At 41.9% G+C, this 288,358-nt stretch overlaps 2 protein-coding genes across 8 annotated transcripts; one reads left to right on the plus strand and one right to left on the minus strand.

The window, feature by feature from the left end:
* The first annotated feature begins 2,153 nt into the window (after window positions 1-2,153).
* On the plus strand, window positions 2,154-138,105 carry SH2B3 (SH2B adaptor protein 3). Its single transcript, XM_075273517.1, has 8 exons — window positions 2,154-2,679; window positions 32,599-33,399; window positions 103,357-103,458; window positions 115,768-115,856; window positions 127,768-127,865; window positions 130,170-130,384; window positions 131,542-131,713; window positions 135,834-138,105. Exons 2-8 carry the CDS (start codon window positions 32,626-32,628, stop codon window positions 136,139-136,141), a joined length of 1,758 nt encoding a protein of 585 aa, XP_075129618.1. The 5' UTR covers window positions 2,154-2,679; window positions 32,599-32,625; the 3' UTR covers window positions 136,142-138,105.
* Window positions 138,106-173,152: 35,047 nt separating this feature from the next.
* On the minus strand, window positions 173,153-240,022 carry ATXN2 (ataxin 2). Of its 7 annotated transcripts, none has more exons than XM_075273242.1 (25): window positions 239,626-240,022; window positions 221,552-221,585; window positions 217,800-217,859; window positions 216,819-216,890; window positions 215,638-215,788; window positions 215,138-215,283; window positions 213,265-213,356; window positions 211,570-211,767; window positions 209,851-210,035; window positions 209,284-209,493; window positions 204,796-204,978; window positions 202,418-202,612; window positions 199,464-199,568; window positions 198,693-198,760; window positions 198,132-198,448; window positions 196,910-196,973; window positions 192,345-192,497; window positions 190,991-191,057; window positions 189,850-190,034; window positions 189,467-189,599; window positions 183,420-183,473; window positions 176,861-177,006; window positions 175,854-176,078; window positions 173,687-173,852; window positions 173,153-173,604 (listed from the first exon to the last, which is right to left on the minus strand). In XM_075273242.1, exons 1-25 carry the CDS (start codon window positions 239,712-239,714, stop codon window positions 173,576-173,578), a joined length of 3,327 nt encoding a protein of 1,108 aa, XP_075129343.1. In that variant the 5' UTR covers window positions 239,715-240,022; the 3' UTR covers window positions 173,153-173,575. The 7 variants fall into 7 exon arrangements, with proteins under 7 accessions (XP_075129343.1, XP_075129353.1, XP_075129335.1 ...); XM_075273252.1 differs by having other exon boundaries at window positions 190,997-191,057; window positions 198,693-198,763; XM_075273234.1 differs by having other exon boundaries at window positions 198,693-198,763; window positions 239,626-240,021.
* Between the last annotated feature and the right edge of the window lie 48,336 nt (window positions 240,023-288,358).

Here is a 288,358-nt window from a genome sequence, read left to right on the forward strand (position 1 = left end):
TTGTTTGAGGAGTTTTTTGAGGCGTTTTTTGAAGCGTTTTTCAGGCATTTCTGCCTGAAAAAAAATCAATGCAAGTCAATGGGAGGTGGAAAGTCTGCCTGGCATTTTTTGAGGCGTTTTTGCCAAAAAAAGTGCCCAAAAATGCTGACTTGTATTGATTTCCTGAGGCAGAATCTGCCTGAAGAATGGACGTCACTTCTTTTTCTAATCTGCTAGATTAAAAGATTACATAGGACTGTATGGTGAGGCGTTTTTTTTTTGGTCAGGATTTTTAAGCAGATTCCTGACCAAATTCCTGACCAAAAAAACTCGGTGTGAACGCAGCCTAATGGTATTACTCACACCAGTTTTCTACCACAAGTTATAGTAAATCTATCGGATTGAGGTCCCCCAGCCCCCCTTTGATTCCTGGCCTGCTCGGCCCACTGTTCTCTAAAGGTGTTGAGCAAATGGGAAATTGCTGTGTGCCACGTTTGCACCAGAAAACCTGTATGGTAACTTTCAGAAATTCGCTCCACTGTGTCAGAATTATGCAAATAATATTTCAATATACATTGGATGACAGTATATTACTTTTCATCTTTCCAATAGAAATTTTAATAAGAGATTACAAAAATAGATCCTAATTAAAGATGAGCGAGTACTATTCGAAACGGCAGTTTCGAATAGCACGCACCCATAGGAATGAATGGAGCCGGCTGTGTCCATTCATTCAAAAGGGTGCGTGCTATTCGAAACTGCCGTTTCGAATAGTACTCGCTCATCTCTAATCCAAATTATAGCAATTGCTAATACAATGAGCATATATAAATTATAACAACAATTCATACATAAGTAACAACACACTCTGAGGCCAGGTTCACACAGGGTATTTTAGACCGGAATTTGAGGCGGAGACCGCCTCAGATTCCGGTCAAAAAAACGGGTAGCCGCGACAGGATGCTGGTGCAGTGCACCGGCATTCAGTCGCGGCAATCTGCTCCTGATTAGGCCCAAATGAATGGGCCTAGTCGGGAGGGAGTGTATTCAGGCGGATATCGCGAGGTGAATCCGTCTGAAGAATGAGCATTTCGCTTCTATTTTCTGGGAGCCTAAACAAACAGCTCCCGGAAAAAAAGAACTGACCAGTTCCCATTGATTTTCGGATTCCACCTCAAAATCCTGGCCAAAATTTCCCGTGTAAACTCAGCCTAAAGGGTATGTGCGGATGATGATAATAATGAATAAAATTTAGAATAAATTCCGTTTGCATAAGTGACATGTATAGTGAATAACTGGTTTATATATGACTTTTATAGCAATCAGTGAATAGAATTCATTTGTGTCAGCATTGCATTTAGCAAGTAGATCATACATAAAAAAGACTTCTATGGTTATGGATAGCATCCAAATTTAGCAGTGACTCAATGTGAATAACCAGTTCATAGTTGTCATGGAATAGAATCTGTTACTTTCTACATTTCCTTTGACAACTAGATCATATAGAAAAAACAATGGCTATGAGTAACAACCAATTTAACCGCGACAAAGGGGCTATTGTAAGTGGATGCTATTATTATTATTATTATGACTATTATATAGTCATTGAAGCTGCACAGATTGTTTACTTCACACATGCTGACATAAATGGTTTCTGTTCACTGACAGCTATCAGAGATACATATGACCTGCTTATTCACTATATGAATCTCTGTACAATTAAAGTTATATATGAACCAGTTATTCACTATACAAGTTACTGCTACAAACTGGATTTTATTCATTGATTCTCACTGTCTGTCCATGCACACGATTGTGTTCTTATATATCATATGAATTGTTGGGATTTGCCCATTATATGATATTACAAGTACTTTAGTTGCAAGGGCCCTGCAACAAGTACATGAGTAAGTATCAGATGTATGTAGTTGTTTTATTTATTTTCCCATAGTTTATTAATGTATTATATAGGTATTGGTATTGGAGTTCCGTATTATCCATTTTTAGATTTCATTGGAATTTGAATATATTGAGTACACTAGGAGGTCTAGAGAGCTGGCTGTCCTGTCTTCATGTCCTGTATGGGTTAAAGGGGCTGTGTGTAGTCCTTGCTCCTCCCTCTACTGGTCAGAGAGACTTGAAGTCACTTTCATTTTAGCACAGGCTGTGTAGATCACCTCAGTAGATTTAGTGCAGGGCTCCCCTGTGTCCTGGCACTGTGTGCAGTGCAGTGTGCAGCCTCACGTTCCTTACATTCCAGTGCACGCCTGTCCTGTTGTCCTGCACTGTGGCCTCCAGTGACAGCTCTGTCAGGCCGTGTGACTTGTGACCTAGCTGCTGCTGCTTTCTCTCCGCCACATGCAGAGGACACTGCAGGACTGATAGAGTAGATCCCACATCCTGCTGCAGCTTTTACATAACACATCATTCTCAGCATGGGAAGAGCGGCTCAGCAAGCCAGCAACAAGGATCTAGCAGCAACGACTCCCTGATCTCTTTGGGATCTACCTCGGATTGTGACCTGGGATCTGGTGCCTATACATTCTACCCATAGCTGTACATTGTACGCGGGCTGACATGCTGGGCGTCTAGCAAGGGGCTGATATCTGCTCGCAGAGGGTGGCTGCTACTTCGCTTGTCCCTGGGAAGTTATGGCTTGAGACACAACATGGGGGATCGGAAGAAAAAAGGATTCTGCAGGTAACACAAGAGCCTTAACCCTTTCACAACCACCAGAGTTACAGAGCGTGAGAGCATGTGTGACCCAACTACTACTGCACCCGGACACTGTATATATATATATATATATATATATATATACAGTCATTGTGAAACTACAACTCCAAGCATGCTGCCCTCTGTCAGGATATAGTAGGCGTTAGAATTTACCAGGAGTCGCTGCAGAAAAGCCACAGTTGAAGTTGACATGAGGTGTAATAGTCCCCTGTGCAAGGCAATACCGCTGCTGCCATGTCTCCACACGGTTACTATGTGTAAGTCCTGCTGAGGTAATGGAGTACTTCACCTCAGACAGGCAGGCCAGCAGCATGTCCCTGTGTGGAGGTAACACACGGGTGTCACAACATGCACATGCTTACATGTCAGGCCTGAGCTCCATATGTGTCGTCTAAGCACTTCTTCATACTGAGCTCCTTCATGTTGTACAGGGAGGGACAGGGCTCAGAGGCTAAGACTTCTGTCCTGTCGCCTTGAGACATGTTTGCCATTGCGGGACACAGTTAAGCATATATCGCATGGCTGAGGTCCTATATTTCTATACTTGACCCATTCTATGTCTGTCAGGGAACTTAGTGTAACATCCGCTCTGAGGTGATGAATTTTATGATCTTTTCCAAGTTGCTTGTCTTGTTGTTCTGACCAGTAGACACCACCCCTTTAAGAAAACCCTAGCATGCAGCAAAGTCTCACATACACTGTTATAAATGGGTTATTTGTGGACAGTGGGAAATTATGTTATTTGTGATAAACCCAGACATTCGCATATGTCAGAATCAGGAAGCTCATGGTAACGCTTCCGGACGTATGGAGGCAAATTTATCTTCTCATAGAAGAATGTTAAGGTTACTGAGTTTATGTTTCCAGCTTCTTTATACTGTTACTGCAGAAGCGCCGCCGTGTCTTGCAATAGTTTTAGGCCTTCACGTTACTGTTAGCCTATAATAGGAAACTGGATGTGACAAGGGACACAATCCGCCATAAATGTACACCTTTTTATATTGCATACATAAGTCTTTTCATATTTATATAATGTATTTGAAAAGGCAAATGTGTATATGCAGTGGATGGCTAGTTTTCCATCTCTGCATATATAATGATCTGATTGTATACTTTTTTGAGTATTTATGCTACTTTAGTTACTTATTATGCACCTTGAATGGTGTAGTTTAATGAATTCTCACAAGTAGTGGAGTTGTGACTGGGCTCTCGCTGACTTGATGATCTTAGTACGTACGTTCACGTTTGATCCCCAAATTACAATTCACAATAAATCCAAAATCCACATGTAAAATCTAATGTAACTTTCATTTGCTTCCTTGCACCATTTTTGACTTTAAGATCTGAAAATCTGTTAGAGAGATAGATGCCTGACAAGTTTGCTTCCATTAGCAGAAAACAGTATTGTGAATATAGCCCTATGGTACTCTATCTCAGAATCAGTAGTAAGATGTTTCTTATTATTTTGTGTAGATTACATTGAGATGCAAATTATAGAAAAGTGATCATATGCTTCACTTGTTGTGTCAGAAGCTGCTTACTGCAAAGAACCTGGGTTTTTGCAACTAAATGACAAGTGAATTGTTAACAGGATGCAAAGATGTAAAATGTTTCTTTTATGTTTGATCGTATCTTTGTAAGGAAGCCAGTCACAAACAGACATAGCATTAATCAGTTCTGAGGGATTTCCCCCAATAGCTCCCTAGCCAGGGTACATAAAACCTCAAGTGTCATTTGTGCGGTAACAACAACACATTATTTGTATTTCATCTAACATAAAGTTTGTTTTCAGGACTAAAAAGTTTATTTGCAAAAAGTTACCGTTTTGTAAAGACAAAAAAGAAATAGAAAAAGATATTGTTTTAGGTGCAGGGATCTGGTCCTGAAGAAGGACGCAGAAAGGAAGCCAGATGTTAGAGCATCTTTAACCATTTAGTGACCAGCCTGTTTTAGGCCTTAAGGACCAAACCATTTCTTGCGTTCTTCCGCTGTCACATACCAAAACCTATTTTGCTCTGTTTCCTTCAATGTAACTGCATAAAAGATTGTTTTGTTTTTTTTTGCAGGACAGGTTATAGTGTTTAATGATACTATTTTGGAATAGATATACAGTATGTCATTGGGTAATTTTTATTGACTCTTTCTAGGAAGAAATAGAAAAGAAAACATCAATTTTTCCATTGCCTTTTTATGCTATAGATTTTGGGCCATTCACTGTGTGACTTAAATAACTTGATAAATGTATTAAACGGGTTGATATAATTACTAGAGATGAGCAAACACTATTCGAAACAGCCGTTTCGAATAACACGCTCCCATAGAAATGAATGGAAGCGGCCGGCACGCAGACTTAACCCCCCGCGTGCCGGCTATGTCCATTCATTTCTATGAGAGCGTGCTATTCGAAATGGCTGTTTCGAATAGTGTTCACTCATTTCTAATAATTATAGTGATATAAAAACTTTTTTTTTATAAAAAAATTTTTCCATTGTCCTTTTCCAAGACCTATAACTTAATTATATGTGTGTTAACGGAATTGCTTGAAGAAATTGTAATTCTGGTATTACATTTTTTTTCACATATTTAGCTGTGCAAGTAAAACATAATTACAGGTGTATTGTTCAGGTCATTACTGATGTGGCAATACTCAAAATGTTTTTTTTTATTATTATTTACTAAACATTTCAGGATGGAGGATTTATGGTTTATTATGACTTGTGTTTTTTTTTTTTATAGAACTTTACATTTTTGCAAATTATTTTTCAGTTCAGGGGATTCTTACATGTAGCCTATTAGGCCATGTATTTGTCAGGGCCTAATAGGAATATACAGAAGACAGACCTGGGGACCTTCATTAGCCCCCAGCTGCCATGTAAAGACATGAGAATCCTGCGTTCGCATTTCGGAGGGTGCCTCATCCCTACAAAACCTCTAAAATGCTGTGGTTGTTATTGACCACAACATTTAAATGGAACATTGTGATCCCATCTGTTAGGAGCAAATGGCCAGTTGTGAGAGTACAATCGCCCACCTGCTTCACAAAATATAAGAGACCTTGCACTATTCCAAACCAATCAACATAGAAAGTCAATAGTATCGTAATAATGTCCATTAGTGACCAATGTATAAATTCTATATGTCAGTTACTATTGGGATAAAGGGGTTATCACACTGAATATATTGTTTACAGTTAAATCCAGTCCATATTTATGAATATTTTGTTGTATTTATACTGAATAAATGCTTATATTGTTATAAATTACAGGAATTATGTTATAATAGCACAACTTGTTAGATGAGGGATCCCTAATGGGGAGAGCTGGCTATTCTGAAGCAGGAGGAGATACTAAGCAAGTCTAGTAACACTGTCTTATTCTCGTCACTTGCTCAGCATCTCCTATGAAAGAACAATACTGCTTCTTCAGTGACAGCCAGCTTACCACACAAGGAATTCCTCTGCATAGCCACATTTACTGTGGTGGACGCAGAAAGGCTTTTCTACAGAACCAGCAGGTGGTGCAGTTATAATTCTTGGGACATTACTATAGTTATGAGTTGAATTTCACTGTAAACCATATTCTTTGTATGATAACCCTTTTAAAGGGTTAGGCATTTTAGATAATTGTGTGTTAAAAAACTTGAATGCGTATTAGGCTATATTTATATCTGCATCGGAGGAGGGTCTGTCTAATATCATGTAGGACTTTTTTGTGTGGAAAAATAATAGAGAACATAATGGATACCCAATGGACCCCATTAGAATAAAAGGGGGTCCCTCAGGATTCATTGGTATCAGTCATTAGACAAATTTTTCTTTACTGTTCAGTCTGTTCCTATGGCAGTACAGAAGAACAGATTAAACAATGCTTATGTGAACTGAAATTTACACATCAATTAAATAAAACCACAGTCGACTTTGAATGTGACATTCAAATGCAGTAGTATAGTCCCAGTCTGAATACATATGTATTAGAATGTTATTAAGGCCCTTGACTGTGACATTGAAATGCAGTAGTATGACCATGGTCCCCGCCTAAATACGTATGTGTTACAATGTTATTAGGACCAGTGGCTGTGATATTGAGATGCAATAGTATGGTCCCAGCCTGAATACACATGTATTAGTGACATTGAGATGCAGTAGTATGGTCCCAGCCTGAATACATACGTATTAGAATGGTATTAGGACCTGTTATTAGGACTTGTCTGAATAGTGCAAATGGAAAGAAGTATTCCACAAAGTAGAGGTGTCTATTTCCTTTTGTGCTCCTCCTATCACAGTGCAGCTTAGTGTATAAGAAAAATTTTACCAACACGTCACAGTCATGGGACCTAATAAAATTCTAAAATGAATCCTACTAAAAGTACATTTTTTCACACTTACCCTACTTACTGTAATAATGATGTTTCCATTCATGAATTCCTTGGAGTTGTCCAGAATTGTATGAAATCTGGCTACATTTAGGGGATGGCATAAATTAAAATAATTGCCAGTACTTACCCATTCTGGGATATCACATACATCATTCCCAGGCCTCAGCTGTCACACATGTACTGCATGTGACCAGTGGTTGGCTTCAGTGGGGCAGCGGGGCTTGTAACAGACGAGTATTGTTTATTTTTTTTTGTCTCATACTATCTTTTATGTGTAGGCAAATATGAGGGCAGAAACCAGTGAAACATTTAATTAACATTGAAATTACATTGAAATGGACAATGAACTTGCGGTATGTCTTTTGTCTACCCTTGATAGTATGGCTGTATTACACAGTCAGATTTTGGCCTGCAGAAGTGGACCATGTTGCTCAGTATTTGTTTGCCAGCTACACACAGTGAAGCAAAATGAATAGAGGAGTATCAAGCTCTACCCCAATCACTTCTGCCCCATTCGGCTGCATAGATTATCAGTATCAATGTTGTGATCACATGTACTGCTGGTAATCTGCATGTTTTATCCTGCATAGAAGATGCAATCCACTGACCAGCAAGCGTTTACTATAGAGTCAGTAGGCCATCTCCAACTACGACTGCTGATCTAAGCCTGACTCTTTCATAATGGCTGCCAGCCATAGTCAGTCAGAAGCAGTTAAGATCCTATAATGAATTAAAAACCTAGTGATTAAATTCATATGGAAGTAAATATGCAAGAAACCATGCATGTAATAATGATACAATATTACAAATTGTATCATATAATAAAAAGAAATCATTTTATTTTGAAGCTGGACTGAAAGTCCGTAAATTTTTGCACTCAAAATTGTTCCTGAGTCTACAACACCTTGCTCACTATTCATCTGACGTTCCTAGAATCGCTCGTTGCCAATAATAGCCCTGAATATTAAGCTTTCTGATAGGGCCCTTAGTGTTGTGGACATTTCCAATCTGCAGTGTAAAAGTAATGATTCCTATGGTTGCACACTTTTGGATGTTCTTCATCATTGTTATGTAGTGTGTGGGAGTCTTGCATTTTGGCTTAGGTCTCAGTTTATTTCCTCATAGAACTTTTTATAATTTCATTTTTAGTAGGTCAAAATAGAACGGCAAAATTGTTCTACATATCATTCATAATTAGTTGTCTATCGCACAATGCTATGGTATGTTACTATGCAGAGACACATATATATATACAGTCCTATGAAAAAGTTTGGGCACCCCTATTAATCTTAATCATTTTTAGTTCTAAATATTTTGGTGTTTATAACAGCCATTTCAGTTTGATATATCTAATAACTGATGGACACAGTAATATTTCAGGATTGAAATGAGGTTTATTGTACTAACAGAAAATGCGCAATATGCATTAAACCAAAATTTGACTGGTGCAAAAGTATGGGCACCTCAACAGAAAAGTGACATTAATATTTAGTACATCCTCCTTTTGCAAAGATAACAGCCTCTAGTCGCTTCCTGTAGCTTTTAATCAGTTCCTGGATCCTGGATAAAGGTATTTTGGACAAACAATTCAAGTTCAGTTAAGTTAGATGGTCGCCGAGCATGGACAGCCCGCTTCAAATCATCCCACAGATGTTCAATGATATTCAGGTCTGCGGACTGGGATGGCCATTCCAGAACATTGTAATTGTTCCTCTGCATGAATGCCTGAGGATTTGGAGCGGTGTTTTGGATCATTGTCTTGCTGAAATATCCATCCCCGGCGTAACTTCAACTTCGTCACTGATTCTTGAACATTATTCTCAAGAATCTGCTGATACTGAGTGGAATCCATGCGACCCTCAACTTTAACAAGATTCCCGATGCCGGGATTGGCCACACAGCCCCAAAGCATGATGGAACCTCCACCAAATTTTACAGTGGGTAGCATGTGTTTTTCTTGGAATGCTGTTTCTTTTTGGACGCCATGCATAACGCCTTTTTTTTTATAACCAAACAACTCAATTTTTGTTTCCAAAATGAAGCTGCCTTGTCCAAATGTGCTTTTTCATACCTCAGGCAACTCTATTTGTGGCGTACGTGCAGAAACGGCTTCTTTCTCATCACTCTCCCATACAGCTTCTATTTGTGCAAAGTGCGCTGTATAGTTGACCGATGCACAGTGACACCATCTGCAGCAAGATGATGCTGCAGCTCTTTGGAGGTGGTCTGTGGATTGTCCTTGACAATCTTCTTCTTCTCTGCCTTTCTGATATTTTTCTTGGCCTGCCACTTCTGGGCTTAACAAGAACTGTCCCTGTGGTCTTCCATTTCCTTACTATGTTCCTCACAGTGGAAACTGACAGGTTAAATCTCTGAGACAACGTTTTGTATCCTTCCCCTGAACAACTATGTTGAACAATCTTTGTTTTCAGATCATTTGAGAGCGGGCTGTCCATGTTCGGCGACCATCAAACTTAACTGAACTTGAATTGTTTTGTAGAAAGAAATGGTCCAAAATACCTTCATCCAGGATCCAGGAACTGATTAAAAGCTACAGGAAGCAACTAGAGGCTGTTATCTTTGCAAAAGGAGGATGTACTAAATATTAATGTCACTTTTCTGTTGAGGTGCCCATACTTTTGCACTGGTCAAATTTTGGTTTAATGCATATTGCGCATTTTCTGTTAGTACAATAAACCTCATTTCAATCCTGAAATATTACTGTGTCCATCAGTTATTAGATATATCAAACTGAAATGGCTGCTGCAAATACCAAAATATTTAGAACTAAAAATGATTAAGATTAATAGGGGTGCCCAAACTTTTTCATAGGACTGTAGTATCTAAAATGGCCTTAAACGTTGTCTCAGTGGTGAGCACTGTTGCCTTATAACACTGGAGTCCTATGTACAAATCTGACCAAAGACAGCAGCTGCATGTATGTTCTCCCTGCATTTGTGTTGTCTGGGTTTCCTCCCACACTAAAAGACATACTGATAGGAATGGAGATTGTAAGTCCTATATGGGCTAGTGACTGAGTGTTTGTAAAGTGCTGCTGAATATGTTGGCACTATACAAGTAAGAAAAATAAAACATAATATATAGTTGTAATATTTAAAGATGAATGGCTTAACAAAATTGTGTTTCCTGCATACAAGAAGGCATCACTGCGCCTCATACAGTGTTTGGTATGTTAATGCTAGAAAGAGGAGGAATCATTTTGCATCCACTCATATCCTGAAGTTCATATGAATACAGGACATCCTGTTAGGCCCGATTCACATCTGCGTTCAGGTTTCCGTTCTGGGAGTCCTCATGTTTTGTGTGGAAACTGAGTGGAAACCACACGGACCCCTTTATAGTCTATTATTATTATGGGGACTATAAGTTTCCCAGGTAACCAGTTTTTTTTGCATATAGGTTTCCATTTGGGGGTCCCCAAGCAGACCCCCCCAAACAGAAACCTGAACGCAGAAGTGAACCGGGTCTAACCTGTAAAATATCCTCAACAGAATATAGACATTTGCTCATGAAATATTTGGTCACCTGGACAATTCTTTTGTTATAGGTCTAAAGATAAGTCAGGCTCTGGCCTGGTACACCTCTGCGTCGGTAATCCGTTTGGGGAGTCCGCATGGGGACCCACCCTGAACGAACTACCGAACGTATTGGCAAGCGGTGTGCAGTGAAAACGCACGGACCCCATAGACTATAAAGGGGTCCATGTGCTTTTCGCATGGTCTCCATATGGAACATGCGGACAGAAAAGTACTTCACGATCTACTTTCATGCCCGCATGATTTGTGCAGACACCGTGAGGAAGGCACATGGACCCCATTATAGTCTAAGGGGTCCGTGTGCTTTCATTGTACACCGCTTGCCAATGCGTTTGGTAGTCCATTCGGGGTGGTCCCCATACGGACTCCCTGAATGGATTACCGAATGCAAATGTAAACCAGGCCTCAATCTCCTCACAAGAATATTATTATTATTATTATTATTATTAACATAAAAATAAGAAAAAATGATGCAGCATGGTCTTTGATCGGGCCCAGAAGAAAAGAGAATGTAAAACTGACCGCCAAGGACATATTACTTCTAGCACCATTGCTGTAGTTCTATACTAATAAGACATCTGGTTGGTGTATCCTGTTGTATGTCTCTAGGGGGTATTTATAGCATCTTCCCACTGTAATGGGCAGCACAGCGTGTGATCATAGTCTTGGATGTAGTATAGTTGAGTAGGAGGTATTCGGCTAAAAAACATTAAGAAACACTTGTCAAGGATATAACACTTAACAACAACAAAAATTGTTAGTTTCCTTAGATATTTGGCTTTCCAATCTTTTATTGCTAATGTTATTATAATCATTAATAAGTTGGGGACATAAAGGGTCAAACTACTTAGCGCTTGTCTGCAGGTTGTAAGCAAATAGTAATAGTAGTCACAAAATGTGTTTCCTATCATGTCCTCCTCCAGTAATCACATTCATGCTCACATTTATCTATTTAGTTATTCCCAACCACCCAAATCGCTCATTATTCCTCCATTTACATACCCCAGACCACCCACATGGCTCACTGTACCTCTATTTCCATATTTCCACAACCCCATCTCTCATTGACTATCTTCCATTACAGTCTCCCATCCACCATGTAGCACTGCCAACTCCCCGATCAATTCCTTCCAAGCATCCAAACGGATTACTGACCTAGTAGATAGACACGGCACATGCTGCACACCTGAAAATCCGCACATCCTGAAAATGCCTGCAAAGTAATGTGCCGTATTATTTCGGGACATCTCCAGCTCCTCTTCTCCAGGCACCGTGGGTGGTCCACACCTAGTAGAAGTGTGTAGCATGTGACTTGTCTGTCTTTTAGGTGAAAAAGGTGGGGGTTTTTTGTTTGTTTTTAAGGGCTAGTTCACACGTGGGCAAAGGGGAGTTTTTTGACAGCGGATTTCGCTTCAAAATCAGCCCCTTTACAATGGAGCCCTATGTGAACAGCTAGCTTTTTTTTTCCGCTAGCTTTTTCTTTCTGCTAGTTATTTTTCAGCTAGCAGAAAAAAGAAGCGACATGACCTTTCTTCAGGCGTTTTCCGCCTGAAGAAAGCAATAGAAGTGAATGGGAGGCAAAAACCGTGCAGTTTTTTTCCGCGCGTTTTTTTGCAAAAATAAGCGATGTGTTTTTTTGCAAAAAAACGCGCGGAAAAAAACCGCTAGCGTTTTTTTCAGCCCATTCCCTCATATGGGAGGGGAAAACAGCCTGGCTTTTTTTGGAAGCGGTTATTACAAAAAAAAGCTCCAAAAAAAGCTTGGCAATGTCAAAAAAAAGCTTCCTAATTAGGAAGTGGTTTTTTTCAGGACCAAAATAAGCCAGGAAGTTTTTACGTGTGAACTAGCCCTAAAGAGGCAGCAGTGTTTGTCGCTAAGACTGAAAAATTTTGGTACCATTTGCAAATTCTTAGTTGCATTGGTGACTAATTTATTCACTATTCTGCCCTTTAGTAAAAGGAATAGTAAGGTTTACTCACCTGACACTTGCATTTTTAATAGAGGTTCTGAATTGGTCCCCGGCCCAGTCATGTGATTCACACAGCAGTCACTTTTTCTATGCAAGTCATTTTATGATGCTACAATCCCTTTATTTAAGTCTTTATACAAAGGTGTTTCCTTTCATGTTTTGCATTGGGTTAGGGTAATGTAAAAATATGTTGCAAATACTGTCATTTAGATATAAGCCGTCCTGGTAATAGGTTTCTTTTGAGAGTAGGTTATTTTTGGCTCGGGTTGTGTGTTAAGATGATGCTAAAGGCCACAGAAACTGTTTATTAAATAACATGGGTAGGTTAGAGGTGATTTTAGCGAATCTGTCAAAATGGTACAATGGAGATTTCTGTAAACAGAATGACATCATCAGAAAATCAGACACCTCCAAAACCTTTTTATTTACCCATGTGCAGACATTTGTCACTGATCTGTTTCATGCCGTGTAACATTGCCACTAGATTGATAGTTTCACTTTCACAAAAACCACAGTGATTGATTTTATGCCTGAGATATGAGTGTGCAAACAGTGACATGTTTACATTGACAACAGTCGTGTAGTGAACATTTTGTTCTTCTCTAAGACTTATCCATGTCAGACTGGAGCATTCTTGCTCTGTGAGAGTGACACAGTGAGAACAGCACTGTACAGAGATCTCTGGAAGCTCCATGTTACATGACGTTACTTGATGTTACATGTTCATTCCATTGAGGTGCAGCTCTCAAAAAGGGCACAAACTGTGTAATGGAAATCCATTATTTTTGCAGAGTCCCAAATGAAGTCTATGTCCTAAACAAAATTTATCAATGTCACTTTATCTTTTCTAGCATCATGTCGCCTTCTTCACGCCGTGCAGATACTACACAACAAATGCATCCATAGACAGCTGTAATAAGGACGACCTCCTTGTGACAATACAATGTTGCAACAGGTTTTATATACATGCAGAAAAATGGTGCAATTACATCACAATATATCATGTGTGTGATGTGGTTGTCATTTTTCCATTTATTCACACAATATTGTGATACGTGCGAATATCATATGTGTATTATGAGGAAGGTTTTTTTTTTCTTCTCTTTGACTGGATTCCCTTCCAATTTTTGACGCAAAACAGGGCTGTCCAAAACACTGCCCTAAATGTCAGCCATGTAAGCTATAAGTGAGACCGGGATAATGAAAATGTTTTTTTCCACAATTGTCCTCCCTGTTATCAGTAATACATTGCAGTGCTGTTTCTGGGAAGACAAATGATGCCGCAGCTATAATATTGTATGGAGTTATTGCTTGTCCTTTAATGACCGGGCCCTCAAGTATTCTGATCCAAGAACATGAATGATGTTATCTTTTAGCCTGCACAATAAGAAAATCACTAGTAGAGCTCATATTCATGAAGCATGAAGACAGGGATGATATTCTAGCAGTGTCTTATAGACAAACACTTGTCCTGTAAAGCTTCCTCTAGGCCTCAGGAATGCTCGCGTTCTGACATGAGCTTTGGAGACTTCACTAATCATAACATTATGACATTTTCTGGATCTGGTTTTTGTTTAGCTGGAGGACTCAGTTCTTTACATCATAACTAGAGATGAGCGAACACTAAAATGTTCGAGGTTCGAAATTCGATTCGAACAGCCGCTCACTGTTCGAGTGTTCGAATGGGTTTCGAACCCCATTATAGTCTATGGGGAACATAAACTCGTTAAGGGGGAAACCCAAATTCGTGTCTGGAGGGTCACCAAGTCCACTATGACACCCCAGGAAATGATACCAACACCCTGGAATGACACTGGGACAGCAGGGGAAGCATGTCTGGGGGCATAAAAGTCACTTTATTTCATGGAAATCCCTGTCAGTTTGCGATTTTCGCAAGCTAACTTTTCCCCATAGAAATGCATTGGCCAGTGCTGATTGGCCAGAGTACGGAACTCGACCAATCAGCGCTGGCTCTGCTGGAGGAGGCGGAGTCTAAGATAGCTCCACACCAGTCTCCATTCAGGTCCGACCTTAGACTCCGCCTCCTCCGGCAGAGCCAGCGCTGATTGGCCGAAGGCTGGCCAATGCATTCCTATGCGAATGCAGACTTAGCAGTGCTGAGTCAGTTTTGCTCAACTACACATCTGATGCACACTCGGCACTGCTACATCAGATGTAGCAATCTGATGTAGCAGAGCCGAGGGTGCACTAGAACCCCTGTGCAAACTCAGTTCACGCTAATAGAATGCATTGGCCAGCGCTGATTGGCCAATGCATTCTATTAGCCCGATGAAGTAGAGCTGAATGTGTGTGCTAAGCACACACATTCAGCACTGCTTCATCAAGCCAATACAATGCATTAGCCAGTGCTGATTGGCCAGAGTACGGAATTCGGCCAATCAGCGCTGGCCAATGCATTCTATTAGCCCGATGAAGTAGAGCTGAATGTGTGTGCTAAGCACACACATTCAGCACTGCTTCATCAAGCCAATACAATGCATTAGCCAGTGCTGATTGGCCAGAGTACGGAATTCGGCCAATCAGCGCTGGCTCTGCTGGAGGAGGCGGAGTCTAAGGTCGCTCCACACCAGTCTCCATTCAGGTCCGACCTTAGACTCCGCCTCCTCCGGCAGAGCCAGCGCTGATTGGCCGAAGGCTGGCCAATGCATTCCTATGCGAATGCAGACTTAGCAGTGCTGAGTCAGTTTTGCTCAACTACACATCTGATGCACACTCGGCACTGCTACATCAGATGTAGCAATCTGATGTAGCAGAGCCGAGGGTGCACTAGAACCCCTGTGCAAACTCAGTTCACGCTAATAGAATGCATTGGCCAGCGCTGATTGGCCAATGCATTCTATTAGCCCGATGAAGTAGAGCTGAATGTGTGTGCTAAGCACACACATTCAGCACTGCTTCATCAAGCCAATACAATGCATTAGCCAGTGCTGATTGGCCAGAGTACGGAATTCGGCCAATCAGCGCTGGCCAATGCATTCTATTAGCCCGATGAAGTAGAGCTGAATGTGTGTGCTAAGCACACACATTCAGCACTGCTTCATCAAGCCAATACAATGCATTAGCCAGTGCTGATTGGCCAGAGTACGGAATTCGGCCAATCAGCGCTGGCTCTGCTGGAGGAGGCGGAGTCTAAGGTCGGACCTGAATGGAGACTGGTGTGGAGCGATCTTAGACTCCGCCTCCTCCAGCAGAGCCAGCGCTGATTGGCCGAATTCCGTACTCTGGCCAATCAGCACTGGCTAATGCATTGTATTGGCGTGATGAAGCAGTGCTGAATGTGTGTGCTTAGCACACACATTCAGCTCTACTTCATCGGGCTAATAGAATGCATTGGCCAGCGCTGATTGGCCGAATTCCGTACTCTGGCCAATCAGTGCTGGCCAATGCATTCTATTAGCTTGATGAAGCAGAGTGTGCACAAGGGTTCAAGCGCACCCTCGGCTCTGATGTAGCAGAGCCGAGGCTGCACAAGGGTTCAAGCGCACCCTCGGCTCTGATGTAGGAGAGCCGAGGGTGCACTTGAACCCTTGTGCAGCCTCGGCTCTGCTACATCAGAGCCGAGGGTGCGCTTGAACCCTTGTGCACACTCTGCTTCATCAAGCTAATAGAATGCATTGGCCAGCGCTGATTGGCCAATGTATTCTATTAGCCTGATGAAGTAGAGCTGAATGTGTGTGCTAAGCACACACATTCAGCTCTACTTCATCGGGCTAATAGAATGCATTGGCCAGCGCTGATTGGCCAGAGTACGGAACTCGACCAATCAGCGCTGGCTCTGCTGGAGGAGGCGGAGTCTAAGATCGCTCCACACCAGTCTCCATTCAGGTCCGACCTTAGACTCCGCCTCCTCCAGCAGAGCCAGCGCTGATTGGCCGAATTCCGTACTCTGGCCAATCAGCACTGGCTAATGCATTGTATTGGCGTGATGAAGCAGTGCTGAATGTGTGTGCTTAGCACACACATTCAGCTCTACTTCATCGGGCTAATAGAATGCATTGGCCAATCAGCGCTGGCCAATGCATTCTATTAGCGTGAACTGAGTTTGCACAGGGGTTCTAGTGCACCCTCGGCTCTGCTACATCAGATTGCTACATCTGATGTAGCAGTGCCGAGTGTGCATCAGATGTGTAGTTGAGCAAAACTGACTCAGCACTGCTAAGTCTCTGCATTCGCATAGGAATGCATTGGCCAGCCTTCGGCCAATCAGCGCTGGCTCTGCCGGAGGAGGCGGAGTCTAAGGTCGGACCTGAATGGAGACTGGTGTGGAGCGATCTTAGACTCCGCCTCCTCCAGCAGAGCCAGCGCTGATTGGTCGAGTTCCGTACTCTGGCCAATCAGCGCTGGCCAATGCATTCTATTAGCCCGATGAAGTAGAGCTGAATGTGTGTGCTTAGCACACACATTCAGCTCTACTTCATAAGGCTAATAGAATACATTGGCCAATCAGCGCTGGCCAATGCATTCTATTAGCTTGATGAAGCAGAGTGTGCACAAGGGTTCAAGCGCACCCTCGGCTCTGATGTAGCAGAGCTGAGGGTGCACAAGGGTTCAAGTGCACCCTCGGCTCTCCTACATCAGAGCCGAGGGTGCGCTTGAACCCTTGTGCAGCCTCGGCTCTGCTACATCAGAGCCGAGGGTGCGCTTGAACCCTTGTGCACACTCTGCTTCATCAAGCTAATAGAATGCATTGGCCAGCACTGATTGGCCAGAGTACGGAATTCGGCCAATCAGCGCTGGCCAATGCATCCCTATGGGAAAAAGTTTATCTCACAAAAATCACAATTACACACCCGATAGAGCCCCAAAAAGTTATTTTTAATAACATTCCCCCCTAAATAAAGGTTATCCCTAGCTATCCCTGCCTGTACAGCTATCCCTGTCTCATAGTCACAAAGTTCACATTCTCATATGACCCGGATTTGAAATCCACTATTCGTCTAAAATGGAGGTCACCTGATTTCGGCAGCCAATGACTTTTTCCAATTTTTTTCAATGCCCCCAGTGTCGTAGTTCCTGTCCCACCTCCCCTGCGCTGTTATTGGTGCAAAAAAGGCGCCAGGGAAGGTGGGAGGGGAATCGAATTTTGGCGCACTTTACCACGTGGTGTTCGATTCGATTCGAACATGGCGAACACCCTGATATCCGATCGAACATGTGTTCGATAGAACACTGTTCGCTCATCTCTAATCATAACCCACCCCCAACAATTCAAGTTAAAGATAAAATAGTGATGTTTAAATGGAATTTGCTTCTCAAGATTTAAGCAAAGGTATTGTGGTAGAGTATAGATGGCATTTCCTGTTATATTAGAATGTAAACATACAGTATACACATACATATGATATATGCAGCCTCTCCGCTTTCCAAAAAGTGTATAGAAATGTTCACCTTACCATATGGCCTCAGTTAAGGGACTGAGAGATAGTAGACAGATCCTTTATGCAGTCAAGGATAGATCACTTATGCAGCGAGTAGGTAGATCACTTATGTGATTTAGGCTAAAGCCCCACGCAGCAAATTGCTGCAAAAAAAACGTGCTAGAAGGACAGTGGCAGAAAGGCATTGTGTTTTATTCTGCAGCATTTTTCACAGAAAGTCAGCAGCGTTTTCTGCAGACTTTCTACCTCTATTATACATATACGGAAAACACCAGCGTTTCTGTAGGTATAATTGACATGCTGCAATTTACAAAATTAGAGCATTTCCGTGGATGATTTTTTTCTGCAATGAGTGGATGGGATTTGCCAAAATGCTGCGTTTTGGCAAAGTGGGGTCCCGTCCTTAGTTCACGTCTCTGTTTGGTTTTCCACCTTTCTGTTCCATCTGTCGTTCTGTGATTTTGGATAGAACCTGTGACAGTATTCAGCAGTATATAGAGAAAGAAAAAAGGTCAGCTTACCTCATGCTGTTTCAAATAAGATAAAAGCCACAGACTGATGCAGAATGTGATCTCAATATGTATCCAGCAACAAGAGTGAGGTATGCCCTTGGTGCAGGATTCCAAGTTTTTCTTCATGCAGTCTGTGACACAGGGTCCTTTAGGCGAATGTGAAAATAACCACTGAAATAAAAGAATGACCATATTATACTGTACATGCCTGTGTTGAGTGCTCAAGATTTGGAGCTGGTTTTTATTGTTGTGGCTCACAGAAGTGACAGTCTCAAGAATGGGACCATTGTGTATGATGTCAATATTCCCTATATGGGCAGGGATTTGGAAGTTAAAGGGTTTATGTGAGAAATAATAACTTTCTGCGGTATACTCACTGCAGATTATAAGTACGGTTGGTAATATACATTCTGCTCCCTTGACATACTCATTCTTACACTTTCACAGTGCTGCACAGAGTAAGTCTTGTCTTTTTATCTACTCATCTGACACTCCATCTCTGGGTCACATGACCAAATCCACCCTACTCTGAGGAGTAGAGCAGGGTCAGTTACAAGGCTCAGTGTTGGGATGTATATTACTAAGTGTGCTTGTATTGTGCAGTGAATACGATGCTGAGTTATTCCCCACATAACTGCTTTATGGCTAAGGCCCCACGTAATGGGCGAAAGCCAAAAAGTAGAAATGCATCAAGACTTTTTCTGCAGCGCTTTTCAAAGAAAGTCTGCAAAGTTTTTTCCTCTGTGGACTTTCTACTTCTATTATATCTGTACAGATCACACCCGTAGGTACAATTGACATGCTGCAATTTACAAAAATGCAAGCGTTTTTTAAATGAATTGTTTTTGCCATGTGTAGATTGATTTAGTGAGAATCCCATCCAATTAGCAGGTACTGTAAAACGCTCTGGTTTTTGCCGCAATATCTCCGTCGCAGCCAAATCGTGATATTAATGCTATGTGGCGCCCCAGCCTAAGGCCCCATGTTGCGGAAACGTAGCTTTTTTTGTTGCAGATTTTGTTGCAGTTTTATGAGCCAAAGCCAGGAGTGGATTGACCAGAAGGGAGAAGTATAAGAACTTCTTATATATTTCCCATTCCTTTGTAGCCATTATTGGCTTTGGCTCAAAAAAAATGCAGTAAAATCTGCAACAAAAAAAAGCTGTGTTTCCACATGTGGGGCCTTAGCCTAAAATGGGTTTTATGGGCCTATGATATTGAGCACCACTTCCTTTTCTCAGTCCAGTGTCATAGCGTCCATTGGTCACATGCACATTCTGCAGTGCAGTCTCCTTCAGATGAATGGAGCTGAGCTGCAGTACCAGTCACAGCCACTATACAATGTATGGAGCTGTTCTTGGTAAGTAGTGAAGAGACTGCAGAAATCATCTCCCTAGAAATACCTTTTAAATTTAGACCTTATAAATTAACCATGTTAATTAGTTTTTGGCCCACTCAAAAAACTATTAGGTTATAAAATGGCTGATATATACCCAAACAGAGTGGTCCAGATTTATAAGGTGGATACACCTCGAGTGGCCAAAAACAGCACATTACTTGGTGTAATTGTGGCGCCTATTATCTTCTGTGCCTCACTCATCACTTTTTTTTAGACGTAGGGCAGAGCAGGAAGGGAATCTGGAGCTATTCACAGACTTATGTCAGAGTCAAAGTCAGAGTGAATATACTGGGTCACTTTCAAGTCCCTGTGACAGGCTCCACACACAGGAGCCAGATAAATAAAACAAGTGGTTCAACTAATTGTGGAGTTTCCAAATGTCTCTGTCTAAGCCTGGCAAATTATTGCTTTAGGGCTTGAAGTTTTTTTTAATTACTATTATTGTAGTTTTTGTTTCCACATACTTCAACTTATTTAAAAGGTGTGTAGGTGGAAGGTAAGATGAGCAGGCAGGGATGTGACGATAAGAGAAAACAAGCTGGATTTTTATTATCTCGTGGTAAACCTCATAGTGATTCTATTGACTCTTACTGTGTTCACTGTAGCACCAGTATTAGGGTTCATGGATGTCATCATGTTTTTTTCGTTGTTTCTCACAGACACATTGTCTGAGAAAGTCACACTTTTGTGAAACATTTGAATAAACTGAAGGCAGGGATCCCAAATGACATATATTTCACTGTATGAAACTTAACAGCACTTCCCTGTGGCCAAAATACTATGCTAGCATTCACTGATCTTTCATGTACTATTTGTATGTATTTTCCCTACATACGTACTATTATTATCATTAGTGGTATCCTTTGTGTTGTGTGAGATGCCTCTAGTGGTCTAAGTATGAAAGGTGTAATTGCTCCAAAGCTCCCCGAAGCTTAATGCTTTCTCTACTATACCTATTTGTAAAGAGGTACAGAAATCTCCAAGAACGATCTGTCCGAAGGTTTGGATTTGAGAGTAAACTTAATTTCATTTATTTCTTCTTTTCTACGTCATTTGTAAGTGCGACTGTGGTATGTAACCTTGGGGTCAAAATATTTTTTTGCATTATGCACTTTGTTGTTAATGGTCTTATTTTTATAAGTTTGTTGGTTTTTGTACATCTAATGTTTATTTACTGTCAATTCTGTTTAATATCTGTGCATTATTGTATTATAAATTTTTAGTATTTACATATTGTATATGTTGTGGTTTTAATAGATTGAAATGAAATTGCGATATAGTTATAGTATTTATTTTATTTAATACACAATTTTGTAGTTCATCTAGTTCATAGGAATACCACCCGGTATTGTCTATACATTACATCCAACATCCATATAGGTTGGGGATTTGATACGAGTGGCCACCTTGTCAGTGATAATGAGTCATTCAGTGCTGAGTAATAAAGTATAACATATGTCCATGTAAAAGTAAGTAGTAAATAAGTATTTCCAAGATGCAACAATACAGATCATAAAATCACAAAAAGCAGAAAAAAACTCTCATCACAAATAGACAAAAACACCATTTTATAGACCCAACGTACTGTCCAATATGTGTTATTAAAGTTAAAAAATTCATTGAACTGCAGGTAACCCCAATATCTAAGGGCAGTTTACAGATATGATATCTCTCATCCTATGAGTTATTTTCCAGAGGGAAATTTATATTGGACCAGAAAATCTTTAAATCTATTTCCAGCTTTTGTGGATATGGAGAACTCAAAAACATTTGTCTGAACTAGTTCGGAGAAATTAAGAATTATGTAAAAAGCGATAACAAAATTATTTGGAAGTCCTTTGTTTTATGACTAAATTGGATTAATAAGGAATATAAGAGATTTATCCTGAAACGCTCCCCATGCTGTAAATTGCACGTTCAGGCTGGTGTTTTGTGTGACGTACTTAAGGCCACACTCCCATCTGAGGGCTTGGAGTCCTAGTACAGCCTCTGTCTGTGTTATGTGCGGGAGGAAGCTTGGCTAGTGGCTGAAAGGATGCTGAGTCACTTGCTGGCTGGCAGTGACAGCTTCGATAGAAAGTCACACTGGGGGGCCCACTCAAGGGCAATAGTACAGATATACTATGCAAAATGTCCTCATTCTAAAACCTCCTGAACACGTGGCCTAATTCTGTCTCAGTACATGTATATTACGTGGGGTGCTAATTTGCCTCATATTTCTTGACTCGTGTAGGTATCATAGATATTTGGGTTATTTCATTAGGGTTACTATAGGTTGTATTTTCATGGTCTGGGTTTCTAATGCAATTAAAAAAAAAAAAAAAAAAGCACCATCTGTCATTTATAGTTTATCTTCTCTTATGATCCACACCTGCTTTTGACTTCCAAAACCACATCAAAACTTGAATGTGGAAACACACCCCAATGTACTGTACATTGACGTCAAAGCATTTAAAGGGGTTATCTGGAGAAATAAAATCAGATTCTCTTTTTCTGGAAACGAGACTTCTAGAATTCCGATACTGGTTCATGTGTCTAGGAGTTTTCTCCAACAAGTCACTGCTTTGTATAATAGCTAAATAGCCCTCTTCTCTGTACACAGAGAAGATGGCTGGGCAGTCTGTCAAATATGTCACAGACTAGAGAGAAAGAAGTGTGATATGGAACTAAGCCCAAAGTTAAGCTTCCTGGAAAACTGCTTCAGGCTAAGCCCTATGTTGTGGAAATGTAACTTTTTTTTGGTGAAGATTTTGCTGTTTTTTTTTTTTTTTAACCAAAGCCTGGAGTGGATTAAGCAGAAGATAGAAGTATCAGTACTTCCTATATATTTCCTATTCACTTTGTAGCCATTCTTGGCTTTAAAGAAAAAATGCAACAAAACCCGCAACAGAAAAAGCTGCGTTTATGCAATGTGAGGCCTCAGCCTTAAATGGAATTCACTTTAGGTGGATATGGATAACAAAATATTCTCTTCTGTTCCTATGACCCTTTGTTTGGATCAGCTTCTCAGTCAAGTCAAGCATAATTTGCCTACTCCAGGTGGTGATACAGTTACTTAGTCCATGAGAAAGGGGTTACCGAAGCTTGTGAACTCCAGTGATGACACCTGTCCTACATACAGGCCTTCATTGCTATACCTCAGAAGCCTCGTAACTTTTTCAGGTACTCTATGATCTTATGTAAGTAAAAAAATCTTTACATATGTTAAAATCATGCCAAATAGGTTATATTCCACTGCTCTACCCATGTTGAGGTGTTCTTTTAACCAGGGCTGTGGAATCAGTAGGCCAAACCACCAACTCCAACCTCTCTATTTTCCCACAGCGCTACTCCAACTCCAACTTCAAGTCTTGTTCCTTGTGACTGACTTTGTATGAAAGTAAATATGCAGCAATCTAAGCATCTAATACATTACACAATATTGATACTTGGTTAATATAATTTAAAATAATTCATTTTAAAGTTAGTAACTTTTTTTTTTTTTACCCCTGTCTCAAACACCATCCAAAATTGGCCCTACTTCACAACTCTGACTTTACAGCCCTGATTTTAATGTCTATGGAACAAAGGATGAAAAAGTTCCTTCAGATTCAACAAGTGTCCAGGTAGCCTGGAATTGATTTGATGTCTGACACTTAATAATGGCTGGATGGGTGAGAAATACTGAAATGACCACAATTTCCATTGAAAAGTGGTCTTCTATAGAGGCCTTATCAAAGAAGATAGTCAGTATGTATGATATATAGCAGAACAATATTGATCACATGATTCGAGTCTCAGTAAGGATCTGCGAAGATAATGAGAAATGGATACACTGAGCAACCGACTTCTGTCTGCTCCAACAGTTCTTTCAGAGTGTTATGACAGTAAAAAACGGAGTACTGATGGAACCCGACACCCACACCGGGTAGTTAACCAGAGATATACGACCAGAATTTGGGAATGATACTGCGCTGACTCCACAAGCGTTTGATAAAAATAACGCCGTGTGTTGGAATCCAATAAAGTGCGTTATTTTTATCAAACGCTTGTGGAGTCAGCGCAGTGTCATTCCCGAATTCTGGTCGTATATCTCTCAATAAGGATTTGGAGACCTTGGAGAGGGTTTACTGTAAATATATGATGCCACTCTCTCTATTAGATTAAGTGTGTTAGCTTTTCTATCACTAGTTCAGATAACCAGTACCAAGATGATATATGCATGCTTTGGTGGCTTCAGTTATGAAGTACTAAAGCCAAGGTGTTTTTTTTTTTCTTATTTATGGCACTTTTTTTTTTGGTCAAAATGCTGTCTGGTAATGAGTACACAATTCACATCCCAGTTGAGGCAGAAGGCTATTTTTAGCCAGTTCAGATTAATAGCAGCAACATGTGATAATAGTTTAGTCATTGGATATTGATATTGATATGAATATCAGCATTAAAGCTTAGACAAGATGGGGAGAGAATCTTGTTATAGGTATTTTTTCCATTTGATATGGTTACATCACCAATTGTATCAATGTGTTTGGTAGAAGGTTAGACATCAGTCTTAGGGCTAGTTCACACGTGAACTGCCCGCGCGGGTTTTGACACAGAGAGAGACGCGGCGAGCCGCGTCTCTCTCTTGTCAAAACCCGCCCGCCGCGACCATCGCGGTCGCGGCTTTCACCTCCGCTGTCGGCTCAAATGAATGAGCCAACATGGAGGGTGCTGCAGCCGGGCGGAAGCCATGCGGCGCAGCCCGCGCGGCTTCCGCCTGAAGAAAGAGCATGTCACTTCTTTTCTCTGCTAGCAGCAGCCCGCCGCTAGCGGAGAAAAGAAGCCCGGCGGTCTCCATAGACCACCATTATAAGGGGAGGTTTTGGACGCGAAATCCGCTGTCAAAAACCTCCCCTTATACTCACGTGTGAACTAGCCCTTAGTTTTTATTGTTTGCACCATGAACATCTATGCTTGTGTCCAGCTTTGACCACACTAAGGCGCACTTCTCATTTTCAAGGGCACTTACAGAGAACAGTGTGTGGGTGTAAAATGAATATGTTAGATCTCTACAATACTTCTATTTGCATCGGAAATGTCATGTTTCTTGAAATAATTAAGATTGCAATCATTTGACCAGTAATCTTACACTACTTACCATCATTTTAGCAATGATATGCTGACAGAGAATGTTGTATATTGCATGTACAATTGTTGAATAATAGTGATGAAGAAAAATGTATAATGTTTTACCCGGCTTCGTGGTTGGAAAAGACAACAGACATGAATGACATATCCATGTGATATGGACACTGACAGCAAAGGGCCCCTGTGCATGATGTGTATCTGTGCCCCCCATGCATACTTGAATATACACATTAGACTCTGTTCACATCTACATTGTAGATTCTATCAGAAATTCTTTAATAAAATTATGCAACATGCTGCACAATTTTATTAAAATGATACTTTAAAGGGGTTTTCCCATCTCCTTGGTTCTGTAGTCTGCCTGCAGTCTCTTCTTCTCACTTCTTGTATCTCCCTTCCCCTTCTGAACGGGCTTGAGAAGGATCACAATCCTTAGGCAGATCAGATAATATGCACATGCTTGTACAGAATGGACTCAGTGTTATCTGTGTATTTACATAGAGAGATAACTGCAATTAGCTGAACGATTGTCCTGCCGGCAAAACAGTGAGTGAGTGACATCACTTGTGTTATAGGTCTGTGGTTATAGCAACGCTGTGTAAATAATGGGAGGAATAAGATCACATAGCAGGCAAACAAAGCAGAATTTCTAAAGCAATATATTTAGGAAAAGTCTTGAATTTACATAAGGTACCAGTATAGATAGGGTGCTTGAGATGGGACAACCCCTTTAATGGAATTCAGTATGGATATCAATTTCATTGCTTCATGCCTATGATAGTGCAGAAAAAGGTCATTGATTAAGGCTAGGTTCACATCACGCTTTCACTATACAGCTCATGCGTCCGTTTAGATTTTTTGAAAAAATGCATATGGAGAAAAACATATGCAAAACACATCTGTATTACATAGTATTCAAAATGTATACGTCTCTGTAGGTTTTTTTTGTAGGACAGGAAAACTTGTCAGTCCACTTTTCCTGCCCTGCATAAATATGGACAGAAACTTAACCTTATTTTTTTTTTTTTAACTTTAAAGTCTATGTAGAATGGATGACCTTTCCAGGACATCAGTATGCATCCTTTTTTTACCAAACACTTTTGTTTTTCAAACAAATTCATGAGCAGTATAGGAAAAACATGATGTGAGCATATCCTTACTCCAAAGTAAACACAGATTTACACATCTATATACATATTACACACATAAAATTATATAAATAGAAAATATAAACATTAGAGATGAGCGAACAGTAAAATGTTCGAGGTTCGATATTCGTTTCGAGTAGCCCTTCAATATTCGACTACTCGAATCGAATATCGAACCCTATTATAGTCTATGGGGGGAAAATGCTCGTTTCAGGGGTAGGCAACGTTCGATCAAATTATACTTACCAAGTCCACGAGTGAGGGTCGGGCTGGATCCTCCGAGAAGTATAAAGATTACTCATGTATACACAAGTTATATAAGTTATTTCCAGCAGGGCCCCTGTCCTCCGTGAGCCCCAGTACAACTAAACAAGTTACACATACAATTTGACCACACCTGCCAGAACAATCTAATGCAGTGGTTATCAACCTGTAGCACATATACTCAAGGGGTTAGACATCTTGGCTAAGAACCAATGTTTTATATTACATGCCACACTGCATGCAGGTCTCCCTTGCCCAGGACGCCCATTAATAAGGAGACGAGTTTCTCCGAAACGCGCCAGCCAGACACTTTATATGCACGATAGGGGTTATATTTTTTGCATACAGCATCCCCTGTTTTTATTGTAATATGTTTTTTTTTATTAAAAGTTAAGTTTTATTGAATGCGTTTGATTGCTGGACATCATCCTTTCTACCATTTAGACTGTACGTCCAGTTTAAGTATTTTCAAATGGGCTGTTCTGAAGTCAAGGGCTGAGTGATGACAAGTGCACAATACTGGATGTACAAACTACATTATCTAGAGAATCTATCATTCTTTTGGTTTCCTCACTTTATTGGAGTGACAGTAGCCCATGATGTGGTATAATGATAGTTTTAGTCATTGTTATGTCATAGGAGTCCAGAGTACCACGGACTGTAATATGGGTACTGGTTAAGTTTCTAGAGCACTGTTCACACATTAACTCAGGGTAATGAATATAGAAGACAGCACTTACCAAACATTAAAGGGGAAAAAGAAAATCTATTTTCGAGAATGGTTGCTAATCTCAATACCTAATTTAATGCATATAACATAACCACTATTGTGCCGTGTGGTCTCCTCTTTTACAGTCTCCACTTCCTCTTGTGAATTACATTTTATCTGGCATCTCTCTTAGACTAGTTCCTAAACTATTATCTAGACTTATTACTTGAATTATTGTGAAAAAGTGACAAAATATATCCTGATGAAACTTTTCTGTGCATTTGGTGATTTTTATTCATCCTTATGATCTCCGGAGCATAGTGTAAATTCTATCCATTCAGTTTATTTCCAGTGCTTGCATTAAAGATACATTAAAGGGGCTCTATCACTAGATTTTCGGGTTTTTAGCTAAAGATATGCCTGAATAGCCTTTAAAAAGACTATTCAGGTGCTGCTAATCGTTTGTAGAAAGACCCCCACCCCCCGTTTTTGTTAATTACCATGGAAATCGATATGCAAATCAGCTCCACCGTGCACAGTGGGCATTCTGTGCACACTTTGCGTCATACCTTCTGGACGCTCACTGCTACCTCCAAGACCTCTGCTGCTCATGTTCCAGCACCAGCTTGCAATGTTCTCTACGGGAAAATGGCGCTGGAACGATGTGTTACTGCGCACGAGTGTGATTTCAATACAAACCGCCGACGATGGAGGCAGTGAATAAGCAGGCAGAGGAGGGCTTGGAGGCAGTGGTGGGCGTCCAGAAAGTATGATGCAAGGGGGTGCACTGAACGCCCACCGTGCAGTGTGGAGCTGATTTGCATATTGATTTCCACGGTAATTAAGAAAAACAGGGGGTCTTTCTACAAACGATTAGCAGCACCTGAATAGCCTTTTTAGCGCATCAGCTTTCCCGATCTGTACCCCGGGTAAAGCGCCTTCGGTCCCGGTACTGTAGCGCTTTACAGTCAGAAGGGCGTCAGTTTGGAACATCCTTCTCCACAGCAACGCCTATCGCGCTGTACTGTGTGAGCGCGGAGGAACACCCCCTCCCCTCCTGATAATACTCGTCTATGGACGAACACTGTGAGAAGAGGGAGGGGGCGTTCCTCCCCACTCACACTGTACAGTGCTATAGGCGCTGCTGTGGAGAAGGACATTCCTGACAGACTGTCAGAAACGCCCTTCTGACTGTAAAGCGCTACAGTACCGGGACCAATAGCGCTTTACCCGGGGCACAGATCGGGAAAGCCGATAGTACGCTGAATTCAGCACACTGTTGGCTTTCCAGCAGTATATAGAACTGCCTGTGCCCAATCTGGTGAAAGGTCCTCTTTAAAAGTTACCATCAAACTAACGCCCATTTGCTCTGGTTGATGCAATATTGATGAAATTGTCTCATACATGTTGTATATATTGGGCATAAATCTAATAATTTTGTGTTTTTCATTTCTTGTGTGACACGTGTTTTCTGTTAGGAGGCATCTTGTATATTCCTATAGTGCTAAAACAGAAATTAGTCTTTAACTAAGACTGTGTTCTCACTATACTTCAGTTGTTTCTCAGGCATATATGCCAACAAGCCCATACATGTTATCCAAATGTATGTATGTTGTAACCGTATTGAAAAGAGTTGTCATTTGTGTCATTGATCACAATCATCACAACTGCAATTACAAGCTGTACTGCGGGTTGATCTAATCTCTACAACTGAACCAAGAGGAGATATATGCACCTGGACATGTAGATGGTTGCATACATCTAGCCCATACATTCAGCAGCACTCTTTAATAGTGTGCTCTGAACATATGTCCTAGGCACAGTGTTATCCAAGGCATGAAGACAAATGCAAGGGATATAATGCTGGCAGTCCAGGTCATTAGATCTGCATGGCCAGTGGCTCCCAGTTACTTTTTGAGGCTGGAGCACCATTTTATTCTGGATTTACACAAATTGTTATTGCTATGTTTTTGCACTAAAGTCAAGAATGGATCTAAAAGCACAAACGAAAAATGTGTCCATTGGTAGATATTGATCCTTATCAATATCTATCACAGGTTTGCTTGGCAATTAGCCTTGGAAACTTTTGGGCAGAATACGTTGTAAGATCGAACAGAATATTTCTTTTTATAACATCCTGAAAAAAGAAGTATTTGTCCCTGCCTACCTTTGAAAACAATGGAAGGTGGATTCCAACTGGAATTCGGAGCTGACTTTGAGATAAGAGATAAGATAAGATAATCCTTTAATAGTCCCACCTTGGGGAAATTTCAGAATCCACCTGAAAATCTGCTGAAAATTCCTTCATATTAGTTGTTTTATTTTGTAAAAGTGTTAAAATAAAAATGCACGTATATATGGTATCATTACAAATGTAATAACCCAAAGAATAAGGTTAACTTGTTTTTAAAAGATAACATTTAAATGATGTGGTTAACACCATATAAAATGCATACAAAACAACTCAAAAAACGACAAAGTAGATACTTTTCATCAACTCCTGATAAGTCCCATGTATGCCAAAATGGTACTGTATGGGCAACATCCAGTCAGTTTAACTTAGGTCCACATTTAAGACCCTATTTGCATCTGCGTTCGGGTCTCCGTTAGGGAAGTCCGCTTGGGGACCCCTCAAACAGAAACCTATATGCATTAAAAAGTGGTTACTTGGGAAACCCACGGACCCATAGACTATCATGGGGTCCGTGTGGTTTCTGTACAAAACATGCGGAGAGAAAAGTCCTGCAAGCAGCACTTTTCTCTCTGCACATCTCATGCGGAAACCACACAGACCTCATTATAGTCTCTAATGGGACCTGGACTGGTAACAGTTGACCGGTTTGGTCAGGGATTATGAAACAATGGACTATAGAGTCAGGCAGAACACATGGTGTGAATACAGACTAAAATCAGAGAAGATAGTTACAAACACATAGTGAAAACAGAGAGGTTTTCAGGACTGGTAACTGCAGTAGTAAGTCAGGAACAGGCCAGAACATCAGATAGAAACATAACAAGCAAAGCAGACTTTTTACACACAGGAATACAGGGATTGGTAGAAGGAAGTTTATCAGGTAAGCACGCTTATTCTTAAAGAAACAGAAGCACACACAGAGGTAACCAGGTGGCTAAGACTACCGTGAAAAGTAGTACAGAAGCAAGTGCAGAGCATCAACGTAACAGGTGCCAATGAAAGTATATCTCTTCTAACAGAAAAAAAAGATGGCTATTAAAAGGCAGTAACACAAAAAAAAAAAAAAAATGTAAAGGTAAAATGTTAACTACACTGCAAGATAAATGGAACAAATTTGAAGTCACCAAAAAAAAAATGGTGGACTTGCCGTGTTTTTTTTCCCATCCTCCAACTGGCATGGATAACCTCCTCACCTCCATCAAGCATATTCAATTGCCACTACTTCATTACAGAGCACATTCCAGTGATATACAATTTACTTGTGTCATATTTGTCACTTATGTTGATTTTGAAAACAATATTGAAGTTTTATGCAAATGAGGCAGTGGATGCACTGTGGGTGGGTCTTCAGCTCTGGGAGTACTGCTGTTGTTGCTAGGTATTATGGGTAGGAAGTGGGAAGATCAACTCCTACTACAAGGAATGGAGGAGGCAAGTACAGTGCTACAGGGAGCTTTCAGCCCTCTGCTAGTGCACCAACTGCCTCATTTGCATAAAACTTTTAACTTGTTTTTCTCCAAATCTAGAAAACTGACATATAAAAAAAAATGTCTTATTTATAACAGTAGTGTGCTCTGTAATATGGTGTTCACAGTTTAATATATTTGTTGGAGGTTGTAGACTCTCTTTAATCAATAAGTTTTTTATACCCTAAAGTGGGGCCATTTAAAAATACAACTTGCCCTACAAAAATCAACTGCTCATGCTACTATATCAGTGAAATTTTTTTTTTCAAGTTATGGGTCTTGGAATGCAATGGTAATGAATAAAAAAAAATGTTTGTTCCTAAATAGGTTAAAATTAAAACTTGATTGAAACAGATCATTATTGGTTTTTATTTTGGTGTACACTGTACATTCATGTTACATACTGCAGACAGGGCTGAAAAGGGAGGCTTATGCTACATCCAGGCCCAGGGTAGTGAGGACAAGAGAACATGGCTGATCTCTTGGGACACAGATAGGAGACAGCTTTAAATAATTCAGCTTTAATTGCAACATGCTAAAATAGCATAAACGGAAAGGAGGAGATTAAGTGAGGATTTGCTCCGATATTGTTTATTTTTTGTGAATTTTCTATGTTTAGTGGGTTGACTTTTGACAATAAATTGTTCAGTCTTATTGTTTGAGCCTTTGCTAAACTTGAGAGTAGGAAGATCCTGTTTTCTGTTCCCAGTAGTGGGGCGGCCACACATACAGTGTTAATTGAACTGAATGGGGGTTATTGATGCCTTCAAGTGAGAGCATTTGGAGTTTGTATAAATTACAGTCCTTTAAAAAAGATCTTTCACCACCTCTGCCAAGTCCAGCTCTTTGCATGATTTCATAGCTGCTGCTCTACTGGTTCCAGAACAGCTTCTTCTAATACTGAGCAACTGATGTTCTTAGTTTTGGTGCCTCTTATGCTATTGAGGCTCTGTACGGTCAGGAGCAGACAATGGGTATGATCCTTGGCACTACCCACCTTTCATTGGAGCTCTGAATCACACCCCTTTCTCCTCTTGCCTGCCAAAAAAATCCAACTGCGACAGAATTAGTGGAGCAACATCTATTAATAGATGCCAAGAACTAGATATGGCGGAGGTGGTGAAAGGTCCCCTTGTGCATCTTCCTCTCCACTGGAGAAAGGACCCTAGACCCTCTCACATGTAACTTTTACACTATGCCTTTTTGTTATATGAATACTTATTTGTACTGTATGATATTTCACAGGCTGAAAAATAAAGGTGCTATTGCACAAAGGAGTAATAGCATGTGTGAATGTTATACACTTTCTGGAGGAGTGGCATTTCTCATACTAGAACTCAAGAATGCATTTATCGAGTTAGGGTACATTCACATGGTGGAAATGGAAGAGGAATTTGAGACAGACTTCCACCCCAAATTCCTCTTTCAGTTCTTCTGCTCCTCTGGCTCTGAAGCAGTGTGAACATACCCTATTATATATATATTTGTATATATTAATGTAGCTTTACTTGCCACGCTATCTTATAATTTAAGGTGAGTGAATTACTTTCTGTCATAGACTATGTTCTTGCTTTCAAGTTTTTACCTTTTTCTGGATGACAAGGTCTCATGTCAAACTATAACCTGATTGAAATAATCCCTCCAGAGCTGTGATCCAGAGGTACAAGCTTGTTAGCTTCATGTTAGTGTTTTAACCGAGTGTGCACTTCATAGCTTCCTCTTAGCAAGCAAGAATTGGTAGTGGAAAGCCCCTCATTTAATGTTTCCTTTTTCTGCTTTCGTAGCATACCACAACTGCTTCAGTCACTGCAATGAATGGGGACACTATTCAACCTGAAAGTTCCTCCGTCCCTCAGGGCTGGAATGAGTTCTGTAAGCTTCATGCCATCTCCACTGCGAGAGAGTTGGCAAAGCAGTATTGGTTGTTTGCTAACCAGAATCCACACCATGACATCCTGGCCGCAGAGAACTTCTCCATGCAGTTCACGGATCTTTTCCAACAATATTTCAGGAACGAGGTGAGGGAAAGTTGGGGCATGGACCAATACAGATTCTTTCCCTTCAGTAGAGTAAAAGATTATAGAGAGACAGGTGGCAGGACATCAGAGGAACCTCCTAGTACGGTTGCAGCAAAAGTGGAGGTGGACTTGACAGCTCGCCATGAACACAATGAGCAGACAGCTAATGACTCAACTGTCCAAGAAGTGCCTAAAGCATGGAGCTCTGAGGAGCTTCAAGGCAACATCGCTCCCCCACCCCCAAGACAATTCATTCGATTCTCTTTCAGTGATATCAGAAGGAGTATTCGAAATATATTCCGAAGAAAATCTGCAGACTCCTCGGAAGCCAGGGACATTGACGCAGATTTGGCACAGTCACCTACCTGGCATAAAAGGATTTTACAATGGAGTTTAAAAAGGGAGCCAGTTGTTGAAATCCGAAAGGAAGGACATATGAACTACAGCATGGTAGATGAGACAAGTATGGACAGCGGGACTCTATGGCAGAGGTGTCGGTTGGTTTTACGGAAAGCAAGCCCTTTGGAAAATGAGGAATACCTATTAGAATTATTTGATCCACCCAAGGTAAGTGGAAGCTTCTTTATAAAATAACTATGCTCATGTGGCAAAATCATTTCTTTGCTGCGGTAGAAAAAAGAAATATTTGAAGGGATAATGGAAATCTTTTATGTTGGTTACAAATTTTTGTTTAATTTAAAAGTGAGGCAAAATATATTCATATCTCAAAAAACTTATCAGATCAGAAATATTGCTTTTGTGGCCTGTTGATTACATGACTACAACTGTTACTGTAGGAACCTATTTCGTATAAACAAAGGTCATATAAAAATGTTGCAACTTTTTGGAAATTTTTATACTTTTAGCCAGTTTGTTGTTAAAAGGGTTTTATCGCTAAAACCTCCTATCCACAGGAAGCCCAGAAACCCCATAGTAGTGAATAGAGTGCTGTCCATGGGACACGCTTGAGCTTCATTCACATGTAGAAGGCATGGGGGTCTTTAATGATAAAACTCCTTTAAGTCAGGTTGGAAATATTAAGCAATTTTTTGCAGTTGGGTGAAGTCTGGTTCTAAGTTTAGTGAGGGCTAGTATTTGGGTAGAGTCAAAGTTAAGTGATGGCATTTCTTTAAGGGGGGTAGAGTGGTTCTAATAGTTCAGTTAGGTATGCTATATCTGTGAATGTAAATACTCGCTATTTTCTAGAAACGTTTTATATTACTTTATTTAAATTATGATTTATTGGAAGATTTTATTAGATATTTGTTGTGATTTCATGTACACTGGTCTCAATTATCTGGTTTTCAAGGTACGCAGAGACTTTAGATCACTGTTGCTATATCCATCAATTTTTTATATGTTTGATGTGACTTTTAGATATGAAATGCCCAATTATTTTGTGGGTATTGTGTTCTTGGTTGCTTTGATTCCTGCAGTGTAATTCAGAGCCATTGCTACTGCCTTCTAGAAAATCAAACACCGTCTGTAAAAATTGTTAGATGGTTGGATTGTCCGAATTCACCTAGCATCTATATTGTCTTACCTTAATGGGAGCCTATCAGTGTTCCTGATATGTATCTTAGCATTGTATTCCCTATAATTTGATAATTCTAGATTCATCTTTGTTTAGACGTCTGTGTTGTAAATTTCCTCTGTTACATTTCCTACAAATGTCTGAATACATTGACAATTAGGTATTACCTGGAGGTGGTGTGGCCATACTCTCATACTGTCCAGTCAGTGCTGACATTATCAGACTGTGTAGGATATTAAGGACAGAGGGGATGGTCCAACACCCAGTTGTCAATGTGTTCATGAAGAAGGAATATAAGAGAAATGGCACATCAAAGAACTCAAAATGAATTAACATGGTTATATTATCGGTATTTTCTATGCTGGAGGGTTTTTCCATCTCAGACACTTATGACATATCTGCAGGATAAATGCAGATACCATATTTCCCTCCATTCACTTCTCAGGGGCCTGAAAGCAGTCACACATGCATATTTGGCTTGGGGTATACCTGTGGATAATTCAGAAATGTTTTTAAGATGTTTGTCCCATTTGGTCAACTTCTATATGAAGTGTTGATATGATGGAGTATCATAGCTGGTAGAGTATCACCCACCCGATGAAATCTCCAGCGAGCAGGGGAAGTTGTGGTGGGTTGGCAATAGACACAATAACACACAACTAGCAATGCAATTAGAAAATATTTGTCCTGCTATACTATATTGTAAATTGGGTTATTTATTCAGTTATTAGACTTTAAGATTTCATTCCCTGTGCTGGGAATATGGATACCAAAGGGAATAGCTTCTTTCGATGATATCTCTATTACATGAAGTCTAGTACCTAATGAGGGCCTCAAAGGTAAATTTCCTATGAAGCCATGAATTTATATATCATATGTACCAATGTGAAGTGTAATCAATAAATATACAGTATTTTAATAGATACAATTCTCAAAATGTATTCTTATTTAAGAGGAAATGTAACTTATGCTAGAAGAGTATCATTGATATACAAAGAGGTGATTAATGCTCAGGTAAACTGAAGTACATGCAAGATGGGGAGGAAGATCTCAGGGGCTCTCTCAGGGGCTTGGCAAGTAGTGAAGATGCTGCAGCACTCACCTAAACGCTCTGGACTCTTCAAACAGTTGATCCATGGGGAGTCCTGCGTATCGAACCCCCAATCTTTATCTTATGATCTATTTTAAGGATAGGGTAGGTAAGGCTAGATCACTGGCTATTTAAGGACAACCAGATTATAAGAATCTTCTACTACCAAAGATAGAAAATTTGGTCAGTGATGCTTTTTGTTGTTTTTACAGTATATAGATTACAATAAAATTATAGTAGGGGGCAAGGGGAGGTAATCTTGTATGACTCTTTTTTCTTTTTTTTTCCTTTCTTCTTTCTGTAGTTTCTTTGTTTTATGTTTTGTTAGCTTTTTCTTGTTTGCTGTGTGTTGCTTTCTTTTACCTTTGTAAGGCTGTATATGACGGTGTTTTTACACAATGTTTATAGAGGATAGTATTTGTATGTTTTCAACTAACTATATGACTGACTGAGCAAAATCTGTCAAAACAGTTAAGAAACAGCAGTTTGTATGGAAATTTTATGCCTGAGTAACGTTTATGATGGTTTGTCCTTGTTTTGCATATATTTACCTTCACATGAAATGCACAGGAAGGGAATGTATTTACTTTGGCAAACTTAAGGACAGTTGGGGGAAGTTTTACTTACATACGGTATTAATGACTTTTGTAGTCTTGTTACTTTCCTATGATGACAGTTAATACATTGCACTTATTTTTGGGTGTGAAATGAAAATGAAAGTTATGATAAAGACATGTTTTAAGAAAGGACCACTTATTCAGTGATCACAAGAGCCGATATGTATGATTGAGTCAACTGGGACTGGAGCCATATTACATACAGTGATCCTTCTATGTGTTTTTACAGTACATTATATCCCTACAATCTCGTGAATGTAATCCACATGTAACATGTTTATTAGCTATCCACGGATACTGATATGCACAGCCACACACCAGTCTGGAGACAAATACCCCTGTTGAGGTAAAAAGTCATGACCTATGATTCATTGTGGAGGAAGATATTAACTTACATAGTAGCCATTCATGCTACATTTGGTAGAGTAGGACATGCATGAAACCCCCTTAGGCCCTGTTCTCACGAAGCAACGCGCCGCTCATTTAGACACGTAAACACGTACAGAGCGAGGCGCTTCAAAACAGATCCCATTGACTTCAATGGGTGCCGGCTCACGCGCACTACACATTGAAATAGATGGGTTATAAAGCCTCCCATTGATTCCAATGTGTAGCGCGTTTAAGACAGCACCCATTGCAGTCAATGGTAATTGTTTTGAAGCACCTCGCTCTGACACGTGTTTACGTGTCTAAATGAGCGGCGCGTTACTCCGTGGGAATGGGGCCTTAAATCTCTTTTAAGATTTAATATACCAAGACTAATTTTGTGGGTTGCATGTGGTTTATGTCTTAACTGCATACTCTTGCTTATGTTTTCTATAGAATGTGAAAGCTGGCTATACATAGTCATATATATTCGGCCTATTACACTTACACTATTTTAGTAGATGCTTTATCTCTCTGTGAGTTGGTATTGCTCATATTTTCTTATAGCTGAATACTGCATTGTACCATTGTAAGTAATTATCAATACATTGACAACTGGGCCTGACCCTTGTTCTTATGTAAGAGGTGCGACTCTACACAGTCAGCACTGAATGTACAGGCCAGAATACGTAGGGAGACAGCCCATCTAGTCAGCTTATTCATACATTTCTAGCAGGAGTAACAGAAGGGTTCTAAGAAAAATGCTTCAGAATTGTTATTTCACAAGAAATACAAGTAGATTTACTAAAACAGACTGAAGACATAACAGATCTGCTTTAGCTATGTTTAGCAGTACAGAGTCAACTAGTGCCATGTCCTTAGAGATTTATAGAGGAAGTCACAACATCCTCTCCCACTTTCTATAGAAATGTTTACATTTCATAATATCATCTTGCTTAAAATTCCCTTAACAGTTGCACTTCTTCATACTCGTGTTTTACTTCCTTTGGCTGTTGTCTCTATCTTTATCACTATCTGTAGAAGTCATAATGTGAAATGAAATATGAATTTAGTTGGCTTGGGAAACATCATATACATCCTCTTTTCATACACGAAAGAGAAGGCCAAAAAGGTGCTCAATGTTTCTCAACATATCTAAAGAGTCAGCGTTTTATGTGCTATATACTATAACTTATGTGCTATGCTATAACTTATAAAACCTCTATTGGGAGGCTTTTTTTGAAGGCTGATTTTCATTGGGAGGCTTTTTTTGGAGCCTGATTTTGAGGCGGATTCAGCGTCAAAATCAGCGCCAAAGAACTCTGTGTGCTCTGACCCTAAAGGCGTTTTCTGGCACTTCACTAGATAATCTTGTCATAGGTCACCAGGACACAATAAGGGTCTGAGTCAATTTTAGGTTAAGTTCATACGGAGTTTTTTTGGTCTGGAACCTGAGGTGGAGGCTGCCTCAGGTTCTGGACCAAAAGCCGTGTAGTTGCGACTGAAAGCCAGTGCACTGCATCGGCATCCAGCCACACACTCCACTCCGGATTAGGCCCAATTAATGGGCCTAGTCAGGAGGAGGGAGTGTCTTCAGGCCGAATCGCGAAGTGAAACGGCCTGAAGAATGAGCATCTCGCTTCTTTTTTTCCGGGAGCCGGAAGAAACGCTCCTGGGAAAAAGACCTAAGCGACTCCTATTGATTTCAATGGGAGCCGTCTTTTTGGTCAGGATTTTGAGGCCGATATGGCCTCAAAATCCTGGCCAAAAATCTTTGTATGAACTTACCCTAAGGGGCCCTATGATAGTGCTGGAAATAGCACAGCCCCACACACACTGTAGGATATATTCACACGTGCAGATTTGATGCATTTGCCTTAATTTAATACATTGGGTGTCAATTATTTCCACAACTCAGAATAGTGTAGAATGTGGTGCTATTCTGGTCATTAAGAAAACACACATAATGGACTAATCTAAATCAATGGAGGGGAGGAAAAGATCCTTCAAGCAGATCATAATGCATTTGTCACGGATCCTATAAGACAAAAGTTCAGAAACCAGTGTGCACATAGACTAAAGCAGGCTGTACATTGGTAAAGGTCTGGAGAAATCACAGTTCGTTCTCGGCCATGATCTGTGGTGTAGTCTGTGGGAATCAGATCTGTGGTTCAGTGTGAACAACTTTCTAATCACAAAATTCCACAATGACTAGAAAAATCAAGAAGGCAGATCAGTTTTTCAATAAACATATATCATCATTCATACACGTTTGCGTAGAAAAAAAATAGATTTTTTTAAAAATGTTTGCATTCATTAAAAAATAAAGAAAAGTTGTATAGTAAATTGGTAACATCACAATAAGAAGGTTTTACCTCTTCTGATTTAGGGAATGCTTGAAGATTTCCCCATGAAATACTTGTTTTTCCAGTCTTTTCTTCCGCATTATTCCTATCCTGTGTTATATATCTTCTCCTTGGGAAGACAGTTATTTACTGAAACAGCAATGTTAGGCTGTTACTCTATAAAGCCCTCCAAAAATCACATAGTACACAGATATAATGAAAAAATACCTCCTTACGTAATAATACAATAAAATAAAAACATATATCATGAAATGGAAACTGAAAACACCCCAAGAAAAATGTACTACTAGGTAAGTACGCCACAATTAAAATATAATGTAGAGAACACAACATGCACCAACTTCGCACCCAACGCTGTTCTAGTATCTCAGCATAGTAACCAAAAACCAAGTCCCAAGACTAGAAAAGTTCTATAAATAAGGTGGCAAATATCCAGAAAACCATACAGAGCACACAAATACACAAAGTGTGTCTCACCCATTGTTTTGTTTGCCAGTTGTCATATGAGGGGCAATCGGCCATGTATGTACTTGACTTTCATATATGGACGTAGCGTGTCACATCAGTTTCTAGCGCAGCCCGATACATACTCCAGTATCAGGCTTATAAAAAAGGCACAAACTTTCTGGGAAAGTGCATGGCTTAAGAAGCAACACTGCATTTTTTAGTGGTAACCTAAGTACATTGAATGTATTATGGGACATGTCCTATTTTTTCATAATCCATTGAAACAGACTGTCAAAAAATCAGTCATGTAAATATCCTTAATTCACATACAGTGAATTTAATGCAACCGTGTGACTGTAGGCAAAGTCTACATTCTCTAATACTGAGGCCCTATTCACATCTGCATTCGGGTTTCCGTTCGGGGAATCTGCTTGGGGACCCCCCGAATGGAAACGTATATGCATTTAAAGTGGTAACCTGGGAAAACTATTATAGTCTATGGGGTCCGTGGGTTTCCTTTAGGTAACTGCTTTTTAATGCACATAAGTTGTGTTCTCAAAGCAGACTCCATGAACAGAAACCTGAATGCAGGTGTGAACTGGGCCTTAGATAGTATTAGTAAATCTTCCCCAGTGTATACATTCAGGATTGAGTATTAGTTACAGCTATGACTGTCTATGCATGCTGCAGGTGACTAAAACAGTGAAAGGAACAGAGAAGGGGAAGCAGATAACACTTCTTTTCAGATGCTTGTATTCTCTAGGGTACAGTCATATAAAGCAAGACATAGATGCAGACAATTAACAGTGTGGGTGTGGGTTATATGCATGGGGACAAGTTCATACCAGGTAAAATAAGCAGAAGAAAGTTAAAATTACACACATTACTTGTTGTGGTTTTTGCACTCATAAACCACTTTCCTTGCCAGCCCCCCAAAGATGATATAAATATTCACTTATAAAAAAAAATTCATGATTTTCACACCGGACATACTGGGTGTGAGCCTAAAACTTCACAGCCTCAGTCTTATTTTATCTATAAGAGTGAGGATTTTGTTCAGTATGAGGCTAAGGCCCAATGTAGCAGAGCGAGGCAAAAAAAATGCTGTGGAAAAAATGTCAGAGTTTTTCATTGCAATTTCATAGAGTTTTCCTCTGTGGATTTTCTGCCTCTATTACACCTATACAGAAAACGCCAGTGTTTCCGCAGGTATTATTGACAGGCTGTGTTTTTCCAATGCAGATGTTTTTATTTGCAATGTGTAGATGGGAGTAGCCAAAATCCCATCCACTTTGCAAGTAATGTAAAATACAGCTGCGTTTTCACAACGTAGGTTCCAGCTTCATGTTGGAAATGACACAAAGGCCACTTTTACACAGCAGTATTTTGTCTGTTTTTGAAAGGCAAGACCTTAAGAAAATAAAAAAAAAAAACAACAACACAGACACAAATAATAATGGATAGATTACACACAGTTTGTACATAGCCTACCACTACTACTAGGTGGTTATATCTTATCATTGTATCATAGATTGTAAACCTGCCAGGATTTCATCTTCCTAGTTACTTGTGTATTTACTGTTCTTCTTGTTGTACTTACACTATATACTTAAGCCCCTTCACAAGTGTACAGCAAAATGGAATTAATGGTGCTATATAAATAATATTAATACTAATGTACATATCTGTATGACTCCACAGTATCAAGATGAAAAACAGAGATCAGAGCTGTCTGCTTCCTGCTCCATTCTCTGTGTATGATCCGGCTATTATCCAAGTACTGGCCAAAAGGGGCCAGGAATTGCGCAAGTGTCCATTATATTAGTGTTTAGCTAGGACATTGTTCCCTTAATGAATAAGTTAGAAAAGTGTTGAGAGTTTGGGGTGCTCAGGGGGAACCTTTGTCAGTCTGTTGTGGCTAGGATCCACTCTATATACACCCTTTATCTTGACTAGTATTCAGTGAATAACGTGGTGGTGAATAGGGTGGGGCAAATACTAACAATATCGCTCCATTCCCTATATAGCATCATATAAGGGGGTCTTTATCAGCACACTCCGTTTGTAGTGAATATCGTTGTAGTGGGAGTTTCTTGTGGGGGTGAAGCATACATAGATTTGAGTACCATCACCTTATAAATCTCCCTCTTTGATGACAGTTGGACCATTTAATCACCACTTACATTATAAGGGCTAGTTCACACGTAAATTCCGTGTGGCTTATTTTGGTCCTGAGAAAAAACGCTTCCTAATTAGGAAGCGTTTTTTGGACCTTGCCGCACTTTTTGTGGAGCAGTTTTTTTTAAAAAACCGCTTCCAAAAATGTCAGACGGTTTTCCCCTCCAGTAAAGTGAATGGGCCGCAAAAAACATGCCGCATTTTTGTTCCACGCGTTTTTATGCAAAAATCCGTGCGGAAAAAAATGCGCGTTTCCTTTCACTTCTATTGCTTTCTTCAGGAGGAAAACACCTGAAGAAAAGTCACGTCGCTTCTTTTTTCCCCTAGCGGAAAAAAACACTAGCAGAAAAAAAAAGCTAGTCCTCTACATAGACCACCATTCTATGGAGGCGGATTTTGAGGCGAAATCTGCTGTCAAAATCCTCCTCCTTGTCCCCATGTGAACTAGCCCTGAATGTCTACCAGTTTCCAGTGGTCCCTAATACTGCTGTGCACAATATCATAGCAGTTTATGCTTCTTGAGAATAATACCCTATGTCATGTTATGAGCGTGTATCATACATACCTGAAATATTTATTTTTAACCATTTGATATTCGGTCTAATTGACCAACAATTCCTCCCTCACTTGTCACTTTTAGGGCTAGTTCACACTTAGTTATTTGGTCCGGATTTTGACACAGAATCCACATCATACCCGCCCCCATAGTGTCTAGGTGTTATGTCCTAACCCCAGGTTGCCCCCACAGTATCATGTCCCCCAACACTGACACGACTCCCTCAGGTTGCCTCACAGAATCATGTTCTCCCGCCCCCAGGTTGCCCCTATAGTGTAATGCCCCCCCTGGTATCATGTCCTCACCCCAGGTTGCCTCCATAGTTTCATGTTGCCCTCACAGAAGAACTTAATAAGGAATGGTGGCAGAGACTTGTGCAGCCATGTAATGTGTATAGTCACCATAAGAATGTTCTTAACCCTGAATTTGGTAAATTTTATTGTGGTTCAGTTTGTACTGATCTACATTTAATTCCCATTATAGCAACTATTTCACAAAATCTAAATAAGAAAAACCAATGTAATAAAGATATTTTTATTCTGCGGCATGTGGCATGTAGATTGTGTCTGCTTTAATCAGAAATCCCAGTAAGAGATCTGTGTAAAGCAGCACATGCAGAGAGAGTCTACTCTTCTTAGAATTCAGGAAACCAGCAGTGATAATAGAAGAGCAGTACACCAATGAACTAACTCTGACATTGCTGCAGTTGTCCGCACGTGGGACTCCCCCAGTCTCTGCAGAAGAGCGCGACTGTTCTTGTGCAATCCTCCCATTACAAGGACATATATATACGAAAGACGGTCTTCACCAAAGACCCTACGGTACAGTTCGGGGGCGGCGCTACTTTCATTGCTTTTTTTTTTAGGTCCAAGAAACATGAATAGAAGCATGCTGGCTCTATTTCATCCAATGAAAGCCACATCTCAGGAGTATATGGGTTGTGTTGTGTATTTATAACTGAGATGATTCAACTGAAATATAATTTAGTTTTCCGATTGTAGAACCATTGTTGGACATGGTATAAGGAACTTAAAATAGATAACTATTTTTTGAGGCATACATATATGCTGCACTTACATATCTTTGGCTTTCTAGTTTCTTTGAAGCTTAGGTTCACACCTGCGCCTGGATTCTGTTTGGGGATTTCGTTCCCCATTCCTCCTGAAAAATGCGGAGAGAAAAGTCCTGCTAGCAGCACTTTTTCTCACATCTTGCGGATGGAAATTGGGTGGACTCCATTATAAGCTATGGGGTCTGGGGGTTACTGCAGGTAACTGCTTTTTAAGCGGATTGGATTTCCGTTTTTTGGGTTCCCAAGTGGACCTGAAGAACGGAAACCCGAACACAAGTGTGAATTTAGCATGTGAGTGTGCAACACTTACACCCCCCAGCCCCCACTAGCCACTCTGTGGTTTGGTAATTACCTGGGGATCATCTATACAGTCTATGTTACACATCAATATTTTTAGGGATGAAGCCTTTGGCTATGGTTTGCGTTATCCTATCCTCTCCCATCCTTATTGTCCCTATATAAAAATGCCTTTTTTTTCTTCAGAAGCATGTAAGATATTGAAAGTTTACTGCATAAAAAGGATTTACTACCTATCCACATGTCTGATCACTGGGGGTCCAACCATTGAGAGCCCAAAATCACAAGAATGGGTCTTGTGAATGAAGCAGTAGTGCATACTGTGAGACAGTGCCTTGCAATTTATTTGTCAGCCCCATAGAAGAGAATGGAGTTAGTGGTCCCATATATATTTTATCGATCCATTCACAGGGTGGACTCAGGGACCCTCATTTCCATGATCATCTGGGATCTAAGTGGTCAGACCCCAAGATATGCAAACACATGGAGAATATACAAACTCCTTGCAGATGTTTTTTTGCCCTTGGCGGGATTTGAACACCAGAACCCAGCGCTGCAAGGCTGCAGTGCTAATCACTGAGCCACCGTTTGGCCCCATTTCTGTGTCGCCTTTTGTATACAGCCTTACACTTTTGAGTTACATATTTTCGGGATTTTCTGCTGCATTGATAGAGGAGCTGTCACCTCTTGTGATATGTCTATTTTAGTAAATATTTGTTTCCCCTATAATATAATGTTAGAACATCATTTCTTGAAGCTGTGGTTTATACCACTTCTCTGTTACTCTTCTTAGAATTGTATGAATAAATTGATAATTGGAAATTACCATCCGACACAATCTAACACTGACAGCAGGAACTGGTCAATACCAGGTTTTGTAAGGACCCTCTTCTCCAGTTGATAGGTTTCAATAAAGGCTCAAGTGTGAAATCTTTTAACCTCTGAGCCTTTGGACTTTTAAGCTGAGGCCCCACATTGCGGAAACCAAAGCCGGGAGTGGATTGAGCAGAAGGTAGAAGTATAAGAGTTTCCTATATATCTCCCATTCATTATGTAGCCATTCATGGCTTTGGCTCAAAAAAAAAAAAAAAAAAAAAAAAAGCGCAGCAAAATCTGCAACATGGGGCCGCAGCCCTAATCTTGCCTAAATCGGTCAGTTTAGTTTGGTCACTGCCAGCACCACTGTAAATTTACGAGTAAAAAACGTCTGGTGATGCAACAGCACAAAAGGTAGAAAAAAATCGAGTCAGTTTGTGCAGTCATCTTACTGCCAAGTTGTGCACCAGGACTGCAGTAATGTTTTATTCTAGATGGTTGTGGTATAGAAGAAAACGGTATGTGTCCTGGAAGTTGTATGAAGGCGACGGGGATATTGGGGATTAATTGTTCATTAATTTTAATTGACATAAAATAGATTGTGATTTTGTTTTAGGTCACATGGCCTAGAAGTCTAATTGGGAAAGTTACGTTTTTACATGAAGTACTCCACAGTAGATCTTATAACCAGCCAAGAGACAGGTTGTGAATTATAAGGACTATCGGTGCCAATTTCCTACTGGCCTTTCTAACCTTTGTTGTTCTAATACAGTACAAGGTTAGGCACAGTCAGACTGTTTATCTTTGTTGGAAAAGCACAAGTCTACTTCCTTCCTGAGAAACAGTCTGTGTGTACGTACGTTATGTGCCTAACCAAGCCATTACATGTCATTTCCAGTGCAGTTCTCTGCTCCAGCCTATATTCTAGCAGCAGATAAGATCTATTTCATACACCCAATCTGCCCGCTTCACTAATTCAAAGGCAAACTTCCTTCATTGTAGTTTATGCACAAATCCCTTGATACTATTGGCTATAAGTTTTTGTTTAATTTAATATTTTCATATGCAAGTACATTACTGCATTAATAATAATCAGATATATTAATACTGTGATCCTCCACAGAGACTGCTTTATTAACCCACTGCTCACTATCATATAAAGCGGTAGCTGGGGCAGAGTTACATGCTGTTGCGCTTTTGCAAAAGGTGGAAAGCCAGAGTCTGGTGATCAGTGTCTAATTCGGAACGATTACATTATAATACTACACATGACAAAGACAAATACACTGTGTTTGATAGCAACTGGCTATTAAAGGAGTTCTCCAGTTGTAGAAAATAAATGCTATATTTTTTATACTTTGTATATCAATTCATCATGGTTTTCTAGATTTCTGCTTACTGTGTTTCATTGTTTACATCTAGTGGATAAAAATCAGTCCATGGTCTTGTGATGGACACACATGTGCAGCACAGTCAGAGCCATTTTAACACATTAGTGGGCTCTGTGCAAAGATTTCATACTGTATATTGCCCTCCTGTCACTACCACCTAGAAATACCTGACCTGCACAAATAATAATACTCCTTCAATGGCCCCCCCATAGTATAATGCCCCTTAGTGGCTCTCACACAGTATAATGGCTCCCTAGTGGCCCCATATAATATGCCCTTTATAATGTCCCCCTCCAGGTTGCCCCTCAACAGATTCATGACCCCCTCCAGGTTGTCCCCATAAATTCATGCCCCTCCTCTGGATGCCCCCACCGTATCACCCCACCCCCCAATTTTCCCCCATGTCTGATGCCCCCACAGTTTGTCCCCGCAATATCATGTCCTCCCACTCCCCGGGTTGCCCCTTTAGTGTCGTCCCCCCCCCCCCCCCCCGGTATTATATCCTAACCCCAGGTTGCCCCCACAGTTTCATGTCCCTAAACACTGACATGTCCCCCTCAGGTTGCCTCCCCCAGGTATTATGTCTCCACCCCACCCCTTTACTGTCAGAAGAGCATTTCTGACAGTCAGTCAGGAATGCCCTTCCTCATAGCAGCATCTATAGCGCTGTACTGTGAGAGCGGAGAGGAACGTCTCCCTCCCCTCCTGATAGTACTTGTCCATAGATGACTACGGGGTGGGGACATTCCTCACCGCTCAGCTTCATCGCTGGGTAAGCAATGCCCCCTCTCACAGTACAGCGCTATAGACGCTGCTGTGAGGAAGGGCGTTCCGGCAGTGAAGAGATACGGCACCGGCACCAATAGCTCTTCAACTGGGCCACAGAACGTAAAAGCTGATAGTGCGCTGAATTCAGCGCACTGTCGGCTTTCTAGCAGTGTATTACACCGCATGTACCCCAGGTGGTGAAAGGTCCTCTTTAATTCTCACCTTTCCCTGCTCCCCTGTTCACTCCTCTCTGGTCCAGGAGGAGTCTTTAAGGAGTAACAGGTGCGATATTAGTGATATCACTACATTGCGCCACCTACTCCCAAGACACCTAGAGCAAAGACAGTGCCTAGGTGGTGAAACAGGGAGCGGACTTCATCAGTGTCTTCAACTCATTGGCGTCCTCTGGTTGGAGAGTTGGGGTAGCCCAAATCCACTGCCTTGGACTGTGGGACAGCAAATGTAGGACTGTTCCACTGTACAAAGAGGGCCCCCCGCTACCATAGGGCCTGGTGCAAGTACACCATTGGCCCTATGGTTAAAGCGGCCCTGAGCACAGCACAAAGCACAGTAATCAGAGTGCATCCATCACATGACCATGGACTGATTTTTATCTACTAGAAGAAAACAATGAAGAAGCAGAGATCTAGAAAACCATAAGGAATTGATTTAGAAAGTATATAGTTTCAGTAAAGTAACAACACTTACTGAAACTAGACAACCCCTTTAAATTGCAGATATAAAGTGATCCGTGGCATAGTTCCAGACATTAGGCAGGGCTCACAATGCTTCTCTTGCCAAGCTGACAAAAAAGCTTAAAAGAGCAGCTCAGGTTTTTTTTTAAGCAGTTAAAGCGTTTTTGAGTTATCCCATTGATTTCAATAGGGCTTGGAGTGTTTTTTCTGCCTCAAGGTAAGGCAGGATGTTTCTTTCAGTTAGTGGTTGTATTTGAAGCAGAAAAGCCCAAAAAGAAGCAGTGTCAACCGATCTAGGCTCGGGCTGTCCAGTAGGTGAACAGGTGATACACCTGATATGCCCCTGAGCCAAGTGGTCCCCCACATCACTCTGCCATTACACAGTAGAAACTGATGTACCGTACTAAAACACCTGCCCAAAATGCAGAAATTAAAAAAAAAAAAAAAAAAAAAAAGTGTCCTCACATTTCCAAGAAAAGGTATTGCCCCATCAGACCAATGTAAACCCTTTTATTGAGAAGAAGGCAGGGGCAGTGCACAGTGAATATATCATTATAAGGTGATTGTCTCATAATCCATAACTATTTATGTATAATAATTTATGTATAATAATACGTTTACTATGCATGTGGATGGGCAGTAACTCTTCCTTCTGCTCTCAGTAGGGATTTGGGTTGGTCTATTTTGGCTGCTACTGATCCTTAACTGCAAAATAAATGAAAGTGGAAAACCATAGCAAACTATATGGAAAGAAATATTTGTTTTGAATTATGGTTGTAAAAAAATATCACTTTCTTAAAGGGCCTCTTTCATTGGGAAAAGTTATTTTTTAACTAAGTATATACTTGCATAGCCTTTAGAAAGGCTATTCCACACCTACCTTTTGTATGTAAATTGCTTCAGTAGTTTTTGAATGAGCCCGTTTTTATTGATATGCTAATTAGCCGACAGCAAGCTCCGGAAGTCTCAGCGAGCACCCTCTCCTGTGTGTGAGAGCAGGGAGATGAGTCATCATCATCAGCAACTTGTGCTATACACACAGGAGAGAGACAGTGCTCGCTGAGACTTCCGGGTGCATGCTGGAGGCTAATTAGCATAGGAATAAAATCGGACTCATTCAAAAACTACTGAAGCAATTTACATACAAAAGGTATGTGTGGGGATAGCCTTTCTAAAGGCTACGCAAGTATGTGCTTAGTTAAAAATGACTTTTCCCAATGATAGAGCCCCTTTAAGCGAAAGATTTCAGTAAATATTCAGTAACTGAAAACCTTGTTTTAGGTGGAGCTGCCTCTTTGATCATGTGACTGGAAAAATGAGATTAATGTTTATCCCGAGGCCAATTAGATGAAGGCAATGTTTAAGGAATAGCCTTTATAGTATAACAAAACAGCTTTCATAGATGGAAGTTCATACAAAACATAAATTATTCCAAGGAGCATTTTAATTGAAGGTGTGGTAACACATGCTTCCTAGTCACATGCTTCATACTCACCCAAGTTACCCTATAATCCTGCTAATCATATGTTAGATAGTTCCAAGAATAATAAATCAAGAATACGGCCTATCCAAAACCCATTCTGTGTCAACATTGCAAATCTTTGGGTTTGACAGAATACTGAACGTTGAGTACTAGTTTAGTTGTCCTGAGTTCCTCTATCCCTAATATCCATTGTGTAACTATAGTAATTATATATAATAACTGATTGTAGAAGATAAAAATAGGCTTCTTCCTGCCTTCATTGATACATTTTCACCATCCCTTTTACGTAGACTCTATTATCTATACAAGCCTGAGCTGAAGCTTCTTTTTTCCGATCTTTTTTTTTTCTTATGAAGGATAGTTGTAAAAGGAACATATATCTATTCTGGTCCTAAACCACAGGAAACCTGAGGAATAAACCTGATTTTCAGATTTATATATAAAGCACGTACATTTTATTTAGAGCATCATCAAAATTCTACTAGAATTGTAGTTGCCTGTTGTAACTTATGGCAGTGTATTGTTACTAATTATTTTTGTGAAATGGAAGCTGAGCTCTGGTTCTTATACACAAGGCGCTAGTTGTCCTGTTACAGATTAGAAGAGGGGCTATAGGGTTTGTCTACAATGTGGTGGTGTTTCAGCTTTTTGGATCTACTGACATGCTTTGAGTTTCCCAAAATTTGATGAGTGAAAGTCCAACCAGTGGGACCCCTCACTAAATATAGTAACAGGTATCTATGTCCCCCACTGCTACTTCATTCATTTCTATGGCACTGCGAAAGAGAAGAGGATAGGGCTCATCATTTATAGATAACTAGCTGGTACCCGCGACTTCGTCTGCGGTGATTGTAGCAGTGGGTATATACAGGCGCGGGTAAGGTTTTCGTACTGTGTATAAGGTATGGGATATGAAATGTAACTTTGTATCTTGTTGTTGCTATAATTCAGAGAATACGTGAGACTTTTGTGTTGCAGTTACTTTGTATTTGAGCTGCTATATATACGGTGTTGTGAGAAACTTTACATAGTGACTTTGGGACAGAGGTATTTGAAGTTAACCCTTTCCCGCCGATGGCATTTTTGGATTTTCGGTTTTTTGTTTTTGACTCCCCTCCTTCTAAACCCCATAACTTTTTTAATTCTCCGCTCCCAGAGCCATATGTGGTCTTAGTTTTTGCGGGACAAATTTTTCTTCATGATGCCACCATTAATTATTCTTTATAATGTACTGGGAAGCAGGGAAAAAATTCAGAATGGGGTGGATTTGAAGAAAAAATGCATTTCTGCGACTTTCTTACGGGCTTTGGTTTTACGGCGTTCACTGTGCAACCAAAATGACCTGTCCCCTGTATTCTGTGTTTCGTTATGATGCCGGGGATACCAAATTTATATGGCTTTATTTACATTTTGACCCCTTAAAAAAAATCCAAAACTGTGTTAAAAATTTTTTTTTGAAAAGTCGCCATATTCCGACAGCCGTAACTTTTTTATACGTGCGCGTACGGGGATGTATAGGGCGTCTTTGTTTGAGGGACCGGGTGTACTTTGTAGTTCTATCATTTTCGGGAAATGTTATTGCTTTGATCACTTTTTATTCAAATTTTTATCAGAATCAAAACAGTGAAAAAACGGCGGTTTGGCACTTTTGACCATTTTTCCCGCTACGGCGTTTACCGAACAGGAAAAATATTTGTATAGCTTTGTAGAGTGGGCGATTTCAGACACAGGGATACCTAACATGTATGTGTTTCACAGTTTTTAACTATTTTTATATGTGTTCTAGGGAAAGGGGGGTGATTTGAATTTTTAATCCTTTTTATTTGTTTTTATTTTTTTTTTTACTTTTTTTAAACTTTTTTTTTTTGCATTTATTAGACCGCCTAGGGGTATTGACATGGGTGGGCGGTGTCGTGGATTGTCAGAGCGGTGGGGGTCGGCAAATATGGCTGCTCCGGGGCGTTAAAGAGAACCTCCTGGAGTATCGTTACAGTGAGGGGCAAAGTGGTAAAGTATATGTATATGTGATTGTGTGGGGTTAGGGGCGAGGCTGTAGAGGGCAATATGAATTTTGGGGCTTGCTATGGTCCAAAGTGTGTGAGATTGCAGAGATGATGGTGTGAGTTTGGGTTTTGTGGGGGTCCTGGCACAAACGTTTGTGCGGTATTGTGACGAAAAGTAGCCTATTGCGCAATCGGGTGTATTAACTATGTTTGTGGAAAATTTCAGCCAAATCGGTCGAGCGGGTTTTGCGTGATTGAGGAACAAACATCCGAACATCCAAACTCACAAACCCACAAACTTTCACATTTATAATATTAATAGGATATAAGATAATCCTTTAATAGTCCCACTATGGGGAAATTCAGTGTGTTACAGTTACAACAACTATATCTGTGTGTAAATGTAGCAGAAATTGTGTCTGCCTGGACTTGCCCCACAAAGACATTGTTATTTGGACCTGTAGGATGAGGAGGATACTTAAATATACATTTTTTATTACCATTTTTATGTAACTAAGTATGTCAACCTGATTCTCCCTATTTTATTCTTTTTTTAACTTTTATTTTCTTTGCATAAACATCTCATGGAAAATTTTATTAATACTAATTAAAAAAATAATATTGAAGTTCTTCTGCTCCATGTACTGTATACTTGTGGAGCATGCCTTTAATTATATGTAGTCAAGAAACTTCCTGGAAAAACTCTTGTTTTTGGGTTCTTGGAATATAAGGAACTTAATATCATTGATGGCACATTTGTCTAAACAGCACTGGTAAGCTTAGGCCAGAATGTTATTATTATTTTGTGGGTCTCCAACAACAATTTTTATATTCACGACCTATTCACTGGATAGGCCATCATTATTTGGTGGGTGTCAGCTGATCTGATTACCAACCCTAAGGATTGGTTCACATCTGCTTTTGTATTCTGTCCGGGGAGAGTCCGCATGGAGATCCCCCAAACGGAATACAAACACAATTGCAAGTGCTGTGCTGTCAAAGCACACGGACCCCATAGACTATAATGGGGTCCATGTGCTTACCACGCGCTGCCCGCGAATCATGCAGACAGGAAAGTAGATTGGGAACTACTTTCCTTGTCCGCACAATCACTGCGGTGATCTGGCGGTAAACACACGGACCCCATTATAGCCTATGGAGTCCGTGTGCATTTACAGCACAGCGCATTTGGTATTCTGTTTGGGGGGGGGGGGCCCATGTGGACTCCCCCGGACGGAATCAAAATGCTAATATGAGGGCTAACCCAACCTAACTGCTGAGGACGGGGCCAGAAGCAGCTTGGCTGTTATTCAAGTAATAGGCACAAAAGTGCAGCTCCAGCCATTGTGTCATGGTAACACTGGGGAACTACAGCTCTGCACCTATTACTTGAATAGGCCCGTAGCTTCCAGCCGTAGCTTCTACACCAGGAACTTCATGACATGGGTTTCCTTTGCCAAGCAGCTTCATGACTTCTTCATCAAGTATAATGCCAAGCAAGCTTTAGAAGGAGTGAGTGCTGATTCATGTTTTCCATGACACTATTCATGTGCATGGGTTCCACTAATGAGAATATAAGCAATGCATGGTACCCGCTAGGTGTTATATGATTGCCTAAGCAACTGTACCATCCATCACTGAGTTGTCTATTCATGCCGAATGCCAGATTCCAGTTATATCATCTATTATTATACTACTTTCAGAGTGTAAACATGTGTAAATCGATATAAGCTTCACTATCTAGACATTTTATTCATATTTTTGCTTCTACTTAGGTTGTCACCCAACTTTCCTACAGCTACGATACCAGTAGCTGAGATATACAACCACTTGCTGAGGCAGAAACAGTATCAGCAGTCATATTGGCTGTCACCCAGATTTTCTAAGAACAGATACTGCTTAGTTTATATTTATAAGTTGACAGAAGAGGAAAACTCAAGGATTTAAACTTACTTTATATTTTTCATAGGAAAGCTTTTTAAAAAAGTAAAATGTGTGTTGCCATTAAAGGCTTATTAGACTTGAAGTGTTACTGAAATTGGGTTTTACTAAACATTTCCAATTGTTTGTCCACTGCACCTTTCATGTACTTTTATATATTCGGGCTGCCGGTCACATTCAGTGTGTAATCTGTCACAAGAGCTTTCTGATGCTTTGGTGTGTGGTCCCTCTAACGTTTATACCTGTAAAATAACAATAAATCGAATCTGTCCCCTTGTCACAAGATACATAGAGTTGCATAGTGAGCCATAGTCGAGCTGCACATATTGCATTGTATGATATGGAACATCAGAAGACTACACCCTGAAGATATTGCATCATATGGGGCCATTTGCTGTGAAGCAAACTACATCAAGAAATACAAAAATGGGTAGAAAGTCCAAAGATTATGCAGTGGAAGAATGAAATGCAACCTAAGTATTTGTGATCTAATTTAATAAAAATGTACAGAAAAAAACCTTAAAAAGTACTGAAGGACAACAGAAGTGGAAGGGCCAATTACATAATAGGCACCAGAAAATACAATTGCGGTGTCCGTTTGGCACGTGAGATATATTAAAGGGGTTTTTCTGGGAGTTAAATATTAATGACTACCTGATCGGTGTGAGCCCCATACCTGGGGCCCCCACATATCAGCTGCTTGAAGTTGTAGTGGCGCTTGGGAGCGTGCTGTTTCTATTTCAAAGGCCAGTGACATCACAGTTGAAATACAGTATGTCCACTATGTGTCTCTGCCTTTGTCTCCCTCCAGCACTTTCTTCCTCCTCTTACCCTTCTCCATAGACGAAATATAACCTGATCCCTGAGCTGAAAGTGTGTCTTATGTTTTAAAAAGTTTTTCCAGGTAACTGATACTACTGACCTATCCCTGGGATAGGTCACCAACATTGGGGTAGCTATAGAGGGTGCAGAGGTAACAACCGCTATTGGGCCCTAGAGCCTTTTTACAACATATGAAGACATCAGTATAGAATGCTCCAGACAAGTGGGACTCAAGTTACATATTTTGTATTGGGTCCTGGAACTTCAAGTTACATCTCTGGTCATCAATATCAGATACAAAGGGGTCTGATAAAAGTGACCCCTGACGCTCAGCTCTTCTCAGCTGTATGGAAAAAAAAGCCAGAAGCAGAGCTTTGTTATCCATGTAGCCGCCTTGCTGAGCTTTAGTAACATGAAAAATAAGGCTATACTTTCAGCTGTGGATAGTGGCTGCTGAGAACAGCTGATCAGTAGGGGTTCCAGGTGTCAGATACCCAACAATCTTATATTGATGACCTAGCCTAAGTATAAGCCATCAATATATTTAATATGGATTTAGCTGCAAATTCAGAAATGATTCTTAGTCCTTGTTTTAATGATTTTGTCCCCTAGAACAGATTCTGATTATTATTTCTATCAGTTAAATACCGATGATGAAGGCCCTTTACTATTAGTTGATGTTTGTTATCTTCCCTACCGAGATTTAAGGTGCATGTGATGTGGGAGAAAACACTCTTTGTTTTACTAATGATTTGAATCATCATTCTTCGAAGGTGGTAGAATGACTACTACTTTCTATTGCTTATGACATTGTTTTCTGGCTTCATATAAGATTTTTTTCACATGAATATGTGTGTGCACACTCATTTATTCTTAAACCACATTGTTTTCCATTCTGGGTATGACACGGAAAAAACACTTGCATTGCAGCAACCACATGGCCAGCTTATTAATCGCTTAGCTGTAGCACATTTCTTATCTTGGAAACTGCTTCATCTATGTTACAGCTTAGTGTAAAGAGAACTAAGTCTGTTATTTTAATGTAGCGCTATGACGCTAACTGAACTGTGCAATAAGACGACCCATAGGCAGGTTCTTACAGTCCTCTTTCTGTAGTTATTTTGCTGTGTTTTTAATTGCAGGGAAAGACTCCATGAAGATGCATTCTAAAGCTGAGTTCACACAGAGTTTTTCAGTCCGGATTTTGATGCGGGAATCCGCTCCATAAAAAGCCTCCTGTGGCCAGCTGTATTCCGCTCTGGAATAGGCCCAAATGAATGGGCCTAGTCGAGAGGGAGCGTTTGCTGCAGATGCCCGTGGCTGTTTCAGCTGCGGAATACACGGCAAGATAGGGCAGCTCGCTTCTTTTTTACGAAAAAAGAAGTGAATGGCTCCCATTGAAGTCAATGGAAGGTGTTTTTTGCATCTGGATACTGCATAAAAATCCAGACCAAAAAAACTCTGTGTGAACTCACCTTTGGGCTCTTCCCCACATTTCAGAAACCAGGTGTCTTCAAATAAATTGAACTAATATTCACACTAAAACACTTGCCTATTAAAATGAGAAATACTGTGATATTTTTATATAGTAGGACCAATCTGTTCTCCACTCAGTGTCATACTCTTTTCATATAGGTAAACCTCTATTACTTTTGGCTACCCTTTCTTTCACAATCATTCTCTTTATATGTCTCGCTTTCCTCTGTTTTAAACCAGGGTCTGTTGCTTCTGTCAGGGTCCATTCACACGGAGTAAACACGCGCTCATTTTGGAAAAATACACGTGTAAAGAATAAACATGTAAAAATAAGAGTCCCATTGACTTCAATGACATTTTACATGTGTATTTTGAAATGTTTTTTTTTACACGTGTAAAAAATGTCATTGACGCCAATGGGAGTCTTATTTTTACACGTGTATTTTGCCAAAATGAGCGCGCGTTTACTCCATGTGAATGGACCCTTATAGGCCGAGGCCTCACGATGTGAAAACACTGTGTTCTACATTACCTGCAAAGTGGATGGGTTTCTCGCTAATCCCATCCAAACATTGCAATAAAAAAAAAACCACAGCAGAAAAGCTGCATTTTCAAAAATGCTTGTTTTTTTTAAAAAAAAAATTAATTGTGGGGTTTTTGTTGTTGTTGCGGCTCGCTTTATGGGGCCTCAGCACCCCACAGATCAGCTGTGTGAAGAGAACTTAGCTTTCACGTGAGCGCTGTTTCCTCTTTAGGGTGCATTCACATGGAGGAAAATGGCATTGAATTTGGTGTGGAATCTGCGTCAGATTCAGCACTGAAAAAAAAGCCTCCCATTGACTTTAATAGGTTCCTTTTTCTGCTAGCAATGCATTGTGCTTTTTCCTCAACGTCTTTCACAGAAAATCCAGAGAAGCTTCCTCTGCGGAATTTCTGCCTCTATTATACCTATACGGAAAACGGCAGCAAGTAATTGATATGAAACAATTTACAAAAATACTTGCGTTTTTAAAATCTCAGCATTTCTGCTGCAATTTTTTTTCTGCAATGTGTGGATGGGATTAGCCAGAATCCCATCCGCTTTGCAGGCAATGTAAAATGTTTTTGCAGTGGCCAAAATATTGGGTTTCGCAACATGGGGCCCTGGCCTAAAACATATTTACAGAAAGAAAACAAAAAAGCATTATGCAGAAATGTCATCGCCACATGTCATGCATTAATATAGTTATTAATACTGTAACAAATACATACATGCTATACTAAAAATATTCCAGTATTCAAAATAAAGTATTAGATTGAATACATACATACAGTCCTATGAAAAAGTTTGGGCACCCCTATTAATCTTAATCATTTTTAGTTCTAAATATTTTGGTGTTTATAACAGCCATTTCAGTTTGATATATCTAATAACTGATGGACACAGTAATATTTCAGGATTGAAATGAGGTTTATTGTACTAACAGAAAATGCGCAATATGCATTAAACCAAAATTTGACCGGTGCAAAAGTATGGGCACCTCAACAGAAAAGTGACATTAATATTTAGTAGATCCTCCTTTTGCAAAGATAACAGCCTCTAGTCGCTTCCTGTAGCTTTTAATCAGTTCCTGGATCCTGGATAAAGGTATTTTGGACAAACAATTCAAGTTCAGTTAAGTTAGATGGTCGCCGAGCATGGACAGCCCGCTTCAAATCATCCCACAGATGTTCAATGATATTCAGGTCTGGGGACTGGGATGGCCATTCCAGAACATTGTAATTGTTCCTCTGCATGAATGCCTGAGGATTTGGAGCGGTGTTTTGGATCATTGTCTTGCTGAAATATCCATCCCCGGCGTAACTTCAACTTCGTCACTGATTCTTGAACATTATTCTCAAGAATCTGCTGATACTGAGTGGAATCCATGCGACCCTCAACTTTAACAAGATTCCCGATGCCGGGATTGGCCACACAGCCCCAAAGCATGATGGAACCTCCACCAAATTTTACAGTGGGTAGCATGTGTTTTTCTTGGAATGCTGTTTCTTTTTGGACGCCATGCATAACGCCTTTTTTTTTATAACCAAACAACTCAATTTTTGTTTCCAAAATGAAGCTGCCTTGTCCAAATGTGCTTTTTCATACCTCAGGCAACTCTATTTGTGGCGTACGTGCAGAAACGGCTTCTTTCTCATCACTCTCCCATACAGCTTCTATTTGTGCAAAGTGCGCTGTATAGTTGACCGATGCACAGTGACACCATCTGCAGCAAGATGATGCTGCAGCTCTTTGGAGGTGGTCTGTGGATTGTCCTTGACAATCTTCTTCTTCTCTGCCTTTCTGATATTTTTCTTGGCCTGCCACTTCTGGGCTTAACAAGAACTGTCCCTGTGGTCTTCTATTTCCTTACTATGTTCCTCACAGTGGAAACTGACAGGTTAAATCTCTGAGACAACGTTTTGTATCCTTCCCCTGAACAACTATGTTGAACAATCTTTGTTTTCAGATCATTTGAGAGCGGGCTGTCCATGTTCGGCGACCATCAAACTTAACTGAACTTGAATTGTTTTGTAGAAAGAAATGGTCCAAAATACCTTCATCCAGGATCCAGGAACTGATTAAAAGCTACAGGAAGCAACTAGAGGCTGTTATCTTTGCAAAAGGAGGATGTACTAAATATTAATGTCACTTTTCTGTTGAGGTGCCCATACTTTTGCACTGGTCAAATTTTGGTTTAATGCATATTGCGCATTTTCTGTTAGTACAATAAACCTCATTTCAATCCTGAAATATTACTGTGTCCATCAGTTATTAGATATATCAAACTGAAATGGCTGTTGCAAACACCAAAATATTTAGAACTAAAAATGATTAAGATTAATAGGGGTGCCCAAACTTTTTCATAGGACTGTATTAACATCCCAACAATGCTATTGACTTATGGAAGACAACCCTCTAAGCTATGCAAAATCACTAGAAATTTCCCTCTGAATTCTTATGGTAATATAGGTACTTTTAGACCTACACCCTATACTTGGCATATCCCATGATTTACTAGCTAATCTTCCTCATTTCTGTCTCCACAAAATAATATATTGGGGGATAGAATTACAAAAGTCACCTCAAGTAATCTTTCAGAAGTAGAAATGGAAGTTGATAGACTAGGAACAAGATGGCAAAATGTGTGCCACTATGTATAGCAGTGATCTCTTCCATACTGTAGCATACATTGCAGCACTGTCCGAAAGTCTACCAACATATACCACCGAAAGAGATGTAAACAGGGCCTTATGGGTGCAAACCTTATGATACAACCGAGCAGGGCATACCTTTTATCCATTTGAGTAAAAGTATTCCCCAAATAAAGTAATGTAGACTGTTAATATAATTATCTGAGTCGTCCCATAAAGGTGTCAAAGTTGCCATCTGACAGGTGTTGGATTTCCAACTGAATTATTATGAAATGTAGCGTTACATAAGGATGTATAGATAGATACATGCAGATTGGAATGTAACTTTAGGTGGATATGGAACAGCAGATGACACAGGATTTTTTTTTTTTTTTACAATATCTCAAGTCAGTACACCCCTCACATTTTTCTAATTATTGCATTATATATTTTTATGGAACAACACTAAAGAAATGACACTTAAATACAATGTAAAGTAGTCAGTGTACAGCTTGGATAAGAGTGTAAATTTGTTGTGTCATTAGAATCACATATACTCAAAAGTGAAAGCAGACAAATTGTGCCCCAAGTGTCAATATTTTGTGTGGCCACCATTATTTTCCAGTACTGCTTTAATCCTCATGGGTGTGGAGTTCACTGGAGCATCACAGGTTGCCACTGGAATCCTCTTTTACTCTTCCATGATGACATCACGGTGTTGGTGGATGTTATTTATTTATTTATATTTAAATGTAGATTGTGAGCCCCACATACAGCTCACATTATACTCCCCCTCTCCCCCCTATCATTATTTCTTTTTTCGGAATGTTGGTGGATGTTAGAGACCTTGTACTCCTCCACCTTCTGTTTGAGGATGTCCCACAATTGCTCAATATGGTTCAGACCTAGAGGCATGTTTCATCAGTTCAGCACCTTTATCCTCTGTTTCATTTGCAATGCAGCGGTCGTCTTTGAGGTGTTAGGAGTATCAGTTCAGCTGCTACACCTTTAAGGTTACCGTGTCAACCTAGGGAAGCTTCTGTAGCTCAGAAGTTCCTGGCTTGGCCAATTAGTGGCTTAGGAGGCATTTATAAGACCCCTCCTTCCTGACTCAGGTTGCCGACTAATTGTTTAGTTTCCTGTTTGGCTTCCTGAGTGTGTAATCTGATTGCTTTTCTGACCCTTGGCTTGCTTTTTTTGCATTTTCTATTTGCCTGTTGATTTTGCCAGTTTCTTCTGAAGGGAGAGGATCATTCTCTGCTTCAGTAGGTCACAGCACATGTTGGCTCAATGAACTGTAGCTCCCCACAGTTGGCAGCACTCATCCAGCCCCAAACCATGACATTCTCACCACCGTGCTTGACTGTAGGTAAGACACACTTGTCTTTGTACTCCTCACCTGGTTGCTGCCATACACGACTGATACCATCTGAACTAAATAAGTTTCTCTTGGCCTCATCAGACAGGGCATGGTTCCACTAATCCATGTCCTCAGACTGCTTGTCGTCATCAAACTGTTTGCAGACTTTCTTGTGCATCATCTTTAGGAGAGGCTTCCTTCTGGGATGACAGCCATGCAGATCAATTTGATACAGTGTGCAGCATTGTAAAGATGGTCTGAGCCCTGGCAGGCTGACACCCCACCCTTTTAACCTCTGCAGCAATACAGGCAACACTCATATGTCTATCTTGCAAAGACAACCTCTAGATATGACGCTGAGCACAGGCATCCAACTTCTTTGGTTGACCATGGCGAGGCTTGTTTAGAGTAGAATCTGTCTTGTTAAAGCGTTGTAAGGTCTTGGCCACTGTGCTTCAGTTTCAGGATGTTGGCAATATTCTTATAGCCTAAACCATCTTTATATAGAGCAACAGCTCTTTTTTTCAGATTCTCAGAGTGTTCTTTGCCATGAGCTGCCATGTTGAACTTCCAGTTTGCGAGAGTGACAAAACCAAATTTAACCTCTTCAAGACCAAGCCTAAAAGTACCTAGATGACCAGGCCTCATTTTTCAAATCTGACATGTGTCACTTTAGGTGGTAATAACTTTGAGATGCATTAACTTATCATGGTGATTCTGAGATTGTTTTTTCGCAACACCTTGTACTTCCTGTCAGTGGTAGATTTTGGTCAATATGTTTTGTCTTTAATTATGAAAAAATAGGAAATTTGGTGAAAATTTAGAAAAAAAATGCAATTTTCAAACTTTGAAATTGCATGCCTTTCATGTAGAATGTCATACTACCCAAATTACTTCATATATTTAATTTGCCATATCTCTGCTTTATATTGGCATCAAACTTTAATTGCCCTTTCATTTTATTCAGATGTTATAAGGCTTACAAGTCAAGCAGTAATTTTCCAAATTTTTAAGAATATTTCCAACACATATTTTTCAAGGGACCAGTTCAGTTCTGAAGGGGTCTTGAAAGGCCTCTCTAATAGAAACCCCCATAAATCACCCCATTCTAAAAACTTCACTCCTGTAAGAATTCATAACTGCATTTAGGAAGTTTCTTAACCCTTTCAGCATTTCACGTCAATTAAAACAAAATAGAGGTCAAATTTACAATTTCAGTTTTTTTTCACTAATATATTCATTTAGCCCTAGAACTTACACATTGACAATGGGTTAAAGGAGAAAACGCATTCTAAATTCTATTAAACAATTCCCCCCAAGCATGAAACTATTCCATGTGAGAATGCTAAATGATGTATGGGCACACTGTAGGGTCCAGAACAGAAGGAGCGCTATTGGGATTTTGGAGGGCAGATTTAGCTGGAATCTGTTTCAGGCACCATGTCACATTTGCAGAGCCCCTGAAGTGCCATAACAGTGGAAACCCCCTCAAAATGACACCATTTTGAAAACTAGACCCCCCAAAGAATGTATCCAGGGGTATAGTGAGCACTTCGACCCTACAAGTGTTTCACAGATTTTTTTACCATTGAGACATGAAAATTAAAAAAAAAATAAATTCTAATATAATGTCACTTTAGCCCCCAATTTTTCATCTTCAAAAGGGGTTAAAGGAGAAATTGCAACCCACATATTGCTACACACTTTCTATTGAATGCAACAATATCCCATATGTGCTGGTATACTGATATACGGACACATGGCAGCGCTCAGAACGGAAAGAGCGCAAATTGGGTTTTGGAGGCCAGATTTTGCTGGAATCATGATCAAGCACCATGTCCCATTTGCAGAGCCCTCTAGGTGTCCAAACAGTAGAAACCTCCAAATTGTGACACCATTTTGGAAACTAGACCCCTTGAGGTATTTATTGAGGGTTATAGTGAGTATTTTGACCCCATAGGTTTTGAAAAAATTTGCATCAAACAAGAAATTTTCATATTTTTTTTACACAAAAGTGTCATTTTAAAGGCAGCCTTTTTCCCCAAAACACATGAAAATAAAGAAAAACACCCTAAAATAAATGACCACATTTCTCCTGTGTTCAAAAATGTACACTTTGTGGCCTTAATCCTATGTACGGACGCACAGTAGGGCCCAAAAAGAAGGGAGCACCAACTGGGTTTCAAGACACAATTTTTGCTTCAAAATGTTTCAGACCCATTGTACATTCGAACAAGATTTGAGTTAGAAAAACAATTGACATAAATCCCCATAAACAATCCCCATAAATGACCCCATTTTATAAACTAGACCCCTTAAGGTATTCATTGAGGGGTATAGTGAGCATTTTGACCCTATAGCCATTTCACAGATTTTAATAACCTTGGGATGTGTAGGTTAAAAATTACTAAAATGTCCCTTTATCTCCAAAGTTTTCATTTTCACAAGGGGTTAAAGGAGAAAAAGCCCCCCACATTTTGTTATACAATTTCTCCTGAACACGGCAATACCCCATATGTGGCCATAATCTGCTGTATGGGAACATGGCGGGGCTCAGAATGGAAAGAGCGCTATTTGGTTTTTGGAGGGCAGATGTGGCTGGAATAGTTTTCAGGTGCCATGTCGCATTTGCTGAGCCCCTAAAGTATCAATACAATGGAAACCCCCCAAAAGTGACCCCATTTTAGAAACTACACCCATCAAGGAATGTATCAAGGGGTATTATCATTCTGAGCCTAAAAACGCTTCCCAAAAATTAATACACAAAATTAAAATTAAAATTTTGAAAGAAATCTGCCATTTCGGTGCCCAATGAGTTGCACCCACTCTGTGTTATCAGAGACCTGCACTCCTAAAAATATTAAGGGGCTGTCCCGGGTAGAAAGAAGTTATATATGTGGGTGTACACTGCTGCTTGGGCACACCACAGGGTGCAGAAGGGAAGGAGCAGTGCGCTTTTTAGCTTTTGGTGTACAGATTTGGAGGTTTCCTGACGCCATGTTGTTTTTGCAGAGCCCTGGAGGTGCCGGTAATTTTGAATTCCCCAACAAGTGACCCCATTTTGTAGGGGACATTTTAGAGTCTCTACAAATGTGACATGGTGTCCAAAAACCAACAATCTAAATCAGCTGTCCAAAAGCACATATCGCTCCTTCCCTTCTGCGCCCTGCTGTGTACCCAATCAGCAGTTTATGCCCACATGTATGACACTGGTGTACCCAGGATAACGTACTTAATGCCATATGTGGGTAGAAACGGCTGTTTGGGCACAGTCAGGCACAGAAGGGAAGGAGCGCTATTTTGTTTTTTGGATCGCAGATTCAGATGTTTGCTATCTGGTTGCCCATGTCAGGTTTGTAGAGCCTCTAAAGTACCAGTAAAGTGGAATCCCTTAGAGAATGACCCCGTTTTAAAAACTGCACCCCTCAAAGAACTTATTAGGGGGTGTATCAGGCAATAGTATTCTAAACGTGATTGCACAGCGGATGGTGAATAGTAGATATGTAAGCTGTGCGGACTACATTGGGAACACCAAATTCCCTACTATATCCACAGTAGCTACTAAGTTTGAGGGGGGGGGGGGTTTCACTCTGGGGGGCAATTCTGGTTTATTTTCCGTCGTAAGCTCTAAATCTGGTTTGTACCCCAATATTTGCTCACACAGCTTATACATTCCCTTCCTGCTGTCTCGAGTTGTGTTCTTATGATTTGGTGATTTTGTTTGTTTTTTTTTTGTCACATTGTACAAGCTATAATTTTTTTTTAATTTTTCTGGTGATGTGGCCGCATGAGGGCTTGATGTTTGCGGTATGAGATGTATTTTGTTATAACATTTTTGGGTGTTTTTTACATATTGACTAACTTTTATTAGCTCTTTCTTGGTGAATTAAAAAAATCCCTATCAATTCTGGTATTGTGTTTTGCCTTTAAAAAAATTTTCTGCAAGGCGTATAGCATAAGTAACATGTGACCTTTATTCTGCGGGTCGGTACGATTACGGCGATACCTCATTTATATTGTTTTTTATGTGTTACAAGTTTTGCAGAACAAAAAATCCATTTGGGGACATAAATCAATTACTTTTGCATCACCAACTTCTGAGACGTGTAACATTTTTCGGTTGACAGAATTGGTTTATGGCTTATTTTTTGCGGAACAACCTGTGCTTTGTATTGGTACTGTTTTGGGGTACATGTGACTTTTTGATCACTTTTTATAGCATATTTTGTAAGGTGAGATGGCGAAAAAACATTACTTTTGCCGGGTTTTTTGCGTTTTTTTTCCCAGTATTCACTGTGTAGGTTAAATATTGTTTCAGTTTTATTGTACAGGTTATGACGGACGCGTTGATACCAAATATGTATTGTTTTTTTTTATATTTTGCTTGGTTTTTTTATATCATTAATTTTATATAAGAAAAGGGAATTTTGGGGTTTTTACAACTATATAAAATTTTTTTACACACTTTATTTATTTGTTTTTTAACTTTTTATTTACATTTTTTATTTGTCCTATAAGGACACTAGAACCAGCGATCAGAGAGGATCGCTGGCTCTATGCTATAGACTGCAATACAGTGCATTGCAGTCTATGGAGGAAGCCAGACGATACAGACGTATCGGCTGGCTTCCTCAATACCTGGTAGGATCAACCAGGTACTGGGGGCTCTTAGCAGCCTGGGGTCACTGGTCAGACCTCAGGCTGCAGAAGATACTTATGGGCACCCCCCGATCTCGCCGCGGGGGGTGCCCAGGGGGCACTTTATCTTTTTCTAAGCCCCTTGGATACGGCGGTGATGTTTCACCGCCGGCATCTAAGGGGTTAAAACCTCCACTCGGAGACCAGCTCCGAGCGGAGTACATCGGGCACAGTGCTAGCTATAAGATATAGCTAATACTTGCTTCCGATGCCGCCTGCAGGATCATCTAACCTGCGGGCGGCATCGCATGTCAGGGAAAGTTTGTTACTCCAACAAACTTTCCCTGACATGGCCGCTACATGATCGGGACCTGAATCTATCAGGTCCTGATCATGTCTCCGTGGACCCCAGCAGCTATTAGCGCTGGGTCCACGGACCTCCCGACCCTTGGGGAGACCCGATCCTCATTTTAAAAGGGGCCGTTAATTAACGTCGGCGCGGCACAGAGCCCAAGCCGCGCCGACGTTAATCTACAGGGGCCGGTCGGGAAGCGGTTAAGATATCTGCTCCGAATTCACTCCTGAGACCTTGTAAGACTAACAAGTCACATGACACTGGGGAGAGAAAAATGACAAATTGGGTACAATGTGTCCATTTTCACTTATGGGTGTACTTACTTTTGTTGACAGGAGTTCAGACATTAATGGCTGTGTTGAGTGATTTTGATGGCACAACCAATTTACACTACTATACAAGCTGTACACTGACTACATTGTATCAAAATATCATTGTTGTCCCATGAAAATATATAATTAAGTCATTACAAAAATTGGTTTTTACAAAAACAGATTTTATAAATAGATGTTTTTGTTATGGAAGAATGCACAGAATAAGGATGTGAAAATAAGTGAAGCACACCCAAATTGTACTTGTGGCACGTGACCTTGAGAAACAAAAAAACTTCTTTTGAACTGGTGAGCTAAAACACACTTTGTGCAGATTCCTAACTTGAGTCTAGAATCACTGTCCCTGAACTAAGATCATGTGAATTTCTCTTAAACTAAGGTCCCACATAGCGAAAAGCACCTAAAAAATTCTGCAGAAAAAACTGCAGCGGAAACAGATCATGTTTTTTTCTGGATTCTTTATCATAGCGTTTTTGCCAAATTTTTCTCAGTGGATTTTCTTCCTTTATTAAACCTATAGGAAAAATGTCAGCATTTCCACTACTGTAATTAACATGTTACAATTTTCAAAAACCGTACGCATTTTTCAAAACTCAGCTATTCCGCAGCAATTTTTTTTCTGTAAAGTGTGGATGGAATTAGCCAGAATTTCAATTACTTTGCAGGTACTATAAAATGCAGCGGTTTTCTGTGGCATTTCTGTAGTGTCAAAAGCGCTGCATTTTCCCGACGTAGGGCTATAGCCTTAAAGGGTTTCTGTGGGATCAGTAAAATTGGGCCAGTGGTGGGCAATGCCATAGAAAAAATGAAAGCAGTGGTTACCTATTAGATCCCTTGCTGTTCCACTGCCATTGCTTTTATGCTTTTGTTACGGACATCAAGGGGTCCTCATAATAGAGTATGTTGCAGGGTTCCAAATTAATTAATTAACAGGCCTGGATGGACTACACCCATCCTTTTAGGCCTGGAGAACTGATTAAGACACAGATGGTGGTGTATCAAAATGAATTCTGCTTTATTGTTACAGAGAGGTAGTATTTATACAGACAAAAGCAGGTTGGACTTATAACATAACATACCTGGATTGTATGTAGAGTGGTAGCCTTTATCCATTGGCTAAAGCCTACTGTAATCTCCATCTAATTATTACATTCCAACAGGAAGCTACCCCCCACAGTCACTGTATATGTGTATCTCAAGGCTCCGAAGGATCTAACATTCAATGGACTATAGACATCCTGTGTTTAAAAACTCTCTACATTGACACAAAGGTGCAGCCCTGAATTCGATCAGATAGATGAGGATTCATTAGCATTCCATTTCCTTATCTCTCTAGTATGTAGCCCATAGCATCTCCATGTTAATTAGTCTAACCAATTCCTTTTTGAGACAAAACTACTTATCTTTGATAGAGAAAAGATGGATGCCAAAATACAAGATGGAGGATGTGATTCTAACACTTTTCATGTACTGTTCTGCAGTACTAACATCACATTGACACATGAGAGTGATGCAGTCAAACCATTGCCATCTTCGGTTGATCCCAGACAATACTGAAAACACCATTATAGCTTCAGTCAAGACTCTAAACTCAAATGATTGTTAATCAATAAGTTATTCGAACTACTACAGTAACATTTGTACATCACCATAATAGTACCACTAGGTTTAAACTTACAAGTGCATCTCAAGAAATTAGAATATCATCAAAAAAAATTTTTAAGTAATTCAATTGAAAAAGTGAAACCCATATATTATATTGAGTCTTTACAAATTGAGATAAGCGAACAATATTCGACTACTCGATCGAATATCGAATCCCATTATAGTCTATGGCAGGGGTGCTCACACTTTTTCAGCGTGTGAGCTACTTTATTAGCTGATCAAGGCAAAGATCTACTAGGGCGGGACCGGGGCAGGCCTGTGGGCGGGGCCGGGCTGGCCTGTGGGCGGGTGTATGGGCGGGGCCAGGTATATGGGCGGGGCCAGCTGATCGTGAGAGCAGGAGACAGCGACGTTCTGTGGCTGCCCAGGGATCCCAGATGTCTGCTTCTTCACATCGCAGGCTGAGAGTTATCTCTGGACACTGGCAGGCTGAAAAAAATGCTTGTTTCAGGGGAAACCACTATTCGACTAAAGGAGAGTCACCAAGTCCACAAATAGCAGGAGGAGAGTGTTTAGGAGGAGTGCTGTGCAGTTAAAGCGCACGGACCCCATTATAGTCTATGGCTAATCAACGCTGGTCACTTCATTCCTATGAGAAAAAGTAAGCTCCCTCGTAACAGCAAGCTGCCAGCTCTCCCGACTAGCAAGGACAAGCCTGCTGCAGAAGCAGCGTTGATTTGCCGAATGCTATACACTGTATAGCATTCGGCAATACTGTAATACTATATGCTGTATAGCATCCGGCAAATCAACGCTGGTTCTGAATCGAATATTTACTGCGAATAGCTAGTAGTATTCAATCAAGTATGAATATTTTGAATACCGTAGTATTCTATCGAATACCTACTCGATCATCTCTAATTACAAACAGAGTGAACTTTTTCAAGTGTTTTTTTCTGTTAATGATGATGTTTATGGTTACAGCCAAGGAAAACCCAAAAGTCATTATCTCAGAAAATTAGAATATTATATAAAACCAACTGTAAAACAATTAAACACAGAAACATTGGCCAAATTAAATGTCTGTCCAGTAAATGCCCTCAGTACTTAGTCGGGGTCCTTTTGCATGAATGACTACATCAATGCAGCAACGTGTCATAGAGGGATCAACCTGTGGCACTGCAGAGGTGTCATGGAAGCCCAGGTTATATGATAGCAGCCTTCAGCTTGTCTGCATTATTGGGTCTGGGGTCTCTCATCTTCCTCTTGACAATACTCTATATATTCTCAATGGGGTTAAGGTTAGATGAGTTTGCTGGCCAATCAAGTACAGTGATACTGAGGTAATTAAACCAGGTCTTTTGTACTTTTGGCAGTGTGGACAGGTGCCAAGTCCTGTTGGAAAATGAAAGTTTTTTACAGCCTGTTGCCCAAATAGAAATGTAGTGCCCCCATAGACATACATAGTCTCTGTGTCCCAATATACAGTCTGCTCTCTCCCCTCTCTCAGTAATAAGCTGTCTAGTCTCCCAATGCTTAAAAAATAAATAAATAAATCAGCGCAGGAAAGAGATGCCTTATTTCCGATACAATGTGCTCCAGCGTGACCTCATTATGGAGTGTTGGCCTATTCTCTGATGTCTTAATAATGTTTTGGAGGTTCTAGTGCCCCATAGGCCACAGATGACAGATGTTTGAGTCCCTAGATCTAAAAGATACCATTTCATCATGAAGATAGTGCTCCAGATAGTTTCTCATTACATAAAAGTTGACACTTACACGTTATCTTCATTATTTTCATTTATGTTTTCTCTCCACTTTCAGGCCAGGGCACCACATTGCGAATTTGCAGTGGCGGCAAAAAAACACAGCAGTACTTGCAAAATGGATGGCATTCTGGCTAAGTCCGTCCTCACATTGCAGAAAAAAAATCAGCAGCGGACATTTTGCGATTTCACAAACTGTGGCATCTTTATAAACTGCAGCATGTCAATTATACCTACGGAAACACTGGCACTTTCTGTATAGCAGCGTTTCCCAAACTTTTTGAGTGGATGAATACTATTCAAGACAGAAATTCTATAGGGAGCACTTAACATATTTTACCTAAAACCCACATAGGTGCCAAAGATAACGATTCCTAACAAATTGATATTAGATATTACATTTTCGTTTGATGAACACCTCTGCCGCATTTGGTGTCACTAAGGGCGGGTTCACTTCTGCGCCCGAGTGCACTTTAGCCAACCCGGCAGGTTTCTGTCTTTTGCCCCAAGAAACTGGACAGGGGACGGAAACGCAGTCAGTTTTCAAAGCCATTCAAGTGAATGGGTTTGAAAAGTGAGCACCCGTGAGCGTTTTGTACCTGTCCATGGTAAAACCGTTTTTTTGTTTTTTTTTAACTGGACACAAAGTCCTGCATGTCCGACTTTGTGCCCAGTTAAAAAAAAACGGTTTCACCGCAGACAGGTACAAAACGCTCACGGGCGCTCACTACCGGGTTTCCATTACCTGTCAAGTGTCTCGGGGCAGAAGACTGAAACCCAGCAGGATTGACTAAAGCGGAGACCGGGCGCAGGTGTGAACCCGCCCTAACTCTTCCACAAACTCTTCAGCCTGTCGAATTATTTCAGCAGTAGTAATCTCTTCAACACTGCAAGTGAAAAGTCGTATCACCCAAATCTGGTTCTGGAAAATCACAACATCCATATTTTTACTTTTTACCATAATATTTGAACATGCCTGTTGGATGTTGAAGCCGCTGCTCCTACTGGAGGGTCTGTGTCAGTGGTATTGACTGCTTGTCTGAAGGATCCAGTCTTCAACCAATGTTTTTCAAATAACACGTGGTGAATAGCTGAAAATACTGCACAAACTAAACTGACACAGCAAGGATCAAGTGACCACACAATATGAGCGTGAAAGATGACTAAAGCACTTCTGTCTTTAGGTATAGTTTGTTCGGCGAATATACGAGACCAGAAAGGGCGGTCTGAGACCAGTTTGGAAGTGTCGTCTGACCATGAAGCGTTAATCCGCCGGCCTCATATATTCGCCAAACAGACCATAGTGCCGTGCCAGTAGTATATTCGGAGTGCATGTGAACCAGTGTTTTAATTTTGAAACCCTTCGCATTTACCTTTTTTTTTTTTTTTTTATTGTTAACCCTTTATTATCACCATATCACGGAGCACCTGTAAATAGTTCAAGGAGCACTTGGTGCTCCCCGTAGCAAAGTTTGGGAAACACTGCTGTATAGGTATAATAGGGACCGAAAGCCCCTATTCCAGTTCTATTGTTTCCAATGACATAGTAGCATTGGCATAATACCGCTTGGGCTAAATTCACATTTACGCCAGAGTTTCCACTGCAGAAACTGCCAAACATCAGCAGAAAGAAAAGTCCTGCAAAGATGACTTTTCTCTCTACCAGTTTCAGTCTAAAAATTATAGTCTGTAGGGTCCACCAGGGTCTGTGGGTTACCACTGTTTTAGCGGTCTGGCTCACTATCATTCATGTCATATGCCAGACCTGAACAATGGAGAGCCAGCGCAGATATGAACTTAGCCTTATATGTCAAACAAATTCTGGACCACAAAGCATTAGGCCTTATTAATTTGCCAAATGTCCAAGAGAAACAGACATACTGGTCTGTTTTTGGTCTTATTCGCACAAAAATAAAAAATAGGCATATGACATCTATTTCGTTTTAAAAAATAATAAAGTCTGAGGGTTTATTCAAATGTCCATTTCTTACAATGTCAAGATGGACAAATCTAGGACATGTCGTGTTCACAAACCATTTTCATGAAAAAAACAGACATGTGATTTCACCCATAGACTTTCATAGGTTTGAAAACAGCCGTGCGATGGCCCTAGATGTGTAATGCTATGTGTAGCCGCGAGCTACAGAAAATACATCAGTGATACACAACTTACAGTACACATAAAGGAAAAATGACCTTGTAGGAATAACCTTGTGCATGTGTTATATCTGGTGAATGTAGAACCTTCTACAAGTCAATATGGATAAACACAATGCCAGGCACAGCCCATGTTTACAGGGGAAAAATGTAGACCTTGTTTTCTAATTGCTGATAATGCTTTTAGCACACAGATCAACAAAGACAAGCTTTATCTATATCAAAGTAGAAACAAATCTCTACATTCATTGCTATTATGAAAGGGAGACTGTCAGCAGTTTAATACTGCCCAAACCATGAAATACTGTCAGTCTCCCTTATTACAAAGGACTGCTAAACACTGCTAGCTCTAACATAAAAACCGGCTCTGTTGCCTATTTATTTCTTTATATATTATGCTTACTTACCGTATATACTCGAGTATAAGCCGACTTTTCCAGCACATTTTTCATGCTAAAAAAGCTCTCCTCGGCTTATACACGAGTCAGGGTCCACGGAGCACAGAAAACTGGAAGGACCTGGAAGGGGGAGGTCCTTTAGTGCTACTGCTCTGTGATTGGCTTATCATGAGGCCACGTGACTGTGATGTCATCAAAGGTCCTGTAGCCACTGGTATGTAAAGGCTAGTTCACACGGGGACATGGAGGAGGATTTTGACAGCAGAATCCACGTCATTATCCTCCTCCATACAATGTTAGTCTATGTAGACTGCTAGCTTTTTTTTTTTTCTACTAGCAGAGAAAAAGAAGCGACATGACGTTTCTTCAGGTGTTTTCCGCCTGAAGAAAGCAATAGAAGTGAATGGGAGGCGAAAACCGCACGTTTTTTTCCGCATGCTTTTTTTTGGCAAAAAAACACGCGGAAAAAAGCGTGACGCATTTTTTTCAGCCCATTCACTTTACAGGAGGGGAAAACAGCCTGGCTTTTTTTTTTAAAGCTGTTTTTACAAAAAAAAAGCTCCAAAAAAGCTTAGCAAGGTCCAAAAAAAAAAGCTTCCTAATTAGGAAGCTTTTTTTCTGGTGCCAAAATAAGCCACACATTATTTACGTGTGAACTACCCCTAACATCTGCAGATAAGGTTGAGTCTAAATCCTAGTAAATCCGCCCACACTAGAGTCCGATCACATGGTCATGACGTCATCAGAGGACCTTTAGCACACTAGGATTTAGCATCTACCCTGCAGATGTGGCCAGGATTCATTGTGTCTTATGGAAGATGTCTGTTGTATGGAGGAGAGGAAGCTACAGTAGTGACACACAGGGACCTTCCTGTAGTTACTCTGCCTATTACTGTCAGGCATTTGGGGTTATTCATTTAGTTTCAGTAACTCCATGTCCCTCACATTAATAACAGTTAACCCCATCATGTCCCTTATATTAACCCCTGTGTGCCCCATATAAGGGTTACTAATATGTGAGACACATGAGGGTACTAATGAAGGACCTTAATTATGAAGATACCTAATTATTACCTCCATATGTCCCACATATCAGTAACTCTTATGTGATGCACACAGAGGGTTAATGTGAGGGACATGATGGGGTTACCTGCTATTACTATGAAGCACATGGAGTTACTAAGCTGCAATACACATGACCAGACTTTTTATGTGCAATGGTGGATTTCCCCCCCTCGGCTTATACTCGAGTCAATAAGTTTTCTCAGTTTTTTTTGTGGTAAAATTAGGGGTCTCAGCTTATATTCAGGTCGGCTTATACTCGAGTATATACGGTATACTGTATATAGTGCCATCATATTCCGCAGCGCTATACAGACATTGCCCATAGCAACCAGTCCCAATAGTCTAATTTCTTAGGGTGTGTGTACAAATTCAAGTTTTTAGATAAAGTTTTTAAAGCCAAATAGCAAGAGTAGGATGAAAAAAGAGAAGTTGTATCTGTCATATATAGGTTTTCTCCCTTTAAGATCCTCTTTTAATTTTAACTCCTTAGCAACATCTGCAGTAATAGTATAGCACATCCACCAAGGTGTTAACACAAACCACCGTACTTAAACAGCGGTGGTACGGCTGCGTGGTGGGCGGCTTCTGGAGCGGAGGTTAGCTGTAATGTATAGCTAACATCCTTTTCTAGCGCACATGGTCAGGGTTGAGCTTCAACATGACCGCAGCATCTAAGATGTTTTGGATGCATACTGACCCCATTAGGTCCCCCCATGGCGTGTTTAGAGGGTGCTGATATTCTTAATGGCAGCCCAGGTTCTGATCAGTGACCCAAGGTCTGACTGTGCTACGTACCTGGTTGATCCTGCGCAAATGGGAGGCAGTAAGCAAATGTATTACAGTGTATACTACAAGAACCAGTGATTAAAAGATCACCTATTGAAGTCCCTTAGTTGGACATCAAAAGAATGTTAAAAAAAAAGTATAAAAAAATAAATATTATATATATATATATATATATATATATATATATATATATATATATATATATATATATTCTGTTCTCATTTTAAATTGATTTTTTCATTCAACCTGTTTACTCCATGCACCTTGCATGCTGCTGCTAAGCATCTCCCAGGAGTGGAGCTGCATAATCCTTTCTTCCTACAGCCAATGTTCATTTTTTACTCACTGCCTTGTAAAACCCATAACTTTATTTTCCCATTCCCAGAGCTTTATGAAGGATTACTTTATTTTGCAGGACAGGTTGTACTTCATACTGGTACCATTTAATATTTTGCATGATGTTCAGGGAAACTGAAAAAAAAATTCTGAAGTAGGAGGGATTTAGATAAAACTTCATTTGTACCATTTTCTAATAGGTTTTATTTTTTATGCCATTCACTGTGCAATCAAAATTACATGTTACATATATTCTACGGGTTATATAGTTTTTGTTGTGCTAACATCTAAAAAAATCCAAAACTTTGAAAAATAAATTTCTTGGGGTCACTATATTCTGATACTAATAACTTAGGCAGCCTGTAATACAAAAGAAAGGGAGACCATAGGAGCTCCAATAGACTCCTGGCTGTCATGGTGATCCCATTCAAGATGGTGGAACCCATGTGCCGCCGGTGGTCCACTGCCTCGCCACATTCAGACTCGTGAGCATGACCACTGGGTCTCTATGTAATGCAACAGACACTTAGGCGCCATGTTTAAAATGCTGACATTTGCTGTAATAGTATGGGAAGTGTCGGCAAGTGGTTATATTATACAATGTTTAATATTGTATAATTAATTAGATACATACTTTGCTTCATATTTATGCTCATAGGAATTCAATCACTAGATTTTTGATGTATTAGAGTATCTTTACTATTCCTGACTGACCATGGTTATCAGCTATTTGTGTGGTTTGGTCACTAACTCCACAGCCCTGGGGAAAAGCAGGCAGTATAATACAATAAAAGAACCAGTCCTCAAAAGTTCAAACCCCTGCCACGCCAGCGCCACCACTCCATACTCCATGCCAGTTTACTAAATTGCTCTCTGTCAGTCACTGTCTTAGAATAATGACACACAAGCACTTGTGGTTACTGCTTACAAGGGGTTGACCACTGCTGCTATGCTTCTGGTACACTCTAAGGGTAAGTTCACAAAGAGTTTTTTGGTCAGGGTTTTGAGGCCATAACCGCCTCAAAACCCTGACCAAAAAGACGACTCCCATTGAAATCACTGAAGAAACAGCTCCCATTCTTCAGGCCGAGTCGCCTCGCAATTCGGCCTGACGAAATTCCCTCCTCCGGACTAGGCCCATTCATTGGGCCTAATCCGGAGCAGAGTGCGCGGCTGGATGCAGATGCAGTGCACTGACTTTCAGTCGTGGCTACCCGGTTTTTGGATCGGAACCTAAGGCGGCCTCCGCCTCAGGCTCCGACCCAAAATACCCCTTGTGAACTTACCCTAAGATGTCTTCAGATATTTCAGAACGCAGTAACAGCTCCATCTGCCAGCTCACAATAATAATATTGTTGTGCCTTCAGTACTGCAAATTGGAAAAGAAACTCTCGTGGTGGAAATGTGATGAGGATTCAGAGCTAGAACAAGATCAGGCTTTGGTTTACTAATGGGAACCAAAAGCTTTCTTGGAATGTATTCCTCATGAGACAGATAAAAAGAAATGCTTTGATGCTAATATTATGTTTAATAAAGGCTTGGTATTTTCACTTGGACTTACAGACCTGATTTTTAAGCCACATTCAATGCACTACATACAATATACAAAACTGTTTAATGTTAGTAAACTCACTCGACAGTGTACAAAGTTTACGGATATAGCTGAGCATTAAGGTTCTGTTACCGCTGAAGTTATGGATTCCATTTCCTTAGGATCTATTATGGATATGAAGGATCTGTTATGATCGGTTTCAAAGCTCCATTTTAATATGTACCTACACTGACATGTGAATGGTATCATTACATTCCTATTTGCCATACAGTATATCTATCAGCGGTGTGAGTAGTAAATGGTCCATAGCATTTCGTCATAATTTTCATATATAGGGATAGCAAGTGAATATATCTTATAACTGATGTAGCAGAGCTGGATTTGAGTCAGCTTGCATTACATACAGAGGTACCGGACTCCTTATCTCAGCCCTTAGCAGCCAAATTCAATTAAACCAGCTGATAAGTGGAAAAGCTGAAGATAGACAGCATAGTAATCCCGGAGCTCTCACTTCCCCCCTCCCCTATCTGAGGAGCTCTGTTGCTTGTCAGCCCCTCCCTCCCCCCCTGACAGCAGGCAGCTATGTCACTTGGGAAATGAGAAGATAAGCCCAGTGGCCATAGAAACGCTGTGATAACAATGAAGTGAATAAACTAAGATAACGGCCAAACAAAGCAGTTTTGATAAAGCAATGTATTTAGGAAAAGTCTTAAATCCACATAAACTAGCAGTATAGATAGGATGCTTTTCATGGGACAACCCCTTTAAATCCTTCTTGAGAGAGTATGACAGACTGCCAGGTCACAGAGGGATCAGGTTACATGAAATGGGGAGGAGCTAAGGTGTAGTGCTTGCACCTAGCAATCAGATAGGGTATGCTGTGTATTGTACAACATCTGAAGCAGTCCCATAGAGCTGATGCATATGTAGGGCTGGCTGTCAACCCCCACTGATCATATAATCGTGACTCTATCCAAAAACTGTACTATCTGACATTCTCATATTAAAATGGCTGTCTGTGGTGAAACAAACATATGAGAGTGAGTGAAAGACACCCCTTCAATTCACATTTGAAACGTCACAATAAATGTAGAGCTTCACTCTCTCTGTTATACAATCTTGTCTCTCTTGTTTTAATTTTTCTATTAATATTTTTTTTTTTCCAAATTACTCAAGTTTGCCGATCTAAGAAATATGTGTTGAAATGCTTTCTGCTTCTCCCAAGCATGCACATTAGTCAGGACCTATGACAGCAGAAACAGGGGACATGTCATATGACGGCTCATTTGTACTTGGCAGAATGTAATATTCCTGTGCCAAAATGTATCCCTTTATATAAAACTCAGATCAGATGTTTTCTCTACCTCATTTATAAAATATATTTTCCATACAGAAGTTGCATTAAAATAATAACAGAATTAGAAATCCATTTACTATTCCTATGTTGGGGGTTTGCTAATACTGTTTTGTGTTGAAAATGTACATAGGCGTGCACAGCCATGACATGGAACCATAACAAGGTCTGTGATGCCAGCCGTAGATTACCTCCATCCATGTTTAAATTCATTCAGAGGCATGTAGAGGTTATCACACAGAATTCAATGCAGAGAAAAAAATCTGCCATTATATGCAGTAGTATGGAAGAATATTCTCCCTTCGACGCATTCTTAAAGTATATCTCCAGTTATAAACAAGTTTGTAGACATGGATAGTGCATTCGAATATATATAAAAAAAATTTGTAATAAATCTTAGAAGAGAAATGTATTTTGTTCACCACTTTCTAGGCAGCTTTCCTCTTCCTTATCTCTGTTAGCTGTAGCCATCTCATACACAGAACTCTATGGAGGGGGGAGAAGGAGGCTGATGACTTATTGTTTGATTCTCTTAGCACTGGTAGCCTCTTATCTATAGCAAGAAGTATTAAAGAGCTACCTGACTGGCAGATTAGCAGAGTGAGCAGCAGCCGTTATCTTAGTGTGTTTTCCAGCAGCCTCCTCCTCCCCCTTTCTTCTCCATGGGCTAATATTTAAAAAGTAACTGAGCTTGGTAAATTGAGGAGGAAACATATTTCTTAAATAAGATATATTACAAAGTGTTTTTATATTCACATGTACTATTCATTTCTGAAAAGTTCTTTATAACTGGAAGTACATATTAACCACTTCTGGGTTTTTACGTCTGTAAGGTGGTTGTCTTGTTCAGCAAAGATGTACCAGTACATCCAAGAAGATTTCAGCAGCTGCATGTATCATGGGTTGTGGCTTCTTCATAAATCAGTCAGACATCCCTGTGTTAGAATGGAAATTTATGGTAGCTAGGAGATGGCGAAGATTTCCATTGTACCTCATGCCAGAAAATTGTCTGGAGTTATAATAAATATGTCGTGAAGCGTCCCCAGCCTGGCCCACCACAGTCCATTCACATTTGCACAATGCGGCAAATGCAGATCAGGGCCTGTGGTGCAGGAAAGGGCTTTCTACCAAATGTGCCCCATAATATCATCCCTCTATGCCTTAAAACTGGTGTAGAGGGATTCATGAATTCCCCCCATTGTGTTTCCATTGACTTGATGAGGGCAGATGCACCATGAGCCTGGTTATATGTAACATCTGCTAAGTGCTGATCACACAGGGGCAGTACCCACACAATGTCTATGATGTATATATCCATCATGGAGCACAAACTGCTCCTTGGCATGTAAGATAATCAAAGAACAATGCACATAAAAGGACAACCGAGGTTATACAATAAAATTCATGAATCCCCTATAGAATATATGAAGCCCTAGAAAGATATGTGTCCTTACCATAAGGGGAACACCAACAAACAGATTGAAGGTAAGTATGACACCTCATATATTACACGTAGTATGACTAGTATTTCAAATCTACAAAAATATATTTTATTAATTTATATCACAAACACATTAAAAGAGAGGACATATGAGGAAAAATGTACATATACATGCAAAATGATTTCACAACATGGAACATGTATCAGGTGAGGATGCAGTCACCTCCTGACGAAGGCTGCGTGCCGAAACGCTAAGTTGGGCACTGGGTAGTGGGTGCCTGTCCCTGGTAGGCTTGCTTTACATGTCCAACATGGGTAAGTTGTAATATAGCACTATTTTATACGGCTTATTGTAGTAAGGATGACTGCATCCTCACCTGATACATGTTCCATGTTGTGAAATCATTTTGCAGTAGCTATTTGTGCTACTTATTTATAGTGGTGTATGTTATTTTCTGGCTGCCTTATTACACCACTTTTATCTTTAATATACTGTTTTTTCATGGTATGTAATAGCACCTATAGGGACTCTGTTTCATCTTGGCATTTCACTTGTCCCAGGTTCCTTGTACATATAAATTTTTCCTCATATGTCTTCTCTTTTAATGTGTTTGTGATATAAATTAATAAAACATATTTTAGTAGATTTGGAATACTAGTCATACTACGTGTATTTTTTGATAATTGATATATTAGGTGTCATACTTACCTTCAATCTGTTTGTTGGTGCTCCTTGACATAACAGATGCATACATCATGGAGCATGAAGGGGTTAAACAGTCTGCAGTAAAATTGAAGGACTTGAGGCTTTGCAGTAACATTTGGGGTGACATCCTCCTTAACCAAACATTCTGGAGTTTACAAATGAACAGCAGAAGGGTTAAGAAAGGATGCTGGAGAGTAGTATTAGCTGGTAAAAATATGGCTAGGCACCTTTACTTACATTTTACCAGTCATTACTCAAACATATATACAGTAGATACAGTATATATATCTTTACAAAGATTTATTGAGTTACTTCTGTATTGTGTGAAAGAATGTAGAATATCATGATTTATCTGTTATCCGCACCCTGTCATTCATCTGCAGAGATCATGGGACTAGTCGGTTGGATTTGGCCTGACTGGATGTTGCCTCATTGCACGTTCAGAATAAGATGAACATAAAGCCAGAGATTAGTTTTGTCAATGAAGCTGGAATGCACTTATGTGTGGCAAATGTGCTATAACTAAATTAATTTTTATATTTTTAATGTTTTAATGTACTTCTAAAAGTGAACTGTGATTAAAAATATGATATATAAAGGTAGCACAATGTAATAGTGGATCATTCTCATGAAGAGAACACCCATTTCCACCAGAAAAAAATAACAACTCCAGTGTCAATCTTCATATTCCCTGTGTTGGTGGAGGGTATGTCTCATTTATTACGAAATGCCCATCACCGCAGAATGAGGCTCTCTGCAAGGCTGTGCGTCTCAAGTGAAATCTAGATTTCCAGCATCATTTGCACAAGTTTTCTGGTGGCACGACCTCGCCACACCGCCTCTCCAGGAAAGTAGTATGGGTGAGGCCCGATTCACATCTGCATTTGGGCCATTCTTTTCCCCTATCCATATGAAATATACGGAGAGAAATGTCCTGCAAGCAGCACTTTTCCCTCCTCATTTTTGGTGCAGGAATCACATGGACCCCATTACAGTCTATGGGGTCTGAAGGATCCCTTCGGTAACTGCTTTTTATGCGGATAGATTTCCATGCAGTGGGTCCCCAAGCAGAACTAACATAGATGCTCACCACTGCGACCTCCACTCAGAACCCCGACACATGTTTTTTGCAAATCCTGCTTCCTCAGGGGGCTACCAAAGGAAACAGGGTGTGGGAAACATGTGTCGGAGCTCTGAGTGGAGGTCGCAGTGGTGAGCATCTATGTTAGTACTATGTTTGATATCATTTGGGTCGTTGTGTATTGCTCCATGACTTACTAACATCACAGGTATGAATTTGTCAGGCCTTTTATGAGTTCTCATAGGTGGGTTGTGGCACTGTTGTGACATAGACAAGGTAATGATTCCTTCTATTCAATAGTCACTCCCTTTGGGTGGTATAATTCACATGCTGCATTTCCAAAAACACAGGCATTTTTGAAATTACATTTCCGCTGCAGATTTTTTTCCTGCAGTGTGTGGATGGAATTAGGCAGAATCCCATGCACTTTGCAGGTAATGTAATACGCCCCGGTCTTAATCAATTTTTCTGCTGATTATTTCTGCAAAATTAGTTTTTGAATTTTTACATTTTCAAAACTGAAACCCAAAGCTGCTTTAAATTAGGTAAAAGGTGAACTGTATAGTCATAGCCCAACATTGTCTTCCAAGAAAGAGGACCTTTCACACGACAGGAACCTCTTACAACATAGAGATGGCTTACACTACATCACATCTATGTCAATTTTTTTTTTTCTTTTTAGTCAAACTGAGATTGAAGTTTCCTGAGTGGGTGGTTGTTGCTCATCTTCATTCCCATGTCTAAGCTCTTACTAATTCAGTGGCAGGAAGGAAAAAGAATCTGGAGACAGCTCTAACATTCCTGATAAGAAATGGCAGTGTTTAATCATAGATTACATGAAATCCTGTGTGCAGTACTACAGCCATTACTCATAGTGCGCCTTCATGGTAGAATACCACACTATCGTCAGTCTGTCTATATCTCATTGAAAGGCTTATTGCCTTATGACATATTTTATTGTCAATATTTATACTATTATGATACATTGTTTCATGTGAACCTTTAAAGATGATGATTAAGTAACTATAACACGGTTGTTTCATGATCTATTAGGAACACGAACAATCATTTATTGGTTATATACATTTCTTTTAAATATTGTGACCTTATATTAAGGTGTAATATGTAATTATTGTAATTAATGTAATTATTAGGCTGGGTTCACACGGGGGTTTTTTTGGGTCAGATTTTGACGCGGACTCCACATCGGAATCCTGCTCAAAAAACCGCCTTCCATTGAAGTCAATGAGAGCCTGAGTGACATGCTCTTTCTTCAGGCGGATTTGTCTCGCGACACCTTCCTCCTGAATAGGTCTATTCATTTGGGCCTAATCTGGAGCGGAATGCTGCTTTTTGGACCAGAATCTGAGGCGGTCTCTGTGTCCAATTCCAGTCCAAAAAAACCCGTGTGAACCCAGACTAAGGGGTAAAAACTGGTTTGCATACACACTGTACAGTTCACTTGTGGTTTACTTATTACAGAACATTTTGGATGACAAGTCTTGTAATGTTTTTTGTAAGGCAGAAAAACAAAAGTTATGGATACCAAAACAACTGGATTTACAAATATTATGTACATGATATACTGTCAGTTTATATCCTGAAAAAGTCTCCCAGTGTATACCCAATGGGGCAGAAAGCCTGATGACCATTCGGCAGAATTCTGGCATAATTTGTGCATAAAACTGATGTACATGCTTTAAACTTCATTTTCTAAGCATTTTAGGCACTTTCTAAGGCGACAGTCAAACAACCTAGGTCCAAAATGCCCATGATAAATGTCCATTTTTCACAGCAGTCTGGCACATGAGCGGCATCCGCTCTCTCTGTGGGTGCGGTGCTGCAGTGGTGTTGGTGGTCTCCATGTGGTGCTGCAGCCAGTAGCGTAGGAACCCACTATACAGAGGTTGCCATGAAGTGACTAGTAGACTTATGCATCTTGATCAAAATGTATACTAAAAACTTCATATTCAATATATAGATTTTGCTGACAAGCATAGACTAATGTACAAAAATAATGGAAAACTGCTTTTAATAATGTGTTTTTATGGTGGGTGATGGGGTGCTTGTTATTTCATGTTATTATTTTATTATAATGTACCCATAGAAGAAACTTGCTTTTTTTTTTGTCTACATAACATACTGCATTTTTTCCATTGTGACTTCCCTACTCTTAATATGGTATGTACATGAGCTGACCATTTTGACAACAATAATTATCAGCTATTTTTGGCATTTGGCAAAGTCTGTACATGCAAAACAATAATGTTCTGAAGATGATCATTACTGAGACAAGTATATGAACATAAGCATCACAAACATTCTTATTTGGAAGACGCTTTGTACATTCCTGCTATTAACATCACTCTTAGCTAAGGCTGCACAGACAATGTGATTGTCACCTAGACGTTACCGTAACTGTGACATGACAGTTGTCAGGAATCTAAACCTGTTATAATTCTGATAGCCCTCAAGTTGTGGCCACAGCAACTCGCAGGCCACAACACTGCCACATTTACTTATATAAGTACCAAAGTCATTGCGCAGCCCAGTTTTAATCTTTTAAATCAGATAGGGTGACCAATTCAATTTATGGTCTGGTCTGTTCACTTATATCATTACTTTTGGGGCTTATGGGGCCATGGATAAGATGTATAAGATTAAGAGCAGATGCAATACGCAGGATATTCTGTATATATAATGAATAATGAGTTCTATATCAAAGTAATCTGCTCTCATGGACAGGGCTAATCCTTTAGAAAAGGTTATTCTAAACCATCTGTTTGGTTCATATGGACAGAGAATTTTACTATAATTGGACAGTTTGATGGACTATAATGTCCATGAGACAGCTTAAAGTGTAATATATAGATAATGATATTTTAGGCATGTAAAAAAGCTTGCATGCTTAAAAAAGTCCAAATGAAAACACATATTATTAAAAGCGCTATCAATTATAATGACTATATTAACTGTTTATTTAAAGGGGTTTAAAGGACTTAGAGCTCCTTCCAAAGTGTTCACCAACTCCAGTTCTTTGTGCCCTTTAATAGGCACTAATATCGGCACTAGTAGAATTTTTATCTATAACCTCTCCATTCCTCTCCATTAGTTTTGGTGTCAATATGCCAATTAGGTCACTGTCAAGTCGGCGGTTTCAGGGAGGAGCAGTCAAGGTGTAGTGATTCACAGCACTGCCCACTTAACAGTAAAAAGCAAAATGAGGTATCTAGCACTGAAAATAATGACACTGATTGCTTAGGAGCAGTGGGGACTTGAGAAAATTGCATCAGATTCTGTATAAGGAAAGATATATCTTTGTACCGTATTAGCCAGTGGATATGTAGAGCAGCCCCTATTAACGGGTGTAAAGGATGGAGTTGTTGAAGGTGCTGTAAAGTCTTCTTTAAAGAATATCCCATAAATGCCTTAAAGATGTGGGTCCCCCATCTGTATCTACATTGAGAATGGGGCTTCATCCACAGCCGCAAATGAATGAAGGAGGACCAATTCACAAGTAGCTCCGTTAATTTGTACTAGACTCCTGAAAAAAGCAGTGGCTGCTTGCTCCACTATTTTCGGAAGTTATGTAAGAGTGAATGGAGTGACAAGTCCCTCTCTCATTCACTTATGAAAACCAACAGGACACTATTCAATACTCATTGCTCTGCTCCATGCTTCATCTCTGTTCTAGGGTCTGATGTAAGTGTATTCATTAGTACTGAAGGAAGTGATCATTGCGCTTCTAAATATCTGACCCAAGACACTGAGTAGGGGAACTCTGAATCAGCGAATGACTTGCGGTCCCCAGAGTTTTCTACATGACCTATAGTGGGGTTGTGATCCACAGTTTGGAAGCCAGGGATACAGTCCTATGAAAAAGTTTGGGCACCCCTATTAATCTTAATCATTTTTAGTTCTAAATATTTTGGTATTTGCAACAGCCATTTCAGTTTGATATATCTAATAACTGATGGACACAGTAATATTTCAGGATTGAAATGAGGTTTATTGTACTAACAGAAAATGTGCAATATGCATTAAACCAAAATTTGACCGGTGCAAAAGTATGGGCACCTCAACAGAAAAGTGACATTAATATTTAGTACATCCTCCTTTTGCAAAGATAACAGCCTCTAGTCGCTTCCTGTAGCTTTTAATCAGTTCCTGGATCCTGGATAAAGGTATTTTGGACAAACAATTCAAGTTCAGTTAAGTTAGATGGTCGCCGAGCATGGACAGCCCGCTTCAAATCATCCCACAGATGTTCAATGATATTCAGGTCTGGGGACTGGGATGGCCATTCCAGAACATTGTAATTGTTCCTCTGCATGAATGCCTGAGGATTTGGAGCGGTGTTTTGGATCATTGTCTTGCTGAAATATCCATCCCCGGCGTAACTTCAACTTCGTCACTGATTCTTGAACATTATTCTCAAGAATCTGCTGATACTGAGTGGAATCCATGCGACCCTCAACTTTAACAAGATTCCCGATGTCGGCATTGGCCACACAGCCCCAAAGCATGATGGAACCTCCACCAAATTTTACAGTGGGTAGCATGTGTTTTTCTTGGAATGCTGTTTCTTTTTGGACGCCATGCATAACGCCTTTTTTTATAACCAAACAACTCAATTTTTGTTTCCAAAATGAAGCTGCCTTGTCCAAATGTGCTTTTTCATACCTCAGGCAACTCTATTTGTGGCGTACGTGCAGAAACGGCTTCTTTCTCATCACTCTCCCATACAGCTTCTATTTGTGCAAAGTGCGCTGTATAGTTGACCGATGCACAGTGACACCATCTGCAGCAAGATGATGCTGCAGCTCTTTGGAGGTGGTCTGTGGATTGTCCTTGACTGTTCTCACCATTCTTCTTCTCTGCCTTTCTGATATTTTTCTTGGCCTGCCACTTCTGGGCTTAACAAGAACTGTCCCTGTGGTCTTCCATTTCCTTACTATGTTCCTCACAGTGGAAACTGACAGGTTAAATCTCTGAGACAGCTTTTTGTATCCTTCCGCTGAACAACTATGTTGAACAATCTTTGTTTTCAGATCATTTGAGAGTTGTTTTGAGTAGCCCATGATGCCACTCTTCAGAGGAGATTCAAATAGTAGAACAACTTGCAATTGGCCACCTTAAATACCTTTTCTTATGATTGGATACATCTGGCTATGAAGTTCAAAGCTCACTGAGGTTACAAAACCAATTTTGTGCTTCAGTAAGTCAGTAAAAAGTAGTTAGGAGTATTCAAATCAATAAAATGATAAGGGTGCCCATACTTTTGCACCGGTCAAATTTTGGTTTAATGCATATTGCGCATTTTCTGTTAGTACAATAAACCTCATTTCAATCCTGAAATATTACTGTGTCCATCAGTTATTAGATATATCAAACTGAAATGGCTGTTGCAAACACCAAAATATTTAGAACTAAAAATGATTAAGATTAATAGGGGTGCCCAAACTTTTTCATAGGACTGTATATAGAGAAAGCAGAGAACTCCCATAAAAGCAGCATCGTTTATGGACCCAAATGACAGAAAGCCTAACGCTAGTGTGAACCTAGCGTAAGGGAGTAATATAAAAGTATAAGCGCTTTCATCATATTTCCCATTTCTTATGAAGCCTCTCTTGGCTCAAAAAACAAGAGCAAAATCTGCAATAAAAAATGCTATTTTCCCACAAATTGTGGCCTCAAATCTAACAACTAGGATTTTCAAAAATCTGGCTGTGAGTAGGCAATGTAATAAAATAAAAAATGACTACTATGCATCATTAAAGGCTCATTTAGATAAGAGGAAGAGGCCTAATGTTCTTCTGTTTGTAGTATAACCCTTCTTACCCATTTCTCTTTCTACATGACATTTAAGTCCTGTTCTGAAATCCTGTTTTCTGTGACTTTGGCTGACCTTGGCATAATCATTATAGAATCATATGATCTCCATTTACTACTTAATGTGACTGTGAGTTCCCTCTAGCAATGTACACTGTAGCTGTTTTTCAACTTCCTAACCTGCTGCGATTACATCCTCTGTGGTCCCAGCCTTAAAGAAGCCCTGTAGTAGTTTTCTTTTTAAATGAGCGTGTGTTTATTGCAATGTTACTGAATAGCTTACTGACCACGTTATTGTGAATGTATGTGTCCACACCCCAACTCCTCACATGCACAGAGGAGGTCAAACTATCAAGACTGGCCCATTGGATGAAGAATTACATTGTGGGTTAGACCTCCTGCTCATACAAGAAACAGGGGTCCAAACTTATCAATAGTTCCAAATTGTAAACATAGACAGGCAGTCGTAAAATACGCCAGATTTATCACAATGGCTGATGCTGGATGCTAAATCTAGTGTATATTTAGACTATCTAGGCATCTAACTATGCATGTTATGCATATAAACCACATCCCCCTTTTCAGAGAAGCTTTTCCACATGTCTAGCAAGTCAGAAAAACGTTACCTCAAGCTCGATGTGCTAAGATGTGCCATATTTACACAAGTGTCTAGTCTACTAAATCTGGGTCACTGTGTGCATCAGAGGAGCAGTGGGTAGGTTAGTGCTTTGGAAGGGAGCACATAACTTCACAATAAAGCAATCAGTAAGCTATTCAGGTCATTTTCACACAGAGGGGACAAAAAAATTACTGATGTTCTACTTTAAAATTCCATTATATTAGAGAGGGATGACATAACTTCCATGTGGCCTCTTTCTCTTCCATTGTTTTTCTTACTTTACAGAGTCTGTGGAGAAGGGAGCATTGCACAGTTTCACAGGGGTAAGTGGGGTAAAATGGGGTAAGTGCTAACTTGTGAAGGGAATAGGTTATTTTGTTTTACATGTAAAAAAAAAAAAAAAAGGCTGGATTGACTATTTTACATCTGTAATAAGTAGACATTTGTTACAACAAATGCAAAAAATCCCTAAGAGCTTTTAGGTGAAGGTCACACTGAAAATGAGAGTTTGGTTTGGTTCTAAATAGTGCAGTAAACACAGAATCCCTTCTGGCCCAAGGCATGTGAAACATTTTCATCTGGACCTGAACAGTTATGTTAAATGAAAAAATCTGAGAGTTTTTCGTTCATCGGAGGACATGGAAGTGTTCACAATTTCCAGGAACTAGTCATTCCAGTTTTATAAACACAGCCAAGCCTGGCACTTGTATTTTGTCTACTGTGTATACAAGCTGTTTATATAAGCAGCCTTCCACGTATAGGAGACATTTGCTTCTCTGCTTTGGTGCTGGGGGCAAAGGGGCACAAACCGTGTTTGATAGTGCAGCAGTGGCAGGGTTAATCTTGCATGGGAATGCACAGTTAAGAATCTGTGGTTGTAAGCAGAGCACTTCCTTGAGCAAAGAGTATTGTGACAGTCATGTGAATTCCCTAAACGGATGCTGTTAATTGTGTTATATGCTGGTTTGACATTGGCCGAATCAATAGAACAGCGCGGCTTCCAGTGGAAAGTAACAGTTACTTGTGTGATAGGAATCTGACTTATTCTGTCCTCTTCTCATCTAAGGTCTCACATCATGCATCTCTCCCTGATAATGGATGCTGCCCACAGATAAGTCTACCAGGAAGTCTTATCATAACAGCTCACTTCTAGAACAGAGGAAGAGGCCTAATGTTCTTCTCTTTGTATTAGAACCATTCTCATCCATTTCTCTCCAGCTGTTTGGCATTTCCCGTATTAGAATCTGTAAGCTTTAAAGAGCGTCCGTCCATCACCAAAATCCTGTTTAAGACTTTGTCAGTATATTGTACTCTGTGACATGGTGTTCTTCTAGCAATGTACACTGTAGCTGCTATTCAGCTTCCTAATATACTTTGTGTTCTTTATTTTATTCAAGATCTCTGCTTCTTTTCAGTGACTATAAACATTTTATTTACATTCAGAGGCTACAACCTTGCCCAGCCCATTAATAGATTTTTATTGTGAGATAAACTCCTGTCCCCCCATCAAATATAAGTCTGGGGTGCCAAGGGCCCACTAGTAAAATTCATTGTTGTGATGTTGTTACAAGTATGTTCTGTTCTCCTTACTTATTCTTCTTTGTCTGCCTAGCAACAGTGAGGTAGTAATGGAGGAGGCGCTGAGCCTAGGGGGAGGAGTTGTTAGACAGGGAGCCATGATGGAATCATGGATACAAGATACAAATAAGCTTTATTAGCATTACCAAAGAATAAAACATTTGGTGTTGCCAAAGCAAAAAGAAAGTTGGGGGTGGTGGAGGGGAATGGGTACGGGGTTCGTGGGTTGGGGGTTTGAGTGTCTTTAGGGTCTCCTCGTTCTTGTTTGGGGCATTGGGGTGTTGGGGGGTATGGGGTAGACAGGTGGGGGGGGGGCTTAGGGGGGTTTAATAGTCCATGGGGGGGGGGGTAATAAAGTGTTCTGATCTACAAAAGTAACCATCTCACAGTGGACTTATTCCAGAAGACCTGTATCCTCACTACAACACTGCAATTGTGAGGGCCCACTTTGCCACATCATGCTGACACGTCTTGTGAGTAATCTGCTGCCTGTCTCTTGCCTTGAACTGCGACCCTTTTAGTTCTGTCAAGCATGGCTATGTGCCCTCACAGCAGCAGACCTCAGTTAGCAGCAGGGTACTGCAAAATGGTTGGTTACTGAAGCCTCGGCAGTGTGATTGGGAAGATGCGGCTCAAGGAGGAAGGAAGTACCTTATGGTAACTTGGGGTCGCTGGCAGTTTAATATGGATAACTGAGACAAGCACAAGAATCTCAGTGATACATATGGATGCAACAGTCCATCCAAATGGTCCATTCTCCACCCATCTAGACCTGACTAAAACTTTGACTTCAGCCAGAATGTTGCTTTGTGTATTACAGTCCTATGAAAAAGTTTGGGCACCCCTATTAATCTTAATCATTTTTAGTTCTAAATATTTTGGTATTTGCAACAGCCATTTCAGTTTGATATATCTAATAACTGATGGACACAGTAATATTTCAGGATTGAAATGAGGTTTATTGTACTAACAGAAAATGCGCAATATGCATTAAACCAAAATTTGACCGGTGCAAAAGTATGGGCACCTCAACAGAAAAGTGACATTAATATTTAGTACATCCTCCTTTTGCAAAGATAACAGCCTCTAGTCGCTTCCTGTAGCTTTTAATCAGTTCCTGGATCCTGGATAAAGGTATTTTGGACAAACAATTCAAGTTCAGTTAAGTTAGATGGTCGCCGAGCATGGACAGCCCGCTTCAAATCATCCCACAGATGTTCAATGATATTCAGGTCTGGGGACTGGGATGGCCATTCCAGAACATTGTAATTGTTCCTCTGCATGAATGCCTGAGGATTTGGAGCGGTGTTTTGGATCATTGTCTTGCTGAAATATCCATCCCCGGAGTAACTTCAACTTCGTCACTGATTCTTGAACATTATTCTCAAGAATCTGCTGATACTGAGTGGAATCCATGCGACCCTCAACTTTAACAAGATTCCCGATGCCGGCATTGGCCACACAGCCCCAAAGCATGATGGAACCTCCACCAAATTTTACAGTGGGTAGCATGTGTTTTTCTTGGAATGCTGTTTCTTTTTGGACGCCATGCATAACGCCTTTTTTTTATAACCAAACAACTCAATTTTTGTTTCCAAAATGAAGCTGCCTTGTCCAAATGTGCTTTTTCATACCTCAGGCAACTCTATTTGTGGCGTACGTGCAGAAACGGCTTCTTTCTCATCACTCTCCCATACAGCTTCTATTTGTGCAAAGTGCGCTGTATAGTTGACTGATGCACAGTGACACCATCTGCAGCAAGATGATGCTGCAGCTCTTTGGAGGTGGTCTGTGGATTGTCCTTGACTGTTCTCACCATTCTTCTTCTCTGCCTTTCTGATATTTTTCTTGGCCTGCCACTTCTGGGCTTAACAAGAACTGTCCCTGTGGTCTTCCATTTCCTTACTATGTTCCTCACAGTGGAAACTGACAGGTTAAATCTCTGAGACAGCTTTTTGTATCCTTCCGCTGAACAACTATGTTGAACAATCTTTGTTTTCAGATCATTTGAGAGTTGTTTTGAGTAGCCCATGATGCCACTCTTCAGAGGAGATTCAAATAGTAGAACAACTTGCAATTGGCCACCTTAAATACCTTTTCTTATGATTGGATACATCTGGCTATGAAGTTCAAAGCTCACTGAGGTTACAAAACCAATTTTGTGCTTCAGTAAGTCAGTAAAAAGTAGTTAGGAGTATTCAAATCAATAAAATGATAAGGGTGCCCATACTTTTGCACCGGTCAAATTTTGGTTTAATGCATATTGCGCATTTTCTGTTAGTACAATAAACCTCATTTCAATCCTGAAATATTACTGTGTCCATCAGTTATTAGATATATCAAACTGAAATGGCTGTTGCAAACACCAAAATATTTAGAACTAAAAATGATTAAGATTAATAGGGGTGCCCAAACTTTTTCATAGGACTGTATATATGGCCCGAATAAAAGAATTTGATGTTCTAGTCACATGTATTTTCTTCTATACTGTAGTGTAGCTGCTCATTGGTTTCTATTAAGTCCCTACATTCAGGTATATTTCCTTTCTGGCATTGCAGACATTCTTTTTATCTATTGAACAGTTTTTCTAAACTATTTGTGTCAGATTGCAATTTGAAAGCATGATGAAGTTCAGAATGTTCTATTCATTTACACAGTGCTGTCTTTTGTGTAATAATGGGGAAAACTACATACCAAACGTCATAAAATAGTCTGCTACGATGATCCACCCATTACCGTAGAACTGGAACCGCACCTCCACAAAGCTTGGGAAGATTTTTCCAGTTCTGACCCTATCTTCATAACATCTATCCTTCAAACACACGCAATTGGTTTCAATAAGTTGATAGTCCATGGCTATGCAGTTTAGCTGGTACAATTTTGTGCCAACAAAATCACATGGACATTAACTATCACTTTAAAGGGAGTCGGTCAGTAGAAAATTGGGGGCATGAGTGGGGGCAGGGAGGCGAAGTGAGTATTACTTAGTTTGTTTGTCTTTATAACCCATTCTGACATTTTTACTAAATATCTTATTCAGACAGACAACTCTTTTAAAGAGAATGTGTCACTAGAAAGTATATTTTTTTTAATTGACAATTTATGTTAAACATTTTTAAGGATGTATGATACGTAATTCCATTTTCCATGTCATTATACACTTTTTTTTTAAAAAAAAAAAAAAAGCAAGTACTATATTCTTCATTATTCATTCTGTTCACCAAGCCTAATAATAGACTGACACTTTCCGATTCTGAAGGGATTTTTCTATTAAGCAGTCACTTAAAGTGATTTTATCATTAGAATCCCTTTTTCTACAAAGACCACATTGGAATAGTCTTTATAAAGGCTATTCTTCTCCTACCTTTATTATTCTGATCCACGTTGCCGTTTTTTGTGAATTTTCTTTTTTCTTCCGTATGCAAATGAGTTTTCAGACAGCAGGGGGTGTTCACCTTTGCTCAAAAAGCACAGGGCCCCTGTGCTATCCAAAAACCCTCCAGCGACGCTTCTGTCTTCTTCTCCCAACTGCCTCTTCTGCCGCATCATCGGCCGTGTCATCAGCCAGCAGAGCTGACTGCACATGTCACTCCTCGTTCACATCTGCGTTTGATAAACCATTCGGGGAGTCCACATGGGGACCCCCGCGAATGGAGTACTGAACTAATTTGCAATGTTGTGCAGTAAAAGCACACGGACCCCATAAACTATAATGGGGTCCGTGTTCTTACTGTTAGATCTCAAGCACATGGACCCCATTATAGTCTATGGGGATCCATGTGCTTTTACTGCACAGCACTTGCAAATGCGTTTGGTATTCCGTTCGGGGGGGGGTCCCCAGGGGGGTCCCCATGCGGACTCCTCAAATGGACTACCAAATGCAGATGTGAACGAGGGGTCAGTTTGGCCATTTTCCTGTGTTTGAATGGACGTTTGTGTATGAAGCCCCAGGGCAATGGCTGAACAGACATGTGCAGTCAGCTCTGCCGGCTGATGACACGGCCAATGATGTAGCGAAGAGGCATCAGGAGAAGAAGACAGAGGTGTCGCTGAACAGTCTTCAGTGAGCACAAGGGATGCCCTCTATGCTTTTTGAGCAAAGGGGAACCCCCATGTGGTTTCTGAAGACTCATTTGCATACGGAAGAAAAAAACAAAATTTCCAGAAACGGTGGTGCGGATCAGAATAATAAAGGTAGAAGAAGAATAGCCTTTATAATGGCTATTCCAACATGGTCTTTGTAGAAAAAGAGATTCTAATGATAGAATCCCTTTAATTTACAGCACAGACAAGACATAGGATTACACCCATCACTGCATCCATTACTGACATTAGTTGATATCACAACCTATCTACTTCCCAACCTGCAACGAGCATGCCTAGTATAATCTGCTATAGACCTCACTGAGTTGACTCCAGACTATTGCTGCCCGTGGCTACGCTGTAAAGCATATCAATGAACGCTATTAACAGCAAAAAATTGGCCATACATTTCCTTTAAGAATGATTGGAAACAATCGAACTGAGATCTTTCAAGAGGTGTTAAAGGGACGACAGCATTTGAATTCACTAGAAAAAAGCAAGCAATGCTTGTCCTCTGGCTTCAGGATCTGAACAGTGGTCTTGACAATGCACAATATTTGCTTTGAATAAAAACTGCCCTTGGATCATGATCTGTTTGTGCAAATATGCTCCAGTGATCTACAGCTTTTGTAAGGATTATTGAAACCTTGGGGAAAATCCACGTATTGCAATAACAAATGTGCTGTCTGCTTTGTAGATTATTTTGTTCCAGGAATAATGGATTTCTCATTTGCTTGATTTTTGCCATATTTACTCATATTCTGTTTTAATCATTGTAAGATCCAGTCCAGGAGTCTATTAATAAGTCTGAGAGCTATAAGTACTGTATATGTGATTTGATGTTTGCACATTTTGGGAACGGTTGTGTCTGTACCTGCGAAATATGTCACCTGACCATTTATTCCTTCTTGTTATTTTTTTGCCGCACTTTGCCGCACCACAAATCATTTAAACATGCAATGTTTCGATTTAAAGCTGCCTACCCATTTCAGTAGTGACTGTGTCTTTGGAGTACAGTGGAATTGGCACCGTATTACAAAGATGGTCACCTATAGAAGCAATGCTGGAATAAACCTGTAATGTTTTTTTTCTGTTAGATTTTGCATAAATCCCACTGTATAATACTCTGCACTCCCTGTATATTAGATCAATGCATACAGTTACAATATGGTCTATAGAATTCTATATAAATTACCAAGCTTGTAAACATACTGTTGGTACCATATATGTTTTCGTGTGAAAGTATCCAAAAGTATAGTGGTCAGACATTCATATATGTCCACCCTTACCATAGCTTAAAGAGGTATAAAATGCTGTGTGCTCTCTTCACTTCCTGGTTTTCTCGGCACATTGGTGGGCAGGGTTTCACTTGCTCTGCTATCTTCTATGTTTGCAGTCAGTAAAGAAGGATTGGTTGTAAATGCATTACCACAGTATGAAGCTGATGTAGAGGCTGATGTAGCAGAGCTGGATTTGAGTCAGTTTGTAATACATACAGAGGTACCGACTCCCTATCTCAGCCTTTATCAGCCAAATTCAATTAAACCAATTGATAAGTGGTAGAGCAGGAGATAAGAGCTCAGAAATACCGGAGCTCTCAGGTAAAGATCTTGGCTTAGGCTATCTACAGCAATTTTCCCCATCATAGATGCAGTCCAATCCAGTTTTATGCCAGAACACTGCACTGCCAGTAAAGTTCGTAGATTGTACCTGAATCTACTGGTGGATAGTGCGGGTAATACGGTTATTTTCTTGTTGGATACCACCAGATCTGTTTGCGTTGGGCAGGAGCACACAGCAGGGCTGCTCTCGGTCTCCTATGCTTTTCATATCAGCCATTGAATCAATGGCAGAACCCCATCATAGTGGACTTCAGTCATGGCCCATGTCTGAAGTCCACTATTTTTGGCAGATACCTATAGTTCCCTTCCTGTCACTCTTAGAACCAGTGATGAGCCTGGTCTAGACTTTGCATTTCTGATTTGGGCAGGGAAAATCTCATTACAATGATTTAGATGCCTCAGTTGCTGTATTTGCTACATAACTCACCTGTATGAATTCCCCTTTGGTTCTTTCATAAAATGAAATTCATGTTCAGAGAATTGCTATGGAGAGGACAGTATACATGTATTAGATTGTAGCTGCTCCAGAGAGGAAAAAAGGAAGGTCGCTTGGCAGTCTTTAATGCATAGGTGTATTTCTTAGCTGAAGAATTGTAGCATATAAGAGGCTGGGGGTGAAAGGGTGGGAGATCCAAGAGGCAGCACCTTTAGTACGGTGTGGGAACTGCTAGATTATATGAAGCCTTAGAGGCCCACAAATTGCAGACAGCTCCTTAAAATGCCCCTACCCTCTTCCTGATTCACAAATTGTGATGGTGGGTGTAAAACCTCCAGGACATTATCCCCTTGGGATACTTCATGGTTACCCTGCTTGTATTTCTTGAAGGGCTTTGAGGTGGGGAAATAAATGGGAGTAAAGCTGTTGCCCCATGTGATGCGGGAGGGTGCTTGGTACATTGTTAATATAGAACACTTACATTTCTCTGTGCTATAGGCGTGCAGGGATTTCCTCTTGTGCCAAATTAGCTGATTTGCTCCGTATGGAATTTTGTGGTTACCACTGTTAACAGGATCTATGCTGTCGATATTCTCTCATCCTGTGTATCATAAGTGGCGTCAATGACTTGCCATTCTGTGCACATGGTAAGATGTAAGCTGTAGCCAGACTCTATACAAGGCCTGAACACTCACAAAGAATTTCTAGATAAAGTCAGGTGGTTTCTAGGCATGGAAAAAATAATTTCTTTAAAATGTAGGGATATTAGTCAGTTTGATAACTTGTGGAGAAACTCTTTGGGCCTGAAGGAGTTAATTAGATGTAGACTGGGCTGTAACTTTATAATTGATCCCCATTGGAGGTAGCTGGGTGGTGTGTGATATGGCAGCTATACAATGTATCACATGAACTGTGGATTGTGTTGCCGATTGGATTAGGTAGGTTTAATCTCTTTGCCATACATGGACACTAAACACTATATTTGACATGAGAGTACTATGTTTATCAAGGAAAGGGGTTTGGGTTGAAAGTGGGATAGGGGTTGTAAGAGGAAAGCCTATTCAATAAAAAGTTTTATAGTTCCGGACATCCATAAAGAGTAGTAAATGAGGTATACAGGGGTGATGCGAAGGTAAATCACTTGGGGAACAGCTATACTGTAAAGCAGGAGTCTAGAGTAAAGAAGCTTCCACACATAAAGTATACTGTAGTGGATTAAGCATACAGGCAAAAGATAATCACTATCAACTTTGTTTTTGAGCACTAATGGGTTAAAGCATAGAGACATAATTTTTCATCAGTGTTTTCCTGTAAGGAGTCAGGCAATTCCCACAGTGGGAGTATTAGCGGAACATATCCGTTTCATTCTGTTAATTGGAAACATTAGCTTAGGGGTTGTTAGAGACATTTTTAATCTAAGAGGAGGTCCATCTAGATAAGCCATGGCATGCCAGCAATAAGCGGCAGAGCTTTCCAGCTATGAAAGTGTTAAAACACCCATAGGGACTGTTGCTGGTTTAAGAATCAGAATTCTGCTTTTAGTTCAGCACACATTTTGGAATGAAGCACTGGTTTATGTGAAAAACACATACAGGTTGTGTAGGCCAGAATTTTCTGGAGACAGCAGAAGTTTCCTGTGGAAAGGATGAGGAAGGTTTAATATGTGCATCTGTGCCGGACGCTAGTTATAATGGGTTTTACCAAGCTCACACAGAGAATGGCCTGAAGCAAGGTCCACACAATAATGGAGCTCGAAATCAAATGCTTTTTTCTGTGGTCTTAGTAATATGGTAAAAAGAACTACAATGGGGAGGATCTGTCAGATCTCCTGACATGTTTGTTGTATTAAACAATTGTAATCCCTTATCTATAGACTTTCTATAAGTCTGTACACTACTCACTCCACTCTTAGGCTGAGCTCACACAGAGTTTTTTGGAATCCGCCTCAAAATCCTTCTCCAAAAAATGCCTCACCATACAGTCCTATGTAATCTGCTTCTAATTTTTTTTCTGCTAGGTCCCAGTGCTTTGCATGCTGCCCGCACAAATCATGTGGACATGAAAGTAGATCACAATCTACTTTTCTGTCCGCATGTTCCCTGCAGACACTGTTCGGAAAGTACAGGGACCCCATTATAGTTTATGGGATCCGTGTACTTTCATTGCACACCGCTTGCCAGTGCGTTTGGTATTCCGTTCGGGGCAGTCTCCATGCGGACTCCCCGAACAGATTACCAAACGCAGATGTGAACTAACCCTTATGAAGATGATTGACCGAAAAAAAAAAAGAACATGCAGTTTTCATGGCCCATCATCCATATGAAGCATGGTCTTGGGTATACACCGGTACTACTATACACGTTGCACACTACCAGTGTTTTGTACAGTATAGACTGCTTATTACTAGGGTCATCCATACCTACTTTGCCCATTTGTGGCTGCATTCATCCCTATCTCTGTAGGTGAACTACAGCTGTGTAGACTTTTTTTTTTTTTTTTCATTTAGATGGAGTTTAATTGGGTGTGTGTGGTAAAGTGGCCTGGAAAATGTAATCCATTCCTCCTGCACATTGTTTTTAGAAAGATTCCTTTTTTTTTTATTACCATGAAAATATATTTAGTGAAAAGTCACTATACTGTCTGCTTAATAAAGACAATATCCAAGCCTGTATTGAGTCTCTCTCATCCAACTCTTGTCATATTAATCAAAAGGGCTTATACTTCCTAATAAGGACAAAAATGTGCTTTGTAAGAGAAGCTTCTGCCTATTCTTCCCCTGCAGCGTAAAACCAAAGTATACAGACAGAGTAGGTTGTGCATGATCATATACCTTGGAATGTACATGGTTAACCCCATCAATGTATTATACCTGTTCTCATTACCAACAGTAATAATGTTTCATTTCCACACCTTTTACATAAAAAGGTTTTCCCTACTCATTCCACTCTGTTGAGTATTTTCTATTGCCTTCTTTGATTCTCTGTTTTTTTTTCTATTTTTGTATTCATTTTGTGCCCCCCCCCCCCCTCCCCACCTCCTTCATGTATGATAGACATCAGGTATAGTAAATAGCTGTGCAGGTAATCTTCTTGCCAAGAATCAAATAGTCTTGCGTAAACAAAATGACTAAGGGCTAGTTCACACGGGGATTCCACGTGTCATATTCCGTCGCGGCTGCCGCGATGGTATGCTGGTGCAGTGCATTTCATCCTGTCACGGCTTTCTGCTCTGGATTAGGCCCAAATGAATGGGCCTAGTCCGGAGGGTACTGTCGCAAGGCGGACACCGCAGCTCATTCAGCCGCGGAATCCGCCTGAAGAAAGGGCAGCTTGCTTCTTTTTCTCCTAGCGGCAACAAGAACGCTAGCGGTCTACGTAGACCAACATTATGACGTGGATTCTGCACCAAAATCAGCCCCCTCTTGCCCCATGTGAACGTGGCCTAAAGGTACTTGGTCACTAGTTCACTAACTTTTAAGACAGATTAGTCTCATTTCATAGAGCATGTGATTCTGGACCAAAATGTTGCTGCTTTCTGCCTGAAAAACCTCTCTAAGTCTAAGGCTCCATGGTACATCCCGCAGCAAAAAAGCGCTGCGGGAAAAACTGCGGTATCAGCGCATTCCAGTTCTTCCCGCAGAACTTTAAACAGAAAGTTTGCAGAGTTTTCCTCCACAGATAATAACAATAATATATAACATACCTATGGGGAAACCACCGGCGTTTCCTTAGACATAACTGACATGCTTTGATTTCCAAAACCGCGCCGGTTTGGAAATCATGGCGTGTCCGCTTGGCAGTTTTTAACGCAAAGTGGGCATAGGATTCACTTGAATCTCATCCACTTTGCCTGTACTGTAAACGCCACAATTTTTCCTACAGCATTTCTGCTGCAGGCAAATTGTAGCGTTTTCGGCCTGTGGGGCCCCTCCTTAAGTTTCTGCCAATTGGTGCTTCCCTTCTAGTTAATTTGCAGTTCACACCCTGTTACTAGGGAAGACTTGTCCATTCATACATTAAAAAGATGGCTTTACAGTAAGTGGATGGAGGAGATACTGTTCTGTCTTCACACAGTGAGTAGAGAAGAAAGAGGTTGTCCTCACAGCCCCCCCCCCCCCCCCCACTTGTCTGCAAACTGCTTTTTATGTGCACTGGACTGTACATTCTGTTCATATCACAGCTTACAATGTGACAAAAGTATTCCATGAACTTGTATCCACTTCTGGATGCATATGTGATTACAGATAGGATATTATTCGCTATGTCAGGAGTTGTTTTAGCTACATCATGCCTGCATATATTTGCCCTGTATTTGCAGTTCAGTGTTCCTGGATCTCCTATGTTATTCTCACTTGGGCTTTACTCAGCTATGTGTTTGCTATTGTACAGTTACTACTGGGAGAATTACATTTAAATCAACTAGTTAAAATGGATAGGAGAGGAGGCAGACTACTCTTTATTGTACAAGCCAACAGCCTCAGAGACAAATATGAAATGTGCGGCAGTCATAATGGGGATATTAAGAGCAGAAAAACTGATAAGACACCACCTATCAAAGCTTATACAGTCATAGAACAGACTCCCCAGCAAGACCCTGTACATATTTCAAATTTTCATGAAAACTCAGGAACCATTTAGTTCTTAGCATCTGTAAATAGGCTCCTCTCCATTGATTCCAGCGCAGCTGGAACCTTTTCTCTACCCTCCACCGTTCCTGGGAAACAAGTGCAGTTACTTTTGGTGCCTGATGTGCTAAGATCTGAAATGTCAGAAGGGCGGTGTCTGGCAGGGGGTGTGATTCAGAGCTCCAATCGGAGGTAGCCAGTGTAAGAGCTCAAAATCACACCCATTGCCTGCTTCTGCCTGACTGCCCAAATATCAGGCACTAAAACGAACAGCATTGATTACTCAGGAATGGTAGTGGCTAGAAAAAAAATTCCAGTGGAATCAGTGGAGCAGTAGCTATCAACTGGACTTGTTGGAGGAGGTGAAAAGTCCTCTTTAAGTTGAGATAAGGTGATTAGGTTTTATCAAGGAGTTGTGCCAAGTTTGCAACGTTATCTCTTTATCAGTTATTTACTGAAGAAGTAATAAGTCTCTGTTCAGTGGGGTCTTACCATTGGAACCCCTACTGACCAGAAGAGAAAAGACCCTTATACTCCAGTACAGTGACAGAACCAACCGATGATGTATGTCATGCACTTTTCAGACCTTGTGACAGATCCTCTTTAAGTTACCCTTATTATGTTTCTGTTATAAACATACACTCACCGGCCACTTTATTAGGTACACCATGCTAGTAACGGGTTGGACCCCCTTTTGCCTTCAGAACTGCCTCAATTCTTCGTGGCATAGATTCAACAAGGTGCTGGAAGCATTCCTCAGAGATTTTGGTCCATATTGACATGATGGCATCACACAGTTGCTGCAGATTTGTCGGCTGCACATCCATGATGCGAATCTCCCGTTCCACCACATCCCAAAGATGCTCTATTGGATTGAGATCTGGTGACTGTGGAGGCCATTGGAGTACAGTGAACTCATTGTCATGTTCAAGAAACCAGTCTGAGATGATTCCAGCTTTATGACATGGCGCATTATCCTGCTGAAAGTAGCCATCAGATGTTGGGTACATTGTGGTCATAGAGGGATGGACATGGTCAGCAACAATACTCAGGTAGGCTTTGGCGTTGCAACGATGCTCAATTGGTACCAAGGGGCCCAAAGAGTGCCAAGAAAATATTCCCCACACCATGACACCACCACCACCAGCCTGAACCGTTGATACAAGGCAGGATGGATCCATGCTTTCATGTTGTTGACGCCAAATTCTGACCCTACCATCCGAATGTCGCAGCAGAAATCGAGACTCATCAGACCAGGCAACGTTTTTCCAATCTTCAATTGTCCAATTTCGATGAGCTTGTGCAAATTGTAGCCTCAGTTTCCTGTTCTTAGCTGAAAGGAGTGGCACCCGGTGTGGTCTTCTGCTGCTGTAGCCCATCTGCCTCAAAGTTCGACGTACTGTGCGTTCAGAGATGCTCTTCTGGCTACCTTGGTTGTAACGGGTGGCTATTTGAGTCACTGTTGCCTTTCTATCAGCTCGAACCAGTCTGGCCATTCTCCTCTGACCTCTGGCATCAACAACGCATTTCCGCCCACAGAACTGCCGCTCACTGGATGTTTTTTCTTTTTCGGACCATTCTCTGTAAACCCTAGAGATGGTTGTGCGTGAAAATCCCAGTAGATCAGCAGTTTCTGAAATACTCAGACCAGCCCTTCTGGCACCAACAACCATGCCACGTTCAAAGGCACTCAAATCACCTTTCTTCCCCATACTGATGCTCGGTTTGAACTGCAGGAGATTGTCTTGACCATGTCTACATGCCTAAATGCACTGAGTTGCCACCATGTGATTGGCTGATTAGAAATTAAGTGTTAACGAGCAGTTGGACAGGTGTACCTAATAAAGTGGCCGGTGAGTGTATATGGACAAGGTTGATGGAGCTACATAAAAACTACAAAGCATAGGGATCCATGGCGAAGGTCTGTGTGCATCAGACATTGAATCAAAAGGGTAAAAAAGCCATAAGATTGTAAGTGCAATTTAATGGTAGATGTTTTGCTTTTTAATTGAGAGCAAGCAAAAACATTTTTAATAATTCCATATTTTACTTATACTTGTCTACAAATTTAAATATGGTTATATTCATGGGAAATCCTCTTTAGGCTAAGGCCCCACGGGGCGGAAACGCTGCTCTAAAACGCTGCAGGAACAACCGCAGCAGGAATGCATTGCGGTTCTTTTCGCAGTGCTTTGAACAGAAAATTCATGGAGGTTTCCTCCGCGGACTTTCTGTTACCATTATAAATCGTGCCAGTTTTGGAAATCACAGTGTGTACGCGCTGCGTATTTTAATGCAAAGTGGGCATGGGATTTGCATGAATCCCATCCACTTTGCGTTATTGTATAACACCGCGATTTTTCCTGAGCCGTCTCCGCCACGGGTGAATCACGACGTTTCTGGTCCTTGGGGCTCCGACATTAGTCTGGGGCCACACATAGTGAACTACAGCTAAAAAATGTTTGCCTTTTTGTGACTAAAATTCGCATCACTCTTGATGCCAAAATGCAATTCCATTCATTGACATGAGTAAACCAGTCACAGGGCAGACAGGAGTTGTGGCCAAAGTTGCCATGTGGCCCTGACTTTAAACAGATCTCATCCACAAGCTGCAACTAAACTGTGGGTTTAGAATCACTCATTTCTACCTTTGCACTACAAGGTTGAAAACTGCAGTAGACACAAAGAGAAGCCTCCAAGTGAGCTGCCGCAGCAAAAACTACTCTGTTGCAGGTTATTTTTGTGGAAACAGCTTGCAGCAGAATTTCACAGCGTTCACACTGTTTGTTCTTGATTTTAAGGTGGTTTACAATGGGGCTGATTTATCATGCCTTGTATACTGGGGTTTTACACAAAAATTGCGACATTTTGCCATTTGTACCCCATAAATGGTTGGGAATCAAGGGGGATATGGAGCGGACACATCGGTCTGACAGGTTTACTATAAATTATGCAAGAACACCTTTGTGAGTTGTAGCCGAATTCTACACCTGCCCTGGCTGGCATAAATTTCCATTCTGCTGCATGTGACCTCCCAAGTGCCATATCTATTAAGAGGCGAAGCCCTTTAAATATTCTGGGACATCTCTTGCCATCTTGAAGATGTAATAAGACCTGAGCATGACGTGATAGTCTTAGGCCTCCTGCACATGACCTTGTGCAGTGTACAGGTCAGTATAAATGGCACAGATGACACACAGATTGGTATCTGTATGTAATCCATGCTTTTCACTGACCCATACCTTGAATCGAATGGACAGAGCCGCAAATCCAGACAGGTATAGGACCGGCTCCATATTTTGCATCTCTTCACTATGACCTTGATACACAGCTGCAAAAACTATGGTTGTGTATGGACCCATAAAAATTAATGTGTGACCATCCTTTTATCCACTACTAGCTTTTACCCGCGACTTCGTCTGCGGTGAGTTGAGTATTGGGCGGACACAGACGTGTGAAACTGTAAAAGTGCTTTAAAAAGTTTAGTGGGCTAGCAAATGTGATTTGATGTGTTATATTGTGTATGTTGTGATACAGACAATGTGATGTGTTATACAGCCTGTGTACAGGAGTATATATGTATCAGGTACTGTATATAGCAGTGATAGGAGACACATGTAATTATATAGTATATACAGCCTGTGTACAGGAGTATATATGTATCAGGCACTGTATATAGCAGTGATAGGTAATACATGTAATATATAGTATATTCAGCCTGTGTACAGGAGTATATATGTATCAGGCACTGTATATAGCAGTGATAGGAGATACATGTAATTATATAGTATATACAGCCTGTGTACAGGAGTATATATGTATCAGGTACTGTATATAGCAGTGATAGGAGATACATGTAATTATATAGTATATACAGTCTGTGTACAGGGGTATATATGTATCAGGTACTGTATATAGCAGTGATAGGTAATACATGTAATTATATAGTATATACAGCCTGTGTACAGGAGTATATATGTATCAGGTACTGTATATAGCAGTGATAGGAGATACATGTAATTACAATGTGATGTGTTGTATTGTGTATGTATAGTGGAAAGCTATATGTATATGTGAGTGAGTAGAGTGAGGGCTACTCCTGAGGTGACAATAAGGAGTGTGCAGGCAGGTTGAGGCAGGAAATGCCAGGCAGTGTGTGAGTCTATAGCTGGGGCTAGGAGTCCTGCTTTTGTGAGTCTCCTGCTAGGAAGCCTGTGACTCAATCCTGAGGGAAAACTATGTTTGTGGAAAATTGCAAGCAAATCCGTCCAGGTGTTTTAGCGTGATTGAGGAACAAACATCCAAACACACAAACTTTCACATTTATAATATTAGTAGGATTGTGGATCTGCAGTTGTGGATCAAAAGTATAGCTGTGGGAAGGAAGCCTTAATAATTCAGCCCCAGTGTTTTAGTTTTCAAAAAAGCATTTATTGAATGGAATCGCAAGTACACGGAGTAGTCAAAACAAAACAGTGAACAGAATAACAGAGCTAATATAGCACACATAATGACAATTACTGTCATATAAAGCCAGTAATAAAAAGTGCACATATTGTAAGATGAATTGTAACAAACAATATAAAACAATGTACTATACAAATATAAAGTGGACAATAGGATTAAAAAGCCAACCATGAACAACCAGCCATGAACTGAGGAAAAGAGGAGGAAAGCACTGTACCAGGGGAGGGGGACCACTGCCTAAAAGGAAAAGCTATGTTCTGATCATTTCATCCAGAGATTATAATTGTAGATAGGACTAACATCCTGGGCCTGTTTTACTAAGGATCCATTCACTGTAAACGCGCACTCATTTTGGCAAAATACATGTGTAAAAATAAGACTCTGGGAGCCTTCACACGAAGTTTACACTCGCTCATTCTGAACGTAAAAATCGTTCAGAGTGAGCAGCGTAAAAAACAGATCCCATTGACTTCAATGGGTGCCGGCATACGCGCGCTACATATTGAAATCAATGGATAGCGTTTTAGTGTGTATTACATTGAAAGCGTTAAGTAAAAAAGCCTCCTATTGTTTTCAATGGGTAGAGCGAGTATGCTGGCACCCATTGAAGTCAATGGGATCTGTTTTTTACACCGCTCACTCTGAACGATTTTTACGTTCAGAATGAGCGAGCATAAACTCCGTGTGAAGGCTCCCTCCCATTGACTTCAATGACATTTTTTTAGACGTGTAAAAAAAACACATCAAAATACACGTGTAAAATGTCATTGAAGTCAATGGGAGTCTTATTTTTACACATGTCTTCTTTACACGTGTATTTTGCCAAAACGAGCGCATGTTTACTCCTTGTGAATGGACCTTAAGTCCTATTGACCCAAGGTCACTTTGTTAAAATGCAACTGGATGTCCGATATGAAAGTGTGGGGGTTTTTTTTGAAAAATGGCACAATTTTTGTGCCTTTTTTTTTTTTTTTTTTTTTTTCTGAAAACTGGTTTTAAAGAGAATTGGAAATCTAGAAGAAAGACAAAAACCACTAAAGTGAAGGTTACATGTTTATAAATCATTAGAGCTAGTACAATCCAATTTTACAGCTCTCTTCCTCAGTTGGGTTGTGTATGGTATCATGTAGGTACACTTCCAACAGAATAAACATTTTATTGCTATTTTAATCTTTTTGTTATGTTAATGTTGATTTGATATTATTTTCCTGTTTGTTATGAATTATTTATTAAAAAAGGAAATCTGTGTCTCCCCTTCAGTGCTCCAGACCAAAGTTACGGATTCCATGTTCTGCAATCCATGAAATCAGAAAATGCACCCGCCTGGAGATGCCAGACAATGTAAACACATTTGTGCTAAAGGTACGTACTATTGCTAGAAGCTTAAGGCTAAGGCCCCACGTTGCGGAAATGCAGCTTCTTTTGTTACAGATTTTGCTGCGGTTTTTCGAGCCAAAGTCTGGAATGGATTAGAAAGGAATGGAAGATCTTAGATGTTTCCCTTCTGTTAAATCCACTCCTTACTTTGGCTCAAAAAACCGGAGCAAAATCTGCAACAAAAAAAAGCTGTGTTTCCGCAACGTGGGGCCTTAGCCTTACAGATAAACATTGTGGGCCTCAACCATTAAATATTGTGCAGACAATATGTGGAGCAGTTGTATGCAGAATAGAAATATCATTTTCCTCTAGAATACTCCAGGCGCCATGGTATAAAGCAGGAAGAGCTGAGCAAATTGGTGTTTAGTTTGTTGGAAAAGATTTAGTAGACTTTGTAATCTAGTCATTTATGTGGAGTCTGCCCCCACCAAAATCACAGGTAAACCATACTATATGCTGTTGTAGGGACTATTAGTGATATAGTAAAGTTATCTTATTTTAGGTCAAAGTGCAATATTGTTGGTGAGAAAATCAATGTTTAATCCATATGTAACTGAGCTATTTAGTGCACCTAGAGCATGGAAGATCCTGCACGTGCACCTGTATTCATCTGTGGATGTAACTCAGTACTGCTGCTTCATAGGTCCTAATGTGCGCTGACCATAGACACATTTGTGCCTGGTTAGACCAAAAGGCTCAATAAAATAATTTTTTTAATCCATAAACAGATGAACAGTTCAGTGTACCTGGGGCATGAAGGCACCTGCCAGATCACCTGTATGCAGCTGTGGATGCCACCACTGGTCCCTAACATAAACGCTGACCGGCCTGAATGTGCAATGACACCAATAATTATATTTTTGTAGCATAAAATAATAGATAATGACATTATGAATGCTCAATAACAATAGTACTAGAAACAGTGCTAACGTTTTATTTGATTATTCTATATGAATGAGCCGATGTTGGCCAAAAGAACAACAACATCTAAAGCCTATGGTTCACTTCACCCCCGGCCATATACATTACCTAGGTCTAAGCACCAGCTACTAAAATCTAGGAGTCCGCAAAGACTTGCTTGTATGACACAGTAAAGCCAGGCTTGCATAACTATCAAACAGTTAAATTAGCTTGGTTAAGTAGGATATGAGTAGTATCAAGTAGAAGTAGGAGCACGATGAAGGGCTGGAAGTGTAAGGGTGGTGAACTAGAGGGGTTAAAGCAAGACAGGAACAATAATGGAAGAACTGGCGAGGGGGCAGGAGGGGGTAAGGGTGGGAGCGCATTATCCACAGAGCTGTCTGCCTCCCCAGCAGGAAACTAGATGAATACTGTGAACAGTCCCATAGCTCAGCTGCAAGCATCCTGGAGCTCAAAAACCCCAGAGCATAAAAACACTATACAGATGGAGTTTGGGTCCAGCCATGGCAGGATGTAATAATATAATAAGTGGAAGTCAAGAGGGTTTGGACCATGTCTGAAAAATGCACTTCTGATGTGGGGATAAAAAAAATAATCTGAACAACCTAATGTGTGTATTTTCGTTCCTTTTATTCTCCTACATCCACCCCTTTATTTAACACGTGCTTAGAAGCTGATATCGTGTATATTACTGCACGCCTGTGTATGTATTGTAATACAACTACTAATAAAATATTAAAAGCATCCGCTGATGAATGTTATTTCAGGCAGCACTAAAAGCATATGTGAAACTGAGAGCTATTTAGAATTAAGTATATGTACAGCACTATTCAGTGCTAGTTACTAATATATATATATATATATATATATATATATATATATATATATATATATATATATATATATATATATATATAGTGAATTGGGGTGGGAGAACCACTATTCTTCCCCAAGACTGTTGCAGTATGCACAGGCGTTTAGCTTGTAGGTCCCGGACTGGAGTAAAAGTTCGGGCCAGTCTTGTAGGGCCATCCACTCCACACTTGGGAACCGACCAGCAGAGCTCTGTAAGTAGCACAGGTGGGCTGATTAGGGTGAGAGAGAGAGGAGAGACACTGAAACACTGACACGGTCAACCAGTCTGGGAAAGCTCTACTAAAGAGGACGCTGTTAAAGTGTCGGGTATGTGTACCCCTTATTTACTTGTAAACCCTGTTTTGTTAGGAGGTCAGCGGTAGGATGACCCCCTGGTTAGTGAGGGAAGAACTAGTTTAGTAAGCCGCCAGACAGGCGTAGGTCTTTATTTTTCTTTGTTTGTTTTGACATGCTGAACTGCTGAGCAGCACTACCTGTACCTTTAAGCCTCCTCTGTGATTTGTCCAAATCCTGGATAACCTCTTCAAGGCTGAATTCACATGTTGAAGAAACCCTTCAGTTTTTACCACAACAGAAACTTAGAGGAAACATAGTTTTGCAATCCTAGAAAAGTGAATAAGGGCTTGTTCACACGGGGCTAATGACCGCGTATTTTGGTCCTGATTTTGTCGTGGGAAGAATCAGAATCAGGACCAAAATGCTCCTACCACAGCTAGCCGCAACTGTCGCGTCTTCCGACAGTCAAGGCTCCCCGCTCCGGAATAGGTCCAAATGAATGAGCCTAGTCCGAAGCTATTGTCTTGATGCGGAAGCGCTGCCTCAAGAAAGGGCAGCACGCTTCTTTTTTCCGTGAGCGGGAACAAACCGCTCGCTGTAAAAAGATTGTTAGCGGTCTGCATAGACCTCTGTTGTGAGGGGGCGGATTTTGAGGTGGATTCCGCACCAAAATCCGCCCCCTCTTGCCCCGTGTGAACTAGCCCTAAGAGTTTTAGTGAGCTCCTTAGTGAGAAAGTCAGATATTTGATTTGATGCAGCTACTGCCTCTTGTCAGCTCTGATCAGTTCTCATCTTAGTTTTTAGATTTCTCTGAGGTTTGCTATCAATCCCACAATGCCTCAGAACCGAGACAGTACTTTCCTTCCTAAATAATCTAAGATCATAAGTATATAGTCAGGGAATTCCTTATAACTTTATGCCAGAAGCCTGTCTAATAGTCAGTGGTAACTGTGATAGAAGTTTGTGCCCCCTGTGCAGTGCTTGTGTAGAACGATCTGTCATCGAGGAGTGAGATTGTGACTTGACGTGACGTGTAGTCATATAATATTAGTAAAAATAAAAAAATTACAAATTAAAACCATTCTTTCACCTGTGTAAATAACTCCAAGAATTAAAGGGGTTGTCCACTTTCAGACCAATATAGACAAACAAATGTACAATAAAAAGATATACAATTTTCCAATATACTTTCTGTTTCAATTCCTCACGGTTTTCTAGATCTCCGCTTGCTGTCATTCATTCTGTTACTTCTAGTGGATAAAACTCTGACCATGGTCATGTGATTTATGGTCCATGGTCATGTGATGAGCACACAGGTGCACAACTGATTGCCAGGCAGATGTCTGATTATTGTGCTGTGGCTATAACGAGCGGCACCTGTGTGCTCATCACATGACCATGGACCATAAATCACATGACCATGGACCATAAATCACATGACCATGGACCATATATCACATGACCATAGTCAGAGTTTTATCCTCTAGAAGTAACAGAATGAATGACAGCAAGCCAAAATCTAGAAAACCGTGAGGAATTGATACAGAAAGTATATTGGAAAATTGTATATCTTTCTATTGTACATTTGTTTGTCAATATTGGTCTGAAAGTGGCCAACCCCTTTAAACATTATTGTGTGTACAGTTCGTTCAATACTCAAGAAGTTAAACATACTGATTGCAGAGAGGTCTTACGTGCAAGAAGACATGAAAAGGTTAAACACCTTACTTATGTGACAGACGCAAGTCCACAAATATAAGTTTAATACTAGCACCAAACTTATCCACACTAGTTTCACTCCAAAGCCAATAGCACTTGTAGGGAAAAACACTTGATATCCAATAATGCATCATATGCTAAAATACCTGGGAATCCGATGATATGAAATAAGCGTGTTCCGCTTATTTCATATCATCGGATTCCCAGGTATTTTAGCATATGATGCATTATTGAATATCAAGTGTTTTTCCCTACAAGTGCTATTTGAGTGAAACTAGTGTGGATAAGTTTGGTGCTAGTATTAAACTTATATTTGTGGACTTGCGTCTGTCACATAAGTAAGGTGTTTAACCCCTTCCCGCCGATGGCATTTTTTGATTTTCGTTTTTCGTTTTTGACTCCCCTCCTTTTAAACCCCATAACTTTTTTATTTCTCCACTCCCAGAGTCATATGAGGTCTTAATTTTTGCGGGACAATTTTTTCTTCATGATGCCACCATTAATTATTCTATATAATGTACTGGGAAGCAGGAAAAAAATTCAGAATGGGGTGGATTTGAAGAAAAAATGCATTTCTGCGACTTTCTTACGGGCTTTGGTTTTACGGCGTTCACTGTGCAGCCAAAATGACATGTCCCCTATATTCTGTGTTTCGGTACGGTTCCAGGGATACCAAATTTATATGGTTTTATTTACATTTTGACCCCTAAAAAAAATTCCAAAACGGTGTTAAAATTTTTTTTTTCTAAAAGTCGCCATATTCCGACGGTCGTAACTTTTTTATACGTGCGTGTACGGGGATGTATAGGGCGTCTTTTTTTGCGGGGCCGGGTGTACTTTTTAGTTCTACCATTTTCGGGAAATGTTATTGCTTTGATCACTTTTTATTCAAATTTTTATCAGAATTAAAACAGTGAAAAAACGGCGGTTTGGCACTTTTGACTATTTTTCCTGCTACGGCGTTTACCGAACAGGAAAAATATTTTTATAGATTTGTAGAGCGGGCGATTTCGGACGCGGGGATACCTAACATGTATATGTTTCACAGTTTTTAACTACTTTTATATGTGTTCTAGGGAAAGGGGGGTGATTTGAACTTTTAATTCTTTTTATATTTTTTAATATTTTTTTTAACTTTTTTTTTTTTTTTGCATTTATTAGACCCCCTAGGGGTGTTGAACCCCAGGGGGTCTGATCACTAATGCAATGCATTACAATGCTAATGCATTGCAATGCATTGCAAAAAATCATCATCTCTTTTGCAGGCTGTATACACCAGCCTGCAAAAGAGAGAATTTGCAGACCGGCTGGGAGCCTTTAACAAGGCTCCCGGCTGTCATGGCAACGGGGGGTCGGCCCTGGAGCATGCTCCAGGAGCCGGCGATCCCTGCCAAAATGACAGCAGCGCCGGAGGGGTTAATGCCTCCGATCGGTCCGGGGACTGATCGGAGGCATCAGAGCCGGTTGTCTACTGCTTAAAGCAGTAGACACCCGGCGGCTATGACGGCCACCCGGCTCCCGGGCGGTCGCCATAGTTACAGACCCGACACGCGCCGTACTATTACGGCGCATGTCGGGAAGGGGTTAACCTTTTCATATCTTCTTACACGTAAGACCTCTCTGCAATCAGTATGTTTAACTTCTTGAGTATTGAACGAACTGTACACACAATAATGTTTAATTCTTGGAGTTATTTACACAGGTGAAAGAATGTTTTTAATTTGTAATAATTTTTTTGTTTTTATTACCATACGATTTTGTATTTGATACGATCTTTGTTTTAAATGTAGGGGATTGCTTAGGTCACCTGCAAATGTTCGACCTCAGGTGTTCCGAATTCATTCGGAGAGCCTGAGGCCTTTATATTAGGGGCATATGCTATACCATATCAGGCTACGACTAAGAGGATCATACAGTTAGGGCCAGAAATATTTGGACAGTGACACAAGTTTTGTTATTTTAGCTGTTTACTAAAACATGTTCAGAAATACAATTATATATATAATATGGGCTGAAAGTGCACACTCCCAGCTGCAATATGAGAGTTTCCACATCCAAATCGGAGAAAGGGTTTAGGAATCATAGCTCTGTAATGCATAGCGTCCTCTTTTTCAAGGGACCAAAAGTAATTGGACAATGGACTCTAAGGGCTGCAATTAACTCTGAAGGCATTTCCCTCGTAAACCTGTAATCAATGAAGTAGTTAAAAGGTCTGGGGTTGATTCCAGGTGTGTGGTTTTGCATTTGGAAGCTGTTGCTGTGACCAGACAACATGCAGTCAAAGGAACTCTCAATTGAGGTGAAGCAGAACATCCTGAGGCTGAAAAAAAAAGAAAAAATCCATCAGAGAGATAGCAGACATGCTTGGAGTAGCAAAATCAACAGTCGGGTACATTCTAAGAAAAAAGGAATTGACTGGTGAGCTTGGGAACTCAAAAAGGCCTGGGTGTCCACGGATGACAACAGTGGTGGATGATCGCCGCATACTTTCTTTGGTCAAGAAGAACCCGTTCACAACATCAACTGAAGTCCAGAACACTCTCAGTGAAGTAGGTGTATCTGTCTCTAAGTCAACAGTAAAGAGAAGACTCCATGAAAGTAAATACAAAGGGTTCACATCTAGATGCAAACCATTCATCAATTCCAAAAATAGACAGGCCAGAGTTAAATTTGCTGAAAAACACCTCAAGAAGCCAGCTCAGTTCTGGAAAAGTATTCTATGGACAGATGAGACAAAGATCAACCTGTACCAGAATGATGGGAAGAAAAAAGTTTGGAGAAGAAAGGGAACGGCACATGATCCAAGGCACACCACATCCTCTGTAAAACATGGTGGAGGCAACGTGATGGCATGGGCATGCATGGCTTTCAATGGCACTGGGTCACTTGTGTTTATTGATGACATAACAGCAGACAAGAGTAGCCGGATGAATTCTGAAGTATACCGGGATATACTTTCAGCCCAGATTCAGCCAAATGCTGCCAAGTTGATCGGACGGCGCTTCATAGTACAGATGGACAATGACCCCAAGCATACAGCCAAAGCTACCCAGGAGTTCATGAGTGCAAAAAAGTGGAACATTCTGCAATGGCCAAGTCAATCACCAGATCTTAACCCAATTGAGCATGCATTTCACTTGCTCAAATCCAGACTTAAGGCGGAAAGACCCACAAACAAGCAAGACCTGAAGGCTGCGGCTGTAAAGGCCTGGCAAAGCATTAAGAAGGAGGAAACCCAGCGTTTGGTGATGTCCATGGGTTCCAGACTTAAGGCAGTGATTGCCTCCAAAGGATTCGCAACTAAATATTGAAAAAAAAAATATTTTGTTTGGGTTATGTTTATTTGTCCAATTACTTTTGAGCTCCTAAAATGTGGAGTGTTTGTAAAGAAATGTGTACAATTCCTACATTTTCTATCAGATATTTTTGTTCAACCCTTCAAATTAAACATTACAATCTGCACTTGAATTCTGTTGTAGAGGTTTCATTTCAAAACCAATGTGGCATGCAGAGCCCAACTCGCGAAAATTGTGTCACTGTCCAAATATTTCTGGCCCTAACTGTATGTCCTCGAAACGCGTCAGTTATCATCTCCTGATGTGATCGTAAGAATTTAAACTTCTCCATGATGTATGGTTTTTAAACATTGAAAATAAAGGCTAAGTTTTAAGAAAAAACAACGCGTTGGTGCTGGATACCGCTTGTGTTCGTATAATCACTCACACCGTTGGAGTTTCTGGAGCCGGGCATCCGCGATTGTGGACACTGCACCTTATGAAGTCTATGGGACATTTTCATCTGAATTGAGTGAGTGGGCTGTGATTTCCCTTTCCCTGTACCCTTTCCAGTTGTTTAGTATATAATGTTAGGGTGACTGTAGGACAGGGGTCTCAAACTCAATTTACCCGGGGGCCGCTGGAGGTAGAGTCTGGGTGCGGCTGGGCCGCATCAGGTTTTTCACAATTTTTTTTTTTTTCTCTAAAAGTCATATTCTGACACCCGTAACTTTTTTATACTTCCATGTACGGCGATGTACAGGGTGTCTTTTTTTGCGGGGCCGGGTGTACATTTTAATTCTACCATTTTGGGAAATTGCTTTGATCATTTTTTATTCAAATTTTTATCAGAGGCAAAATAGTATAAAAATGGCGGTTTGGCTGTTTTGACTTTTTTCCCCACTACGGCGTTTACCGAACAGGAAAAATATTTTTATAGATTTGTAGAGCGGGCTTTTTCGGACACAGGGAGACCTAATGTGTTTGTGTTTCACAGTATTTAACTACTTTTATATGCATTCTAGGGAAAGGGGGGTGATATGAATTTTTAATACTTTTGAAAAAATTTTATTTATTTTTTTGCATTTATTAGACCCCCTAGGGGTGCTGAACCCCAGGGAGTCTGATCACTAATGCAATACATTACAAAAAAAATCATCATTTCTTTTGCAGGCTGCATAGACCAGCCTGCAAAAGAAAGAGATTGCAGACCGGCCGGGAGCCTTTAACAAGGCTCCCGGCTTTCATGACAATGTGACGTCAGCCCTGGAGCTTGCTCCAGATGCCAGTGATCACCGGCAAAATGGTGGCACCCATGCGCCTCTGGGAAAATGGTGCCTTTGACCGTGGCGCCGGAGGGGTTAAAGCAGCAGACACATGGCGGCCGCCCGGCTCCCAAGCGGTCGCTATAGTTACACACCCGGCATGCGCCGTACTATTACGGCGGATGTCAGGAAGGTGTTAAACACCCGGTGTCCGCTGGGGGCCGCAAACTATTGTCCCGAGGGCCGCAAGTTTGACACTCCTGCTGTAGGAGCATTATATTGTGTGGAGGCACAAATAAAAATAGGACTGTACTACATAGCTTGGTGTCATCTCCAGAAATAGAGACAGTGCTATTAGTTCCACATGTCTGAAAGACTGGCTTGCGCATTTAAGGCCTGGGGCCCCAAATAGCCAAATTGGCAAATCCCATCCACATATTGCAGAAAAATATCTGCACCAGGAAAGCTGTAATTTCAAAAAAATGCTGCGTTTCTGTAAATTGCAGCATGTCAATTATACCTCCGGAAACACTGGTACATTCTGTATCAGGTATAATAGAGACAGAAAGTCCACAGAGGAAAACTCTGTGGACATTCTGTAAAAAGTGCTGTGGAAAAAAATGTGATGCGTTTTTACTGCTGCCCCAATACTTGGGGCCTTAATCTATAGGGGTTTTCCCATAAACATAACCATATTCAAATTTGTATAAAAACATTTTTTGCAAATAAAAATAATTGCAGAGTTTTAAAGATTCTCTAATCATTCTAGTAGTGACAATCTTTTCTCTTGACTGATTGCCAGTGGATATGACTAATAATGCAGGAATTTTCTATGGCTTCAGTTATGGTGGCCATGTTATCTTCTCATACATGTAGTGCCTGATTATCTGTCCACAATAAGGAAAACATGACTGGGTTTCTGACAAGTCTCAGACCATAGAAAGTTCCTGCATTCATGGTTGTATTCATAGGCAACCGGTAAAAGACAAAAACCACCAAGATGGTTAGAGAAAATCTTCAAAAATCTGCAAGTTTTTAATTACATGCAATGGCAAAAATGTTTAACTTTTATTTGTCTGAAAATTTCAGTATTTTTATGTTCATAGGAATACCCCTTTAATAGGACGAGGATGAGCTGCCTACATGAAATACATACATATGCCTTCTGTACCCTCAGTATTGCCCACTTGTTCCAGGATGATCCTCCTAACCTCCAGGAACATTTCCCCACATTGTTCTATAGGCGTTTACATGTCACCACATACGCCACACCTTCTGTTCAGCAGTTGATGAAATGATGGATTGTGTAGCAATGTCAGATGGAGGTTGTCATGTCAAATTCTGCATTTCTTCAAAATAAAAAAAATATGCGGTTCTCTCCCCATCCCTGAAAAAGATAAGAATCCTTTAGGCCACAAGTGTTCCCTGTTGTGGTCTTGCTTAGTTAGTGTTTTCAAACAGGAAAACCATTTGGCTTCAAGTCACATTACATGGTCTCTTGTGTCTAGTCTGTGCCTGACCACTTGTGGACTATAAGAGTATGGGATGCAGCTATGCAAAACTTTGATATTCAGGCTAGGAAACCATACATTATTTTCAATAGTAATGTCATTTAGATCTATATTTCCATATTTATTTCTGAGATGCTGCTTTTCTGAGACAACTCGCCTTCATCATATAGGCTACTTTTACTTATGTATCTCTCATGTATTACAGTGGTATGTAACCAGGGGTATAGCTAAAGGTCTATGTACCCTAGTGATAGAGTTCAACTTGGATCATCTCTTCTTTTTACCGCACCCTAAACCCCCAATTTTCCGTTACGCCCATCCGTGTTGTCCTGATGAACAGTAAAACAGTCAGTGTGAGACTCACATGGTATAAGACAGGACTTTATTAGGGCAAGGCCAGATATAGTCATGATGCAGTCAAATGTAGCTGAAGGCTGAAGTCAGTCATCAATGACCTCTATTATATCGCAAAAAATGTTTTGTTTAATGACTGTGGACTGATAATGCCTGCATGGTTTTGTGGGTATACATGCCCATTTGTTTTCCAGCTGCCACATCTGGTTTGACCCTAAACAATGTGAGTATTCCCATGATGAGGGCTCTGGCATGTGGCAGCTGATAACTTATGTGTATCTCCTATATATACAGTATAGCACAGTAATACCCCTGAATGGTGGACCATGGGAACTTTTCCTGATGTAGAGCAGTATGTTCTGCCGGTGCTTGTATTATACCATGTATAAGATGAGTAACACTGAGTGTATATTGCAGCAGTAAATGGTATACATTATGGGAGATCTCAGCGTCGCTCCCCATGGATTCGATGGCCATTATGCACAGCTGCAGCCAAGCAGGGTATGAGCACCTAATGCAGCATCATTAAACATGGCAGCTCCTTTGGTCTATCCAATCTCTATGGATTAGGAACAGAAAGAAAACAGAATCAACTTCTTTCCTGTACAAACTCACATCTGTGCTTCTGTATTATAACTGAGTAGTGAGTGTTAGAGTTAAGTCCTCCATCTTTGTATTTTGTGAGCCATCTTGTAACCTTTTTCATATAAATTGTATACGTATGTCTGTTTAAAGTTCAAGAGGCCCTTTTGGGTGGTTAAGGAATGCTGTGTGGATGAATCCTTATTTTTGTCTATCTCAAAGGTCTCATCTTTTGAAAATGCAGCTGACTATTTTTATATCTCTTATCTCTTTTACTCGATGTATACACTTAGAGTGTGTAGAGTGTATATACTTAGAGTTTATGTAGTCTATTCGTTATCTTCAAGGTTGGAATTGATTGGCAACAGCATGTAATCTTCTCTATCTTGCCATGATATATACATATAGACATAGTGTGAGATGTTAGTTCACACATAAGTATTTTGAAACTTTCTGTGTTTAAGGACAAAGTCCATCCTAGTTTGGAAAGTTATAATGAGATGCAAATTACATTAGGCCTTTAGCCAATAGTCATGTGCCAAACCTTATGTTATAACCAATCATGTCATTGGAACCTGCTTTTGTCTGTATAAATACTACCTCTCTGTAACAATAAATCAGAACTCATTTGATACACCACCATCTGTGTCTTAATCAGTTCTCCAGGCCTAAAAGGATGACTGCAGTCCATCCAGGCCTGTTAATTAGTTATTTAATTTGGAGCTCTGCAACATACTCTATTATGGGGACCGCTTGATGTCTCTAACATAAGGGACAGCACACATGGAGAAAACAAGAAGATAAGAGGGCCCTGCTCATCCTCATCCTCCACCTCCACATGGAGGACAGAGATGCTTCTTGACCTCTGGCGGCATGGCCAAGTAAGTTAGTGAAGAATTACTCCTAACAATTCCCAGCCATAAACGTATGTAAATACCAGGGTACATGAATGAGTGTATGGGTTTCTGTATGGGTTGACCTGTCAATGTAGCTACGGGATCACCCTGACCCCTATAGCTACACCACTATTTCTAACCTGTGAATCTCTAGCAGTTATGAAACACCCAGCATGCCCTCTTCATGATACTTGACATGCCTAGCCTAATGAAATTCTTTGTTAAATGGCTTGTTTGAAAAGAGGTTAGCTCTGATATGACTTCAGTTTCTACTTACAAAGGAGGTATTTGTGCATCTATAGATAACACATATTGATTGCATTGTAAATAGAGACAAGATACAATGGACAATACTATATGGGTTCATGAGTGAAAACATCTGTTCTGGCTGACCAAAAATAGCAAACGTCTTTTGAAATAGCCTTCCAACATGTGTACTAACAGCCCTTAGGAGAGTAAGCAGTCACTACATGACAGAATTTGTTCTCACACACTGATATAGATAGCCCTTTAGATGTGGATAAGCACATTTCAAAGGGAGCCTTTGTGGGTTTTATCTAGATTTAAGAATGTTTTGTGATTTTATCTTTTTCCTGTTTTCCTATTTTTTTTCTTTTAGGTTAATACAACTGAAGTTATTTTTGAAGTTGTAGATGACCAGCAGCTAAATTCCTGGACATCAGAAATCAAAGAGTGCATGAATTGCGGGTAGGCAATCCACTTTGTTTTATGGTGGGAGATTTTTTTCCAGTTTTGTCTAAACACAAAACAAACCTTTCAGACTTGCCTGCAAGCGATGCAGCAAAAGAATGGGACCTTAATGATATTATTAGAATGATGAAGTTTTTATGTTCTGCTTTAAAGGGGTATCCCATCTCCAGGATCACATTAAACTTGTAGCTTATACAACATACTGCTGTGTATGTGTCCTTAGGGTCCATTCGCACGGAGGAAAATGGTGAGGAATTTGGTGTGGAATTTCAGCACTGAAAAAAAAAGCCTTCCATTGAGTTCAATGCTAGCAGAAAAAGGAACCCATTGAAGTCAATGGGAGGCTTATTTTTCAGCACAGAAATTTCACACCAAATTCCTCACCATGTGAATGGACCCTTAGTGTTTACAGCTCATAGCCTAGGTTACAGACCACCTCTTTTGTCAGGGTAAGACTCAGTCCCTGTTTCCGGCCATTTATATTCTCTTCTCTGCAAACTGCTCTCAACTGCTGAGCCTTGATAAGTGCTAGAACAGTGTTTGATCAATGTCACTGTTATCTCTGTATGTAAATTGAGATATAACTATGTAATGTACAAGTACAATGTTCATCTCGGGAGAACACCGCTGGCTTGAAGGTAGGTAGGAAAAAACTCTGAGATGGAAGAACCCCTTTAGGCCGGGGCCCCACGGACCAGAAACGCCGCAATTTGCCCGCAGCGGAGAAGCTGCGGGAAAAATCGCGGTGTTGTACAATGCAGGCAAAGTGGATGGGATTCATGCGAATCCCATCCCCACTTTGCGGAAAAGATCGCAGCATGGACATGCTGTGATTTGCGAAGTCATTGCGGCTTTGCAAATCACAGCATGTTAATTATATCTACGGAAACGCCGGCAGCTTTCCCGTAGATGTAATGTTAAGAGAAAGTCCGCAGAGGAAAACTCTGTGAACTTTCTCCTAAAAGCGCTGTGAAAAGAACCACAATGCGTTCACACAGCGGATCTTCCCGCAGCGATTTAGTGCTGCAGATATGGCCCATTGGGCCTTAGCCTTAAACTCCTTCTGGTAAACCTCCTTAATTCTTGTATTAGATATACACATTCCATTTGAGAATGTGGCTACCTAGATTTGTAGCCCTTCATACTGTATATTGGGGATAACTTGTAGATCAAAGGGTGTCTGGCCACTGAGCTACCCATGGTCTGCCTGACCACCACTCCATTTAGAAGCGGGAATGGACAGATCATTACAAATGAATGGATCTGTTTTTAATGCCGGATAAAATGGATTGGTATCTTTGTGATGGCAGATAAATTAGACCAATTAAGTTCATCCATTTTTTAAGTTAGGCCAGTTGCACTCGACCGTGTGATAGCTGCCAGCTGCAAATGAACGACATCGACAGTGCACCAGTGGGACACGGATGTCATCTTTCAGCAGCCCATTCATACAATGAATAGGAACCTCGGAAGTACGGCAGCAAATAGGACCTGTGCTAACTTTTCTGGCCTGGAATGTAGGCTCGCACACAGGACCGTGCAATACACAGTCGTGTGCATGGGCTAGAAGAAATGAATGGGTAAGTGTGCTATGCGGGAAAAACCCGGATAGTACACTGAACTCGGCCACGGCCATCTGCATGGGGCCTTAAAAAGTAATGACAAACTGAAACTGCAAAATGGACATAATAGATGGACAGAATGAAAACTGATGAATAATAACTGTTGGGTTCATGTATAGCCTGATTTTTGCACTCTACTAGAATTTCAAGTCCACATGAGGGATGTTTTTTTTTAATAAAGTAAAATAAAAAGTCTCTGCTACGTAAAAAATCTAAAACCTTTAAAATTATTCATTTTAATCATTTAAATTATTTCATTGCTTAAAAATAAACAATAAAAAATAGATATATGGTACCAAAAAATACTTATTCTGCACAGAGCATAAGAAGAATAGTTGACTTTTCTATTACTTTCCTATCCCCCTCCCAAAATATTTAATAAAAGTTAACAAAATTAATTATGTAATGAGCTCAGACACTCATTATGGCAATAAATAAATAAAAATTACACATTAATAAATAATATAAATTTCATTTATATACCGCCAACATATTCCGCAGCGCTGTACAATTTGTAGGGTTCAAATACAGGCAGATACATAAGGGGTCGTTCACACTACTGTCGGTGTCCGACAGGTAGTGTCCACTCCTAGTGTCCGCTCAAAATCTGACATGGACATTAGGAGCGGACACTAGCTGTGTCCGTGACACCTGTCACAAGCGGACAGAAAAACCCTACATGTAGGGTTCTTCTGTCCGCTTGAGAAGTCGGACATCTTTACATGCGGACAGGGAAGGAAGGGCACGGAGTGCAAAAGAACGCACCCGATGCCCATTTAAATAAATGACAAGTGTCACGGACACAGCTAGTGTCCGCTCCTAATGTCAATGTCAGATTTTGAGCGGACACTAGGCGTGGACACTACCTGTCGGACACCGACGGTAATGTGAACGCCCCCTAACAAAGAACGTCGTTTCACACAATGGGACTGAGTGCCCTGCTTGCAAGAGCTTACAATCTATGAGGTAGAGGGGGTGACACAAGAGGTAGCACATTATATGTACTCTAAAGGTAGCAATAACAGAACTCATCCTTTATACAGCTACACCTGGGGCGTAACTACCGGGAAAGCAGCGGAGGCAGCTGCCACAGGGCCCGGGACATTAGGGGCCCAGCGACAGCCGCAACCACTGCGTTGTGTGTTTTTTTTTTTTTTTTTTTTTTAATAGGACGTGATCGGTAAGTGATGGCACGGGCCTCCCAAGCACTGTTATACTCGGGAGTCTTTTCAGACCCCCTAGTATAACGATCGGAGACCCGGGAGAGGTAAGATAACATAAAAAAACTGTTACTTACCTCTCCAGGCTCCGGGCAGGCTTCGGCCTACTTGCGTGATGTCATATGACCCGCGACGCAGGGCCCTGGTCACATGACGTCCTGGAAGATGCCTGACAGAGACGGAGAATGCAGCGGAGCCGGGAGATAGGTAAGTAACAGTAGTTTGTGTTTGTATCCATCTGGGTCTCCGATTATTATACTCTGGGGTCTGAAAAGACTCCAGAGTATAATAATTGTTCATGTGTGTCCACAATGGGACATAATACTGTGTGCTGGGGCCAATATGGGGACATAATAGTGTGTATTGGGGTCACTATGGGGACATAATACTTTGTACTGGGGCCACTATGGGACACAATACTGTGTACTGGGTCCACTATGGGGACATAAGACTGTGTGCAGGGGCCTATATGGGGTATTATAGTGTGCGCAGAAATGCGCATGGGGGGGGGGGGGCGTTAAGGGTCAGTTGGCCAAAGTCTTCAGCGTCGGTCGGGGGCGGGGGAGGGGGGGGGGGGGCATGTCAAAACTTCGCCACGGGGCCCCGCCATTCCTAGTTACGCCACTGAGCTATACTATGGGAAAAGGAAAAGTGTATGGCTCTTGGCATGCAGAAATGAAAAAAAATATACTCTGTACTTAAGCAGTTTATAAATGTACCTTAGAATACTGAATGTACAGGATTTATCGCATCCACTCCTCAATTCACAATTACATAGTTACATAGTAGATGAGGTTGGATAAAGACATCAGTCCATCAAGTCCAACCTATAATCCTACAATCTCCTACAGTGTTGATCCAGGGGAAGGCAAAAAACCCCATGAGGCTCGTGCCAATTGCCCCATTCCAGGGGAAAAAATTCCTTCCCGACTCCAAATCTGGCAGTCAGCATAAAAACCCTGGATCAACATGTCCTTAAAATCTAGAATCCATAACCCGTTATATTTTTCTCTTCAAGAAAGACATCCAGGCCCTCTTTGAACTTGTTTAATGAATCCACCATCACCACTTCCTGGGGCAGAGAGTTCCAGAGCCTCGCTGTTCTTACTGTGAAGAATCCCCTTCTATGTTTCTGGTGAAACCTTCTCTCCTCCAGACGTAGACGGTGTCCTCTTGTCACTGTCACTGGCCTAGGAGTAAAAATATCCTTAGAAAGTTCTTTGTATTGTCCCTTCATGTATTTGTACATTGTTATTAGATCTCCCCATAGACGTCTTTTCTCTAAACTGAATAACCCCAAGTTTGTTAATCTATCGTTGTACTCTAATCCACCCATTCCCCTAATCATTTTGGTTGCCCGTCTTTGCACTTTTTCAAGTTCACTTATGTCTTTCTTGTATATCGGGATCCAATTAACCCCTTAGCGACCCTTGACGTAACTGTACGTCATGGGTCGCATGGGGATGTATGGAGCGAGCTCACACGCTGAGCTCGCTCCATACAGGGCAGATGCCGGCTGTATCATACAGCCAGGACCTGCCACTAACAGCAGCGGTCGGTGCCCGAGCCGATCGCTGCTGTTAACCCTTTACACACTGCGGTCAAACGTGACCGCAGTGTGTAAACGGCGCCGCCATGTTTCGCCGATCGCCGCCCTCCTGAACGTCACAAGAGGGCGGTGATCGGTTGCTATGACAGCCGGAAGCCTATTGAAGGCTTCCAGGCTTGTCTCTGCACGAGATCTATTAGACGATGCCAGAGGCATCGTCTAATAGAAGTGCTGGGATTTTCCTATTCACTGCAGTACTGTAGTATTGCAGTGAATAGTATGAGCGATCAGACTCCCTAGGTTTCAAGGTACCTAAGGGGTCTGATCATAAATGTAACAGAAGAAAAAAAAAAGTTTTTAAAAGTATAAAAAAAAAAAAAATATATAAAAGTTCAAATCACCCCCCTTTCCCTAGATCAGCTATAAAAGTAATTAAAGAACATTAAACATAAACATATTAGGTATCCCTGCGCTCCAAAATGCCTGAACTATTAGAATATTAAAACATTTATCCCGTACTGCGAACAACGTAGCGGCAAAAAAAATAAAAACAGCCAAATAGCGTTTTTTTCAACACTTTGCCTCCTATAAAAAATTGAATAAAAAGTGATCAAACCATCGGATCTTTCCCCAAATGGTATCAATAGAAACGTCATCTTGTCCCGCATAAAAAGACACCACAACCAGCTCCATACATGGAAATATGAAAAAGTTACAGGTGTTAGAACATGATGACACAAATTTTTTTTTCTATTTTGCAAAGTTTATCATTTTTTTAAAAGTATCAAAAAATTTCAAATACTATATAAATTTGGTATCACCGCGTTTGTACTGACACGTAGAACACAGGTAAAATGTCATTTGTACCAAACAGTGACTGCTGTAAAAATTAAACCCATAAGAAAATGGCGCAAATGCATTTTTTCTCCAATTGCGCCTCATTCTGAATTTTTTTCCAGCTTCCCAGTACATTGCACAGCATATTGAATGGTGCCATTACAAAGTACAATTTGTCCCGCAAACAATAAGCTATCATGTGACTCTGTGAACTGAAAAATGAAAAAGTTATGGCTCTTGAAATGTGAGGAGGGAAAAACGAAAATGCGAAACCAAAAAATGGCCTGGTCCTTAAGGGGTTAAACAAGAAAATTACATTATAGGGGTTTTCCTGTTTCTAACATTGATAGCCTATTCTTAGGATAGGTCATCAATATTAGATCTGTGGGGGTCCAACACCTGCAGGTCACTGGTAACGAGACTTTGCGGTATTGTTTACATACAGTGAGCCGCAGTGCTCACTCGCCGTACAAACTGAAGTGGTGAATGTAGGTACTGCAGCTCAGCTACATAGATTTAGGTGGGACAGCGCTGCAGTACCTGAACTCCTAGGTCTAGGCCAGAGAAACTGGATAACCCCTTTAAGACCCAGCTAGTATCTGCTTTTCTTAGACATCTCACTTATAGAGAAGGTAGCTTCTGCTCTCATACGGCCTAGTAACACGCAGGCATTTTGGCATCAGCCATGTGGCTAAGAAACGAGGGCCAGACTTCAGCTTAAAATGAGCCCTGGAAGTAGACAGCCCGCCATAGGACATATACAGCTACCAAAGATATTGGGAGAAATTTTAGCAAAAGTGTTGTTATTGAAAAGAAAAGCAATCTGGTGCCTGCCTTCATTTTTTCAAAGAACCTCTAAAAATGGTGGCTCCACATGTTCCTTGCTGCTCAGGTATTTCATACGTCAATGCATATTACACAATTGTAAATGAGAGCAGCATGTTATATGCTGACTGTATGTGCTGGCCAAAGCTTCTATACCATATCTGATTATGAAATGTATGTGCAGCACAGAAGTAAGGTGACAGGAATAGAATGAGGACCTACTGGAGTAGAGGCAATGGTGGTGATACTATACTGCCAAAAATAAAGTATATCATACATATCCAGGTTATATAACCTGCAGGAGAGATGGAATATTAGTTTCACTATTAGGTGGGTTACATACATTAATTCTTATTACCACAATGAATCATATTCTTTATAATAACATCTTATGTGTTGCACACAAGAATACTGGCCACATATATTCTACATCTATTCACAGACGAAGATGGGAGCATAGCGCCCCCAATTCCCACATGACCCAGTGCTTTAATAGCGCACACTGTGGCTTTCTCTAGTGTGCTTGGACTTGAAACCCAAACAAGTGGAAGTTTGGAACTTGTCTATATATGATACTGAAGTGTGAACAGTCACTTTATTATACAGTATGAAGCTCTCCCATTAGAAAGCCTAATACTATGAACCATTCAATGACTGATGGTAAAGTTTTAATTAAGGCTGGGTCAATATTTGTAATTATACCTTATATTCCTGCACAAATGGCGCTAACACACTAGAAATGTACCGCAAACACCACATCCTGGAATGGTTTTACATATTTCACATAGTGGGCAGATATTGCACACACTGGATATATGTGGCACATACACACTCCAGTCACATTAATGTGACCACCTGTCAAAATCCAGAATAACCACCTTTGGCAGAGCGGACCGCTGCGAGACGTGCAGGAAGACAGGGGATGTTGTGGTGATGTTCACTGGGATATTAAGCCATACCGTCTCTATTGCCGTGGCCAGCTGCGCTAGGTTACGCGGTTGAGCATCCATGGCGTGAAAAACCCGATCAAGGTGGTCTCACAGATTCTCGATTGAGTTCAAGTCCGGGGAATTTGCTGGCCAAGGGAGTACGGTAAACTCATCCTGGTACTCCTCGAACCACGCACATATACTATGAGCTTTATGACACGTCGCATTGTCCTGCTGATGGATGCCATCATCCTGAGGAAAAACAATTCACATGCAGGGGAGAACATGGACCGCAAGGATAGATGCATACTTGTGATGATCCATCGTGCCTTCCACAATGATGAGTGCACCCAGATGGTTGATGACACGTACCTTCTCCGATTGGTTATTTAACGTTGACGTCAAAAGTAGGCAGTGGTCACATTAATATGACCAGACTGTGTATCACCTACATACTAAACACATACTGCACATGCTACTCACACACTGAACTTATATCACAGTGAATGCATACCACTAGATTATGCCACACAAGCCACTCACACACTAAATGCATGATCAGCCGAGTGACTAGAAAAGATTGCCCCCCACATGGCATAGTGCCCCTGGCACCCACAAACAATAAAATTTACACACACTATAATGTCCCACTGTGGCCCCTCCATAAAGTATAATGTCCCACATTGGCCTGTCCATTCACAATAATGTCCCACAGTGGCCCCTCCACACAGTATAGTGTCCCATAGCGACCCCCACACAGTATAGTGTCCTATAGTAGCCTATATACAATATAATAATAATTTCCGATTTCCCCTCTATACAGTATAATGTCCTATAGTGGCCCTTACAGTGTGCACAGGGTCCCCTGGAGGGCTGAAGGGGAAATAGAGGTGGCCATGGCAAGAGGGGGATTGGTAATTAAATGGGGGGCCATTACCTGTTGGAGTTACTCCAGCAGGTAACTACTTATTCAAACAAAAAAAAGCAGCAGGGTCCCACCATACCACATAAGGTTATGGGGTTTGGTGGTAGTTTGGCCACTGTGCATGATGCAGGCACCACTAACATATTAGTCACACACATGTATCTCTCTAAAAGTAAAGATCTCACTGGTACAACAAACATCTACTTACTTTTAACAATAAACAATAAATCATACTTTAAAATTAAACATAGAACTGAAAAAAAACACAGGAAAGTGGGTATCAGATTCTAGTGAATCACATCCCCTCTTTGCAGAAATACACACGTAACCGACATGCTGTAATTTCTAAAACCGTTTCAGTTTTGAAAATCGCAGCAAATCAATTATACCTTCGGAAATGCCAGCAGTTTTCCCATAGGTATAATGGAAGCAGAAAGCCCGCAGAGGAAACCTTTCTGTGAAAAGCGCTGCAGAAAGAACTATGGTTTGCCTTTGTGTTTTTTCCCGCAGCGCTTTTTTGCTATGGTACATGTGGCCTGAGCCTTAAGATATTTTCTGTGGATTAAAAATTTGTAGAAAATTCAAAGGGAATTTTTTTTCAAGAGCACTTAACTATACCATACTTCCCAACTTTTAAAGGGCAGAAAGAGGGACAAAATGTGGGCGGGCTGCCGCAAATTTAACTCCACCCACATCTAAATTGACTCCACAGTATACTCTGAACCCCACATTTCTCTCCCACACACATTCCACCCTGCACCTTACATCTCTCCCCCCTCCCCCATACAGTACAACCTGCATCTCACATCTCCCCATCACACACACACACACACTGACCACCCTGCATCTCACAGCTCCCCGTCACACACAGTCCACCCTGCATCTCACACATCTCTCCATCTCTTCCTCGCCTGTACGGGATACTAAGACACACCTACCTAGTCACGTGACTGTCTGATGTCAGACAGGTCCTTCTGAGTACAGGAGTCAGACTTTTCCCTGATCACTACCTGTTCTTATCCTGGTTACAACCTTTTATCGGTTATAAGAGTGGATGGTGATCGAGGGAAAGTTTGTTAATAAGCAGCGGGACATGCGGTAAGCCGTGCGGGACTGGAGTATAAAATCGGGAATGTCCCGCGGAATGCGGGACGGTTGGGAGCTATGCTGTACTGTCTTTTTTCTGAATACTGTGCACATTCTAGTTCTGATTTTGAATGTTTGCATAGATTATGGTACTAAATAGGATATAAACAGTAAAATATAAGGGTAAGGTTAAAGTCCAGCTGTTTTCCTTTGAGAGCATTGCTTGTCTGTGATAGCTCCGGTTATAAGCAAGGGCTAAAAGATGCTGACGGTCAGCTATTGCACATGAATCGCAGTAGTCACCTGCTGCCAAGGACCATTGCATGTGTGATTTGCTGTTTAGGTGATAATTGCTGTTTCCAAAGCCGGAAGCAGAGGAAGTGCATGTTGACCTGTAGGGTTTGCATATGGTTCAGCCTCCAGCTCTATGCTGAAAGGCTTTTCCTGTTATTGAAATACCAAGAACTCTGTTAGCAATTAATCATTGTGTGATTTCCAGAGTTTGTCCTCCTCCAGCTCTGTTCCCCTTCCTTGAATTTCCATGAATTACAAGTGTGTTTCCGTTGCTTTCTGAGGCTCTTATTGGAAACCTGTCTCTCACAGGTGACATGTTTTAGGTTGGACAGGTTAAAAAGCTCTTGGGTAGACTAAAAGTTTGCAAGTTATTTTGCGGTAGTTTTAAAGATAGAGTAGAAATTGAATATTTGTTTTCTGAGGTGAAGAATTAGTTTGTTTTTTCATTTCATTTACGATCTTACTCATCTTGACTTGATAGATTAAATTAACTATTAAAGGGTTGTCCCAATTAGTTTTTTTCACCCCTAGGAGGCTTAAAATAATAAGCGATCTATACTTGCCTGTCTGTCCAGTCAAGGATCCAGTGGAGAGTCTCCATTTGGGTTCCTAGTTTTTGACATACATTTGACCTTAAAGAGGACTTTTCATGTCCTCGGGCACATGCAGTTTTATATACCGCTAGAAAGCCAGCAGTGCACTGTCGCCTTTCCCGTTATGTGCCCTGAGGCAAGAGATATTGGTGCCGTTACCGACAGCTCTTCACTGTCAAAGGGGCGTTTCTGACAGTCTAGCTGGGCTGTGAGGAATGTGTGGAATCGATCCAGCACCACTTGTATATTGAAAAAGTTGCTAAAACATAGCTTTTAATGAAAATGAATGAATGAATAAAAAACAATGTTTTAGCAACTTTTTCAATATACAAGTGGTGCTGGATCGATTCTTTTTTTTCTGTGGTTTTCATACTTCGCCCCGGTCTGGGGAGCTGGTCCATGCATCGCAAAATTGCATCAAATTATAGCAGTTGGCTGTGGACAGACAGTGTTTTTGTGGAGTACTCATCTAAAGCTCTGTACAGTCAGAGAGGGGACATTTATCGCCCAGCCATAACGCTGTCCATAGACCAGTACAGGGGGGCGTCCCTCACAGCCTAGTGTCATGGCTGAGCAGCAAGGAATACCCCCTCTGACTGTACAGAGCTATGGATGAGTACTGTCAGGGTGGGCGTTCCTCACAACCCAGCTAGTCTGTCAGAAATGTCCGTCTGACAGTGAAGAGCTATTGGTTATGGCACCAATATCTCTTGCCCCAGGGCACATAACAGGAAAGCTGACAGTGTGCTGAATTTGGCGCATTATTGGCTTTCCAGCGGTATATAATACTGCATGTTCACAAGGACAGGAAAGGTCCTCTTTAATACCAGAGTCATAATTTGAAGCTCCTTGGCCCTAATGTTAAATATTTATTAACATGTCTATTTATAATACCAGTGTTTTCTTATGTTGTTGGGAGGCCTTTGGAACCTCCAGAGGGTCCAGGGCCTGGTAGTGACTGTATGGAGACATGAGCTTGTGGCAAAACTCTGGACAGGTCCTATTCCTTTTGTGGTCCAGAAGTTAATTGATGGGTCTGTGGAACCAAGAGCGGTATACAGACAACATCCATGTATCATCCATGCCGTTCAACCATGGATCTGGCTCATGCACTTGGTTATGTACATGAAGGATAAGGCTGGATTCACAGAGAGCATTTTGTTGGTGCTTGTGCAATGACCAGATGTGCATTGTAGGTATGATGTTTTTTATGGTTAGTGCACATGTGGTTACCTATAGAAACTGATCTAAGAACAATTCCAAGAACTGACTCATCAAAAATAAAAAATAAAAACTTCCTCACATTCACAGCAAAACCCAGACATGCATTGCACATGAAAGCGCCATTGAAGCCAATGCTGAAAGCATAGCCCTGGAGATGTAAAGTGTCTGAGCTGGTTAGTCTAATATTCAGCGATGGTTATAGGTACACATTGCCCTCGATCTGCAGAATATGTGACATTAATGTTAGTGTGTGGATTTTATGCAATATATCATAAAACCACTTTTCTGTTCAGAAAAGACATTTTCTCTAACCATGGATCTGCCATAGGTAAATTCACTAAGGATTTATTAGAAAATTTGTTGTAAATGTTTCAGAAAATACGTGACAGAAATTTGAGAGGATTGGGACTCAGATTAGCCCCATTGTAAGGCTAAAGCCCCACATTGCAGAAACGCAGCTTTTTTTGTTGCAGATTTTGTTGTGGTTTTTTGAGCCAAACCAAGAATAAATTGAGCAGAAGTTAGAAGTATAAGAATTTCCTATATATTTCCTATTCCTTTTGTAGCCATTCTTGTCTTTGGCTGAAAAAACCCTGACATTGCTGGATGAAAAAGTCAGCAGGTTTGTACATAAGTGACTGCAACTAATCTGAATGGAGCTTGCAGGCATTCATGCATTTGCTTCTGAAACAACATTCAGATGAATATAACTGAATTCAGTTGCTAAAATTTCTGTAATAAGTTTTTTTTTTTATTCAGCCATGATGTTTATATGAATGCTAACATTGAATTTCTTTATTTTAGATCAGAGGATATTGATGCAGGAGAGATGCCGGTGTCTTCTCCTTCAGATCCAACAGCACAGAATCCCAGTAGTGGCAGCACAGATTCCATTAACCAAGGTTCGTTCATGTCTGAATAGTATGTCTTCTTTATCTTGACATTACAGGGATATCGTTCTTTCTCCTCCTGTTATTTAAGATAAGGGGTTTTCAAACTTTCTGAAAGTGGGGCACCTTTTGGGCAAAATTTCATTTTGGACCTTTTCAACTGGGACCATACCTAGTCCCATTTGAACACAAAGTCAACTATATTTGCTTCTATTATACTTTTCAGCTGCATACTACCTCTGGTCTGCTTAACCTTACTTCACACGCATTTGGTAAACATACAGTTCTGCTACCTCCATGTTCCCAGCTGTAATAAATCCATCCTCGAAGATACTTTTGCAGGACTGGAAAGTACTAGCAATTAGTATTGTTGGCAGTTTGCAGTCCTGCAGTATAGAAAAAACTTCTCAACTTAACTCACAACCAGATGGCATCACTGTCCTCCCCTGATCTGGATAAAGTCATGTAATGTTTGAAGAAGAGCCTCTTACATTATATAGCATTTTAGAGAGAAAGCGTACATGCCATATAATTTCAATTAGTTTTTGCAATTTGCATATTTTTCCTTTTCCTTTATGAAAAAAAAGTAGCATGCGCTATTTCAGTCCATGTTGAGGAGGATAAGGACTTGGTGGTCACTGCAGGCAATATTCCATGCATTTGTGTAAATTGGAACCAAAGATTCCAGATCCTTTTTAACCAGTTTTGGACCACCCGTTGACTTTACATGTCTGGGTGTCCTACTCTTAACCTTGCAAAAACATACCTGATCATAGAAGAATTAAAAGACAAATAAAAAAAACTATTAAAGTAAAATACTACTACTACTACTACTAATATTATTAATAATAATAATCCAACACCATGCCAACATCATATGTTCTTGGCCCGCCCCGGCAACTCAACACTGCATAACAATTACTGTAATGGAGAGGCAACACTATTTTAGGCTGAAGTCCCAACGTGGTCTAAACACCACTGCAAAAAATTTGCCGTTTTGCAGTCCCTGCAAAGTGGATGAGATTCTAGTTAATCCCATCCCACAGTGGATATGCTGTGATTTCCAAAACTGTTGCAGTTTTAGAAATCACAGGATGTCAATTATACCTACTGAAACGCCAGCGAAAACCTCTGCAGACTTTCTGTGAAAAGCACCTTCTGTGATGTGTTGCCGCAGCATTTTTTTTTTCCTGCAGCGTTTTTTGTTTTTTTTTTGCTGCAGCCTTCTCTGTGGGACCTTATCTTAAAGGGATTCTATCATTAAATTGCTATTTATTTCTCACTAACACGTTAGAATAGGCTTAAGAAAGGCTATTCTTCTCCTACCTTTAGATGTCTTCTCCGTGCCGCCGTTTGGTAGAAATTCCGGGTTTTCTACGGTATGCAATTGAGTTTTCTCACAGCACTGGGGGTGATCCCCAATGCTGCGAGAGAAATCTCCAGCGAACGCCTCCATGTTCGTCTGGAATGGCCTCTCTCTGCGGGCATGTGCAGTAGGCTCTGCCCAACGGCAGAGCTGACTGTGCATGCATAGAAGTTTGAAGCCTGCGCCAGAAGAAGATGCAGAGAGAAGCCATTCCAGACGAAGATGGAGGTGGCGCTGGAGATTTCTCTCGCAGTATTGGGGACTCCCCCAGTACTGTTGAAACGCTGGGGCCCGCTCCCAGTGCTGCGAGAGAACTCATTTGCATACCAAAGAAAACCAGGACTTCTAACGAATGGCAATTCCTACATGTTAGTGACAAAAATAGCAATTTAATGATAGAATCCCTTTAAGGCTGAGGCCCTATGTTGAGGAAAAACAGTTTGGCTGAAAAAAAACAAAAACATAAAAACAAACAGTGAGGCTGGTCCTGAACCAGGAATATTAGCCTGGTCCAGAAGTGGTTAAATAGACTAAAAAAAAAAAAACCTCTTTATCTATCAAAAGGAAATATTGTATGGAGAATGGAAATATTTCTAAGCAGTTTACATGCAGGTAGTTTTCTATCCATATTCTGTCATCACCTGACTGCACTGGGAATTGTTTTCAATTGTACTACATCATACCTCTGATACCTTTGTAGTCAGTTCTTGCGGTCCATTATTATCAAAATTATACTAGAGCATGAAAGTATTTATTACAGTACCTAGAGATACCATCAATTTCATGTTATCTGTAGCACTGCTCAGTTTTGTATTCCAAGGCAGATGTCTCATATGTTAAAAAACCTATGAAAAAATGACTGTTCTTCTTACCACAAATATACATTGTAAACCTATTTAGCCACACAAAATTGCCACATAATATTTAACGTTTAATACTGTTCTTTTCAGGTGCTGCCGTTTTTGTGCCTCCAGAGCAGTGCTGCCATAAAACTGATCATTTCTTGTCACCATATCCATGGTTCCATGGACCTATCTCTCGGGTCAAAGCAGCGCAGCTTGTTCAGTCCCAGGGATTTGAGGGACATGGGGTCTTCCTTGTGAGACAAAGTGAAACACGTAGAGGAGAGTATGTCCTCACTTTTAATTTCCAAGGCAGAGCTAAGGTAAGACATCTGCAAAACCTTGTTCACACATGTGCTATGTACTTCATATGTGGCAGATTTAAGAGACTTAACACATGGCTAGAATAAATGAAAGTCTCTGTATTTTATTAGCATAATGTGCATTTCTCAGATGTCAGTTTAACACATGTACACGTGTCCAGGTATTATGAGGCTATACTTTGCATGATAATTGAATTTACAAAAAAAATAAAAATAATAATGCATATATACAGTCTATATATGTGTTTGTGCCATTGCTGTCAAAGGCTAAGTTCACATGTGAATTACGTGTGGCGTAATTTAGTCCGGAAAAAAACCCTTTCTAATTAGGAAGCGGGTTTTGGACCTTGAGCCGTTTTTTTGGAGTGTTTTTTGGTAAAAAATTGCTTCAGAAAACGCCAGGTGGTTCCCCCTCCCAGACAGTGAATGGACCTTAAAAAAAAAAAAAAAAAGTGTCGCGTTTTTTGCCAAAACCATGCCAGAAACTGCGATGCGGTTTTGGCAAAAAAAAAAACTGACGCGGTTTTCGCCTCCCATTTACTTCTATTGACCTCCTGAGGCGGAATCCGCCTCAACAAAGGTCATGTCGCTTCATGTTGCCGCTAGCAGAAAAAAGAACGTTAGGAGTCCACCATTGTGAGGTCTGTACCCATATGAACGTGCCCTAAGGGAAACAAAAGATACTCATTCAGCAAGAGTTCAAAAACCAGATACCCGGATATGAGAAGTAAAAAAACATTGCCTGGACAATTGAATAAAGATTTCAGGGATTAATCTATGGCCTGGGACCAGCTGGGGGCCAAGGTCACAGAATTTAACAATAGTTTTGCTCTATTGCAGATAGGACAGGAGTAAGGAGATTCCAGCTCCAGCCAGTTGTCTTTCAGTCTCTTACATGACAGTGACTTGACTGATGTCCTTGGACACACAGAGAAGATTTCTTTATATTCTTCTCAATTTTACTTGTAAAGACATAATAGGGCGATTTGTTTGACACATTTTCTATGTTTAGTACTCCTTTAAGTCTAAAAGTAAGTCTAATAATCTGCATTTTGAGCTGTATTGATTGTATTTCAGGAGAACACATTTGATATGCAAAATTCTTTAGTTTGAAGAAATCATATTAAACTAAAATACTGTGTGGTTATCTGTTTTAGCACCTACGGCTCACATTGACAGAAAGAGGTCAGTGCCGGGTTCAGCACCTCCGTTTCCTGTCAGTAGTAGAAATGCTTCACTACTTTCGTTTGCACCCAATACCACTAGAATGTGGAGCTGCCGGAGACGTGAAGTTGTCTAGTTACATAGTATCTGCTGTTTATTCACAAGGTAAAAGTGCGCTCCTTTATGTTGCTAGTGTGGGATTGTATACTCTTATATATATTGTGTACAGTACACGTGGCTCATATGACTGCCTACAGAATAAGACATTGTTTCCATATGCTTCCATCCTCAAAATGTGTGGATTTTTGGCAGGTGAACACAGGAAGGGTGACTGCATATACGTCATGGAGGTGATGAAAGCGGTTTATGTGCGGTCTTCTGTTATTTAGAAATGCATCCAAAGATAATTATTTTCATTACACTGCTACAAGGAATAGTACATATTAATTCCTGACTCCACAGAAAAAGCTTCAAGTCACACTGGTACATTTTATATCGATCTATATTTTTTGCAGGATTTATCTAACACCATACCTTGATTAATGAAATAGAACCCCCAAAATCAAAGATTTAACTCAACAACCACTAAATCACTGGTATTCCAGTGCCCATTGAAATCCTGCAAATTCAGAATTGTACTGTATATAAATAATTTTTATTATACAGATACACATCATAAGAATAAACCTATTGAAAAGGTTGTGGGCACCCAAGCCTCATTGATGTGTATGGGGTCTAAGGACTGGTTCATCTAGAAGGTTCCTGCAACTTACTGAAAATGTTTACACTGGTTATGTCAGAAAGTTGTAAAAAGACACAATTCATTCTTGTGTATGGGGCTGCAGAACCACAGAATGGCAAGAGTGCCCATGCTGTCCCTGCCTACTACTGATAGCGCCTACAATAGGCACCTTTGAAAGAGTGTCCTGGTCTGAAGTAAACATTTCTTCCACAGTAACAGGTGCTTGTACATCACTCACCGGGGAAAGAGATGGCACCTGGATGCTCTATGGAAAAAAAAGCAAGGTGGTGGAGGCAATATGATGCACTGGGCGTTACCCTACTGGAAAACCATGGGTCTTGGCAATCATTTAGTTATTAGTAGTTTGACATGTACTACATATCAAAACCTACTGGCAGACCATGTAAACCCTTGGCTGTGACCTAGGTGTTGACTTGGCGTCCAAATAACACAACTGTCAATCATAGTTACATAGTAGATGAGGTTGGATGAGGATATCAGTCCGTCAAATCCAACCATGAGGCTTATGCCAATTGCCCCATTTCAGGGGAAAAAATTCCTTACCGGCTTCAATCTGGCAGGCAGTATAATCCCTGGATCAACGTGTCCTTAAAATTAGAATCCATAACCTGAAATATTGTTTTCTTCGAGAAAGGCCCCCAGGCCCTCTTTGAACTTATTCTATGAATCTAGTCAAGCATCTGTGGGATATGCTGAGAAACAAGTCAGATCCACGAGGGTCTTAATTTGCAACTTATAGAACATTAAAGGGATTTTCAAGGACTTTTTTTTTTTAGTCCAAAAATATACTGAAAAGAAAACTTCCTACACTTTTTCTTGTCTGCACAAGATTCCCTGGTGAAGTAAGTTTCTTTTGCTCTCAAGTCACATCATATTATACTATAAGGCAGGCATAAGGAGACATTGTACTGTGAGGAGGGCATAAAGGATTGTTATACTGTGGTTTGGGGGCATCACCACACTCATGTGCAGCGTAAACAAGAAGGGAGGGGGTAAAGTAAGTTTTGCAATTTCCCAAACCTGGCAATTATACAGTACATACTCAGGACCTGAACTTCAGTGGTGAAATGTAGTAGGGAGGAATAAGGATGTAGTGCTGGTCAAGTATATATGAGAAATCATTGTCGCCATGACTTATTCTTACATACATAGGACCATTCTCCTGCATAATGTAAATGGTACACAAATAAATGCTGACTAGTCGTATAGATACCTTGAAAAAAGTGCAAATGCGTCATAAATAAAGTGCAGGGCAGGGAAAAAAAAACATGAAAAGGCACAAAAAAGCTTAAAGGGGCTCTATCAGCAAAATTAGGCTGTATGAGCCCCGCATATGCGTGAATAGCCTTTAAAAAAAGCTATTCAGGCACTGCTAATCATATTTTAAACCTCCCCCCCCCCCCCCCGTTTTAATATAAAACCATAAAAACATATATGTAAATTATACTTATCGTGCACGCTGGGTGGTCATGCACGATCTGACGTCATCTTCTGGCATGCCTTCCTCTTCTTTCATCTTCCAGCAAGGCCCTCCTGTCCTGGCTCTTCTCTGCCTTCATCTTCTTTTCTTCCGGAACGAAGAAGTTCGCAAGCATACTGCGCATGCGCAGTGCGCTCACGTAGTTCTAAGGGGTACTTAGAACTACAACAAAAATGGCGCCGGAGGGAGCGCTACTGCGCACGCATGGGATTTGAACACAACCCACCGGAAGAACAGAAGATCAAGGCGGGGAAGAGCCAGGACAGGATGACGTCAAAGGAAGAATAAGGAAAAGGAAGGCGTGACAGCAAGATGACGTCAGACCGTGCATCACCGCCTATCGTGCACAATAAGTATAATTTACATATATGTTTTTATGGTTTTATTTTAAAACTGGGGGAGGGGCCCATACAGCATAATTTTGCTGATAGAGCCCCTTTAGTAAATGTTTCCCAGTGTATCTATAATGGTAAGCCCCTTTAATATATAAATTAAATTGGTGACATTGGGGGAAATTTCTCTTTAGGGGAATATTTGAAGTATATTTTGCTGGAGTCTGTACTGGCATAATTTATGCCAAACTTATGAAATGTTGCCCAATGCCCAATAAATTAGATGCATGTAGAAGTCAGACATCAATTCTCTTACTCTACTTTTTACGCCACCCACAACTGGAGTGAATTTGAGGCAATGTTTGCAACATTTTAAAAAGTCGCAGTTGATAAATGTAGAGTACAGACAGACCGGCAGACATGATGATCACACCCACTTTTGAAAGTAGAGTCGGTGCAAAAAGTCAAAACATTATTGTGAAAATCAGCTAAAAAAAAAATTGCAAATCCTTGGAATTCTGGAGTGTGGGTTTTATAAATCCCCCCCATTGTATTGTCTTTTTCTACTTTATTGCTAGTCACAATGCTGTAAGTGGAATATTTTGTCAATAATTCCTAAAGTAATAAGAATTTCTAATATTGTCAAACACTAGGAAAAGCAGAATCTTACAGGTTCTCCCTACAATAAGAGGTTTTATTTAGTGTGCAGCTGCGTTCCTCTTAGAACTCGCTGTTCAAGTTTTCATTTCTGAACTGAATTGATTCATTGAAGGCCGCCTCAGATGTTTCTCAGGAAAACAAAGTTGCATTGCATTAGCTTATAGTGAATGTCTAACATGCACCATAAACACTGTAAGGTCAGCAAATGTAAAATATAAAATGTAATTTGCCATGTTCACATTTTTTTCCACATTTATGTATTATTCTGTATGGAATGATAGCTGCTTCTAAGCTTATGATGTCATTATCTTTATTCTTATTCTGTTTATGGTTTATGTAATCTCAGCTAAAGAACATAAGAATACCTGTTCCTGATTTACAGAATGCCAGCAAAATAGTTCCATTATCATTCACAGCAAGTCACCATTGTACTTGTAAAGCAACCCCACAGATCATAGTAAAAGATTTCACAATTAATACATAGTGGAAAGATAACGTACCTAGCATCCTCCTTTTCCATTCTCTGGTTACTTTGATAATCTGAGACACTGCCTGGCTGGTGAATGAACTAACAGAGGGTAGTGACCAGTTGTGTATACCATATGTCACCCTGACTATATAGCTAATGATCAGCACTGGAATAGTACAATACTGATCATGTCATGAAAGGGTCCATTTACACGGAGGAAAATGGTGAGGAATTTGGTGTGGAATTTCAGCGCTCTAAAAAATACAGTGTGTACTGTAAAAATTAAAAAAAAAGCCCTTATATGCGATTGAGAAATAAAAATGCTAAGATGATAAGACAAATAAATTTCTGCATCCAGAAGTCAGGCAGGGTGTGTAACTAGTTAATACTCAGTTACAACATAGGCAGTGTCTTTAACAGGTTAATACTCAATCGGTGATGTGTCACACGTTGTTAGAAAAACACTGCAGGGTGCCATTAAAATTTGTCAATCATCTTACAGGGCTACACGAGTTCGACTCCATATTTAATTATTAACACAAATCATTTTTGACTCCTAACCTTTTGTTTCTATCCTACAGACCAGAGCCCCACAGTCAGTCCGTTACTGTTCCCACTGCCAATCCAGAGAACAAGTTTGGAACGCAGTGTTTCCCACTTCCACCAAGCAAACCTACAGAGGAACCCCTATCCGGATGACATGCTCACTAGTTCCTACTCTGAGCAGATTTTCCACTTAGTTCCCCCACCAGAAGAGTTGGAACGGAACTTCCTACGCAGTGAGTCCGGGAGAGCACAGTCAAGCACTCAGAGGGAATCTAACTACGAGATGGACTCGGCCTCAAGAGGCCATATACGAGCAATAGACAATCCTTACACTCCGCTATGACAATGCAGTAGTGCTGTAAATACTGAACTGACACGTTTACCTTCCTACAATCACAAAAGCCTTAACACATGCTGATCAAACCAAGAATGTAATCTGTCTTTTTATTGTGGATTATTTCTTTATATTGCAGGGATGAGTAAAGTTGTACATCCCCTTTGGGTGTTATTGTATTAGGCCTGTTAAAGGGCCCCGCTTTCTCCTGCCTGGTATGTCTGTGCCAATATAGGGTGCAGTGAAGGGTTAAGTTGTAAGCAACTTCTCAGTTAGTTTTCGTGTTACTGTTTACAAAAGGCAGTTATGTAAAGGTGAACTGTTTCAGTTCCAAGAGATGTGTGGCGTAGACGTCCTCTACTGTGTTACGTGTTGGAGAGATTGACAGGCTGGTTTCAGGTAGCACTTATCTTTGGGCCTACAGTATAATGTACAAGAGCTGGGTCAGTGTAACACAAAAATGCATGCTAGCAGCCACTCTCTAACTAGCTAGGAAGCTATGTAAAATTGCAGTTAACTCACCCATACTAAAGCTGACTAGGACAATGGACAAAATCTAGTTCCATCTATCTGTTCAGGTCATAGAAGAAATATTGTGTGAGCACAGGGTGTGTGGCCATCCACTGAGGGCTGGAGGAATTACTACCTGTGTAGTATATACACTGAGGTGTAAGATTTCATATTGTATAGCCTATGTGCCTTAAACTCAGACTTCACTGACACTAGTACAATGTCACATGGTTACTATTCTGCAGGAGACCAGTGATTGCAAAAGGAAATATGGATCATGTGACATAGCATTAAATGTATATTGGATCATGGATCTACGTATAGGTAGCCTTTCAGCACCTTTCACTTTCCTTAACTGCGGCTGCTCCATCATATTGCAGGAAACTGTGTGTGTAAACTTGACCAATTGACATTACACCAATTTTGTGTAGTATAAAAAAAAAAGGTTAAGTGCAATGTGCGCCATGTGCAGATTACCCTGAAAAGTCATAAAACTGATATTCCCAATAGTCTGGCAAATGGCCCTTTTCTGGCTTATTTGATATACCTCTGATTTGGATTCATCATCGCAGGCCGCCTCCGGAGGATGTATAGTGAAGTAAAGGTGCATGCGCCATGTCTGACTTGTGATGTGTGGTCAGCCATGCTTACTGCAGGGCTCCATGAGTTCTCTGCATGTATTCCGAGTTGTCCAAGACTCGAGATATCCTTAGAATAGGTTATTAATATCAGATCAGTCCAGCTCCTCCACTGATCAGTTGCCACTGAATCTGCAGAGTGTACAGAGCTGGAAGCACACTGCTCTGTACACTGTGCAGTGGCTATGCTGCATTGTTACAGATCAGCTCCCATTCACTTGAATATGAGATGAACTGCGGTACCGCGGCACTCCCAGTACAAAGTGCGTGGTGCTGTCTGCTCCCAGCTCCATACACCATGCAGATCTGACAGGTGCAGCAGCTAACTGGTGGGGTTGCAAGGTGTCAGAACCCCATGATCTAATAGTGGTGATCATTCTTATGGATGGAGCAAGTTATCAAACACAGTCGGCCGCACTATGATATAAGTGGGGGCAGTATAGTGGGGTGAAAGGCTCTGACGATTCACTTTAAACTTTGTCCACATGGCAGATCCACAAGTGAACAATTTCCCTCCTACAATCTTTGATTCAAGATTGAGCAATGACTTTTACCATCTAGTTTGAAGAGTTTCTTCCCTGCTAAGCACACTCACCTGTCACCACCGTGTAACAGAGCACGTTACAGTGATAACGTACTTGTTATGTATGTAATTTTATTGGTTTGAAGTCTTATGAAAATAAAGCAGTTGGTGCACTGAGGGCGGGCCTTCAGCTCTCTGGAGCACTGCTCTTGCCAATCAGACCCCTACCATTTCCTGTCTTTGCCACCCCAAGCAGTAAGAGTTTAATCTTCCACTAGGCTGGCATCACCCATCCCACTCGACAGTTGGAGAAGCTCCAGGGAGCTGAAGGCCCGCCCCCAGTGCACCTACTGCCTCATTTGCATAAGACTTCAACGTTATTATTTCCCAAATCTACACACGTCACATACATAACAAAGATATGCTGTTTATCACTGTAATGTGCTCTGTAATATGATGGTGTCGGTGGAATATGCTTCAGGTAGGCAGTAGACTCCCTTTAATACAAAGCACAATACAGTGATGTGTCCTGAGCTCTATTATGGAAAAGCTAATAAATCCTTCTAGTATTGTCTTTCATCTCACATCAGTGCCTGCATTCCAGATAACAATGAGCAGTGTAGCCAAGGCTTAATACAGGTGAGGGTTCCTACCCGCTCACTAAGACTTATTAATATAAGGTGCCTTCTTGATCAAAAAAGGTCATATATTTTATATATCCATAAATATTTTTTTTCCCTGCATTTAATCATGGCAGCTTTATAGCACAGTCTGTCAGCGTACCATCCAAGCTTACCTACGAGATAATGATCTGGTCCTCTGAGTTTTTTTTTCTCCGTTTTCTTCTTCTCCTATTTCTATGAGTCTCATGCTCACGCCTCGGGCGATACTTGATATCTGCGTCATGGCCTTCGTGTACCTAGAGAACTCGCACAATTGGCTCCATACATGAGTATTATATTGTGAGCTGCATGTTAAAAATAGTCTTCCCTTAGATCAGCACATAATACCAGCCAGCACTTTTACTTTAACAGTGTCCCCGAATGCCAGGTGTTATAGGATAAGGAAGGGGGTCAGATATGGTGGTGTGATCACTCCGCTGTATGTTTATGACATGGGCATAATGTCTGTCTGCATTGTTCTAAATGCAGCATGGCAGAATACTTCCGCATGCGGTTACTGACAGAGATCTCTGTAAAATGGGGTCTGATTGAAATGTACCCTGGAAAGGCAGCTTTATTTCAGGGTATAGGTGGAGTACCCAAACAATAGATTGTAATGGGATAAATGGGGGAGAAAATTGAATATTTTTTGTAGCAATGTTGTATTTACTGAATGTTAAATGACAATATGGTGTAAAAGCATACCCTCTAGTATCTTCAAATAGGGAGCAGAAAACCTATGCTTGTCTATGCCTGGTCAGCTCTACAAATCTAAAACACATAAACCAAATATGTCACATGTGGAGTAAGGTCAACTCTGAAAGAGGTTCTCCGCCTAAATGTATTTCTAAAATATCACCATGAAATTTGCAAGTATCATATTATAGAGCAGGAGGAGCTAAGCAAATCGATATATAGATTCAGTATAACCTGTCATTTATTGTATCTTCGCCTCATTTAGTCATGGGGGCGGTCCTATCAGTGACTGACATTATCTCTGTATGTATATATGTACATGTCGTTTATGCAGGACTGATAATCACTGATGCGGACCCCTCCCCCATGACTATTCTATCTATACTTAGAAGTACAGATATAAATGACAAGTTATACTGTATCTGCCCCACAACACTATACATTGATCTGCTCAGCTCCTCCTGCTCTATAACATGCTGCATCTTCCATGTCACAGGTTCCTATGTAACAGAATAGTAAGGCTGAGGCTCCACGTTGCGGAATCGCCAAGACTGGCTACAAAAGGAATGGGAATAATACAAAAAGTTCTCATACTTCTCCCTTCTGCTCAATCCACGCCTGACTTTGGCTCAAAAAAATGCAACAAAATCTGCAACAACAAAAAAAAAAGCTGTGTTTCCACAATGTGGAGCCTCAGCCTAAAAGATTAAACTACTGGTATAAGCCATGACCTGCAATCTTTTTCTGCCCTTAGGTCAGTGACAATTCTGCGTCGAGCTGAAGCCGCTTTGTGTTGATTCACTGAAAATACAATATTGTTAGACATTGTATCCTTAGCAGATTAGTGTCACATTGACTCAGAACTATACTGTCATTCTGCTGACAGCCAAGAAGAGGAAAGGTAGCTTGCCAGCCCATTTGTACCTGCATGTTTTAGGCGGAGAGCCTCTTTAACCTAGACCTACTATTAAGAATGTTAGGATGGGATTTTTGTTTAACATAACAAATATATTGATTATAATTTTTTTCTGTATTCATATATGACAGGTTCATGTTGAGATGCAGATAGCTCCAGCTATGCCAACCACACTCGATGTTGCCACAAATTTTGTCATTCTGCAAATGTGACAAACCCAAAATAAAAGCAAACATCTGAAGTGCCATAGTGGACAGCAGTACTATTTCATTGGTGTTCTTGTTAAAAAGCAAATATTTACTTTTAAAAGGGTTTTTCCACCAAAGAAACTTTTGGTGAATTTTTGGAGGTCTTGACCATTGGCCCCACACCAATTACAAGAACAGGAATATTGCCGATCCATTCATTTCAGTGAGACTGCTGGAGATAGCTCAAGTACAGTGCTTGGTAAGGCACCCCTGCTCTTGTAGTGGTCCCAGCAGCCAGGCCCCCATCGATCTGCAGTTTATCCCCTATCCACAGGGTGTTTTCTTAGAAAAAAACCCCCCATTAAGGACAAAATTGTGTGTAGAAAATTCTCATATATATTTGATAGTATGGGTACCACAAACTCCACTGCCCACTATTACAATTGAGGCCGTATCCTAGTGGTCAGTGGAGGCCTCAGATTCTGGATTTCTAGTTATGCTATATGTTAAGGCTGGATATAGGAGTATACACATCATAAAATGTAATGGCATATCGGGATATGTGATAACCTGCCACAGAACATCAGTCCCATCGGGTTCTTTTTATTTTTATGAACAAAAGCACCAACCATCCAATGTGCAGGCAACAGCAACACAACACCATTTGCAGATTGGGCTACACAGCGATTCTGGCTGTGGCACATCTTGCACCACCAAAGTTTAACATGTTGCCCTGTAATATGACAAGTACCGTATGACATTCTGACTCTGAAGATGCCAACAAATCGATCAGTGCCCAGCCTAAGTGAATAGTGTCGTGTGAAGGATTCGCCAGATGGGGATTCGTTTTGAAAGTGCTGCAAAGGGTGAAACCTAAAATATTATTGCACCATAAAATTTCTGGTACATGTGAATTCATCCTTATAGTTGCCTGGACACTGGATGAACTTTATTGCAAAACCCAATGGTCAGTATTTGTAAGCCAAAACCAGAAGTGGAGTGTAGAGAAAATAAATATAATTGGAAGATCTGTACCTCTTCTGTGTTGTAGTCCTACTCCTTGCCTTAGCTCACAAATACTAAAACAGACCAAACCTTGGCTGTGTGAAAGTGGCTAAAGACTCAGCTTGCTGCAATGTGTCCTATAATAGAATCTAGAATAATAAAACCTAGCGCGAACATGATCTCAATTAGTGAGATACCACACTGTGCTTCTGATTCTCTTATGGCATTCTGCAGGGAATACTCTGGTTTTGGTATTCTAACTGGAAGATGAATAAAATCTGTGACCTTGTTGACTTTCACAAGTAAAGTCAAGAAAAAAATAGGTTCTGTCCCAAAAATAACAACGTAACTTGTGAAATTTGCTTCCACAGGGAGTGAAAACTGGTTGTGTTACCTATAGTATTACATTTATTTTTTTTTATTTAAGAAGATATAGAATTGTATACAAATTAGACTGATTCACCAAGAGCAAATGGCTTTATAAAGTAGTGTACTATCGTTGTTATTATTGGAAGTGCTCAGAGCGAGGGCCCATGTGTATGGCTGCATCTGTGCTCCATATTCCAAACTCAGATTATTTGCCCAAATTAATAAAATGGATGGAAGCAAGAAGCACAGATACAGCCATTACACAGTCCTTAACCTGGGACCTTTCCAGGCTGTCACTAAGAATGTCACATTTGTTAATCGGAAAAGTCTATATTTAAATTTCATGCAATTAAATTAATTTAATTAAAAGACCTTCTGCTAATTTGCTTTTCTTTCTAGCTCGCAGTATAAGTATAGGCAAAGGTATTTTCAGGTTTGAAAAGGTTGTATGTTATATCATATAGAGAGAAGAGTAAAAGCAGCAATCATGGCATGAGCTATCTCACACTTTTCAACAAGAAATAATGTATTGATTAGCAGCTCACCATTACGCAGTTCAAGGTGCACGATCCTTGCTTCCGGACTTGAGAAAGCTGTAACCAATGGCATCCATATGACTTAAGTGAAGATCCGCATCTCTTGACTGTTTCTTAAAATTTAACTTTTAATTCATAGTTTTAAAACATCACAAAAACATAGTACATGAAAAGTTGACTAAATACACAAAAGAAAAAAGTGTAATAAAACCCGCTGTCACTGCATTAGCTTTTCACGTACTGTGTATTTGTGATGTTTTAAAACTATGAATTAAAAGTTACATTTTAAGAAACCGTTAAGAGATGCGGTTCCTCACTTAAGTCATATGGATGCCATCAGCTATCTCAGCCTACATTGTTAGGCTAAGGCTGCAAGTAGCGTCCTGCAGCAAAAAGAGGACTTAAAGAAGATCTGTCAACTCTTCTGAAGTGTCTGTTTAAAGTAAATACCCACATTCTCTACAAAATATCAATTTTGGAGACTCTTTTCCCATAATTCTGTGTTGTTCTAGTCCTAAAAAAAAAAAAAAAAAAGGTGTGTCCTAACATCATCTGGCTCTGTCTGATTGGTTTGAAAATTAGACACCCCCCCAATGGTAACACCTAATTGTCAATTATTCACAAGTTTCTGAGCAGCAAAACAGAGTATTAAGAAAAGATATATCAGAAATGCCATCTCTACTTTCATCCATTAAAAAAAGGGGAAGTCAACAGGGGGCCTACGTTTTTAACGCTGCAGTCAATATAGAGGGATACTATTAGTCTATCTAGCCAAATGTAAAGTGTTCCTCCAATTATTAAAACATTTTTCTAAATGAATAATACACACGAATAGGAGAAACTTAGTAAGATATATTATCCATTTCCTTTTCCATTAGTTTGCTCTCCTCCTCCTTATCTTCACTCAGACTCTCTACTTATGTTTCATCAATTTTTATTGCAATTTTTTTTTTCATGTAACAAATAGAGATGAGCGAACACTAAAATGTTCGAGGTTCGAAATTCGATTCGAACAGCCGCTCACTGTTCGAGTGTTCGAATGGGTTTCGAACCCCATTATAGTCTATGGGGAACATAAACTCGTTAAGGGGGAAACCCAAATTCGTGTCTGGAGGGTCACCAAGTCCACTATGACACCCCAGGAAATGATACCAACACCCTGGAATGACACTGGGACAGCAGGGGAAGCATGTCTGGGGGCATAAAAGTCACTTTATTTCATGGAAATCCCTGTCAGTTTGCGATTTTCGCAAGCTAACTTTTCCCCATAGAAATGCATTGTATTGGCGTGATGAAGCAGTGCTGAATGAGTGTGCTTAGCACACACATTCAGCTCTACTTCATCGGGCTAATAGAATGTATTGGCCAGCGCTGATTGGCCGAATTCCGTACTCTGGCCAATCAGCACTGGCTAATGCATTGTATTGGCGTGATGAAGCAGTGCTGAATGAGTGTGCTTAGCACACACATTCAGCTCTACTTCATCGGGCTAATAGAATGCATTGGCCAATCAGCGCTGGCCAATGCATTCTATTAGCGTGAACTGAGTTTGCACAGGGGTTCTAGTGCACCCTCGGCTCTGCTACATCAGATTGCTACATCTGATGTAGCAGTGCCGAGTGTGCATCAGATGTGTAGTTGAGCAAAACTGACTCAGCACTGCTAAGTCTCTGCATTCGCATAGGAATGCATTGGCCAGCCTTCGGCCAATCAGCGCTGGCTCTGCCGGAGGAGGCGGAGTCTAAGGTCGGACCTGAATGGAGACTGGTGTGGAGCGATCTTAGACTCCGCCTCCTCCAGCAGAGCCAGCGCTGATTGGTCGAGTTCCGTACTCTGGCCAATCAGCACTGGCCAATACATTCTATTAGCCCGATGAAGTAGAGCTGAATGTGTGTGCTTAGCACACACATTCAGCTCTACTTCATCAGGCTAATAGAATACATTGGCCAATCAGCGCTGGCCAATGCATTCTATTAGCTTGATGAAGCAGAGTGTGCACAAGGGTTCAAGCGCACCCTCGGCTCTGATGTAGCAGAGCTGAGGGTGCACAAGGGTTCAAGTGCACCCTCGGCTCTCCTACATCAGAGCCGAGGGTGCGCTTGAACCCTTGTGCAGCCTCGGCTCTGCTACATCAGAGCCGAGGGTGCGCTTGAACCCTTGTGCACACTCTGCTTCATCAAGCTAATAGAATGCATTGGCCAGCACTGATTGGCCAGAGTACGGAATTCGGCCAATCAGCGCTGGCCAATGCATCCCTATGGGAAAAAGTTTATCTCACAAAAATCACAATTACACACCCGATAGAGCCCCAAAAAGTTATTTTTAATAACATTCCCCCCTAAATAAAGGTTATCCCTAGCTATCCCTGCCTGTACAGCTATCCCTGTCTCATAGTCACAAAGTTCACATTCTCATATGACCCGGATTTGAAATCCACTATTCGTCTAAAATGGAGGTCACCTGATTTCGGCAGCCAATGACTTTTTCCAATTTTTTTCAATGCCCCCGGTGTCGTAGTTCCTGTCCCACCTCCCCTGCGCTGTTATTGGTGCAAAAAAGGCGCCAGGGAAGGTGGGAGGGGAATCGAATTTTGGCGCACTTTACCACGCGGTGTTCGATTCGATTCGAACATGGCGAACACCCTGATATCCGATCGAACATGTGTTCGATAGAACACTGTTCGCTCATCTCTAGTAACAAATATAAGAAATGAACCAGAGAAACAATGCTGAATTACCAAGCCAAATAGCCCACAACAATAGGCGAGGTATAAAGGAACCACCCATGTCGCCTACACATATAAGAGTGTAAGTGTAATGTCACCTGTGACGGATAGCACCTATGAAGCAGAAAAACAGCAAGAAAAGGGGAAGGGACAGCAGAGGGAAGGTATAAAATCCGTGGGATGGGAGGAGGGAAGGGAAAAGACAGGGCAACAGCGATGAGCATCATGAGGTAGAAGGACCCCAAAAGGCCAGGGGAGTTTATGAAAACAGGTTAGCTAATTCCACAGACTCCTGGAATACCACACATGGCCACCAAAGGGCATCAAATGTGGAGGCGTCAATGGAATCCTCTGCGACCACGATCTCCATTTTCCGTATACGAAGAAACTCCTGAAACCACTCCATCAGGAGCTATAGTACTTTGCCAATGTTGTAGAATGACTGACTTGGCAGCCATGAGAAAGTGACACAGGAGGTCCCAGACCTTATCCGAGATGAGGGAGAAGAGAGCAAGTTGGGGAGAAGATACTAAGGTGGCGACCACTAACTTTAGTGTATAAGTAAAATACTGAAGTCCAGAAAGGTTGCATCTCCCTACACCCCGACCAGATATGATAAATGAAACCTCTCTCAGAAAAACAGTCAGCAACAGTCAGAGACTCTGGGATAAAGCTTATGCATGAAGTCTGGACAGTGGCACCAGTGGGCAAGTATCTTAAAGTTTTTTTTTCCTGCGCACTGCATGGTAGCAGCAACTTGTGAATGAACAAAAAAGACCAAGACCATTCAGCAAGAGAGAGACAAATGAAGACCACTCTCCCATGACCTAGTATTCGGCGGGATGCCCTGAGTCAGCACTCTTTGGAACGTCATTATTATTGTTTATTAACATAGCACCATTAATTCCATGGTACTTTACATTTGGGGGTTTACATACAGTACACAAAATAGACAGGTAGATATAATACTATCAGTGACCGACTGGCACATTGGGGTAGAGGGCCCTGCCCGCGAGGGCTTACAATCTATGTGGAAAGAGGGATAGAGACAGAGGGTGAGGGGAGAGGATGTTCAGATGGTGGTGTGGTGATAGTAGTGTTACTGGAGGTTGTAGGCCTTCCTGAATAGGTGAGTCTTCAGGGCCTTCTTGAAGCCTGTGATTGTGGAGGTCAGTCTTATGTGTCTTGGTAAGCAGCTCCAGAGTATGGGGGATGCACTAGAGAAATTTTGGAGACAATTGTGTGAGGAGCGGATGAGAGCAGAGCGGAGTAGGAGGTCTTTGGAGGATCTGAGGTTACGTGTAGGCAAGTAGCAGGAGATTAGTTCAGAGATACTGTATATGGAGGGGACAGGTTGTGGATGGCTTTGTATGTTAACGTTAGTAACTTGAACTCAATTCGCTGGGCTATAGGTAGCCGGTGAAGGGATTGGCAGAGGGGAGCAGCCAATGAAGAACAGGGGGTGAGGTGAATTACGCGATCAGCACAGTTTAAGGTGGACTGGAGGGGGGTGAGAGTGTTCACTGGGAGTCCATGGAGAAGGGTGTTGCAGTAATCTATGCAGGAGATTATGAGGGCATGGACTAACATCTTAGCAGTTTCTGGGGTGAGGAAGGAGTGGATTCAATGGATGTTCTTGAGTTGGAGGTGGCAAGAGGTGTCGGGTTTGAACATGCGACTTGAAAGATAGGTCGGAGTCCAAGGTTATCCCAAGGCAACGGACCCATGGGACAGGGGTAAGTGTGGTTCCGTTAACTTTGATAGTTGGGTCAGGTAGAGAGGCCGTACAAGGTGGGGAGAAGATGAGGAACTCTCTTTTCTCCATGTTGAGTTTGAGAAAGCAGGTGGAGAGAAAGGATGCTCTGCCCGCTAAACAATCTGGAATTCTGGCCAACAGAGAGGTAATGTTTGGTCCAGAGAAGAATATTTGAGTGTCATCAGCATAGCAATGGTATTGAAAACCATGGGATTCTATGAGTTGACCCAGGCCGAGGGTGTAGATGGAGAACAGGAGGGGTCCTAGGACGGAGCCTTGGGGGACACCTACAGAGAGAGGGTGTGGTGAGGTGGTGTGGTTATTACTCTAGCATGAATCCACCTTGGCAACAAAGTAAACACCATAAATTGGCAAAACACAGCTACCTCGATAAGTAACATACATTTTGTAAACATCATAAATGGCCGAACTTTATTGATACATTAACGTGGAAACATTTTTGTGAAGGTGGAGACATGCTAGAGTAATCGGGCTTCACTTTTGCCAAGGTGGATACATGCTAGTGTAATACCGGTGGTGTGTGAGAGATGCTGAATGTGCAGTTGGTGAGGTATGAGGAGATGCAGGAAAGGGTCAGGTCTGAGATACCAAGGGATGAGTGAGTTTCTAACAAGAGGGCATGTCATAAGAACAGAGAGGGCACATACAGGGGTCTCCTTCTGCAGTAGAACACTTGTAAGCCGTAAACCAAGGTGGGCTCCCCAGGATACAGTGAAGTCACGAATAAGGAAAGCAAGTCCAACACCAGTTGAGCCAAAATTGAACTTTACAGAAACCAAACGTATATCAAAGGTACTAACTCAAAATTATATACACACAGGTATAAACTAAGGCCCCTCTGCTACAGAGCGTGTTGCCCGAAAATATGTGCTATAGATATACAAAGTAACTTTACCTATCAGTGTGCGCGTATAGAACGACCGCCATATACCTATTAATCCAGGTATAGTATATCAACCAGGGACAGAAATAGACTTGACAGGCTGATCAGGAGGGCCAGCTCTGTCCTGGGGAGCCCCTTGGACCCAGTACAGGTGGTGGGTGACAAAAGGACACTGTCTGTGGTGAGCTCCATGCGGGAGAACAAATCCCACCCCATGTATGGGACCCTGATGGGACTTGGCAGCACTGTAAGTGACCGTCTTCTTCACCCCAAGTTTGAGAAGGAGCGCTATCGCAGGTCCTTCTTTCCAACCGCGACCAGGCTGTATAATCTACATCAGACCAAGCGAAGATCACTCCGCACAGAGAACTAATGATTATGACGATGACCATGAGGTCTTCCTCTTCCGTTTTTCCTTAGCTGATATGGACTCCTAGTATATCTTCTCTTCTCAGCTTATGTGTGTCTACGTCTGTAATATATTACTGTGTATTATCCTGTACCTGTATTACTATGCTGCTGTAACATGCTGAAATTTCCCCAATGTGGGACTATTAAAGGATAGGATTATCTTATCTTATCCCTTGAACACAGGAACAATTATGTGGGGTGAGTGTCCTGGGCATGCTCATGGTGTAGCACAGCAGCTTACAATCTGATAAATTATTCACAATATCCACAAACCACAAATAACAGCGTTAAAGGACAAACGGACGAGTTTATTGCTGAGCAGGTATCACGGGTGGAGGATTTATTCCAATGTCCCACAACTGTGATGTTCCTAAAAACGTTATATTGCGGCCTGCCACAAACAGCCCTAACTATACTGACTACAGGCCTGATATCAGTCCCAGAAAGTTTGGCGTGCCAACCCGGGTCTTATTTAGATGGGTAGCCGGTCACAGTTATTGAATGAGGGGGCTTCTCTTGTCAAAAGTTCTGTACCCAAGATGGCAGTCACTTCTCTTTACAACTGGTTTGACACGGTTCCTAAGCTGTCTCAGAAAATCTCTCCTCTCTCAACAGGATCCAGTACAGACAAGTGTAGCTGCTTTCCACAATAGTTGAGTGGTCTCAGAAGAAAGATGCTCCACGTGGATAGCGACAGTTCCCTCAGTCTGTATGAGCTGCAACCAGCTGCCTCAAAATGGCTGCCGCTAACTTTTCTTCAGGTCACATGTCCCAACTGTCAGTCTTGCACTATGCATCATTATTCCTATACATAGTTATATCTCCCTGGTTAAAGACCAGTATGACTGGTTCACCATCTCACACACTCTCCACTGTAGTGGGACTGGAACAGAGCAGATGAAGAAGAGAAAACTTGTGAAGAAAAGCAAGGAGAAAGATCAGGGTTAGATGTACGCAGCTGCTTGAGGGAAGGGAACAGACCTGGCTACTCTGTCTAGTTGAACATCATCTCAGTCTGCCCAATAAAGAAACCTGTGAACTGAGTATTGGGTTATGAAAGAGTGGGCTCAGGGGACCCGAGAATTTGGCTAATGAACCAGCCCGGCATACAGAGTCCCACAAAGACTGGATATAACGAGGAAAGGGAAGTGTGTCTAACTTGTTTTAGGCCGTTACCATGGGAGGGAAGAGAGATCAGACAGGTCTACTTCTATAAACACCCGAGGCTCTAAACCGCCGGTCAGAGTTGCAGGAGGACCACGGATTTGTGCTACAAATAAGGATCCGTATTTCCCAGCATACAGCTTCGACTGGTAGGAGGCAGAGAGGGAGTCTGCAATTGTGTGCTGATTCAGTGGTGAGAAGAGTTTTACAAATATTGTCGTTCACTTTGCGCCCTAGGATAAGGATGACTTGATCAGTATGGCTCAGTCCTGGCATTAAAGGGGAAAGACTATTTGCAAGTCAATATTGATTAGAGATAGCAGCCGGTAACTGGCGCAACAAGTTGGGTCTTTGCCAGATTTTGGGATAACCGTAATGACGACCGAGAGAGATTGGCGAGCGAACAAGTGTCTCCATTGAGGCTATTGAATACCCATGTTAAGGTGAGGCCAAGGAGGTCTCCAAAGCTCTTATAAAGGCAGGGGATAATTCCATTCAGGCCAGGAGCTTTACCTGACAGCTCCTCCTCAGAGAAAGGTTCATCAAGGGAGGCTCTGTCAGATTCTGAGATGGTGGTGAAGGCTGTTTCAAGGACAAAGCTCACAATTTGGTTTCAGGGTGAAGGATAGCATACTGGTATCAGAGGTTGTACAGATTGTGTTAATACGACAAGAAGGTCTCCACTATGTCATTGGGATTGTGGATGTCTTGACTGGATTTGTCCTACATGCAGGGGCTATAAATTCCCACCGTGGCCACATTTGTCAGCAAATTTGTGGTAGTCTTTCCTGGCCTTCTCCCTGGTGTGGACAGATACTTTGTTCAGGAAGGATCTAAGCTTTTCACGCAAATTTAGGAATGTGTTAAGTGTCTTCCTCTCTTGGCCCTATTTATGGCCCATCTCAAGGGAATGAATTGTAGCTAGTTTAGTGGTGAGCCTCATGCCATATTTAATAGACACATTAAAGGACATACTTAAGAGCTTCCCAAAGCAGCGTTAGCAGGTTTGGGCATGATTCTATTTAAACTCTGGTATTGTGGAGGCAATTTCGAATTTGTAGGTCTCGTCTTTAAGAACGCTGTCATTCAGATGCCATATAAAAAAGCCATGAGGTAAGGCCAGACATAGCAAACGACAGAAAAATTGAGGAATGATCCAAGCACAAGACTGAGTCTATACAGTCCATGGAAGAACAGAAAAGGGCATGGTGGCTGATCAGAAAGAAAGAAAAAAAAAAAAAAAAATCGAGCCACCCGTGGGACCCATAAGCAAGAGAGCAGTAAATGTAGTCACGGTCCTGGGGGTTCAGGACTCTCCAAATGTCCACGAGTAATATACTTTTAAGTTTACGCAGCTGTGAGGGGGCAGAGAGAACGCGAGGGTGAGCAGAGTCGACAGTCAGGTCGAGGACAAAATTAAGGTCCTCCCCTTCAAAATCACAACGCCCTCACTAAACTCTGAGTCTGCTCAAAAAGGTCTTACAATAGGCCAACTGCTGCTGAATGGGAATGTAGGTGCCCACTACCGTGTGAACTGTGCCACCAATGTGCAGCTTCAGGAAAACAAACCTGTGTCAGGGTCTAGCACTGCATCTAGTACCTCAAGCTGAAGAGATCTATGAAAAGCAATAGACACTCCCTTGGATTTCGATGTCAAGTTGATGCTGTGGAACCAGGAAGGTTAGGGTCTGCTACAGATAACCAGGACATGGTTGGATGGACGTATGAAGGGGGGGGGGGGGGGGGGACAAGACAAAAACAAACAACAGAAGGAGAAGAGAAAAGAAAAAAAATGAGCGAAAAGAAAAGAAACAAAAACAAAAGAAACACCAAGTGGGGGATGAAGAAACCTCTCAAGAAAAAGTGGGAAAGACTACACCATAGAACAAGCTACACATTAGTGTGGCGACCCCGGTAAGGGACAAGCTTTCCAATGACGGAATTGATTTAATATCTCATTAAGTGTAGTGGTATTGCCTTTAAAAAGGTTATTCTACTGCTACCTTTCATTCTAAGTTTCTCCCCACTGTTTCTGATAAAATCAGTTCTATACGCTCATATAGCAGACCATCAGAAAATGGCCGCCTGGACATGTGCAAACGGTTCTGCCCAAACCCGAACTTGCAGAGCTGATTGCATAGAGGGCTGCATCCGAATCCTGCAAAAGGCAGACGTTCCGGTGAAGACCAGGAGGAGAGTGAACATAAGCAACTAAGGGGCGGTGGAGAGTTATGACGCAGGGGTGCTCCAAGTACAGGGGGAATGCTCCCCGCTGCTCCGTGATCATACTTTGCATAATAGAAGAAACTGATTTTATCAGAAACGGCAGGGAGAAGCTTAGAATGGAAGGTAGGAGTAGAATAGCCTTTTTAAAGGCTATTCCAACGTGCCATTAGTTAAAAATGTGTTTTTCTAATGATAGACTCCCTTTAAGAAAAGACTCTTCCACTACACCGAATGAGACATTAAATCAATTCCGTCATTGGAAAGCTTGTCCCCTACCGAGGTCTCCATACTAATGTGTAGCATGTTCTATGGCGTAGTCTTTCCCACTTTTTCTTGAGAGGTTTCTTCCTCCCCCACTTGGTGGTTCTTTAAGGATACAGAAGTGATAAAATAGTTCCCTGACTCATAACTTAACAACCTCAATAAATTGTGCGTGTTTTCCAGCAGCCTCCTTCTCCCCCCTCCCCATTCTATAGACTTCCATGTAAAACGTTACTCTTCCTCATAAGTGGAAAAGGACACTATTTCATGAATACTGTTTCTGCTGTGTTCTGTATAGAAATCTGTCATATCAGGAAAATTTACCACAAGTCAGGAAACATTTCAAAGAATCTGTCAAAGACGCTGCAGATTTTTTTTTTTTTCTGTTTGTTTCTTTACACAGTACAAGAATCTGTCCCAATAACACGACTGATATGTGATGCCCGGTATATTCTGGAGGGAGGCAGAGGAACATAGCTGATAAAATGTAAAAGTTATCAGTTTTCGCTCATCTCGCAAGACCCCATGTCTTTTTGCCTATAGTCACTTTTTTCATTTTGAATTCTTGTTGGTTTTGGCTGTAAAATGGTAATCGGAAGAGGAAGTAACCGCACACATTTCTGAGAGATTTTCTTGGCAGGCCGGAGTATAACATCCAGCTGTGCTAATGAAAATAGATCATTTCAAACACTAATAGTCAGTCATCTCACATACATGTTCAAGCAGCATTAAGTAGTCCAGGACGTTACCTCAAATTTCATTTTCTTAACCTTTTCAGTTCTGCAGCTTCTCAGATAGTTGTACAATACGTTGTTGTTAAGGCAGCTGAGTCAGGCAGTTTATAACAGCCCCATGTTGGCGTATCAGATGTGTAGAACAGACTGCTGGTCCTATGGAAATCTCACTGATCATCTACTTGCTGTAAAGTCTGCCGCCTCTCTACATACTGGCATTACAGGGAGAAAGCTTATAAAACTGTCACATTATAGCAGCGCACCTCGGAAAGATGGATGGAGCATGTCACAATTTTTCACATGAAATTAAACAGAAAAAAACCTGTTTATGAAGCAAGAGACACACTTGGGGTCTAGGGGAGTACCACAGAAGCACAAGCCTATGCCAGCTTATGCCATTAGGTGTCAGATTGCTCTTACTGCAATGAGAAGTCAGCCATGTAGTAGCAATCCAACATGGCATGTTATGTAAATAAAGTGTACCAAAGCTTTCAGATGACTTTTCAGGATAACGTGAGTGCCATGTACATAATGAATAACACTATATTCCATTATATGATTTGTAGTCTGGTTTTTTTCACCAGTTTGCTCTTCTGCATGCTACTGGGTGGTGCTGCTATGACGTCTCTATTAGACGCCACACAGAGAAAGTAGGAGAGTCTGCTCCCTGATTCAGATGCAACAGCACTATATAGCATAATAATATAAATAAAGCACTCGGGGTGGGAAAGAACATATACAATTAGCTGCAGCAGCATCTATTTGCCTATGTCCAGTGGCGTAACTAGGAATGGCGGGGCCCCGTGGCAAACTTTTGACATATTAGCACATATTAAACACGATTACGGCCAGACTGATGCATACATAGCTATATAGATTTGTAATAGATGCACAGAGGAGACCCTAAATACTATTGTTATCCATCTTGTATTCTGTCAGCCATTTTGTAAGCTTTTTCTTATATAAGCTTCATAAGGATGTCTGTTTAGAGTTTAAGAGACCCCTTTAGGGGATAAGGTGTGTGGAATGTTGATGGTTGGGTTATAACTCCTTATCTGTTTGTGGTGAGAATCTCATAACAGGTTCTATAACCAGTTGACCCTTAGCCACAGACCGGACTGGACAGATAGCATGTGATCATTATCTCTCGTGCTGTGATATATACATCTAGAATTAGTGTAAGATGTTGGTTTACACATAAATATTGTAAATTCTTCTGTATGTCATGAGAAAGGTCATCCCAGGTTGGAGTATAGTAATGAGATGCAGAACTTATCCAATAGTCATGTGCCACAGCTTATGTATAACCAATCGGGTCAAAGTCCAACCTGCTTATGTTTGTATAAATGCTAACTTTCTGTAACAATAAATCAGAATCCATTTTGATACACGACCACCATGTGTCTTGTGGTTCTCCAGGCTAAGATGGCGGAGGCCGATCTTGGCCTGTTAATTAATTTTCCTTTACAGACAGCATATCTCTGGGGTATTATGATTTTCCCCCGACAGAAATTGGCGCCCAAACGTGCGGCTTGAGAGATGAGGAGACGGTTTGCTGATCCCCCGGACGACCAGATTACAGGAGTGCTTGGAAATACAGATCCAACAAAGTCAGCGCTGCAAGGTAAGAACTTTAATCTTACCAGTTTGATCTGTGTTTCTAAGAACTTTTGTATTCCTGTCCGAGTGTGAGGTAAACACATATGTTCCTTATATAGATAGCTCAAGCTTTTTGCAAAGAACCTAAAAGAATATATATTGTCTGTAAAGGGGGATGGGAAATCTCATTCTTTGTATACTGTCCATGCTGTGATTTGATTGATACATCTGTTATAAAGTGTATAAGGCGGTACAGGCAGTCTCCATCCTTAGTTAAAAGACAGAGATTAGTTCAGTGAAAATGGGGAGTAATCTGTGTGATCCCCCAAATAAATCTGTGTGGTTCCGGGGAATAATCTGTGTGATCCCCCAAATAAATCTGTGTGGTTCTGGGGAGTAATCTGTGTGATCCCCCAAATAAATCTGTGTGGTTCTGGGGAGTAATCTGTGTGATCCCCCAAATAAATCTGTGTGGTTCTGGGGAGTAATCTTTGTGATCCCCCAAATAAATATACCCCATATGAACTAATAGAGATGAGAGAGAGAAGTTGCCGCCCAAGTAAAAAAATAAATAAATAAATAAATAAATAAATAAATAAAAAATCCTTAAGAGAGCAGGGGTTCCTAAGAACAGGATTGTTTGATAGTAAATGTTGGGAACCAATGGAGATTAGATCATGCAGGACAGATACAGGAGCATAAGTTACAAAGAGGAATAAGCTCTGATTGAAGAACAGAATGGGAGGAGTGCAGAGTCAGCCGGTATGGAAATCAACCCAAAAGATAGTTTAAGGAAAGAGCAGTTAGAAATGGAGGTGAGAAACTGCTGATAAGATGTTGGATAGTTGGAAAAAAAATAAATAAATAAATAAAAATTAAGTAAGGAATGGTTACAGAAATAAGGTATTAAGTGTTTGTATATCTTCCTTAGTGTAAGGGAATGTATAGTGAGCCCCCACTCACAGTCCAGCTAAAGGATTAAATGTGGTCTGCATTGTGATGTTAGCACTATATATGAGTGGTAACTAGATAAAGATATAGGGAGAGTCCGCTGAAGTATATTGTGGCAGACTACTCACCAAGGTAGTAGATTCTGGGTGAAATCAGGTCTATAATGCTTTGAAAAACACCATGATTGTTGAAGCATTTATGCAAGGAAAAATGGCAGAAAAAGATCAGAAGCTCCTGTGTGTCTCTAATGGAGGTCAGGATAATTCACAATGAATGTCAGGCCTCCCCCCCCCCCCACCTCCTATTGTCCTCTGTATATCCACAGCAGAGGTATACAGGAGACAGGTTTTGCTAGGATTCAACAGAAGGGGGGAGGGGAGACACGGCAGGTAGCTAAGATTTCAGCTATGAGTGATACAATGTAACATCATTGGTATAATGTATGGAGAATTAGGAATATATGGTTTAATAATAAGTGAACTGTATAGTGTAAGCTGTTTCTAACCAGTATTTGACTTTGTGTAAGATTATTGTGATGTGTTACAGTGGTAAAAACTTTGATTGGAATCTTGTAAAGTAAAGTGTCAAAAAGTCTTGCAGTCAGCCCTCAAGGCAAATCTCAGATATAGTGTAAGAGTTTCTGAGCATCTGTAGCAACTAGATGAGTGGGGTCTGCCATGGAAATATTCGAAGACTGCACAGAAATATTAATATGTAATGTTGGTATCAGTATTGGCTGTTTAAATCATATTTAATGTCTTTAGAATTGGATTAATGTCATAAATTTTAGATAATCATCATTATGTTTATTTTCCAGTGATATACACATTGAGGAGAAGACGAAGGCATCTAAATCACATGTTTTGTTTATTTTTCTTCAATATTGAGCTGTGCAGGAATTATAACTAACCCTGTGATTACTTGTAGGAAAAAAAGAATAAGATGATATCACTGTACAAAATATATGAAAACTTGACAAGTTCTTTATGACTTAATGGATGTGTGTTGTCTGGAGCTCCAGTGTGAAGGTTGCATGTATGTATGAAGTAAATGGGCCCATATGTGTTACATGTATTTGCTATATGCACATGCTCTGTTTGCCTATGTCTGTATTGTTACATTTTCAGTCTCCACAGGGAGCAGATGAAGATATTGATAGCCCCACAGAGGGTGGTGATAAGTAGATATGAGTTCCTTTCCATCGTTGAATATATATACAGTATATGTCTTCTGGTGAATATGAGATGTACTTGATATACCTTGTACATGTGCTATGTACTCAATGTTTATTGGTTATGGGTTTATACTATAAATCTATGAATGTTAACAATCGGGAATTATTTTGTGAAAAAGTTTTATCTAATTAATGAATTAGTTTGTAATTCTGGAATAATTAGAAGTTTTAGAGAACTGAATTTATTTGGGATTGTCTAAACAAGCTGCTGGGATATGTAGTACTACAGGTATAACAAGTTTGGGAAAAGCCAGCTCAGCTGCTTCCATGATAAGACACAAGGATTGCTTGCAGTGGAAACAAAGATAACAATCTCAGGCTGCAGTGTCTTATTTATGTCTTCTAATGTAAGCTTTGCATTCTGTGCTGCACTACAAGTCCCATCTAAACCTGTTAACAATAGTTTCAGGGGAGGAAAAAGTCAGATAACTTAAAAATTAATTTTATTTTTGCTAATTTGGTTATGTAAATGATGAATCTATTGTTAACTCTGATAAGAGTTCTTTCATTTTAGATGATTCTCGATTTAGGAATGATGGTGGATTCTGCACCAGATATGTCATGGTCACTGAATATGAGGTAAACCAAGGGTAAAACCAAGCACAAGTAGAACCATTATAGAACTGTATGGGTCTCAGCTCATGAAGCTGAACTAGAAGCCATCACTGAGACAGGGTACAAGGCCTGAGGGTAGGTGTTTGATATAGTGGGACTATGGTCCAATCTGGAGAGCGAGAGCTTTCTGTAGGGTTAATGTGAAGCCTAAAAGGATTTCCAGGCTGTTCAGGTAGTGATAGACCCTGCTGCTGCCCCCACACAGGTGGGTATAGTCAGAAGTCAGGACACACACCAAGGCTGATATGAAAGAAAGTAGAGGTAACATGTGGGCAGACACTGCCGCTAACCAGCTGCAGAGGCCTAGGGGATATGCTTTATTGATAATTGGTCACTATACTAGGCCCAAAAACCCCTTTTAGCTCTCTTTTCAGGTTTTACAACACTGAAGAACCAAAAATGGTCCAGGACTGAAAGAGGATGTACAAGTCCTGATCTCCGGTGGTAAGAGAGTATTTTTACTGATAGCATTTGTCCCCACTGATGGCATAAGCAGCTCATTTCTAAGTGCACTGTTTAGTAGTAGCCATGTGTGACCTGGTGAGCGGAGGATGGGCGGCTGCAGGATTTAGTATCACTACTGACAGATATATGTGAGCCTGCATGACATGTGGTAAGTGCAAAGTAGGCCAAAAAGTGAAAAGTGTTTTTTTTTAGCCATGCCCAGAGCCCTTGTACCTGTTCCAGAGATTGCAGGATAACTATATGCTATAACTATAACTTTAGTAACTACTAAAGGTGAGACGGTATAAGTACGTGCTTGTGTGTATAGTTATTTCTCTTCAGGATGGCCTGAGGCATATCTGGTGAAGAAAGCCATCACAAGCGGGCTGCAGATACTGAAGATGTAGTGTGTCACTTGTATTTGTATTTTCTGTAAGGTACCCTCCTGACAGAAGAATTGGTTTTAACCCATATCAAACTTTCTTTGGGTCAGCCCCTAGGTTAGAGTTGTATTATGATGTACTGACTGACTATGTGACGTCTTGGCAAAAACATTTGACTAATGTATGGCTTTGAGTTTTCTCCTCCCTCTCAGATTTTAAGTTAGTGGACGGGACCTATTCATTTGAACCAAGAGATTGATGACACATGAGAAATCCTCTTGAACCAAGATTTGATGATTCCCTTCAAGTGCTGCTAACTACTAATACTTCTATGAGACTTGACGGAAAGCCTAACTGTATCCATGCTTCACATTGCAAAGAAGTCTCTACACACAGCGATGAAGATTCTCCTGATGTTACTGTTATAGATTATTCTGGCGATAAGCCTGCATAGAACATTTGACAATGAGTGGGACAATAAGTTTTTTTTTCTTTAAACATCATATGATCTTGAATGAAGATTTGAATGTGTCAGCCTGTAGGATATGTACTCATAGCCCCATATTAGCCTCAGTCATGTTATATATAGCTGTTTTCATAACACAACAGGAAATGTTTGAAGTAATGATACATAGTGTTTGAAAAATACAAAGCAGACTGAAAATAACAGGCCAGAACTATGATTGAGATTAATTTGGAATACAGGAACATATGAGGGGAATCTGGAAAGGTCCAGCAGTAGACGTTAAGTCACTGAAGTACCTAAATATGAATTCCTGTATCCAATTATCTCAAAATGGGGGAATTGTTAGGATCACATCTTCCATCTTGTATTCTGTCAGCCATTTTGTAAGCTTTTTCTTATATAAGCTTCATAAGGATGTCTGTTTAGAGTTTAAGAGACCCCTTTAGGGGATAAGGTGTGTGGAATGTTGATGGTTGGGTTATAACTCCTTATCTGTTTGTGGTGAGAATCTCATAACAGGTTCTATAACCAGTTGACCCTTAGCCACAGACCGGACTGGACAGATAGCATGTGATCATTATCTCTCGTGCTGTGATATATACATCTAGAATTAGTGTAAGATGTTGGTTTACACATAAATATTGTAAATTCTTCTGTATGTCATGAGAAAGGTCATCCCAGGTTGGAGTATAGTAATGAGATGCAGAACTTATCCAATAGTCATGTGCCACAGCTTATGTATAACCAATCGGGTCAAAGTCCAACCTGCTTATGTTTGTATAAATGCTAACTTTCTGTAACAATAAATCAGAATCCATTTTGATACACGACCACCATGTGTCTTGTGGTTCTCCAGGCTAAGATGGCGGAGGCCGATCTTGGCCTGTTAATTAATTTTCCTTTACAGACAGCATATCTCTGGGGTATTATGATTTTCCCCCGACACTATGCTCAAATTAAAATAGTGGCAAATTTTATGTGGAGCCCTCAGGTTCCAGAAACAACTGCTACCTCTGCACTCTCCGTATGCATCTAATTATCTATCCCTGCATTTATTCATTTAGCTTATATAGCGCCACTTCAACAGCAATTCACAGACATTGTCAATCGCTGTCCCATATAGAGCTTACAATCTAGATTCAGAGTGTGGTAGGAAACCCACACAAACATGGGGAGAGCATACAAACTCCTCGCAGATGTTGTCAGATTTGGACCTAGGGCTCCGGCAGTTTCGGGCAGGAAACGGAAACCTGTATGAACGGAGAACAGGCACAGATGTGAAAAGCACACGGACCCCATAGACTACAATCTACTTTCCTGCCCGCATGATTTGTGCGGGCAGAGTGCTGCAAACACACAGACCCCATTATAGTCTATGGGGTCCGTGTGTTTTTACTGCACAGTGCTTGCAATTAAGTTTGGTATTCCGTTCGGGGGGTCCCCATGCGGATTCCCCTGAATGGAATACCAACGCAGATGTGAACCAACCCTTACCTAGTTAGATAGACTTATGTTTACTTACTTAGGCCTGGTTCACATCTGCATTTGGCAAATCTATTTGAAATCAGTATTTAACATCTTAACAGAATGCCAATGCAGATGTGAACGAGGGGTTAGCTAGCTATCTGTATGTAATCCTACTAATATTATACATATGAACCTATGTATGTTTGTTACTCAATCACACAAAAACGGCTGAACGGATTTGGATGTAATTTGGCACATGGATAGTTTGTAATGCCCGGTTCACATCTGCATTTGGTAATCCGTTCGGGGACTCTGCATGGGGACTGCCCGAATGGACTCCCGAACACATTTGCAAGTGGTGTGTAGTGAAAGCACACGGACCCGATAAGACTATAGTGTGCTTTGATATGCAAATTTATAAGCAATAATATATTTGTATATAGATTCATGCAAATGCACAAGATTCACTTGTTCATTCAGCACTTAGAAGTACCACAAAAAAAAAAAAAAAAACACCTATTGACACCTACTAGAGTTTCACTTTGAGAGGATTTGCTTTCTCGAAGTGAAATTTCCGCTTTCTTCAAAATATAACACATTCGGTGTTCGCGTATCATAGTAAATGTGAAGAAATGTGTGTACTGAATATAACCTCGCCCAGAGAATTCTACATTACATTTTCACAATTTCAATTTATAAATTATTTCTAGGTAACTGCCCCTCACAGTATCCGACTCCTCTCACTACTTCACTGCACTGCCTTAAAAAGGACAATTATTACATTTAACTCCGGCCCTGACTGTCCCCATCTCCAGCTGTAGCCTATCCTTACCTAGCCTAAGCAGCTGGAATGGAGACGGGACCTGTGACCCTGCCTCCTATACAGAGGAGTCACATGTCCCCTCTGGCCAACCACAGCCATGTATATACTGGGCATATCTGTTAGCTTAAAGCTGGTTGATTGGCTGCTCAGCAGTGTATACAGTATATACAGTATACTCAGCAGTCAGTCAACCAGCTTTAGGGATGAGCCGAACCCAAACTTCAGCTCTGAAGTACGGGGACTCCACATACAATGCTTGGCTGGAGGTTCCAACACGGTCATGACATACGGTCATTTTACTGGTAAAACTCTTCTAATAGTGAAGTGCATGCTCTGACTGGTTGACTAGTAGCGCCCCCTTCCCCCTACAGTATAGTGGAGTACTACATGTTCTGTACTTCTCTTTACCTCTGTCTGGATGAGCTGCTCCTTTAGACACCATGTTTTTTTTTTTAAAGGTGCAATGTATATACCAAGACCCCAAAAGTGAGTTCCAGCTTTTAGCTAGCAGCTCTGACTTTTATGGGTAAGGATTTGTTATATTATAGTCATCTGATGATTTGACATTTTGGGCTCTTCAGAACAGAGTACTCATTTCTCAAGTAACAATGATTTCAACTGAAAATGGTCATCCTGGAATCAGTGAATATTGTAGTTTTAGGGATCACTGTATAGACCATCCATCAAGGGTGTAGCTATAGGAGGTGCAGTGGTAGTACCACCAGATAAGGTATATCACTATTCTAAAAATCACAAAGCAGGCAGGGGGCCCATTACAGATTTTGCATTGCAGCCCTGGAGCTTCAAGTTACTGTAGTATAAAAGCGACTTATGTTAATAGTTGTCAGTGTCACCACATATTTGGGTTGAGGGCTACACAGATTTTTGCAATGACTGCTCTCATCATATCACCTTGCAACTAATTCACTAGAAGTGCGAGCTATTTTTTTTTTTCCCAACTAGAACCATCCTTGGAGTTGACAGTCTGCACGGGGCCAGGTTCCATCTGGTATCAGGTAAGTGCGGCCCTTTGCTCAGCAGTGTGTTTTTATGTGAAGTCCTTTTCAGTGAGGATATGAGACTCCATTCATTTACATTAGTGAAGGAGCCATAGCCATGAGGGAGACATCTCATAACTGAAAAAAAATGGCGGTGTAAAGGGAATCTATGACCATTTTTATTTATGCAAACCACGTAGTGAAATACACAATTTTTCCAATTTTCTTAGATTTTTTAATTATTTTCTATACAAGATTGCGGGGCTGCCACCTTGCCTGCACTTCACCTTTGCTCTGTTAAAAACATTTAGTGATATGCCTTACAGCTTAGCTATGGCAATAGGCAGCAATTGTCATTGAGGTCTATGGCAGAGTTTCTAGACATGCTCTGTTCAGGGGGTTTATTAGCATGTATTGTCCATAGTAGATGCACAATGATCGGACTCTATGCGGGTTATCTGCTATTAGGTAAATTAGGTGACAGCTCAAAAAGCTATTTCCTACAGAGTTGGCAAGTGTTGGTCTATAATTATGCTTAGTGGCCAGATTGAACATTGCAGGATTTCAATCTTGTTTTAAATGTATAGACAGTGCCATGACAAATATGGGGCAGCCGGGCAGTCATTACTTATTCATTGTAATTTCTAAAACAAGTCATGTCCAGTTCATGCTTTGCATCTGCACATATATTTGTGAATGTGTCAAAGCTAGGAGTGGATCCAAAAATAGCGCAGCAAAGCCGTAAAGTGTTAAATGACCCAAAGATAGTTAAATATGAATAATTTCCCTCAAGATCAAATAGACCTTAAGACGTTTCTGAACAAGCGATTGTACAAGTGTTTGTTAGCAGCAATTTGCTGTTAAAGTGTCCTGTCTAATAGGAATTAGAAGAACAAATAAGCAGAACGCTGACTCTATGCCCTTGCTTTTTTCACAGAGGCTCGCTACGTGGGGCCTTAGCCAAAAACAGGCTTTGTTCTCCAAATCACAATAACCAATCACAGCACAGCTTCCATTTTTCACAGGCACTACCATATAACAAATGGAAGCTGCACTGATAGGATGCCAGTTTTTCCAAGGTTGGAAATGTTGGTGCACATGAAACATGCCCAACATAATATAGCTGCCTGGTATAATTTACATTTAGTGTCTATGAAATATAAAAAAAAAGAAGGAGATGTAATAATTATGCATACACAGGATAATGCACATTACTTAAAGGGTAGGAAGTATTTTCAGGGATTAAATATGCAAAATAGATAATTTATTCATGCCAAAAGGAAAAAAGACCTTGTTCTCCATAGAAACCACGGTACATCCTGGATATTGATTTATGGCCATGTGCAACAAGCACGGTCTTTTAGTCTGTTTTGAGAAATGAAGCAATAAATGGTGAATGAAAAACCAACCAGACCAGTGGATAAGAGACAAGGAGAGTAATCTATCTAGACCAGGGGTGCTCAAACGTTGTCAGCATGTGAGCTACTTTATTACACGACCAAGTCGAAAGATCTACTACCTACTTCTTGTGGGTGGGGTCGGGCGTGTCTGTGGGCGGGGCCAGGCATGTGGGCAGGGCCGTGCGGAGCATGAGAGCAGGAGACAGCGGCGTACTGTGGCCGCCCAGGGATTCCCGCTGTCTGCTTGTTCACAGCGCAGGCTGAGAGTTATCTCTGGACATGATGAAGAACCATGACAATAAAATAATGTCTGCAATAAAGCAGGCCAGGTCCATTCAGGCCCTTCTGTATACAGAGATCAAATAACATCAAAGGGAAGGGGGTGCCTGGGCCAAAAATATCGATGACTTGTACTAATGGTGACATTGAAGGGGGCGAGGGAGGTCTTATTACAAGGCTTCTGTTACAGGCTGCAAATGGTATTTAAAAAAAAAAAAAAAAAAAAAAAAAATCCTGCAAAAAGGAAAAAAAGATGCCTTGTACATCCGTGTACATGAAAATTATAAATGTGTCATGGGAGATGTTTTTATGGCAGTCACTTAAAATCGCACAATTTTTTTTTTCCAGCTTCCCAATACATCATACAGGATATTGAATGTTGCTATTACAAAGTACTGTTTGTTTCGCAACAATTAAGCCCTCATATGGCTCTGTGTATTGGGAAAAACAAAAAACAGTTATGGCTTTTCTAAGGGGGTCAAAAATGAAAATCCAAAAAAATGGTGTGAAAGGATTAATGAATTTGGTAAACAATCCTTAAAGGGGTTGAGCAAGACATGGCTACTTTCTTCTTTTCAGAAAGTGACATCATGCCCTTTGGTCACATGGCCATGCTGCAGCTCAGCCCCATACATTATGGCCATGTGACCAATCGGCTGTTTTCGAAGCACTGCATAACCCCTTTAAACACCATGTTTAGGAACCCTGAATTAAATTGAGTGGAGTCCCTCAATCTGCTCTTGCTTAGATATGGAAAAAGCAACTATTAAGAGCATCTGAAAATCCCAGCGTGTCCATATGTGTTACAGAATGCACACGGATTTCAATGGGCAACATGCATGATGGCACTGCAGGGAAATGAAACACATGCTGCCATGTTCCTGCACAGATTACAGCTGATAGTCGGGGTCTCAGCAGTGGGCATTCCTCATGACAAGCGCAGTATCCAAAGCAGACAACACATTATATGAACTACATTTTGTCAAGTTAAATAAATTCTCCATTCTCTCTATGGGCCACATCACTACAGTGGGTAAAATCTTTCTTCCATGAGACGTCTTTGTGGGCCATTTTACTGAACATGTGGAATTTTTGTACTGGCAATATCCATTGTTCTGCTCTGTCATTAACAAAATGGAGGCGATGCCAGATCCATTACATAATGTACAGCAGCTGCAATAATTTTTTTTTTTTTTTTGCAAAATCTGCAACAAAAGGCTTCTATATCAAGCCACCATACACAGAGGATACAGCATAACCTACCCCGTGTCATGTCCATGGGGAAGAAACTACAAAAGAAAATGTACTTGGGGTAAAATAGCATAAAACATGGTTTATGTCTATAGGAAAATAGTAGCATTTCTGGCCATAGCAGGTTTCTAGATTGAGAAAATATTTCCATATAGGAACAGTGACCCCTACAGGCCACAAGAAGCAGATCCGTAAAGAAGAAAGCTTATGCAGGCAGGAAGTAAAAATGGTGCCCACAGCAACCAATCCAGACCTGTTTACTAGATTTCCTAAACAAGAAGAAAAAACCATATTCCTTCACTTCCCGTGTCATTGGATTTTCCCTGCGATATCTGGTTTACATTTTACAGTTGTCTTACATACTAAGGCTAGTCAAAGTAGCACTATGTTAATTGGGAATACAATATATATTTTCCTAACAAACAGACATTGGCGTGCAGAAGCCTAGTATTTAATCCCTATAACTATCATTGTAATATTAGAATCTCCCCAGTGTTGGGCTCAAGGCCAAGGTGCCACGTAGTGAGCCACAGCCGAAAAATGCTGCGGAAAAGGCCGCGACAAATACACATCACAGATTTCCTCTGCTGACTTTCTGCTTCTATTATACCTATATGGAATCCGCCAGCGTTTCGTAGATATAACTGACATGCTGCGATTTACAGAAATGCAACTGCAGTGGAAATGCTGTGGTTTCAAAAACAGATTTTATTTTTTTTTTTTGCAATGTGTGGATGGGATTAGCCAGATTATCCACTTTGCTGATAATGTAATATGCAGCGTTTTCTGCCACAGCATAAGAAAGCTTTATGTTTAGTGGTAGTGTCAGATAATGTATGACCCAACACACAATTACAATGGACTAGGCAGTATAATGCTATGTGGACATAGAACAAAGGAAATGTAATCCATATCTGTGTATCAACCCATAACTGTGTACTTTGCTTTGAAATGCTTTTGCGTCTAATGTTTTCTTATGGTGGTCTATGACTAACTGATAGTTCGCGTACACAGGGGGCATACAACTTAACATGGCTATGTATGTACTATACATGTAACATATATATATATATATATATATATATATATATACATACACACACACTCACCGGCCACTTTATTAGGTACACCTGTCCAACTGCTCGTTAACACTTAATTTCTAATCAGCCAATCACATGGCGGCAACTCAGTGCATTTAGGCATGTAGACATGGTCAAGACAATCTCCTGCAGTTCAAACCGAGCATCAGTATGGGGAAGAAAGGTGATTTGAGTGCCTTTGAACGTGGCATGGTTGTTGGTGCCAGAAGGGCTGGTCTGAGTATTTCAGAAACTGCTGATCTACTGGGATTTTCACGCACAACCATCTCTAGGGTTTACAGAGAATGGTCCGAAAAAGAAAAAACATCCAGTGAGCGGCAGTTCTGTGGGCGGAAATGCGTTGTTGATGCCAGAGGTCAGAGGAGAATGGCCAGACTGGTTCGAGCTGATAGAAAGGCAACAGTGACTCAAATAGCCACCCGTTACAACCAAGGTAGCCAGAAGAGCATCTCTGAACGCACAGTACGTCGAACTTTGAGGCAGATGGGCTACAGCAGCAGAAGACCACACCGGGTGCCACTCCTTTCAGCTAAGAACAGGAAACTGAGGCTACAATTTGCACAAGCTCATCGAAATTGGACAATTGAAGATTGGAAAAACGTTGCCTGGTCTGATGAGTCTCGATTTCTGCTGCGACATTCGGATGGTAGGGTCAGAATTTGGCGTCAACAACATGAAAGCATGGATCCATCCTGCCTTGTATCAACGGTTCAGGCTGGTGGTGGTGGTGTCATGGTGTGGGGAATATTTTCTTGGCACTCTTTGGGCCCCTTGGTACCAATTGAGCATCGTTGCAACGCCAAAGCCTACCTGAGTATTGTTGCTGACCATGTCCATCCCTTTATGACCACAATGTACCCAACATCTGATGGCTACTTTCAGCAGGATAATGCGCCATGTCATAAAGCTGGAATCATCTCAGACTGGTTTCTTGAACATGACAATGAGTTCACTGTACTCCAATGGCCTCCACAGTCACCAGATCTCAATCCAATAGAGCATCTTTGGGATGTGGTGGAACGGGAGATTCGCATCATGGATGTGCAGCCGACAAATCTGCGGCAACTGTGTGATGCCATCATGTCAATATGGACCAAAATCTCTGAGGAATGCTTCCAGCACCTTGTTGAATCTATGCCACGAAGAATTGAGGCAGTTCTGAAGGCAAAAGGGGGTCCAACCCGTTACTAGCATGGTGTACCTAATAAAGTGGCCGGTGAGTGTATATATATATATATTTATTTTATTTATTTTTTTCAAAATAGTGACTTTTGCTAGAATATACAGATCTGGTGTGAAATGACTTCCCTTGCTTGTATTTTGGCATTTATACAGAGCAGGGGTCAGCAACCTTCGGCACTAAAGCTGCTATGAAACTACCAACACATCCCAACATGCTCCATTCACTTCTATGGGAGTTCCAAGAACAGCAGAGCAAGTATGAATGCTGGGAGTTGTAGTTTTACAACATCTGGTGTGCTGAAGGTTCCCTACCCCCCGTATAGATATTTAAATATTCATAATGAATTTGCATAGTGTTCATTTCACATTGCCGACACTTTCTACTTATCTTACAGCAACAATTAGCAGTCATAGAAAACCGGTTATCATGATTTCCCCATCAATCCACAGGATAGGAGATAAATGTCTGGCCACTTCGGGTCAACCACTGGGACTAACAATCTTGAAAATGGGGAGCCACAAAGTGTTCTTTGTGAACAAAGTGGTGCTCGACCTCCATTTCCATTCACTTCTATGGTTCTACTGAACACCAGTTTTCTGGTGGCCCAATAAAGCTGAATGTAGAGCTGGCCAAACCTCCTTACCAGCTCCACATTCCTATGGGGCACTTGGGCGCATTTGCAGATCCAGTTTCTTCTGATCACTGGGCATGCTATTGATCAACTACTTTGTTAGTAGAAAAATCTCTTTACGGTTACATTCCCATATTGCAGGACGCAATTAAAAACGCTTCAGAAGAAAACACAGCGGAAACGCATTGCAGGTTTTTCCCTGGGGCTTTTCTTACCTTATTAAAGTCTATAGGGAAAATTTCAGTGTTTCAATATATATAATTGACGAGCTGCATTTTTTTTTTTTTTTTTTTTTTTCTAATTCAACTTTTCTGCAGCATTTTTTTTTTCTTTTTGCAATTTGTGGATGGGATTAGTCAGAATCTCATTCACTTTGCTGGTAATGTAAAACGTGGTGCTTCTGTAGCGGGAAAAATGTGTTTCTGTAACATGGGGCTTTATATGTATATTCAAAGCACAGCAGATTTATGGCAGACATTTCTCAGACTGTTAGGCTTAATTTAAATCAGGGTTTTTTTTTACATCCCTTTAACTGATGTGAAAAACAGATGCAAAATTTATAATCATTCATTTACATAGACTTCAACGTTAAAAAAAAAAAAAATCTTTTTTTTTTTTTTTTTTTTGAAGGACAATGTATTATACCATACTTTTGTGTACATCCAAAAAAATTGTTTGCGCCTGTTTTTTTGCATTGGTTACACAGATGTAAACAAAACATGATCTGAATAGAGCCTTACATACATCTAAATGGGCTTGCAGAAATCTATGTCCAAGCTGCCGAAGAATCCCCAGGCAGATGTATAGAATAGGACACGTGAATATATACTACATACATGGAATGAATAGCCCTCTTCTCTATTGGGGTTACTACGAGTCTGTTCTCTGAAATCTTCATCCATTATGGTTTTGACATGTCCAGATGTTGATATTGTAACACGCAAGAGTAAAGGGACAACTGCCAACTCTACATGCGCAGTTCAGGACCGAGGTGCTCTTTCTATTTTGAACAGATTAAAAGAAAGAGCAGATGTGTCCTATGACATGAATCATTTCACTAGAATGGTTGTAAAAGAATACAAAAACTCGCCCACAGGAAAGCAGACATTGCCATATATGGGGAGGGGGGCCTAGACAACTAAGAGTTCACAATGTATGAAAACAGATGCTGCCGGTCTACTGAGAATATTACTTCTGGAGCCGATTAATGGAAATGTCCAAGAAACTGAAACGGTCGATCACACAATGACTACTTGGCACGGTTTAAAGGGGCTACACTTGTGACATTTTTGGCAGTCCCATAAAAATGAATGGAGCAGCAGTGTATTTGCGCCACCGCTGCATTCACCGTTCTTGTGATTGGTGGAGATCTCAGTGGTTGATCCTCACCGATATGAAACCTAGTCCTATCAAGATGATAAGGTACAAGTTGCAATTTTTTTTTTTTTTGCCTCATTTCTAAATTGGTGGTTCATTGTGGTGATTTAAGGGTTAAAGCTCACTAGTTGTGGTATCCTGAAGACGTATTTCCCAGGGCGGCCCCATCTGACCTACTGGGTCATGGTCTTCTGGAAGACAGAACAAGACTCTGAAAGGCACGCATTGAGAGCCTGAGTTCCGCTTCACTAAATAAGGCAGGTTTCACATTGGTGTCTCCGCATTGAATCAGTATATAAAACCATCCGTAGTTGTGCATATGGATGGAGACAATAGCACCACTTTGGTCCCATACGAAACACAAGGAAACACACAAAGTCATTATCTCTGATGAGTTTATATTAAATGGTGACCTATACAAATTTACATATCCAGCAACTTATTGGACAAAATGGCACCGCTGCACAAGCTATCAACCAGAGGTGGACCCCTCTAAATGCAGCAGAGTCCCACATGCTCCAAAATGGGGTAAGGAAAGACTCCATTTATCAGTGTGACACCTTCCCAATATACCTAGCCTGGGCATAAAGGAATGGTCCAGATTGGACCACACATCCATGGATTATTATAAACATGGTAATGGAATACTTATACTGTGATGTACACCACAGTTACCTTCCAATCTCTGTTAAGCATCAATTTCTAGAAAAAAAAAAAAAGTTAATGTAATACCTGAGGGGTCCAAATGCTTACTATACAGTACAATTTCTGAGGGCCTAGTTTACAAAATGGAGTCATTGTGAGGGGGAAGAAGGGTGTCCTGGGTTCTACTGCAAATGTAATATGGTGCCCAAAACAGATTCCAGCAAAATATGCCCCAAAAAATCCCAATAACACACCCTCTGTTCTGTGGCCTATTTCTATCCATTTTCAGAGCACAATTCTTTGAAACCCATGAATGGTCAAAGTACTTCCTATACCCCTTGTATTTATATTCCTTGAGGGGTCTAGTTTACAAAACGGGGATCAAATTTTGGGGTGCTCCACTGTTGTGGCACCTTGAAGGCTCTGCAAATAGGACATGATGGCTGAAAAAAAAACTGCAGTAAAATCTGCCCTTCAAAATCTCAAAGCGCTTCTTCCCTTTGGCGTGCTGACATGTGCCCATACATTTACATCCACATGTGGGATAATTCCATGCTGAGGAGAAATCGCATAAAAGATTGCGAAATGCTTTTTCTCCTATCAACCCTTGTGAATGTGTAAATTTTAGAGTTAAAAATGTATTTCTGCTAAAAATTGAAATGTGTAAAATTCACCTCTATTTTGTTTCATTTCCTGTAAGGTTTAAGAAATTGTTTTATTTCATGAAACTCTAAGGTTTAAGAAATTTCCTCAATGCCATTTTGAATTCTTTCAGGAGTGCACTTTTGGGAATGGGGTGATTTATGGGGGTTTCTATTACAGATGTCTTAAAATGATCACATCCCTTGAAAAATGGGTTTTGGAAATTTGTAAAATTTTGGCTAGTAAACCTTCTAAACTATCTAAAAAAAAAAATTAAAGGGTGCTTAAAGTTTGATGCCAACCTAAAGCAAAACACACAACATGTCAACCAAAATTAACCACTGACACGAAGTACAAAGCGTGACAAAAACAGTCTTTCACTTTGATAAGTGAAAGTGTTAAAAAGTTATTACCATTAGAGATGTGCGAGTACTGTTCGGACCAGCCGATCCGAACAGCATGCTCCATAGAAATGAATGGATGCACCTGGTACTTCCGTTTTGACGGCGGCCGGCCGCTTAACCCCCCACGTCCCGGCTACGTCCATTCATTTCTATGGAGCGTGCTGTTCGGATCGGCTGATCTGAACAGTACTCGCTCATCTCTAATTACCATATAAAGTGACACACGTCAGATTTGGAAAAAAAAAAAAAAAAAAAAGGCTGGGCCCTAGTTTTAGGCTGTTTCCTTAAGGGTTAAAATGTACCCAGCCTTATACACGAAAGATATTAATACATACAAATCTACTTTACAGTTCTCAGTTTTCATGCAGGGTTTTTCTTTAATAAAGAAAAAAAAAAAGTTATTGCTAAATAAAAGTTATAAACACGACAATGAAAAAATGTTTGATCCTTAAAGGGACATTCACTTTGTTACCACCATGTTGCAGTGCACATTATAGTGATACACAACAAACTTTTGTTATGTATGTAACTTTTGTAGATTTGGAGAAGAAAAAGTCTGCAAAAGAGGCAGTTGGTGCAGACCTTCAGCTCCCCAGAGCACTGCACTTGCAACGCAGACCCCTACCATTTCCTGTGGCCAGGACTGCAGGCCTGCACCTAAAGCACCAACTGCTTAAAAAGTAGTTTCTTTCCACATCTACAAAAGTGACATACACTACAAACATGTGACTGTAATGCAGTGGTAGCATTTGAATAGGCTTCGAGAAGGTAGTAGACTCCCTTTAAGGTCCAAAAAGGTTAAGGTTGTTAACTGTGATTTCTTACTATGCAACAAGATTAGTTTTTCTCTTGACCTGAACTCCACCATTCCTGGTCAGCAGCACATTTATGACACAGTCTGAAAGTAAGTCTGCCTTTATTGTCCATGACAACTAATCCCTGCCTAGTTTAAATTTTTTCAGAAGGAGAGTCCAGTAAAGCAGTGTTGAGATTGGTCACTATGGGCAAATCTTCCTAAAACAATCACTATGGACCCAGACACCTCCATAAGTGGTTGCTGGCTTTAAAGAGGACCTTTCACGTCCTCAGGCGCATGCGGTGTAATACACCGCTAGAAAGCCGACAGTGCGCTGAATTTAACGTCTATTGCGCTGTACTGCGAGAGGGGGAGTTCCTTACCGCCCGGCGATAATGCTGAGCGGTGAGGAACACCCACCAAGTACTCATCTATGGAGGAAATAGGGGAGGCGTTCCTCACCGCTCAGCGTCATCGCTGGGCGATAAGGAATGCCCCCTCTCACAGTACAGCGCAATCAACGCTACTGTGAGGTGGGGTGTTGCTGACAAACTGTCAGAAACGCCCTTCTGACACTGAAGAGCTATCGTAACGGCTCCGATAGCTCTTCAGCGGGGCACAGAACAGGAAAGCTGATAGTGCGCTGAATTCAGCGCACTGTCTGCTTTCTAGTGGTGTATTACACCGCATGTGCCCAAGGACGCGAAAGGGCCTCTTTAAGACCAAAAAAAAAAAAAACAAAACAAAAAAAACAGATCCAAAAGCTTATGAACCTAGTATGAATCTGCAGTTAAAAGCAGTTCTCTAGTTCCTAACACATATAGAAAAAACACAGGTAACATCATTCTACAAATATTTTTTTCGGACAGAGGCCAACATTGCAGAAATTTTTTGTTGTAGATATGGTTTCCTTTTTTGCCACAGGCAAGTGTGGATTCAGCAGACAGTACAAGTAGGCCGAGGCCGCACAATTTATTTTGGTGCAGATTTTGCTGTAGTGTCTTGAGCCAAAGCTAAGAATGGCTACAAAGGGAATGGCAAATATATAGGAAGCTCTTATACCTCTGCCTTCCAAGCAATCAACTAATGGCTTTAGCTCATAAAACTATAGCAAAATTTGCAACACACAATGTAGGGCCTCATCCTGAAAGTGCCTCTTTAAGGCCCCATAAACATGGAGGAATCTGGAGCAGAAAAACAGGTGTATACAGTGACATTTATTTTCCAAAAAGGTAGTCTAGTACGACTCTAGTGTTCTAGTACTGCGATGCTTGGAGTCCCTGCCTCCCCACAGCTCTACTGTCCAATACAGTCCATAGTTCATAGTATGGAAATACTATAGCTGGAACACGACTGAATAGCTAGAACACTATAGACAGAGTGCCTCCTTAACAGTTCAGGCTTGGAAAACTGGACAATGTTTTCACCAGATACATTCCAGATTCCTCTGAGTCCTTGGAATTCCCATTCCTTTTGGCTTTGACTCAACAAACTGCAGCAAAATCTGCAAAAAATAAAAAAGAATAAAAGCACAGCTTGTTTGTAACGTGCGCTGAGCCTAAAGAGGTTTTTTCAGTATCAATATTTATCACCTATACGTGTAATTTCAACCCTGAAAGAAATTTTCATTGCGTATTTCATCTCTTCAATATTTAAAATTTGAACTCTACTGTAAATCCTCAGTAATATCCACATGTAATATTGTGCCATGTCTGGACATACCCTAAGTGAGCTCCTTAGGTAAAATGAGAAGCTGCGCATGCGCGGGCACGCTCCACTTGTGTAAAAGGATATGTGAGCATGCGGCTGCTTGTCCCTTGGAAAGGTTTCATGAGAGAAAGCCCCTTTAATAGCCCTATAATTATTAACCACAAAGTCAGTTTTCAGTTTTTAAAACTTTTTTTAATTTTTATTTTTTTTTGTAAGTTTTTATTTTATATTATCTACAAAGTAAAAGTTTTTTTTCCTTAACTTAAAAGTTAATCCACTGTTGCAAGACAGCGGTCACATCAAACCTGATTCATAAATAATAATCCATCAGTTTGATGATAAGAATCTTACTGAATCGGTTTCAAGTTTAGACATAAAAAGGGGTTTTAGAGTCTTGATTTTTGTTGTTGTTTTTTTGTTTTTAAAGGTGAAGATAGCAGCAAGAATCACTCGTGTTATTTCCATCGCTAGCTGATGAGTTCATAACTTAGAAGGGACTTTAAAAATAAATAACTTCCAGTTATCAGCAAGCAAAATTGGGGCTTTAGGAGGACCAATGCAGTGTACGGACAGCCTGCAAGCTCCTACATGCCTCTACTCCGACTCTTTTCCACTGCAAGATGATCAGTTAGCATTCCTATTGGAGGTTAGCAGAAATCAGGTTGGTTTTTGTTGTTTTTTTTTTGTTTTTTGTTGGTTTGTTTTTTTTAAAAGAAAAATGAGAAATTTCTAGATGTCACAACTTCCACTGCAGGGAAGAAAGTGGTGGGAGAATTTTTGGCCTACAAAAGGGTTCCAGCCTTTTCAAAGAAACTCCAAGTTCAGAGCTGTTGTTGGTGATGTGCTTGCACTGAAGGACAAAGAAAACAAGAACCATTAATAAGGATCCAAGCAAAAGAAGTTACAGATAGGTAATCTGAAGCAATGTTTACCTGGAGGATGTGTCATATAGGGAAAGTGTGCAGTTGTAGAAACAGGAATGGGCTGTAAAGCACTTTGTGCAAGTGCTGCTTGAGGACCACCTGGTGGCTGCGCGGTCATCAGCATCATGGGATGAGCAGTTGGATGAGAAGGCACCATTCCTGACTGAACGTGAGCCTTAAAAATACAAGAGATTGGAATATTAGAGATGATCAGATCATATCAACTCAGGACTACAAGACCCACACACTAGAAACACCTGAGGATGGTCCATGTTTATCTATGCAGCTACACACAACACTGTACTAGTAAGCAAGAAGGGGGGGTAAACGGAAAAAAAGGGTAGAAAATGCTAAATTGAAACAGACAATTTTTTTATTAAATATACAAACACAACAACAAGTTAAAAAGGGTGACAATACCACATCTACCAAACGGTAGGTGTGGGGGATAAATCCAGCAAAATGAGAGTATAAATAGGGTAATTATTGTTCCCAGTATTTGAAGTAAATAGATTTGTACAAAGTCAGGTTATAAGCTTATAATAATCACCCAAATGTAAGGGTGATATAAACCCAGGAACCTATCAAGGTATATTAGAAATTTCAACATCAATGACCTTCATGCATCTCTGACAATTCACACAATAGACTAGTAAGTGCATGTCAGTTAATACAAATGGAAACGTCATGTTGCAGAGAAAGCCTATCCAGGTGAATACACTTCATGTTATAAGTAGGTAGTGCACATATCAATGAGGTAGAGGTAGTAGTTATAACATAACTGGTATAGCCCACACACCAGGCTACTACCTCTACCTCATTGATATGTGCACTACCTACTTATAACAAATGCAATTATTTGATGATCTACAGTGGGTATTAGATGTTATTTAAATGAATCATTTTGATATACCCTGTTCTTCATGCTCGTGTACATAGTAGCAAGAAGGGGAGATTTGTTATTGACAGCTCAGCTATCCAGAGAAAAGGTGGATTCTATTTAGGGCAAGTTCTACTGCATAGTACTCATTGAGCTCTATAATAGAGGATGCATTACTAAAGCTTTTCCTACTGATTGACAGATCACATGACCGTGATATCTCTCACTATGTCAGATGCTAGTTCCAAGTTAGACACACACATTAGATAAATGTTGCAGCCTGATCAGCATGCTCCCCCTCCCAACAAGGGAAATGGTAGAGCCAGCCAAATATATATATTTTATATCGCATATGCTTGAGTATAAGCCGACCCAAATATAAGCCGAGGGGGGTGGGGGATGCAGCAGCTACTGGAGAATTTCAAAAATTAAAATGGTCTGAGTTTTTGGGTGCAGTAGTTGCTGGGTGCTGGGGAGGGGGTGTTTTGGTTGTCTGTCTGCCCCTTCCCTGAGCACGTTCCCCTCCCACCCCCCCACTTCGAATTCAGCCTGGCTGAATATAGGGTATCTGCAGTGCTCCTATTAACCCCTTCCTGACGGAACAGGAGCACTTCAGATCCCCTATATTCAGTAGACCGGGCACTTTCAGACACAGGGATACCTAATGTGTATGTGTTTCACAGTCATTTTCTACTTTTATATGTATTCTAGGGAAAGGAGGGATTCACAATTCACATTTTATGGAAGATTCTATACATTAATATTGTAACTGGTCATAGACACCCCCCCCCCCCCCCAAAAAAAAAAAAAAAAAAAAAAAAAAAAAAGTACTCGAGTATAAGCCGAATTTTTCAGCCCAGTTTTGAGCTGAAAAAGCCCCCCTCGCAAAAAAAACTGCGCTGAAAAATTTGGCTTATACTCTAATATTATATATATATATATATATATATATATATATATATATATATATATATATATATCCATATCCTACACAGTTAAAATAGACCCAGACATAGTAATATTGCTTACAGGTTATTTAGCAGATACAAGCCATAAATAGAAATAAATTCACACGCAGTTAACATTTTAGGGGGTTTTCCAAGACGTTATTTATGCCCTATTCTAGACATACATCATCAATCACAGATCATTGGGGCACTGTAGCCCTTTCAATGAGCTAATTGGCAGAGATGCCCAGAGTCCATGTGAATAGTCCATGGTTCTGGTATGGATGACCTACACCAAGGATAGGTGATCAATATTAAAGCCTCAGAAAACCCCTTTAATCTTACATACCTGTTGCACATGAGCCATATGAGGTGGATTGGTATAGGCAGGCTGGACATGTGAAGGGTGAATTGTGAAAACAGTCTGCTGTGTTGGGAAGCTGTTTTGTGGGGACTGAGCATTAGACCCTGGGGTCATAGAAGGTGGTGTTGGAGCCAGCCCCGTATGGTAAATGGCAGACTGTTGTTGCTGATTTGCTAGGTGCAAAGCCTGGGCTGCCTGGTGCTGATGGTGCTATGAAGAAATGAGAACAACAAGATTAGTTACTCAGTTTAACATGCGGGGAAATAACCCCAGATATGTTTAGTCTAATAAACGTCTTGGTATAGGCAGTAGTTTCCAGGTCACTTGGGGATGTTCAGTGCAACTGACAATGTGAAAACATGACATCCATTATTGCCTAGATGTTTTCCCCATTGTTACAAATGTGAACAGTACCCTACAAGTTTACCAGGCAACCAATCTTGGATTAAGAGATCAGCAGAACACCCCCCCCACACACACACACACACACCAACCCTAAGATTTGAGTTTTGACACCTAATACATTTATCACCTAATAACAGCTCTCTGCTCTAAAGTCTTTTTATGGAGAGGCAGCTGACATGCCTAAGCACTGCTTCATCCAATCTTACTACCATGGTCATCCTAGTGATCAATGGGGCTCTCAATTTACTCCCTATGCACATTCTACCATTTGGTGCTGGTTATCAACATTGCAAAAAGGGAGGAGAAGAAAGTGAAGCCACATCGGTTGTCACTTTGTTATAGTTTAACTGAATAATGCTAATATCTCTAGTAAAAGAAATAGAACTTACAAACTTTGGCTATTCTTCCAATTTCTGATCCACTTTACATTAGGGTGGGAATCTTCTTTAAGCTCTAGCACCATTAACCTTGATAAACCATTATAACAGTAAGACCTCCCTAGATATGGGTTTCATCAATTCCATAAAGGCAAGAACAAAAGCTATACATGCTTCACATAATTTAAGTATATGACTTAGTTATTTTACCTGGACTGGGCTTGGTGCTGGATGACTACCTCCATGTTGAGACTGTTGCTGTCCAGTAGGGGTGGCTGAAGGCTGAGGATGAGGAGGGTGTGGGTGTAATGCAGCATTGGGATGCGCATACTGCTGTGCTAGTGAACTAGTAGAAACTGCAAGTGAATAGGAAATAAGAAAAATAAATCAAGAAACTGAAATAAATAAATGGAAAACATGCAAAGTCACATATTTTAAGAGACCATAAGAGCCAATAGCATAAAAAAAAATAAATATTGATTTGATATAATGTTTACGAATGAATGAATCATGTCTACATTATAAGACAGACAGTGCAGCTCTAGATTTGTATTAATACCCCATGACTCACTTTACAGTCTCAACAGCTCCAATACTGATCTCACAAGTCAGGGTTGTAGATTGAAAGATCACTGAAAACAACTTAGGATATTACAATGTGCTTATTATTGATAGTTTTCTATAAGACTGTATAGTAAACCTTAAGTACACAAAATATATACTGTACGTAAAATAATGGTTTTGCTTTTCTTTCTAATGTTAAATATTATTTCCGTTAATACTTGCTCTGGCGTCGCAATGGCAGCATCAATACAATAATGCCACATACACATCCTGCCATGTGACCTCCATTTCTAAGCACGTCTAGTGGGTAGAGGTCACAGGATGGCATTGAGGTTATGAGAATAAAGAATATTGATCCCATTAACAAAACGATGAGCAACCATGTAGACGATATACACATTAAAGGAACGCTAAACAAAGAGAATGATCAATAAGAATATATACCAGCCGTTCCCACATCATCTACTATTTTCCTTTGATTTTGTCTCCTATTACTATTAAAACTGATTGATATATACAGAAATCATTTGTGCTTTTCTAAGGGCTAGTTCACACGGGGCACGGATTGGCAGATTTTGGTCCAGATTGTGATTTTGGAAGTCGCGTCAGAATAGGGCCAAAATTCACCTGCCACGACTTCCGACAGTTGCGGCTTCCCGCTCCGGAGTAGGCCCAAACGAATGGGCCTAGTACAGAGGGTGCTATATAAATAGACAGTATAGGAGTTTATAACAAACTGTAATATAGACTAAGAGAAAAATGCTTCTTTCTGCTGTAATAGGGCTCCCCTTCTCTTTCCTAAACTTTCAGTAACAGGGATGGGCTGCACATTATGCAGCTCGGATTACATGTGTATAGAAGTCTATTGGGGTCGAACTGAGCAGAAGGCACACAGGTTTAGTCAAATACTGGAGATATGAGCTATTATACAACCAAAGTATTTTATTATCAGGACTTCTCTATATATGTCCTGCATATTTCCACCAGCTCAGAGAGAAATACAACCTACAGATTTTCACTTCGGCAAGATCTAAGAACCGCAGAACACAAGTCATATACATGACAAACAGGTTTCTCCTCCTGCACACACAAGCTGTACTAATAATTTACACAGCTAGTTCAACGTGTAGATACATTTTAACTTCTGTAACCCTGGCTAGGTCCTGCCCCTCCAGACAGTCTCTAACCAAAGCTTGGACAGTTTAGCAGGAGATTAACCTCTTTGGTTTCTGCAAGATCTCTACAGTCTGTAGCAGTTTCCAAATGGTCCTGAGAAACCGTGAGGGCATCTATATTTAGCATTCACTTCTATGTGAATTTGCCAAAAAACAAAACAAAATGGAGACTAAAGCTCAGGCAAGCTAAGACACGCCCCAAAGCCCTCTCCTCATTTGTATACGAATAAATCGATGATATGCATGAAAATGAGACAGAGGCATACCAGTAATTGTCTCTTCTAGAATCACCTCTACAAGGTACTGGTTTTAGGGTTATAACAAATTTACTGCTGATAGACTCCCTTTGATAACAAAAGATACCCTGGTTTAACCACATGATATAACATTTTGCTGTGATGCCAAGCACAGCATCCAACAACACAGGGGCTGTTGGGGCAATAACAATATTATCGTCAGGAGATGGCTTGGTACAATTCTAGGACTTGCGCTGTTTAATTAATTAACATAAATTTTAAATTAAAACAAAAAAAATAATTGTGATTGTGATATTTATCAGATTTTTGAATTTGCTGTAAGCCCCACCCCACAGTCTGAGATATGCCATGCAGGCTTTTGTCCTACTGCAGCTGCATCAACAGCTTCTTCAACATAGGCAATAAAAGGGTGGTAGGATGGGGAAGCCTGCACCAAATATCTGACTGCTTCTCCCTAGGCCAGCCTAAACCTTTCTAGTTTCTTTAAAGCGTACCCGCAGTTATAAAACTTCTCATAAACTAATAGTACAGGTGAAAATAAGAAGCTTTGTAATATATCATTGCTGGGCAGTAAGGAACACCCCCTCTGACATTACAAGGCTACGTACAGTACAGTCTTGGGGGGGGACGATGTGATGACACTAGGCTGTAAGGCCCGCTCTGCTGACAGTGGGGAGATATCGGTGTCAAAATTAGATTTCTCCAGTGCTGGGCACATACTTGGAAAGGCAAGAGAGGCTTTCTACAGTATGTAATACTGCACATTGATGAGGACTTGAAAAGGTCCTCTTTAAAGAAATATATTTTATTCTCCACTTTCCCAGCAGTTACTTTCTACATAATAGTCTATGATGAGAGGAGGGGGATTATAAAATACACTCAGATAATTGCTGTTGTTACACCCTGCTATTCCATGCACTTTCAGCACTGCTAACTTGTAGATAAGAAGCTACTAGTGTACAGAATGAGGCAATAAATCAATTAGCTATTCTACTGGATGATCCTACTCCATCCCTCCTTTCTCCATAGAGCCGTTTGTGAGGTAAATATAGAGAAGAATATGATAGAAAACAAGCAGTCAAATTGAAGATGATAAGAACAGTCCTACCCAGGACACATTGAGCGAGAAATACTTTAAGAAAAAGTGAAGCAGTTGTTCACAAAAACCAGATCTCACTCATTTCCTTCTGAAAAATAGCAATCAATTTTCTATGCTCCATCTGTATTTTAATGTTACCAGTTTTTGAAGGGAGTCCGCAACCTCCTGCCAATCATATTCAACTGTCACCACAGGTTACAGAACACATTGCTATAATACACAAGATACCTCTGTTATGTGTGTCACTTTCATAGATTGAAGTCTTGTGTATAAGTGAGGCAGCTGGTGCACTGGGTGTGGGCCTTCAGCCCTGGCAGCACTACTCTAGCTGCTCAAGGAGGATGGGTGATGGAGGATCAATTCACTGCATAGGGTGATGGAGGCCAAAGATGGTAGAGGTCTGAGTGGCAACAGCAGTGCTCCAGGCAGCTGAAGGTCCATCTCCATTGCACCAACTACCTCATTTGCATAAGACAAAGTGGCATACATAACAAGGGTATGTTGTTCATCACAGAAATGTGCTCTGAAGCACGGTGGAGACTGGGGACCATGCATGGGCGAGGTAGTAGACTCCATTTACATTTCATCCACTGTGTTGTAGCGACACTTAACAGACTTCACTCCAATTACTATTTTGTTTTTTAAACAGAAAGCCCACCATAAATATAGTTTACAAAATTAATAATGGGCACTAATAAGGTGAATGTAGACACAAAAAGTACAACATACAACATTCACTGTAAATATACACTTCTATAAAAGGACAATAGTTCCATACATGGTTTGACTCCTAGAAAACACAATTTTATATTAGCCATTTCCCTTATAAAGGAACAATTCTAATCATTTTATATAAGCAGAAACAGAGCATGCAAATCCCAGTGGCATCCATGTCAGCAGCCGGTCATTAATTCTCCCAGTGCATATAGTGTTCAAGCATTCCCAAAATAAAAGACAATACATCTTGGATGTTAAACAATGTGTATAGAAGAACTGCACATTTTAAACAGATTTGTAAAGTTATTTTCAGACTCATCATAACCATTTCCATGTGTTTGTATTTTATACAAAATCTGTATATAGTCAACAGACAAACAACAAGTAACATACTGCAGCCCCAAAAACTTATTTTTCCCTCTCCAAATAAGTTACACTGCCAAATATGTTTAGTTTCAAAAAGCTGGAAATGACCAGCATGGCTATGGCAGGTCCCATGAGGGGCAACCTAGTATCCCAGGCTAGGCAGTGAGAAATCCTCAACTTTTGCATAGCTGTATCATGAAGCAGATTTGCTTAAAGGTAAAGTCAGTCATAGTGGACATAGCTGAACACTGCGCTATTGTCCCTGCTGATGCAAGCAATGAACAATAACATTTTAACATTGTTAAAAGTAGCATCATTTTGCCAGTAAATCTGCAACACCACATACTCATTTACAGTGAATGAGCAAAAAAATACACATAATTTTTAAAATGTAAACAGAAAAACGCAGCAGTGTGCACACCCATGTGGTACACTATCGTCTAGAAGCTGCATCATCCATTACAATAAGTTCACATGGAAGAATTTGGCACAGATTTTGAGACAGATTCCGCCTCAAAAGCAGTGCCAAATTCTGTCCCAAGTCTGCTGTCTATTGTATTCAATGTGAGACAGACAGAGGGTCGAGACACAAGAGGGGAGGGGGGGGGGGGGGGGGAGTGTCCTGCTTGGTCTGGCTGTGAATTCCAAGGCTAACTGAGCCCCAGAAGACACGACGCAAAACACTCTGGTGATGAACCCCATTGTTCTGAAGCTGGTCTATAAATAAAGGCTGCAGTGGAAATAGAGTGGAATCTGAGGCAAAATTCAGCCTCACATTCCGCTTTACTTTTCACCATGTGAATGCCCCTAAATGGAACTTTAATTGGGCATTGGAATGTGAAAAAACAAACAAAAACCATACACGCCTGTTCCCGATGCTCCGGAGTCTCCCCGCATAGTCTGATCCTGCAGCTCCGTTGTGGTCTTCCAGTGGCAGTACCGGCTGCACATGACAGCTGAGGCCTGTGACTATCCCGGTTCCCTTCCTGAGGCCGCTGAGTGGTCTCAGTGGTCATGTGACTGTTGAGGCCAATCAGTGACCTCAAGGAGGGAACTGGGACATCACTGCCGGCGAGAAGGATTGCCGACTGGACCATACCGCCCTAGGAGGACACTGGAGCATCGGGCACAGACAAGTATGTTTTTTTTTTTTTTTTTTTTTTTTTTTTTTCCAGCTGTCCTAATTAGAAAATATTGTTTAGCCTGGACAACCTCTTTAAAGAGGACCTTTCATGTTCTCAGGCACATACGGTCTTATATGCCGCTAGAAGGCAGACAGTAGCTAAACTGTCAGGAATGCCCTTCTGACAGTAGGCAGACATCGGGGCCATTATAACGGCACCGGTATCCTCAGCCCCGGGGCACATAACGGGAAAGCTGAATTCAGCGCACTGTCGGCTTTATAGCAGCATATAAAACTGCATGTGCCTGAGGACATGAAAGGTCCTCTTTAAGGCGCTAGTTGGTCGCCTATAGAGAAACAATTTTTGCAGACCTATTGGCTGTCAATCTAGCCAACATGTCTGCTTGTATATAATTTGCAGATTACTTTCATATAGTATGCCAACTAGGCACATCAAAGTCACTTGACTCTGGAGCACGAGATCCCTATTCTTAGGCAGAAAATAACTTAGTTGTGAGAGTCTAGTATTGTTGAGTTTCACCCATGAAGCTTGGTCCATGTGTTTACCAGATTTACCGGCCTGAACTTCATGCCGGGAACAGGACTCCTAAAATCATTGATAGCTCTGATGCTAGGAGTCCCGCCACTACCATGAAGTTCAGGCCAAGTGTCACTGCTGAAATTCAAGGAAGAGAGAGTAACTGACAAGACATTTACCAGCCTCAAAAGTATGCTGGGACATGGACTACTAGCAATATAGCCATCTGCAATGCTAGGAGTCCCTGCCTCTCAGGGAATGTTTCTTAGTCAGTACAGAATAGTGTTTTGCAGGGAGGCAGGGACTCCTAACAACACAGATAACCATAATGCTAGAAGTCAGTGTTTGGGAATATTGTTCAGAACCGGTAAACCAGATCACACAAAACTTGGTTGTGTAAATTTCCGTTTAGGCTACGTGTGCAGGGGCTGTGGTAAAAAGGCACGTGGATGCTCTGTGTGCCGCCCGTGCCTCCATTGACCCAATAATTTGCTTCAATGAGGCCAGGTTATAAAAAGAGACAGGTACAGGACACATCCTGAATTTTGTCTTGCGCTCACGGCCCCATATACATGAGATAGATCTTTGGCAGGACTGGGCAACTATCTGGTGTGTGTATTCAGCCTAAGGCACCAGAAATGAATTGCATTCTACCATTGCCTTTAATAGGACAAAGTAGAAAAGAAAGTAATTTGATGAATGATATTGGGTTTTATTGCACGTCTGACTTCTCCAGCAGGAGGCAGTTTAACTGTAATTCTTACCACACAGAATGTAGTCGATCTATAACACACCCATTCACGAGTCCTTTATTCTTTCACAGATTTTTTTTTTTTTTGTGTGTGTGTTAGAAAAGCTTTTTCAACATTTACTACGTTTGTGTACAAGCACAGTCAAGTAAAAGCAAGGGAATCAAAAACAACAACTCACTGGCAAAGTAGAAAGAAGGGGCAGTCTCCTTGTTGTTTGGAATTTTAGGACATGCTGAATTTGGGGAAATAGAAACGTAAATTAGCCTTTGATGAAAGCATTGTAAGGCTGACATGATGGACAATGAGTATGAAGTTTATTTTGCTACAGCTTCCAAATGAAGCAGGAAAGACGTCATTGTATCAGTCGTCATGCACACAATCGCTATTACTTAGAGGTTCTCAGGAAGATATGAAAATGACAGATTAGCATTCTCTATATTAATGATCAGAAATTCACTGGCTTACCCTCGCCACCCTACCTAGAGGCTGCCAGTATGCATGGCAGTAATGTGCTGCCTGGTGAACATGCAGTCCGATCTGCAGGCAGCAGCTTATAGAGGAAGGGGAGCTGAACAGACACAGTTTTGTAAGAAAATACTCTAAGGGTTTATTTAGTTGCATGGTGAAGCCAAATCAAGTCCACCCCCATAATTTTCACCATTGAGAGTAAACCATGACTTGTACTTTAGACATTAAGATCCCTTGCCAGGACCCCCTGCTGTCCTCTCTGTATGCACTGATGTCTTGCATGCAATCTCAGACAGTCTAGGATTCATTCTGTTACTGCAGACTTATTTTTGGCAACACTAAAGGTTTCTAAACACTTACAGAGAATCTGCAGTAGAGCGTTAGGGAACCACAAGCTGCTGGAAGAGACGCCACTTTCTCCAACAACATATAATAACCAAGTTTCATATACACCTACCTGTATGTACTACTAATTTGTGCCAAGAAAAAAAAAAAATCTAATGATGCTTTAAACTTTTAGGAATATGTTGAAACTGCGTAATTTGTAACTGATTTTGAGGCAGATTCTTCCTCAAAAATTGGCTTCAAATTCAATCCAGATTCTCCTTGCCATTGTTTTCATTTGGAGGCAGCACTAGATGATTCTTATTTTAGAAGACTGGAGGACAAAAAAAAAAAAAAAAAAAAAAAAAATCCTGCTCACTTTTGCTATGAATCTTTGTGGCCGATTCACCCGACAAACCGTGCTGTGTCTTGGGCTAACCACCAAGTAAAGACACTGCGGACAGCCATGCTTCAGCCTTCCACAATAGGAAGCACAGAGACAGAAAGTGCAGAATCTGGGATGGATGATCACCTCAAATTCTGAGTAAACTTGGCTTAAATAATCCCAGATATTTAAAAATAAACACCCCCATGTATGTGGATTATCTCAGCATACATGTTTGACTCCTTTAAGACAGGAAAAGTAGCAAGCACAGCCAGACGAATACAAAAGGCTTAAAGGGGTTGCACATGTTTAGAACAGGATAGCTGCTTTTTTTCCACAACCAGAGCTACACCTGTCCATTGGTTAGGACTCCTGTGCTTTGCATCAATTTATTAACCAGGAGTGGAGATTGCAAGTACACAATCTACAAAAGAAAGATTCAGATCACTTCTGTTTTTGTAACTTGCTCCTGGTTCTGGCTTATAAACACTGAGGTACGATTAAGGCCTCAAGTGTGGTATTGTAGTTCCGCCTAATACACAATGCATGTTATATACTGATGGAAAGCTGATAGTGTGCTTAATTCAGTAAATTGTCAGTTTAGCAGGCAGGTGCTTCAGTGCCAGAGCTATTGGTGCGGTTAATTTTGGCTACCGATCTCTTTGCACGGTCAGGGAGGCTGGCCTCACTGCTCGGTCAACATTTTACAAGTCTATAGAAGAATACAATCATGGGAGAGTACCTCTGTACTCTGCAATGACGCCAACCTTACTTCAGAGCACAGATTTGAAGCAGTATATAATATGCCATATTGTAGAGGATATGATCAATCCTTCACCACCATAATTGCTTATAAGCCACTGCTATGCTGTTTGGGCTATTATGGACATCAGGAATATACTTTATGTTAAAGTTTAATCTTGTTTCTAAGAAATTCAGCTTTTAATTCATACATGGCTTTGTTATGCTTTACTTTTATAAAAAATAAATAAAAAAGCATCAGCTTTGCGTCACCCACAGCTTGTTAATTTTGTTATCTACAGAGCTGTATGAGGATTTGGTTTTTCAGGGCTAGTTGTAGTTTTAGATTGGGTACAGACAACTTTTTAATTACAGTTTATTCCATTTTCTGCAAGGGAAAGTAATGTAACCAAAGAGCAAATATTGGGCAGTGTGATTTTTTTTTTTTTTTTTTTTAATTACACAGCATTTGCCGGACAAGATAAATATTTCAATGTTTGAGCAGTTCAAACATTTTGACCCAAATTCTATTAAATCAGTCATTGTTTAATCATTTTTATAAGTAATGAAGGAAAAGTTAGGCATTTTGAGCTTTATTTTTGCATTTGTGGTATCTTTCTATAATGCCATGCCAGAGGTATCAGCTGTTTAATGCAGCAGTCCAAGTGTATGAAGTGGGCTCAAGTTTCTGAGCCAACATCATACTTCCCATTTCAAGTCATGTATGGCATATATTGGCACGGGGTTTTACGTTACAATAAACACCCCCACTTTTCCAAAAAGTAAGGCATTCTACTGTGTCCAAGAGTCAAAAATATACATGTAAAATACAAATACTAGTCCAACATGAGATGACAAGGCAGCGATTGTCCATATCCTATATAGTGTGTACGACACTTATTTAGAAGATGTGACTACAAGAGCTTCTTATGAATAGGGAGTGAAAAACCTCAAACTGTAGAGAAAGCTACAGACAAGGATTCTCTGTTTGGCAAAGCAGCAGCTGATCTTACAAGAGGGAATTCCCATGATTATTAAAAAGCCCTTTTATAATAACTGGGAATGTGGACAAGGATCAATACGAAAACAAAATAAAAGGGAACACGCAAACCCGCAGCCACTATTTGCTTTAGGATTTATATTTGTGCAATCTATTATCCTTCTTATAAGAAATGTTCACAAACGAATATAGTAAAGTACTTCTCACTATAATCATTCATCTAAAATACTGCATTAGGCAATTCTGTCTGCAATAGACAAGAACACATCCTGCACTGCTACCCGGGTTACAACCTTTAACATTTACAAGCAGTGCTATTATCACAAAGTATTTCACCTTCTCCAATACAAAGGGTGAATTCTGTAGAATATATAGCATAATCTGCATATAATACATGAGAATTTACTTGCAGGCACATGGGGGGAAAATTGCCTGAGTGGACATTCAAGGTGGATCTGTAATCAGAATAGGCTGCCCTAAAATAAGACAAGGGACAAGAAACAGGAAATATCTAATTTCTACTAAACAAGCTAACGGGTTCTAACTAAAACATAAGGGTAGATTTACGTTAAATGATCAAGAATTACGGCTTAATTAATGCTTAAACATATCAAGGGATGGGCCTATTTATTAAAAAAAAAACCAAAAAAAACGGGGCACAGCTTGGCAGAGAATGGGTAAACCCAAAATATGTCAATGTGGACCAAAATTGGTCCCAAATTCTGTAACAGAATAAGCCAACTAAAAAGTGACAAACTTACACCAGAAATTGTAAAAGTAGACATACCAAACTGTATCATCCACCAACAGTCTCTGTGATAAACCTGGCACATTTGAAGACGTCTAGTCTACATCTGTATAGTCTCGATACTTTCTATTCTTTAAAAAGTGTTCGAAAATCTTCCTCATGGATGCTTAATTTTTTTTAGAACAAAGTGGGATCATCTTTGCTTTGCTTGGCTGAGCAGTCATTAGTCAATGTAGCGTGGCAATATACTAGTACCCTTTTCTTGTGACTGGTGGAGGTCAGTGCTGGGACTACTACGATTAGAATAATGTTATACTATCAATGTCTTATTTCCCCTTATGAAGAGCATGTGCCAATACTTACAAGCAATAAGCTTAATGGTAAAGGCAATCTGAGTCTATAATACATCATGTAAAGCAAATGGTGCCCTCTCACCTCTGAATATTTACTTGCCTGGCTGCAATTCCTGGATCCCATACTGTAGGATCAGCGTGCATTTTCATTTCTGTATTTGCCTTACCCAAGAAAAAAAGTCTAAAGGGCTTGTTAACAACTGACCTTATGCACTGGTAGTCATTGCTACCAGTGCATGAAGAGAGGAAGGAATAATCCTCAGAGCTGAAGCAAAGCATTCCAAAAAAATTTCTTCAGGCTTTTAAAAAGCAAAATTAAGTAATTAACTTTACTTTTATTCTGACCTAGTCTTAAACTTTCCTGAATGATGTAGTAATGGTACCCTATTTTTCGGACTATAAGACGCACCTAGGTTTTAGAGGAGGAAAATAGGGGGGAAAAAATTTGATGAAAAAAAAAAAAAAAAAAAAAGGTAAAATATTTAATATATGGGAGTTGTAGTTTTGCAACAGCTGCAAGGCCACATTGACAGGTGACCCTGCAGCTGTACGGAGATCCGTAGAGCGTCTTTTGCGGGGCCAGATGTACTTTTTAGTTATACCATTTTGGGGAATGTCTATTGCTTAGATCATCTTTTATTTAAATCAGAGGCAAAACTGTAGGAAAAAAAACACGGCGGTTTGAAAAATATCAGTATCCGGCATTTTCAGACACAGGGATTCCTAATGTGTATGTGTTTCACAGTAATTTTCTACTTTTATATGTATTCTAGGGAAAGGAGGTGATTTTTTAAAGGTTTTTTTTTTTTTTCTCCCCCACTATTTTATTGCCCCATCCCCCTAGGTGGCTTGAATCTGCAATCATTTGATTGCAAGTCCCATAGACCAGCCGCAATAGTAATATAGTAAAATAGCAATATAGCAGTGACAGGCCTGGGAGCCTTCAGTTGGCTCCTGGCTGTCACCAGAACAGGTCGGCTCCTACGACCTCGCCGTGCAGAAGTCAGCCTGCAACTTTAAAGATATGGGGCCGGTAGGGACTGGCCCCGGGGTGTATTCTACACTTTGGAGGGAAGGGTGGGAGGGTGAAGTTTTAATGCCCGCAATTAGAATGCATTCTAATTGCGGGCATTCGCTTTGGGCCTCCGCATATAGCGGAGACCCGGTTGCCATGGCGACCGCTCTGCAGCAGAGCAGCTGCCATTATTCTTACAGACCCAGCATCCTGGCAATAAAACGGCGGATGCCGGGAAGGGAGTTTTAGACCCCAACACAGGTGACGGGGCCTGCAGCATTGCCACGCTCCTGTCGCTGCAGGCCCCGGCACCTGTGCCGGCGTCTAAAACTCCCTTCCCGGTATCCGCCGTTCTATTGCCGGGATGCCGGGTCTGTAAGTCCACATTCGGACTATAAGACGCACCCTCATTTTCCCCCCACATTTGGGGGGGAAAAAAGTGCATCTTCTAGTCCGAAAAATACTGTATAACAAAAAATTTCAATTCAACATTATGTAATTTGAGTATCACGGGACCCTTTCCAATGATTTTCTGATGGCAGTCTGCTCACAAACAAGAATTTGTCCATTCACTACCACCACAGCAAAAACATTGGGACAAGTTTTCAATTTCTGTAGTTGAACAAGATTGCTCCCATTCACTGACCGCAAGCAAGGATCCTGAAAAAGGTAACAAATGTCTACAAGAAGAGTTTATGAGAAGGGTCATTGCACAATGAATGTCTTCTCTTACAGAACAAGGCCAAATGATGATTTGAGCACATATGACTGGATTAGATACAATTTTTTTTTTTTTTTTTTTTTTTAAAAAGGAATCCTGACAGGTGGAACTTGAGGAGATGCAGTCGCACCCAGGCCCAAGATCTTCAGGTCTCTCTTCCCAATATGAGGAGTACATCATTACTAGAATGATGCATTATATTTTAGGGCCTGGTACAGATTTTGCATTGGAGCTCTGGAGCTTCATGATAAGCCTCTGTTGCTTGACATGGCTACTTCTGTATCCTAAAAGAATGCTGCCTACATTACTGATTGTTCACTCAGCACTTGCACTTTGCAATAACTATAGTGATATTTTAACTAACCATATTAAATACGTAGTTAAAATTAAATGTCAAGAATGGATTTACAGAGTCAGACAACAAGTCTTTAAAAGAAAAGCAGGTGCAGAAATGATGCCGGGGGTCTTACCATACATAGCATGTGTTTGTTCTGGAGCACCATACTGTGTAGCAGATGAGGACACTAAACCAGCCTGTGCGTGTGCTGGCGGAGCCATCATTCTAGAGTTCCCTTGAATTACAGGGCTATATAAATGGGGATGCTAAAAAACATGGAAAAAGAAAAAAGTGTTTTAATACAAAACAGAAATAAATAAAAGCCAAGCAAAAGGCTAACAGGTATATTGTAAAATATTTAGATATATAGTTAGTAAATCACAATAGGTTCATAAACAGGTGACACACCGACATACATGATACACAATACTAAACAGAATCTCCACAAGAACAGATACTGTTAAAGCTAAACCTTAATATTTTCCCGGCAAATTTGGTAATGTAAGACAACTTTACCTGTGACTGATAGTGCTGCACATGCTGCATAAGTGGCTGGCTAGGGAACTGTTGAGGGCTATAAGCAACATATTGTGCAGAGTAGGCAGGTGAAGTAGCTACTATAGGTGGTCCTGCTGCAGACACTGGGTGCATCATTGTGTTCTGGTGATGCTGATCCTGGCGCTGCTGAGGCATATTTGGTACTGCACAACAAAGAAAAAAACTGATCAGAACATTTTATAACAGAAGATTAATGTTTCTACTTTAAAACAACAGTAGACCAACAGTGGCACCCCCCTCCCCCCCACACACACATCAGCTGATTCAAGGCACCAGTCCACACACTACCTTTACACGTGGTCTCCGCTGTTCCTTAGAAACACTGTTTTTTACCGGTATACTAATGAGTTCTCTCGCAGCAATGGGGGTGGGCCCCAGCGCTCAAACGGCAATGGGGGCGTCCCCACTGCTGCCAGAGAACGCTCTCCAGCGACACCTCCATCTTCAGCTGCATCCTCCACTTCTCTCGTCGTCTTCTGTCTGCGTCAGCTCCGACGCCTGCGCAGTCGGCTCTGCCAGTGAGACACTGGTAGAGCCGATTGCGCAGGCTGTCCGGCGGCCATTTTTTGTTCAGCGTAGACTTAGAGGAGCATACTGCTCGTGCGCGCAATTGCAGCCTTGAAAAAATGGCCACCAGCCGGCATGCTCTACTGGTGTCTCGCTGGCAGAGCCAACTGCGCAGGTGTTGGAGCTGACGCAGACAGAAGACGATGAGAGAAGGGGAGGATGCAGCTGAAGATGGAGGTGTCGCTGGAGAGAGTTCTCTGGCAGCAGTGGGGATGCCCCCATCGCCGTTTGAGTGCTGGGGCCCGCCCCGATTGCTGCAAGAGAACTCATTAGCATACAGGTAAAAACCGGTATTTCAAAGGAACGGCACAGCGGAAACCACGTAAGAGACGAATACCCTTTCTAAAGGATATTCCGATGTCTAAAGCAGAAAAAATACCGATTTAGTAGTAGAATCCCTTTAATATAATTGAGCTACTGGCTGTAATATTTATCGTTCATGGTTTTATAAGCAAAACCTAATCCATTTTGTACATTGTAAACAAACATAACACAATACAATAAAAGCATGCAGGATGTGCTGTAGTCTCACCTTTACCTGCTCTGTATGTCTTGGCCTGATTAACTGGCACTGTTGTCATTGGAATAGGATATAATGGCTGGAGAGGAGAGAAAAAACAAAACAAAAACACTCATTGAGTCTTATGACTTCAAAAGACCTTTCACCATCTCTAGCTCTTTGAATTGCTCAATAGGCACTGCTCGAGTGCAGTTAGAATTTCTCTCTAGCACCTAACATTTCTGAGCAATCATTTCTGCTAATATGCTAATTAGGCTCTACTGTCAGGAGGGCCATTTGGGGCTGGTAAAGACAGTCAGGGACCGCCAACCTGACAGTAAAGACAGGACAAAGGAAAACCCCTACAAGAATTTAAAAGTGTCAGTTTGTTATTAGGCTTAAAGAGGACCTTTCATGTTGTCATGCATATGCGGTTTTCTATACACTAGAAAGTCGAACTATCACGGGTGACGTTCCTTAACACCTTGCAATGACGCAGAGCTCAGAAGAATGCCTCCCACTCCCTCCTCCCAGTACAAGTCTATGTATGAGTACTGCCAGAGGGGGCGTTCCTCAAAGTTCAGCGATGACGCTAGACTGTTAGGAATGCCCTTCTGACAGTGTAGAAAGATCGGTGCCCCAGGGAACATAATGGAAAAGAAGACAGTGCACAAATTTCAGTGCATGAAAGGTCCTCGAGGTTGTCCATGATAAACATAAATAAAGAAATAAGGAAGTTAAATAAACCATAGTTACCTATCCCTGGTGCTCCAGTACCTCCCAGCACGATTCAGTCCTGCTGCTCCGATTGTTTCTTGCGGTGGAAGTCCTCACCAGCTGTACTGTTATGCATCCCTTTAATTAGGCCGTGAACAGACTAAGGAAGGGACCTGAGACATCACAGATAGTGACATCCTGTCACTAAGGCTGCTGTTTGGCCTCAGCAGTCAAATGAGACAGGGACATCCACTAGAAGAAAACACCGGAGCAGCAGAACCAAAGTGTGCTGGGAGACACCAGCGATAGGAGAGTATGTTATTCCCCCCCCTAACCCAATTTTATTTATTTACTTTTATCCTGGACAACCCCTTCAATGGTCAGAATGAAAATTGCAGAACAGAATTTTTTTCATTTTTTCAAAAGATAGTGTCATGGAAAATAAAAAAAAAAAAAGAAAGACATTCTTAAAAAATGTTTAACATAAAAACCTTGTTTAGAAAAAAATAATAGGTATTTTTCTGGTGAAACACACAATTATTTGTGTGACGTTACAAGTTGAAGGTTACATACATCTTGTATAACATGTAAATATTTTTACAGTTACAAAACATCCCAAACATGTATGCAATGGAAACTTCTCAACCTAGGCTCCATTTCTATGCATTACCTGTACACCAGGACTCACAGGAACTGGATACATCATATTTGGTGCAAAACAAACTGGCTGTGTGTACACAGGGGTCGGCTGTTGATGTCCCACCATTGAAGGGCTTGGCTGAGCTTGTGGTCGAGGTGAGGTTGGCGTTGTAGAAGGCTTGGGCTGGGTTATAAAAAATATAAGAAACAGAATAAATTCTGGGTCTTAAGCAGCGAATCTAAGCATTGTTTGTAAATCACTGTAACATACAGAATGTAACATACAGAATGGTAAACAATGTCTTATCATAATTAGAGATGAGCGAACACTAAAATGTTCGAGGTTCGAAATTCGATTCGAACAGCCGCTCACTGTTCGAGTGTTCGAATGGGTTTCGAACCCCATTATAGTCTATGGGGAACATAAACTCGTTAAGGGGGAAACCCAAATTCGTGTCTGGAGGGTCACCAAGTCCACTATGACACCCCAGGAAATGATACCAACACCCTGGAATGACACTGGGACAGCAGGGGAAGCATGTCTGGGGGCATAAAAGTCACTTTATTTCATGGAAATCCCTGTCAGTTTGCGATTTTCGCAAGCTAACTTTTCCCCATAGAAATGCATTGGCCAGTGCTGATTGGCCAGAGTACGGAATTCGGCCAATCAGCGCTGGCTCTGCTGGAGGAGGCGGAGTCTAAGATCGCTCCACACCAGTCTCCATTCAGGTCCGACCTTAGACTCCGCCTCCTCCGGCAGAGCCAGCGCTGATTGGCCGAAGGCTGGCCAATGCATTCCTATGCGAATGCAGACTTAGCAGTGCTGAGTCAGTTTTGCTCAACTACACATCTGATGCACACTCGGCACTGCTACATCAGATGTAGCAATCTGATGTAGCAGAGCCGAGGGTGCACTAGAACCCCTGTGCAAACTCAGTTCACGCTAATAGAATGCATTGGCCAGCGCTGATTGGCCAATGCATTCTATTAGCCCGATGAAGTAGAGCTGAATGTGTGTGCTAAGCACACACATTCAGCACTGCTTCATCAAGCCAATACAATGCATTAGCCAGTGCTGATTGGCCAGAGTACGGAATTCGGCCAATCAGCGCTGGCCAATGCATTCTATTAGCCCGATGAAGTAGAGCTGAATGTGTGTGCTAAGCACACACATTCAGCACTGCTTCATCAAGCCAATACAATGCATTAGCCAGTGCTGATTGGCCAGAGTACGGAATTCGGCCAATCAGCGCTGGCTCTGCCGGAGGAGGCGGAGTCTAAGGTCGGACCTGAATGGAGACTGGTGTGGAGCGATCTTAGACTCCGCCTCCTCCAGCAGAGCCAGCGCTGATTGGTCGAGTTCCGTACTCTGGCCAATCAGCGCTGGCCAATGCATTCTATTAGCCCGATGAAGTAGAGCTGAATGTGTGTGCTTAGCACACACATTCAGCTCTACTTCATCAGGCTAATAGAATACATTGGCCAATCAGCGCTGGCCAATGCATTCTATTAGCTTGATGAAGCAGAGTGTGCACAAGGGTTCAAGCGCACCCTCGGCTCTGATGTAGCAGAGCTGAGGGTGCACAAGGGTTCAAGTGCACCCTCGGCTCTCCTACATCAGAGCCGAGGGTGCGCTTGAACCCTTGTGCAGCCTCGGCTCTGCTACATCAGAGCCGAGGGTGCGCTTGAACCCTTGTGCACACTCTGCTTCATCAAGCTAATAGAATGCATTGGCCAGCACTGATTGGCCAGAGTACGGAATTCGGCCAATCAGCGCTGGCCAATGCATCCCTATGGGAAAAAGTTTATCTCACAAAAATCACAATTACACACCCGATAGAGCCCCAAAAAGTTATTTTTAATAACATTCCCCCCTAAATAAAGGTTATCCCTAGCTATCCCTGCCTGTACAGCTATCCCTGTCTCATAGTCACAAAGTTCACATTCTCATATGACCCGGATTTGAAATCCACTATTCGTCTAAAATGGAGGTCACCTGATTTCGGCAGCCAATGACTTTTTCCAATTTTTTTCAATGCCCCCAGTGTCGTAGTTCCTGTCCCACCTCCCCTGCGCTGTTATTGGTGCAAAAAAGGCGCCAGGGAAGGTGGGAGGGGAATCGAATTTTGGCGCACTTTACCACGTGGTGTTCGATTCGATTCGAACATGGCGAACACCCTGATATCCGATCGAACATGTGTTCGATAGAACACTGTTCGCTCATCTCTAATCATAATGGCAAAGCCATAAACGGGAGGCAAGCAGCTGAGTTATCTCCAAATGGCAGGACAATTAACTATGGCTGTGGGCCTTCCAAATCAATAAGATGTGCAGTTTAGAGAGGAGTTAAATGCAGGACATCCAGGCCAGAACTCTCCTTAGAAAAAGGAATGTGTTTACTTTTCTCCAGTGAAGACCTACAGGAAATTCTGCTAAATCCCTCCCCTTGGGCTTATCTACATGAGCAACACTGGAAGACAAAGTATGAAATCGCAATGTCTCTAGCCAAAATTGTAACAAAATCCTTGTCTGCAGAGGGCAACTGACTGCTGAAGCCATGAAATACTGCATCAAGTTTTCATCACACGGACAGCTTGACACAACAAAAATAAATAAAAGCGCATGATCAGGGTGCCTTCTTGGTACCCCAGACTACCTGCACCTACAGGATTATCTGCAGTTTGTGCACATCATCCTATGGTTTAAAACAGGGGTCCCCAACCGCCGGTCCACGGACCAGTACCGGGCCGCGGGGCATGTTGCACCGGTCCGCGTAGCGGCGGCGAGGAGTCATTACTACATGCCGCCCCTTCTGATAGTGATGCCCCAGGCTGCGCTGTTAAATAAATCGGCGTCTGCAAGACACCAATCTATTTAATACTAATTGTGTGGCTGTTAGACACAGAGAAGGCAGACAACACGTCTGCTTCTCTCTGTGGGAGGCGCGATATGATGACGTCACGCGCCTCCTACGCTGAGATGCAGCAGACATCCGGCGCGCTGTGTCCCGGCTAATGAAGAGGAGATGCCAGCTACATCAAACACTCTTAGGTAGGAAAATATAACTTTTTTTTTTTTTTTTTTTTTTAAAGATGAGTTGTGGGTATTTAAGGGGTTGTTAGGAGGGGGCACTTTATTAACAGGAGTTATTTATATGAGGGCTATTAGGGGCATTACCCCCCCCCCCCCCTAGGGGCTATTAGGGGCATTATTAATATAAGGGGGGTATTATTAATAAGGGGCAGTATTTAAAGAGGACCTTTCATGGATTTGGGCACATGCGGTTTTATACACCGCTGGAAAGCAAACAGTTCGCTGAATTCAGTGCACTATCGGCTTTCATGATCTGTGCCCCCGGTGAAGAGCTATCGGTGCTGATACCATAGCTCTTCACCGTTAGATGAAGATTGTCAGGAACGCCGTTCTTCACAGTAGCGCTTATAACGTTGTACTGTGAGAGAGGTGAGTAATAGTCTATGGACGAGCACTATCAGGAGGGGAGGGGGCGTTCCTCCCCGCTCTCACAGTACAGCGCTATAGGCGCTGCTGTGAAGAACAGCGTTCTTGACTGACTGTCAGGAACGCCCTTCTAACGGTGAAGAGCTATCGTACAGGGACCGATAGCTCTTCACCGCATGTTCCCCAACTCATGAAAGGTCCTCTTTAAGGGGCTTTGTGTAGGTGAGGACAATATGGATTGGGTGCCTGGAGAAGTGAGGAGTCAAAGAGGTCTGTGTTGCAAACTTTACAGAGACAAATCACATGCTGGAAGAAGTGGTCATGGCGTTCCAGAGGGAAGAGACGGGAAATGTGAGCGATTAGTCAGGGACGTCTCTGGTAAGTCACCACAAAATGTTATGCACTGTATTTACTGTAATGTTACCACTAGCCTTTCTGTCGTCCGCCTCAGGCAGCAGAAAGGCTAGGTTCACCACTGCCTGCCTCCATACTATCCCCTTGACATCCTTTGATGTCTTAATCATACCACTGTTGCAGTTCTCCATGCATCTCTCTGCCATACGTTCCATTGTGGAACGCATACGCCACTTCCGGTTGTCGGCAATGCCGATACCGGAGGTGCTTTTCTACACCCCCATGCTTAACCCCACCCCCAACCACACCCTTTCCCCGCCCCCACCGGGCCATAGAAAAATTGTCTTGCTGAAACTGGTCCCTGGTAGAAAAAAGGTTGGGAACCACTGGTTTAAAAAGTAGTTTTCAAAGATTCTAATATTAATGATCAGTCCTTAGATGACCTGCTGCTTGAAGTGGCTTCAGCGCTTCACAGGCCACATCACATCATGTTCCTTGATCTGTTTGCAGATTATTCCCATTCAAGTCTCAGCACAGCCACTAAGTACAGTGTAAGGTTGTATACATGGTAAGCAGTGTAGAGTCTCTACAGAAGACTGGCAGGGGTGCCAGTTATAAAGTGCTAAGGATAGGTCATAAATTTTAAGCTCCAGAAAACCCTTTTAATACAAGGCAACACTTTTCTAATGTGAAGTCTTGCAATTGTGTGTACATACAGAAGTGGCTTGGCATGTCAGACATTTCTTAAATCGGAGAAGAGAACGGAGGGGGAGGGGTACTTACTTGAGCATACGATCGTGGGTTGAATTCCTTTGCATTCGGATTTAAAGTAGATTTTCTCACTTGTCTGGAAAAGGAAAGCATGTTACTCACAGGTATTCACTCTGTGCCTAAGGTTGCACTACTGATGTGTTCCCGATTTATTTCGTGTGCAGAGTTGACAAACAGATTTTAATAAGATTATGCTACACAAGATATATATCCTCTATCCTTAAGATAGAGGATTAATTGGTGATCGTGGGGTTCTGACTACTGCAACCCTCAGGTATCCTGAGAATCTAGCCATAGTACAACAATTGTCCATCTCCACCGTACCCATTGAAGTTAAAAGGAAGAAGAGGTGTGGTTCAGCTTTTCCTACAGCTACATTTACAGAACTTCTGTTCTCAGGATCAGTGGAGATTTTGGTGATGAGAACCCCAATAAGTCACCAACTTATCCTCTACCTTATGGATAGAGGACTTGTATGGTATATTGCACAACCCCTTTAAGACTAAAGATGGTCTATAGCAATTTTTCCTTCAGCCTTTTGCTGATCATCTGTCATTCTCCAGATTTCTTTCATGTATCTCTGCTATTCACTTTCTCCTCAGCTCCTGATCAGACACCACTTTGGCCTTCTTATTTCTCTTTGCTGTGTTACCTATCCTATGACGCATGAAGACAGCATGGACAAGTATAGACTGTACTATATCCATTGGGGACAGTGAATATATCCTCTTCCTATAGTCTCCTAAAAAAATTCTAAGATGAAAAGTATATAATTGAAGAGTTAGAGCAGTGAGCTCCTTCATTATAGCTGTGTGACATGCTATGGCATCATAGGAGGTCAGTGACTTGTGCTTTAAGTCCTGAACATTTCATCTGGCCAGAGTGAGAGTCACATGACTTAGCAGAAGAGAAATACCCAGAAAGAAAGGAATAACTAAATATGCCAATACTGGCTAAAAAAACAGGAGCATCCTGTACTGTACTAAACAGAGGGCCAGGGCTGCCCAGTGAAGGATTATGGCATTGATAGACTTGTAACAACATATTAATAAGTTGCTCATCGTGCTGTTTCCAGCACATTTTCAAAAGTTAGACTGAAGCGGCCAACCCTACAACTCTATTCATATTCCCATTACCCAAAGAAAGGCAAAGGCAAACTATTATTGACTGTTCTGAGAAAACCCGCAAATCAAGATCAGATTTTGTGAAAGGCTGTTAATAATAATTCACTCACTCAGAGGCATTTTCCTTTTTGTCATCCTTGTCTTCGCGATCTTGCTTGCCAGGTCCAGAGGTTTGTACACCTTGCGATGTAACTTCTGGTCCTCTTTTATGTTCAGAACTACTACTACTACTAATAGATGGGGAGATGCTGGGGCTGCTCGGCTTACTGCTGCTGTTGCTTGTAGGTGCATTACTACCACTTTCACTGGCAGACTCCTTGGAGTTAGAGTCAGACTTCTCCTTCACAAGTTCTCTGGGCTTATCCAAGTTTTCACGATTTTTTCCTAGAAGCTGGTCAATGGCATCAGGGCTAGAACTAGACTGTAACTACAGAAACAAATAAAGTCAGCAAATAGCTTGTAAGCCCTCATGACTTGAGGATGACAGCTCAGATAGTGGTGGCATGTAGTAATCACATGTGGTCAGGACCCTGTACATCACTATATGTTGTTGTTGGTCAAACCAGTCTTGCCCAAACATCAGGTGGGCAGAGTTTTGGCCACACACGTTTACATCATGGTGGCGGCTATGCGAGCTTCAGCCTCTATCCAAAGATACATTAAATACATACCCTGAAATCATTTTTAAATTTCTTTAAATCATCCAGTTGTTTTCTTTGCTCAGATGCCATTGGTGACACTACTTAAAAACAAAATAAAACACAGGCACTCTGTTAAATTTTAGAGACTTGGATTAGACACAGATGTAGATGTTTAACACACCATCAAAAGGACAAGTAATAGTCATCAGTTCTAATGCCATTGTTTCTAAAGGTCAATATGGACACATATACTAAATATTCTTTTCATATTATTATTGTTGAAGCTTCAGTTTATAACAAAAGCAACAGCACTGCTATAGATATGTTGTGTGATGGACAACAGGTCCAATGTCTCATAGAATTCAACGTATCTCTAAGTTGTAAAATTTATTAAAGCCAGATCTGCGGGAGACTTTTCTACACATGCTCTGTAAGAGGGGCAGTTATAAGTTGTGACATCAGCTATTGTCAGAGTTGGGTGCGATGAAGGGTCAAAATGGGTGTTATCTACAGAAGTGTGACTTTCTACTAGGTTTCTGTGATGTAAATGAGGCAATGCAATGCTGCAATGAAAACCTCACAGAATTGACAAGTGTTAGTATATTACTAGACTTATTAGCCAATGTGAAAACTGCAGGATAAAATACTGCTTAAAATAAAGACAGTGACATTGAAAATTTAAAAAATAAATAAATAAAAAAAAATCAGTTTTAAATATAATGAAAAAATTTTTTTTTTCTTCAGAACCAAAATAGGCCATTCAGTGACACATTTTTGTTAAATTAGTAATCGCGCACGTACCTTTGTTTTCAGATTTGCTAAAGGTAGAAGAATCGCTTTGTTTGATAGATTCTCTGCCACCAGCTGGGGAAATTTGCCTCTGATCTTGTAATCGAGAATCCTTAGCTGAACACAAGAATTTCCCAAAATTATTTCACTTCACTAACACAAAGACAAAGGAGACCTAAACATGTTCATACGATGATTGACATAAAGTGTACCTCACCTTTCAGACAAATTTTGATTTTCTGGCTGCATTTGTGTCATTAATGAATTTGGCAATATTCTTTATTGACAAAATTTGGCTCCTTTCTGTCAAATCCCGCATCTCTCTATTGTTCCTCTCGCTTCTATATTGAGATCTGTTCTTTACCCTCACTGAATGTTACTGTGTATGAAGTATGGGCTAGGAGTACAGGACTGTAAAATGTAGAGAAACTGAGGGTGGGGAGGGGGTCACTTCAAACAGTTTCTAGATTTCAGATCGCAAAGATATAACTATTTGAAGTAACCCTACCTCTCCTTCATTTTCCCCACAAGAAACAGCTGTCAATACAGAAGAAGGAAAGAATAAAGAGATTGAGGATTTCACAGAAAGCCAAAATTTGTTAAAGTATATTAGATTTATTAACGACACCAATACTGCCAGAAAATCAAAAGTTGTCTGAAAGTTTAGATATGCTTTAAAGGGGCTCTATCACTAGGAAAAGTCATTTTTAACTAATCACACCTTTGCATAGCCCTTAGAAAGTCTATTTCACACCTACCTTTTGTATGTAGATTGCCTCACTGGTTTCTGAATAAGTCCGTTTATATTCATATGCTAATTAGACTAGTGCACTATAGAAGGTGCACACCTCTCCTATTGTCTTCTATGGGAGACGGCTCCTGCTGCTGATGATGACTCAGCTTCCTGTTTGCTTCACACACATAGAAGATAATGGGAGAGAGGAGGCTGCTGGGAACTTCCTGTACTGGCTGGAGGCTCATTAGCATATGAATAAAAACGAACTTATTCAGAGACCACTGAAGCAATCTACATACTATAGGTAAGTGTGGAATAGCCTTTCTAAAGCCTATGCAAGCATGTGTTTAGATAAAAATGACTTTTCCCAGTGATAGAGCCCCTTTAAACAGTGTCGGTCTTGTTCAGGAGTCCAAATTATTACTTCCAATAATTATTCCCATCCAGTTGCCTGTGCTCAACAAGTGGTATTGGCACGATAACTTGGGGGACTGTGACAACTCATATACAGAACCCATTTATAAATGACAGTATGTAAATAAGGCTTCCAACACGTTTACCACTGATGCTACTGGATACTTTCTGTAGCCCATCTCTATACAGGTCAACCATGCTCAGTTTCTCTTTTCATTATTTGACCAGTGCTACCTCATCATGCACCTACTATTCTAACATGGTGAACGTGCAGTTCATTTATAATATCTACCAAGAGGAATGGCCAGTACAGAAGTTTGGAAGAACACAGAGCAAGGTAAACCCGGGAACTTTAACCCTCACTAGTTAAGGTGTCACTGCTTGTTCTGACCATTAAAGTTTGAAAATGTATTGAAGCTATGGGGGTGCAGGTTTTGGAATAAAGCAGGAAGCAGATTTAGACATAACGCAACCCATGCAACTGCGGAGGGGGCCTGCAGCAGTGGGCTGTGTTATAGCCATGGTTTGGCATTTTACTGGATAAGATGGCACAGCCTACTCCACTATCTTGTACAGATTTTTTTTTTTTTACTTCTGAAATGGGGACAGCTCCGGCAAAGTAGGGCCATGGCCTACAATTTATTTATTTATTTTAATTACAAGGACTCCCAGACATACTTTTGCTTAGGGTCCCCGAAATGTCAAGTCCTCCCCTAAAAGACAGGGTACAAGGGAAGTGGGTGAAGTCTCAGTTACTGTGCAGATTATTTATCTTTATGATCTTTCAAGTTAAAAAAAAAAAAGTTGTATGTTGGGAAAGCCTCTTCAAGTTTGTTAAGGGGTGGGATCAGTGTGACTGACTGTTTTACTGCTAGGTGTAATTGGGCCCTTAATGCCTTTTTCCATTGATGGAGGCCCATGACATATGGAACGACCATGAGGAGAAGCAGCGGAGAATGGAGTCCTTTCAAGTCTGACTGCATGGAGTGGGTGTGAATGGAGGGAGCTCTGCAGAACACACTGTGATGTGAATGATATAAGTATCACCTGGCCCAATGACACTGGGGACCTCGGGATCCTCAGAAGCAGCTCTGGGGGTAAAGCACATGTCTGGGTCTGAGGTGGATATCACTATCTGAGCAGGGCAATGCCTTAAGCTGGCATAAGTGTTAGGGACACGGTTATTTATTGCTTGATCAGGGGCAGTTGTCTACAACGTTATATGGGTTTCAATAGGGTTTGAGCTTTCTCAGGTTGTGACCTCCCCTTCTCTGTCTGCTATTCTGCAGTATGTTTTTATTAGGACTAGAGATGAGCAAATATACTTGAACAAATACCTCGGCCGCATAGCTCCCGTTGCAAAAACACTTCCGGGGCTTCGAATTTTTACTGCCCCTCCCACCTTCCCTGCCGTCGGGAGCTATGCGGCCGAGGTATTCGATCAAGTACATTCACTCATCTCTAATTAGGACAACTATTTATGTACTATTTATTTATGTACTTACAGCAATAAAGTATTTTTGGATAATACTGAAGTTTCTGTGTTTACCAGAGGCTATGTAGGGTACTGGTTCTCGGGGATGATTAATGAGATTATCTAGGAGGTGAAGACGTTAACGGTACTCAGGGATACAGATTATTAAAAAAAGTGAAAGTATTACATATGTGAGTTTAAAGAGCTTCTCTAAAACGTATGAGAGAAATGCCCAAAAGGTTTTTAATTCTCATGCAGAAATGGGTCAACGGCCTTAACAATCATTTACTATAATTACACAAATAAACTTCTGCAGAACCATACAAACCATCATATGTATACCTTCATTAGAGGGGGTAACTGCTCTGTTAGAAGCTGGGCTTGCAGGAGTTGGAGATCCAGTGGGTACAGGCATGCTAACAGATTCAGGAGCAACAGAACCAGCCTGAGGAGAATTTACAGCTGCTCCAGTGGCACCACTCATAGAACTCTGCCTTGGAGATCTGGGTCTATGAGCTTTGGGTGAAAGCCTTTGTACTACAAACAAGCACAAACCAAGAAATTTTTTTAAAAAAACTAAAAGCTCAGCAAGAACACTATATGTATTGTTCCAGACCAAAAAAAAATAAAAATAAATTACATGGTATTAAAGGGGCTCTATCATTGGGAAATGTCACTTTTAGCTAAGCACAAACTTGCATAGCCTTTAGAAAGGCTATTTCACACTTACTTTTTGTATCTAAATTGCCTCAGTAGTTTTTGTAGAAGTCTGTTTATTCATATGCTAATTAGCTTCCCCCATGCACTCCAGAAGTGTCTCTGTGCACCCTCTATTCTATATGTGTATGAGAGCAGAGAGGCTGCTGCGCTGATGACTCCTCTCTCTGCTCTCATAGAAATAGTGGATAATAGCAGACAGTGATCACAGACACTTCAGGGTGCACGGAGAAGGCTAATTAGCATATGATTTGAAATGGACTTATTGAAAAACTACTGAGGCAATTTACATACAAAAGCTACGTGTGAAATAGCCTGTCTAAAGGCTATGCAAGTATGTACTTAGCTAAAAATGATTTTTCCAAATGATAGAGCCCCTTTTAATAGTAACGAACCCGTATAGTGATCAGTTAAGTTAATTAACAGATACTAACCACACAAAAATATATCTGTCTTAGAGGTCACGTGTTGCGGAAAAGATGCCTGGTTTGTTTTTTTGCTGCAAATTATGCTAATTTATTTATTTATTTTTTTTAAAAGCCAGGAGTTGATTTAGCAGATGTGAAAAGTTTAAGAGCTTCCTATATACGTCCTATTCTTTCTAGCCCTTTCCTGACATCCACCGTAAGAGTATGGTAGAAGTCACATATTTAAATATGGTACTATACAGCAGAGACCCAGCTACAATGTTTACAGATGCCCATATGTAAAAGTTAGATTAAACCCACTCAAAAAAATGTACTAGTATGTGCCTCAAAAAGAGACTAAACGCGTTTCTCCTTCATAGCAATAATTATCAGGGTTCATCAGGAGGAGATGGTGACACAATCCTTTCCAAAAATCCCTATATAAAGGGATATTGCAGTTAAAACTGCATTTCCTGACTCCCTGATGGTGAAAGACGGCACAGAGTAATGCCACCATAGCTGCTGGATTCTAGCCTTAAATTGGGGTAACCACTCCCACCAGCCACCCCCCTTGTGACTCTAATCGGGTATTCTGACTGGTTAACAGATCAGTCAGACACCACACCTCCTACATACAAGGGGAGTCAGGAGGAGCTGGGATAAAACCGAGCCTGCCACAGGAGGAGCCATGTCATATGAGGTCAATGCCCCTGTCTGCGGTTGTGACAGGCGGATAGTAAACAAACAATGGACTGTAGAGGATCAAGGATATACTATACAAGACTGTGACAGTCTTGTTTCAAGGAAGCTTGAAACAAGATAAGGCTAGGTTCACACCTGTGTCCAGTCTCTGCTAGAGGTTTCTGTCTCCAAATCCAATAAAAAAATGCAGAGAGAAAAAGTCCTGTAAGCAGGACTTTATCAGGTGGTAACCAGGCAGACACCATTTTATGCTATGGGATTACATGTTTCCATGGGTAACCGCTTTTTTTTTTTTTTTTTTAAAGCGGATTAGGTTTATATTCCCGGACCACACAAACGGAAACCCCAAACCTATATCTAAAATATGTTTTAATGTCCCAATGCAAAGAATTGGTCTATAGTGGAATGCTGGTGCTTATATGTACAGATCATCATATTGGTCCAAGTATTGTTTTTTCTTTTGTGGCATTGCCCATTCATATATAGGTACCATAGATAGATAGATAGATAGGAATGAGGAAGGGGGGAAACGAAAAAAAAAAAAGTATGGGGGGGAGGGGAGCAACAAACAAAATGCAGCTTTTCCACAACACGTGGTATCAGATTTAGGCTGGCTTTAGGCTATCAGCAATTACAAGTGAACCACATAAAATCAAGGTACAGTAGCTGTATTTGCTGCATGGTAGCTGTACTTGCCAATGATCCACAGCAATTTATGGCAAAATGCATGGTTCTTGGCCCCATGGCAAAATACCACCTGCCACTGCTATACACTAAATCCAGCCTTTACTGAGATGATGCCACACCACATTAGAAACTACGCTTTATAGAGAGAAAAAAACAAAAACCCACAACAACAACTAAACAAAATTAAGAGATGTATATCCTACTGACCTCCACTAACAACAGATGACCAAGTACCACCTGAGGAACTGTTTCTAGCCACAGGCGGAGCAGACACTTCTCCAGGTTCATTGCGAGAAACAAACTCAAGACCTCCACACATTGTGCTCCTACCATTAGTAACTCTATGGGCTCGAGGATGCCGCTGTGCCTTGGGAGACATCCTTGGAGGTCCTGAAATCATAAGTTGTTCTATGTAAATATCAGTTTTATAAAACCAAGATTAAAAAAAACAGACAAACACAGGGAAATTCTACACTTGGGGGGAGTGGGAAGTTACTTTTTTTTTTTTTTTTTTAAACAGATACAAGTTCACAAAAAAATACTGCCACCACAGCACATGGTCATGAAGAGCAGAAAGAATATTGAAGAGACTACCATACATTTGTTAGCACAAGAGCAAGCCTTGATATTTAATTGCAGAAATAAAGTCAACATCTGCATGCAGCCACCAACAAAAGCCATGTAAGTAGACATCAAAAAAGTAAAAAAATAAAGTACACTGTGCACACTTGGCATAGAGTAGCAGGGCCTCTTGACCACTTTGACTACCAGAAGTAGGCTTCAATAATCCATGATTATCTTGCATGAAAGAAAATCCTTTGTTGATTTACAAGCAGAAGTAATCATCCTGAATATACCAGTGACTCGGGAGATCCTTCTTCTAAGAATACAAACTTATGCTGGAAGCGCAATGGAAATGGCAACAGCATTTTAAAGGGAGGTCACCAGGTTCCTAGAGTGAGAGCAACTGTCACCGCCAAGTCACAGAGAACATTACAGTGATAAACAACATACCTTGTCACATTATCACATTTGTAGAAAAAAAAGAAAATCCTTGAAGTCTTATACAAATGAAGCACTTGGTGCACTGGAGGCAGGCCTTTAGCACCTTGGAATACTGCTGTTACCGCTCAGACCCCTACCATGAACTCCCACCACACAGTGGGAGTTGGTCCTCCGCATAACACATCCTATTAGTGCAGCAAGAGCACTGCTCCAGGGTTCAAGACTTTATAAGACTTCAATGAGGTTTTCTCCAAACCTACAAAACAGTGATATGCATAGCAAAGATACTTACTATGAACAAAAGCTGTTTATTACTGTAATGTGCTCTATAAAGTGGAGGTAGCAATTGAATACGTTTGAGGGAGCTGGTAGAGTCCCTTTAAGCTGGCCAAACACAAAATATGTATGTCATCTGTACCTGCCAATCATCCAAGGTGTATGGGTGCTCTGGACTATTCTCCAACAGAAGACATCAAGAGAGAGAAGGGACAGCCATGTTGGATTTCAACATGTCCAGTCATTTTGTTCTTGAGGAGAGTTCTCTCCTCTAACCATACAAACATATGCACATACATCTTTGTAAGTGTGTGCATAGGAGGCCGGATTAGGAGAAATAGCTGGTGGCTGAATGACTTTTCAGTCCTCAGGTATCTCGTGTATAAGCCAGCCTTTATAACAGGTCCACCATTTAACATAAACCACAAGATGTTGGAGGGACAGACACCTGTGCTCTTAAAAAAGAACAAGAGCAAGCTTCAGTAACTAATCCTACTCTTACAAACAGGAACAGAATATGCAAACAAGTTCCCCTCCATGGAAACCTTGCTGTAGCCTCGCCTTTAGAAAAGTAGCTCCCCACAGATCAATGTCTGGTTTTCAAGAAACCTAGTGACATGATCTGGGATTTAAGGGAGTAGTATACAACACAGTTCGTGTGTCAGGCAGATTTATTGGTTTGAACTTCGTGCTGGGAATGGGAATCCTAGCATCATAGCTAACCATACTGCTGCTGCTCCCCTAAAGCCAAACCTCCTGGATTGGCTTTAATTCTCAGATTATGATCACTAGGTTTCTTGAAAACCGGGCATAGATATATTTGGAGTTACCATCTAGAGCAGGGGTAGGGAACGTACGGCTCTCCAGCTGTTGCAAAACTACAACTCCCAGCATGCATACTGGCTCTGCTGTTCTGGGAACTCCCATGGAAGTGAATGGAGCATGCTGGGAGTTGTAGTTTCACAGCAGCTGGAAAGCCAAAGGTTCCCTACCCCTGATCTAGAGCAAGTCTTCCTTTCTGCATCAAGGAGAGCTTATTGACATATTTTTCCCCCCGAATTCTTAGCAGAGCATGTACAGTCTGTAAGACTCTATACACCGAAAGGTGGCCTGCAAAGGCAGTTTCATTAAGATATGGTAGCCCTTCTGACCTAGTCTTACAAATATCATTTATATTCAGAGATATATGTGCAGTTTTATGAATCAATAAAGCTAATAAAATAATGTATATATAATAATAATACTGTATCTTCTATTTATAAAAATTCAGGGAACACATCTAGTGAATGAAACTGATCATTTTAGTGGTGAAGATAGTCAAATGGGGTTATCCTATCATCAAGGAACAAATAAAAACATCAATATTACTCACTTGTTAAATCCTGATTCCCTTCAGTGGTCCATGCTGGTGTTTTGTTGCTTATCATGCAGTGGCATAGCCATATAGCTACATGATGCTGCAGACAATCACTAGTCTCAGGGGTGATACTACCATGGACGGCATGTTGAGGCCAGTCATTGGCTGCATTGGTCTTGTAGACTTATAGCCCATTACTGCTGCAGAGAAGAAGACAAAGCCCAGCAGGGACCACCACAGCTGATTCTGGGTGGTGCAATACACAGTGGACACCATGAGATACACTTGCAATAGTACAAAGAGATAGACATCATTTCACATCTTCAACAAGTGTATATCACATGGTCAAATACACAATTATTAGAAATTAGTCTGCATACAATTTTATAGAGGGTAGGGAGATGCCATGCAAACATTTATGCACAGGATAGAAAAGTGCTCCTACCAATTTAGTTTTAATAACGGAAACAACTCTATGTACACACACTTATTTATAGAACAAAACGCCTGTAGTAGGACATATAGGTAGTATAATGTATAACAGATGACTGAATGGAATAAAATTTACATATTCTACTGAAGCGATAAAGACAGAAGGATGCCGTGAACTAGAGGTTTCCCATAGTAATCGTGGAATGAAAAAGTGCAGCAAGTCTGACTTTTTCTTCCATTGATTACAGTTTAAATGTAAATATAGATGATAATAATACGGACACCAGACAGACCCAATTATATTCAATGGGGTCCCTTAGGTCCATTCATGTCAGTGACTTTCAGGTTTCGTTGTTTCCAGTTTTTATGTTCTGGCTCTCCAAAGAATGGGACAAAAAGCAGAGCTATGCACATAACCCAATATTGTCCTTTAACAGGGTCAGTACAGGGAGCTTCTTCTACCCGCTGCTGGAAGAAGCGCCCTTGGATCAGAGGTGGAGGGTTAGGATTTGGATACACCGCTCCTCAAAATTTGGTTGAGCATATATCCAGTATTTTTCTTCTCATCTCTGCTGAGATAGACAACTAGTCCCCTGATGAATATCCCCCCATATAAGGGGACAAGAAACGTGTCAGGAAGCAGAGAAAGTTTACCAGGGCATAAAAGGGAGAGTTTGGGAATGTCCTGGTCAGGACAGGATTCATAATATTGGGGCAATAGGTCCTGGTCCCCTCCCTTACATAATCTAGTAAGGCTGTTCTTGTTTTGAGCACTGGTAGTTTGACATACAAGCACATATATATTTGTTATACATGTTGCTAAGGCCTTATTGTAGGATACTTTAGAATTTGTCTTAAACATTTATTTATTTTTTTATATTATTTCATTATTTGATCCTATGTTTGGTAATATAATTGTACACTTTGGATCTATGGTGGTGCACGGCCTAGTTTATACCAATTGTCTTTTCTTTTTTTTAAATATACTTTATTCTTTTATAAATATGAAAACCCCTTTAAACCTAATTCCACATACATGACTAAATCAGATGACATCTTATTCAAACACTGTAAAATAACCAAAGAAATAGAAAAAAAAAAATAAAAAATACATGGTTAGTGAGTGGGGCAGCAAGTGGAAAAGCAGAATAAGGTAAAACGTTTGCGATCACATTCCATTATCCTATACTAAAGAAATTGTGAGGTTAACCGTTACTGTACTAAGAAAAAAAAGAAAGTGAGCGGATAATCAGATTAGTATTCAATGCACAAAAGTTATTTCACATTAACCAATTAGGGAAACCTCAGAAGTAATGCCAACATTCAGATATTTAGAAATGACCAACTCCTTAATTCCTCAGTGATGCTGTCTGAGCAATGAATGCAAGCAACACAATGACAAGCTGATCATGCTTTGCAGAATTCACTATGCGCTAGTGCAAGGGATTACTGCAGTCCAACTAAGCAGTCTTAAGCCAATTATATAGATTACATTAGGAAGCCTGACCAGGGTTGCAAAACACTGAAGCTGTAGATGTGATTATTAAAGTCCTATGAAATCCATAAGCACAGGTGCAGGATGTGGAGGGATTTTACAAAACAAACAAAAAACAGAGGCGTTGTACCTTCTGAAGACATGCGTTTAGGCATAGTAGAGACAGGAGCTGGAGAACCATGAGCAGAGGGGTGAGACGGGGGCCTGGACGGCCGCGAAGGGGGCCTGGAGGGCGGCCTTGTAGGGGTGGCTGCCCGAGGTGGAAGAGAGTTGGGACCTGACTGGTAGCGAGAAGGTGGGCGGGAGGAAGGAGATGGACAAGGCGATGGCCAGGGAACACCTGACAGAACAAATGAGATGAAGGAAAGTATAAAAAATAAAAATATGGGATGAAAAGGAGGGAAAAAAACAGGTCAACAGAAAAAGTAAAATAACAGAGGGGAAATGGCTTCTCGCAATAAACCTGTAGTTTTGGCAAATGAATTAAATATGGGAGTTATGCCAAAAATCTAAATTTACAGATTATCTCATGGCTTCAGTAATCTAAGGGAAATTACAATCTGATACAATATCACTAACTGCATCAATACTGGGGTAGATTAAAGGCAATGTAGAAGTGAACATTTACCACTCTGACTATTGCAGGCAAGAGTTGGAGAATCATTAAATGCAGTAAAAAAGATTTTCAGAAACTTGCCTCCATTAACTACTCTTTGATCAGCTCCAGAATTTGGGCTGAAGTCTGAAGAATGGGATCCAGTTCTTGAAGGAATAGGCCCAGATCCAGACTGGCCCATTCTTGGAGAATTTTGTCTTACACCGTGGCTACTCCATGACATGCCATCTTTACTCCTCTGTCCAGGTGGAACATATTTATTTTCCCTTTATAGAAGAAAAAACAATACATTAAAAGAAATTGTAATCAAGTTCTACTAAGTACAAAGCACACACACCCTTAACGCTACATTCACACTAGCGTTCGGGTGTCCGGTTTTTGGGTCCGCATGGGAACCCGAAAGATGGAGACCATGTTCTCTTAAAAAGCAGTTACACCAGGAGGATGGTGGGAAAATACTTCATATTTGGTGAAACTTGTATTCCCCTCTGCCCCCTCTGGCACGAGGTTCGTAGGATCATTAGGGAAGTGACTCGATTAGTGTTGCATTGGAGGATGATCCAGACCCCCTTCGCCAGTCTATATTCCCTTTCAAGATCCCTAAGCATGTATTCCAGCTGGTTGGCTTTATGCTGATGGCAGTCAGGTCTGTTATTCCTTTGCCTCTGGAAAACCTACATCCCCCTCCAACCTTAGCAGACTGGCTACAGGAGATTCTGCACATTTGTCAGATGGAAGCTCTTACTACAGCACTTTGACAGAATGATATCGCTCGCCAAAAAATATGGCGCTGCTCTGGAAAAACCTTCTATTGCTCTTCCACTTTTCACTCCTCCTTTTTTACTTCCTCGCACAGGAGTAACTTCCCGACCCCTGTAGGGTCTCAGTACACTCAGGCCTCTCTTCTTAGTTTTCTCACTATATCTTGTGCATTGGACTGTATTACTGATATGCCATACAATCTCCCTGCTGTATCAGGAGAATTTCCCTTATCCTTCACCCATTGTTACCATTTATTTTGACTGTTCTCACTTTTATTTTAATTTTTTTTTAATAGTTTATACTTTTGTGGCAGAGTCTCCAACACTAGTGAATCCAGTCTAAACCATTTATTTCTATTTAAAAGTGACGGTCTCATGAACACAACCCAACCCTTGTTTATTTTCCTATTAAGGAATGCGGACATCATAAAAATGAGGCCCTCCACTGAGGACACATATGCCAGAATGGGGAGGTTTATAAGCAGCTTCCATTCTGGCAGACTCAAGCTTACCATGAATTACAAGGATATTCATTCCTGCAAACAGCCACCATGTCATACTGCAATAACGCTGGGTTCACACCAGCATCTTGACTCAGTTATCAGGTTTCCGTCTTCTGCATGCAGAAGATGGAAACCTGTCATGCCGAATCCGGACGTGAGCGCCGGTGAGCGTTTTGAGCTCTCCGCCACGAAACCAGTTTTTTTAAACCGAACACCGAGTACTGCATGTCCAGTTTTAAAAAAAAAAAAAAAAAAAAAAAAAAAAATGGTTTTGCCGTGGAGAGCATAAAACGCTCACGGCCGGACAATTTTCAAACCCATTCAAATGAATGGGTTGAAAGATGCCGACAAGTTTCCGTTTCCTGCCCTGATTTGTGCAGGAAACAGAAACCTGCAGAACGGACACCCGGGCGCAGATGTGAACGAGCCCTTACCCAGCAGTGACTACAATGGGATGCGGGTTAATCATCTGACCAACCTGGTCCACATGCTAAAAGGCATTGTCTCTAAAAAACAACTCATTTAACAATTCCTACCTAGCAGCCACAGAGTGTCCTTCCCTCTCACACACGTTGCGTTGTACTGCAGTGTATTTTTCTTCTTCAGACCGATCATCATTTTCCAAGGCAACACGGGCTTTATACTGGGAGCTTGACTCGATCTCTTCGGCTATTTGTGCAGCTCTTGCTTCTCTCTTTAAATACTCTTCTGAATTGTCCCTTTCTAAAGGAACGCTGTTGGGGAAGAGGTGTGTGAGAATTTTATTTTTACACGTGTTAATAATGAAAACTGTTGATATGGCACAAAGTCATTTAAAGGGATTAAGTATTTGTAGTATGTAGTAGGTTCTAATTCTGATATACCGTATATACTCGAGTATAAGCCGAATTTTCAGCCCAGTTTTTGCGCTGAAAAAGCCCCCCTCGGCTTATACTCGAGTCAGTAAAATTTTTTTTTTTTTTTTTTTTTTTTTTTTTTTTTTTTTTTTAGGAGGGAGGGTCTATGACCAGCCACAATATTAATGTATAGAATCTCCCATAAAATAGTGCAAACGAGAAAAAAAAAAAAAAGATTTTAAAAACATAAAAGTTCTAAAACACTCCTTTTCCTAGAATACATACAAAAGTAGAAAATGACTGTGAAACACATACACATTAGGTATCCCCCTGTCTGGCAGTGCCCGGTCTACTGAATATAGGGGATCTGCAGTGCTCCTGTTCCATCAGGAAGGGATTAATAGAAGCACTGCAGATCCCCTATATTCATCCAGACTGAATTCCAAGTGGGGGGGAAGAAAAAACCCAGTCCTCAAGCTCAGGGAAGGGGCAGACAAACAACCAAAACACCCCCTCCCCTTTCCCAGCAACTACTGCACCCAAAAAACTCTGACCATTTTAATTTTTGAAATTTTCCAGTATTTCCCCCCCTAGGCTTATACTCGAGTCAATAAGTTTTCCCAGTTTTTTGTGGTAAAATTAGGGGGGTCGGCTTATATTCGGGTCGGCTTATACTCGAGTATATACGGTAGTTTGTGTAATTTAATAGACGTATTCACTACTCACTTCCAGAGAATAAAAATCTGTCTTAGTCAAGTAACAATCACACGTGTAAAAATCTGGTTATAAGGAAGAGATCAGAGAACTTTATCTGTGTGATCACTTTTTTGGCCTCTGGAAGTAAAAATTAATGAATTTACTCCTTCAACGCCTGAATTTATAGTCCATTATAAGATGAGTGAGGGCGGGATCACACCTGCGCTCGTGCCCACTTTAGGCAATCCTGCCGGTTTCCGTCTTCTGCCCCAAAAAACTGGACAGGGGACGGAAACCCGGCAGTCAGTTTTCAAACCCATTCACTTGAATGGGTTTGCAAAGTGACCACCTGTGAGCATTTTGTGCCGGTCTGTGGCAAAACCTTTTTTTTTTTTTTTTTTTTTTTTTTTTTTTTTTTAAACAGACACAAAGTTGGACATGCAGCACTTTGTGTCCGATTAAAAAAAAAAAAAAAAAGGTTTCGCCGCGGAAAGGCACAAAACCCTCACAGGTGTTCGCTTTGCAAACCCATTCAAGTGAATGGGTTTGAAAACTGACTGCCGGGTTTCCGCCCCTGTCCAGTTCCTTGGGCAGAAGACGGAAACCCAGCAGGATTGCCTAAAGCAGGCACGGGCGCAGGTGTGAACCCGCCGTAAGCCTTATTCTATCAACTGATAAACCTTTAAGTATGCTACTCACGTATATGAGGAAAGGCTGCTGTCATACGTTGATACCACACCATAATTTACTTCATTGTATCGGAACATTTCATTGGGATCCCAACCATTAGACTAAATAGAAAAGAAAACAACAGATATAAAACCAAATATAAAAGACAGGGCTGCACAAAGATGAAAGGGAAAACCTGATGTTGTCAATATTCATTACCGTGCAGTGGCTATAAATCTCAGTAGCGTCTTATTACAGGGGTAGTCCACGACAACCTACATCCTGGACAATCTTTAATATAGGCCATAAATATTAGAACAGAAGGGGCAGACAGGCTTCAGACGCCCATACTACACACAACACGAAGTCTAAATTTGTTGGCTTCATGCCATATATAGCTCCAATTGACTTTCAACTCTGGGACTGGATAAATCCACTTCTGGATATGTGTAATGTATATTATGGGCACCGATAGCAGTCCCATACAGCTGATTGGTGTAAGAACTGTCTTTCTGCCCCTCACCGATCAGATATTGACGACATATCCTAAGGCTAGGCCAAAAAATTCTATCCTGAAAATATCATGGAAATGCCTTTAACGCTTATGACTTTTCGGAAATCCCTACCACATATCACAAAAACTAACTTCAACCACAAGGTGTCAACAAGACTTAAGTCAACTCTCTACTACTGATAGCAGTTGCCAAAACTACAGAGTGTACAGTTCAGAGGCAGACAGAGCTGTAAACTGTATAGAGGCCATTCTAAGCTTCTGCAGCTTAGCTCACATTCATTCCATTTTATTTTTTTTTTTTTATGTAGGACTCACTATATGTACATTTTTTTCCTATCAGTATGTCTTGGGAATTTGAGAGGAAATCCACACAAACACAGGGAGAACATACAAACTCCTTGCGCATGTTGTTCTTGGCAAGATTTGAACCCAGAACTCCAGCATTGCAAGGCTGCAGTGCTAACCACTGAGCCACCGTGTTGCCCCACATTCATTTAAATGAGAACTGAGGTGCAGTAACTTGGCATGGCCACTACAGTGTACTGGGTAGTTGGCTTCTGGCTAAGTACACCATGCAGCTCGGAAGCTTGAAAAAATGATCCAATCTGTAGGGGTGCCAGGAATGTCACACTATTAAATTCTGAAGAAACCTAAGAGCTATGTTATTCCATGGAGAAAACAAAAAGTGAACCACTATCAACCAGTATTTTACAAGACAATGGTCCAGTCATCTGTTTTCCTTCCCAAACTGTTCCTGAAAAAAAACCGAATGAGAATTTGGCAGTACAGGATCATTTCCCTGCCTATCCAGCACGTAAAGGGGTTGTCCAGGATAAACGTTTTTTTTTTTTGGAAAGGAGGCGGTGAAAAAACAACCCAACTCTCGCACGTCCTCTGATTGGCCTCAGCGGTCACATGCGGCAAGGACTTCTGCTGGAAGAAGCTTCAGAAGCAGCAGGAGGTGGAAGACACCTAAGCACCATGGACAGGTGAGCATGAGTTGTGTTTTTCCACCTTCCCCATCCTCCTTCCCAAAAACGGTTTATCTGAGAATCCTTTAACTATAAGCACAGACTACATGTATTCTATGTTCTCTTATATCTAATTATGTAAGGATCACATTGATGTCTTCTGGCTCTTTCTTCCTTACACTGCAGTCCGGTTTGTTTAAAACACTGTTGTACAGAAATCCAATTCTACCACTAGAACAATATGACAATACTACATTGGAAACCTCCATGTGCTAAGGATATAATAGTTTTAAATACACTGCATGCTAAAGCCACTGCACAGGATAGCAAAGGTTCAATTATGATAACACAAACATTGTCAATTAGGTGTATACCTGCATGTTATACTAGTGCATCAGTCAGAACAGTCTTTACTTACTACATCTGTATCTAAAGACTCCAGCTCCTCGCTATTAGCCGACAAACTGCTACTAATAAGGCCATCGCCCCCATCCCATGGTTCCAGATCTTTCTCCTTGTGCTCACCATTCACTTTAGCAGATATACCAGAGTCTGTGAATCCATCTATAAAATAAGCATGTGAAATACTTACATATAGATTCTAGACTGCCAAGCTAAAGCAAGAGGTCAGAAAATGAAAGGACAGTTCAAGAAATAACTTTCTTTTAAGATAAGCAACATCAGTAAACTTCTTAAGTGCTCAATCATCACCCCTGGGATTGTCATCATGCAAGGAACATGTACTACAAATATTACAATCTAAAAGACAATCCTGTAAGGATATTCAATTACCTTAGACCTTGTGTACTGTGATTCAGCATTAGATATTTCAGTGCATAGGCTACAGAATCTATCCTAGCCAGCGGTGGTGTGGATACATTTTTTTACGTTCTATTGTTACAGCATATTGTTGCATACCTCTTTTTGCATAATTCACATCCATGTCTTTAAACTGCACCATAACAAAATCGGAAGCCTTGAATAAGATACTGTCCACAATGTCTTCACGCTTTGGCCCCCCAGTAAAGTCTTTATTCTTCTTATGAGCTGCATCAAGCACTAAGTCGCACTAAAATTAAGAAAGAAAAAAATCTGAGACCGCTTCTTCTAACCACAAATCCAGACCTAATAGCACGGTTGCAAATATTTCCTAAAGGTTATTTCCTAAGTTGATCTGGGGGTCAGTAATTCAGGATTATGTATCATTTTAAACAAGAAATATTTATAAAAAAAAAAAAAAATCAAAAATCAAAAAAGCTAAAATCAGATTTAATTTATTATAGTAATTCCAATTAAAAAAAAAAAAAAAGACAGATACATCACTTCAAGGGTCACAAAATCAGTCTGGCTCAGGTTTACACTAAATTTTCCTTTTGAAAGTCTTTAAGTATCACATCACCACCATCTATACAGTCTCCCCCCTCTCCTTCTGTGTCTCCCCCCTTCCCCCATAGATTGTAAGCCCTCGCGGGCAGGGCCCTCTACCCCACTGTGCCAGTCGGTCACTGTTCGTATTATATCTACCTGTATATTTTGTGTATTGTATGTAACCCCCAAATGTAAAGCACCATGGAATTAATGGTGCTATATAAATAAACAATAATAAAAAAAATAAAATAATAATGGACCTCCATTTGGTATCCAATTCACACTACTGCTAAAGTGCAATAGTCCTCGTAGGTTAATTGTCATGACTTTTTTTTATTATTATTATTGTCTCTGAAGTGACATCAGTGAAAGTCAAAATGAAACAATGAGAACAATTCCTCTTAGTTTAGATCAGAAATATACATAGACAAAGGACTAGCTAACAGTTTTGCCTCTTTTATAGATTATCCCTGCAAGTAAATACAGAGGGAGTTCTGATGTGCAGGGATAATCTGATGGAAACTGCAATTGAAGTGTAGCTTGCAGGAAGATGGTGGAAGAAACCACAGTCCTCTCACACAAAGGTCTCAGATGTTTGGACGTCCAATGATCCCTACAGATAACATAACCATTACGTAAGACCACCACTGGAAATGCCACAGAAAGGGCAAGAAAACAGCCTGCTATAGACTTTTTATAGAACAGGCTTTTACTGACAGGACCTCACTTACCTTAGGACTATAGGTTTTAAAAACTCCTTCATACACGCTACCATTTTTCACATGTACTTCACACTTTGAACCCTAACAGGAAAAGAGATTGAAAAAAAAAAGAAGCAGTTATTACATATACAGTCCAAATCTGTTGGACTTCAGACATTTATGGCTTAGTCTGCAAATATTCCATGAATGAGTTAGCAAAAGTACAAGTGCTTCTGATTTCCTATTTCTTTTGCAGCCATTCTTGGGTTTGGCTGAAAAATCACAGCAAAATCTGTGTTACAAAAGCTGCGTTTCCACAACATTTGACCAAAAAGGGCTATCCAGGGTCACCAATTATGGCATTTTTTATTTTACATTTTGTTCCGTTCACCTGACAGCATAAATAACTTTACCTTTATTCTGCAAGCAACTAGTGAGTGGGCGCTAACACTTGCACCGCTGTCCGTCCGGAAGGATTCTGCCGAAATTCCAGGAAAAACAGCTTATGGATGGCTTGCCGGCGGTCAGTTTAAAAACCCATTCATTTCAATGTGTTTTTAAAGCAAACCTCCGGTGTCCGTATGCAGCCTCTTCGCCGTTAAACCGTTTCATGGCAGATAGGCTGCTTATTATAGATTTTTTTGTGTTCTCTTTTGGACAACACACGTCAGCACCTAAGGGGGTACCATTGCCATTTGTGCTGGTACTGCTCCTGATTCAATACTCATGCCATACCATAAATGTACAAAAGGGGTTTTCTGGGACAGTGATATTAACGTATCCCAAGGACAACTTATCAATATCAGATTGGTGGGAGGCCAGCACCCGACTCCCCTACCAAACAGCTGCTGGAGGAGGCAGCAATGCAAGGACAAGTGCTGCTTCTGCTTTCTAGGCCAGTGACATTACATGGCAGCACTGCAGTTCATTCATATTCAATACTACGTAAGGCACCCATCAGCAGCTGCCATTCTTAGTTAGAAAGGGACAATACATGCACAAAGAACTTACTACAACTGAAGTAAGAATGTGGACCATTCTCATGTTTGCATAGATTCCATCAAAAGAAATCTGGAAAAAACCAGAACAAAAATAACACATTGTAAAGGAAAAGGTGATAAACATTTATATCAAATACGGTATGTTTCAAAATATAGGGATAGGGTGTGGGGACCGCTGTAGACAAAAAGGGTGAAAGAAGTGAGATACCTGCTGTAATTCCAGAAGGAAAGTGGTTGGCAGGGGCAGTATTCAGAGAAATATGTACTCAACCTAATAATGTTTAGCGCAAAACTGTAATTCAATATTTCCATGTGTGCAAGGGGCTTCCTTATAGCATTATTATTTCTGGCATCAACCATTGACATGGAGCTGGAGAGTGCCCAGGCTCATAAACATTCTCCTATATATATGCCTATAGCTGCCACTGACAGGTTAAAACTATTACCATTTGGCCCCATGGTCTCCGTTGGTATCCCAGTGGCGATCCTCCCCTTTAACCAAATTGTATACAAAAGGTAGGGGTTGCCCTCAGAAATTTATTAAGATCTGGGGTGCGTGGTGTACTTTCCCTGTCACTCAATATTCTGCCCCCTCAATGCATTTGGCACTGGGGGCTTACGCACCTTGAGGAGGGATGTCTGCCGGATGGATCCATAGCCCCTTCTATAGGTATGATGTATATCTGTTGACGCTGAAGTGCCTTATTTATTTTTGCACTTTTCCCTGTATGGGGTGGGTTGTACGGGGGCGGGGTGGCGAAGTGGCAGTTCTTTGTTTGTTTATTTGAGTCCCTTTTCTATTTCTGCGTGCTTTATTTTTGCTGTTTTGTACATGTACTTTCCTGATTACTTTGTTTACTCTGTTACATCACCTTCAATAAAATGAGTTTTTTTTGTTTTCTTTTTTGTTAAAACAGGAGCCATTAATCACCTAATAAATCCCTAACTGATCCAGTGCAGATCCTCAGGTTGCCCTCAATAGTGTGGATTGATTCTGCTACAGCAGTGATGTGTGCATTGCAGCCAACGACTTATGAGCAGGGACGCTGACATGAGATCACTGAGGACAGTGATCAGATGCTGAAAGAAAACCAACAGTCTTTCAACACTCACTGGTGCAATAGTGCTGGAGCTGCAGGAAACATATCTAGCAGAAAAGGCTGTATTTTTGTACCAGATTTTTCGGTATTTCTATTTCAGCCAAAGCCAGGAGTGGATTTAGCAGAAGGAAGCACAGCTCTGCAAAAAAGCACTGCCTTACCACAACGTGTTGCCTTAGTCTCATGTATGTATGTATGTATGTATGTATGTATGTATGTATGTATGTATGTACCGTATGTATGTTTGTTTGGGGTTTTTGTTCTATTTTCCGCCATTCCTACCTGACCCTAATTTCTGCTAATCTGGGAAAAAAACCTCAAAATGTCCAATTTAAATATTAGGATGAATTTACACACTTCATACAAGACTAATAATACAGCAAGCCAAATCTCGGGAGACATGAGCATAATTCTACTTAGTGATCAGTATCAGTAATAAGGATTTCCTAGACTGAAAATGAGACCAAAGCTCAGAAGAGTTTACCAGCAGCGTTTGCTCCCTGCACATTCCTTACTTGTAGCAGCTACAATACAGGCTTTGTGCTCAGATAAGATTCCTTAGCTGCTACTTATTCAAATGACAAAGACTTTACAGAGAATAATTTATAGAATAGTAAGTATTTATATAGGGGTTACAGCCGGCTGCATATAGAGGGGGAATATGGCAGGGAATTATAGCATGAAGGGTTATTACTTATCAAACATACAGTTCACACAGGAATTCACTTTTCTGCAAACATATTCCTGGTTACACTGAGTGGAAACACTGACTCATACTGGGGAATGGCATTCTCCTCACTACACAATTGTTCCTAGAAGGGGCCTGATTGAACCCCACCTTTATGGATTTGGTTATATATTTGGATACAGATGACTTATGTAAAACAGTTTAGTAAGACAGAAGTCCACTTTAGGCTAAGGCCACACATTGCAAGAAGCAACAAAAATGCTGAGGCAAAAAAAAAAAGTGGAAACGTATCAAGCGTTTTTCATTGCATTTAGCAGAGTTTTCCTCCGCGGACTTTCTGCCTCTATTACACCTGTACAGAAAACGCCAGCATTTCCACAGGTAAAATTGACAGGTAGCAAGTAGCTAGCATTTTTGCAATGTGTGGATGGGATTGGCCAGAATCCTATCTGCTTTGCAGATAATGTTAAGAGGCAGTGTTTTTTGGTGCAGTGTTCTTGTCACAGCCAAAACTGCGTTTTTACAACATGGGATCCCGGACTTAAACTCCACTTTTAGCCACATAATTGATTAAGGGTGAACAGGCACTTTAAAGAGGATCTTTAATGTTCTCGGGCACATGGGGTTTTATATACTGCTAGAAAGCTAAATTCAGAGCCATGCCAGCTTTCCCATTATGTGACCTGGGGCTGGTTATAACAGCACCAATGTCTGCCCACTGTCAGAAGGGCATTTCTGATAGTCTAGCTGAGCTGTGAGGAACGCCCCCTGACAGTACTTGTCCATAGTCCTGTACTGTCAGAGGGGGCATTCCTTACCACCCAACAATGACACTAAGCTGTGAGGATCCCCACACCTGACTGTACTCATCCATAGACAGGTATTGGGGGAGGGGGGCGGTAAGGAACGCCCCTTCTGACAGTACAGGACCAACTGCCCTTTGGACAGTTGGCAGACATCAGTAACGCCACTGATATTTCCAGCCCCTGGGCACATAACGGGAAAGCCGACAGCGTACTGCCAGCTATCTAGTCTAGTGGTATATAAATCTGCATGTACCTGAGGACATGAAAGGCCATCTTTAAGCTTCCCAGACATAGTAAAAGTACACCATTTCCCCTGTAGGGTGCGGCTGCATCTTTCTGCTTGTTTTTGCACTGCAGTCACTGCACACATGCACCTACCTATTTATTTTACTATGTTAAGAGAGGGCCACAGAGGGCTGCACCAACAAAGAGGCACGTGAACTTTGTCTTTGGTACTGTACCTGTGGGGGTGGCAGCTACCTCTATCTTGAACATCTCCCACCTGTACATAATTGTGTCTAATTCATAGGGAATAATGCTTGTTCATATGTGCCCCAAATCAGTCTTGGACAGAGAAGAAAGTCTCCTATTGTACAGCTACTGTGTGTGGTGCAGTGACCCATAATGTTGCCTTGTGGCAGTTAATACCATTGATTAACATGTGCATTAATAACCTCGAATGTGTAAGTATAATAATCATAGCAGCTAATTAGATTAAAATATTACACGATTGCAAATTTACAGCATATCATATGTCGCAAAAATGCTGCAAATCCCATATGTAACATGTTTAGGTTTCGCTCTAGAGTTAATTGCACATTTGTTTATTGGGCGATAAGCAAAAATGATGGTAGGTGCGGTGTGAGAATCGGGCCCAAATTAAAGAATGGGAGAGAAAGGAGACAATAATGGACAGCACAGAACAGCAAACTCTTCCAAGTGTTTATCAAATTTTTTGTGTAATCCCATAATTAGGCAGTTGTTTTTGCTTTTCTTTTTAACAAAAGGATTAAAAAATCCCACACCACCACCGCATTTGTTGTGCGAAATAGAAAGTGTAGTAAAACCATTTGTGTCCTTTCAATGATTGTTTTAGTTTATGAGACAACTTCATGATATATCATGATATATTAGATCATTAGTCGGCTGTAGACTCAAGAGAACTTACAGATTGAGGGGGTCCTTTTCCACTGCTTCTCCCTCTGTAAAAAAAAAAAAAAAAAAAAATCAGTATGTCAGTTTTGAAGCAGTGTCACTGTTTTACATTAGCTCCAATATATATTTTATATAATTGTAAGTTACTAGCAGGTTTATCAGTATCTTAAAGGAGACATAATATCCAAAACATGGAGTTCAATTTGTAGGCAGCATGAGGAGATAAGCAGATTGGTGTTCAAATTACAAGTCCACTCATACCTATTATGTGGAGATTATGCCGTCAGGTTTTGTGTAATAACTGCTTTTCTGATTAAGCAAATGAGTCTCACAGAGCACTGGGGGCATTGACTTTCTACCCAGAGCACAGCCACATCATCACAAATAATGCCCATCCATCGCTGTAGTCCGGCCCCCTCATCCTCTTTAGACCTGCGTCATCTACAGCTCATCAAGCTGCTGTTCACTTTGGGTCCAAGCGTACAGCGCAGGTGCGTGATTTCAGCGGTCAGTTCCGTGACTTGCTGTGGATAATGCAGGTCTGAAGGCGCATGGGCTGGACTACAGTGATGGATGGGTATTATTTGTGATGATGCGACTGTGCTTCGGGAAGAAAGTCAACGCCCTCATAATCAGAAAAACAGTTATTACACAAAACCTGACGGCATAATATCCACATAAAAGGTATGACTGGACTTATATTTTGAACACCATTATTTCAATGGTGGTAAGTTTAAAACGCATAAGATAGGAGATGGACTCCCTTTAAAAAGACACTTCCAACGCTGTCCATGTGCATTTGTGTCCAGTATTTTAGTGGTCGTCTTTCACATTCATTCTGGTCCTCCAAAAGACCGGCACAGTCACAGATACAAGAGTGAATCTAGTGTTCGACGTGTCTTATACTAGGTTCACACTAGTGTTTCCATGAATCCGCTCGAGACTCCACTTAAAACCATGGAGAGAAAATAACTGCTTGGTGGAAACCCAGTGGACTCCATTATAGTCTATGGACAGGGTTTCCATCCTTTGGGTCCCCATACAGACCTAAAGGACGGAAACAGAGTACTAGAGTGAACCCAGCCTTAGATACGCTATACAGTCATCTTGAATCAGATTTCTGCCCACAATGGCTGTCCTCCAAGGTAGATTATATTCCCATTCACAGGAATGAGAACAAAGTTTACACCAAAAGGAGCACTATGAAGTACATAAGCCAAACTTCAGACTATTCACACTCCAATTCTTTCTTAAATGACTTTTTTGTTAAACAGGGACATTCAATTGTCATATTGTTATATATATTACCAGTTATATGATCGAGTTTTAAACTTTCTGAACTTCCTATGAATGTAAATATGCAACAAGCTATTCATTTCATAAATTATACAATATTAAAAGTTATCTAGTTTTAGAGAAAAAAAAAAAAAAATAATAATAATAATAATAATCCACCAACGCTATAATATATTAGTATTTCATAATTTTATTTGAAAACCAGAGTTGGAGCCAGTAGCTCTCTATCCCCACTTTACCCAAAAGTGCCCCAGAGCCCTGAACACTAAGTCACCACCCACGTATCTATTGTGTTTCAGTTGAGGATATAATAAGGTGACTATTCTAAAGACCATTCACACTACAGTATTTTGCTTCAGAAACTGTAAACCAAATTCAGAAGCAGTAAAAAAACACTTATACCTTCAGCATATACACCAGGAAAGCTCAATGAACACACCAAACATACTCTGTCTCCTATACACCCAGCACACATAAAAGCAGATGCTTAATCATACATTGGCACACTATTTTTTTACTGCATTGGTCTAGTCTGCTACACTTTTATAGGGGGCTTCCATATCAAGTATTACATACATATATTTTTTAACGAGAATCAATGGCTATTGAGGTTTACAAAGGACACAGACATAAGATGTTTGACAGTCGGATTCTCACAAGTAAATATATACCGTATATACTCGAGTATAAGCCAACTTTTTCAGCACATTTTTCATGCTGAAAAAGCTCTACTCGGCTTATACACGAGTCAGGGTCCACGGAGAACAGAAAACTGGAAGGACCTGGAAAGGGGAGGTCCTTTAGTGCTACTGCTCTGTGATTGGCTTGTCATGAGGTCACGTGACTGTGATGTCATCAAAGGTCCTGTAGCCACTGATATGTAACATCTGCAGATAAGGTTAAGGCTAAATCCTAGTAGCTCCGCTCACACCAGAGTCCGATCACATGGTCATAATGTCATCAGAGGTCCTTTAGCACACTAGGATTTAGCATCTACCCTGCAGATGAGTGGCCAAGATTCATTGTGTCTTATGGAAGATGTCTGTTGTATGGAGGAGAGGAAGCTACAGTAAAGTGACACACAGGGACCTTCCTTTAGTTACTCTGCCTATTACTGTCAGGCATTTGGGGTTATTAATTTAGTTTCAGTAACTCCATGTGCCTCACATTAATAACAGTTAACCCCATCATGTCCCTCATATTAACCCCTGTGTGCCCCATATAAGGGTTACTAATATGTGAGACACATGAGGGTACTAATGAAGGACATTAATTATGAAGATACCTAATTATTACCTCAATATGTCCCACATATCAGTAACTCTTATGTGAGGCACACATCGGGGGTTAATGTGAAGGACATGATGGGGTTAACTGCTATTATTATGATCCCCATCAAGTTACTGAGCTGTAATGCACATGACCAGACTTTTTATCTCCCCCCCCCCCCCCCCGGCTTATACTCGAGTCAATAAGTTTTCCCAGTTTTGTGTGGTAAAATTAGGGGTCTCGGCTTATATTCGGGTTGGCTTATGCTCGAGTACATACAGTATGTCAGCTGGCTCTAGCCTTCCATTCAGCTTTTATCAGTTCTCTTTCGGTACATCTTGCTTATAATTAGTATGGGTTCACAGTGCTTTTCCACTGAAATGCTTATGTACATTTCAAAATGTGCCAACCAGCTTATTGCTTGATGGTCGACTCCGTGTTAAAAACGACTTTACTGTGACAAATGTTGTCCTTTATACTCTTTGTTCCCACCTCAGATTTGCTTTTGATATAGGTCCCTCTTCAATAAAAATACAGTTCTAAAAAAGAAAAAGTGCTAGCCATTACTGCAATTGTCTGCTCCTGTACAACTCCTTTAAGGCAAAGCAATAACAAAAAGAAAAGAGTAATACAAATCTCCTGAAAAGGAGAGGTTTATTTAAAGATATGCTGCTCTTGCTAGTTAGGATTTCTTGTTATTCTCCAAAAATGACACCATGAGACGGTGGCCATTAAAGGCCAATACCAAGCACAGCACTAAACAAAGTACACCATTGTGCTTGGTATTTCAGGGAAAAGGCTCGTATGAACCCCTCGTCGTCTTCAAAGAGTGCAAGATGTGGTACTCCCACCAGTCAGATATTGAAACCCTTTTAAAGATCCATCGTGCTGAACCCCATCATAGTTTTACATAGCTCACCAGATGAAGCATTTTCAAAAAATTTTTTTTCTTTTTGAGCTTAAGTCTTCGTATCCTTCAGCTATGACATAAGAATAAGTTTTCTGAGCAAACTGACCCCCTGTGTCTTTGCACTTGTACAGCCTCAATCTAATTCCCTGTTCCTTGCATCATGTGCAATATGACACAACTACAGTGTCAGTAATAGCACAGCATGCAACACTGGCGCAGTTGGCCATTTTCCTGTGGCCGAACAGGAGAAAAGAGGTGGAAAAACGAGGTGGCGGCGGCACTGGAGAGTTTCCTCGCAGCACAGGGGATGCCCCCAGTGCTGCAAGAAAACTCATTACCATAATGAAGAAACTGGGAATATATAACGAATGGCAGCGCGGAGAAGACATCTAAAGGTAGAGGAAGAATAGCCTTTCTTAAGGCTATTCCAACGTATGTTTAGCTAAAAATGGGGTTCTAATGATAGAATCCCTTTAATGGCGGCCAGGAGTAATACTGATTTCCTGCCCGCTGTCCCCAAGCCCCAATCTCTTTCACTAATTGGCAGCAGGAATCGGCAATTGTCCCTGCTGCTTGCGCAACTTGAGGAAGTATCAGAGATGATTACCAATCCCTGCTCCCACAACTTAAAGGACAGAGAAAGAGCCCAAAACTGCTACTGACAGTATTAGAGGCCGACCACACGTCCAAAAATGAAGAAGATATGAGCAAGACATCCACCTTGACAACTCTTCATTTCCTAGCCCTCGGGCTGAATGAAGCAGAATGCAGATGCAGAGCTTTGGCTTTCACCACCAGATGAATGTGCCCGATCAGCAAACTGTCCTGTGTCACAGAATGTGCAGCTGAATCAGATCTGTGGCATCACCAAGCACGACACTCATTTATCAACAAACTGATCCAATCTCTGCCTCCACGGAATACAATGGAACAGAACAAGGCGGAATCTGACACTGATTTTGAGCCAGAATCAAATTCAAAGTCTGTGCCAGATTCCACTGTGTGAACATACCCTTACAGGAATTCTCTAAAACTTCATATTGGTGACTTACATGTACAGAGCTGTATAAATGTTTGACAGGTATGAAAAATGTTGTTTAGCAACAATTTCAAAAACAGTAGTGTTAATAGTCTACTTTTGTCAATTCCTAAAATGAAGTAAATGAAGAAAAGAGAAATCTAAATTAAATCAATATTTGGTGGGACCATCCTGGATGTGATGGCATTGTCCCCACAGAGCCCTGATCTCAACATCAAGTCTGTCTAGGATTACATGAAGAGACAGAAGCAGTCATCCATAGAAGATCTCCAAGATGTTTGGAACAACTTCCCTGCCAAGTTCTTTAAAAACTGTTTTGACGTGTACCTAGAAGAATTGATGCAGTTTGGAAGGCAAAAGACAGTCACACCAAATATTGATTGGATTTATATTCCTTTTGTTCACTCACTTTGCGTAATAAGAAAAAAAAACAAACTAAAAACTTAACACAGTTTTTAAAAAAAGGTTTACGTTGCAGCATTTTTATAATAAGTGATATTTGCACAGTACCGTATATATCTTCAGAATACATCAATACACCATTGGTGGAGGTCCAGCACCCTGCGCTCGTACCACTCATCTGATATTTCACATACATTGTACACAGCCAAAAGCAGATGCCACCATACAGTGTGTGATGGCTGTACCACACCATTGTGGCTCAGCTCCCATGCTGAACACACTGCAGAAATCAGCTGATCTACCCAAAGGAGTTTCCATCAATAGGAAGTCTTGGACAACCCATGTGATGTTTAATTGTACACACACAGTTATGTCTCAAATACACAATGTGACGCTAGGACAGCAGGGGTCCAATCTCCTACCCAGGATGTGACTACAATCTCCAATCAACACTTGTTGTACTAAAGCAATAATGCACAAGAGACCTGGCACATACATACATACAGCACTTTTTAGAATATATTAGGGATATGTTGAAATAACATCCCAAGGAGAGATCAAAAATATCTTCATGGACCCCACTGAATGCTGAGTGCCCATCAATCAACTGCTAAAAAATGTGAGCCATCTTCCAAAAATGATAAGCAGTTCCGTTATGCTGGTAAGGTGTGAAATATGTAACAATATGTATCAAATATATCAATGTCCTCCCACCCCCTCCATAGATACCTATGTAATGTGACAGTCTGATTTACAAGACAGATTCAGCAGAGATCTCAGAGTAAATGCAAGTGTCATGGAGAATAGACAAATGCAGATGGAGAAAGAAGCACTTTTCTGTGATAATAAAGGTTACAAAGTTCTATTTACTATTGATTTAAAGAAGTTTTCTAACCCCGAATGGATTTTGCATGCTGATGACAATAGATCTGTGGCGGTCAAGCCTTCAAACAAAAGCTGGTGCAGTGGACAGGAGGAGCATGATGACTATTCCAAGTTAACAGAAGCTTTACAATTCCCAGATTCACCACTATGCAGTGGACAGGGGTGCAGTGGTGATCCTATAACCAGAATAGAAGCAGCCTGCACAAACTCCCTGTCCACTACAATATCTTCCAGCACTGAAGGCTAACGTAACAACTGATCTATGTGGGGTCTGGGTGGTGGATGGGAAAGGTCACTAATATGAAAAATACATTTTGGGCCAGAAAGCATTTGTTAATAAGGTAAGAGACTAAGGGCTAGTTCACACATAAAAACCGCCTGGCTTACTTTGGTCACGAAAAAAAACGCTTCCTAATTAGGAAGCAATTTTTTGACCTTGAGGCCGGGCCCCACAGGACGTAAATGCAGTGTTAAAGTGCTGCGGAAAGAATCGCTGCGTGATCGCATTGCGGCTCTTTTCGCAGCACTTTTAAGAGAAAGTTCACTGAGTTTTCCTCTGTGGACTCTCTCTTGACACTGTATCTACAGGAAAGCCGCTGGCGTTTCCGTAGATATAATTGAAATGCTGCGATTTTGCAAAGCCAAAAAGGCTTCCGCAAAGTGGGCATGGGATTCGCATGAATCCCATCCCCTTTGCTTGCACTGTAAAATGCTGCGATTTTTCCCGCAGCGTCTCCACTGCGGGCAAATCGTGGCGTTTACGTCACGTCCTGTGGGGCTCCGGCCTGAGGCATTTTTTGGAACTTTTCCCCCTCCCCTAAAGTGAATGGACTGTAAAAAAAAAAAAAAAAAAAAAAACACGGCGTGTTTTTTTGCCTCCCATTCACTTCTATTGCTTTCCTCAGGTGGAATCCGCCTGAAGAAAGGTCATGTCGCTTCTTTTTTCTGCTACCAGCAAAAAACTGCTAGCAGGAAAATTTAAAAAAGCTAGCGTTCTCCATAGACCACCATTGTATGGAAGCAGATTTTGAGGCGAAATCTGCTGTCAAAATCTGCCTCATTGCCCTCGTGTGAACTAGCTTTTAGAGTTGCTCTCCAACACCATGAAGTCCAGTCAACCACAGTTTTGAGCCTAGGTCAGATTCATTCAAGGTAGACATGGTTGATTAACCTCTTCACGACAGCCTGCTAAACTGACCCTGCTAAATTGGGGGATCGGGTCTCTTCAAGGGTCAGAAACTCAGTGAAAACAGCACTAATAGCTGCTGGTGTCCACAGAGACATGATCAGGACCTGATAGGTTCAGGAACCGGTCATGTAGCCACCATATCAGGGAATGTTTGTTGCAGAAACAAACTTTCCCGGATATTAGCTGCTACCTGCAGGCGGCATCAGGAGCAGATGTTAGTTAAATTTAGAGCTTACAAGGGAAAGGGCACCAGAAGTGACCCCCAGAGTGACCTCCCCAATCACAGGAGCTACTGGAAAAATAGTAAGGAATTTGGTGTTCCCAATGTACTCCACACAGCTTACATATTCACTCTTCACCAAATACTGTGCAGTCACATCTGAGATAATAATGCTCACTACACCCCATTGATAAACTCTTTGGAGGGTACAGTTTTCAAAATAGAGTAATTCCCTAGGGGATTTCACTTTACCTGTACTTTGGAGGCTCTGCAAACATGACATAGTGTCCAGATCCCAAACATCTAAATATACACTGCAAAAGCCACATAGCGCTCCTTCCCTTCTGTGCCTGCTGTGTGCCCAAACTGCAGTTTATTCCCACATGTATGACACAGGTGTACCCAGGATAATGTACTTAATATCATATCTGGGTAGAAACTTATATTTGGCACAGAAGGAAAAGATTGCCATTTTGGAGCACAGATTTAGACAGTTTGGTTTTTGGACAGCATTCCACTTTTGCAGAACCATGAAATGCCAGTAAAGTGGAATTCCATGACATGCGACCAGATTTTGGAAACTACACCCCTGAACGAATGTATCCAGGGATACAGTGAGCATTTTTAAGCCCCAAGTGTTGCATTAATTAATTTACCAGAAATGAATAAGCAGATGATGGTGAAAGGTAAAACTGACAATTTTTCCAGGAATACATAATTTCAGCCTGGCTTGTTTTAGAGATGAACACACTAAAAGCTGTTGTGCCCGGGATACCAACTTGACAGCTTTTGGAGTTTGTGTCTCCGCTGACAAGTTGGGCACAACATTTTGGGCACTGAAATGGAGTATCTGTGAAAAAATAGCAATTTTCATTTTTCATTATCAGCTGCGCATTCATTTCTGGAAATTAAATGAATGCAACACTCAAAGGTTAAAAATGCTCGCTACCCCACTTGATAAATGCCCCTACAAAATGGGGTCACTTCTTGGGGAATTCCAGTTTACTGGCACCTCCAGGGCACTGCCAAAACAACATGGTGTCCAGAAAGTCCCTCTAAATCTTTACTCCAAAAGCTAAAAAGTGCAGTGCTCCTTCCCGTCTCAGCCCTACTGTGTTCCCAAGCAGCAGTTTGCACCCATATATACTACTTCTTTCTACCTGGAATCACCCACTTAATAGTTTTAGGAGTACATGTCTCTGATGACACAAAGTGGGCGCAACGTATTGCGCACAGAAATGGCAGTTATTTAAAAATTTAAATTTTCACTTTCTACATTTTTTTTTTTTTTCAGGAAGCATTATTGGGCTCAAAATTATAATAACCTTTGATAAATTCCTGGAGGGGTTTAGTTTCTAAAAATTGAGTCAGTTTTGGGGGATTCCATAGTATTGGTACTCTGAGGGCTCTGCAAATGTGACATGGCACCTGAGAACTATTCCAGCCACATTTGCCCTCCAAAAGCCAAATAGCTCTTTCCATTTTGAGCCCGGCCATGTACCCATACAGCAGTTTACAACCAAATATGAAATATTACCACGTTCAGGAGAAATTTGTAATAATATTTGGGGTGCTAAACTGACGGTTTATTGGAAAAAATAAAATTTTTCATTTCCATGTCCTAATGTTAATAAAATCTGTGAAAAAACTATAGGGTCAAACTACTCATTAAATCCTGTGATATGTTCAGTGAGGTGTGGTTTCCAAAATGGGGTCACTTTCAGGGGGTTTCCATTGTATTGTTACTCTTGGGGTTCTGTAAACGCGAAATAGCACTCAAAAACTAGTCAGGCAAAACCTGCCCTCCAAAAGCAAAATAGCGCTCTTTCCATTCCAAGTCCCACCATGTCGCAACGTTCATGAGCAACTGTTTAACAAGCTGTGGGTGCTTTTTCTCCTTTATTCCCTTGTGAAAATGAAGGCTTTGGGGATAAAGTGACATTTTAGTAATTTTTTTTTATTTACACATCCCAATGTTAATAGAATGTGTGAAAAGGCTGTGGGATCAAAATGCTCACTATACCCCTAGATGAATTCTGAAAAGGGTGTAGTTTCCAAAATGGGGTCACTTTTTAGGTGGTTTCCTTTGAATTGGTACCCTAGGGGCTCTGCAATTTAGACCTGGCACCGAAAACTATTCCAGCAAAATCTGCTTTTCAAACACCTAGTGTTGCGCCTTCTCTTCCGTGCACTGCAGTGTGCACAGATATCAGTTTACACCTACATATGGGGTATTTCTGTGCTTGGGAGAAATTACATAAACTGTGAGCTGCATTTTTTCCTTTAACCCGTTGCGAGTGTGTTAATTTTAGGGTTAAATTAATGTATTATTGAGAAAAAAAAAAAAAATATCTAAATTTCCCCTTCATGTTTTTATTTCAGTGAAATACTTAAAGGGTTAACAAACTTCGCAAATGCTGTTTTGAATTACTTGAGGGGTGCAGTTTTGAAAATGGGGGGTTTCTAATATAAAGGCCTTTATAATCCCATTCAAAACTGGAGTGGACCCTAAAAAGTTGGTTTGAGAAATTTTCTTGTAAATCTGGAAAAATCACTGTTAGGGCTAGTTCACACAGGGCAAGAGGCGGCGGAATTTGGCACAGAATTCACCTCAAAATCCGCCCCCTCACAATAAAAAATAATAATAATAATAATAATAATAATCCACCAATGCTATAATATACGGTATTAGTATTTCATAATTTTATTTGAAAACCAGAGTTGGAGCCAGTAGCTCTCTATCCCCACTTTACCCAAAAATGCCCCAGAGCCCTGCTCACCACCCACCTTCAGCATATACACCAGGAAAGCTCAATGAACACGCCAAACATACTCTGTCTCCTATACATCCAGCACATGGCGCACATAAAAGCAGATGCTTGATCATACATTGGCACACTATTTTATATACTGCATTGGTCTAGTCTGCTACACTTTTATAGGGGGCTTCCATATCAAGTATTACATACATATATTTTTTAACAAGAATCAATGGCTATTGAGGTTTACAAGACACAGACATAAGATGTTTGACAAAATTGGATTCTCACAAGTAAATACATAAGTCAGCTGGCTCTAGCCTTCCATTCAGCTTTTATCAGTTCTCTTTCGGTGCATCTTGCTTATATTAGTATGGGTTCACACAGTGCTTTTCCACTGAAATGCATATGTACATTTTAAAATGTGCCAACCAGCTTATTGTTTGATGGTCAACTCAGTGTTAAAAACTACTTTACTGTGACAATCATTGTCCTTTATACTCTTTGTTCCAACCTCAGATTTGCTTTTGATATAGGTCCTTCTTCAATAAAAATACAGTTCTTAAAAAAAGAACTGTATATATGTAAGTGGACCCTAAAAAGTTAGTTTGGGAAATTTTCTTGTAAATCTAGAAAAATCACTGTTAGGGCTGGTTCACACAGGGCAAGAGGGGGCGTAATTTGGCCCGGAATTCGCCTCAAAATCCGCCCCCTCACAATAGAGGTCTATGTACAGTGGGGCAAAAAAGTATTTAGTCAGTCACCAATAGTGTAAGTTCCACCACTTAAAAAGATGAGAGGCGTCTGTAATTTACATCATAGGTAGACCTCAACTATGAGAGACAAAATGAGAAAACAAATCCAGAAAATCACATTGTCTGATTTTGTAAGAATTTATTTGCAAATTATGGTGGAAAATAAGTATTTGGTCAGTAACAAAATTTCATCTCAATACTTTGTTATATATCCTTTGTTGGCAATGACAGAGGTCAAACGTTTTCTGTAAGTCTTCACAAGGTTGGCACACACTGTTGTTGGTAGGTTGGCCCATTCCTCCATGCAGATCTCCTCTAGAGCAGTGATGTTTTGGGGTTGTCGCTTGGCAACACGGATTTTCAACTCCCTCCAAAGGTTTTCTATAGGGTTGAGATCTGGAGACTGGCTAGGTCACTCCAGGACCTTGAAATGCTTCTTACAAAGCCACTCCTTCGTTGCTCTGGCGGTGTGCTTTGGATCATTGTCATGTTTAAAGACCCAGCCACGTTTCATCTTCAATGCCCTTGCTGATGGAAGGAGGTTTGCACTCAAAATCTCACGATACATGGCCCCATTCATTCTTTCATGTACCCGGATCAGTCGTCCTGGCACCTTTGCAGAGAAACAGCCACAAAGCATTATGTTTCCACCCCCATGCTTTACAGTAGGTATGGTGTTTGATGGATGCAACTCAGTATTCTTTTTCCTCCAAACACGAAAAGTTGTGTTTCTACCAAATAGTTCCAGTTTGGTTTCATCAGACCATAGGACATTCTCCCAATACTCTTCTGGATCATCCAAATGCTCTCTAGCAAACTTCAGACGGGCCCGGACATGCACTGGCTTAAGCAGTGGGACACGTCTGGCACTGCAGGATCTGAGTCCCTGGCGGCGTAGTGTGTTACTGATGGTAGGCTTTGTTACATTGGTCCCAGCTCTCTGCAGTTCATTCACTAGGTCCCCCCGCTTGGTTCTGGGATTTTTGCTCACCGTTCTTGTGATCATTTTGACCCCACGGGGTGAGATTTTGCGTGGAGCCCCAGATCGAGGGTGATTATCAGTGGTCTTGTATGTCTTCCATTTTCTAATTATTGCTCCCACAGTTGATTTCTTCAATCCAAGCTGGATGCCTATTGCAGATTCAGTCTTCCCAGCCTGGTGCAGGGCTACAATTTTGTTTCTGGTGTCCTTTGACAGCTCTTTGGTCTTCACCATAGTGGAGTTTGGAGTCTGACAGTTTGAGGGTGTGCACAGGTGTCTTTTTATACTGATAACAAGTTTAAACAGGTGCCATTACTACAGGTAATGAGTGGAGGAAAAAGGAGACTCTAAAAGAAGAAGTTACAGGTCTGTGAGAGCCAGAAATCTTGATTGTTTGTAGGTGACCAAATACTTATTTTCCACCATAATTTGCAAATAAATGCTTACAAAATCAGACAATGTGATTTACTGGATTTGTTTTCTCATTTTGTCTCTCATAGTTGAGGTCTACCTATGATGTAAATTACAGACGCCTCTTATCTTTTTAAGTGGTGGAACTTGCACTATTGGTGACTGACTAAATACTTTTTTGCCCCACTGTATACCGCTAGCAATCTTGTTTCCTTTGTTCCCGTTCGCACAAAAATGATGCGAGCTGCCCTTTCTTGAGGCGGACGCCTCGGCGCATTTGCATCAACAATCCCTTCGGACTAGGCCCATTCATTTGGGCCTACTCCGGAGCGGGAAGCCACGACTGTCGGAAGCCGCAGCAGGCACATTTTGGTCCCGATTCTGACATGCTTCCCGCGTCAAAATCAGGACCAAATTACGCGGTCACTAGCAGAACTAGGCCTTACACTTGTAAGACTTCTAACATCCAAAATAAATTAAGGGACTATTAAAAGATGATGCCAATATAAAGCAGATATGGTAGATCATATGTATATATGTATTTTTTTGATATGACTGACTATCTGTATGATAAACAAAGCATTTCACTTTTTTTTTTCTCCAAATCTCCTATTCATTTTTTTTTTTTAATAAATAAATACGAGAATATTGATCAATATTTACCACTAACATGAAGTACAATGTGTCACAAAAAAAACTCTCAAAATCACTTGTGTAAGTTAAATCCTCTTAAAGCTATTGCCATATAAAGTGACATTTGTCAGTTTTCAAAAATTAGGCCCGGACATGAAGGTACTTTTAGGCTCGGTCTTGAACGGGGTAAAAAAAATCAATTCTGCTTGAATACTCACAAAAAAAAAATCTCATGTTATGCCACTTAATAATGTATTTCTGTATTTAATGTATTTATCCTGATCTTTGGAATCACTTGGAGTGCGGGAACGCTTCCTGTGCCAGCATGACATTAGCGCTGCGCTGAACGTGTAACAGCTTGGATATTAGACTAAGATAGTCAGATGGTCTTTCACCACAGCGCTAATGACTAACACAGGAAATACTCTCCTGGTCGAGCACAAGGATGTAGCGAATCTGCTGGAACCCCAAGAGATATCTGAACATTGGAGCGCTATGGAGAATACAAGTATAATAGTGACCTGTATAAAAGTTTGGAATATTTAAAGGGGTTGTTACGCAAAGTAAACTCAGCAACACCTTTCTTCTACTGTGTTAAGGTACAGCGTGGGCAGGTCTGGTAATGGTCAGCATTATCTATTAAACGAATAGGGGACCACCACCAGTTCTACCCACATTCACCCTGGCTTCACTCAAGTTGAAGGGAGAAAGATCCTGTCGAGTTTTTTTTTTTTTTTTTGTAGTACAACCCTTTTAAGCAGTTTTTTTTGTTTGTTTTTTCAATTAAGAGTAGCAAAGTCACTTTTGACTTGCAGTGTTGGGAGTCTTGGGTTTGAATCAGAGTCGGTATGTTCTTCTTATGTTTTGTGGGGATAACGTCTATCCTTAGGGAGAGACCACCTTCTCAGGTGTGTGGAGACTTATGCAGCCATAGTTGCTCCACTGCAAGGGAACATGGGAAGAATATGCAAATCTGTCTCCCAAGATGTAAATAGGGAGACAGTGCCTCTGATATGCTGCCCTCTATAGCCCTCTAATTCTTCCCATGTTCCCTTGCAGTGGAGCAACTATGGCTGTATAAGTCTCCACACACCTGAGAAGGTGGTCTCTCCCTAAGGATAGACGTTATCCCCACAACCTGGTCTCTCAGCCTCTCACTTAAACCAAATCAATTCTCTCTAGGCTGTGCTGATGAAGTCCAAAGAGACAGAAACGGTGCCGTCCGTAGCTGAGAAATTGATTTGGTTATAACCTTGCATCATGCAGTAAAGGCTTCTGGGAAGTCGGGCATGTTGTTCAGGGTGCTTGCTATAGAGGGCAGCATAACAGAGACACTGTCTCCCTATTTACATCTTGGGAGACAGATTTGCATATTCTTCCCATCTTCTTATGTTTGAGTGGGTTTCCTCCAACACACCATAGGGAATGGTGAGCCCCATTTGGGACAGTGAGTGATGGCAATGGCTGTAAGGCACCACAGAAGACGTTGAAGCTATATAAGGGTCAGTTCACACGTGAAAACCGCCTAGCTTATTTGTGCGAGGTAAAAAACCTCGAGGAGTTTTTTTGACGCTGTTTTTTGCATTCCACGCGGTTTTTGACGAGGTTTTTGACGCGGTTTTCGCTAGCGGTTTTCGCTAGGGTTTTTTTTTCCTATATGTGCTATAGAAACTGCAGGCGAAAACCGCGCGGTTTTTTGCAAAATACCGCGCGGTTTTGTGTGCAAAAAACCGCGCGTTTTTTTACCGCGCGGTTTTCGCCTCCCATTCACTTCTATGCAATTCTTCAGGCGTTTTCCGCCTGAAGAAAGGTCATGTCGCTTCTTCAGGCGGAAAACGCTAGGAGGAAAAAAAAAGCTAGTGGTCTACATAGACCACCATGTTAAAGGAGAGGTTTTTGAAGTGAATTCCGCTGTCAAAAACCTCCCCTTTGCCCACGTGTGAACTAGCCCTAAGTGTGTAAAATAAGTACTGAACAACTCCTTTAATCTCCCACAGTCATTGAGGCTAAGGTCCGCGTTGCATAAGCACAGCTTTTTTTCTTTGTTGCAGATTCAGCAAAAGGTAGAAGTATAAGTACTTTTTATAGAGTTCCCATTCCTTTTGTAGCCATTCTTGGCTTTGTCTCAGAAACTGCAGCAAAATCTGCAACAAAAAAAGCTGCGTTTCTGCAGAGGGGCCTCAACCTTAGGGTATTCTGAGCACAGTCATAGCCACACTCAGTGCTGGGAACGTGGAAGCTTTTGCTTCTAAGTGAATTACATTTCTCATTACTGGCTGTGTAGTTTTACTGTTACCAGGCAGCCAATTATGAGAAAGATCTTATAGTTAGCCTGTGTTTGGCTTACTTAAAAGTGAAAGCTCCAGTGACCCCAGCACCGCGTGCGGCTATGACTGCATTTGGTATACTAAGTGACAGCCCTTAGAAGTGTAAAGTCTACATGCAGCTACATGTAAGCAATGCAATAGTTGTCCTTACATACACTGCACTGGCTGGGAGCAATATAGCCTTATGCATACGACCAAGTGTGAAAGCCAAGGGGGTTCTGATTTTTTTAACTGATCCACTGATATCGGAGATTTATCCATTTTATATTGATCTCAATGGGAAGTGTATTTTCATAGAGCTGGATAGGACATGCTCCTCAGTTATCAGAACCCCTCTCAGACTGCACACTTGGTTGTGAACATGAGGCACCTCTTTCGGATGGCCATAATACATCCACATCGTGCCTGCAAATCCTGTTTCTACCACAAACTTACCCAATGATGTTGGTAGTTCAAGGTCATTTAGCCTATGGTCAAAATGTAATTTGGGAACATGGTATGAATCATGAAATACAGCAGCATTACAACTGTCTTAGCTTAAGCTAAATTCACACAACAGTGAACCTGAGGACCACGCAAACAAAACGAAGTTCTCTGAAGTGAGCCACTTCAGTTTTGGCAGGAAATGTACGCTCCTTGTGCTGACTGTGAATACAACTGCATTAAGGTAAAGCAGGGTTAGGATGCATTCAGATGGCCCCTTTATCACAGAAGGCCTGTAGGTTATAAAAGACTTAAGTCTAAAAAGGGGGTTGTTTTGATTGTTTTTTTCAAAAAGTCAGGGTATTTCACTAGGATCAGAGGAATCCAAACTCTGATCACCTCTGATCCCCACATTGCAGAGAATTAATGTAAAAGGAATGGCTCTTTCATTCTCATACCCATGGGGATCTCAGAAACCAACCAGAAACAAGGTGACTGCATAACCTGGCAATGAAACAGGAATACCCCTATAAAGTTCTAGGGACAAGAATAACTCAAGAAAGGATCATGAAGTGCTGGAGTTTAAAAGAATCAGAAAAAGTAAGCCCAATCTTGCCCAACACTGTATAAGATAATGACAGCTGACCAACCAACTAATGTGTAAGAGGTCCTCCCGACTGTCCCCCATTGACAGTTGTGAGAGACTAGGTCAGAGCTTTTCGATTTCCAATGCCTGATTCTTTCGGCCTTGTAAAGAGAAGTAGAGAGGAGTCTGGCTTAGGCCTCATGCACATGACCAAGTATGTAGCCCAAGCCTCTACCAAGCGGGGTTCCAAAGTGGGGCTCCATTATTTATAGAGCAGGTCATATCTTGCTCAGTGAAATCTGATCGGACCAGAACCCCTTCATTAAAGTCAATGAAGAATGGAGAGCACTGGAGTGACACTTAGAAGTCAGCACTGAGGGCTGAGCAAGCATTTGGCTACCAGCCTCATCTGTGTATAGCCATTATTTAGTTTACTTGTATAGAGCAACATATTCCACATCACTTGTACAGACATTGTCAGTGACTGGCAATCTAAGGTCCCCATCAGTATGTCTTTGGAATAGTGAAGGAACATGGAGTACCTGATGAAACAAACACAGGGAGAACATACAAACCCCTTGCAACAGCTGTCATTTGTCATATTCAAACCTGCACATTAAAGTAGTCACCAACAAGTTACTGAGAAGTTAGTGATCCTGCAACCTACCCAGGGCCTAGTGATAGTATATACCATCAATAGTAAACAGGCCTTGAGGTCGGTATATACGATCACCTGCTCAGATTAACCAAGAAAAGTAAATACAACTAAAGAACATTTCCTCCACTAAAACAAAATCCAGTCACATGTAAGTGCTAGTCCTTGAGCTGTCCTCTCCTGTCCAATAGCTTTATCAGCTTCTGCTGAAAGGACACAAGTAGTGATAGAAGGGCTGCCAATACAAGGGATGGCACCCAGCTTTCCCTAGACTCCTGCACAGCACATGAGCCTGGTGGTACAGAAGAGACAATGCCTGCAGGCATATAGGTTGTCACCCAGCTTTCCCTAGACTCCTGCACAACACATGAGCCTGGTGGTACATAAGAGACAATGCCTGCAGGCATATAGGTTGTCACCCAGCTTTCCCTAGACTCCTGCACAACACATGAGCCTGGTGGTACATAAGAGACAATGCCTGCAGGCATATAGGTTGTCACCCAGCTTTGCCAGAACTATACCTGTTCCTTCTTTCTTAGGAGAAATGTTTTATTACGTTTTTATGATTAGGTCCAGGATAAAGCTGCTCCATGTGTAATGACTATCCTGCACCACGGATTGTTCTAGACAGCCCTGTATACACAGTATATAATAGAACCTGTGCCAGAGCCATAAACATGTCAATGATCGGGCCCGTGTACACCAGGGCTATGTGCGGGGCGCTGCGGCACTGGCACATCTGTCATGGCTCCAGGGCAGGGCTCCTCGGTAGCCACATGCCCGCACACAGTGGGCGATCTCTGCCCCGATCATGCCCGCTGCTGCCTGGGTAAGTGCAGCTGATAGGACGGCAGAGGGGAGGATTTCAGGAAGCAGTACACACGGCACAGTATGCGCAGCCGGCATAGACGCCCTGTCTGCCATTGGAGAGCACTGCGGATTAACCCTCTCCGCCCCGCACAACACATGGAGGCATGAGAACACATGACAGGAGCTGTGCGGGACTAGACGTCACCCCGCCGGGCCTCTGCTCATGTCCTCCACCCCGTCCAGGCTGTAAATCATCCTCCCCGGCAATGTCACCATGAGGAGCAGGTAGACCGGTCACCTCCGGCCAGCCATTACATCCCCGTACACGGTCATCACGTCCCTGCGGTCAAACGTGACCACAGCCGACATGGATTCCCGTATAACCGGCCTCGTACAGGCCGCCACAGCCCGTGACTCCCACAGCGGCAGCCCTGAAGGTGAGGCCTGGAGAGCCCCGCGGCCTAGTCCCTCCGTCACCCCTCCTCCCACACCCGCAACGCCCTTTAATAACATGGCTTCCCCTAGACATCACCCACCTGCCCATGTTCTGCCTGCCTCCTCCTCCGGGCGCCGGCACGTTGGCCCCGCCGGGCTTCCTGTTATTACCGGTCTGCTTCATGGACATGACGGTCCCATAAACAACCGGCAGTCAAAGCAGCTGACGAACCGGGTGCAAAGAAAAACAGCGGCGTCTCCTCTACGTTAAAAACCAGTCACGGGAGAGGTTAAAATAACAGAGCGTTCAGAGCGCGGCGTGACGCCGGGGCAGGAGCTGAAGGCCGCGCCGGGTGGACGAGATCACAGCGGCTCAAGTCTACACGGTTGCCACAGGCGAGCAAGACCAAAACAGTCTGATGAAAACGGATCCGCGGAGGAATACAGCCTGTGCCGTTACTATATCCGCCAGCACGGGGGACGAGGGCTCCGCTCTGCTCTCCGCCACCTACACAGCTATAAAATCAATGCACGTCTCCGGGGACTGAGTGCCGGGGTGAGGCGGGATAAAACCGAGCCTGTGTCTGAGAGCGGAGGCAGCACACCGGGGACTCTTTACGGGAAGTCGGAAGGATCTGTGAGAGGGGGCGGGCAGTACGCTAGAGAACACGTGAGCCGGTTTGTGCTGCTGTTGCTTGGCTGGGTGCTGTGCAGTGCTGTGTGACTGAGGGAGGAGGCTGGATGGCGGGCCGGCCGGCCGGCATTATACACGACTGCTGTATATACATAGTGTACAGGGCGGCTAACACTATAGACTGGACTTACACTGCTGTGTGCTAGCTATTGGGCGGGCTATGGCTAGTATGTGCCAAATTGTAACTTTATGGCTGTATGGGAACTTCTACTACATTAATGCTGTCTATATGCTTTAGACATTGTTCACATTTCTGCTGCAGAACAGAAAAAAGGGTAGCCAGTGTGCCATATCCATCATATGGTGGACACCAACAGCGCTGCAATGACTTGTAATGGGTTAGTAAGGCCTTCTTCCTGGTGCTCAATATTTAGGCTAGGACTACCTGGCTGTGATTCGTGGCAGAAGACCACAGACCACCGTCCAGTCCTGTCACTTCTTCTCAAATGTAATTGAATGGAGTTGTGACGTCTTTTTTATTTGCAACTATAAGTGACAATTGCAATGTTCTTGGTGGAGCACTGCAACTCCTTTAGACTGGAGGAGGGGTGAGTCTCCATATAGAAATTGTGAGCCCTAGTTTGGCCACCAGCCCTTCTTCATGCACTTGTGGCTTGGAAGGAATCCGGCAACAGCTTATCTTCCATTGAAAAGTCTTCTGTCAGACTATAATACTTTGTTTACCATATGGACCATGGCAGTTCCTTTAATGGTAAACAGATCGAATTGGTAAAATATGGCAGATTTGGGGGGTTACACTTTGCCACTTGAAGATATCTGCCTAGAGCAGTGATGTCCAACTTTTTACGCTTGGTGTGTCAAATTTCGTAAAATAAAAATAAGCATAACTTGGGTGATGTCACTTCCAGAAAAAAAATCCATAATTTTGCGATATTTGTAGATTCAATAACAGATATTTTTAATAAATGTACTGTATTTTTTAATAAAACAAACAATTCTTTACCTTAACACTTAGTGCCTTTTTTTTTTGTTGCTGAATTTTAATTTGCTAAATCTTCAATAGAAGGTTGGGATTTCAAGACCAGAAAATGATTTAGCCACACACAGGTTTTTGAGTGAAAAAGTACTTTAAATCGTGACATTTGTGAGGTATTTGAAGACCAGAGAGGTCTTGGCAGAGTTAACTGTCTCTGTATGGGGTGTTCTCATACCCCAGTATTGCTGAGCGGTAACCCTAACACAAACTTTACTAATGGAGGAAAGATGGTCGCCATTTGCACAGATCTCTCAGCTGTAGAGTTGCCCTGCTTTTCAGATGCTGTCAACTTGCTGCATGTCAGCAAAAAAGTCTCATCATGTCACCTGTAACACGTGTGTCATAGGTTAGCCATCAGGGGCCTAGAGCTTTCCGACTGCATGTTACTCTAAATGAATTCCTATCGACTGCAATTACTCTGCATGATACTGAATGGACAATCTCAACACACATTAGTTGCCAATCCCTTAAAAATCATTTGCAGTTCGAAAATCAATGACTTCCAATTGGGGGGAGAAGGATGAAGTGGCGTCTGCTGTATCCTGTGTTGTAACAAACTCCTACATAGGCTTCTCCCTATTTGGACATATAGATAAACCTATCAATCAGGGTCCAATGGTTCCTCGGGCCCAGTCCTATAAAAAAATTTTTTTTTTACTCCTATAATGCATTTATTTACCTGTTCTGCCTTCTCCCAAAGTGATTCAGCATGCCCATCACATACAGTCCCAAAAATAGAATAATTCAGGATGAATAACAGACACTTCATAAAAATAAAACCTTTAAACTTCAACAAACTAGTTCCTAAACCAACAAGTTTTCAGTTACTACTACTAATATTATAAATGTGAAAGTTTGGATGTTTGTGTGTTTGTTACTCAATCATGCAAAAACAGTTGAATGAATTTGGATGTAATTTGTCACATAGTTTACAACCTCGATTAACACATAGGCCTTTTATCCTGGTAAATGACATGGACTCACGATTGTTATGAATTTGTTCATTTACTATATTAAACTGCTGTTGCCAGCTGTTCCACGGTGCAGCTGGTTCCGCTGCACCGTGGAAGCTAAGGGCTCGTTCACATCAGCGTTGTGAACTCTGTTATGCAGGTTTCCTGCCTAAAACAGAGGCAGGAGACGGAAACCTGCAGGAGTCTCTCTCACCCATTCATTTGAATGGGTGAGAGAGATGTCCGGCGGTGAGCGTTTTATGCTCTCCGCCGCGAAACCGGGTTTTATAATTCGGACATGCAGTACTCTGTGTCCGGATAAAAAAATCCAGTTTCGCGGCGGAGAGCATAAAACGCTCACGGCCGGACCCGGTCTGTGCTTTCCGTCTGGCATGCAGAAGACGGAAAGCACAGAACGGAAAGAAGAACGCAGGTGTGAACCTAGCGTCATTAACATATGAATAAAAACGGACTTATTCCAAATCTACTGAGGCAATTTTCATACAAAGGTATGTGTGGAATAACCTTTCTAAAGGATGTGCTTATCTACAAATGACTTTTCCCAATGATAGAGCTCCTTTAAAATACCAGGTTCAGATTGCGTACACCCTCAAGTTCTGAGGGAATTATGCATGATGATAGACTCTTATATCTTTTTTTTTTTTTAATCAGATAATTTTTAACAAATTTTTCTTTACATAAAATCAAACTATCGACAAAACAACAGCAACACAACAACAATTCAAAGTAAATATGGAGACACAATCCGACATATAAAGAGGGAGGGGGGAAAGTCCATTAGGACCCCCTGCTAAATCTTGCGAACCTCCTTTGATTTCCATGTAAAGAATAGCATTCAGGGGATCAAGGAAACAGAGAAAGTTGAAGTGAGAGATCTGTTCCTAATCAGAGACGGGGAGGGAAGGTCAGGTGTATCCACCCATGCTCCCCAAATTTTTTCAAATTTAGTTTGGGCCTTTCTCTGTATATATACTCCCCTCTCCAGCCTAATAGTATTATTAACTCTAGATATCAATTCTACTAGAGAAGGAGGGCTCGGGTCCAACCAATGATAAGCAATCAATTTTCTTGCCTGGTATAATACCCTAGACAACCCTATAAAATCCGGGCTTTCCGTGTCCACACCCTCCCCCAAAAGACCTAGGAGGCAAACTAATGGTGATTGCAGAAGTGCAATAGAATACACCCGGCCAAGCAAGGACAGTACCTGACTCCAGTAATTGGCTAACTCCTGACATTCCCACATCATATGCAGGAGATGTGCAGGTTCCATACTACAGCGGGGGCATTTGGCATCAGAACGGATATGCATACGGAACAGTCTCTGTGGAGTCCTATAGACCCTATGCAAGAGATAAATATGAGACAGTCTCTGTGCTTCACTAGGGGACAGTGTTGGGGTTAGGGCTAACACATCTCCCCAGATTTCCTCATCCACCACACCAACATCCCCCTCCCACCTTTCCCTAGTCTTGTCCGGGAAATCCTCCAAGTATGCCATTAATAACTGTCGGTACAGTGTAGATATCATTCCCTTAGTAATAGATCCCATAAAAGTATGTTGCAGTGCGGCGTGTAGGCCAACTGTCAGGGGGGTACGTCTAGTCTGAACATGGAAGGCATGATGAAGCTGAAGATACTGATAAAACCACACCTGGGGTATAGAAAAATCACTCTGAAGGTCTGCAAAGGACTTAAAGGGATTCTACCACTAAAACACTTTTTTTTCTAGTTACCACGTCGGAATAGCCTTTAAAAAGGCTATTCGTCTCTTACCTGTGGAAGTGCTCTCCGCCGCGCCGTTCGTTCAAAATACCGGTTTGTACCGGTATGCTAATGAGTTCTCTCGCAGCGATGGGGGCGTCCCCATCGCAGGAGCAGCGATGGGGGCGTCCCCATTGCAGCTCGAAAACTCACCGCAGCGCCGCCTCTCTGATCTTCGGTGTCCTCCCCTTGCTTCTTCAGCGTACTGTCGGACGCCTGCGCAGTACGCTCTGTTCGACGAAGATTGCCGAACGTACTGCGCATGCGCGAAATTGCGATCCCAGCCATAGTGCGGGCACCGAACTTTCGCGCATGCGCAGTACGTTCGGCAATCTTCGCCGAACAGAGAGCATACTGCGCAGGCGTCCGACAGACGCTGAAGAGGCAAGGGGAGGACACCGAAGACCGGAGAGGCGGCGCTGCGGTGAGTTTTCGAGCTGCAATGGGGACGCCTCCATCGCTGCTCCTGCGATGGGGACGCCCCCATCGCTGCGAGAGAACTCATTAGCATACCGGTACAAACCGGTATTTTGAACGAACGGCGCGGCGGAGAGCACTTCCACAGGTAAGAGACGAATAGCCTTTTTAAAGGCTATTCCGACGTGGTAACTAGAAAAAAAAGTGTTTTAGTGGTAGAATCCCTTTAAATATCCCGTTATCTAGGATATGACTAAGGGACAGGACACCCTTAAGGGAGCATTCACACGGCGTAACGTCCCGCGAGATTTGGCACGTGTACGCCGCGTGACCCTTTGCGTGCCGTACACGCTCCCATTCATTTCAATGGGAGCGGGGAGCGTATGCGCCACGCTAGTTTGCGGCCGTGAATAAATGCACGGCCGCAAACTAGTGCGGCGCATACGCTCCCCGCTCCCATTGAAATGAATGGGAGCGTGTACGGCACGCAAAGGGTCACGCGGCGCAAACGCGCCAAATAGCGTGCCACTTTACTCCGTGTGAATGCTCCCTTATCCCTCCACCCCTCGAAGCCCGTTAGCACAGTAAATTCAATCAAGCGATTATTATGCCACAGAGGAGTAAATGTAGTAAAGCCACAAGTACCTAACAGTTTCTTCCCCCTATCCCATACCTTGTATAAGAGGGCTAACGTGGGGAGTCGAGAACGAGCGGTTGGTAGGGGATCAGCCTTCAAAACAGCCACCGGAACAGTCCAAGGGGTATCTTGCACACGTAGATGGCCCGATCTCACCGAGCCCAGCGGAAGTCCCCATCCCTGAAGCTGCTGCAATTGCGCTGCCAAAAAGTAAATCCAGGCATTCGGAACTGCCAAGCCCCCTCTGTCTTGTCCCGCTGTAGTGCCTAGACTGATGCATGCTCCCTTCTTCTGCCAAATTAATTCCCTGAAAATACTATGAATTTTCCTAAAGTATTGCATTGGTATCCACACTGGAGAATTATGAAGGAGATATAATAATTGTGGCATAAGGACCATTTTAAGTAAGTTACAGCGCCCTACTACGGAAAGGTGGAGTTTACACCAGCAGTCCACTTTACGTCGCATTTTAGTTATGAAGGGTTCTAAATTTAGAGACAAAAACGACACAGGTCTGGCAGATACCACCACCCCCAGATATTTAAAGAAGTCTACCCTCTGCAAAGGAAGTCTGTCAGTTAGTAGCACTGCGGTAGCGGGTCAACTGGTAGCAAGACCGATTTGTTCCAATTTATTCGTAGTCCAAACCAAGCCCCAAAATCCTGTATTAGGGTGCATTCACACAGAGTAAAATGGAGTGTAATTTGGAGTGTAATTTTCACACGTGTAAAAAATTTACGCACATATTTTAGAGTGTTTTTTTTTACATGTGGCGTTTCAGTAGCGTTTACAGAGCGTTTTTTTGAGCGTTTACGGAAGCGTTTTTTTACACCCGTAAACCCTTCACAAAACGCTACTGAAACGCCATGTGGAAAAATTACTCTCCAAATTACACTCCATTTTACTCCGTGTGAATGCACCCTTATAGCCATTACCCGTGGGAGCAAGGAAGTCACATCTCCCAGATATAAAAGCATGTCATCAGCATACAACGATACTTTTTCTTCTAGGTCACCACATTGGAAGCCCACAAAATCCGAAGCATCCCGCAGAATGCAGGCTAGGGGTTCAATAGCTAGGGCAAATAATAAGGGAGACAGTGGGCAAACCTGTCTGGTGCCCCTGCTCAATTGAATACGCTGTGACAACGTCCCATTCACCCGCAGTCTGGCCCCCGGGAGATGATATAGCAATTGAACGTAGGTTAAAAACCGAGGTCCAAACCCCATCGCCCTGAGGACAGCCCATAAATAAGTCCACTCGACACTTGTCAAAAGCTTTGGCAGCGTCAAGCGACAACACTGCCCTAGAGTCAGTAGAGGTCGAGGCCAGCTGCAGGTTAAGAAATAACCGTCTGAGGTTGATAGATGTTGAGGAGTTAGGCATAAAACCAGACTGATCAGGATGGATCAGCTCCCTAACAACCCCCGATAGGCGAGTCGCTAGAATTTTAGCTAGTAACTTGACATCAACCGTCAAAAGAGAAATGGGTCTGTAGGAGTCTGGGTAGACTGGATCCTTCCCCGGTTTGGGCAGGAGCACTACTACAGCTTCACTCATGGAACCCGGGAGTTTCCCAGACTCCAGCGCATCCTGAAATGTTTTGAGTAAATGGGGTAACAAAATTTCTCCATATTGCTTATAAACCTCTCCTGGTAGACCATCCATCCCAGGGGCCTTGTCATTTGGAAGGGACTGGACCACCTCCACAAGTTCAGTAATGGACAGCACTTCCTCCAGATGATTTCTGGCGGAGTCGGACAAACGAGGCAGAGCAATACCACGTAGGTATTCATCCACAGCCTCTGGAGTGGCTGTCAATCTAGAGGAATATACATCTGCAAAGTGGGAGTACATGGCTGTTACTATATCAGCATTCGAGGTCATCACTGTCCCATCACTACTTTCCAGTCTTGCAATATGCGAGGAACTCCCCTGAGCCCTAATGACTACTGACAGCAAATGTCCTGCACTCTCCCCCTCCGCAAAGAAACGCTGTTGAGTAAAAAAGCGTTTATTCGTGGCCATGTCCATTAAATGATCCCTATACTCAGTCGCCACAGACTCCCAAGCCTGCCTAAGTCTCTCTGTGGGTGCATTAAGGTATACCTGCTCAGCTTGCTTTACCTGGGCCAATAACGTTTCCCTCAGCTGTCTGCTACTAGTCTTTTTGGAGCTAATCTCTCGTATATAAAGCCCCCTTATATAAGCTTTAAATGTATCCCAGACTACAGCTGACGAGGACGACCCCGCATTAAATGCAAAAAATTCACTCAGGGACACAGACAATGAAGCGCCCACCAATTGGACCCAAAAAGGCTGAGCCTTCCACAGAGCTCTAGAGCCCGAAATAGGCTCCCCCAGAGATAAGCAAACTCTGAGTGGACAATGGTCAGACACACTCCGGGGTTCATAGGAAACGCAATCAACCAGCGGCAAAAGCAGCTCGTTGGCCAACGCCAGATCAATTCTGGACAGTGAACCATAGGAGGAGGAGTAACAGGAGTATTGTCTGGTGTCTGGGTATCGCAAGCGATATATAGCAACCAACCCGACCTCTGCAATTAACTTATATAGAGAAGTAGGAGTCGCAGTTTGGGGGATAGAGCCCGTGTGGAACTTATCTAAATGAGGAGAAAGGTATGAATTGAAATCCCCAATAAGAAGGACAGAGACCCCAGGAGCACCTGAGAGCAGTGGAAGTATGCGTTTAATAGTCAAGCCTGAATAAGGCGGTGGTATATATAATGCTATAAGATGTAATGGCTGGGAATAGATTGTACAAATAATACTAACATATCTACCCTCCTCATCCTCCACCACCTTCATACACTGAAAGGGGATATTCTTGTGAACTAAGACACTAACCCCACGGGCATGAGCCAAGAACATAGAATGGAATGAGTATCCTATCCACGCCCGGTGTACCAACCATACAGAATCCTTCACCAAGTGAGTCTCAGAGAGACATACTATCGCCGGCTGGAACTGCTGGAGCCAGGGACTCTTATATCTAATAATCCACGGGATTGGTGTATAGCAAATGTGGTGCCAATATTCAAAAAAGGGGTTTGAAGCCGGGGCTGCACATTGCGAAAATGCAGCAATTTCACTTTCTACAATGCATTAGTGATCAGACCTCCTGGGGTTCAAGACCTCTAGGAACTGTAATAAATAAAGAATTAAAAATTCAAATCACCCCCCCCTTTCACTAAAATACATATGAAAGTAGAAAATTACTGCAAAACACATAAACATTACGTATCCCTGTGTCTGAAAAAAACTGCACTAGAAACTTAGAAAAAATATTTTTCCTCAACGGTGAACAATGTAGTAGGAAAAAAAAAAAAAAGTGTGAAACCACTGTTTTTGCTTTTTTCGCCACTGATTAAAAAATTTTAATAAAAAGGTGGTCAAAACAATAGACATTCTACAAAATGGTATAACTAAAACATATTCCTGGCCCCGCAAAAAAAATGCCCTATGCATCCCTGTACATGGAAATATAAAAAATTATGGGTCTCAGAATATCGTCCCTCCAAGAAAAAAATTTGGCAAACTTTTTGATTTTTGTTAAGGGGTTGTAAATAAAACTATATAAATTTGATATCCCCAGAATCATATTGTAACAGTATACAGATGACATGTAATTTTGTCTGCACAGTGAATGTCATATAAGCAAAGCACGTAACAAAGTTGCACAAATGCACTTTTTCTCCAATTCCACTGAATTTCAGAATTTTTTTTCAGCTTCCCAGTATATTATAGAGAATAATAAATGGTACCATTATGAAAACAATTTGGCCCACAAACATTAAGCCCTCATATGGTTTTGTCAACAATGAAAAAGTTATGGGGTTTAGAAGGTGGGTAGTCAAAAACGAAAATCGAAAAATTACACTAGCGGGAAGGGGTTAACTATTGCTGCCCATTGGTGAAGGGCTGTAAGACTGTTTACAAACAATTTAAATTCTATTTCATTTGTGCAATGAGAAAGATTAATCACAAGTGGAAAACATCCAAGACAGTAAAAAAACAACAAAAAAAAACAACTGCATATTGGTACAAATGCTGCATACCAACTGTGAAGCATGGCAGTAGGGAAATGATGAGTTGGCCTTGTTTTGCAGTGAAAGGCCATGACCATCTTGTAGTCATTGAATTGACCACAAACTCTTCTGTAGCAACATTTGTATTTCCCTTCTCCATTTGGGTCCAGACCACCTTGGAGACATGTTCACAATATGTCTGTGTATACGTTTCCTTTCATTCCTTGTCCATGTCCTAGTCTGCCCTACAGAATTTTTTTTTTTTTTTTTTGCACAAAAGGGCTAAATTTGACCCTTTCTGAAAGTGGAAGGCTGTGTATCATTAATCTTCCAACTCCGGCTCACCAGAGGGCCGGGGTCATAAATTTACAATGCACAGACTGCCAGCCATCTAAGAAATCAGACAGGAGATCAAAGAAGCTTCTCAGAGCCCTAGTGTGTTGTGGGTGAGCTGTGGGCCTCATGGATTATGGCCCACTTATTACCCCTATAGCTACAGTTATTCCATCTCTGCCTTCCAAGATTCATAACTTCTTTATTTTTCTGTTGACATAGCCATATGAGAGCTTACTCTTTTCTCAATGAGTTGTACTTTCAGTTGGTACCATTACATATAATGCTTTGCTAACTTTTATTATTTGGGGGAATATGTGTGCAAAAAAAAAACAAATATATATATATATATATATATATATATATATATATATATACAGTATATATATATATATATATATATATATATATATATATACAGTCCTATGAAAAAGTTTGGGCACCCCTATTAATCTTAATCATTTTTAGTTCTAAATATTTTGGTGTTTGCAACAGCCATTTCAGTTTGATATATCTAATAACTGATGGACACAGTAATATTTCAGGATTGAAATGAGGTTTATTGTACTAACAGAAAATGCGCAATATGCATTAAACCAAAATTTGACCGGTGCAAAAATATGGGCACCTCAACAGAAAAGTGACATTAATATTTAGTACATCCTCCTTTTCCAAAGATAACAGCCTCTAGTCGCTTCCTGTAGCTTTTAATCAGTTCCTGGATCCTGGATGAAGGTATTTTGGACCATTTCTTTCTACAAAACAATTCAAGTTCAGTTAAGTTTGATGGTCGCCGAACATGGACAGCCCGCTCTCAAATGATCTGAAAACAAAGATTGTTCAACATAGTTGTTCAGGGGAAGGATACAAAACGTTGTCTCAGAGATTTAACCTGTCAGTTTCCACTGTGAGGAACATAGTAAGGAAATGGAAGACCACAGGGACAGTTCTTGTTAAGCCCAGAAGTGGCAGGCCAAGAAAAATATCAGAAAGGCAGAGAAGAAGAATGGTGAGAACAGTCAAGGACAATCCACAGACCACCTCCAAAGAGCTGCAGCATCATCTTGCTGCAGATGGTGTCACTGTGCATCGGTCAACTATACAGCGCACTTTGCACAAATAGAAGCTGTATGAGAGAGTGATGAGAAAGAAGCCGTTTCTGCACGTACGCCACAAATAGAGTTGCCTGAGGTATGAAAAAGCACATTTGGACAAGGCAGCTTCATTTTGGAAACAAAAATTGAGTTGTTTGGTTATAAAAAAAGGCGTTATGCATGGCGTCCAAAAAGAAACAGCATTCCAAGAAAAACACATGCTACCCACTGTAAAATTTGGTGGAGATTCCATCATGCTTTGGGGCTGTGTGGCCAATGCCGGCATCGGGAATCTTGTTAAAGTTGAGGGTCGCATGGATTCCACTCAGTATCAGCAGATTCTTGAGAATAATGTTCAAGAATCAGTGACGAAGTTGAAGTTACGCCGGGGATGGATATTTCAGCAAGACAATGATCCAAAACACCGCTCCAAATCCTCAGGCATTCATGCAGAGGAACAATTACAATGTTCTGGAATGGCCATCCCAGTCCCCAGACCTGAATATCATTGAACATCTGTGGGATGATTTGAAGCGGGCTGTCCATGCTCGGCGACCATCTAACTTAACTGAACTTGAATTGTTTGTCCAAAATACCTTTATCCAGGATCCAGGAACTGATTAAAAGCTACAGGAAGCGACTAGAGGCTGTTATCTTTGCAAAAGGAGGATCTACTAAATATTAATGTCACTTTTCTGTTGAGGTGCCCATACTTTTGCACCGGTCAAATTTTGGTTTAATGCATATTGCACATTTTCTGTTAGTACAATAAACCTCATTTCAATCCTGAAATATTACTGTGTCCATCAGTTATTAGATATATCAAACTGAAATGGCTGTTGCAAATACCAAAATATTTAGAACTAAAAATGATTAAGATTAATAGGGGTGCCCAAACTTTTTCATAGGACTGTATATATATATATATAGTTTTGTCATTATTTTTTTTGTTTTGTTTTTATAGCTTTCACTCTGCATTAAAATGACCTGGCTGCTTTTTCTAGTGGGTCATTACAGTGATACTAATATCACTAAATATTACTAAATCTGCCGTTTTGTGAAAATAAACAGTTTGCTATATGCATGTTGCATCTTTTCCTTTACTAAAATTCTTTTTGAAGTTGTAAAGTTTTAATTTTTTTCTCCATTGGGAGGAGTGCCTTAGCATGTATGTAAAACATGTGAGGAGAACTCTCTCCTTGTGATTCCCTCCATCACTATCATTCTATGTGTTTTATGGTTGTAAAGTTAAAAGTATTTGCAGCACTAAATTTTATATATGTTTGATGGTGTATCCTGTTCAGTGGTTTCAGCAAAATCTTTATACAGTGCTTTTTTTTTTTTTTTTTTTTTGCAGTTGTAATAATGATAATTAAATTGTACAGTCTGGATTTTATCCCAGGCCACCACTAAACTAAAGTTGTAAGTATTGCCGATTCTGTACTTCCTTTCTCTTTCCCTGTCTTCTCATCCATTAGCTCTTGAAATGTGCCTTGGATATTCCCAGTGGCCTACACCTCAAGTGGAGTGGGGGTTAATGATCAAGAAAGTAAAATCCCTTACGCTCCACACCCTTGTATAGTGCCAAATCTAATACTGATACCTTATGCTAAAAGGCCATGGGGGAGGGATAGCAATGTCCAGTCAAGCACCAAGCACGATTTCAAGTGATGAACAGAAGACACTTGGGGTAATCCTAGATTGTAGCTGTGTCCTGCAGTTGTCTTCAACTCATATGAAATAGGCTAGACCTCTGTCATTGCTACAGCCCTGAGATAAAGAAGTGCTGTTTAAGACCCTTAAAGGGAAATCAGTGCCAGTTGGAGGAGAAGTTGTGTTTTGTAGCTCCTCCCAGGCAGGAACCTGCAACTTTTAGGTAGACAAGGGGTCTTTGGGACTAAATCATTTCGGCCTCCATCGACCTGGTGGGAGAGGCAAAGTACAGATTTACTGGAATGGAGATAAAAGGCACTATTACTGGGCATTCCTCATATCAAGTCCAGTTCCAGCCACCCAAACGGGAACTCTGGACTATTTCCATCTGGAAAGCTGCATTGGTCACTTGTTATCTCAGTAAAATGTCATCATTGGTTCAACTGCACTGCTTTCCTCCTGAGTCTTTCCTGCGCTTCCCATTAGGGTTCTTCTTAACACCATCACACAATTCAGGAAAAGAGAGGACCCCAGGGGCGTAACTACCAGTGTAGCAGGAGTAGCAGCTGCCACGACAGCCGCTACCGCTGCATTTTTTTTCTTAATGGGCCGTTACTGGCTGGAGTGACTCCAGCCGGTAACGGACCCTATTTACTTACCGATCCTGACAGGGGCTGGGATTGTTAAGTGACGCTGTGGGCCCCACAAGCACTATTATACTTGGGGAGGGGGGTCTTTTCAGACCCCCAAGTATAATGATTGGAGGGCCGGGAGAGGTAAAAGAACATAAAAAACACTGTTACTTACCTCTCCGGGCTCTGAACAGGCTTCAGGCCTAGTTGTGTGACATCCATGATGTTACATGACCAGGACCAGGTCATGTGACATCCTGGGCGTTATTGAAGATGGCCGACACCACTGACGAGTGCAGCGGAGTCAGGGATAGTTAAGTGACAGTGTTTTTTATGTTGGTCCCCAACTCCCCCCCCCTCCCGCCTGAAAAGACCCCAGAGTATAATAATTGTTCATGGCTGTTCACAATGGGGCAGACTATTGTGTATAGGGGCCACTATGGGGCGTAATATTAAGTGCAGGGGCCACTATGGGGCTTAATAGTATGTGCAGGGGCCACTATGGGGCATAATAGTATGTGCGGGGGCCAATATGAGGCGCAATAGTATGTGCAGGGGCCACTATGGGGCGTAATAGTGTTTGCAGGGGTCACTATGGGGTGTAATAGAGCGCAGGAATGCGTGGGGGGGGCATGTCAAAAGTTCACCACGGGGCCCCGCCATTCCTAGTTACGCCATTGGAGGACTCCTATACAACTGAAAGTGCCCCGGGGGAACTACCACCACTTTCAGTTACATTGCAACACCTACCTGGGAGGTGGGCTGGAGGAGTTGGTTGAGTGTCTTTGGCCTACCAGTGACATAGCAGCTACTCCCATCCTATGTTTCGCTCTATTGGGTTATTGAACATGCGTGGTATACAACACTCAGCCACTGTATTCCAAAAAAGAAAAAGATGTGGATTGTGACTTACCGCTACAGGCAATTTAGTTGAGGTGCTGGACCTTGCCTCTGGACAATGGAGGACACACAGCCATGCAGGATATGAAGAAAAAGAAGTATGGTCCGCAACACTCCAATATTCAATAAAACTTCATATTTTAATTCATCTTCTTAAAAAACGATAGACATGATACGGACAATGTGGCAGCAAGAAAACATATAGGTGCGATAAAAAACGCTAACGCGTTTCGAGGTAAACTGACCTCTTAGTCATAGCTGTTAGTGTACCTCAAATGAAGGCTTAAGGGGTCCAGCTACTGTAGATTATGCTACCCAACACCATAAACCCAGGAGTAGGACTGATTTGACATTCATCTGGTCACTAAACCGATCTTTGGTTTTTGTTACATCTGAGGCAAAAGTGGGACTCTTCACTGAAGAGAAAAGACCTCCATTGCCACCTTATTGTACACTGTGATAGCCTTTAAGAGAAGTCAGACACCTGGAGCTGGATGAATGGCTCATAGCCCATGGTTGTGCAAACAACCTCTAAAGGTTTGTGTTGACACTGTTTGTGGCCCAAGGCTAGGAATGGAACATCCAATATTACTTGCAGTACAGAATTGATAACTGTGCGCCATCCTTCCAATCAGACGACCTCTCCCTGCAGAGGTTCACACCTCATGCTGTCATTCCAGTTCACTATTATTTTCCCAACCATTGAAACATACAACATTGAACAGTGCTGACATCTCGGCCTAAGGCTGGTCTTACACGACCGTAATGCTTTTACGGTCCGCAAGTTGCTGATCAGCAACACTAGTTGCTGATCAGCAACATAGACTCCACAGATGCCCGTAAACTGCCGCACTCGCCCATAGAGTTCTATGGGCGCGTCCGTGCAGTGCCGTGAATTACAGCCATTATGGACATGTTCTACAAAGTGCGGACCTCGGTTGCGGCCCGGCACACCACGGATAAAATATCCGGTGGTGTAAGAGGCTGCATTGAATATAATGTGTCCGCAATTGAAAACCCTCAATTGCGGATCATTTGCGGACTTAAACTACGGTCGTGTAGAAATTTGCTGGAGTGATAACCCAAAGTCTCTCAGTACAAGGATTCAGTTCCTCTCAATGGGAATAACTGAAATGTTTCTGAATGGAAGACCACTTGATCCGATTTTTAAGATTTCATGTGGTTAAGAATCTTTGCTTTCAGTCTGACCCACATACAGGGCCGGCGTCAGCGCACGGCATAGTCGGGCAAGTGCCGGGGTCCACAGAGCCTCTGGGGGCCCCCCGACACTTGCCTGTCACAATTTCAGCTCATCGGCGTCCGTCCGCCGATGAGCTGGAATACATACGCGATGCAGGAGCTGTGAGATCAGCTCCTGCTTTAAAGCTCCGGCCCGGCTTGCGTGTGTAGGCGCGATGACGTCATCGCATCACGCCTACACACGCAAGCCGGTCCGGAGCTAAACAGGAGCTAATCTCACAGCTCCTGCATCGCATATGTGACTGGAGTGGGAGAGAGGAGCGTCGGGGGAACGATGGAAGGTGAGTGATAGAAGGTGAGTGTAAGTGTTTGTTTTGTATTACATATTAAGGTGAAACATAATGAAGGGGGCCCATGAAACTGGGGGGCAAATGAAGGGGAGGGGGGGAACGGCATGACACGACACTGGAGAAGATGAAGGGGGTGGGAAGAGAACGGCATGAAACTGGGGACAAAGATGGAGGGGGCCCAAAGAAACTGGGGGGCAAATGAAGGGGAGGGGGGAACAGCATGACACTGGGGCAGATGGAGGGGGGGAGAACAGCATGACACTGGGGCAGATGGAGGGGGGAGAACGGCATGACACTGGGGCAGATGAAGATGGGAGAACAGCATGACACTGGGGCAGATGGAGGGGGGGAGAACAGCATGACACTGGGGCAGATGGAGGGGGGAGAACGGCATGACACTGGGGCAGATGAAGGGGGGAGAACAGCATGACACTGGGGCAGATGGAGGGGGGAGAACGGCATGACACTGGGGCAGATGAAGGGGGGAGAACAGCATGACACGGGCAGATGGAGGGGGGAGAACGGCATGACACTGGGGCAGATGAAGGGGGTGGGGAGAGAACGGCATGGAACTGGGGACAGAGATGGAGGGGGCCCAATGAAACTGAAGGGGCAAATGAAGGGGAGGGGGGGAACGGCATGACACTGGGGCAGAGACGGGGGACATGAAACTGTGGGCAGATGAAGGGGGAGAACGTGATGAAACTGGGGACAGAGATGGAGGGGGGACATGAAACTGGGGGCAGAGGAAGGGTGTATATGAAACTGGGGGAGAGATGGAGAGGGGGCTTATAATTTACAGGTGACTGTAGGAGGATTATACTGTGTGGGAGCACATAATAAATGAATGAGAATGGGTGGAATCAACATAAAAGTGGGTGGAGCTAAATTTGCAGCGGCGCGCAGAGCGCACATTTTGCCCCTCTTTCTACTCTTTAAAAGATTGGGAGGTATGGCGTTGGTGACGCCACACTCCTGCATGACGTCACTCGCTTCATCTGCAACGCACAGTGTCTCGACTCCCCCACCTCCTTTACAAGGGGGCCCACTGAGGCTCTGTCGCCCAAGGGCCCATAAAAACCTGGAGCCGGCCCTGCCCACATACCTGCCACAGATTGGGGCCATTTGAAAGTTTGCACATTGGCAGATCTTAGATGCCTACTACTTCGTGGATTTGCATAACCTTAATGCTTGTCCTTCTTGGTGTTGCAGTTTCATTGTTGAAGAGTGTATAAGGCTGAGGCCCCACGTTGCGGAAATTCAGGGTTTTTTGTTGCAGATTTTGCTTTGGTATTTTGAGCCCAAGGCAGCATTGGATTGAGTAAAAGGTACTTTCCTATATATTTCTCAGTCCTTTTGTATCCATTCTTGGCTTTGGCGGAAAAAAAAAACACAGCAAAAGCTGCAACAAAATAGATCCATTTCTGCAACGTAGGGCCTCAGCCTGAGGCTGCTTTCACAAAGCAGTGGTTGGTCAGTGATTTTGTGCCAAAATTAGGAGTGGAGACTACAGAGATCAGGCATAATAGAAATATCTGTAGCTGTTCTATGTTTTTAACCCACTCCGAGTCTTGGTACACGATCACTGATGAAATTCACTGACCAAACACTGACCGTGTGAAAGCAGCCTAAAGTTAAGGTGACTGAGCTAGTTTGGTCAGTTCTCCCCAGGGAACCTTTAACAAGTACCCTGAGTTCCCTGTTCTCAGACTCGGTTTGGTAGGTGGTTGAAGCACCACTGATGGCATAAAACTTTTAATTATTGAAATGAACCAGCGCCGCTTTTATTAAACAGTAGGACTGAAACTATGGATGTGGAGAGCAAATGTTGAAATCATCTTTACATACAGGGAATGCTCATGTTTCAGAGAATGAATATATTACTTCTGTTTTGTCTTATTATTAATTCATGACCCAACTCCAAATTCCATTACCACCATTCACCCTCCTGCATTGCTGAAGTGGCAGGTTTTTACTTTAGAAGCTGTGGGGGAATCCTGTCATGTAGTTATTGTTACAGAAGGGCTGCATTTCTTGCTTTCTTTTGTGTGTTTTGTAATCTTACTGATACAGTCAGCAATAATTCAGCAACGGTGCAAATATTATCTAGTATGTTGCGTAACTTTATATTTTATTTATCTTCTGAGCATTTGACTAGACAGTGCCTGAATGCATTTGTCCACTAAAGCATTCAGGTTCACCTATAGATGAATAAGCAGTGTCCATGGTAAGGACCGGACTTCCCTTTAGACACAGTTATTTATTCTAACGTAAGATCATTTATGATGTTCCATCAACAAGGTACTGTCATGTAGAAAAGTAAAGGGGTTTTCCAGGCTTGAAGTATTAATGACAGGTCATCAATATCAAATCGGTGGTGATACAACACCCACCACCTCCACAATCCAGCAGTTCTCAGCAGCTGATACAGTGAAGGAAATAAGTATTTGATCCCTTCCTGATTTTGTAAGTTTGCCCACTGACAAAGACATGAACAGTTTATAATTTTAAAGGGATTCTATCATTAAAATGCAATTTTTCTCCCTAACACTTCAGAATAGCCTTAAGAAAAGCTATTCTTCTCCTACCTTTAGATGTCTTCTCCACGCCGCTGTTGGTTGTAATCCCGGTTTTCTTCGGGATGCAAATGAGTACTCTTGCAGCACTGGGGGCAGTCCCCAGCGCTCAAACAGCACTGGGGCGTCCCCAATGCTGCAAGAGAAATCTTCAGCATCGCCTCTATCTTTGTAGGGAACAGCCTTTCTCCGTGTCTTGTTCTGGCGCTAGGTTCAAACTTCTAGGCATGCGCAGTCAGCTCTGCCATCGGGCCTTAGGCACAGCCGACTGCACATGCCCGTGGCCATTTTTTTGTGGCCACTTATACAGTAAGCTAAGGTAAGCGGCCACAAGAAAATGGCCACGGGCATGTGCAGTCGACTCTGCCAGAGGCCTGACGGCAGAGCCAACTGCGCATGCCTAGAAGTTTGAAGCCAGCGCTGGAAGAAGATACAGGAAGAGGCCGTTCCAGAAGAAGATAGAGGCATCGCTGGAGAGTTCTCTAGCAGCATTGATGACGACCTTGTGCTGTTTGAGCGCTGGGGACTGCCCCCATTGCTGCGAAGAACTCATTTGCATACTGAAGAAAATCAGGATTTCTACTGAATGGAAGGTGCGGAGAAGACATCTAAAGGTAGGTGAAGAATAGCCTTTCTTAAGGCTATTCCTATGTGTTAGTGAGAAAAAAAATAGCATTTTAATGACAGAATCCTTTTAAGGATAGGTTAATTTTTTTTTTAACTCGTTTTATTGAAGAAGGTATAACAAGTGAAACAATACAATCAGGAGAATGCAAGGATAGGTTAATTTTAACAGTGAGATATAGAATATCAAAAATAAATTCCAGAAAATCACATTGTATAAATTTTATACATTTATTTGCATTTTGTACAGAGAAATACGTATTTGATCCCTCGGGCAAACAAGACATAATACTTGGTGACAAAACCCTTGTTGGCAAGCACAGCAGTCAGACATTTTTTGTAGTTGATGATGAGATTAGCTCACAGGTCAGGAGGAATTTTCGTACACTCCTCTTTACAGATCATCTCTAAATCATTAAGATTTTAATTCTATCACTTGGCAACTCGGAGCTTCAGCTCCCTCCATAAGTATACTATGGGATTAAGGTCTGGAGACTGACCACTTCTTTGTTGCCTTGGCTGTATGTTTTGGGTCATTGTCCTGCTGGAAGACCCAGCCATGATCCAGGCGTGACCCATTTTTAATGTCCTGGGGGAGGGAAGGAGGTTGTCTCTCAGGATTTTACGTTAAATGTCTCCTTCCATTCTCCTATTGATGCGGTGAAGTAGTCCTGTGCCCTTAGCAGAGAAACACCCCCACTCACCTCTCTTGGGCTCCAGTGTCACTCCCTGCTGTCTTCAGCTCCCTTCACTGACGTCACAGACATGGGTTATGCTGGCATCATTATGCTTTGTTACTCCAGCCTGACTCAGGTGACATCTGTGACATCACTAAAGAGTCCCAGAAACAGCAGTGAGTTGCGCCGGAGCTAGTAAAATAATAGCAGCTTCAGTTTCAATGTATTCTGTCGAAATGGAACTGCCAGACGAGGGTTTGCCCAACAAATACTCTTGCTGCTGGCCTGTGGCCTTAGCTACTGATCCCCACTCCTTTTCATGTATGCCTCTACTTCTCCCTCTGCCCTTCAGGGGGCCCCGTGCATTCCACACCAGGTTGTTGTAGTTTTATCACTATTTGGGGATTTACAGCAGCACGTGACCAGCTCCTAGAGGTATCATTTACAACAGTGATTTTCAACCTTTTTTGAGCCGCGGCACACTTTTTACACTTAAAAAATCCCGGGGCACACCACCAACCAAAATGGCACAAAATGACACTAAAACAGTACATATTATACATATAGTTAATAATATAGATTCTAAATGTATTTATACTCACTCAGTGTGAAACCTGGGCCTGTTTCGATGAACACAAAATTTCATTATCATTCATTATCTGTCCCCAGATTCATGTCCTCTCCATGTCTGCCCCCAGATTCATGTCCCCTCTATCTCTGTCCCCAGATTCATGTCCCCTCCATCTCTGTCCCCAGACTCATGTCCCCTCCATCTCTGCCCCAGATTCATGTCCCCTCCATCTCTGCCCCCAGATTCATGTCCCCTCCATCTCTGCCCCCAGATTCATGTCCCCTCCATCTCTGCCCCCAGATTCATGTCCTCTCCATGTCTGTCCCCAGAATCATGTCCTCTCCATGTCTGCCCCCAGATTCATGTCCCCTCCATCTCTGTCCCCAGATTCATGTCCCCTCCATCTCTGCCCCCAGATTCATGTCCTCTCCATCTCTGCCCCCATAATCATGTCCTCTCCATGTCTGCCCCCAGATTCATGTCCCCTCCATCTCTGCCCCCAGATTCATGTCCCCTCCATCTCTGCCCCCAGATTCATGTCCCCTCCATCTCTGTCCCCAGATTCATGTCCCCTCCATCTCTGCCCCCAGATTCATGTCTTCTCCATGTCTGTCCCCAGAATCATGTCCTCTCCATGTCTGCCCCCAGATTCATGTCCCCTCCATCTCTGCCCCCAGATTCATGTCCCCTCCATCTCTGCCCCCAGATTCATGTCCCCTCTATCTGCCCCCAGATTCATGTCCCCTCCATCTCTGCCCCCAGATTCATGTCCCCTCCATCTCTGCCCCCAGATTCATGTCCTCTCCATGTCTGTCCCCAGAATCATGTCCCCTCCATCTCTGTCCCCAGATTCATGTCCCCTCCATCTCTGCCCCCAGATTCATGTCCTCTCCATGTCTGTCCCCAGATTCATGTCCTCTCCATGTCTGCCCCCAGAATCATGTCCCCTCCATCTCTGCCCCCAGATTTATGTCCCCTCCATCTCTGCCCCCAGATTCATGTCCTCTCCATGTCTGTCCCCAGAATCATGTCCTCTCCATGTCTGCCCCCAGATTCATGTCCCCTCCATCTCTGCCCCCAGATTCATGTCCCCTCCATCTCTGCCCCCAGATTCATGTCCCCTCCATCTGCCCCCAGATTCATGTCCCCTCCATCTCTGTCCCCAGATTCATGTCCCCTCCATCTCTGCCCCCAGATTCATGTCCTCTCCATGTCTGTCCCCAGAATCATGTCCTCTCCATGTCTGCCCCCAGATTCATGTCCCCTCCATCTCTGCCCCCAGATTCATGTCCCCTCCATCTCTGCCCCCAGATTCATGTCCCCTCCATCTCTGCCCCCAGATTCATGTCCCCTCCATCTCTGCCCCCAGATTCATGTCCTCTCCATGTCTGTCCCCAGAATCATGTCCTCTCCATGTCTGTCCCCAGATTCATGTCCTCTCCATGTCTGCCCCCAGATTCATGTCCCCTCCATCTCTGCCCCCAGATTCATGTCCCCTCCATCTCTGCCGCCAGATTCATGTCCTCTCCATGTCTGTCCCCAGAATCATGTCCTCTCCATGTCTGCCCCCAGATTCATGTCCCCTCCATCTCTGTCCCCAGATTCATGTCCCCTCCATCTCTGCCCCCAGATTCATGTCCTCTCCATGTCTGTCCCCAGATTCATGTCCTCTCCATGTCTGCCCCCAGATTCATGTCCCCTCCATCTCTGCCCCCAGATTCATGTCCCCTCCATCTCTGCCCCCAGATTCATGTCCTCTCCATGTCTGTCCCCAGAATCATGTCCTCTCCATGTCTGCCCCCAGATTCATGTCCCCTCCATCTCTGCCCCCAGATTCATGTCCCCTCCATCTGCCCCCAGATTCATGTCCCCTCCATCTCTGTCCCCAGATTCATGTCCCCTCCATCTCTGCCCCCAGATTCATGTCCTCTCCATGTCTGTCCCCAGAATCATGTCCTCTCCATGTCTGCCCCCAGATTCATGTCCCCTCCATCTCTGCCCCCAGATTCATGTCCCCTCCATCTCTGCCCCCAGATTCATGTCCCCTTCATCTCTGCCCCCAGATTCATGTCCCCTCCATCTCTGCCCCCAGATTCATGTCCTCTCCATGTCTGTCCCCAGAATCATGTCCTCTCCATGTCTGCCCCCAGATTCATGTCCCCTCCATCTCTGCCCCCAGATTCATGTCCCCTCCATCTCTGCCCCCAGATTCATGTCCCCTCCATCTGCCCCCAGATTCATGTCCCCTCCATCTCTGCCCCCAGATTCATGTCCCCTCCATCTCTGCCCCCAGATTCATGTCCTCTCCATGTCTGTCCCCAGAATCATGTCCCCTCTATCTCTGTCCCCAGATTCATGTCCCCTCCATCTCTGCCCCCAGATTCATGTCCTCTCCATGTCTGTCCCCAGAATCATGTCCTCTCCATGTCTGCCCCCAGATTCATGTCCCCTCCATCTCTGCCCCCAGATTCATGTCCCCTCCATCTCTGCCCCCAGATTCATGTCCTCTCCATGTCTGTCCCCAGAATCATGTCCTCTCCATGTCTGCCCCCAGATTCATGTCCCCTCCATCTCTGCCCCCAGATTCATGTCCCCTCCATCTCTGCCCCCAGATTCATGTCCCCTCCATCTGCCCCCAGATTCATGTCCCCTCCATCTCTGTCCCCAGATTCATGTCCCCTCCATCTCTGCCCCCAGATTCATGTCCTCTCCATGTCTGTCCCCAGAATCATGTCCTCTCCATGTCTGCCCCCAGATTCATGTCCCCTCCATCTCTGTCCCCAGATTCATGTCCTCTCCATGTCTGTCCCCAGATTCATGTCCTCTCCATGTCTGTCCCCAGATTCATGTCCTCTCCATGTCTGTCCCCAGATTCATGTCCCCTCCATCTGTGCAGACAGTGTACACATTAGACTTACCTTTCTCCTCGTTCCCTCGCTGCTCTCTCTCTCCGCGGTCTTGCTAACAGTTAGAGACGCGATGTGATGACGTAGCCAGACTATGGAGAGAGAGAGAGCGGCGAGAAGAACGAAGGGAACGAGGAGAAAGGTAAATGTAATTGGGGAACTTTCCCCGTGGCACACCCGACCATGTGTCGCGGCACACTAGTGTTCCACGGCACACTGGTTGAAAATCACTGATTTACAATGTAGATGTTCATTGATAATAATGTGCAGGGGCAAGGAGAAAAAAAACAAAAAACAAATAGGCAACTCCTTTGGTCAATTTGTTTTGTTGTAGAGCTCTGTTTTGTAAAAGTGACAATAGGAAGTGCAGCCATTTTGTCTTCTCCTTTAACTATTTTTCATTTTGCAGGTTCTTTTAGCTGTGAACATACCATAAGTTTCTGAAAAGTTAATTAAAAAGCGTTAACCACTTTACTATTATAGGATATGTCTGTTGTCAAATTGGGACATACACTGCAAAAAGTGAGGTTCCAAAGATGTCTATATGGCAAACACATGGCCATCAAATGGAAAACTTCTGGTTTATTGGCATAGTGCTACTTAACAGAAATTCATAGTGCAATGTACTACTCATTTCTGCATTTTAATTGTAGTTGTTGCTCCAGACACAACCTGATCACAGACATGTTATTTTTTATCATCTTACCATTCACATTAGCATTGGTTGTTTGTTTGAGGTCTGTTAAAATACCAGTCTGCCTCCATCGGGTGTCCATTGCTTTTAAACAAAAAGAGATAGATGAAAAGGTTGTGCATTCACCACATTTTTTGTCCACTTTCTATGGTAGCAGGGGGCCCATTGGGACAGCAGGACAGTCCTACATCTGTTGTCCTGCCAATCTGAGATGCTCCAACTTCAGGTAATTGATAAGTTTCATACAAAGATAAAGCACTGAGTCGATCGCTGAGATCTGCAGGCGCCATGTGATGACATCACTTATATCGCCTGCAGCTCCCTGAAGTTCGGGACCATAGACAGCAGAGGAGCTAGGAGAGGTGAGTATTAGTGTTTATGGGGGGTTTATTGTTATTATTTTTGTGTGGTAGGAGAGGGACACTAAACTATGGGACAACTGCAGGTGGACTTTAACCCTTTCCCTGCCCTCCTCAGGATATGTTAGGGCTATGAAGATGTTCTTGGATTAATTTTAAAGATAAGAGTCTCATCTTTAAAATGATATGAATATCATCATGATTGCTTTTTACATATCCATAGTGATTCGCTGGTGAAAACCATGTTCGGCATTGAGATCCCAATGAAGATCTTAATTTCTGACAGAATTTTTAACAGCAAATTGCTCCGATTCTGTAAAAAGCGATCATGATGATCTTGGTATCATTTTAAAGATGAGATTCATATTCATAGCCCAAAAGGATTCTTTGATCTTGGGCTCTAAAATGTCCTCCACTCTTCAGCCTCAAGCAGCATCTTTATGCTGCGTGAAAAGGAAAAGGAGCAGCAGAGACAATGAGAAATCATCATTGTCTGTTTCTAACCTGTATGTTACCCCAGGGTGTAGAGAGGACTTCTTTTTTTTTTTTTTTCAAATGTAGATTGTGAGCCCCCATATAGGGATCACAATGTACTTTTTTTTTTTTTTAACCTTTTCATTTAAGTATGTCTTTGTAGAATAGGAAGAAATCCACGCAAACACGGGGAGAACATACAAACTCCTTGCAGATGTTGCTCCTGGGGGGATTCGAACCCAGGACTCAAGCGCTGCAAGGCTGCAGTGCTAACTACTGAGCCACCGTGTTGCTTCGGTAGCGAGGACTTCTGTCCATGTTATCCCCTCTCCTATCAAAGAGCCTACTAAACGTTTTCTCTCTGATTGTCAATTAAAGGGATAATATAATACCCCTCTGAGTCTAATCACAGGGGTAGTATTCTGTAATACCCCTCTGAACATAACCAGGCAGTTTGGTGCTTCCCATCGTCCAGGTTGCAGTGCCAAAAGAGTTTCACCAAACACTTACACAAAGTCATCAATAAAGTTTACATTTGTCCTGTCCATAATGTGAAATACAACGACTGCCTCCCTAGCGATATCCGTCACACACTAAAATAATAGCAATAACGATTACTATTAGAGATGAACATATAAACCACTTCCAACAGGTGGAACGTTCCGTTACTTTTATTTTTTTATTGCTTGTCACCATATAAAATCCCAGTTTTTGGCATCTTTCAGATAGATATAATAGCAGGTGGTGATGGAGGGGTCCCACTTATGAAACCTTTGTACTGGGCCCACCAGTGTGTTAAAACGGCCCTGGTCACAATCATCTCATATAGAAATAATTTGATGATGGGCTTGTAATGGCCACAGGATCATCAACCATTGCAGGGACATCTTTTGCAATACCTGTTTTTGGTTTCCTGTTTGGAACCAATCCTTTCTATGGTATTATTTAAGCTATCTCTCAAACTATCCCTAAATTACAGATATAGTAAATGTCAATCCAGCATCCATTGTACCAAACGCCACAACGCAGCAAACTCCAACCTGACATCCTCACTGGGATGTTAAGTGTCTTAAAGTTCTGTGCATGATGTAATACAATACACCAAGTCAACATCATCTGCAACAGTATGTCCATCAACTCTACACCCCTATCAAATATGGATTGCACTGACCCTCCTTATCTTCACATCTGGAGTTCTCCACATTTGTCACCCTTTCACTGAATTCTGTTTTACCTATTTGTATAATCATTGTATGATTTTTAAAAACTACTAAAGAGTGTAGAATCCTTCTAATATTATAAATGTGAAAGTTTGTGTGTTTGGATGTTTGTGAGTTTGGATGTTTGTTCCTCAATCACGCTAAAACGCCTGGACGGGTTTGCGTGCAAATTTCCACAAACCTAGCTTTCCCTTAGGATTGAGTCATAGGCTACTTTTTGTCCCACTACACAACATAGCTTCCTAGCAGGACACTCACAAAAGCAGGACTCCTAGCCTCAGGCGAACTACACTGCACTGAGGAGGCCACACGCACACTTCCTGCCTACATGTCAAGCGCACAGAAAGCCTGGCCCGCGGCGCCACAAGTCTATGCCGGCATTCTACAGTCATCCCCGACCCTCAAACTTGCCTTCCCTACCTTGCTTTGCCTGCTCAGCGGTAAGTTCCAGGCACACATGCTCCTGCTCTCTCTCCAGTCTCCTCAGCCCTAGCGTTTCCCCACAGCCCGCTGCCTAGCTCATATGGAACGGCCCTCCACACCATCCCCAAACAGTAACCGGCTCTCCGCTACACCCGGAGGCCTTACAATACAAGTGTCCCCCCCCCCCATGCTGCCTGCTCTTTCTCCTGTCTCCTCCGCCTTAGCGTTTCCCCACAGGCCGCCGGCTAGCCCATACGGGCCGGCCCTCCACGCCATCCCCAAAGAATAACCGGCTCTCCGCTACACCCGGAGGCCTTACAATACAAGTGTCCCCCCCCCCCTTCCATGCCTTCAAAGTTGCAGACCGCCTCCTGGCTGCTCACCTCCCACAAGCCGACCTGTTCCGCTGACCACCGGGAGCATACTGCAAGCTCACGCGTCTGTGCTTACAAGACTACTATCGCGGCTGGGCTATAGACAGCCGCGATAATAGTACCGCACACAATCTCCCATAGCCAGCAATACACGTGCATTGGCGTCTATGGAGCCCAGCAATCAAAGGATGGCAGCCATTAACATTTAACCTGCTGCTGACCTCCGCACACAATCTCCCATAGACAGCAATACACGTGTATTGCCGTCTATGGAGCCTTGCAATCAAAGGATTGCAGCCCTTAACATTTAACCCCCCCTCCCCCCCCCCCCTCAATGACCCCTTCCCCAATGACCCCTTCCCCATACCTTCTAAGTTGCAGGTCGGCTCCTGGCTGCTGACCTCCCACGAGCCAACCTGTTCCGCTGACCACCGGGAGCATACTGCACGCTCCCACGTCTGTGCTTGGAATACTACAAGTACCGCACACAATAGTGTGCGATACCGATAATAGTACCGCACACAATCTCCCATAGACGGCAATACACGTGTATTGCCGTCTATGGAGACTTGCAATCAAATGATTGCAGGTTGAAACCCCTAAGTGGCACTCAAAAAAAATTCAACTAGGAATAAAATAAATGACACAATAACACACGGACAAAACTACTGTAATGCATATACATATCACACATCACTAACACACGGACAAAACTACTGTAATGCATATACATATCACTGCCTTCTATGGAGACTTGCAATCAAACGATTGCAGGTTCAAACCCCTAAGTGCCAATAAAAAAACCCCCACAAACAATAACATCACTAACATACATACAAAAATACTGTAATGCATATACATATCACTTACCATTCCTGCCAAAGATGCCACATCTACTTAGAAAATATTTGCCTTACACCGTCACCGCCACACTCACACGTACCAAACCACCATTTTAGTTCACACTCTACACTATAATTTCAAGCATGTCTTTTCGACCCAAAATACACGTGTCAAAATAAGACTCCCATTCACCTCAAGGATATTTTTGCCACACCTATACATATGTCATTGCAATCAATAGGAGTCTTATTTTTATACGTGTATTTGGCACATATACACACGCGTTCGCTCCGTGTGCAAGCTCCCATACACTCAGTTCCCACCACTATCTGCTCTCCAATCCCAAAACACATGTGTCAAAATAAGACTCCCATTCACTTCTAAAATATTTTGAGCGCACCTATACAAATGTCATTGCGAACAATAGGAGTCTTATTTTTATACGTGTATTTGGCACACATACACACGCGTTCGCTACATGTGCAGGCTCTCATACACTCCGTTCCCACCACTATCTGCTCTCCATTCTTACGGTTTCATCTTCTGTTGTCACACAGTTCGCCACGACGTGCCGCTGAGTTCACACTACCATTTGGCACTCCGTATTAGGTTTCCGTCTTCTGCATGCAGAAGAAGGAAACCTGCCAGCCCGCGTCCCGCCATGAACGCCAGTGAGCCTTTTCTGCTCTCCACCAAAAAACGGTTGCTTTTTTCACTCGGACACACAGTACTGCATGTCGGACTCTGTCTCTGGTCTAAAACCCCCCCCCCAAAAAAAAATTCCACGCTCAAAGCATAAAACATTCACTGCCGCTCATGCCCGGACATCTTTCTCAACCATTCCCAGGAGTGTAATTCAAACATGCCGCCAGCTTTCCCTCTCCTGCCTCTGTTTCAATGCTCATTCGCCCAACATACTATGCTAATACTCTGTATCTTCTCAAGCTACATCTGCACTGCCTCCATGTACAACACACACATTTTGCCCTCTGTTCTGCCCCGCCTTATGCATCCTAACTCTTTTCTTCACCCACAGGGTGCTGCCCACACACAAATACAGAACGTCTCAATCTCACTCTCCACGCAGCGTGTTCGCACACTCACCAGGATACAACCTATTCTTCAAAATTGGCACTTTCTGAATAGCAAAAATGCCCAAAAAAAGAAAAGCAAATATTGGCCAACGTTCCAAAAAAAAAAAGAGCTATCAAAGTAGCACGCACCCAAGAAACTTCAGCTCAGGCTGAAATAAGAAGAATTCAGCAGGCTACGCGTCAAGCAGCTCTTCGCGCAACAGAAACACACGCGCAGGCTGATGAGCGACGACAACAACACGCTCACTATATAGCATCCCAGCGAGCTAATGAGATGTCCGAACAATCACAGGCACGTCGCAAGGAACAACTTCAACGCCAAGCCAGCTTAAGAGCATCAGAAACACCGCAGCAGGCGCATTATCGCAAACAGTCACACGCTCATTATGTAGCATCCCAGCGAAATGCTGAGACGCCTTAAGCATCAGTAGCCCACCGCAAAGCACAAGTTCAGCGCCAGGCCACCTTAAGAGCAACAGAAACACCGGCCCAAGCCGATCAGCGACGGCAACAACATGCTCAATATATAGCATGCCAACGTGCTGCCGAGATGCCGCCACAAACACGCTCAAGGCGCAAGGAGCAACTGCAGCGCCAAGCCAGCCTCAGAGCTCACGAAACACAAGAACAAATAGAACAACGACGACAACAGCACACTCATTACATAGCGTCACAGCGCGCTGCTGAAATGCCCTCACAATCACCAGCACGCCTCCAACAGCAAATGGAGCACCAAGCCAGCCTTAGAGCTGCCGAAACACCAGAGCAAGCAGATCAGCGCCGACAAACAAATGCTCATTCTATGGCGTCACAGCGAGCTACTGAGAGTATAGAAGAAGCACAAGCACGCAGAAACGCTGTTGCTGAAAGGGTCGCCCAGCCTCGACGAACATTCCATCAAAACAGTTGGAGCGTTTTCCAACATGCTGGGTTAGACTACGATGCTATTCTCGACTACAACAGCCACAGGCTCATAAAAATAGGCCAAATGAACACAACCTGCAGATTTTGCCATGCGCAAAAATGGAAGGAAGAGGCGGCTGGCATGTGTTGTTCAGGGGGAAAAGTAGTTATCCCAATTCTAGAAGAGCCCCCGAACCCCTTGAAAGAATTGTATACAGGTACCTCTGAAGACTCACAACATTTTTTAAACAATATAAGAAAGTACAATGCCTGCTTCCACATGGCATCCTTTGGAGCCGATACAGTTGTTTCCATGCCGGGGTTCTTTCCCACCTTTACTATACAAGGCCAAGTTTATCATCGAATTGGCTCACTCCTTCCCGTAGCTGATGTCCAGCCACAATTTTTACAAATTTATTTTGTAGGCGACGACAACTCGCAAGTACATCGCCGTTCACACATTGTACAAGGAGTTGAAACCCAAATAGTTAGGCAAATACAAACTGTTCTCAACGATAACAACATTTTAGTACACGCATTCAAAACCGCACTGGAAAACATGCCCGATGACAGCTTCAAAGTAGTCATCCACCCTGACCGCGTACCACACGGCCAACACCAGCGCCGCTACAATGCTCCCACCACCACCGAAATCGCTGCTGTGGTGGCTGGCTCAGAAAACACCAGCAACAGGGACATTGTCTTACATGCACGCGATGGCCAACTCTGTCGCATTGCAGATACCCATAGATTCTATGATGCTCTCCAGTACCAAATCATTTTTTGGAAAGGCCAAGAAGGATGTCATTTTCAAATACCCCAAATGAAGCCACACAGTGACTCTCCACTGCCGAACAAAAAAGTCTCCTGCATGGACTTCTATGCTTACCATCTCATAGTTCGCCCAAATAATTTTAATCTACTACTCCGCTGCAAACAGCTTCTGCAACAGTACTTAGTTGATATGTATGTCAAAACTGAAAGTGAGCGGTTGAGGTACATCACTTTAAATCAAACAAAGTTACGAGCAGAAAACTATATTCATTTACAAGATGCCATCAGGAATGACGCCCAAGTTACCGGTACTGATGTCGGCCAAGTAGTTATACTGCCCTCCTCTGTCGTCAACAGCCCACGATACCTCTATGAATATACCCAAGATGCTTTCACATACGTTCGTAACTATGGCCGCCCCGATCTATTCATCACCTTTACATGCAATTCCACATGGCCAGAAATTACACTTGAACTTATGCCTGGACAAAAACCCACTGACCGCCACAACCTCATTGCTAGAGTCTTTAAAATAAAAGTTCAAAAGTTAGTCGCTCTACTCACCAAAGGTGAAATATTTGGAGCCACACAGTGCTTCATGTATTCCATTGAGTGGCAAAAGCGTGGCTTGCCCCATGTCCATCTGTTATTATGGCTCCAACAGAAATTACACCCCAGCCAAATTGACGATATCATTCGAGCCGAAATCCCTAATTCCACCGTTGACCCCAACCTGCACAACACCATTATCAAAAATATGATCCATGGTACATGCGGAGCACTCAATATGTCAGCTCCATGCATGAAAGATGGAAAGTGTACCAAAAAGTACCCCCGCCCATTACTCAAAGACACACAGACAAGCCATAATGGGTACCCACTGTACCGGTGGAGAGGACCTACCGATGGAGGACACACAACTACCCTTCGCATTCGCGGTCAACTAGAAGACATCAGCATAGATAATACGTGGGTTGTGCCCTATTCTCCCCTTCTAACAAAAATATTCGATGCGCATATCAATGTGGAATTTTGTAGTTCAGTACAGGCCATAAAATATATATGCAAGTACATAAACAAAGGCAGCGATCAAGCGGTTTTCAATGTCACCCATACTACCAATCACACTCTTGACCCCAGAGATGAAGTACAAACATTCAGGGTGGCACGATACGTCAGCAGCAATGAAGCAGTATGGAGAATATTTGGATTACCACTTCATGAGAGACACCCCACCGTCACACACTTAACGGTGCACCTCCCCAATGGCGCACGCGTTTACTTTACAGAGCACAATTTCAGAGATAAAATAGCCCTACCTCCCAAGACAACACTAACTGCATTTTTCCAACTCTGTCAAAGTGACCACTGTGCCAAAACGCTGATATACGCTGAAGTGCCGAAATACTACACGTGGAACACATCAAAAAAAGAATGGAAGCATTGTGTCCAGGGCACACCTGTAGAAGGCTGGCCAGGTGTCAAAGCGGCCGATGCACTAGGTCGGATATATACAGTACACGTTACAAACTTTGAATGCTACTGTTTACGCATGTTGCTGAATGAGATACGAGGTCCCACCAACTTCGACACACTAAAAACTATTGATGGCATACAGTGCGCCACCTTCAGAGAAGCATGTGAAAAACATGGCCTATTAGAAGATGACAACCACTGGGACTTAACCATGGAAGAAGCCGTACTCTGTCGCAGCCAACAAACTCAGAGAGCTGTTTGCAATTTTAGTCAGCACTTGCGGACTGTCCAACCCCCTACAGCTCTGGAATAAATATAAAAACACACTTATCAGAAGATATCACACATACGCTACAATGTACACCTAATGACTACATTTTTAATCAAGCTCTACAATTTATCCAAGACAAAATCATTAACTTAACTGGGAAAAGCATGACGGATTTCGGTTTGCCCACGCCACAACGCACTGGCGAAATATCAAACGAAGTTGGGCGCGAATTAAATTACAATACCATAGCCTTAAATGCTTTTGTCGATAACATGGCCCCATGTTTACTGCCTGAGCAACGACACATTTATGATACCATCCTACAGCGCATAGATAGTGGTGAGGGAGGACTATACTTTCTTGATGCCCCAGGCGGTACTGGAAAAACATTTGTATTAAACCTACTACTCGCCCACCTTCGCAAGGACCGTAACATAGCCCTGGCGGTGGCTTCCTCGGGAATTGCTGCTACCCTGCTGAACGGTGGACGAACTGCACATTCCACTTTCAAATTACCACTAAATCTTGCCAGTGAAGAAACGCCAACGTGCAACATCAGCAAAAATAGCAGCCGTGGTGCTTTCTTACAACAGTGTAAGTTAATTGTGTGGGACGAGTGCACTATGTCACATAAACATGCAATAGAAGCCTTGAACCGCACTCTACAAGATATCCGTGGAAACCAAGCTCTAATGGGAGGTGTTGTAGTTTTACTTGCTGGTGACTTCCGACAAACACTGCCTGTCATTGAAAGAGGTACACCAGTGGATGAAATGAATGCCTGTCTAAAAGCATCGCCTCTCTGGCCCAAAGTCCAAAAGCTCCACCTTACCTGCAACATGCGTGTCCAACTTTACAATGATTTTCAAGCAGGGCACTATGCCTCCAAGTTGCTGCAGATTGGAGAAGGACGCCTCGAAACAGACTTAGATGGCCTAATTGAATTTTGCAATGATTTCTGCCATCCAGTCACCACAGAAGACCAACTTATATCACACGTTTTCCCCGACTTACAAAACAACATCAACAACGAACAGTGGTTATGCGAAAGAGCAGTGCTATCACCAAAAAATGACTCCGTCAATAAGATTAACCAGAAGATATTACAACAATTACTCGGTGACTCCAAAATATGCAAATCAATAGACACAGTCATGACCACTGACGACAGCACAAATTACCCTGTAGAATTCCTGAACACCTTGGAATTACCAGGCGTGCCTTCCCATACACTAGAGCTAAAGCTTGGCGTCCCAGTTCTGCTCATGCATAATCTGGATGCACCCCAGTTATGCAATGGCACAAGGCTACGTGTCACACAGCTGGGGAAAAATGTCATTCAAGCCACTATTCTTACAGGAGCAGCCAAAGGTGAAAGCGTCTTAATCCCCCGAATCCCAATTATACCAACTAATTTGCCATTTCAATTTAAAAGACTGCAATTTCCACTCAAGTTGGCTTTTACCATGAGTATTAATAAGTCCCAGGGCCAAACACTGAAGGTGGCAGGAATACATTTAGCCACAGCTTGCTTCTCTCATGGACAACTTTATGTCGCTTGCTCCCGAGTATCCAGCCCAGAAAACTTACACGTCTTAGCTGAAAATAACAAATCTTACAATGTAGTATATAGAAGTATATTAATTTAAAATACCTCGCTTGCCAATACAGTATGTACATTTCTACTTTACCATATAACAGCTGAAATTAAAAAAATAAAAAATAACAATTGTCTGTATTACTACATACACAATATACAATATCTCATTTACTGGCCCACCAACATTTTTTAACTACTTTCACAAGTCTGTGTCCGCCCAATTCTCAAAACACTGCAGACGAAGTCGCGGGTAAAAGCTAGTCAAAGATATTTCTGTAATTTCTGTAATCATTTCTATGGCATTACGTTGAGTTGGATATGCCATAATCAAGAGGAGGCTAAGGTCCTACTTAGTGAAGAGCTACAAAAAAGGGCTGCAGAAAAAAAACGCAATAGAAACGCGTTGCATTTTTTTTCCACAGAGTTTTTCACTGCAGACTTTCTGTCCCTATTAGGGCCCCTTCACACGGAGTTAACGCTCCGTGTATTCTGTACATTTTTCACGTGTAAAAATACACGTGTAAAATGTAGTCAGCCATTGAGTTCAATGGCATGTTCGTATAACGCGCGTCTTTTTGCGCACACAAAAAGACGCGCGTTATACGAAAAAGCCATTGAACTCAATAGCTAACTACATTTTACACGTGTATTTTTACACGTGTAAAATGTACAGAATACACGGAGCGTAAACTCTGTGTGAAGGGGCCCCAATACTTATACAGTAAATGCCAGTGTTTCCTTACGTATAATTGATATGATGCGATTTTTCAAAAACTCCAGCATTTTTGAAAGCACAAAAATTCCATTGCGGATTTTTTTTTTTCTGCAGTTTGTGGATGGGATTAGACAGAATGGCCTTTTAAAACATAATGTCAATAAAAAAAACAAAAAACAGAATATTGGCAGAAATAAATCTCCCACCAAGTGGTAATCAGAAAAAATATGCTGTAGCACAAAGGGTAGATCCACATAACTAGACCAAAGAGTTCTTGGAGGTAGAATGGGGTCAGTGGTATGAGATTTGGTGGTCTCAGAGCTTGGAGGAGGGGTGTAGGTGGCGCTAAGCCCTTTCCTTTACAGTATAACTGCACCCCAGTGCACAAAGCAATGTCCATAAAGTCATGATTGGGTGAGTTTGGTGTGAGAAAACTCGACATCCTCAAACACCCCTCAGATGAACTAGAATGTAGACTGTGAGCCACCACTTCTTATCCAACATCAGTTTCTGACCTCACAAATGCTCTTCTGGATGAAAGAACAAAAAAATTCCCACAGACTGACTTCAACATCTTGTAGAAAGCCTTCCCAGAAGAGTAGAAGCTGTTCTGGCTGCCAAGGGAAAGTGTTTTTCTCTTTTCTTTATTATAGTACATTTTGTTCAAAAAGTGCCCAGACACATTATATAGGAGTATGTTGATGGTTGAACCACCATTTGTAAGATTTTATGAAAATTGTCCAATCCTGTCCTTTAAACAAGCCATACATATTCAATGACATTCAGCTCAGGTCAAACAATCTTTCAGGCTAAGTCCCCATGCATTTTTGGCTTTAGTGTACACAGTGGAAAAACATGCTGCATTTTTCGGTACCTGCAAAGTGAATGAGATTTCATTTAATCTCACCCATCAATCGCAGAAAAAAAACCCTCAGTATAAAATTAATGAAAAAAACCACAATTATTATGCTTACTTATATAGCACCATCATATTCCGCAGCGCTTTACAGACATTGACAGTCACTGTCTCATATAGGGCTCACAATCTAAATCCCCTATCAGTATGTCTTTTTGATGTGTGGGAGGAAACCCACACAAACACGGTGAGAACATACAAACTCCTTGCTGATGTTGTCCTGGGTGGGATTTGAACCCAGGACTCCAGCGCTGCAAGGCTAACCACTGAGCCACCGTGCTGCCAATTACAATTTTTCTTGCTGCGCTTCACTGTGTGGGACCTTAGCCTCAATGTGGAATGTTTTTTTTTACACTTATTCTGCATGACCACATTCAACTGTCAAGTACTTGTGAGTATTGGATGAAAATTCTAAATGCTGTCAGCTTGTTCCTAGATGATCATTGCTCAGCTAAAATGGCGATTGTTCTAGTCTTGTTCATGAACTTCAGAGTGATGTGTTCAGCCATCTAAACCTGATCAATGTCCAGGTTACCTTGTTACCCAAGTCTACTGTCCTCATTATCCGGTGTCCACCCTATTCTATTGTGATCCATGACTTCCGCATTAAGTCATCTAAGGTCCGTTCTACAGTATTGCAATACATGACTTATACATTGACACATTGGTATTTTTCGTGCAATGTTTTGTTCTTTCTTCAGTCCCCTACATAAGCAGTATATCACATTTATTTCCCATTGAAGTTTTTTACTCATTTACTCACATATAAACAGTTTCCAATTTTAAAAAGTTGAAATAAAAGAAAGACTTTAAGACGCACCTAGGTTTTAGAGGAGGAAAATAGGGAAAAAAATTTTTGAAGCAAAAACTGGTAAAATTTTTAATATATGGGAGTTGTAGTTTTGCAACAGCTGCAAGGCCACATTGACAGGTGACCCTGCAGCTGTACGGGGATGCATAGAGCGTTTTTTTTGCGGGGCCAGCTGTACTTTTTAGTTATACCATTTTGGGGGATATCTATTGCTTAGATCTCCTTGTATTGAAAAAAAAACAGGAGGTGATTTAGAACTTTTATTTATTTCATATTTTTAAAGCTTTTTTTTTTTTTTTTTTTACTATTTTATTCCCCCCCGGGGGCTTGAGCCTGCGGTCACTTGATTGCAAGTCCCATAGACGGCAATACAAGTGTATTGCCGTCTATGGGACATTCTGTATATTAGTATTACGGCGGCTGGTCATAGACCCAGCCGCAATACTAATATATAGCAGTGACAGGCCTGGGAGCCTCATTAGGCTCCCGGCTGTCACCCGAACAGGTCGGCTCCTGCGATATCGCCGCGCAGGAGCCGGCCTGCAACTTCACAGGTACGGGGCCGGTGGGGACCGGCCCCGGGGGAGAAGGGGCCGCTGATACTGACCCGGCATCCGCTGTACTAGAGAGGCGGATGCCGGGGAGGGATAAACGCCGGGGCCTGAGACATCGCTACGATCCTCTGCCCTGCATGAAGCCAGCGCGCGGGGGCACGGAGGAGGGGAATAGCATCACTCCTCCCGCTGCTGGCTTCATGCAGGGCAGAGGAGCGCAGCGATGTCTCAGGCCCCGGCGTCTATCACTTGCCGGCTTCCGTCTCTCTATTACAGCGGATGCCAGGCGCCACATTCAGACTATAAGACGCACCCTTCTTTTCCCCCCAAATTTTGGGGAAAAAAAGTGCGTCTTATAGTCCGAAAAATACGGTAAGCAAATTTCTTATTATTGCGATAAGTTACGACAGAACCTCAGTCATGGTCATAATACTATTAAATTGTATCTTTTCCTATGCATGCTGCTAGTTGCACTAGTATTAAATAATATTCTTAAACCAGCATTATATTTCTGTACTGCAATAAGGTGGAGATCTTGGGTTGTTGAATTCTCACTTCTATATTAGCATATTTCACTATCAACAATTACTTATTATAATGGACTGTATTGAGAAATCCAAATTCTCCGCAGCTAGTTTTCCCTAGCACTGTCAGCAAATCAAGACTGTTTACAGCGCCTGTATTCTGTCAATGGGGATATGAGAAGCTACTCTCTGAACATTACTGCACCAAACAGATATAAGTCATTAGTGACAGATATGATACAGACCCTGGATCCTTTCATAGGAATACCTACTATTAGACCTGATTTTACTCTCCACTATCTTTCAAAGTGACATTAGAAGAAGCTGCTGTGCTATAAAGTACACATTTCCCAGTACAGTACTTGGCTCACAACCTCAGAGAGATTATATATTTCACTTCTATTTGCTGACAAAGACCACTGTACAAAGAGCAGTTCGTGGTTTCCTAGCTTATGGCACTGACACTTGTGTTCAGACAGTGATGATAGATCATGGGTTCATCCCTTGAGATATGAGCCAGCAGTTAATTGACAGATGCTTTGACAGGTCATTTATCATTTGTGCAAGCTCTTGTAGTGAGACACAAATTCCATGAAAAAAAAAACTAGCAAAAAACGAGTCTCCCAAATAATAGTGGAAGGTTACTCAATTACTGAAGTCATAACTAGCAGTGAAAAAATAGCAAACTACAATGCAAACTCCTCTCTATCACACTAAATTATGTTTCCTATATTTATACTTACTTTCTTCATCCGCCCACAAGACACATTTTTACCAAATGCATATACTGCCAAGCTAATACAGCCCTTGCAAGTGATGAGTTTGTTGTGGGTTCACGAACCCTTTTGATATGTCCAGAGGTTTGAGGCTAGGGCCCACATAGTAAAATGCAGCTAAAATACGCAAACGCTTTTTTTCCCCGCAATGTGTGGATGAGATGAAATGATATCCCATTCACTTTGTTTTTATCATTGTGTTTCAGCAGCAACCAAAACCACAGGGTTTCTGTAATGTGGAGACTTAGTTTAAGGCTAAGGCCCCACTGCGCGGAAACGCAGCAAAAAAAAAAAAAAAAACGCAGTATAAAAAACGCAGAGAAAATGCAGCGTTTTCTGTTGGGGAAAAAAAAGAACATGTACATGCATTCATCGCGTTTTTCAGTTTTGTGCTGCGGAAATTCATATGAGTTTTCTGTTGAGTTTTTCATTGCGTTTTTGCTCGAGTTTCACATGTGCAATAAAAGTAATTGAAAGGCTATGTTGAAAATCCTAAAGAATTATGGTCCGCTGCTATTCAGGTTGGGGCCCCACGGGCCAGAAACGTCGCGATTTGGCCGCAGCGGAAACAGTACATGCAAAGTGGATAGAATTCATGCGAATTCCATGCCTACTTTGCGGAAAAAATTTCAGCGTGGAAACGCTGCGATTTCCAAAACCGCTGTTTTTTTTTAAATCGCAGCATGTCAATTATATCTACGAAAACGCCAGCGGCTTTCCCATAGATATAATTGTAACAGAAAGTACGTGGAGGAAAACTCCGTGAACTTTCTGTTCAAAGCTCTGCAGAAAGAACCGCAACGTATTCATGCCGCGGATGTTCTTGCAGCGCTTTAGCGCGGCAGTTCCGGCCGTTGGGCCTTAGCCTCAACCAAACAAAACAGTGAGTTTTTGTCTGCGGATTTTGATGCTTTTCCGCGGCGTTTCTGCAGAGTTTCCGCAACACAGGGAACATGCTGCGTTTTTGCTGTGGTTTTCACACTCTCCATAGAAATCTATGGAGGGAAAAACTCATTCCCCCTACGCCCAAACAGCAGCACAAGATGGGGTTTTCCTGCCCCTGTGTACTGTTAGGACAGGTGGAACTTTTAATAAACTAACAAGTTGCCCTCCCATAAAAGGCCCAGGAGACCTCCCCCTCCCTGTGTTTTTTTCTGTCCTGTTACCAGGACAGGTGGAGGACGAGGTCTCCTTTCCTCTCCCAGAGTTTAATTTTGGGTTTTTTCTTTTACACCTAGGACCTCCGCTCCCCTTTTGGTCTTACCTGGGGTAGTGGAGATCCTCTCCTCGGACGCTCCGTTTGAGTTCAGCGCTTCCCCGCCGCCTGGGTATAGAGATGCTCCGGCGGGGGGGGGGAGGAACGATGCGGTGCGTCTCCTGTGTCTGGCCGCGGGCACTGCTGGCGTGCTCCGCGGACTTCCGGCGGTCACCGAGCATGCGCGGAGGACTTGCTTCGCGCATGCACGGCCTTTCCGTCCCGCGCATGCGCGCGGCGGGACCGCTTGTACGCCGGTTTTGGCCTCCTTTTCAGGGGGTTTTCAAGGGGACATAGTTCCCCCACCTGCCTTGTTTTGGGGCTATATAGGCCCACGTTAGGCTGGGGTGTTTTATGTATACCCCAGCCTTGGTAAGAGGTAAAGGAAGTGGAGGGGGCGGAGTTGAGTTAGGTCCGCCCCCCTCTTTCCTTATTTAGACCTGGTCTGCCCAGTGTAGGTTGCCTGTCAGCTCTAGCTTGCAGGTTCCTACTGTTCCTGGGCAACCAGAAGGTAGAATTCCCTCACGTGGATTGTTCTGAAAACTGAACCAAGGTGATGTATGCCCCCTGGTGGGGCCTGAGGGTAGAAGCAGTAAGGTAAGAGGAATAATAAGCAATATGTTTCTCTTTAGATGTCATCTTCCTCCTCTGTTGCTGATAATCCTAGGAGGAAAGCTTCCAGCAAACGCCGCCACCTAGCCTGTATCAAATGCGAGGTGGCTACGCTTACCAGTGTTGTCGCGGGTCCCGAGGTCCCCCTTCAGAAGACACTTCGGTCCGAGACGTAGTTGGTTGGGTGAGAGAGTTTGTTGAGGAGTCGATGAGAGAAATGAAGGTCTCGATCTCTCAGCTATCTAAGAGACCGCGTTTGGAGTCGTCGCCCCCTTCTCTTCCACCAATGGAGGCTCTGCAGATCTTGGATAAGGTTTCCTCAGAAGAGGATAACCTGGAACCAACTAAGCCAGTCTTCTCGGTGGATAAGATGCCTAAGCTGCTAAAGGTAGTACGGGCTAAGGAGATAGGGGATGCTACTGAGGAGACTCCGTCTAGCTCCCTCAGATCCTTTAAGGCCAATGCAGACATGGTCAAAAGGTTTGAAGCGGAATGGAGGTTCCCTGAGCGTCCATTCAATGCTTCTAGGCACTTTAGGGCTCTCTTTCCCTTAGCCGAAGCCCAGTCCAGCTCCTGGGGCCCTCCGCCCAAAGTCGACATAGCGGTCTCCAAGTTATCGAAACGCACCGTAGTACCATCGGAGGATGGTTCTAACCTCCAGGATGTGATGGATCGCAGGGCGGAGGGGTCCCTGAGGCACATTTATGCCTCCTCTGCAGCGCAAGCCTCGGTGGGCATCGCGGCTAGCGAAGTAGTCGCTAAACTGCGGTCGGAGGTCTCAAATCTGGAGAGAGATATCGACTCCGGTGTCCATCGAGACGATCTGCTGACGGCTATGACAAGCATCAGCCTCATGTCTGACTACCTCTCTGAGGCGGCTTTTTACCAGGTCAAGCTGGCAGCAAGAACCATGGCATTGTCTACCGCTGCGAGGCGCCCCCTTTGGCTCAAGCCCTGGAGGGCAGATAATGCCTCAAAATTCAATTTCTGCGCCTTACCGTTTGAGCCAGGCAGGCTATTTGGAAGCGAACTCGACCGGATAATGGAGGGGCTGGCCGACTCAAAAGGCAAGAACCTGCCCCAGTCAACAGGATACAGACAACGATCCTTTCGGGGCTACGCCCCCTCGAGAGGCTTGTCGAGAGGCCAATTTCGGAGGCGCCCCTCTGGCCAACCAAGAGGCGGTCGAGGTTCCTCCCGTGGAGGTGAAAAAAAGATCCACCTTCTGACTATCACGATCCCCTCGCCTGCAGGGCTATGGTGGGGGGTCGCCTTTCCTTTCATCTAGCTGCCTGGCGCCAACACATCCAAGACCCATGGGTTCTCCAGCTTATACAGGTTGGCTACAAAATAAGCTTTCTTCCCCCCCCCCTCCAGACAGATACAGGAGGACCCGCCCTCTTCAGGGCACCAAGCAGCTTCATCTTCAAAGATCCGTGCAGGAGTATGTGGACAAGGCTGCATTGGAACCAGTCCCTCTAGACGAACAGGATCAAGGCGTCTACTCACCCGTGTTTCTAGTGCCAAAGTCGACTGGAGGGTGGCGCATGATTATCGACCTAAGGTATGTAAATCAATTCATCTGCAAGGTCCTTCCGTATGGAGACCATAAGGTTGGCTCTCCCCTTTTTGCAGCCAGGAGATCTATTCGTCACCTTGGATCTGAGGGACGCATACCTCCATATCCCCATTTATCCTCCGCACAGGAAGTATTTAAGGATTGCCATGTATCTAAACGGAAGATTACATCACTTCCAGTTTACAGCTCTCCCGTTCGGTATATCCTCGGCCCCCCACACCTTTACAAAGGTAGTGACCCTGGTCATAGCCGCCCTGCGCCTCCAGGGGATATTTATTGTCCCGTATTTAGACGACTGGCTGATAAAAGCTCAGTCAAGGGAGGTTCTCGCCACACAGTTGAGTATCACAGTGGCCTTCATAAGCGAGCTGGGCTGGCTGGTAAACTGGCAAAAGTCGGTAGTGGTTCCATCAACCCGGATTCAATTCCTAGGGTTCAACTTGGATTCTCTCAGTATGATGATCTCCCTGCCCTCTCCTCGGAAGGAGAAGATTGGTCGAGCAGTTCACCACCTATCCCGAACCAGGAAGGTTACAATCAGGACAGCTATGAAGGTCCTAGGACTCATGTCCGTGGCCATCGAGGCAGTTCCCTGGGCACTATGGCATATGCGCCCCTTACAGCTCGAGATCCTGAGAGTATGGAACCACAGTCCTTCGGGACTTCAGAAGCCTATCCAGCTATCCATCAGTACCCTAATACGAGGAACCTGGAACCAACAAGAGAGAACTCGCTCCTCCAATTGGAGAGAGCTTACTGCAGTTTATCTGGCACTTCAAACTCTGACTCCCCACCTTCAAGGGAAGGCTAAGAGGAAGAGTAAGGACAGACAATATAACGACCGTACAATATATCAACAAACAGGGAGGCACCAGGTCTCCCTCCCTGATGAAGGTGACCAACCTGATATTCTCCTGGGCGGAGAAGAACTTGTCCCGGTTGTCAGCGGTGCATATCAAAGGCCACCTCAACGTCCTGGCAGACCAACTAAGCAGGGGCCTAGTAACAACAGCCGAATGGTCCCTGTCCCCGGGAATTTTCCAACAGCTCACCAGGATGTGGGGTCTCCCCGAGGTGGATCTGATGGCCACCCAACACAACGCCAAGGTGGGACGATTCTGCTCCCTGTATCGGGATGGCAATCCCTTGGCGATCGATGCCCTGTCAATACCCTGGAGCTTCAAACTAGCATACGTTTTCCCTCCGATTCCAGTTACCAAAGGATTGCTCAGGTATTTAAGGATTGGGGGGCCAGGAGACAGTGTGATACATCATCTATTGAATCAGTCCTGGAGTTCTTACAGGAAGGATTGGACAAAGGATTGTCCCCAGCCACCTTAAGAGTGCATGTCTCGGCACTATCCGCTCTATTGGGGACTAGGTTATCTCAGAATCCTCTCATAAGGCAATTCCAGAAAGGGGCCTCTAGGCTCCGACCCCCGGTATGGCCCCCGGCCCCCCAATGGGACTTAGCTGCGGTCCTACAGGGGCTATGTGCCCCGCCATTTGAGCCCTTGACAGAGGTAGAGTTCAAATACCTCTCGTGGAAGGTAACCTTTTTCCTGGCAATTACATCTGCCAAGTGAGTAGGAGAGCTGCAGGCCTTGGCGGCCTCAGAGCCATACACAACCTTTTTTCCGGACAGAGTCCAGCTCAGGTTTATCCAAGGTTTTCTTCCGAAGGTTCCCTCAATGGAAAACATAAACCAAACGATAACCTTACCTACCTTCTTCCCCTCTCCTTCCTCTGAGTGGGAGGAGAAATTGCACAGTCTGGATCTTGTGCGAACACTGCGGATATACCTGGATCGGACAGGTCCATTCCGCAGATCAGAAAATCTACTCGTTAATTTCTTTGGTCACAACAGGGGAAGGAAGGCGTCCAAAACTACTCTGTCAAGGTGGATCAGAGAAGCCATCTCAGGTGCTCTTCAAGCACAAGGGCTACCGGTCCCAGAATTTTTGTGCGCCCACGCTACTAGGGCGGTAGCTGCGTCCTGGGCAGAGAGGCAGTCCCTCTCGGTAGACCAGATCTGTGCGGCTGCATCTTGGTTGTCACGGGATGGTTAGAGTCCGGCAATAGGCAATGTGTAATATATATTTCATGTGGAATGTATTCTCTAACCTGTTGTAAACATCAGTGTGTAGTTGGCTGATTCGGGTCTAGTGTGTTAGCACATTGTATGCAAATACCTCTAACTAGTGAGGACAATGGGTGGAGATAATCTGATCCGTGTCTCCAAGAAGATGTTGGACTGTGCATTGTTCAAAAGAGACAGGGAGTCTGCTCTCCTTGGCATAGGTGAGGGGGGAAGGATCTGTGACTCAGCCCTTCCCACCCCCAGATATAGGAAGTAACAGTTTGGTATATAGATGTAGCTAGCAGTTAGTATGAGTTAGCCGGCCTGTGCACAGCTCTGTAGAGAGCCAGGATTTAGTTACAGGACCAAGGAACCAAAGCTATCATTGGATTGTGACTTCTGTGGACTTATTGTTATTACGGTTGATGTGACCACCGCCGGCTACTAACTTTGTGGATTACAATAAATTGCTGTTGTCTCCCGACCTCTTGCGTCCGTGTTGATTCAAAAGACCTTCCGGAGGAAGACATATACCTTTGCTCCGTGACAACTGGTTGGCAGCGGTGGGATCAACAGCGGACAGCGAGATGGACTACAGCAGCCCAGCGATTAATGGAGCCACAACCTCAGAATACAGGAACTGGACTATGGCAAGTCTACAAGTAAGGGCCCGGGAACTAAACCTGAGTTACCAGGGAAGAACGAAAGATCAACTGATCGAGGCACTGGAGGAGATGACCCTGCAAAGCGACCATGAGGAGGGCTGCCCCCAGGAGACAGTAGAGATACGGGAGTGGCAGGTACAGACCCAAAAGAGCAGATGGGTTGTTTTGTATGAGGAGGAATTGGCAGTGCTGGGGCTAGAAGCAACTGCAGAGCAAAGGAGTAGAGCGTTACAGAGGGCTCAGGAAACGGAGAAGGAGGAACAGAGAATGGCGTATGAAAAGGAAAGAATGGCGCATGAAATGCGAATGGCTGAGATAACTGCGCGGAATTATAATCAAACGTCGACCCCCAGCCCAACAGTGAGAGAACCACCATATGTCTCCCATAAACACTTCAAGACCTTTGATGAAGCGGCTGGGGATGTTGATGGATATTTTCAGGACTTCGAACACCAGTGCCGCCTGATGGAAGTCCCAGAGAAGGATTGGGTCCGGTATCTGGTGGGGCACCTACGAGATGGGGCTGCGGAAGCTCTCAGAGCCATGGACCCTAGTGATCAGCGGGACTATGAGGCCATTAAAAGAGCGGTGCAGAAGTATTATGCAGTCACTCCAGAGACCTACCGAGTTCAGTTCCGCTCTTTGTCTTACAATGGGGGAAGCTCCTTCCACATGTTCGCCCACAAGTTGAAGCAAGCATGCAAGCGCTGGCTAGAAGGAGAGGAGGCTGTCACAGTCGATAAGATCCTCCAAGTCATACTTAAGGAACAGTTCTTTTCCCAGTGCCCCGCTGAGATCCGTGAGTGGGTGCTGGAACGGAACCCAGCCACAGTTGAGCAAGCTGCTTCTCTTGCAGATGAGGGCCTGACCATCAAGCCGCAGTGGAAGAGGTTGTTTGCAGAGGAGCGGAAAACTACCACAGTCCGCCAGACACCCTTCAGCCAGCCACCCACCTTTCGTGCCCGGCCTCAGGATTACAATTCCCCCTCTACCCCTGCCCCAGCCCATCGGCCTCCAGCTATGAACAACCCTGTCCCTAGACAACGACCCACTGGAAGAATGCTAGAGCGCAGATGTTTTGGGTGCGGGCGGCCTGGACATTTGCAAGCTAGTTGCCCTGCTAACATGGGGGCACGGGCCACCGTGGCATCCCGGCCTATTCACTACCTGGGAACCACCCCTAGGACAGAAAGTTTGGCCCCATTTCCAGATGACTCCATGAATGACCCATCTGTTCCACCTCCAGGGGTCTATGGGATTCAGCCTTCCGCCACACATCCCGCAAACCTTCAGAGGAAGCACTTGCAGGAGGTCCTACTGGATGGCCGAACAGTTGTTGGATTCCGGGACTCGGGAGCTTTCCTAACGGTAGCGGACCCCCGAGTTGTGCGACCCGAGGCCCTAGAGGAGGGCTCTGGCATTTCTATCAAGTTGGCAGGGGGTACTCAAAGACGTATTCCTAAAGCTACCGTGGAACTCGACTATGGTTATGGACCAAAACGATGCACAATTGGTGTGATGAGCGGGCTGCCGGCCGATGTTCTGTTAGGCAACGATGTTGGAAATCTACAGTGCCACTTTGTGGGAGCAGTGACCCGAAGCCAAGCTCAGGGAGAAGCCAACATGGATCCACCGGATTTTCTGACAGATGCCAGCCCTTCAACCCTACAACTTTACCATTCAGCACCGCCGAGGGAACCAACACCAGAACACAGATGGGTTATCCCGGCAGGAGGAAATATGAGCTATAGAGACTGATGTGCATTCCCCAATTTACCTGTGTAGGCCAATTGTGTCATGCACATGTTTTGAGAGGGGGAGGGGTTGTCACGGGATGGTTAGAGTCCGGCAATAGGCAATGTGTAATATATATTTCATGTGGAATGTATTCTCTAACCTGTTGTAAACATCAGTGTGTAGTTGGCTGATTCGGGTCTAGTGTGTTAGCACATTGTATGCAAATACCTCTAACTAGTGAGGACAATGGGTGGAGATAATCTGATCCGTGTCTCCAAGAAGATGTTGGACTGTGCATTGTTCAAAAGAGACAGGGAGTCTGCTCTCCTTGGCATAGGTGAGGGGGGAAGGATCTGTGACTCAGCCCTTCCCACCCCCAGATATAGGAAGTAACAGTTTGGTATATAGATGTAGCTAGCAGTTAGTATGAGTTAGCCGGCCTGTGCACAGCTCTGTAGAGAGCCAGGATTTAGTTACAGGACCAAGGAACCAAAGCTATCATTGGATTGTGACTTCTGTGGACTTATTGTTATTACGGTTGATGTGACCACCGCCGGCTACTAACTTTGTGGATTACAATAAATTGCTGTTGTCTCCCGACCTCTTGCGTCCGTGTTGATTCAAAAGACCTTCCGGAGGAAGACATATACCTTTGCTCCGTGACATTGGTCTTCACACTTGACTTTCGCCAGGCACTATAGACTAGACTGGCACACCACCAAAGCGAATTCCTTTGGGTACTCGATCCTGACCTCTGCTTGCCAGGATCGCCCTCCCTAGAAGGGGTATTACTCATTAAATCCCCATCTTGTGCTGCTGTTTGGGCGTAGGGGGAATGGAAGATTATGTAGATAATCTGTTTTCCCTTAGCCCAAACAGCAGCACAAAGCTCCCTCCCTTTTTGACTTGTTAAATTATATACGGTTATATTCTGTATGGTACTTGGAGACTAACACAGGGAGGGGGAGGTCTCCTGGGCCTTTTATGGGAGGGCAACTTGTTAGTTTATTAAAAGTTCCACCTGTCCTAACAGTACACAGGGGCAGGAATACCCCATCTTGTGCTGCTGTTTGGGCTAAGGGAAAACAGATTATCTACATAATCTTCCAGTGTTTCCGCAACTATAATTGACATGCTGTGCTTTTCAAAAATGCAAATGTTTATGAAAAATGCAGTTTTCCGCAGCATTTTTTTTTCTGAAGTGTGGGGCTGGCATTAGACAAAATTGCATTCACTATGCTGATACTGTAAAACACAGCGTTTTTTTTCCCGCTGCGTTTCCGCAATGCCCAAAAACGCTGTGTTTCCGCCCAGTGGGGCCTTAGCCTAAAGGGGTTTTCTGGGCTGGGTTTATCATTGGGATAGGCTGTCAATATCGGGTTGTGGGGTCCAACATCCAGCCTTTGCAATGTACTGTTTGGGACAGTGTGTAGAGCCAGAAGTGTCATAAAAGGACACTGGCTGCTGACGGCTTATACAGCTTTATTTATTTGTATAATTGTAGTAAACCTTATGCATAAAAAAATGGCTGGTCCGCTGTATAAGCAATGCTATCGCATATGCCATCTCTGCTACCTTTAATGGCACCCCCTCTACCTCATAGATTGTAAGCTCCTGTGAGCAAGACCCTCACTCCTATTGTGTGAATTGAATTATTAATCTGCAATGTCTCATTTTGTCTGTACTTCAACCAATAGAACTAAAACGTGTAATAGTGATGCAGAATGTTTTGGCACTAAATAAATAAAATGTATTATTATTATAGTGTCCAGGCCGCACTATTACAGATCAGCTCCATGCACTTGAGTGAGAGCAGAGCTGCAGTAATATGCAGTATTACCACTATACAACGCTGTCTGGACAGCTGATCAGTGTGGTGGCTATGTGTCATCACTCCTCTGATCAGATAATGATGGTCTTTCCTAACAATAGGCACTGAAAACCCTGTAAAGGGAGTCTGTCAGGTGGCGTAACTACCGCCGTAGCAGCAGAGGCAGCTGCCACAGGGCCCGGGACATTAGGGGTCCGGCGACAGCCGCCACTGCTGCTATCATTATACTCGGGGGGGTCTTTTCGGACCCCCGAGTATATTGATCGGCGGCCCGGGAAAGGTAAGAAACATAAAAACGACTGTTACTTACCTCTCCACTATCCGGGCAGGCTTTGGTCTAGTCATCTGACATCTCATGACCCCGGCCTGCGTCCCGGGTCATGTGACGTCTGACGTAATTGAAGATGGACTACTTCGGAGGCCGATAGCGGAGGCGGGAAATAGGTGAGTAACAGAGTTTTTTTATATGTTTTTCTCCCCCTGGGTCTCCGATTATTATACTCTGGGGTCTGAAAAGACCACAGAGTATAATAATTGTTTATGGGTGTCCACAGTGGGACATAATACTGTGTGCAGGGGCCACTATTAGGGATAATACTGTTTGCAGGGGCCAACTGAGGGACATAATACTGTGTGCAGGGGCTACTATGGGGGATAATATTGTGTGCAGGGGCCACTATGGGGGATAATACTGTGTGCAGGGGACACAATGGGGGGTAATACTGTGTGCAGGGGCCACTATAGGGGATTATACTGTGTGGAGGGGCCACTATGGGGGATAATACTGTGTGGAGGGGCCACTGAGGGACATAATAGTGTGTGCAGGGGCCACTGAGGGACATAATACTGTGTGCAGGGGCCACTATGGGGTATACTACTGTGTGCAGGGGCCACTATGGGGTATAATACTGTGTTCATGGGCCACTATGGGGCATAATACTGTGGGGCATAATAGAACGCGCAGGAATGTGTAGGAGGGGGTCGGTCGAGGTCTTCGGTGTCGGTTGGGGGGGCCATGTCAAAAGTTCACCACGGGGCCCCGCCATTCCTAGTTACACCACTGCTGTCACCCAAACCCCGCATATCAACCTAGCCCTGCAGATAGATTAGGGTTACCTGAATCAAATGGCGTTTTATCCTTGGGAATTAGGGCTTCCAAGATATAATTTTTGTCAATATGCAAATGAGCTCTTTCAACAAGGACGTTTTTATTTCTCCTTGTTGCT

The sequence above is a fragment of the Leptodactylus fuscus genome, chromosome 1 (genome assembly GCF_031893055.1).
Source record: "Leptodactylus fuscus isolate aLepFus1 chromosome 1, aLepFus1.hap2, whole genome shotgun sequence".
In the NCBI taxonomy this organism is placed as follows: domain Eukaryota; kingdom Metazoa; phylum Chordata; class Amphibia; order Anura; family Leptodactylidae; genus Leptodactylus; species Leptodactylus fuscus.

Coding starts and splice junctions, on each gene's coding strand:
- SH2B3 (XM_075273517.1), top strand. CDS start 32,626: ATGAATGGGGACACTATTCAACCTGAAAGTTCCTCCGTCCCTCAGGGC. Junction 33,400..103,356: donor AATTATTTGATCCACCCAAG/GTAAGTGGAAGC, acceptor TCTCCCCTTCAG/TGCTCCAGACCAAAGTTACG. Junction 130,385..131,541: donor ATTTCCAAGGCAGAGCTAAG/GTAAGACATCTG, acceptor TATCTGTTTTAG/CACCTACGGCTCACATTGAC.
- ATXN2 (XM_075273234.1), bottom strand. CDS start 239,714: ATGTCCATGAAGCAGACCGGTAATAACAGGAAGCCCGGCGGGGCCAAC. Junction 189,600..189,849: donor TGCAGCACTATCAGTCACAG/GTAAAGTTGTCT, acceptor CATGTTTTTTAG/CATCCCCATTTATATAGCCC. Junction 173,853..175,853: donor ATATGGCTCATGTGCAACAG/GTATGTAAGATT, acceptor TGTATTTTTAAG/GCTCACGTTCAGTCAGGAAT.